The following is a 248576-nucleotide window of genomic DNA, read 5'->3' on the forward strand; positions in this document are numbered from 1 at the left end:
GGCTTGTCCGAGCCGGTGCTCCCTGCCACCCCCTCCTCACTCCCTGTGTCCCCTCCTGCCCCCGCAGTACGTCATGAGCACCGACTGCTTCCAGCTGGGCTACACAGAGGACGGCCACTGCAAAGGTGACATCAACCAGAACATCCCTGCGCCCACCAGGCTGCAGTGGGACATCCCCGAGGCCGTGAGTCCGGGTCCCTCGCACCAACCTGTGGGTGGGTGGGGTCCCAATCTCCTGCTGAGGGTTGGGGAGGCGGCTGCCTGAGGCCCTGGGCTGGGTGTCTGGCACCAAATTTAAAAGTTAATAGATGGGGAGTCAGGCGTTAGCGCAGCAGATTAAGCGCACGTGGCGCAAAGCGCAAGGACCGGCGTAAGGATCCCGGTTCGAGCCCCCGGCTCCCCACCTGCAGGGGAGTCGCTTCACAGGCGGTGAAGCAGGTCTGCAGGTGTCTATCTTTCTCTCCTCCTCTCTGTCTTCCCCTCCTCTCTCCATTTCTCTCTGTCCTATCCAATAAAGATGACGACAACAGCAATAATAACTACAACAATAAAACAAGGGCAATAAAAGGGAATAAAGAAATATTTTTAAAAATTAATAGATAACGCATCTCACAGCTTTTGGGCTCCAGCTTTCGGAGATACTTTTTCCCTCCTCCCGGAGCATCGAATGTTCTGGGGGTGACCCAGGAGAGGGACCTGTCAGTGTTTCCTAAGTTCAAAGCTCCTAAGTTCAATCTCCAGCACCACCATCAGCCAGAGCTGAGCAAGGCTCTGGGGAAAAAAAAATAAAAGAAAACTACATTAAACATCACTTCCTTTCAGAGGTGAAATATTCAAAATGGGGAGTTGGGTGCTAGCACAGTGGGCTAAGCGCATGTGGCACGAAGCGCAAGGACCGGCAGAAGGATCCTGGTTTGAGCCCCCGGCTCCCCACCTGCAGGGGAGTCGCTTCACAAGCGGTGAAGCAGGTCTGCAGGTGTCTGTCTTTCTCTCCCCCTCTCTGTCTTCCCCTCCTCTCTCCATTTCTCTCTGTCCTATCCAACAACGACAATATCAATAACAACAGCAATAATAACTACAACAATAAAACAAGGGCAACAAAAGTGAATAAAGAAATAAATATTTTAAAAAACTCTTTAAGAAAAGAAAGAAATATTCAGAATGCCAATCTGTAATGGTTAAACTGTGAATTTTGCTTTCTCATTTCATTTATTGATTGATTTATTGATTATTGGGTAGAGACAGAGAGAAATTGAGAAGGGAGAGGGAGAGAGACAGACAGACACTTGCAGCCCTGCTCCACCACTCATGAAGCTTTCCCCCTGCAGGTGAGGACCGGGGACCTGAACCTGGGTCCTTGTGCTCTGTAATGTGAGCGCTTAGCCAGGTGCGCCATCACCTGGCCCTTGGCTTCTCATTTTTTATGGTTACCTTAAGGTTGGTAGATTAATTAATGAGGAAGAGGGCAGAGAGAAGACTCAGGTGCACCTGCTGGAGGGTCTTTCCAGAAGGCACTTGGGGGCAAGAAACACCAGCTCTACAGGCCGGGAGGTGGTGCAGTGGCTAGAACTGCGGACTTGGAAGCATGAGGTTGGATTTGACCCCTGGCATTGTGTGTGCCAGTGATGCACTCAATCTCTCTCTCTCTCTTCCCTCCCCCCCATTTTTATGTTAGTAAATAAATCTTTAAAAATATGTGAAATTGGGCTGGGAAGACAAGGATTGTGGTTCTGCCTGTGGGACCAGATGGTGGCGCCACTGGTTAGGTGCTCATGTTACAGTGCGCAAGGACCTGGGTTCAAATCCCTGGTCCCCACCTGCAGGAGGAAAGCTTCATGAGTGGTGAAACAGGCTTGCAGGTGTCCTCTGTCTCCTTTCCTCTCTGTCTGCCCCCTCCTCTCTCTGTTCCTCACTGTCTCTATTGAGCAGTAAATAAATAAAAATATTAAAAAACATGTGATCTGGGAGGTGGCGCAGTGATAAAGCTTTGGACTCTCAAGCATGAGGTTCTGAGTTCGATCCCCGGCAGCACATGTACCAGAGTGATGTCTGGTTCTTTCTCTCTCCTATTTTCTTTCTCATAAATGAATAAATAAATAAATAAATAAATAAATTTAAGAAAACTCTCCTGTTTGAGGCTCTGAGGTCCCAGGTTCAGTCCCCAGCACCAGTAGCAGACAGTGCTGAGCAGGGCTCTGGACTCTCTGTATTTCTTTCATTAAAAATAAACAAAGATATTTTGTTAATGTTTAAAGATGATTCTTCAATGTAGGAAAATTGGTGCCATTTTTGGTACTGCACGTTTTTCTTTTTCTTTTTGCCTGTACTCACTGGAGCTCGGTGCTGGCACTACAAACACAGCCCCCGTGTTGCACGTTTTTATTTAATGATTGACTCTTGTCTGTTTATTTATTATCAATATTTTATTTATTAATTAATGAGAATGATAGGAGGAGAGAGAGAAAGAGCCAGACATCACACCGGTACATGTGCTGCTGAGGGTTGAACTTGGGACCTCATGCTTGAGAGTTCAGTGCTTTATCCATTGTGCCACCTCCCAGATCACACCTTTTTATTTAATGAATGAGAGGGAGAAGCATTTCTCTACCTCTATAATACTGTTTGGTTTTGTTCTTTATTATTTGATTTTTTAATATTTATTTCCTTTTGTTGCCCTTGTTTTATTGTTGTAATTATTGTTGTTGTTATTGATATCGTTGTCGTTGGCTAAGACAGAGAGAAATGGAGAGAGGAGGGGAAGACAGAGAGAGAGGGGAGAGAAAGACAGACACCTGCAGACCTGCTTCACCGCCCGTGAAGCAACTCCCCTGCAGGTGGGGAGCCGGGGGCTCGAACCAGGATCCTCATGCCGGTCCTTGTGCTTTGTACCACCTGCGTTTAATCCAGTGTGCTACCGCCCAACTCCCTTGTTCTTTATTATTTATATTCAGTATCATGTATCAAACCCAGGGGCTCATACCCTCATGCGAGACAGGTGCTTCCCCCAGCCCTGCCCTGACCTGGAGGGTCTGACCTCCCCCCTGCCTTCTCCCCAGTGTCTCCAGGGCTGCTCTCACAGCGGGGGGAGGGGGCCTCAGCAGGACTGGGGCCGGGTGGTAGCTCGTGGGAGAGAGTGTCTGCTCCTGGTGGGCTTCTTGGGGGCGGTGGGCTGACCCTTCTCCCATCCTCCTCCACCTGCAGTGTCAGGAGGTGATCCAGGCATCCCTGGGCAGCGCTGACGTCCTGGCCAACGATGTGGACTTTCACTCCTTCCCCTTCGACTCGTTTGGGAAAGGACTGATCAAGAAGTGTCGCACCAGCCCGGACGCCTTCGTGCAGTTGGCTCTGCAGCTGGCTCACTACAAGGTGAGGCGGGGCCGGGGCTGGGGGCTCCCTGCAGAACTGCCCTGGGGGAACGGGGCACAAAGCACAAGGACCAGCATAAGGATCCCGGTTGGAGCCCCTGGCTCCCCACCTGCAGGAGAGTCGCTTCACAGGCGTTGAAGTAGGTCTGCAGGTGTCTGTCTTTCTCTCCTCCTCTCTGTCTTCTCCTCCTCTCTCCATTTCTCTCTGTCCTATCCAATGACAGCAACAACAACAACAATAATAATAATAACCACAACAATGATAAAACAACAAGGGCAACAAAACGGGAAAAAATGGTCTCCAGGAGCAGTGGATTCGTGGTGCAGGCACCAAGCCCCAGCAATAACCCTGGAGGCAAAAAAAAAAAAAATGCCCTGGGGGACCGGAAGCCCCGGCTAAGGCACGAGGGGGCATCTCTGCTCTGCCTGCAGAGGACACAGGTCCCGGGCTTGGGGAAATAGCGGGTGGCTTGACGTCTCAGAACTTTGAGCTCCTCTGCCACGAGGGGGGGCTCCGCCGGCCCCCCAGGAAGTACTGGGCTGGCTTGCAGTGGAGACCCTGTGAGTGCAGGTGGGGCAGGGAGGGAGTGCCAGCCCAGGGCTGGGCGGCTCCTGGTTTCTGGGGGGGCCGAGGAAGGGGAGGCACAGCGGCTTCAATCCGAAGGATCCCTTTCTTTTTTCTTGACATTTTAGTTTATTTAATATTGGACACCGGGGTGATGGCTGAGGCTTTGTCTGTCTGTTTGTTTTTAACCAGAGCCCTGCTCAGCTCTGGCTGATGGTGGTGCAGGGGATTGAACCTGGGACTTTGGAGCCTCAGGCAGGAGAGTCTGTTTGCAGAACCATGATGCTGTCTGCCCGTGCTCATGGCTCAGGCTTAGTGCCAGCACTATTCCACCGCTCCTGGTGGCCACCAATTTGGTTTTTTTCTTTTTCTTTGCTAGAAGGTGAGAGATGGAGACAGAAAGAGAGACACCCACAGCACAGCTCCACCAGCCCTCGTGACGCTTTCCCTCTGCAGGTGGGGATTGGGGGCTTGAACCTTTGTCCTTGCGCATGGTGACATGTGCTCTCTTCTCACTGTGCCACTGCCTGTTCCTCTTTATATCTTCTAATTTGTGTCTGGGGAGTGAATGTGGAGCCTTGTGCATGTGTGATACTCCAGACAGCCTCCCAGCCCAATGCTTTTTTTCTGTTCATTCCCCCCCCCTTTTGTTGCCCTTATTGTTATAGCCTTGTTGTGGTTATTATTGTTGTTGTTAGTGATGTCATTGTTGTTGGATAGGACAGAGAGAAATGGAGAGAGGAGGGGAAGACAGAGAGGGGGAGAGAAAGACAGACACCTGCAGAGCTGCTTCACCGCCTGGGAAGCGACTCCCCTGCAGGTGGGGAGCCAGGGGCTCCAACCGGGATCCTTATGCTTATGCCGGTCCTTGCGCTTTGCAATGTATGTGCTTAACCTGCTGCGCTACCGCCCAGCTCCCCTCTATCCATTTTTGGGGGGGCGCAGAGGGAGACATAGGGAAGGGAGAGACCCCCTAGCACTGCCCCATCACACAGTGCTGTCCAGGGAGCTCCTATGCGGTCCCAGGGTTTGAACCCAGGCCCTCACACAAGGAAGACCTGTACTCTACCCGGTGAGCGGTCTCCTAGCCCCCAAATGCTTATTCTCTTTATTTTATTTTTATTACTTTTTTATTGCCACCAGACTTATCACTGGGGCTTGGTGCTGGCACTACAAATCCACTGCTCCCAGTGGCCATTTTTTCTGATTTAAAAAATATATTATTATTCGGTAGTACAGAGAGAGATTGAGAGAGGAGTGGGGAGCTAGAGAGGGAGACACCTGCAGCCCTGCTTCACCACTTGTGAAGCTTCCCCACTACCAGGGGCTTGAAGTCAGGTCTTGTTTGGATTCTTGTGTTTATTATTATGTTTTCTTAACCAGGTGTGCCCCCACCCGCCCCCACCCCCAAATACTTATTCCCTCCCTCCCTCCCTCCCTCCCTCTCTCCCTCCCTCCCTTCCTTTTTCTTTCATTTTGCCTCCAGAGTTATCTGGAATTTGGTGCTGGCACTATGAATCCACACTCCTGGTGGCCATTTTTTCTTTTCTTCTTCTATTTTATTTGATAGGACAGAGAGAAATTGGGGGGGTAGATAGAGAGGGAGAGATAGATAGACTCCTGCAGCCCTGCTTCACCACTCATGCAATGACCCCCTGCAGGTGGGGAGCCGGGGGCTTGAACCTAGACCTTTGCTCCAGTCCTTGCACATCGTACTATGTGCGCTTAACCGGGTACGTCACCACCTGGCCCCCTCCCGCAAATACTTATTTCCAATGGCTGTCTCCCCACACCCGGGTCAGACTGTAGTTCAATCAGAGGAGACCGCAGAAGAGTCTGAGTGCAGACTCTGCCCCACAATGAGTGAGTGAGTGAGTGAGTGAGTGAATGAATGAGTGAATAGCATGAGTAGGCAAGAGCTCCCTCCAGGACAGAACAGGAACAGCTGTGGAGGCAGAATGGTTCCTCCTCAGTTCAGATAGTTAGATGGAGATGAACTCCGCCAGCCGAGGCCCCCAGAGGCCCTGCAACCCTTAGCACCTGTCACACCTGACGTGTCGGTGTCCCACCCACCCCGTCAACATCTTGATCACCTGTGTCTTTTGGTCCTGCTCCTTAGAATTGGGACACGTGCTGGCCGAGACTAGAGGCGGCTCTGCCCAGACGGCCTCCGCAGGTTAACGGAGGGGCGGGGGTGGCTGTGGGCGCCGTCGGCTTGGCTCTGCGAGGGCACTGAGCACCAGCACTCGTTCGGGGCGTCTCTAGCTGGGCGTTTCTTAACAATGGGGGATGGTGCATGGTTCTGCCCCGTGTGTACTTACCCGCCAGAAACTGGGCGTCAAAGAGTGGCCTTCAAACGGACTTTGCATCTTGTGTGCTACGTTAACTTTTTTGGTTTTTTTTTTTTTTTCCCCTTAATTTCATTTAACCAACCCGGGGCCTCACACGTGTGTGACGCTGCTGATCTGCCTTCCCTGTCCAGATGTTATTCTCTGTTGTTGGTGGTGAATATTGTGAGCAAGCACCGTCCCCACCCCTGGAGGCCCTCGGTGCCGGCGTGCGGTGCTGGGGCCTCCTGCGTGCCGGGCAGGCACTGAACTGCTGAGCTGTGTCCCTGGCCCAGACCTGTCCCTGTCCCCTGGGACCTCCAGTCCCCGCCTTTATTTTTTTAAGTAAATCTTTTATTTGTTTTAAATTTTTATTATCTTTATTGAGCAGAGACAGCCAGAAATCAAGAGGGAAGGGAGAGACAGAGACACCTGCAGCCCTGCTTCACCACTCGCAAAGCTTTCTCTCTGCAGGTGGGGACTGGGGGCTCAAACCCAGGGCCTTGTGTATTGTGACATGTGTGTTCAACCAGGAGAGCCCTCTCCTTTTTAAATTACTTACTTATTTTGTTATGTATTATTGAATAGAGGCAGGGAGAAATTAGGAAGGAAGGTGATATAGAGAGACAGACACCTACAGCCCTGCTTTACCACTCATGAAGCTTCCCCCCTGCAGGTGGGGACCAGGGGCTTGAACCTGAGTCCTTGTGCCCTGTGAGCACTTAACCAGGTGCTCCACCACCTGGTCCCCAATAGTTCTGGTGTGGGGAAACTGAACCTGGGATTTTGGGGCCTCAGACACAAGAAAGAGTCTCCTTGCATAACCTTTATGCTGTCTCCACCAGCCCCAGTCTCTGCCGAATCATTCTCAGCACTGCTCAGACATGAGACACAAACACGCCCGGCGTCCCCAGTGGCTCCTGATGTCTGCGAGTCATCGCAGATGGGTCTTGTCATGTATACTAACATGGGCACTTACACATGGGCAGTTGTGCAAGACAGGGGTTTGTGTTATGGGATCGGATGAAGCTGGAACTAGAACTGGGTTACCCAGACACACACACACACACACACACACACACGGTTACCCAGACACACACACACAGGGTTACCCAGACATACACACACACACACACACACACACACACACACACACACACACACACACACACACGGTTACCCAGACACACACACACAGGGTTACCCAGACATACACACACACACACACACACACACACACACACACACACACGGTTACCCAGACACACACACACACACACACACACACACGGTTACCCAGACATACACACACACATACACATACACCCCTGCCCAGCCCCAGCGCCCTCCGCCTGCTGTTTCGGCTTGTGTAAAAACTCACAATGACTAAACCCTGTCGCTGGCCATGGACTCTGCACCCTGCCCCCTATGGCTATCGCCTGCCCCCCCCCCAGGCACCCTGGCTGCCCGCCTGCTCAAACCCTCCCCTCCCCAGGACATGGGCAAATTCTGCCTGACGTACGAGGCCTCCATGACCCGGCTCTTCCGAGAGGGGAGGACAGAGACAGTGCGTTCCTGCACCCGCGAGTCCTGCAGCTTCGTGCTGGCCATGGCGGCCCCTGACCAGACGGTAAGGACCGTGGGGGGCTCCTCCCCACCAGCTGTGCACGGGCCGCCCTGCTGCGCTCTGCTGGGCCCCAGGGCGAATCTCTGTGCAGGAGGTTGGAGTTGGGGCACGGGCCCTCTGGCCCCCAAGAATCATCGGAGGAGGAGGTGCCCAGGGCGGTGTGTCTGGCCTGGCCCCGGGGCCCCACACCTGTACAGCTCATTCTTAGTGCTACCAGGGTCCTCGCCTGACTCAGTGCCGGCACTACGGAAACCCGTGGTGGCTCTTGCTTTCTTTCTTTAAAATATTTATTTATTTATTTATGAGAGAGACAGAAGGAGATAGAGAGAGAAAGAAGCAGGTATCACTCTGGTACATGTGCTACTGGGGATTGAACTCAGGACCTCATGCTTGAGAGACCAATGCTTTATCTACTGCACCACCTCCCAGACCACCTGTTTCTTTATTTTCTTTATATATATTTATTATCCCCTTCTTTTTTTATATTTATTTTATTTATTTATTCCCTTTTGTTGCCCTTGTTGTTTTATTGTTGTAGTTATTATTGTTGTCGTTGTTGCATAGGACAGAGAGAAATGGAGAGAGGAGGGGAAGACAGAGAGGAGGAGAGAAAGATAGACACCTGCAGACCTGCTTCACCGCCTGTGAAGCGACTCCCCTGCAGGTGGGGAGCCGGGGTTCGAAACGGGATCCTTATGCTGGTCCTTGTGCTTTGCGCCACCTGCACTTAACCCGCTGCGCTACAGCCCGACTCCCCCCCTTCTTTTTTTTAAAGCCGATGCCCGTCCCGCTGTCCCCCGGCCTCTGGTCCCTCTGTCCATTTTCAGCAGGAATCTGGGGATGGGCAGGGGTCCCCGGCTCCCTGCCAGCTGCCCCGGAGCCCCACCTACGTCTCAGCCCCTAGTCTGTGGGGGCTTCTGGGTCTCAGCCTGTGGTTTGGACGCTGCTCATGCCCCCTGTCTGCCACCCAGGTGGAACAGAGACTCAAGCTCTTCAAACTGGCCTCAGAGAAGCACCAGCATCTCTACCGCCTGGCCATGACGGGCTCCGGCATCGACCGCCACCTCTTCTGCCTCTACGTGGTGTCCAAGTACCTGGCCGTGGACTCCCCCTTCCTCAAGGAGGTCAGTGCCCGTCTTCCTGGGGCAGCCTGGCAGGTGGGTGCAGCCGGGACCCCAACCGTGGCCAAGTTGTCGGCTCTCTGAGCTTAACGTCCATCACGGTGGGAGACGTTCTCTTGCTGCAGGTCTGCTTTGAGCACACGTGTTCATTCAGGCACAGACAGATGGACGGACACAGCACAGTCCCAGGTCTTCCTCCAGTCCCTCCAGTGCTGTGGCCTTCTCACATGATGCCAGGGTTCAAACCTAGGACACGAGGGCTGACACAGTTGGCCTTGGAACACGCTTTTTTTTTTTTATTCCCTCTTGTTGCCCTTCTTTTTTATTGTTGTAGTTATTATTGTTGTTATTGATGTCATTGTTGTTGGACAGGACAGAGAGAAATGGAGAGAGGAGGGGAAGACAGAGAGGGGGAGAGAAAGACAGACACCTGCAGACCTGCTTCACCGCCTGTGAAGCGACTCCCCTGCAGGTGGGGAGCCGGGGGCTCGAACTGGGATCCTTACTCCGGTCTTTGCGCTTTGTGCCACCTGCGCTTAACCCGCTGCACTACCGCCCAACTCCCTGGAGCGCTTCTTAGTACTGGCTATTTATTTATTTATTTTGCCTCCACTGTTTGGGGAGTTTGGGGTTCAGTGCTGACACTATGAATCCTCTGCTCCCGGCAGACATTCCCCACACCTTTTTTTTCGTTGTAGTCAACAGAACAGAAATTGAGGGGGGAGAGTGGGGATAGAGAGAAGGAGAGACAGAGAGACACCTGCAGACCTGCTTTACCACTTGGGAAGTGACCCCGCTGCAGGTGCTGTGTGCACTTGACCAGGTGCACCACTGCCCAGCACCCTCTGCTCAATTTTTTTTATATTTATTTATTTTCCCTTTTATTGCCCTTGTTTTTTATTGTTGTTATAGTTGTTATTGTTGTTACTGATGTCATTGTTGGACAGGACAGAGAGAAATGGAGAGAGGAGGGGAAGACAGAGAGGGGGCGAGAAAGACAGACACCTGCAGATCTGCTTCACCGCCTGGGAAGCGACTCCCCTGCAGGTGGGGAGCCGGGGGCTCGAACCGGGATCCTCGAGCCGGTCCCTGCGCTTTGCGCCACGTGCGCTTAACCCGCTGCGCCACCGCCCGGCTCCCAATTTTTTAATCTTACCAGAAAACTGCTCTCCTCTGCCAAATGGTTGTGCCTGGAATCAAACCTGGGACCAGTTGTCTGCATAACTGCTGTGTCGTTATCGTTCTGGCTAATTCCTTTACATTCATTTCAAAAATATTTTTTATTTTATTCATTTATTTTTATCGCCTGCAAGGTTATCACTGAGGCTCGGTGCCAGTGCGATAAATCTATTACTCCCAGTGGCCATTTCTTTCTCTTCTTTCTTTTTTTAAATTTTGTTCTATTTTCTTTGATAGGACAGAGAGATGGGAAGATAGAGAGGGAGAGAGACAGAGAAATACCTGCAGGTCGGGAACGGGGGCTCAAACCCTGGTCCTGTGCATAGTAGCATGTGTGCTAGCCTGCTGTGCCCCCGCCCGGGCCCACATGATGTTTTGAACGATGTACTGAATTATCTTGTGTGAGAGACGGATACTCGCACACCAGCTCAGCAGATGCACTGCTGGGTTTCGAACCCAGGGCTTCACACACACACACGGCCAGTGAGCCTCTGGCCAAGGATCTCCCTGCACCACTGCCCACCCCCTGCAGTCCTGAGGTCTGTGGTGTCTGACGTAGCCCAGAGACCGTGGAGCCCCGTGTGCCACCCCCACAGTCGAAGCTGGGGCCGGGGACACTGCCCTGTGGTCACCCCGGTGTCTCGACGCCAGGTCTTGTCGGAGCCCTGGAGGTTGTCCACCAGCCAGACTCCGCAGCAGCAAGTGGAGCTGTTTGACCTGGAGAGGAACCCGCAGTACGTGTCCAGCGGGGGCGGCTTCGGGCCGGTGAGTGGCCAGTGACTCAGCTGAGGCCCAGCAGCCTGCCACCCTCCCCCTCAGGCCTGACCAGGCCTCACCTCCCTCAGCACCCTGCATAGCACCCAGGGAGCCCATGGAGGGTGGGCAGGGCTGTGGGGTGTCTCCTCTCTCAGCACCCTGCACAGCACCCAGGGAGCCCATGGAGGGTGGGCAGGGCTGTGGGGTCTCTCCTCTCTCAGCACCCTGCACAGCACCCAGGGAGCCCATGGAGGGTGGGCAGGGCTGTGGGGTCTCTCCTCTCTCAGCACCCTGCACAGCACCCAGGGAGCCCCATGGAGGGTGGGCAGGGCTGTGGGTCTCTCCTCTCTCAGCACCCTGCACAGCACCCAGGGAGCCCATGGAGGGTGGGCAGGGCTGTGGGGTCTCTCCTCTCTCAGCACCCTGCACAGCACCCAGGGAGCCCATGGAGGGTGGGCAGGGCTGTGGGGTCTCTCCTCTCTCTTGGCAAGGGCTCATCTTCCCTTCCTCCTCTTTCCACTTAGTCTCTCTCCCCTCTTCCCTCTTTCTCCTGCCTCCCTCCCTACCACCCCACCGTCTCCCCCGGAGGTCCCACAGGCTAAAAGTCAGCTAGTGCCTCCTCCTCCCTCTTCGCAGGTCGCCGACGATGGCTATGGTGTGTCGTACATCCTCGTGGGCGAGAACCTCATCAACTTCCACATCTCGTCCAAGTTTTCCTGTCCTGAGACGGTACGTCCCTGCTGCCCCTCTCCTGAAGGTGCCCCCACACACTGACCCTTTTCTCCTTTTTTTAAATCATCTTTTTTAAAGATGTTATCTATTAATTAATGAGGGAGATAGGAGAGAGAGAAAGAACCCGACATCACTCTGGTACCTGTGCTGCTGGGGATTGAACTTGGGACCTTGTGTTTGACAGCCCAGTGCTTTTTCCTCTGCACCTTCTCCTGGACTACTTTTTTTTTTTTTTTAATGCCACAGGGGTTTTGCTGGGGCTTGATGCCTGTACTACGAACCCGCTGATTCCAGATGCCATTTTTCCATTTTTTTTCTTTCTATCCTTTCTTGTTTTATTTGACACAGCAGAGAGAAATTAGGAGGGGAGGGAGAGATAGACACCTGCAGACCTGCTTCACTGCTCATGAAGCACCCCTCCTTGCAGGTGGGGAATGGGGACTCAAACCCGGGTCCTTCCTCATGTTGGCTTGTGCATTTGAGCAGGTGCACGGCTGCCCGGAGCCCCTCCTGGCCTCTCTTTCGGGAGCAGTGCTCCTCTGAAATGAAAAAGGAGGTGGGTTTTCTGGGTGAGGTCTCCAACCAGGGCTGGGTGGGTCCCACCATGACGTGCGCTGTGGTGTCCGCCCGCCCCCAGGACTCACACCGCTTCGGCCAGCACTTGAAGGAAGCCATGCGAGACATCATCACACTGTTCAGCTTCAGCCCCAACTCCTGCCCCAACTCCAAAAAGTGACCCCTGGATGCAGCTGCTGGAGATGGTCCCTCCTGACCACAGAGCAAAGAAAAAAGAAAAGAAAAGAAAAAAAAGGAAAAATAGCAGATTGAAATTGGATTCGAAATTGCCTTTTAAAACCCAGGGGTTCCTTTCAGATGGATAAGAGCATCGCCCTCAGCTTTGTGTTTTTTTTTTTCCTGGAAAAGTGGGCACCCCAGGGACTCCAGGCTGCGGGGATCTTTTGGGGCCCACCAGGGGTCCCTGGGGGGCTGTGGCAAGACCGGCTCCCTTCCTGGCTGGAACCTAGGTCCCTGAGGGTATTGGAATTCCTGTCCCCGGAGGCGAGCACCACAGGCTGAGAGGAAGACACTGTCACAGACGCACAAGTAACGTACTAACAGGAACGCCTGGTCACGGGTGGCTGTCACTCCCATTTGACATCCCTTGTTTGCAGAAGCTCATTTTAGTTTTACCACACCCGCACGTGTTTGAATCCAGTGCCTTAAAAACAACAGCCTCTGAACGAGAGGGTGGGGGCAGGCCTTTGGGACAGTCGTGGGAGGGCGGGCTTACCCTGACGTGTGTGTGTGTGTGTGTGTGTGTGTCCACCCTACCCCACCCCACCCCCTGCCTCCCTGTCCCCAGGGGGCCCCCTCAGCCCACTGCTTTCCAGGGACCTTTCAGAAACAGGGACCAAGGGATAGTGTAGCATTTGCCCCAGAATCCCCCCATGGAGGCAGCTGACCCGCCCTGGTGGCTAGGAGAGTGACGTCTGTCCCCAAGAGGAGAGGGCACCACCTGAGTGGCGCCGGGCAAGGCTGACTCCCATGAGGCGAAGGCCGTGTGCTCTGGGGTGGGGGGTCCACACTGTCTGGTGGACTCCCCCATGGCAGGTGGACGGGCGGCGGGCACAGAGCCCACGCTGGTTTCACTGGTGTCGTGTCACAGTGCCACCCCGTGGGACCAAAGATTTGGTTCTGTTCTTAAAAGCAAGAATGGATGGGTGGGGTCAGAGCCACCAGTCCCCGCCATGCCCACCCCGTTGACATGTGGTACAGGAGCCCTTCTGCCTCGGGCAGGCATCAGGCACTAAGCCCAGCCGCTGCCCAGTGCAGATCCCGGCCGTGTTGACTCGGCGGTGGCCATCCCTGCAGACAAAGGAAGGGAGAGTGAGCTTTTAACATGGGGGGCGAGAGTATTATGTATTTAATGTGATTTGGAACAACCACAGTGGAGATGGCACCACGACGAGGTTCTCTTGACCTGTCTATTGCATGTAAATACCGTCTGCTCTTTCGGATGTAAATCTTAGAAACTGCAGCGTGACGTTCTCGGTAATAAACGCATTAACCGCCTCTGCTCCAGTGGTTGTTGACAGCCCTTGTGTTACACTGAAGGGGGTCAAAGGTCAGGTGCCCAGCTCAGGCATTGGGTGGGGGCCCGGCAGTAAAGACCCACTGGTAGTTCAGTGGGCAGTTTGATGGACCTGGATTACCTCCCTGACACCACATGCCAGAGCACTGTGGGCAGCACCAGAGGAAGCTCCGTGGATGGTGGGGCTGCACTGTGGTGTCTCTCTTCTTCTTCTACCATTGCCCTTCTTCCGTAGCCAGTCAACAGCGTCAGGTTGAGCCTGATGTCAAGTTTCGAGACCTCCTTTGAATCTGGAGAGGTGGCAGTCGTTGACTATGTGGGTCACAGTCTGTCTGGAGCCGCAGGGGCAGTTCGGGTCATCTCTGGCTCCCCAGTGGAACATAGCGGCGCACCGGCCATGGCCTGTTCCATAGCGATGGAGGAGGGCCCAGTCATAACATGCCAGGTCAAAGCCGGGTTGACACTCGCAGGGGTCTGTGATGAGGTGTTTGTTCTTGACCTCAGCTGACTGCCAGCTCTGTTTCCAAGAGTCTGGAACAGAGAAGTTCAGTGTAGGCGTAGGGGACCAGATTGGGTGACGAGACGTCAAGCGTTGGACAGGGTGGGCGAAGATATCCGCGTATATTGGCAGGTCCGGTCGAGCGTAGACGTGGGAAATGAACTTAGATGATGCCGCATCCGGACGAATATCTGGCAGGGCGATGTTGCTAAGGACTGGCAGCCATGGAACCGGGGTGGAACGGATGGTTCCAGAAATGATCCTCATAGAGGAATATGATTTGGAATAGACCAAGTGGACATGGGGGCTACGGTGTCTCTCTGAGAGCTCAGAATGAGACCGTCGGGCTGGGACGGCTGGCCCGCGCTGTGGTATACATGTGGGACCCTCAGTTCTTTCCCAGCCACTACAACCCATCTCACCTCTCTCTCTTTTTTAAAGTTAGTTTTATTATAAAGAGAAAAGTAGAGCATTGCTCCAACCTAAGTGGTGCTGGGAATCCAACCCCTGACCTTACCGGCCCAAGTCCGGTGCTCTACCACTGAGCCACCTCCATCAGTTTTCCTCAATGTCTGCTTCCAGAAAGCTGACTTTAGTGCCCAGCCCAAGGTCAGGGCATAGCAGTGGTCTTGGCTTTGTTTATTACCTTAAGAAAAGACTGGGGGTGGGATGGGGGTGGCACACAAAGTAAAAAGTGCAAGGACCTGCTCAAGGCTCTTGGTTCGAGCCCCTGGCTCCCCACCTACAGGGGGGTCACCTCACAAGTGGTGAAGTAGTTCTGCAGGTGTCTTTCTCCCTCTATCTTCCCCTTCCTCCCCCCTTTCAATTTATGTCCTATCAAAAAGAGAAAAAGAATTGAAAATGGCCTCCAGGAGCAGTGGATTCCTAGTGCTGGCACCAAGCCCCAGTGATAACTCTGGAGGCAAAAAAAAAAAAAAAAAAAAAAGGCTGGCATGGCGCACCTGGTTAAGTGCACACATTACAATGCACAAGGACCCGGGTTGGAGTCCCTGGTCCCCACCGGCAGGGGAGAAGCTTCAGCAGTGGGGAAGTAGGGGTACAGGTGTCTCTATCTCCACCTCCCCTCTCAATGTCTCTGTCTGTGTCGGGCTGAGCTTCACTGACGGGAGACAGACGACCAGGGACTCATGGTTGAGCTGTACGCAGTATCTCTTTATTCATGCAGGACGCAGCGCAATCTATACCCAGCTAGACTAAACTAACAACTAACTAAAACGAACAACGTTGTCTTTATATATACTTCCCAAGTAGGGTGTGAACAGGATGTGACGCAGAGAGGGTGGAGAGAAAAGTGACTGGTGAAAATCAGGGTGTGACAAGGAGAGGGGGTGGAGCAGGTGAGAATTCTACCACTAAACCACCAATGCCCTGGAGGGAAGGTGGTGCTTTATGTAAATGTAAAAGTGATTTATGTAAATAGACAGCAGTGGTTATGTAAATAGAATGCAGTGTTAAGCAAGGGGGATTTAAACCAAATGAAACAGAAGGGGTTTTTAAAAGCAGAATTAGAAGATACCAACATGTCTCTATCCAATAATAAAATCATTTAAAAAACAGAAGAAAAGACTTGACTCGGGGCTGGGCGGTGGCACACTTGGTGGCTAGAGTGTATGAGTTACCGTGCTGCGGGACCTAGGTTCAAGCCCTCGGCCCCCACCTGTGGGAGGACAGCAGGACTGTAGGCGGCTCTCTGTCTCCCCCACCCCTCTCAATGTCTTTGTTTCTACCCAATAATAAATAATAATAATAATAAGCATTTGTTTAAAAGACGGACGTGTGGGTAGAGACTTGGAGCGCCTGCCCAGCTGCTGGTGATTTCTCAGCCTTGACCGAGCCAGAGCCCGGGCCAGCTTTCTGCAGCCCCTGCCCTCACTCCCTCCACCTTCTGCTTCAAGTGGACACCACCGAAAATGCCCTCCATTTCCCCGCTGAGGCTGCAGCGGCTTGTCCCCGGAGTCCCTGGCCTGTCCAGCCTCAGACCTCAAGCTCTTGGCATGACCCCAGGCCCCGCCCATGGCGCCATAGCCACGCCCAGTAAGCACAGGTTATGCCTGCTAGTCACCAGGCCACGCCCAGTAAGCCCAGGCTATGTCCGCGGCAGGTCAGGCCCCGCCCCCGCGCGTTGGCCACGCCCAGTAAACCCAGATTATGTCTACAGATCAGGCCCCGCCCCCGCGCGTTGGCCACGCCCAGTAAACCCAGATTATGTCTACAGATCAGGCCCCGCCCCCGCACGTTGGCCACGCCCAGTAAACCCAGATTATGTCTACAGATCAGGCCCCGCACGTTGGCCACGCCCAGTAAACCCAGGCTGTCTGCTACAGATAAGGCCCCGCCCTCTCACGTTGGCCACGCCCAGTAGGCCCAGGCTCTTACAGGTCAGGCCCCGCCCCCGCACGTTGGCCACGCCCAGTAGGCCCAGGCTATTTTACAGGTCAGGCCCCGCCCTCTCACGTTGGCCACGCCCAGTAGGCCCAGGCTATGTCCGCTACAGCATCAAGCCCCACTGACTAGCACCAGCCACGCCCACTAAGACAGGCCACGCCCACCATAGCGCATCACCGGCCCCGCCCACGGACCCAGGCCACGCCCCGTCTTGATCACGCCCTTCAGACCCCGCCCTCTTTCAACTGTCAACCGCCATCGGCCCCCACTGGTGGGTCCTGGAGAGACTCTCTGAGGAGACTTTGGGGAGACTGGGGATACTCTGGGCAGACTGAGAAGAATTTGGGGAGACTCGAAATTGAGGCGGCTCTAGGGAGACTGAGGTCATTGGGGAGTTTGGGAGACTGGGGAGACTCTGAGGAGACTGAGGAGACTCTGGGGAGACTCGGGAGATTGAGGAGACACTGAAGAGACTCTGAGAAGACTGGAGACTGAAGAGACTCTGAGGAGACTCGGGAGACTGTGGAGACTGAGGAGACTGTGGAGACTGAGGAGACTCTGGGGAGACTCGGGAGATTGAGGAGACACTGAAGAGACTCTGAGAAGACTGGAGACTGAAGAGACTCTGAGGAGACTCGGGAGACTGTGGAGACTCTGGGGAGATTCGGGAGATTGAGGAGACACTGAAGAGACTCTGAGAAGACTGGAGACTGAAGAGACTCTGAGGAGACTCGGGAGACTGAGGAGACTCTGGGGAGATTCGGGAGATTGAGGAGACACTGAAGAGACTCTGAGAAGACTGGAGACTGAAGAGACTCTGAGGAGACTCGGGAGACTGTGGAGACTGAGGAGACTCTGAGGAGACCCTGGGGAGACTAGAGGAGACTAGGGCGACTGAGGAGACTCTGGGGAACCCTGCCTGGCGGGAAGGCAGACCCCATGAGTCTTGGACTTGGGGCCGCAGTCTGGTGGTCTGGGGTCCCGGCTAGTGGGCTGGGAGGTGGGGCAGCTCTCACCCCTGCCCCTATTCCCCCGCTTGGGCTTCAGGGTTCGTTTGGGGCTGGGGTCTCCCTCCTGGGCAGGACCCCATTGAAGTTGGGGTCCCTTCCGGGTTGGGGTCCAGTTGAGGTTGGGGTCCCCCTGCCGGGTTGGGGTCCAGTTGAGGTTGGGGTCTCCTTCCGGGTTTAGGTCCAGTTGAGTCTGGGGTCCCCTTCCGGGTTGGGGTCCAGTTGAGGTTGGGGTCCCTTCCGGGTTTAGGTCCAGTTGAGTCTGGGGTCCCCTTCCAGGTTGGGGTCCAGTTGAGGTTGGGGTCCCCCTGCCGGGTTGGGGTCCAGTTGAGGTTGGGGTCCCCTGCCGGGTTGGGGTCCAGTTGAGGTTGGGGTCCCTTCCGGGTTGGGGTCCAGTTGAGGTTGGGGTCCCCCTGCCGGGTTGGGGTCCAGTTGAGGTTGGGGTCCCCTGCCGGGTTGGGGTCCAGTTGAGGTTGGGGTCCCCTGCCGGGTTGGGGTCCAGTTGAGGTTGGGGTCCCCTTCCAGGTTGGGGTCCAGTTGAGGTTGGGGTCCCTTCCGGGTTGGGGTCCAGTTGAGGTTGGGGTCCCCTTCCAGGTTGGGGTCCAGTTGAGGTTGGGGTCCCTTCCGGGTTGGGGTCCAGTTGAGGTTGGGGTCCCCTTCCAGGTTGGGGTCCAGTTGAGGTTGGGGTCCCCTTCCAGGTTGGGGTCCAGTTGAGGTTGGGGTCTCCTTCCGGGTTGGGCTCCAGTTGAGTTTGGGGTCCCCTTCCGGGTTGGGCTCCAGTTGAGGTTGGGGTCCCCTGCTGGTTGGGGCTCCAGTTGAGGTTAGGGTCCCCTGCCAGGTTTGGGTCTAGTTGATGTTGGGGTCCCCCTGCCGGGTTGGGGTCCAGTTGAGGTTGGGGTCCCCTTCCGGGTTGGGGCTGCAGTTGAGGTTGGGGTCCCCGCAGGTCTGCCCCTCGCTGCCCTCACCGCTCGGTTGCAGGTGCGGGCAGCATGGAGGAGGCGCCCCTGCTGGGCGCGCTGGCGGCCGAGGCGGAGCTGGGCCCCGAGCTGTTCTCCGACGGCGCGTTCAAGGCGGACGACGCGCTGCAGGTGCTGCGGGACGCCTACCTGGGGGAGCCCGAGCCCCGCCGCGCCCCCGCCGCCGCCGCCGCCGCCGCGCTGGGGGAGCTGGACGCCGCGCCCGCCTACAGCGTGCACTTCCTGTCGTCGCTGCTCGGGCCCGGCCTGCACCGCGGCCCCGCCGGCCCGGTCCCCGTGCCCGTGTCGGTGCCCGTGTCCGTGTCCGGCCCCGCGGGACCCGCCGTGCTGCCCCTGGGCGCCTGGGCGCGTGACACCGCCCACGCGGGGCTCCGCGTCATCCCAGTAAGGCGGGGACCGGGGGCGGGGACCGGGGGCCGGGGACCGGGGGCGGGTCCAGGCGGGCCGCGGGTGGGGGCCCCGGGCCTGCTTGCGTGGCTCTGCCTTCTGGAGGAGAGAGAGGAGGCGCCGGGCGGCGGCGCAGCAGCGGGTTCAGCGCAGGTGGCGCGAAGCGCAGGGACCGGCGTCAGGATCCCGGTTGGAGCCCCCGGCCCCCCACCTGCAGGGGAGTCGCTTCACAGGCGGTGAAGCAGGTCTGCGGGTGTCTGTCTTTCTCTCCCCCTCTCTGTCTTCCCCTCCTCTCTCCATGTCTCTCTGTCCTAGCCAACAACGACAACAACAATAACAACTACAACAATAATACCACCACCACCACAAGGGCAGCAAAACGTTTTTTAAAAAAATAGCCTCCAGGAGCAGTGGATTCGCAGTGCTGGCTCTGAGCCCCAGCGATAACCCTGGAGGCGAGAGAGAGGAAGAGGAAGAGAAAGAGAGGGAGAGGAGGGAGAGAGGAGAGGGATGGGGGGAGAAGAGGGGGAGAGAGCGAGGGAGGGGGCGGTCCGCGAGGTGGCGCAGTGCATAACGCATCGGACTCTGAAGCAGGAGGTCCTGAGTTCAATCCCCGGCAGCACATGGACCAGAGGGATGTCTGGCTCTTTCTCTCGCCTCCTATGTTTCTCATGAATAAATGAATCTTTAAAAAAAAAAAGAGGGGGGAGGGGAGAGAAGGGAAGGGGGAGAGAGGGGGCAGGACCACCGCTCAGCTGTGGCATATGCGGCGCAGGGAACTGGCCCGAGTCCCTCACGTCCTGTGCTCCAGCGCCCTGAGCTGCCTCCCGCCCGCCCTCTAGATAGGCCGCAGGGTGAGGACTCCCCCGCCCGCCGCCCGCCCCTCTGGGATGAGGCAGAGGAAGGGGCTGGGTGGGGCTCCATCCGAGGGGCTGCACAAGTGTCCCCTGGCTGAGCGAGTCGGTCCCCAGAGAGGCTGTCGGGTGGCTTGTCGCCCGCACAAGGACTGTAGGAAGAGAAGGCCAGTGGCGAGCGGACTCTTCTCAGTAGCCCACCTAGTTAGCGCCCACGTTATTATGGCGGAGCCCCAGGCGGGAGAGTCTCTCTGCAGAACCACTGTGCTGTCTCCCCACCCTAGAGCACCTCTTCCACCAGGAGCGTCGCCTCTGTGGTGCACGAGCTGTGCTGTGCGCGCGGCTGCCAGGCCCAGTGTTCACAGTGTGGTTTCTGAAATACCGGATTTTCCAGGTGGAACTAAAAGAAGCAGGTGGTACAAGTGTCAGTGCAGAGGAAGCCACTTTCCAGAACTCTCTTGCCCAGGAATCTTGTTGCAAGTACCCACCGTCACAGGAAGTAGAGGACGCTTCCGGTTGCTCTTATAAGAAAGACTCGAACCCCATGGTAAGTGTGCCCGACATTACGCTACGTGACCTCCCTTAGCAACAATGGTTATTTCAGTCACTGCTTCTCGTCGCTGATTGTCTCGTGTATTGAAAGGGAAACAGCCTTCTGACTTTTTTTAAAGGCCAACGGGAACTTTGTTCTTTTTTAAAATTTTTTATTTAAAAAAAAGGAAACACTGACAAAACCATAGGCTGAGAGGGGGACAACTCCACACAGTTCCCACCACCAGAGCTCCGTATCCCATCCCCTCCCCTGACAGCTTTCCTGTGCTCTATCCCGCTGGGAGCACGGACCCGGGGTCATTGTGAGATGCAGAAGGTGGAAGGTCTGGCTTCTGTCATTGCTTCCCCGCTGAACATGGGCGTTGACAGGTGGATCCACACTCCCAGCCTGTCTCTCTCTCCCTGGTGAGGCGGGGCCCCGGGGAAGCGGGGCTCCAGGACACATGGGTGGGTCGTCTGTCCAGGGAAGTCTGGTCGCATCCTGCTGGCATCTGGGACCTGGTGGCTGAGAAGAGGGTTAACATACAAAGCCGAACAAACTGTTGATCGATCAGTCATGAACCTGAAGGCTGGGGTAGCGCAGATGAAGAGTGGGGGTCTCCGTTTTGGAAACAGCCTAGTGGGCCTATTTTAGGTCTTTCCTGAAGGGCCCATGACTGTACTAGAGTTTTTTTTTTCGCCCTCTTACTTTTTAAACTTTGTCCAGTTCAAGCCTTCCTAACGTTCCTTTCCAAACTAAGCTCCCCGTTTTGACCTGATCCCAGCAAACCAAAGGTCAGCACCCTGCTGAATGGGGGGAGGACAGTAGCCGCAAGTCACGCCAGACAGGGCGGCCGGTGGCCCGGGTGGGTTGGTGGAGCGTGGCCTGCAGGGCGGCCTCCCTGCCAAGCTGCCTCGCGTCCCCTGAGTGGTGACCCTGGCGCACACGGGGCTGGCTGGAGGCTGGGCCACGGCGGGGAGTGGGCTACTTCGGACGCCTGTAATCGCGCTCTGCTGTCCACTCTGGGGGAGAGGCTGGCAGGTGGCTCACAGACTACCGTGCGAAAGGACCTGGGTTCGAGTTCCAGGCCACCACGTGGGAGCACTGCGGGGAGAAGCTTCAGAAGCAGTGGTTTGGCGCTGCGCTTCTCTCCTTCTCTCTCTGTCTCTCTCTCTCACCCTGTATCTATCAGGAAGGAAAATTGAAATAACACAAAGCCCTCCGGTAGTGGTGGAGATGCGCCGGTACCAAGCCCCTGTGATAGCTCACCCTGGTGGGAAACGTTAGTTGTGAGAGAGGGCCGGGCGGCAGTGCACCGGGTTAAGCGCATAGCGAGGGCTCCCGCGGTGCGCAGGGGTCCCGGTTTGAGCCCCCCAGGCTCCCCACCTGAGGGGGGCCGCCTTGCAAATAGTGAGGCAGGTCGGCAGGTGTCGATCTTTCTCTCCTCCGTCATTCCCCTCCTCTCCCAACTTCTCTCTGCCCATCCACCAACAACAAGATGGCCGGCCTCCAGGAGCAGCGGATTCGGAGGACAGGCCCCGAGCCCCTGCGACAACCCTGGAGGCGAGAAAAAAAATATGAGAGAGAGAGGCCAGGACACCATTCAGACACAGGAGAGCCCGAGCTCAAATCACACCCTCGCTGCTCTGCTTTCCCTGCCTCCTGGGGAGGGACACACAGCCAGGACCCCAGCTCTGAGTCTGGAGAGGACCGGCGGTGAGGAGGGGCGAGGAGGGCGACTCCCGCACCCGCACCCCAGGGATCCACTTGAGGCCAGAAGTGGTGCGAGGTGAGCGCTTGCTGACTTGGGCTTAGCTAGCGGCCTCCGTCCGTCCGTCCGTCCGTCCGGTGTGCGCTCCCTCTCCCTGGCTACCTGGATTCAGAGGGCAGGGCTTTTACAGGGCGCCGGACAGCTGGCAGGACAGCTTTTCGGACGCCTGATGTCTCGGAGTGATGTTGGCACGTTGTGGGAGGGGAGGGTAGAGCCCAGGGCTGTGCAGCAAAGACCCGAGCGCTCCCCAGAGCGTGTCATCTTCCAGACACACAGAGAGGATGCCGACTGGCACGCTTGTCTGTTATGTGGTGTGACCCGAAGTGCTGGTGCGTCCGTACTTGGGCCCCGCGCACTGTTGCTCTGATAGCATGGGTCCTTTGCGCCTGTCTAGGAAGCCGGAGACGGCCCCGGGCAAAAACGCAGCAGCGCTGGGTACCTGTGCTCTCACCACTGGGTGAAGGTTCCGACACGGTAGAGTCGAGCTCTCTGAGAGCCTGCACACTCACTTCTTCCCAAGTCCTGATCCTCACGGCCCCGTCTCTGTCCTCTCCCTGCCCCCGGAGATGACAGCACACGAGCACTGGGCCAGGGGGGCAGGGGCAGCCTCACCGGTGCATATGCCCGGGAGGCTGAGCTGGGATCTGAACTCTGAGTAGAAAGTCCAATGGGCAGCACTCAGAGTGGAAGCAGCCCACCACCCTCAGCTGCAGCGGGCGCTCTCAAGTGGAGCGCATGTTTGGCATGTCAGAGACAGCTGAGGGGCAGTGCCATCCCTAGCAGATGGCAGAGGCGGGCTCTGCATTCACTCACGGTTTGGAAATTTGGCCATGTAAGAATAAGGGTCCCCCCCCCACCACCTGCCTGGGAGTCGCTTCACAAGTGGTGAAGCAGGTCTGCAGGTGTCTCTCTTCCTCTCCAATAACAACATCAATAACAACAACGATAACTATAACAAAGGCAAAAAATGGAATCAATTATTTTTTTACTATAACAAGGGCAAAAAAGGGAATTATTTATTTTTTTTAAAAAAGGTTTCTCTGAGATTTTGTTAGGCTTTCTTGGGGACTTATCATTCCTCCAGAGAGGACGTAGTTGTAGAGTCAAACTATTGAGAACAGATCTAGAGTTTGCCATTTTTAATTTAATTTTTATTTATTCATTTCCTTTCATTGCTCTTGTTGTTTTGTTGTTGTAGTTATTATTGTTGTCGTCGTTGGGTAGGACAGAGAGACATGGAGAGAGGAGGGGAAGACAGAGAGGGGAAGACAGGAGAGAAAGACAGACACCTGCAGACCTGCTTCACCGCCTGGGAAGCGACTCCCCTGCAGGTGGGGAGCCGGGGGTTCGAACCGGGATCCTTACGCTGGTCCTTGTGCTTTGCGCCACCTGCGCTTAACCCGCTGCACCACCGCCTGACTCCCATTTAATTTTTTTTAAAGATCTTTATTGATTGGATAGAGACAGCCAGAAATTGAGGGGGAAGGAGGAAATCGTGAGGGAGAGAGACAGAGAGACACCTGCAACCCTGCTTCACCACTTGTAAAACTTTCCCCCTGCAGGTGGGGACCGGGGGCTCGAACCCAGGTCCTTGTGCATTGTAACATGTGCGCTCAACCAAGTGCGCCACCATTGGCCCCAGACTTTGCCATTTTTCATTAAACTCTAAGTTCTGGATTAAAGGGATTTTCTAATCATTATTTTTCATTTTAGGAGAATGTCGGGGGACAGGGGGACTCAGATACTGTGTGTAGACATTGTGGCACAGGAGAAATATCCGCACCTCACTGGGTTCCCCAGTATCAAGACCAAGATTATTATCTACAGTCAGGTACAAAGTACACTTGTAAAATAGAAAACAAAAGTCATACACAGAGGCAAGTTGGTAAGTGAGTCTGTTCGGCTTTGGATCCAGGGTAAAAGCGAAATAGGCAGCTAGACTGCTCTGCTAGCTGGGCCATTTGCAAACTTCCTGACCCACGTCAGTGAGCCAGGAGCAGGTCGAAATACATCTCTGTGATGTATTTGTGTACGGTGTGGTGACCAAGTCCCACTTTAGAGCGAGGTCCTTGACTTTGAGCTTCAGAGCTCTTTGAGAACACCCCACAGGTGACGCCTCAGGCCAAGGCTTCACCCCCACCCTGCCCCGAGTGGATGGATGGGGGAGCCCCACTTAGTTGTGGCACATTTTCCCTTTCTCTCTTTTTGTTTGCCTCCAGGTTGTGTCTGGAGCTGGGTGCCTGAACTACGCATCCACTGATACTGGAGGCTATTTTTCCTTTTTATTGGAAGGACAGAGAAAAATTGATAGAGGAGAGGGAGACGGAGTGGGGGGAGACAGGGGCAGAGGGTGAATAGAACAATGGTCATGCAAACGGCCTCTCGTGCCTGAGGCTCCAAAGTCCCAGGTTCAAGCCCCCACACCACCATAAGCCGGGGCTGAGCAGTGCAGTGCTCTGGTAAAAAGAGAGGGAGAGAGAGAGAGAAAGACAGATAGATACCTGCAGACCTGCTTCACTGCTTATGAAGCCTCCCCCCTGTAGGTGGGGAGCGGAGGCTCGAACCCAGGTTCTTGCACGGGTCTTTGTGCTTCGTACTATGTGCACTTACCGCAGTGTGCCCCAGCCCGGCCCCCAGTCGTGGTGCGTTTTCCCGCAAGCTTTGTTGCGTAGCCAGTGAGAACTGTTGACGGCCTGAGCAGCACGAATTCTGAAATCGCCGCCACACGCCGGTTAGTCTTTGTTCACTCAAAAGCTTCTTTGAACCGGCGCAGTGATGAATGACCTGTATGGATTTGATTATTTTGAAATGCCTTATGAAATGGCACGGTACTGGGACTGTGCTTATGACGCCTCTACTGGCTCATGAGACACGTAACTGTGTTACTGTCGGTCTGGAGTTAGCCGGAAGAGCTCATTACTAGATGAATCACTGCCTCTGCCAATAAGCCTAAACCAATATTAGACCCGTATGAATTTGGCCGAGCCCTTGACCAAAGATCATTTGGAGTGCAGGGGAAGAAAGGCTCCAGTCCCTCCCTGCTAGCCTTTTTCTTCAAGACATCTTCTCCACGGTACAGGAGGGGCTGGGGCGCTGGCAGGGGGGCCTCATCTAAGCGCTGTCCTCTGGCATACGACAAGGCTCCAGTGCCTTTAGGGCCACAGACAGAAGGTGATATTCGGGAGTCGGGCAGTAGCACAGCAGGTGAAGCACAAGAACCAGCCTGAGGATCCCGGTTCGAGCCCCCGGCTCCCCACCTGCAGGGGAGTCGCTTCCCAGGCGGTGAAGCAGGTCTGCAGGTGTCTGTCTTTCTCTCCTCTTCTGTCTTCCCCTCCTATCTCCATTTCTCTCTGTCCTATCCAACAACAACGACAACATAACTGCAATAGTAAAACAACAAGAGCAATAAAAGGGAATGAATAAATTTTTTTTTTTTCCTCCTCCAGGGTTATTGCTGGGCTCGGTGCCTGCACCATGAATCCACCGCTCCTGGAGGCCATTTTTCCCCCTTTTGTTGCCCTGTTGTAGCTTCATTGTGGTTATTATTATTGCCCTTGTTGACGCAATTCGTTGTTGGATAGGACAGAGAGAAATGGAGAGAGGAGGGGAAGACAGAAGGGGAGAGAAAGACAGACACCCGCAGACCTGCTTCACCGCCTGTGAAGCGACTCCCCTGCAGGTGGGGAGCCGGGGGCTCAAACCGGGATCCTTACGCCGGTCCCTGCGCTTTGCGCCACCTGCGCTTAACCCACTGCGCCACCGCCCGACCCCCATGAATAAATATTTTAAAAAGTTACTGTTTTTTAAAAAGAAGATGCTATTTATTTATTATGTATTTATCTATTTGGCCAGCAGGGTCATCGCTGGTAGCGCCTGCACTACAAGTCCACCGCTGCTGGCGGTCACTTTTCCCCTTGATTTGCTAGGAGAGAAATTGAGAGAGAAAGGGAGAGAGAGACACCTGCAGACCTGCTTCACCGGTGACTCATGGGGCGTCACTCCTGCAGGTGGAGAATCAAGTCCTTGCATGTGGTCGTGTGTGCTTTTTACTTCTATTTTTTATTTTTTGCCTCCACGGTTATCGCTGGGGCTCGGTGCCTGCACTGCGAATCCACTGCTCCTGGAGGCCATTTTCCCCATTTTTGTTGCTCTTGTTGTAGTTGTTACTGTTATTGTTGTCATAGCTGTTGTTGGACAGGACAGAGAGACATGGAGAGAGGAGGGGAAGACAGAGAGGGGGAGAGAAAGACAGACACCTGCAGACCTGCTTCACCGCCTGGGAAGCGACTCCCCTGCAGGTGAGGAGCCGGGGGGCTCGAACCGGGATCCTTACACCGGTCCTTTTGATTTGCGCCACCTGCGCTTAACCTGATGCGCTATCACCGGACTCCCCAGGTGTTTCTGTGGTACACCGTAGCATGCATCATACGTCAGTATGATTACAGGAACAATGGGGCGGGGAGACAGCATCATGGTTCTGCAAAGAGACTCTCCTGCCTGAGGTTCCGGAGTCCTGGGTTCAATTCCCAGCAGCACGACAAACTGAGGAGGGCTCTGGAAAGAAAAAAAAAAAAAAAAAAAAAGACGTGCTCTTTTCCCTAAATCTGTGTTTAAATTATATTCGTGGGGATGGGCGGTAGCGCAGCGGGTTAAGTGCACGTGGTGCGAAGCACAAGGACCGGCGCGAGAATCCCGGTTCGAGCCCCCGGCTCCCCACCTGCAGGGACATACACACATACAGAGCCTCCACTCGGCCCTCACCGAGCCGGGCCCTGATGGAGCCCTCAGGTCACATCTGCAGACTCTCCCAGGAAAACCCCAGATGCCAACTCTGCCCTGCACACCTCAGAGTCTAGTGTGGGACACACACTCAGCAAACCGGACAACAGCACACTGCCCGTGCGGGGCCGCGGGGCGTGGTGATCTCAACGGCATGGTCCCGGCTGGCTCCTTGGGGAGGCGACACTTGCAGAATCTTGAAATGGAAAGGGGGGAACCGTGCGAGTGGGCGAGGACGAAGACTCCAGGTGTCGGGCAGCACAACACGGGCTCACAGCTGCTGTGCACACCCCAGGCAGAGTGGGAGAGCGGGGAGGCGGGCTGGGGCGCAGGGTGGAAGCGGGGAAGCCCGCCGGGGGCGCTAACTTTCTGGCTACTCGGGGGGTTGAGTCCTCGGGGTCTGCCAGCCTTGGAGGCCAGATGGGAGAGAGCAGAGGGCAGGGACGCCCAGAGTCCGTCAGCCTGAACCGCTGGAGAGAGGGGCTTTCCATTAGGAATGGGGGGACCTCGCAGGGAGACCAGGCGGTGACATTGTGAAGCAGCCGGTGGGCAGGTCTGGACACCAGAGGAGTGGCTGAGGCGGTGCGTGGAGACGGCTCAGCACTTGCTGCGGGAGCGCAGGGCGGTCGGTCGGCCACTGATGTCAGCCAGGTGGGGTGAGCTTCCCAGGCGGGGAGGAGACAGTCCGCTGCGGGCCTGGGGGTCCCGGCCTCCCGCGCCTCTGCCTGCTGGCTCTCGCCACCCCCGTTTGGGCCCGGCGTGGGTCTGGGTCAAGTCTCCTACCAGCCCGCCTGCCCGCCTAGGACCCCTCCATCCTCGTGGCGCCCCTGCCCGCCCCACCGGCTCTGGGTGCTATCACCGGGAGCTCCCTGGAAACGCAGGGCCCTAGGGATGTGACCGGGAAGCAGCACCTCAGAGCTCCCCCTACCCCTTCCCCCCCTAGGGGCCAGACATGGCAGGGGGGGTCACAGAGTCCAGCCCCCATCAAGCTCCTTAGATGACGCCCAGCCTCGGGTTGATCTGACTTAGGTGAGGGAACGCGGCTGCTTTGCACGGTGCACCGTGGCTTGAGTCGCGTCTGCTTCCAGGCAGTGCTGGGACTGAACCCTCCGCTTGCCGCCCACATTCTGCTCTGGAGCGGCCTCTTTACTTCTGCTCGTCACTGCGGCTTCCTGGCGGGCTCGCCTTGCTGTTCAGACGGGGGGGTCGCGGCCCCAGAGCTTAGTTTTTCCGTTTCACGTTGTGAGGAGAGACAGGGCGCGCTTCAGCCATGATGATCCAAATGATCTCCAAACCCAATTAGATCCGACACTTCCATATCCGCAGGGTCTGATGGGGAGAAAATTAGGTCGGCGCTGGCCTGGCCCAGTCCATCGCCCCACGAATAGCCGCTGAACTGCACTCGTGGGGAATAAAGAGACTGATAAATGTGGCGGCCAGGCATCACGCGGAGATGAGGGCATTGCTCTGAGTCTGCTGAAATTGACCTCGAGATCCTTTTCAGCAGATGACGAAGTAATGGTTGCGAATGAGACTTGAGAAAGTCGGGGTCTCTGATCATAATAACTGAACACACTGTTGGATGAAAGACTGGATGTCACAATTTGTTTCATAAAAATGAAAATGATGGGGAGTCGGCGGTATTGCTGCAGGTTCAGCGCAGGCGGCGCAAAGTGCAGCGGTTGGCGTAAGGATCCCGGTTCGAGCCCCCGGCTCCCCACCTGCAGGGGAGTCGCTTCACAAGCGGTGAAGCAGGTCTGCGGGTGTCTGTCTTTCTCTCCCCTCCTCTCCGTCTCTCTCTGTCCTATCCAACGATAATAACTACAACAATAAAAGAACAAGGGCAACAAAAGGGACAAAGTCAATATTTTATTTAAAAAATGAAAATGTCCTTCCAGCTTCTCTGGCCTGCAGGCTGACAGCTGGGCCCCGCTGGCCACTCATCCCCCGCCCTGCCCGCTGGGTCCGTGCCGTAGGGCAGCCCACCGGTGGTCAGCCCTCGGGCCTTACAGGGTCACGATGGCACGAGGGCCCAGCTGAGGCTGGGAGGGGACGTGGAGTGAGTCCCTAGAAGCGACAGTGGCGTTTTGTCTGTCACCGAGTTGAAAGCACACGCTAACCCAGCCTGCCTTGCCCTGCAGCTCGACAGCGGAGGCCTGCCTGTGGCCGTCAACGGGCCTGCGTTCCCCCCGGCGCCAGCTCTCCCGGGACCAGCGAGGATAACCCTGGCCGGGTAAGGATTCAGAGCAATGTGTTGTCACCACGTTCCTGGGTGTGCCTCACAGGCCCCTAGGGAGGGGGCCGGGCCGTACTGAGCGCAAGGATCCGGGTTCGGGCCCCCGCTCCCCACCTGCAGGAGGCTGATTCACAAGTGGGGAAGCAGGTCTGCAGGTGTCTCTCTGTCTCTCTCGCTCTCTCTCCGCCTCCCCTCAACTTCTCTCCATCCTATCCAATAAAATGGGGAAAATGGCCTCCAGGAGCAGTGCCGGCACCGAGCCCCAGCAACAACCCCGGAGGCAAAAGCAAGGCTCCTGGGGACAGCTGTGACTGTAAGTTACAAAGTGAGCGTTGCCTTCAGAGTCTGGCGACCTCTAAGAGGGCCTGGTTGCCCCAGCAGTGCCACTGGCCGCATGGCCTCGGCGTGGTCGGCCCTGGCCGCCTCCCGCTCTCCCTCTCAGCCGGGTCTGTGCAGCGCAGGCCTGGGGCCACCGGACCCTCTGTCTTGGGGTCCTTCTGGTTTAAACTGAGTTGCCTTGCTTTGTCTTCTACCGCCATCATACGGTGATGGCGTGGCAGTGACTCACACCCTCAGTGGTCTCCGTGCCCGCTGCCCGCCCCTCCTGCAGGGCTGAGGCTGAGGCACAGGGTCTCGCCTCTGTAAGCTGTTTCTGCTGTGGCTGACTGAACTAGCCCAGCCGGCTGGCTCGCCGAGTTCTGTGACTCGAGCCGTGGGCTGGCCGGGCGGCCACCGCCCAGCCGCACACCGACTCTACTCCCTCACTGCCTGGCCAGGCGGGGCTGCCAGCACATCTTCACCGTGGTGCGGGAAAGTGTGCCAGTGTGCCAGGAGTCACGGGGGGGGGGGCAGGATGGAAGGAAAAGGAAGCCCCGAGCCGGAAGGCAGTCAGCGCTCTGACTGTGAGGCGTGCTGAGCAGAGCCGGCGACGTCGGCTTGGCATGAGCCTGGGCAGTGAAGCGCTGCCGCCTTTCGGGGAGGTGACCGGCTGGGAGGGGCTCGCAGACCGTTTCCCGGCCTTTCCCTGGCCGCCCTTGCTGTGATCGGTGCTCTGAACACAGCGCGCTCGCACTCAACTTCCAGCTCTGCTACCGGCGGGCGGCATCGCATCCTGGGTCCCACAGGGTGACCGCGCCTTTCTTGGGACCCGGGGACAGCTGGCCAGTGGGTGGCACCACCGTGTGTGTTGGCTAGGGCTTCTGAGCCCGTTCCAGCATCTGCTCTCACCGTCATGAGCCGCTTGAGGTTTCTCATGGGGGGTGGGGGCAGAGACCCTCCACTGCCCTCTGTCCCTCCCTCCCTCCCTCCCTCCCTCCCTCCCCCGCCGGCTCCTGGGCCCCTCCCCGCCCCCGCCGGGACTGCTCACTGGGAGTTAGCTGCGTGTTTCTTTGCTTCGCAGCGACAGAGCGGGTTGGAAACGGTCTTCCTGCCGCACGGTGTGCCGGCAACACTGCGAGCTTTGTGTTTGTAGTTTTCTTTGCTGCGAACAGTTACTGGGCCCTGTGGGTCTTGTGACCAGCCAGGTCAGCTCAGCTCGGAACTCTGCTCGCTGTGGTTTGTGCTAAGGGGCAGGCAGAAGACGGTCCGGCTGGCCGATCAGTCTGGAGGCCTTTTTGCTGCCACAGGACGCTGTCTGCCCAACAGGACTCAAATGTTTCCAGCCTAGTAAGTCAGGTAGAAGGTGGGTCACCCCGTCGCCACAGTCTTTAGAGGTGGGTGCTGAATTGGCTAGCTGACTTTTAAAATATTTTTACTTATTTATTAACTTTGGATAAAGACAGAGAGAAATTGTGAGGGGAGGGGAGATAGAGGGAGACAGAGAGACACCTGCAGCCCTGCTTCACCACTCGGGAAGCTTCCCCCTGCAGATGGGGACCGGGAAATTGAACCCGGGTCCTTGCTCACCATAATGTGTGCGCTCAACCAGGTGTGCCGCCGCCAGACCCCCGGCTACCTCTCCAGCTTAGATGTTGTGTTAATACGGCACTGTCATGGCCACGTGCGGACAGCTCTGACAGTGTGACCAGTCAGCTAGTGAAGAGAAGCTGGCACGTGGGTTGTCTTACTGTTGACATGTACATGCTGTGGGGCTGGGTGGGGCTCACATGCCTGAACAGACATGTTACCTGTCTGAGGACCTGGGTTCAAGTCCCAGTCCCCATCTGCAGGGCAGAAGCTTCACAAGAAGCCGAGCGGCGCTGCAGGTGTCTCTCGTTTGTCTCTAGCTCTCCATTTTCCTTTGTCTCTCACCTCTGTAAAAATAGAAAGAAAAAGAAAAACAGCCCCATTGAATGTTGGCCCTGTTAGACACCAGGCCCCAGGGATAATCTTGGTGGTGCATGTGTACACACACACACACACACACACACACACACACACACACACACACACACACTCTGAATGTGTAGCCGTCATAACAAACAGTATCTGAGTCTGTTTCTCTGGAAACATTTCTGGGCCGGGTGGTGGCACAGTGTGCAAGGACCAGGGTTCAAGCCTTTGGTCCCCACCTGCCCACCTGCAGGGGGAAAAGCTTTGTGAATGGTGAAGCAGGGCTGCAGGTGTCTCTCTGTCTGTCTCTCTCACCCCCTTCCCTCTGCATTTCTGGCTGTCTCTATCCAACAAAGATAATAACAATTTTTTTGTTAAATAAAGGAGTTGCAGGGAGTCGGGCGGTAGCGCAGCGGGTTAAGCGCAGGTGGTGCAAAGCACAAGGACCGGCGTGAGGATCCCGGTTCGCACCCCCGGCTCCCCACCTGCAGGGGAGTCGCTTCACAGGCGGTGAAGCAGGTCTGCAGGTGTCTGTCTTTCTCTTCCCCTCCTCTCTCCATTTCTTCCTGTCCTATCCAAGAACACCTACATCAATAACAACAACAATAGCTACAACAATAAAACAACAAGGGCAACAAAAAAGAATATTAAAAAATTTTTTTTTTAAAAAAAGGAGTTGGCATCAGTCCACCAGCAGCGGGCCGGCGGCTCCTACGTGCAGAGTTGCCCCCGGCCCCACCATGCCAGCTCCGACACCCTGCTCTCTGCCCTGCAGGTACTGCGACTGCTTCGCCAGCGGAGACTTCTGCGACAACTTGCAGCATGAGATCGAGCGGTTCAAGGCCATGAAGGTAACAGAAGGCAAAAGGGCAGATGTAGAAATGCCTCCCGCTGGTGCAGGGGCTGGGCACACGCGTCCTGTTGTCACTCCTGGCGGCGCTTTCATCCATTGGGGGGGACACCACCTCACCCCTGCTGTGCCCTGTGCCATGCCACTCCCGTGGGGCCTGCCAGGCCTGTGTGCAGGGAAAGGCAGATGCCCCACGCAGCGAGCTCTCTCTAACCCGAGCGTGCATCCGTAAAGCGCTGAAAAGTCCTGGACTCTGTGCAGGAACGGTTAGAGAAACCCCAGGCTCATGAAAAAGAGACTGTGTTCCTGTCAGAGGCTGGTGGTCCAGGATGGGGCGCTGTGGGCCCCCAGTCAGAGAAAGCTCGCTCTTCCCTGCCCGTGCGAGATGCCCAGAGCTGCCACACAGCACCGGACGTTCTGACTGAAGAACACGCAGACACCCACTCGTCTGGGTCCGGGGTGTAGAAATGTGGGTCAGACTACGTGGCAGACGGGAGTGATCTCAACAGCCTATTCTGAGAGGCGCCGCTAGTCTGCTTTCTGGAGAGACCGGGCCGCCTTGACGCGCTCTGATTTCTAGCCCCCGGTTGGTGGGTGAAGGAGTGGGGCGTATTGAACCCCTCCGGGAGCTGTTGGGGCCAGAACCCCTTCCTCCTGTGTGTAGACAGGAGCAGGCAGGACGACTCACACCCCCTCCAGGAAGCACACCGTGCTCTTCCTCACCCACAAGGGGAGGCCAGGTCCAGCTCCCGCAGACTGGAGCCTGGCCTCTCGGCTGTGCTTGCGCTGTGGACACTGCTCGCTCTCAACCAGCCTGATGCCCTATGCGAGCACCAACCACCATGTTGGAACCGCGAGGCCGGAGCTGCAGGCAGAGCCATGCCAGACGCGGTTTCCCTGGGGGCAGGCGCAGGGGATGGGGAGGGTGGGTGCGAGCGAGGGGCTGGCGAGCCACATCCACAGCTGCTCAGGCTGTGAGAGCTGACCTGGCGACCTCACTCCCTAAGCCTGGCCACAGCTCAGACCGCGAGAGAGTGAGCAGGGCACAGCTCCACTTGCCACGGCCCAGGCCTGCGTGAAAAGGGCACAGCTGGAGTCCCCGGGGCAGCCCCCAGCCCTCACCTGTCGGGGAACCTTTTTCAGTGGTCAAGAGGTGCGCTGCAGGTCTCTCTCCCTCAGTCTCCTCCTTCCTTCCAATTTCTATCTCTACCCAATAAATTAAAAACATTTATTGTATATTATATATATATATATATATATATATATATATATATATATTTTTTTTTTTTTTTTTTTTTTTGACCGGAGCACTGCTCAGCTCTGGCTTATGCGGGGGATTGAATCTGGGACTTTGGAGCCTCAGGAGTCTCTTTGCAGAACCATTGTGCTACCCACCCCGCCCTAAGTTAAAAACATTTACACACTTCTGTTCTAAGAGAGAGCAGAACACTGCGGACGGCACCCACGTGGCAGAGCAAACGGCGCCGGCCGGGCCCTGTGTCCGTCCGCAGGCCAAGACCGTGTGCCCGTCTCTCTGCAAGTGCGCCGGCTGCAGGAACTGCGCGGCGAGCCCGGAGCGGAAAACGCTGATGAACGTGACCAACTACGTGGGGGTCGGGGACTTCGAAGGCGGCCGGTCCGTGTCGCCGCCCAAGTCTGCAGGGCCGCCAAAGTTCAGGAAAGACAGGTGGGTGTGAGGCCAGCCCTGCCGTGGGGGGCCCGAGGGAGCTCCGGGAAGAGAGCACAGCTCCCACCGGGGCCGGGGCTGGGTTTGGGGCGCAGCGGGAAGGAGGGCCCGAGCAGCCGGGCCTGGGCGCTGAGGGCAGGAGCTGAAGACAAGTCCCTCGTCCCCTGAGAAAGTGTCGGTCAGATATGGCCGGCGTTCCTCACGGAAGTGGTGGCGGCTTGCACCTTAGCTGGACGGGTTCCCCTTAGTTTTCCAGGGTCACCTCGCAGTCCGAGCAGCCCCCGAGGGGGAGTGGTACGTTTACCACAGCTTGGACTGGTCAGTGTCACGCGGTGACGTCACGACAGCGGCATGGTGTGAGTTTGTCACTGGGTGAAGCCAGGGCCAGGCCGCCCTGCTTAGAGACGCCTGGGGGGGAAGCTCCTCTCTGTGACCGCGAAGGTCTCTCTCTCTCTCTGTCTCTCTCTCTCTTTCTGTCTCTCTCTGTCTCTGTCTCTCTAACGAGAGAGAGAGAGAGAGAAAGATACAGAGAAAGAGACCAGAGCCCTGCGGCGGTGCTGAGGATCGAACCCGGGACCGGACCGCAGAGCCTCGGGCAGACACTGGCGCCGCGCCGTGGCCACGATGTCCAGAAGCAGGGCAGGGAGCCGCACGGTGGGCTCCTGACAGCTGGCCCCGTGTCGCCCCCAGAGCCTCCTGCATCTCCTGGGAGGTGGTGGAGGCCGCCTGCGCCTGCCTGCTGGCCCAGGGCGAGGAGGCCGAGCGGGAGCGCTGCCCCCCCAGCCTGGCGGAGCACCGGGTCCTGGAGGAGTTCGGCCGCTGCCTGTCGCAGATCCTGCACATCGAGTTCAAGTCCAGGGGGCTGAAGGTGGAGTAGCGTGGCAGCTGCGGGCCGGACCTGGCCCGGGGGCCCCGAGAGCAGGCCTGGGGGCAGGCGCCGGGAGTGCCCTGCTGCCCGCTGGCACCGCACCACCCTCAGAAGTGGCCCGGGCCCGCCCCACACGGTGACCGTCTCTGGGGACGAGTGGCCCCGAGTGGCGGGACTGTCTCCGAGGCCACCGCCAGGCCTGTGAGCTCTGGGCCGACCTGTGCTGGAATGGTGGGAAGGCTCTAGACCCAGTGAATTAATGAATTCTGCGTGACGACCGCTCGCTCGCCTGTGTCTGCTGTCGGCTGTGGCCGGGGACTGGGTGCAGACGGGGGGGGGGGGGGGGGAGGTGTCGTCCTGAAGCCGAGCCCGGCTTGGCCCTTACGAGGGTCCTCCTTGGCCCTGCCGGCCCCCAGACACAGGACAGAACGTGGCCTGATCCGCTGCTTCAGAGGGGGCGACACCGCGGCACCGAGAGGCCCGGCGGCCGAGCACCGGGTTCAGCCACAGAGACGCCTGTGGCTCTGGGTGGGAGCCGAGTCTCTGCCCGGCCCGCTGGCCCCTCTGTGGCACCGCCGCCCTTGGGCAGAACCGCACCGGGGCAGGACTGTGGGCTCCTTGGAAGGGTCCGTCCCTGTCCCCATCCCTGTTCCTGAGGGGCGGGGGGCTGCTGTGGGGGGCTGGGGCTGCGCCCCGATGTGTCCGCGAGCCTCCCGAGGCTACTATGGGGTTTCTGTGCCCGCCAGGGGTGGGCGCTCCTTCTGCTCCCTCAGCTCAGCCCCCATCTGGGGACACAGTGCCGAGGTGTCCGACAGCCGCCCCCCAGCCCCGGTACACAGCGAAGGGACAGGCCACCGTGAGCCACTGCTGCTCTTTATTGTGCTGCGGGGACACGGGGCGGAGGCCTCGGGGGTGGGCAGGTGGGCACACGCTCTCCGTCCCCAGAGCCGGGCCGGGTCACCCGTGTGCCCAAGAGCTTCCTCGGGACAGCTCCGTGTCTTCCGGCGTGCCCTCCAGGACCCCGGTCTCTGCAGGAGAGACGGCCACACTGAGGCACCGGGGAATTACGCCTCCAGGGTTCGGGGGCCCAGCCCAGAAGCGGGTGGCCTGGGCACGGAGGGTGGGGGCAGAGGACTGGGGGTCTCGGAGCCGGGCTCCCTCCCCGCTGCAAGGCCCGATGATGCCCCTTCCCCGGCACCAAGGAGAGGCCCAGCTCCCAGCCTTCCCTGCGCGCCCGGGCTTCTGGGCAGGGGGCTCGTGTCGGGGGGGGGGGGGCCCACAGACCTCTGAGGCGCAGGAAGCTGAGGAAGTCCCCGATGGTGCGCACGGCCGGGCCCTCGGGCGGCGTCCTGGCCAAGCCCCCTGGGAAACAGAAGGTGCTGAGGCCCAGCACGGGACCCTCCCTCGGGGTGAGGGGGCTCCTGGCGGCAGCTGTCACCTGTCACCTGAGCTCTGGCTGCCTGCGTCTCTTTTCTGCCTTTATTTTGCCTCCAGGGTTGTTGCTGGGACTCAGCCTGCCGCCACCGCCAGGCCCCTCTTCCCTTTAGGTTTTTGTTTGCTGGGACAGACGGAGACTGAGGGAGGGCAGAGAGGCACCTGCAGCCCTGCTCCCCCCAGGTGGCGGCTGGCCTGAACCGGGTAGGTGGAGGCAGGTCCCCTCACCTGGCCCGTCTGCGTCCGAGTCTGCGTCCGAGTCGTCCGCGGGCTGCAGCTCCCGCCTGCCCGGCAGGCCCGCCCTGTGCCGCAGGGCTCTGTGGGTGTCCATGGCGTCTGTGGGCAGAGGCCACCCTGAGCACCCCAGCCTGGAGCCAGGGGGTGGCCGGGAGCAGCTGGGGTCCCTGGTTGAGGGGCTGCCTTCTGGGGAGGGCAGTTCACAGATTCTGAGGTGCCCGGGCTCAGAGGGGAGCAAGGGAGTCTGCTTGGAGGTGGGGGAGCGCCGCCCCTTTAAGGCTCTCTCCCCTGAAATGGCGGGCGGGGGGTCTGTCCCGGCCCCCCCCCTCGTCCCACAGCCCCCAGCCCCGGTGACCAGCTGGCGTGGGCGCCTGTGTCCCCCTGGACACCAGGAACGGAGGCAGGTGGGCAGTGGGGGCCGTGCGGGGTCACTCACGGGGACCCAGAAGGTAGCCGGCGCTGTTCAGGGTCCAGCCTCGCTTCTCCTTGGCCTGAAACAGGAGGAGGCAGGAGACAGGGACAGGGGGCAGGGGACAGGACAGGGGGCAGGAGAGGGAGCAGGGGGCAGGGACGGGAGCAGGGGGCAGGGGCAGAGGAGCGGGATGGGGAGGAGGAGAGGGCTCAGGAAGTCTCCGCTTCCCTGCCCCCAGGGCATTTCCTCCTGTTGGGGGGCTGCCGGCTGCCGCGGGTGCCTGAGGGGCGTCTCCCAGGGCCCCACCTGCCCGGCCGGCCCCACACTCACCAGGGTCCCCCAGGTGTCTGCAAGGGCTGCGGCCAGGAGCAGGGAGGCCAGCAGGAGGGCGCCGGCCCGGGCCATCTGCAAGGAGCAGCGCAGCGCGTGGGGCACCCGCGGGCACCGCCCGGGACCCCAGACACCACACCGAGGGGCAGCGGGCGCCGGCTACCTTGATCTGGGGCCGGGTCCCTGTGGGTGCTTTTGGGTGCCGGGTGGGTCCGTCGGCCGGGTCCGGGTGCCGGCTGGGTGGGCGGCGGGCGCTCACCACATCAGGACTCGGGGACGGGCGCGGCTGCTTGACGGTCTTGGACCCTGTGCCCGGCTACTTAAGGCCCGTCGCCTCCCCGCCCAGCGTCACGTGTCACTCCCCCCTCCCGTCCCTGGCCCCGCCCCAGGGAGACCCCCACTGCACCCAGGGGGCGTCCAGCCTGGGCGGAGGCTTGCCGCCCACCCCAACACTGGGGGCCCTTTGGGGGTGCAGAAGGCACAAGCCCACCTTCTCTGGGGGGCAGACCCCTGGCCTACTTTATAAATAGAGGGGATACGTGGGGGGGAGGGCTGCCAGGGTGGGTTGGGGGCCACTTCTCCCAGGGCCACAGGGGGCACCCGGCCCCACAGTCACCCTGGTGAGGTGAGGGCAGTGGCCCAGTACCCCCCCGGAAAGCAGTGCCCCTAGTTGGGGGGACAGGCAGCCCTGAGAGCCCCTCCCCTGCCCGGGACCCCCCACCCCAAGCTGCATGGAGTCTCCTGTGCTGTTTGGGCCCTGGGGGGGGGGGGCGGCAGAGACGCCCCCAGGTGCTGAGACGGCGGCAGTGTGGCCCAGAGCGGGCAGAGCAGCCCGAGCCAGGCGCCCCTGACAAGGGGGGGGGGGGTGTGCACACACCTGAGGCTTGTAATTTTAATTTCTTTATTAGGGGATTAATGCTTTACATTCAACAGCGAATACAATCGTTCATACAGGCATAACACGTCTCGGTTTTCCACATAACAGCGCAACCCCCACCAGGTCCTCCTCTGTCAACCGTTTGGGACCTGTATCCTACAGCCCACCTCCCCGGAGCCTTTTACTCTGGTGCCTGGCATGGGGGGTTTAGGCCAGAGCTGCTGGGCCCCTGGCCTCCCCTTCTTTCCCTCATTCTCACTCTCCCCCTCTGGGCAGGGGAGCCGCTCGGAGGAGGAGCTGGCCAGAGGGGTGGCTGCACCCCAGTAAAACCAGGGTCCCAGCCAGGGGCAGGGCAGGATGGGGCCGAGGCTCCCCCTTGCACCCCTGCACGGCCGGGTCCAGAGATGGGGGGGCCGCTGGCTGGGGGGGGACTCGGCAAGGGGACCAGCAGGCAAGGAGGGTGAGACAGGAGGGGGGGAGGGGGCTGGGGCCCAGGCCGCTGTGACCATGGGGTCCTCCCCACTCTCTGGGGGTGTCCTGGGAGGGTCCTCCATGGGGGCCTTGGGTGGAGCCACCCTGCCTCCCTCAACATCCCCAAACCCAAGCCCCCCCCCCACCTCCCCGTGCCTGGCCGGGCTGGAGTCCGGCCACCTGTGTGTCCGGGTGACTCAAGGGGTTGTTTCCTGGTGGCGGGGGTGGGGGGGTCCCCGGGGTGCAGCTGGGAGTCAGCCGGGCACTGCACCTGCTTCCTGGTCTGAGTCAGCCGCCATGTGGTGCCCAGCTGGCTAGCGGGTGGGGAGAGCTGGGGGGGGGACCGGAGGGACCCCAGAAAGCCGGCCTGGGTGAGCATCTCTGGGGGGAAGAGGAGGAAGTGTGGCCTGGCCCCCCCCCCCCCCGTGACCCCTCAGCGCCCCTCCCATCAGGCCTGTCCTGGGCCTTTCCCTGAGCGCAAGGAGGGAGCTCCGGCAGTCGCGGCCCATGTGGACCTGCCGCCTTTTCAAGGCTGTATAGTCCCCCCCCCATTATTATTATAATACTATCTTTATTGGGTAGACAGCCAGGAATGGGGGGTGGCTGGGTGGGAGATAGACACCCGCAGCCCTGCTTCACCACTCGCAAGGCTTCGCCCCTGCAGGTGGGGACCGAGGGCTCAAGCCCGGATCCGTGTGCCCTGTGCCGTGTGCCCTGTGCCGTGTGCACCACGGCCCGGCCCCTTTACCATCATTTCGGTGACGCCAGGGGCCTCCTGCATCCCGATGCTCCCAGATCAGTTTTTCACTTTTTTTTTTTAATTCCCTTTTGTTGCCCTTGCTGTTTTTTTTATTGTTGTAGTTATTATTGTTGTTGTCGTTGTTGGCTAGGACAGAGAGAAATGGAGAGAGAGGAGGGGAAGACAGAGGGGGAGAGAGAGACAGACGCCTGCAGACCTGCTTCACCGCCTGTGAAGCGACTCCCCTGCAGGTGGGGAGCCGGGGGCTCGAACCGGGATTCCTACGCCGGTCCTTGCGCTTTGCGCCACCTGCGCTGAACCCACTGCGCCACCGCCCGACTCCGCAGTTTTTTTTTTTTTTTTTTTTCCCTTTTTATTCCACAAAGGGAGAGAGACTAAAGAACACAGCTCGAGGACTTCCCCAGGTGCTGTGGCATTTTCACGTGGCGCCAGGGTCCAGCACACGCCCCGCAGGGTGAGCCCACCGCGTCCCGGGGCCGAGGGAATGCCGGGCCACCGGGCTTCTGGGACGAAATCAGGCCAGTGAGCCACCTGGCCAGCCCCCCCACTTGGGGTTGCCGGGAGTCTGAGCGCCAGGGGTGGGGGGCATGAGGGTCAGGGGTCGCGGGGCGTCTTCCAGGCCGGGGGCGCACCCCCCCACTCTGTCGGACTCGCTCCCCCCTCCCCACCCCCGACTCTGGAAAGCTCCAGGCTGTGGCCTCCAAATCGAGGTTGACTTATTAGGTTATTTCTGCCCTTTTAACAAAACGGCAGCTGTCGGCTCGGGTCCTAAATGAGAGAAAATAACAGCCCCGTCCGGCCAGATGGGAGCCCCCCACCCCGTCTTCCTGCCGCACGCACTCTGGGCTCTGGCAGGCCCCCACGCGGGGGTCCCGCCAGCTGGGCAGCTCTTCCTGGGCACCTTGGGGCCCCTGACCCCCACAGTGCCTGGAGGGTTTCCCCGGTCTTGGTGCTCTGGGGTGGACCTGGATCCGTGGCACCCGGTAGGTAGGCAGGTCTGGGGGTGCCCTGTGCCCACAGCCCCTGGGACCCTGCTTTTCAAAGTGGGGGGGTCACAGGCACACATCCCCGCTCTCAAGCGGCACAAGGGAGCCCCCTCCCCCCAGGGCAGTCACAGCTGCCCAGCGCCCACCCGCGGCTTCCATCCTCAGGACAAAGAGCCGCTTGACCGAAATGAGGGCAATTTAGCTCGGGGTGTGGGGGCCCCTCGGCTGGGGGGCTGCTTCTCCAGGGCTGAGCCGGAAGGCCGGCCCCCTCCTCCCGCTCAGGCCCCTCCTCCACCCCCAGACCCCCAGCCCCTGGGGGGCAGCTCTGACTCGCTCTGGGGTGATGATGTCCCTCCTCTGCCCTGCTCTCCAGGCCAGGGTGTTCCGGGGGTTCGGCTGGGTGCCCCACTGCCTTTGGGGAGCCCCTCAGACCAGAGGCCTCGGGACAGTGCGGGGGCGCGGGGGTCCCTGCGGGCAGGTGGCAGGGCGCAGCACCTGTCTCTCCCCCCCCTCCCCCCGGCTCAGGAAGCTCCCCCCCCCGCAGGTGGGGGCCGGGGTTTGAACCCAGGGCCTTGTGACCCGCAGGTGTGTGCCTGCGTTTCATTCTGTCACTGGAGCACAGCGCCGAAGCTCTGCCCGGGCTCCAACCAGGGGTTCCCCTGGCAGAGCCCCCGCGAGCGCAGGCTGCCACGCGCCCTCCTTGGCCTTGTTTCCAGCAGCTGCGGGAGCCTCACCCAGGAGGAAGCGGTTCCAGCCTGCCCTGCCCTGCCTGGTGCTCTTCCCGCTCTGCCTCCAGCCACAGGAGGCAGCCAGCACCCGGCCCCCAGCGTCTCTCCCTCGAGGAGGGGGAGGGGGAGGGGGAGGGGGAGGGGGAGGAGAGCAGAAGTGCACGTTTCCCCGAGGAGAGCGAGCTGACACCCAGCAACGCCGGAGCCTGCGCGTCCTGTGCGCGCACCTTCCGGCCGGCCCGTGGCCGCCGTGTGAGACGCGATTCCAGGCAGCCCCCAGGCAGCGGGGGCCGAGCACGGGTCCGAGGTGAAGCGGCTGGCCGAGGGCTCCCCTCCCTCCCCTGGCGCCCCCCTCGGCCCCAGGCCCCAGCAAGGCAAAGAAGCGGCTTTATTCATTCGTGCTCCGGACACAGGGGCGCCATGCCGCGGACAGCCGGGCACCGAGGAGGAAGGCAGAGATGAGGCATCGACATTTGATCCTTTTATTTCCGGGTGAGGCACACGGCTGGGAGGCTGCTAGTTCTAGAAAAATCGTGGGCCACTTTCCAGAATATCCTTTTGGTTTTTTCAATACTGGTCAGGAAAAAGAAACGATGTAAAAATATGTGAGTACTTTTCTTTTCCAGAAATGAAAAACTGCTCAGCATCTCCAAGTGCGAGGGTGAGGGGTCTGCCTCTCTCCGGAGGACGGCGCGCCGGTACAGCCGGCTGCTTGAGCTGTCTGAGAAGGCTGCGATGTATCTTGGCATCGACATAGAAAATTATAAATTACATCGGATCAGTCTCCATAATCACTATGTACACAACCAGTTCTAGAAAAATACACTGGTTTTGGATCGACGCGCGAACAGCTCCCCGGGGAGTGAGACGCGGGCATGCGAGGGCCGGGCCGGGCCGGGCCGGGCCGCGGGGCACACAGCTCTGGCTCGTTCTGGGTCGTCAGTGACGCTTGTGAACGAGGGAAATTTCAGTGAGTGGGTTGAAAGGCAGATGAACTACGAAAACAAAAAGAGGAACGAAAAACAAAACAACAAACAAACACACACCCCGAAACCACAAGCCACAGACGCCCGGCAGCCTCGGGTCCCCGGCAGCGGCCAGCGGCCCGCGGCCCAGCAGACCAGACCTGAGCGGGGCACGTGGCTTCACGGTCACGGCGACTCAGCAACTAAGCCGGAGCAATAAATAGTTCATCTCTACCGATAGACTCACGTTTTTGATCTCCTTAAACAATACAGAAAACAGTTACCAATCAAAAACGGGATATAAAAAGAACACCAAATATTTCTTATTCGAAATCACCTTTAAAACAACCAAAATAACACTGGGGGCATTCTCAGTCCTACAATTCCTTGCCAACTTGGGAGGAGGAAAAACAAACAAAGAAACAAACAAACAAAAAACGAATCCAGAATTTTGTACAAGGTGAAAAGGGTATGAAATGGCTTAATACTTTGGTCACACTAATAACTGCCCAGTAGCTACGTTCAAAGACGTCGGCCCGTGTGTTTGCCGTCGGAAGGCAGGCAGGCAGGCAGGCAGGCAGGCATGCAGGCAGGGAGCCGTCCTCGCAGCCACCTGAGCTCTGCCGCTATCAGCCTGGGCGGAAGGATGGTGTTCACAGGAGACCCGTGATTCGGGACAATACGATATGAACATACGCAGAGATTCTGGGCATTTGTCAGTGTGCGATCTTTTCACAAGTCTGAATTCTCTGTACAGCGTCTGAGGAGCTAGAGGAGAAAGGCTGCTGGTCCTGGTTCCTGGCAGGCTGAGTGCGGCTGGTGTCCGGGAAGCCTCGCCCTGAGCGGCGGGGTGCGCCCTGCATCATACGGGGCCGTTCACACACGCGTCCCCGGGCGCGCTCGGCGGCTCAGTCCTGCGGGCGACAGACAGGCAGCTGAGTCGGGGCAGGGCCCACACCGCCGTGGCCAGGGGCCGGGGAGCCCGGGGTGCGCGGAGGCTCCGGTACAGCCGGGGGCCGGGCAGCAGCACCCCGAGACAGGTCAGGTCTCTGCACGGGAAGGCGTGGAGAGACGCGCCCGCGACAGGCTGCCCTCCGGGAGCTCGTCACAGGCCTGCCAGCACCCCCACCCGACACGCCCCCCGCCCCTCGCCGCGGGGCCAGGAGCGCAGCTGTGCCAGGGTGAGGGCAGCCGGGGCAGCACACATGCCTCGGTGCCCGTGGGGGCGCTGGCCGGGACGGGCTGAGCCTGCGGCTGGCGGCCACGGGGACACACGCGCACTCACCGGTCACCCAAAGCAATGCCGGGGCCGGCCCCCCACCAACCCCAACCCCGCTGGGCACTCACCTCTGCTCGGGACTGGTGCCTGGGGGCCGGGGGACCGTGGCCTTTGCCCCCGGGGCGGGACCCTCCTCCGCCGCCGCTTTACAAGCAGCATCTTCAGGGGCGGCGGGCTTTCCTCCCTCGCTGTGGAGAGAGGCCGGCCGTGAGGCGCCCGGGGGCGGGGGCGGGGGGCGGGCGCGGGGGCACATGCAGATGGAGCTCGGTGGCGGCGAGCACGGAGTCGGGCCCCGGGGCCGGGCATGCGCGGGAGGGGGGGCAGGGGCGCGGGAGGGCGTGAGGGGCGCGCACACGTGGGGACCCAGAGGGCACGATGCGCGCCTGCAGATGTCCCGCCTGAGGGTACATACCGAAAGGATCTCAACACTCTGGGGCCAAGTGTGCAAAAGAGAAAAAGAAATGAGCAAGAGTGTCAGGCGCCCCTAGCAGGAGGCCTGGGCCCAGCCCGCGGCTGCGCAGAGCTGCCGGCTACCTGTTTGGAGGAACGAGGCTTCAGTCCCGGCGCCTGCAGACCGAGCCCCGCGGGGGCCGGAGGGGGGCTGCGGGCCCGGCCAAGCGCCGGCGGCACCCTGGACGGCGCCCCGTCCTGGCAGCGAAGCCGCGGGCCGGGGCAGAGGCGGCCGACGACCCCGACGACCGCCCCCTGTGCGCCCCCCAGAGACCTGCCGGCCCGGCTCTGCTGACGGCGTGGCCCTCGCCCTCCGGACGGACAGGAGGACAGCCGCCCCCTACGGCCCGCGGCGCTGCCAGCCCAGACCCCCGTGTGAAGCCGCCAGCCCTGCCCTCCGTCTGCCCTGCTCGATGGCTCACACGGGCCGGGGCGCCGGCCTCTGGGGAGGGCCTCTTCTATTCCCCCAAGCCCCATTCCCTTCCTCTTTCTCGCCACTTCTGCGAGACCGAGGGAGAGAGACAGAAAGAGGAGCCCGTGCCCTCAGGTCTCTCGGGGGAGCTCTCTGCGGGCCGCCACGCGGTACCGGGCGCTAGCCTCTGCCAGGCGGGGGCAGTGTGTGCGGGGAGACCTACCTGGCTCAACGCACAATTCTCTGTGCCTTTTTGTCAGCTGTTTAAATTACTGTCGCCTCCAGGCTTATTGCTGGGTCTCAGTGTCTGTAGGGCGACCAACAGCTCCCAGGGCCCGCTTTCCTTTCTTTTAAAATTTGATTTAGACAGAAGTTGGGAGGGTGGGAGAAGTAGAGAGACCGAGACAGTGAAGCTTTCCACCGGCAGGCAGGGACCCGGTCTGAACCCCCATTCTTACTCGTTCGGGGGGAAGGCCGACAGCAGCACCGCTGGGCTCGTGCTTCCTGCCCGGCCCGCACAGCCCGCACTGGGTGAGCCGCCCCCGCCCGGCCCTCCTGTTACATCTCCAGGCAAGGGGGTGAGCCTATTTGCTTGTGGACCGCCTCCAGGGTTAGCACTGGTGCTTGCGCTAGGAATCCACGGCTCCTACGGCCATTTTATTTATTTTTTTAGCGGTGGAATGGTTTCTTTTTTAATTCTTAAATTACTTATTATTGGCTAGAGACAGAAACTGAGAGGGTAGGGAGAGTTAGGGAGACAGAGACACCTGCAGACCTGCTTCACCACTTGTGAAGCTTTCCCGCGGCAGGTGGGGACCAGGAGCTTGAACCCAGGTCCTTCTGCAGTAGAGTCTGTGTGCTTAACCAAGTGTTAAGGGAGAGAGAGGGTGACAGAGACACCTGCAGCCTTGCTTCACCACTCGTGAAACTTCCCGCCTGCAGGTGGGAACCAGGGGCTTGAACCCGGGTCCTTACACATACACACTGCCTGGGCCCCCTTTTTTGATAAGACAGAGAGAAACAGAGAGGAGGGGAGAGAAAGACACCTGCAGACCTGCCTCACCGCTTGTGAAGTGACCCTCTGCAGGTGGGGAGCCGGGGTTCAAACCCCGGATTCTTGCGTTTGGTACTATGTGCGCTTAACCTGGTGAGCTACCACCTGGTCCCTAACCTCGAGTGTGTGTGTGTGTGTGTGTGTGTGTGTGCGGGCGCACACGCGCGTGTGTATGTATTTAATTTTGGTCACTGCCGGGGCTCCTCTGCACTGGGCTGACATTAGGAGACAGACAGGGGCACTCTACAGCACCGAGCTTCCTCCAGTGAGGTGGCGGCCAGGCTCAAACCCAGCTCCTGTGCATGGCAACAACACACATAGCTAACCGGTGAGCTACGTCGGTGACCCTCTGCGCCAGGGTCCCACTCCGGTCCCACCCCCCCTCGGGTCGGGCCGCGCTCGGTGAGAAGCACACGGAGAAGAGCCAACGACTCCCCTGGTTCAGGCCGTCGGCTGAGGGGACCCACCAGACACGATCTGCTGTGGCGGCAGGGCCCAGCGTGGAGGCCCTGGGCTCCTTGTCAGGCTGAGTCCCACTCCTCGGCCAGCAGCCACCTCAAGAGAGAAAGATAGGAGGAGAGAGAGAGAGAGAAAGAGCCAGACATCACTCTGGTCCATATGCTGCCGGGGACTGAACTCAGGACCTCATGCTTGAGAGTCCAGTGCTTTATCCGCTATGCCACCGCCCGGACCACGCTTCTATTTCCTTTCTTTTACAAATTTCTTCTTTATCTATTTAGTATTGGATAGACAGTCAGAAATCAAGAGGAAGGTGGAGACAGAGAGGGTGAGAGACAGAGACACCTGCAGCCTTGCTTCACCACTCGTGAAATTTCTGCCTGCAGGTGGGGGGGACCAGGGGCTTGAACCCGGGTCCTTGCACACACACACACTGTAGTGCGAGCACTTAACCAGGTGTGCTACCGCCTGGCCACCTCTTTCTTAATTTCTAATCTTTTAAGCTTTATTTATTATTGAATAGAGACAGCCAGAACTCGAGAGGACGGGGAGAGGGAGAGAGGGAGCGAGACAGACACCCGCAGCCCTGTTTCCCGTTCCCGAGCAACTTCAGGAAGGAGTCTGACCGCCTGCGTCCCGTCCCGTCGCCTCCTTGCCGGTGACGCGGGCCTTTCACCCCGTGGCGCTAAGTGAACACGCGGTCACCAGCCCTCCACACTCGAGCAACAGGGACCGCACGGACTGATCCCCTCACAGGCTGGGCCAGACGCCCGCCGGCAGGGAGTGAGCGACACTCCGCGCTGGGCCCCGCTCTGGGCGCCGGCTGGCCGTGTACCCGCCCCGGCTGTGCTGTGCGCACCTCTGCTCTGCTCTGCTCGGCCCTCCTCGCTCGCTGGCGGGGAGCAGAGACCCACACAGCGCTAGTGAGGGCGGCGCCCAGCAAGGCAGGTCCTCCCGTGACGAAGACTTGTCGGCTCCTCTCTCTCACTCCGAGCTGACAGGACCTCCTTGAACTAGTCTGGGATAGTGTGTGTGTGTGTGAGTGTGTGTGAGAGAGAGTGTGTGTGAGTGTGTGTGTGAGTGAGTGAGTGTGTGAGTGAGTGTGTGTGAGTGTGTGTGTGTGACTGTGTGTGTGAGTGACTGTGTGTGTGAGTGACTGTGTGTGTGAGTGTGTGTGAGTGACTGTGTGAGTGTGTGTGAGTGTGTGTGAGTGACTGTGTGTGTGAGTGACTGTGTGTGTGTGTGTGTGAGTGTGTGTGAGTGACTGTGTGTGTGAGAGTGTGTGTGTGAGTGTGGGGTGTGTGTGTGTGTGAGTGTGTGTGAGTGACTGTGTGTGTGAGAGTGTGTGTGTGAGTGTGGGGTGTGTGTGTGTGAGTGTGGGGTGTGTGTGTGACTGTGTGAGTGTGTGTGAGAGTGTGTGTGTGAGTGTGTGTGTGTGAGTGCGTGTGTGACTGTGGTATGTGTGTGTGTGTGTGAAGTGTGAGTGTGTGTCTGTGGTATGTGTGTGCGTGTGAGTGTGTGGTGTGAGAAGTGTGAGTGTGTGTCTGTGGTATGTGTGTGCGTGTGAGTGTGTGGTGTGTGTGTGTGAGTGTGTGAGAAGTGTGAGTGTGTGTCTGTGGTATGTGTGTGCGTGTGTGTGGTGTGTGTGAGTGTGTGTGTGTGTGTGTGTGTGTGGTGTGTGTGTGTGGTGCATGTGTGTGAGAGTGTGAGTGTGTGGTGTGTGTGTGTGGTGCGTGTGTGTGGTGCGTGCTGTGTGAGAGTGTGTGTGTTTGGTGCATGCTGTGTGTGTGTGTGCACACCGAGCGGGACAGATGGACAGGGCGGCCGAGTCAGGGCCGGGAGACATCTCTGCGGGAGCACAGGAGGCGGCGCGTTTCCGAGCAGCGGGCGACAGTGGGCGACAGTGGGCGACAGTGGGCGAGTGCTCGCCCCCCGCAGCCTCCTCCCCTCAGCCGGGCCACAGCCTCTGTTACCTTTTGAAGACCGCGGTCTCTGTCTTGGCGTCCACAGTGAGGCTGAGCATCTCCTTCAGGCCGCCATTCATCACTGTCTCAGTTACCTTGTCTGCACCCTCCGCGTCCTCCTCGCCGTCCGAGCTGGCGTCCATGGCCACGCTGCCCGGAGCTGAGGGAGGGAGCACAAGCCGGTTCACGCCGCCGCCCCGCCCCGCCGAGGAGGACAGAGAGGTGGGGTGGCTCACCGGGGAGCGCCTGGGCACAGGCTCCCTGCGAGCCCTCAGCACAGCCCCGCGCAGGTCACCCCCCAACTTCCTCCCCACAGACGCCGCACAAGGCCACGCGGCCACAGCAGAGCTCAGGGTGAAAACAGACAAACTGACGGCCTTCTGTCTGGGGCCGGGGTGGCGCACCGGGCTGAGCGCACACCACCACGTGCAAGGACCCAGGTTCGAGCCCTGCTCTCCACCTGCAGGGAGATGCCGCAGGAGTGGTGAAGCGGGGTTGCAGGTGTCTCGGTCAAACCCTTCCCTCTCCACTCCGATCAAATCCAGTAAATATCAGAAAGGAGCGGACGGCCACTGAGCCCAGCCATAACCCTGGGGGCAGGAAAGATGGATCATCTTTTGTCTGTAACCCCGGGGGCAATAAGGATCAGTAATCTGGGAGGCGGGCGGTAGCGCAGCGGGTTAAGCGCAGGTGGCGCAAAGCGCAAGGGCCCGTTTAAGGATCCCGGTTCGAGCCCCCGGCTCCCCACCTGCAGGGGAGTCGCTTCCCAGGCGGTGAAGCAGGTCTGCAGGTGTCTGTCTTTCTCTCCCCCCTGTCTTCCCCTCCTCTCTCCACTTCTCTCTGTCCTATCCAACAATGACGACATCAATAATAACTACAATAAAACAACAAGGGCAACAAAAGGGAATAAATAATAAACACTAAAAAATAAATCTAAAAAAAAAAAAAGAAAGATCATCTGAGCCAAGCTGTCCCCACGTCCCCCCCAGCCCGTCCCCTGCGGTCTCTGCTTTCTCTAGACCGGCCCCTACCCCTACCCCACAGATCCCTCCCTCCAGCACTAACGGGCCCTCCCAGCCCACCCGCAGGCTCCGTGTGCAGGGCGATGTCTGTGTTCTGTGAGTGGCAACATCCCCGCTGGGCTCCCGACACCCACGGCCAGCCTGGCGCGACTCCGTCTCGGATCTGCCTCCATCTGCGTCTATTCTCCCGGGGCCTCAGTTTCCCCTCCGGGGCACTGACAGAAGTGAACCGCGGCTCCTTAAGCCGCCTCCTTCAGGCCAAGACACGGTCTGCTTCCATCGGGGGTCCCTGGCGGCATCCCCCACTGTGCCCGGACGGCAGCCTGTCCCGAGGCTGTGCGGAGGGAGCCCGCACTGACCTTCCGGCTGCGGCGGCAGTGCGGGGGTGCTGGGCGCCGGGGGCCCCGCGGGCTCCGAGCTGGTCTCCATCGCCACCGGGGAATTACTCCTCAGCGAGTCCTTCGCACTTTGGGGGAGACAAAGGTCAGAGGTCAGCTTTCCCCTCAAGGGGCCCGACACGCGGGTGGCACGGGGAGGCGCGCGGGCACCTGGAGGCGGTGCGGGCACAGGGCTGCTTGGGGCCGTCGTGTGGGGACGCCCCCCCCCGGCTTCTGCCCCACCCACCCAGGCCTGTGGAAAGCGAGGACTCCCAGCGAGAGGGTCTGACGGACAAAGAGGCCGCTGGAGGGGGGAGCCCATTCCCTCGCTGGCTCGGACCTGGGGCCGCACCCCCAGAAGGAGCAGCACTGAGCCCGAGGGAAGCGCCGGCTCACCTCAGGGAAGCCGTGAACTCGGAGAAGGAGGCCCAGCCCGTCTCCTTGGTGGGCACAGGCTCCTCGGTGCTCCAGACGTCCGAGCCCACGGAGTGGAGGGGAGCCCCGTGGGCTGTCTCCATAGGGACATCGAAGTTGGCCGACCAGCCGGGGGCTACAACAGAGGCAGGAGCCACTCAGGCCACTCGGGCTGCAGCAGCTCGACGTGGGCACCCGAGGGGGGGCCCGCGAGCGCTGCACAACCCGGGAGCTCCTGTCACCCCGAGGCCACCTCCTCCCGGTTTCTAAAGGTTTATCACTTCTTTCTTTATGAGGGAGAAGCGGTGCACAGGATGCCGGGAATGAACTGTGGACCTCGCGGCTGGGCTGAGACCGACATTTCTCCACTGTGCCACCTCCTGGTCTGCCTGCCGGGGTTCGGACTTCTTCCCGGGAGGAAAGAACCACGAGGCTGCAGCCTCCCAGGCGGCCGGCGGGTCCGAGCACGCGGGCTCTGCAGACGCCCCTCGGGCGACCCCTGTAACTGTGCTCGTGCAAATCTCAAGAGTCCAGGGGCATGGGGCAAATGGCTGACTACGGTGGGGGAGACAGCATCATGGCTGTGCAAACAGGCTCGCAGGCCTGAGGCTCTGAGGTCCCAGGTTCAATCCCCCCTCCCATAAGCCAGAGCTGAGCAGCGCTCTGGTAAAAACAAACAAACAAACAAACAAACAAAAAACCCAGAGGGGGAGAAAAAAAAAGGCCGCCTATTTGGTCGCAAGGACTGGAAGGGTCTGAACACCGCGAGTCGGGCTCCGGCCCCTGCTAGTGTTCGAGGCGCCACAGTTCCGATCCCAGCGAGGCGACTCGGGACCCCCCACCCTAGGTGGCAGAGAGCCGATGACCAAGGCCAGACTTATCCAGCCCCCTACCCCCACTAAAGTCTCCCCAGAAAGCCCAGACGCTTCAGGCAAGTCTGTTTTCAAAACACCCGGGAATGAGGCCGCTCACGTTCGCTCAGGTCCACCTCCATCTTGTCTTCAGCACCGGCACCAGCGGACTCAAACAAGTCCCGCTTCGCTCCGTCCTCCTCCTCAGAGTCTGTGCTCTCCTCGCTGTCTGTGCTCCCTGAGCTGAGGACGAAGGAACAGACGAGGAGTGAGGGAGTGAACAGACGTGCTAGGCTGAAAATCCTGGCCGCCGGCTGCCCCGCGGGCCCGCACCCGCCCGCCCGCCCGCCCGCCCGCCCGCCGCGCTCCTAGATGAGCTTCCCGTCGCCTGGCGAGCCGCCTCTGCGCTTCCCGCATCTCCTCTTCCCTGCAGCGCCTTTCTTTTTTAAATTTTCAAAAAATATTTACTTATTTTCCCTTTTGTTGCCCTTGTTTTTTATCGTTGCTGTAATTATTATTGTTGTAGTTATTATTGTTGTTGTCGTTGTTGGATAGGACAGAGAGAAATGGAGAGAGGAGGGGAAGACAGAGAGGGGGAGAGAAAGACAGACACCTGCAGACCTGCTTCACCGCCTGCGAGGCGACTCCCCTGCAGGTGGGGAGCCGGGGCTCGAACCGGGAACCCTATGCCGGTCCCTGCACTTTGTGCCACGTGCGCTTAACACGCTGCGCCACCGCCGGGCTCCCATCTGAAGTGACTTTCTACAGCAGAAAGGGGGCTCCCCACTGCACACTGAGCTTTTCGTGTGCTCTGCTGCACACGAGCCCTTTTGTCCCATGATTTGCAAGTGTCTCCTCCTTAAGTCTGGCTCGGTCTCTCATTCTTAGCAGAGTTCCAAGAGTTTTAAATGTTGACAAAGTCAACTTATCAAAATGCTTTCCGTGTGCAGCGCCACGTCAAGGCCAGGAGACCCAGGGTAGTGGAGGGTGCACACCCGGGCCGAGGTCCATCCGGGCCAAGACGCACGGGGAGAAGCCTACGGACTGAGCCCAGCATCCTCAGAAGAGACGCCCAAGGTTTTCCAGCTACTGTTGGAACTGTTGGTTCAAAACTTCCCCCCGTCACCAGTGACTGGCCGTTGCACCTCTACAGAGATCAGCTGTTATCTAAGGCTTGGTAGTTTCTGTCTTTCAAAGAGCCTCTCAGTTACAACGACCGGCCTAGAGCGTCTCACGAGTCTCCTTAGGCCCTTCCACTATCTGTGGCCTGAGCAATGTCGCCCCCTCCTTCCTGATTACGAGCAGTTTCCACTCTCTCTCTGATCATTCTTTTGGAAGTAAATTAACTTTACTATTTCAAAGAACAACTCTGGACTGACCTTTATGTCTGCTTACGTGGTGGGCTTTTCTTCTACTTTCCTAAGAGTGGGAAGTGAGGTCACCCTGGATGTGAATTCCTGACTGATTCTTTAATAAGAGCACTTTCAGCTCTGGCTCACGGTGGTGCACAGGCCCATGAGTCTCGGGCAGGGCGTCTTATTTGCACGCCCATTCTGCCGTCTCCCCGTCCTCGTTCATTCTTGCACTAACAGTGCGCAAACAAGGCTTCCAGTGCATCTTTCAAATCCTGTGGGCTGTGTTTTCACTCACACGTCAGTGGACGAATGACTAGAACGCACTGCTGACCAGTGACTGCACAGGGGAGACTGGAAACCACTCCGCCAGCCCAGAGAAGCCAGACCCAAGTGTCAGTGGTAAGTACTGGGGGGGTGGGTCACCTGGTTGAGCGCCAGGTGACCCAGGTTTGAGTGTAGGCGTTGTTCCCTCCCTCCCTATCACCCCTTCGCTCTCGATTTTCGGCTGTCTCTAGCCAATAAATAAAGACAATAATAACAAATTAAAATAATAATAATAATAACAACCTAAAGTAGCGTATGAAATGCTAAAGAGGGAGCTCTTTCTGTGGGAACAGAAAGCAGATGGGACAATACAGAGGGGCAGGAGGGAGACTGGCACACGAGAGAGAGAGAAGGTCAGGGCTCACCCAGTGACACTCACGGCGAAGTGTCATCTCACGAAAGGCCACTCCCAACGCCAGTCAGGCCGCCTCTGCGGCTGCCGGGAGGCAGGCGGCATAACCCACTGGGCACTGAAGGCTCACAGCGAATGCTGACAGGCCGGTGAGAGCAGGGCGTTATCTTACACGAGCAACCAAGCCACCCGCCATCGAGACCCGGTCCCACGCCACTTGTCCCCAGAGCTGCAGCAGCCAGACGGTGACCGGAACATGCAACATGCAGCGTAGGCTCCTGGCGACCTCAGCCGCAGGCAGCCACAGAGACAGAGACAGAGGGCAGGCACCGCCCGTCAGCTCTGGACAGTGAGAGGACGGCTCGAGCACAGGCTTGTACTTCCACTCGGGATCTCGTGAGATCAGGAACAAAGTTCCCCCTCAGCTAACCAGGGCCTCCTCATCACTGAGGAGCCTGCACCCCAGGCGGCACAGGGCGGAGCAGTGCGGCCCGTCATCTCCTGCACACAGGACAGGAAGTGACAGTCAGCAGCCGTCTCTCACCTGGATCGCCTTTGGGATTCCGGCGTGAATGGGATGTGTCTCTCCTCCCAGATGTCGTCCTCATCAGAGCCGCCATCATCAAACTGCTGGATCCTTTCCTTACAGCATGCTTCAAACAAGGCAACGTTCCCCTGGAGCAAAGGAAAGAACGCAAGTTGAGAAGTCAAGCTATTTTTTATTATTTTTTAAAATATTTATTTATTTGCATTGCCCTTTTTTATTGCTGTTATAGTCGTTGTTGCTGGATAGGACAGAGAGAAATGGAGAGAGGAGGGGAAGACAGAGAGGGGAGAGAAAGACAGACACCTGCAGACCTGCTTCACCGCCTGTGAAGCGACTCCCCTGCAGGTGGGGAGCCGGGGGCTCGAACCGGGATCCTTACGCCAGTCCTTGCGCTTTGGCGCCACGTGCGCTTAACCCGCTGCGTTACCGCCCGATTCCCGAGAAGTCAAGCTGTTTCCTCCAAAAGTCACAATGACAACTGAACTTTTCCAATTCTTTTTTTTCCCCTCACTTTTTATTTGTAATAACTTGTGGTTTACAAGATTGTAAGATGACTGAGTCCAGATAGTTCCACATCACTCCAATTCTTTAACGGAGAAAAAGGACAGAAGCAAACACTCTGGCTCACAGCGCACAGGCCACCGTGCCAGAATCTGTCAGCTCCTGCGTCACAACAAGAAGGAACATGTCCGCCCAAAAAAGGGGGAGGCCTCAACACGGCCAAGAAGCCAGATTCGCTCTCACCAGACAGCTGGTCTCCCACTCCAGAGCCCCCCACCCCCCACACACACCCAGAGGACGGTCCCCGACCCCCAGGAAGGACACCCTGGGCTCTTCTGCTCCCGCCAGCAGTTGGCAGCACAGAAGCCACTGTCCCCTCAGGCTCCTCTACAGGAAATCCAAGACTTGGCCCAAGACTTTGGTGACACGGAAGCCACGTCACCTGCGGAGGGGCTGGCCTGGTGGTGGCAGGCTGGCCCCGGTCCAGCCCAGGTTCCCTTCCTGGGGGCTCATGTGGACGTGAAGGTCCTGTCACACTTAACACGTGCAGTCGCACGCCTGCAGGGAGAGGAGACACCGGCCGGGCCCAGGGCCCCTGTGGCTCTGACAGAACTGCCTCCCACACCCGAGCTCTCCATGGGAGAGGCAGCACTTACACTTTCGTTTGTATTGAGAGTGAAGTTGATATCTGCAACGCGATCAAAGGAAACACTGTAAACAAAAGACAGGGGAGCAAGAGTCAGCCCCACTCACTCACAGCCGGGTAGCGAGTGTCCTGACACGGCCCGCCGTCACCATCGCCCCAAGTGCGGGACCAAGCCACAAGCCCCCCACAAACCCCCCACAAGCCCCGAGGGATCCCCGGAACCGGCCCTATGGGGCATGGCCAGCAGCCTCAGTCTTCCCGGAAGACGCTTTTAACGTCTGTCCACGCTGGCAGCCCTGGTGCTGGGCCCCACACGCAACGCCACGGCACAAGCTTGCGGGCGAGGGAAAAGCCAGTCCCCCAAGAGCATGGGTGCGGGTGGGGGTGTGGATAGGGGTGGGGGTGGGGGTGTGGGTGGGAGTAGGGATGGGGGTGCGGGTGGGAGTGGGGATGGGGGTGCGGATGGGGGTAGAGGTAGGGATGCGGATGGGGGTGCGGACGGGGGTGCCGGTGGGGGTGCGGTTGGGGTTGCGGCCCCATGGACAGCGAGCTTTCAGGAGGTGGTGGCTGCTGCTGCTTCTTAAAAGGGGTAGCCTATTCTACTCTGCCGCCATCCCAAGCACCCAAAACAAATACTTTGAGGAGATCGTGCAAGCCGAACTACTGAAGGAAACAGCGTCCGGACAGGTGGGCTCCGGGGTACAGAGCCGACTCCCCTGAAGCAGCCCCGCCTCTGCTCAGGCGGGCCACTAGCCCACTGAGCCAAGGGCCGGGCGCGGCGTCCTGCTTCTCCGGGGCCGGGGTGGAGGCCCACGAAGACACCTCAGCTGCTGGCGAGGGCCAGGCCCCGGGGTTGCCCATGGGAGCAGGCCCCCGCGTTCAGGACTGTCTCCTCCTGCTCAGCCAACTCGCTCTCTCGGGGGCGACGCCGCAGCAGCTGCCCTGCTGACTGCCGGCTGTTCTGCACTGAACCGAGACCCCCACGGCTGTGTTCCTCTTACCCTGACCGGGAGGGAGTGGTCTGCCTGCCTGGCTCTGGCCAAAAACCCCACTCTACCTCCGGCTGACCACCTGAGGAGAGAACACACAGGCTGGAGCCTGCCGTGTGTGCTGGGGGCGGCTGAACGCACACAGCCAGCGAGGGGCGCGGGGCGGGCGGACGACACTCTACAGGGTCCACTGGGGCCCCAGCGCACGGCAGGCAGCGAAGGACACGGACAGCCATACTCACTTGCCAATGTCGTCTTGATCTGCAAACTTCTCGTCGTTGAAGCCAAACTGGTCAATAAAATTGGACGTCATTTGTTGCATCTGATAATCAGAAAAGGCCTGGCAAGCCCAGGACCAGTGACAGTGACACAATGATTCTAGTGACGGTCTGCGCACTATCTGCCCACCTGGGTCCCAGATGCCGTTATTTACACAGCTGCAGGACTTTTCAAAGTCGGCGTGCTTTCCTTTTTAAACAAGAGATCACATAATTTCGGATACAAGTGACCACAAGCGGGAAGTTTGAGATCTGGCCAGCCTGTCCTCCGGTGCGGGGCAGCCACGCACACAGCTCGGTCAGCCACCGCAGCACACAACCCACCTTCGCAGAGCCCAGCAGCAGTGCCCCGTGTCCCCCGCCCGCCTCCCCCACCGCCTGGAGGCTGAGGCTCCAACACAACCTCGCGCAACAGACACCAGCCGCAGACGCTTAGCTTCCATGAGGACAGCGACCTCAGAGCGCAACTAGCAGAGCCTTCGGTCCTGCCTGCCAGAGGGGCGATGACTTCACAGACCCAGGGTCACCGCAACCCGCCGTGCTGCGAAATAGGGCGTGTGCGCATGCGTGTGTGTGTGTGTGTGTGTGTGTGTGTGTGTGTGTGTGTGTAAGCGGGCAGGGTGGCCTACTTCTAACAGCGCCTGGCTCACTGTGACGGAGGAAGGCTGTGGTGGACTCCACAAAGAGCCGGTCCTGGAGCCCTGAAGGCAGCTTGAGGCCAGCCAATGTCACCTCCCACCCACCAGCAGCCGTGCACACGCTGCAGGAACAGAGCGGAGACAGGGTGGCTCCTGACTGGGTGCGGCCCACACGGGCACGGGGTGCCCTGAGCTGAGGTCAGCACTCCTGAGGCGGGGGTGGGGGGGCCCCGGCGACTGAGCACAGCCCAGAGACTCCACACTGCAGAAGTGAACACGCTGGTGCTGGGCGGCAGGGAATTACGGCTTGCATCATCCAGACCGCAGGCGACTGGGGAGTCACCCTTGGCTCTGGCTCTGGAAGGCATCTTTTCCTTCATCTGAACACGGTAGAGTCGAGCTCTCTGAGAGCCTGCACACTCACTTCTTCCCAAGTCCTGATCCTCACGGCCCCGTCTCTGTCCTCTCCCTGCCCCCGGAGATGACAGCACACGAGCACTGGGCCAGGGGGGCAGGGGCAGCCTCACCGGTGCATATGCCCGGGAGGCTGAGCTGGGATCTGAACTCTGAGTAGAAAGTCCAATGGGCAGCACTCAGAGTGGAAGCAGCCCACCACCCTCAGCTGCAGCGGGCGCTCTCAAGTGGAGCGCATGTTTGGCATGTCAGAGACAGCTGAGGGGCAGTGCCATCCCTAGCAGATGGCAGAGGCGGGCTCTGCATTCACTCACGGTTTGGAAATTTGGCCATGTAAGAATAAGGGTCCCCACCCCCCACCTGCCTGGGAGTCGCTTCACAAGTGGTGAAGCAGGTCTGCAGGTGTCTCTCTTCCTCTCCCCCTCCCCTCTCCATTTCTCTCTGTCCTATCCAACAACATCGACGTCAATAATAACAACAACAACGAAACAATAAGGGCAACAAAAGGTAATAAATAAATTTTTAAAAAAGGGACCCCGGAAAAAAAAAAGGGGGGATTTGACTTCCGGAGGCGGAGCTACCAGCAGCCGATCGCTTTCTCTCCTCTCCTCTCCTCTCCTCTCCTCTCCTCTCCTCTCCTCTCCTCTCCTCTCCTCTCCTCTCCCGGATCAACTAGGAATACCAAAGGAGACCACCCGGACCGAAACAAGACAGGACTAGAATGACCACAGGAACCCAGTAAATCACCCGTGAGTACAAACACGCGTGGCTGGTGACAGAGAGGAGAGAGGGGCCTAAGGAGAGATTAAGTGACTGCTAACAGTTCGACAGTTTGTCAGTGGAGACACCACCTCCAGTCTGCTCCACAACAAGGGGACAGCTGAAGGGAGGAAAGGACTCCCCAGAGACTCACCAAGTGCAACTCTGAGTCTCCATTGCTACTATCCTCAGAATCTGGAGCAGCGACAGGGAGGGACACCAGGGTACAGAGATCTAACCGGGAAACTCAGGAGAAGACCTATACCTCGGTGGCATAGCTGAGGGGCTGTGAAAGTCTCTTTGCATAACCACTGGATTATCTCTGCCACACCCTGCTTTATCTCTTGGTCAGGAGTCAGTGATTAAGCTAAGAAGCCTATTGATAGTTTAAAAGCCCTCAGGCTCCCATAGCCTACAGGGAAGAAAAAAAAGAGGCTTTTACACCACTGAGCTCCAACTCAGGGATTGAAACAACTGTTAACTTCCACCACTGTGAACCCTTTAATGAATTTACTTAGACACAAGTCAATCCAGGCAATAGTGATCAATAATTTGAAAAGTACTGATAAAGGGAACTCATAACATAATATATAAAATGGTTAAAACAACAAGAAAAAATATTGGAGACTCGAACCAGGAAAAGAGTCCAGCTCAAAGTCCTCCAGAGGGTGAAGCACAAAATAATGAGTTCAACATCCAAACATTAGCTAAGGAAATAACAGGAGTGAGTAAAGAATTTGAAAAAATTGTAATCAGAAATGCAGGAACAACAAATGAGAATATGGAAGAAAATTCTAATTATCTCATGGTTATTAGAAAGCTGAAAGCTGAAATCGCTGAGCTAAGAAGGCAACTAGCTGAACAAGTTAAAACAGTATCAGAGCAGGGCAACAAAATAGATGAACTCCAGAAAGCAGTAGAGGGCAGAGAGAATAGAATCTATGAGGCTGAAGACAGAATTAGCAAGATTGAGGATGAATTAGAGACAACTAAAAAAGAAGTAAGAGATCTCAAAAAGAGATTAAGAGATGCTGAAAACAACAACAGAGTCCTATGGGATGACTTCAAAAGAAACAATATATGCATTATTGGCTTACCAGAGGAAGAAAGAGAAGGGGAGGAAGAAAGCGTTCTCCAGGCCATAATACTGAAAATTTCTCTAGTCTAGGCAACACCAAAGACATAAAGATTCAAGAAGCCCAGAGGGTCCCAAACAGAATTAACCCAGACCTAAAGACACCAAGACATGTCATACTTAGATTGGAAAGGAATAAGGATAAAGAAAGGATCCTCAAGGCTGCAAGAGAAAAACAAAGAGTCACCTACAAAGGAAAACCCATAAGATTAGCAGCAGACTTCTCCACACAAACACTACAGGCCAGAAGAGAATGGCAAGATATCTATCGAGTGCTCAATGAGAAAGGCTTTCAGCCAAGAATACTATATCCTGCTAGACTGTCATTCAGACTAGATGGAAGCATCAAAACCTTCTCAGACAAGCAACAGTTGAAGGATTCAACTATCACCAAGCCTGCCCTGAAAGAAGTTCTGAAAGGTCTCCTATAAACAACCAGACCACCACAAATAGGACATATATCAGAACACTCTAAAACTCTACAAGAATGGCGTTAAAATATCTTCAATCTTTGATATCAATAAATGTCAATGGCCTGAATTCACCTATTAAAAGACACAGAGTAGGAAGATGGATCAGAAAACACAACCCAACAATATGCTCTCTACAGGAAACCCACCTAACGCAACAAGACAAACACAGACTTAAAGTGAAAGGATGGAAAACTATCATACAAGCCAATGGCCCACAAAAAAGGGCAGGAACAGCTATTCTCATATCTGACATGATAGACTTTAAAATAGATAAGATTAAAAAAGATAGGAATGGACACTACTTAATGCTCAGAGGATCAGTCAATCAAGAGGACTTAACAATTATTAATATCTATGTACCCAATGAGAAGCCATCTAAATACATCAAACTTCTACTGAAAGAGCTACAGCAATATATGAACAGTAACACAATCATAGTAGGGGACTTCAACACCCCACTCTCTCAACTTGACAGATCATCCAGGCAGAAAATCAATAAAGACATAAGGGAGCTAAATGAAGAGATAGATAAACTAGAACTACTGGACATTTTCAGAGTCATTCATCCCAAGAAACTGGAATACACATTTTACTCAAATCCACATGGGTCATTCTCAAGGATAGACCATATGTTAGGCCACAAAGACAGCATCAGCCAATTCAAGAGCACTGAAATCATCCCAAGCATCTTCTCAGACCACAGTGGAATTAAACTAACACTTAACAATCAACAAAAGATTAGTAACAGTCCCAAAATGTGGAACCTCAACAGTACACTTCTTAACAACTTCTGGGTCAAAGAGGAAATCAAGGAAGAAATCAAAATGTTTGGAGAGTTCAATGAAAATGAAGACACAAGCTATCCAAATATTTGGGACACAGCTAAAGCAGTCCTAAGAGGGAAGTTCATAGCTATACAAGCACACATTAGGAAACAAGAAAAGGCACAAATAAACAGCCTGATTGCACATCTTAAAGACCTAGAAGAAGAACAACAAAGGAATCCTAAAGCAACGAGAAGGTCAGAAATCACTAAGGTTAGGGCAGAAATAAATAACATTGAGAATAGGAAAACCATACAAAAGATCAATGAAAGTAAATGTTGGTTCTTTGAAAGAATAAACAAAATCGACAAACCTTTAGCCAGACTCACAAAACAAAAAAGGGAGAAGACCCAAATATATCAGATAGTAAATGAAAGAGGAGATATCACAACAGGCACTGCAGAAATTCAACATATCATGCGAGGCTTCTATGAACAACTATATGCCACCAAGCTAGAGAACCTGGAAGAAATGAATGATTTCCTAGATACCTACCAACTTCCAAAACTAAGTCAAGAGGAAGTGGATAACATGAACAGGCCCATCACAGCTAATGAAATTGAAACAGTTATCAAAAATCTCCCCAAAAATAAAAGTCCTGGACCAGAGGGTTTTACAAATGAATTCTACAAAACCTTCAAAGAAGAACTAATACCACTACTTTTAAAAGTCTTCCAGGGGAGTCGGGCTGTAGCGCAGCGGGTTAAGCGCAGGTGGCGCAAAGCACAAGGACCGGCATAAGGATCCCGGTTCGAACCCCGGCTCCCCACCTGCAGGGGAGTCGCTTCACAGGCGGTGAAGCAGGTCTGCAGGTGTCTGTCTTTCTCTCCTCCTCTCTGTCTTCCCCTCCTCTCTCCATTTCTCTCTGTCCTATCCCACAACGACAACAACAATAATAACTACAACAATAAAACAACAAGGGCAACAAAAAGGGTATAAATAAAATAAATATTAAAAAAAAGAAAGCCACCAAAAAAAAAAAAAAAAAAAAAAAAAAAAAGTCTTCCAGAACATTGAAGACACTGGAATACTCCCTGCCAGCTTCTATGAAGCCAACATCACCCTGATACCAAAAGCAAACAGGGACACAACCAAAAAAGAAGACTACAGACCAATATCTCTGGTGAACATAGATGCGAAAATATTGAACAAAATTCTAGCCAACTGCATACAGCAGTATATCAAAAAGATTGTTCATCATGACCAAGTGGGGTTTATCCCAGGCATGCAAGGTTGGTTTAATATATGTAAATCAATCAATGTGATCCACCACATCAACAAAAGCAAGACCAAAAACCACATGGTCATATCAATAGATGCAGAGAAAGCCTTTGACAAAATACAACATCCCTTTATAATCAAAACACTATAAAAAATGGGATTAGATGGAAAATTCCTCAAGATAGTGGAGTCTATATATAGCAAACCTACAGCCAACATCACACTCAATGGTGAAAAACTGGAAGCATTTCCCCCCTCAGATCAGGTACTAGACAGGGCTGCCCACTATCACCATTACTATTCAACATAGTGTTGGAAGTTCTTGCCATAGCAATCAGGCAGGAGCAAGGAATTAAAGGCATACAGATTGGAAGAGAAGAAGTCAAACTCTCCTTATTTGCAGATGACATGATAGTATACATGGAAAAACCTAAGGAATCCAGCAAGAAGCTTTTGGAAATCATCAGGCAATACAGTAAGGTGTCAGGCTATAAAATTAACATTCAAAAGTCAGTGGCATTCCTCTATGCAAACACTAAGTTAGAAGAAATTGAAATCCAGAAATCAATTCCTTTTACTTTTACTATAGCAACAAAAACAGTAACATATCTAGGAGTAAACCTAACCAAAGAAGTGAAAGACTTGTATACTGAAAATTGTAAGTCACTACTCAAAGAAATTGAAAAAGACACAAAGAAGTGGAAAGATATTCCATGTTCATGGGTTGGAAGAATTAACATCATCAACATGAATATACTACCCAGAGCCATCTACAAATTTAATGCTATCCCCATCAAGATCCCAAGCACATTTTTTAGGAGAATAGAAAAAATGCTACAAATGTCTATCTGGAACCAGAAAAGACCTAGAATTGCCAAAACAATCTTGAGAAAAAAGAACAGAACCGGAGGCATCACACTCCCAGATCTCAAACTGTATTATAAGGCCATTGTCATCAAAACTGCTTGGTACTGGAACATGAACAGACACACTGACCAGTGGAATAGAACTGAGAGCCCAGAAATGAGGCCCCACACCTATGGACATCTAATCTTTGACAAAGGGGTCCAGACTATTCCATGGGGAAAGCAGAGTCTCTTCAACAAATGGTGTTGGAAACAATGGGTTGAAACATGCAGAAGAATGAAACTGAATCACTGTATTTCACCAAATACAAAAGTAAATTCCAAGTGGATCAAGGACTTGGATGTTAGACCAGAAACTACCAGATACTTAGAGGAAAATATTGGCAGAACTCTTTTCTGCATAAATTTGAAAGACATTTTCAATGAAACGAATCAAATTACAAAGAAGACTAAGACAAGCATAAACCTATGGGACTACATCAAATTAAAAAGCTTCTTCACAGCAAAAGAAACCACTACCCAAACCAAGAGACCCCTCACAGAATGGGAGAAGATCTTTACATGCCATATAAGAGTTTAATAACCAACATATATAAAGAGCTTGTCAGACTCAACAACAAGACAACAAATAACCCCGTCCTAAAATGGGGGGAGGACTTGGACAGAACATTCACCACAGAAGAGATCCAAAAGGCCGAGAAACACATGAAAAAATGCTCCAAGTCTCTGATGGTCAGAGAAATGCAAATAAAGACAACAATGAGATATCATTTCACTCCTGTGAGAATGGCATACATCAGAAAAGGTAACAGCAGCAAATGCTGGAGAGGGTGTGGGGTCAAAGGAACCCTCCTGCACTGCTGGTGGGAATGTCAATGGGTCCAACCTCTGTGGAGAACAGTCTGGAGAACTCTCAGAAGGCTAGAAATGGACCTACCCTATGACCCTGCAATTCCTCTCCTGGGGATAGATTCTAAGGAACCCAACACATCCATCCAAAAAGATCTGTGTACACATATGTTCTTGGCGGCACAATTTGTAATAGCCGAAATCTGGAAGCAACCCAGGTGTCCAACAACAGATGAGTGGCTGAGCAAGTTGTGGTCTATATACACAATGGAAAACTACTCAGCTGTAAAAAATGGTGACTTCACCGTTTTCAGCCGATCTTGGATGGACCTTGAAAAAATCATGTTGAGTGAAATAAGTCAGAAACAGAAGGATGAATATGGGATGATCTCACTCTCAGGCCGAAGTTGAAAAACAAGATCAGAAAAGAAAACACAAGTAGAACCTGAACTGGAATTGGCATATGGCACCCAAGTAAAAGACTCTGGGGTGGGTGGGTGGGGAGAATACAGGTCCATGAAGGATGATAAATGACATAGTGGGGGTTGTATTGTTATGTGGGAATCTGGGGAATGTTATGTATGTACAAACTACTGTATTTACTGTTGAATGTAAAACATTAATTCCCCAATAAAGAAATTTAAAAAAAAATTTAAAAAAAGAAAAAGAAAAGGGTCCCCATCCTCCATGAAGTTATCATTTCCCCTCTGGCCCCAAACCCCAGCGAATTAAAAAAAAAAATGCAGAAAAAGGGGGGGAGTCTTCCTAATTGTTTTCTTTCACTTAGTAGTGGAGGTGGGGGTCACTTTAGGAATTAGATCGAGATTCTGGGGTGTCCCCAGACTGAACTGTGGCACGGAACACATCACGACTGTGTGCATGAATACGTGTTTCAGTACACGTGTCGCTCGCTGCCTGTCCTCCAGCAGGAGCCTCGCGGCCACCGACAGACACAGCTGATGTCTGAGCGGTAACTGAGGGAGGACACTGGGCCGCAGGGCTTACTGGTTTCGAGAGCACAAGCTAACACATCTCCAGATCTCGGCCTGCTTTTCCTGAACGCGGCCAGAAGGTTTCCTTGGCCACACACACTTAGACAAAAGTGTATTCGAGTTAAAGTCAGGTCACGGGTGCCAGAAGGTATCACGTGGCTGAGTACTTATGAAGAAAACCTCTATCATTAAAATAATAAATAAGGGAGTTGGGCAGTAGCGCAGCGGGTTAAGCACAAGGACAGGTGTAAGGATCCCGGTTCGAGCCCCCGGCTCCCCACCTGCAGGTGTCTGTCTTTCTCTCCCCCTCTGTCTTCCCCTCCTCTCTCCATTTCTCTCTGTCCTATCCAACAATGACATCAATAACAACAACAATAAAAAACAAGGGCAACAAAAGGGAATATTTAAAAAATAAAGAAATAAAAATAACTTCCCAGAACAACTGTCCTAGTCAACACCACGCCCTGCCCAGTGTCACCGAGAAGCCAGCCCGCTGTATTCTTAGGCACACTGCTCTGGGGGCTCCGGGGGAGGGGGTGCCACTGGGCCCTGTTCAGGGCAGGGGGCAGGCCCGGTTTCTGTCCGTCAGGCAGAGTCAGGGAGGACACAGAGGCACGCAGACCCTCGGGTGACTAAGCTCTCCCTCCGACCCGGGGCTCAAGCAACACTACGTGCGACTGTGAGCGAGACCCTGGCGGTCACACAGGCGAGCACTAGAGCTTCCTGTAACGGGGGCCAGCGGGGCATGCTGACGGTCACCCGGACTAGGCTCAACGAAGAGTCTGTGTGCCTGCTTCTTCCCAGTTTCAAGTAGACCCGAGATGGGCTGACAGCCTAAGCAGGCGGAGAGAGGTGTGCTAGATGCCCCCCTGCTGCAGGGGGTCTCGGGGCGTGGATGAGTCGCAGCAAGAGGGCGGGCGGGCCACTCGGCCGTGACCGAGGCAGCGCACAGGGACTCGGGCCAGAAAGGCCCGACCTGGACAGTGATGCTTGACCGTGGCGGTGTGAGGGGCCCATTTCCCGGGCTGTGATGTCCCGAGCCGCCTCAGTGGGAGCCACCCCCTTGCTGGTTTGCACCTGCACCGACCGGCCCGTGAAGGTTTGGGGCAGCTGGGTGCGGGGCCTCCACGGGCACCACTGCGGATCAAGAAAGGGCTCCTGTTGGCGGCAGGGAAGGCTCAGCATGCCAGAGGGCAGGGCAGGGGTGAGAGGCGGCAGGGGAGACCTAGGGGCTGCCAGCTGCGACCCCCTCAGGCAGGCTGTGCCCTCTGGGCAGCCTGGAAGGTGTGTCCACAGAGAGCCCAGCCAGTGCCAGGCGGCAGCGCCTCAGTGTCCAGACCAAACAGCTGCCTGGCAGAGCCTGTAGCTACCTGCTGGGCTCTAGTGCCGGGACCCGGCCCGACCACACTCGGCTTCTCCTTGGGGACGGCTGGCAGCTGCCCTCGGGGTTGCGGGGTCAAGCTCCCGGCGCGACTCCGGGGAATCTGGCAGACCCACCCACGGTGGGACCCAGCTCGTGTTTCACACCCGGCTCCCTCCCCCACGGGATGGGCAGGGAACACTCCGACTACAGGCTCGTTGATGTCACTGGAGTGCGAGACGTGGGGCCGTGGAGGCTGCCAGGCTCGGGCATCTGGCGCGACAAGCCCCTCGTCGGGCGATGTCCCGGGTGTGGTGAGCCCGGCTCCTCAGAGGGTCCCCACTGCCAGCGGCCTGCGGCCACCGGCCGGGCGGCACCAGCACACGCCTTCCCCTCACACCCACGCCGGTCACGCCGGTCGGCAGGCTGCCCCCGGCTGCGCACCGAGAGTGAACAAGGACAAGGCAAAGCAAAGCTTTAGGCGTGACTCACTTGCTGCAAGGAAGAGTCCTGTGAGAAGCCCGTCTCTTTAAAGTCAATCTCATCATCACTGGATGAATGAATATGGCAGGTTGTAACCTAGACGCATAAAAACGTAAAGCACTATTTAATAGAGGATCGCTGTGGTCACCGGCATCAGCATCTTCAGGAAAGAATCACAGCGAGTGGCAGCCGCCCCGGGGCCACAGCGCCGCCTCTGCTGCCCCCTTGTGGTGGCTTCATGTCACCACAGCCAGAAGCCAGGCTCCAGCTGGAGGGGTGGGGGGTGTGGGGGTGCAGGGGTGGGGGGTGCGGGGTGGCGGGTGGGGGGTGCAGGAGTAGGGGGGGAGGGATACGGAGCGCTGGCGGTGGAAACCTGTGGAGCTGTGCCCCGCTTGTCCTAGTGGGGTCGATTTTTTAAAAATTTTCTTTCTTTTTTTTAATATTTTATTTTATTTATTCCCTTTTGTTGCCCTTGTTGGGGTCAATATTTTCTATGTCTTTCTTTTATTAAATCAACCTGTGCCAGGCTGCCCGGCTCAGGCCGCCTCGTGGCAGTGGCAATCCTCGCACTTCCTGCGGGCCTGAGGGACGCCCGTGAGTGTTCAACGCGACTGAGTGAACAAGACAGACACAGGCTCCTGCCCTTGAGGGGCCGAACTCAGACACCGAGCTCAGCACCTCAGCCTTAGGCCACACGGCCACACAGTGGCCAGCAGGCGACTGTCCCTCCTCTAAAGAGGCCGAGTGGCTAGTGAGGGAGTGAAAGGCAGGAGGGGCTGCAGCTCCTGCCACAGCGCGCAGGGTGTGGGCAGCGAGGCTTTCCCCTCAGTCCTACTCCGGGGCCCCAGACTTCTGAAGGTGGCCGTGGGCTGGCTTAGGAATTCCTCGCCCTATCCTCTGTCTCTCTCTCCCTCTCTCCCCCCTCTCCTCCTCTCCCTCTCCCCCCTCTCCTTCTCCTTCCCTCCCTCTCCCACACTCTCTCTCCCCCCCTCTCCCTCTCCCTCTCCTTCCCTCCCTCTCCCACACTCTCTCTCTCCCTCTCTCTCTCCCCCCCTCTCCCTCCCTCTCTCTCCCCCTCTCTCCCCCCCTCTGCCCAAGCTCCCGGGGCACAGCGTGGTCACACTGCCCACCAGCCGGGTGTTGAGGCGATGCCCAGGGCCTGGCTCGACCCCGACTCCACACTGAGGCACCCGTCTTCCTGGTGTGTGAGCATCTCCGATGGGAGACAGCCCGGGGGCTCCCCTCCGTGTACCCCAAATACACTCCAGCCCCCTAAAGTGAGGGTCTGTGACCAGAGGGGAGCCCAACGGCATCACGTGTGAGCGAGGGGAGAGGGGTGGGGTGCCGGGACCCAGCGGGCAGGCCGGGGCGGGCTGAGTCAGTGCCCGGCCCTGCAGCTGGCACCGGGGCAGGAGTCGAGGGCAGCTGCGGCAAAGCGATGCGCCTTCCTCCCACTGCGGCCCTGGGAGGGTGTCTGGAGCAGACCCTCCCCCGGAAGGCCACCGCCTCGGTGCCTGGGGACAGGCCGGGACTGAAGGGGGAAGGTGGTGCCCGCCATGGGCATCTCCCAGCAGCTCCTCGGGTGGGAGGCCCCCACGCCAAGCCCCCCAGCTCTGTCAAGTGCGCCTGACATCACCTCAGCAGGTGCCACTTCGCTTCTTGGCTACGCCTGGTCACCCTTGTCCCCCTGTCCTGCCCGGCCCGCAGCCCTGCCGCGCCCTCCTCAGCCCTCCTCCCGGCCCTGTCAGTCGGGAAGGTGTGAGGCTGGGCCATTGCTTCTCATCCCGGCCATCCCCCCCCCCCACCGACCCCCAGGGTGCCCCCCAGGGTGCCTGGCGCGTGGCCTGGCCTGCGGGAGTGAGCTGGTCTTCTTCCATGGGGCTGGACACCCACCCGGCTCCCGGGCCACAGGGGCCCACGCCGCCCCCTAGTGGCCACTTTACCCCCCTAGCCCCCCCCCCCCCAGCTCTTCCAACTCCCAGCGCTACACCGACCCAGAAAGCCCGTCTCAGGCGTCGGGCGGCAGCGCAGCGGGGTAAGGGCATGTGGCGTGAAGAGCAAGGACGGAGGTGAAGCACAAGGACCGGCGTAGGGATCCCGGTTCGAGCCCCCGGCTCCCCACCCGCAGGGGAGTCTCTTCACAGGCGGTGAAGCAGGTCTGCAGGTGTCTGTCTTTCTCTCCCCCTCTCTGTCTTTCCCTCCTCTCTCCATGTCTCTCTGTCCTATCCAACGACAACAATAACTACAACAACAATAAAAAACAAGGGCAACAAAAGGGAAAATAAATAAATAAATAATAAAACAAATTAAAAAGCCAGTCTCGGGCTGGGTGGCGGCGCAGCGGGTTAAGCGCACACGGCGCGAAGCGCAAGGACCGGCCTAAGGATCCCGGTTCGAGCCCCCGGCTCCCCACCTGCAGGGGAGTCGCTTCACAAGCGGTGAAGCAGGTCTGCAGGTGTCTGTCTTTCTCTCGCCCTCTCTGTCTTCCCCCTCCTCTCTCCATTTCTCTCTGTCCTATCCAGCAACAACAATAATAACAAGAGCAACAAAAATGGGGGGAAATGGGGGCAGTGGATTCGTGGTGCAGGCACTGAGCTCCAGCGATAACCCTGGAGGGAAAATAAGCAAGCAAATAATAAAATTAAAAAAATATTTAAAAAAGAACATACTGGGAGGAAAGGGCCCCCGCGTGTGGCAGGCACTGTGACCCTGGGGCCTAGAGAGCTGCTACTTCTCTCCAGCGTCCCTGTCTGTCCTGAAGGAGCAGCTGGCCACACCAACTCCTAACTGCCGGGACCCCAAGGGCGGGGCGGGGCTGCCCCTGTGCCCGGGCCCCGTGGGCACTGGCCTGTGCTCTGAGAAGGCTGTGCCGGGCCTAGCTTTAAAAGCAAGAAGAGAGGCAATGCTTACCTTCTCACAAAGCACAAACTAAGAAGAATGCATTCCAAAGTCCAGTTACTTTTGAAAAAGGTTACCAATGCCATGACTCCCCGGCTGGAAGGCCCCACCTCTCACAGGTTTGACAGCTGGGGACAGCAGCCGCCAGTGAGGCCTCAGCCGAGAACAACTCACACTGGGACAGCCTCAGTCAACACTAGGGAGCGCCGCGGGGACTCAGGCCTCCGGGCCCGCTCACGCCTGCCGAAGAGGGAAGGTCGGGGGCCCTGTGCTCGGGGCTGGGGGCAGGCTCCTCTGGGCTTCCCGCCCAGCCTGGCGGGAATCAGGAGCAGGACCGTGAAGCCCGGCCAGAAACAGCCTTGGCCCCAGTCTCAGGGACACACGGAAGCCCCCTCTCGGCTCTGAGAGAAGGGGTGAGGGTGGGGAGTCCCCAGTCACCAAAACCGCCCCGGTCCCACCTACTAGATCCACCGTGTTCCTCTTGTTCGCCTCTCCCAAGGAGCTCGAGCAGAAGGTCTCCCACCGCTCCCGGACTCCGTCTGGCAGTTCTGCAGAGGGGGGACAGCCCATGAGCGGCTACAGCGGCCCGTGTGGTGAGGGAGCCAGGGGCGCCAGGCGGCCGTGCAGGAAGGACTCGCCTCGCGGACGGGACGAGCACTGGGCTCTGAGGGGTGGCAGGCGAGAGCCCCGAAGACGTTCAGGTGCCTCACCGCCTCAGCGCCCAGCACTTGTGAGAAGTTAGCAGGCTTTTTTTTTTTTTTCCTCCAGGGTTATTGCTGGGCTCGGTGCCTGCACCATGAATCCACCGCTCCTGGAGGCCATTTTTTCTCCCTTTTGTTGCCCTTGTTGTTGTAGCCTCGTTGTGGTTATTATTATTGCCCTTGTTGACGCTATTCGTTGTTGGGTAGGACAGAGAGACATGGAGAGAGGAGGGGAAGACAGAGAGGGGGAGAGAAAGACAGACACCTGCAGACCTGCTTCACCGCCTGGGAAGCGACTCCCCTGCAGGTGGGGAGCCGGGGGCTCGAACCGGGATCCTTATGCTTTGCGCCACATGCGCTTAACCCACTGCGCCACCGCCCGACCCCCAGGCTTTTTGTTTTTATCTTGCAGTAGAAACTGAACTTGGAAGCTGCTGAGTTTTTCCAACAAATTCTTCTGAGAAAGGCACCGTGTGTGTGTGTGTGTGTGTGTGTGTGTGTGTGTGTGTGTGTGTGTTGGGGGGGGGTCCCCAATTCTAAGACATGCAGGCACAGCCGGCCCCTACACGCGTCTGTGGACAACTGAGGGGTTCTCTGACCAACAGACGACCCTCTTCGGCTTCTCAACGCTTCTGAGCCTTTATCGGGTCACAAAGCGCCGGTTTCCGGAACCTGTCGCGGCCGGGAGGGACACGTGCTCTGGGACAGTGAGGCGGCAGCGGCCGGGAAGGGCCCATCGAGTCATCACCACCCGCGAGTCCTGCTCTGAACACAGCACTGCGCGTGTTCGCGTCCCTCACCGGCACACGGCCCCACGAGCAACTTCCAGGAATCCACACGGACCTCGCACCCTCCTCACACACGCACGTCCACGTCCCCCCGAGGAGGGTGCTGTCAGGGCCTGGCTTCTCTCTCGAACGCGAAGAAACGAAAGGCAGGAGGGCAGAGCCCAAGCTTCCCGTCAGCCTGCGGCGCCTGCTCTCAGCCACCTGCTCTGTACACTGCAGTGTTCAAGCCCCCGGGCCCCACCGGCAGGGTGAGCTTCACAAGTGACGAAGCAGGGCCGCATCTGTCTCTTTCCTTATCTCCTCCTCTCTCAACTTCTCTGTCTCGATCCAGTAATAAAAATGACAAAATGTGTGAAAAACAACACTGCATTTTCTCCGGAAGAGCAGCAGCAGCGCGCGTTTCCGGTGAGCAGACCGCCCGCCACGCGCGCACCCTGGATACTCGGCCCGTGTGGCGCCCAGGAGGCCGGCAGGACACACAGGGACGTGACGCTGAGGCTCCCGGGGGCGGTGCCGTGCCACACGTGAGTCACGTCCGTGCCGTTTCCTCACCGGACAGCCCGAGGACCGGGCTGGAACTGAACCCCGAAGCCCGGATCCCGACCTGCACTCACGTTGGCGGGGGGCTGCGGGAACGGCACCGCGGACACAGGAGCCCACCCCGCACGGGCCGGGGAAAATGCCGAGAGCCTTTCGAACCCCAGCCACAGCTCTGGAGCGGCCTTCAGAAGCAGCGGCGGGGATCCCACGGCCGAGCCCAGAGCCCGGGGCAGGCGGGGCCTCACCTCTGATGAGCTGCTGCACGGCCGTGCTGCCGGGGCCCTTGTCGGCGCCGTGCGCGACGCAGTTGGCTATCCTCGTCAGGTGGCCCATGTAGCCGTGCCGTCTTCCGCCCTCGGCCCTGACGGGGGCAAACGACAGTCAGGGTCCCGCCGTGGCACGACCAGGCTGGACCCAGGGCGCCAGGGCGAATGGAGAACGGAGGGGCAGCGCGTCTACTCTGACAGCCGTCTTGCAAACGCGCCTGCTGGGCGCCCGCTGCGGCCGGGTCACTAAGGGTCAGCCGGGGAAGGAGCACAGTCTGCTCTGGACTCTGTCTCTCAAACTCTCTCCTGTGAGACATAGTAAGTGAAAATCCGATCTTGGGCTAACTTGGGCATTCTTCGATGCCTTGCTATTGCTGTGGCTCTGCCTTCCACCTCTGTGAACGTCTTTCCATTCAGACGTTAGAAGAGGCTGCGGGCAGTGGCGCGGTGGGTTAAGCGCACGTGGCGCCCAGCGCAAGGACCGGCGGAAGGATCCCGGCTCCCCACCTGCAGGTCTGCAGGTGTCTTTCTCTCTCTCCTCCTCTCTCCATTTCTCTCTGTCCTATCAACAACAAACGACATCAACAATAACAATAATAACCACAACAAGAGCAACAAAAGGGGGAAAAAAATGGCCTCCAGGAGCAGTGGAGTCGTGGCGCAGGCACCGAGCCCCAGCAATAACCCTGGAGGCAACCAAAAAAAAAGAAGAGGCTGCAGGGGCTGAGGGATGTGCAGGCCCCTTGCGACGGCATATACAGTTCCTGGCACGTTAATCCATCAGCGCGGCATCTCTCACCTTCAAGTAGTGGCTGTTGCGCTGAGGAGACAGCACAGCGGTTTTGCAAAAGAAACAAAAACACCTTTCCTGCCTAAGGCTCTGAGGTCTCAGGTTCAATTCCCAGTCTCACCATTAGCCAGAACCGAGCAGGGCTCTGGTCAGTTGGTCTACCTCTCTGTATCTCTCCCATAAACAGCAAACAGATCATGCACATAAAAACCAACCTCTACTGGTTGGCTGCATGTAGCCACCACCTCACACTTGCCCCTCCACCGTGTGAGCTGTCCCTCGAGGGCCCCTGCTTCCCAGGCAGGGCGGCCCTGGCCCACCCCGGCCCACCGAGACAGAGCTCCCGTCGCTACGGCGGCTGCCTGCCTGTCTCCCAAGTGTCCAGACTCTGGGCCGCAGGTAGATGGGAACAAACGGGGCTGCTGCAGAAAGGAGACTCTCAGGAGGGCTTGCGGGCGCCTGGGGGCAGGAGGCGTGGGGCAGGGGGCTGACCCCAGCTGCGTTGTTAGCAGCCTCTTCTGCTTCTGGGTGGGTGAGAAGCAAAGCCGAGTGTCTCCTGGGCCGGGCGCCGCCATCACCCTCAAGCCCGAGGGAGCCTAAGCCCCACGCGGAAGCTTCTGTCCGCGGCTTCCCCCCAACAGCAGCGGAAGCATGGGGGGGGGGAGGGGGCGCGGTTGTCCTGAAAACAGTCATCAGGAGCAGGTGTTGGTCCTGCACAACCAGAGTCCCAAGAGAAGTGACTGAAACCGCAGAGGCCAGCGCCAGGCGACGGACCTCAGCGCCCTCTGTCTAGGGCCGGGGCCCACGTCCTTTAGAGAGGACAGCAGGGGTACTTACTGCTTCTTCTCGTTCACTTCCCAGGCTTCAAGTATCCGTTCTATGACCTGGCATTTCTGAAAAAGCTAAACAAGAGAGCGCACCAGCTAGCTTTTACGGCAGGTGAGGCAGAAGGCTAGAAACTCGCACGAGGCCTTTCCAGACCCGGCGAGCCAAACGCAGCTGTGGGTGACGTCGCCTGAGGAGCAGGGGCATTGGAGGCCCTGGCCAGGAGCCACACCCACCGCTCTGCACCTGCGGGGCTCACTCGGCCCCTCTGGGAAGCAGCCGGCAAAGCGAGTGGCTCGGGCAAAAAAAGGGTCTAACTCTTGTAAGCCAGAACTTGAAGGGAATGAGGACGATCATGTGCTAGGAAGAAGAAAACCGAGAGTTCCCAGCAATGCCTGCGCTCATCCAACCTGAGCAGCGCCCTCGTCTCCAGTCTCCAGTCTCCAGGCACCGACACGTGACTGCAGGTTGATTAAAGTGGGTGTGGCCCGCCAGGACTAAGCCAGCCGGCTGGTCAGATTGTGTGGGACTGTGTGACAGCTTGGTAGAGCTTAGTTAGGGGAGCTCTCCCATCCTTGGATGGAAGTCTGGAAAGACACCCCACTTGTTAGCCTGTCTCCTTATAGAGATGAGCCAAGAGGGAAAAGTCCCCCAGACTCAGTTTCTCCCTGTTAGTCTCTCAAGCTCACAGGAAGCCTACAGGCCTCTCAGCCTCAGTTTCCCCTGCTAGCAGGCCAAATGGCTGCCTGCTTTAGGGTTCCTCAAAGTTCACACAGCCACTTCACCTTCTGATCACAAAGGAGAACACCCTCTACCATACACCCCAACACCAGACAGTGAGACCCCCCCAGCTTCTATCTCCTTGTGCCCTTTGATATCTGTGATTCACACCAAGCTTTGTTTTCCTTCATCTCTGACTCGCCTCACCCCTATGCCTCTCTCAAATGCCTTTGGATAATTATAAAGTGCCTGCATCATGGAGACTAATTGTCTTGACCTTTATGTATCTCATCAATTCTTGTCATGCCAGCCCCCTACCACAGGGGCAAGCTGACCTTTAAGAAACCTGTAATTTCTGACAGATTTGAAAAATGTTCTTTGTTTAACTCTCTATATAAACCTGTACCCATCCCCAAATAAAACGAGTGTTTGTACCAGAATACTCCCCGAAGCCTCCTGTCTGAATCACGCGGTTCCTGAGAGCCGGTGAGGAAGGTTTGGTAGCTAGCCCCCTGGCTGGATCCCCTCCACGGGAGTGCCAGCAGGACTGCTCTTCCCAGCCAACCTCACAAAACCTCAGAGCAACAGGAAACCTACAGACTAACTGAGGCAAATCACCTCACATCTGACCCAAGAAAACAGAGCCCAAGAGGCTCACAGAATAGCACACCAAGCTGCTTGAGGCTGCAAGTCAGGCTCCGCACCGGGACTTGGACCCTGAGCGCCGCTGGCTCCCGCAGTGTCTGATGCAGCATCCGGGAGTCTGCGAGTCCCCGAGTTCCCAGCGGACTTTTAAACCAAATCAGTTAACCTCACTAAATAAACAGCCCCCCCCCCTCCAAAAAAGCCCTTGCGGCAGTTAAATATTGAGACTCTGAAATGTCACCCAAAGCCCTTCATTACCTCACTCATCACACACAGAGGGGTGAAAGTTGTAACCAGGAAGAGAAGCAGAAAAATAGCTCCAAGCAGACTTACATGTTTCAGTAATAAGTTGTCACCAGTGGAGTCTTGATCGGTGATTGTGCCGTTTTCTGTGTTTTCAAAAGGACTGGCAAGAATTAGTGCAATGCAGATCTCCACTTGTGTGTGTAAAAAGTTATTCCATGTGTATTTGAAGAACATGTCCTAGATTAAAAAAAAAGAGAGAGAGAGAGCAGCTGTCCTTTATTCAACTAGCCAGACTCACAGAAGGACAGTGGTGACACAAAAAGGAAACGTGTTCCCAGCTGAGACAGTGCAAGGAGCACGGGCTTATCTGAGAGGCTTGCGACCTCCTCAAGGCCTCAGTCACACGGGATTTGCTCGCGCAACTCGCCAGAGAGTGAAGGAATCTAGCAGAAAGCGAGAATGGAAGGAGAGAGATGCCGAGAAGCTTCTCGGAGGAGACGGAGTGCCTATGTTCTCAGGGTGGCAGATGTAGGCGTCCAGGTGAGTGATGTCCGGCGATTTCCGGGGGAGGCTCTGAGATTTTACACGGGGCTTCTGTGCGGGCGCCATACCCCGCATGCTGTTGTAACACGAGACAGCCACAACAGGGTCCCCGACCGCAAGGTGCTCACACCTTAACAAAGAAGAACCAGATGGGCATCTGAAGGCTCTCAGACTTGCACGGCCGGCCTCTGGTCCCATCCCCAGTGCCCCAGCTCCCTGGGCGGCGGGCTGCAGGTTCTCTGTCTACCTCACATCAAGTCAAGCAAGTGTTTAAAGGAAACCCCAGGGAACTGCAAGCGAGCAGAGCAGAGTAAGGTATAGCACGGAGGCTTCCTGGAAACACAAGGTGCCGAGTTAGCTGACAAGGCAGCAGTATCATTTGGAAAAGAAAAGAAAAGAAAAAAGTCCAGGCCGGGTGGTGGCGCACCTGGTTGAGAGCACATGTCACAGTGCACAAGGACCCAGGTTCGAGCCCCTGGTCCCCACCTGCAGGGGGAAAGCTCTGCAAGCGGTGAAGCAGGGCTGCAGGTGTCCCTCTGTCTCTCTCCCTCTCGATTTCTGGCTGTCTCTATGCAATAAGTAAAAGATAATTGAATCATATATATATATATATATATGATTATATATCATCTATATAATTATATCTATATAATAAATAGATATAATTAAATAAAATATATATAATTTTTTACATAAATATATATATATATCCCCCTAAAGGCAGAAAATACAGAGAAATGGGCTCAGGACACCTCTTGAATTCTGCTACCTAATCTTAAACTGACAAACACTAATGGCTAATGATCCGTGTGAAAACTTAGTAAAGAAAAACCTGACACACCCATGTGTCAACAACTGTGCTGCACACCATCTACTCTCCAGCAACATGGTTAAAAAAGGGGGGGGGGGGGGACACTTATCAACGTTGTTTTATCGCCCGGAACCTGATCTGAAGACAACCAGCAGACTAAAGCAACGGCAGGCGTGCACTCGGCATTAAGAGTCTCAAGAGTGACAGAAGACGGCAGGAGGGCAGGGAGGTCCCCGAGGCAGGAGTGAAGGTCTGTCCCTGCAGCTGTATTTACGCTAGCTCGAGAGGAAGGCAGCATGGTCTAAATGAGTAAATAAATGCAGAGGTCCCGGGGACAAGGGCTGCGCTGTGCAAGAAGCGGGGGGCCTTCACGCTCTCGTCTTCTCCTCGGCGCTCTGTGCCGACGCGTCACCCAGAACCCTGCCTCTGAGTGACTGAAGCAGCATCCTGGCTCGACCCTTCAGGTGTGTGTGGCGCTGAGAGCCGACAGCCCTGCGCACCCAGGACCATGTGAGGAAGCTCCAGTACATTTTACAAGGACTCCGAGAGTGAGTGAGCGCTGCCCCCCCCCCCCCCCCCCCGCCCAAGGCCCACAGCAACCCCCAGATACGCTGGAACCCCGTGTCCTTGTGACACCGGCCAGGCGCCAACCCTGGGCCTTCTGTTGTGTGGACAGCAGGACAGCAGGACAGCACCGGAGCTGGGCCCGGACTCCGGCACAGACCTTGGAACTGGGGAGCCCGGGGCAAATGAAGTCCAGGCGATTCCTGGGGTTTCCCCTTCCCATTCAGTGACAGACAGACTAGACGGCTGTTTCAAGAACTGGACTCAAACCACAAGGCCACCTACAGTCTCAGACCCCTTAGGGAGCAGTATCTTCGCGCCATCATAAGACCATGCTGTCAACAGTGGTTCTTTCTTAGTGATACGAATTTCAAAACTGAGCTCCTCGAGTCTAGCCCTTAATAATTTCTAAAACGCTCTACATATAGCAACAATGAGTAAGTAGCCACTGAAAAAATTAAAAGCATTCAGAACTGATGATGAACTCAAGGTAAAAGTTATACAAAAGTCTGTCAGTGCCCAGCCCAAGGGCTGGCAGACAGCACAGTGGTTCTGCAAAATCTCTCCTGCCCGAGGCTCTGAGGTCCCGGGTTCAACCCCCAAACAGAAATGCTCAACACGGGGACACTGCTGCTGATACCCCAGCCGCTGTGTGGTGACGTGAGCTGCGGACCCGTGGGCCACGAGGAGACAGCAGCCGGGGAACCTCACCAGAATGACCCCGATGCTATTCAGCTCCACGAGGTCCTGGTTGATGGTGCTGGTGTTGGTCTGCAGGAGGCTGGATATCAACCTGATGACGTTCAGGCGGGTATTCCCCACGGGAGGGTCCAGCACACCCCACGTCGTCTTCACCACACTTTTCTGAGGAGGAAAAGGCCCGGCAGTTAAACGCAGCTCTGGGAGTGGGGGGCGTGCGGCGCCTCAGCACAACAGAAGTCTGAAGTCTGGCCTGACTTCTAGCGCTGCAGGAGAGCCTGAAGGCACCGCAGGCGAGAGGCCAGCGAAGGGAGGAATCCCTGGCGCTTTCCCCACACTGTAAGCCGTGTGTGGAATCAAGTGTCCCTCTGCTTCAAGGCTCCGAACAGTGAGAGGAAGACAGCAGGAAACCTTAAGAATCCATGAGGAAAAAAAATGACCACGTCCCAGACCTGACCGGCAAGCTGAGAGAGAAACAGAGAAATGAAGTGTGGCTCAGTCAGGAACACAGTCCCTGGTCTCGGCCACATCTGTGACAAAAAGGCAAACTCTGCAAGTGGCCTCTGGATCACGGCCTTAAAACACCCCCATTGTCTCTGTGGACATCACAAAAGATGCGGGGACACTGCGACATTTAGAAGTCTGCAGGAGAGGGCGGTAAGACTCCTGCCTGCCTACACGCCCCACCCAGACCAGCACTCAGTCTTTCTGCTACCCAGAGCATCTTCCGTTAGGAGACGGGGTGGTTTTTTTCCCCCCAAGAAATTTCAAGGACTCCCACACCACACATACAGCCAAGGCGGGTACAGACAGACTCCCTCCTTCCCTCCCTCCCAGCAGTGAGCAGGAGTCCAAAGGAGACAGCGCCTTTCTGCCTCACGAAGAGGCTGCCTTCTTGTCCACTAGAAAGGAGACGCCGGCCCCGGTGGAGGGTGGAGACGTAGCTCAGGGCTGCGAGTCTCCTCAACCCCGTCGCCCCCTCCGATCCGCCTCACCCAATCCCCACCCCACAGGCTCTCCTCTCCTTCCTGCGCGCCTGACCCTGTACTCGTCCTCCACAGCGGGGGCCCGTGCAGCGCACAGCGCACGGATGCCGGTGGGCCCAGTGCGAGCCCACACTGAGCTAGACTCCCTGGGGATGGGTAGCAGCACGCCGTGGCTACCGCTTCAAAGGTCAAAGAGAAAACAGCTTTTAAATGGGGGTGGGCGGTGGTGATGGTTCTAAAGGGACTCTGAGTGGAGACGCTGAGGGGACAAGGGACCGGGAAGGGGCCTTTTTGGGACCGAGCCTCCCGCACTCCAGCTCCAGAAGGCGGCAGCTCCACCCCCAAGCCGAGGCTCTGCACCAGTCCGAGGGCTTGAGGGTGTGAGGGACGAGCACTTTCAGGTGGGGACACCTCTCAACTGCAGGCTCGCAGCGGCTTGGGGGATGCAGGGGTGGGGTGCTCACTACAGAAACAGCCGCTCCCAGTCACGCCCAAGCCACTGCTCTTACTTACAGTCTCTGTTCCCCTGACTGACGCTGGTCCAACTCTGAATGGTGGGGAAAACCCGGCTTCTAAGATAAGCTCCGAATATAATGAACTTTACCACAAAGCCGTGAAAGCGGCAAGCTGAGAAAGGAAGTCCGCTTCACCAAGAACTTAGAGGAGGAGGGCGAGCTGAGCTCCCAGCAGCAGCTATGTATTCTGTGTGGCCTTAATTTTGCCCTAACTCAACAATTAGACTCCACACACCGATTTAAAAAAAAAAAAAAATCTCAAAACCAGCGGAAATAACTGGCTCGAACTCTGGTCACACGGTCAGTGTTCCCGACAACCCGCCGTGCTGTGGCCGTACCTTGGGCGGCTCCAACAGGAGCTCGTGGAAAGATCCAAGTCTTCCTCGGATGGCTTCTAGAACACTCTTATTGACCGGACACGCTGAGCGGCTCATGCCCGGCGGACAGATCTCTATGTGGCCTTCGAATCTTGAAACAAAACAAATCACTGTCACTCGTCACTTTTCAGAACAACCCCTCAAGGGCATCCGCTGCTGGTTACAGAATTACGGACATGATGCTATCCGGACACAGTGACCACAGCTACACTTCTAGAAACAGAGTGGGATGTAGTAAGAAACCTTACGGGGGACCAGTCACCAGGACCGGAAATTCAAAGGCCTACACAAGCTGCTATGCATTTGACAACACTGTGCCTTCTGTAAGAGGGCGGCCAAGCGGGCGCTAGCGTGATGCAAGGCTTCTCTGTCTTCCCCCCAACTGTCGACATCGTGTCGACCTCCACCAAAAAGCTTCAAGTTGATGGGGAGGACTGGCACAGACAGTAGAGGGTCCCTGTGAGACCCACGCCCAGGGCCCTAGTCTAACAGCACCCACCTACCGGTCGATTCCGACATGCTTGTTACAGTCAGTGACCCAGTATCACTACATGAAGCCCACCATTACTCAGGTCTCTTTAGCTGTTGCCTTCCTCACAAAGGTGGTTTTGTTTGTTTATTTGTTTTTTTTGGGGGGTTGCGGAAAATTGAACCTGGGACTGGAGCCTCAGGCATGAGAGCCTCTTCATGTAACCATTATGCTGTCCCCCGCCCCTGTCACCTTTCTCCATTACAGAATCAACGACTGCCACCTCTCCAGATTCAAAGGAGGTCTCGAAACTTTACATCAGGCTCCACCTGACGCTGTTGACTAGCTACGGAAGAAGGGCAAACGCTAGAAGAAGAATTACAGAATCCTGCCTTATGGTTTTCTGCTGTGTCAGTGTCCGCTTGTCCTCGGCGGCCTGACGCCTTTCTGGGAAGCAGCCGGTACTGTGCACGATGTCCCCAACACGGGGACTAGGCTTGGGTTTTTCTCTGTGATCCAGAGTCTTCGAAAAGCAAGACCACGCGTTCACGGCACACCCTCACTGACTGTCGACTCTGGTTATCTGGCCGAAGCAGCCACTATCCGGTCTCTCTCTCTCTTTTTTTTTTTTCCCCCTCCAGGGTTATTGCCGGGCTCGGTGCCTGCACCATGAATCCACCGCTCCTGGAGGCCATTTTCCCCCTTTTGTTGCCATAGTTGTTGCAGCCTCGTTGCGGTTATTATTGCCATTGTTGACGTTGCTGTTGTTGTTGGATAGGACAGAGAGAAATGGAGAGAGGAGGGGAAGACAGAGAGGAGGAGAGAAAGATAGACACCTGCAGACCTGCTTCACCGCCCGTGAAGCGACTCCCCTGCAGGTGGGGAGCCGGGGGCTCGAACCGGGATCCTTATGCCGGTCCCTGCGCTTTGCGCCACGTGCGCTTAACCCGCTGCGCCACCGCCCGACTCCCAACTGTCCGGTCTCTTTCCACACTGCACTCTCTCAGAATTCGCAGCGCACAGTGCACACTGGAAAGGTGGGGGCGCAGTGGTGCAGCCCGCGGCTCTGGTTCTCTCTACTTCTCACTCACCCTCATCAGTGAATGAACACCGGAAGAGCGCTGGCTTGCTGGGAAAAGCATCACATGTTCGTCCACGTCTCTCTGTACAAAACTGCATCATGACTTTCCAATGACAGTAACAACATTGATAACAGAGCAAAAGATTGGGGGTTCCTGGTCTTCCCCCTTGAAGGAGTCTACATACGCGAGGACCCGGCTCTTCTGCCCTCGGCGCTTAGTCAATCATTTCTCCACACCACGTGGCCTTCTGGGTGTCGAACACTCGGGGTTAGGTAAGAACACCACTGCCTTTTGTTGCTCAGAACTGCCCAGCTTTGGCCAGTGGGTGTCCTGTTCTCTCCCGCGTGCATGCCTTCTCTGTCCTTTTAAGGGCCGGGCTTCTGTGCTTGCATTTGAGTGCTTCCTTACACGATGCTGCCAACTCACTCGTACGTTCAATTCTTGCCCCAGTCGAAGAACCAGCCCCTTCCCCGAGGAGTCCTGGTTTCTTTACTGAGCCAAGATGCGGGCACTAGCAGTGCTTGTTCTTGGGTGTCTGGCCATTCCATCCGGTGCCTGGAGCACAGAGCCAGTGCCGTGCCTCTGCCGTAGCTCCTGAGTGCGCACCGGCTTCTTCTCTCCACGGCAGAGCTCGCCCAGTAGGCAGGCAGGCAGGCAGGCAGGCAAGCTTGCTTCATGCCTGGCGCTTGCTGATCTCACCTTCCGCCCGCCTGCCCGCCCGCCGCCAGAACTCCCGCCTGCCTGGGTGTCGGCCTCCCTGTTGTTCAGCAAGTCCTCCACGCACTCGCCCCTGTCATCTTAAACTACCGACCAACACTTCCGCTCTGCTTCTTGGGCTATTTCTTTCTCTTGGGGTTTTATCGGGGTTCTTACTCATCTGGTTTGTCTTGAAGCTTCGTGTTGAAAGGTGGTGCTGTGCAGGAGAGCAGAGTCCGGGATGGTGAGCTGCCGGCCCTCCCACGCCCACGAGGCTCGGGGAACCCTTGCCTCCCTCGTTGGGTTAAGAGCATTGCTTAGTGGGGCCGGAGGAGAAAGATCCTGGTGGCACCCTGGATGCTCCCTTATCTCCGAGACTCCCCCCCCCACTCCCCAGAAAGAAGGGGAGCCTGCTCAGGCCTCACGCCCCGCCGCCAGTGGCCCCAAGCTCTTGGGTGTGAGCAGATCAGCACGGGCTCTAGTCCTCAGGGCTTCCTGCCCCTCCACACCCCAAGGGATCCCGAGTTAGGCCACCTGCCGATGTTGTGTGTTTATGGAGTGATGCATCTCTGAACTCTAACTGTACCAAGATCAAGGCAGCCAGGTGCACCGACCCCGCTCACTTCTCCGTCCCGAGTCTCCTCACAGCGGCCGGGAACCCGCTCTACCTCTTTCCCAGCTTCAGACTTCTTGCAGTTCACACCGCGCTCCATTCTCAGTCACGCTAAACGGCCGCCCCAGCGGTGCCTCTCATCACCGTGCCGTGCGACGACACTCTCGCTCACCACAAGCAGCCGCTCCTGCCCTTTCTCCGCTGTGGCTCCCGGAGGAGCAGGTCGAGGGGCAGGTGCGGCGCGGAGGTCTGAGGCTGGAAGGCACCTCTTGCTCCCAGCCTGGAGCCCAGGCCTCTAGACACTGTGGCCTTTTGCGTGAGTGGCTCGCCAACCCCACTTGCTTGGTAGTGGGCCCATTTTTCTTTCCTAGATACTCTTAATCCCTCCAATTACAAAATCTCATCAGGATCAAGCTAACATCTGGATCCCTTTTTAAAAAACCCATCTGGCTTAGTGTGTCCGAGAAAGCTTCCTGGTCTGAGGACAAGCTCCTTCTGGGGAGCAGTTTCCCGCTGCTCCTGCTGAGGGCTACCCGTGTGTGTCTGTTCTTCCTCTTCCACGTGCATGCGGGTCCCCTCCCTCGCTCGCTCACTGGCACCCCTAGCTGAAGAAATGGAACTTACACGTCACTTTCTCCAGTGAGAGCCGTGCACTCCCTGGGCTCTGAAAGCGCCGAGGGTGTGAGTGTCTTGCAGTCCGAGTGGAGCCGTGACAGCGCTAAGCCCATGACCGCCGCCTGTGCGTTGCGGCCACACTGGCCACTCACGGGACCTGCAGCAATGCTGGCACTGCTCCCACTGACCAGAGATCAAACAACGGGCGCAGGGTGCAGGTGATAGCTGTGCGCACTGTTTTGCTTGAAACCAAAATTACATCACGACAAGTGAATCTGGAAGCCTCGGGGAGGCTGACAGCAGGCCCAGCCGCCCCTCAGGGCCCAGACTGCTGGACGGAGTCAGTGACGAGTCAGAACAGACAGACTGCTCAGTTACAGGAGCTACAGGAGGACGGGGCACACGCGAGTGAGTGAGCCCTCCAGATGTCCGTGCTCCAGGCAAACGGAAACTGCTGGAGGGAGGTTAAGGAGGGCACGAGGCGCTCACTGCAGAGACTAGCGCGGCAGAGGCGGGGGCGAGCCTGCACCCTGCGCACACGGCCTTCTTTCCTCAAGGCTGCTGAGGCGCCGGCCTGTGAGCTCCAGTGCCCTCCCACGGCCACTGCCGCTGGGGAAGAGCGGCCCACGACGAGGAAGGCCTGCTGGCTTGTTCCAGGGTCAGAGTCACGTGTCCTGTTTGTTTCGCTCTCTGAGCAGCAGGATAAATGCTGGAAACCCCAAATCCTGCCAACCGTGTTTCCCAACCGCACCCCTCGGTATTGTACTCAGACGGAATCGAGTCAGAGCTTAAGTGACAGAAAAAAACCCAGCACTGGCAACTGCGGGCATGCCGCGGCAGCGTGTCAGAGCCCCAGAGCAAAACAAAGCAGGAGGGAAGCTTACGCAGGTCTCCGCGTCTCCAGGAGGGTCAGCAGGATCTGGATGGCACTGACTATGGCCGGCTCGTTCTTCTCCTGGTGGAAGATGTTTGACAGAAGCTGCTCTATGATTTCCTGCCTAGGACACAAAGCAACATCACGGGGTCACTGTGACAGCTGGGGACACGCAGGACTCATGCTCTAGAGGACACGTCTGCTTTCCTCTTTCTCTAATAGCACGGGGCTCCCCGGGACGCTCTCCACCCCCGCCCCCGCCCCCGCCCCCAGCAGAGTCACAGGGCCCCGCCTGCCTCCGCCGCTCTCGTGGAAAACCACCAAATGTGGCCAGACTGGCGGCCGCCCTCCTCCCGCCAACACGCCCGTACCAGGGAGGTGGAGGAGCGGAGGCTCGGGGTGGCCGCCGCAGAAGCAGAGACACTTCTCCAAAGGCTAGTTAGAACCTAGGTATAATTAACAAAATCTAGAGCGGGTCAGAGAATGTCCACTGCTGTGTCTGACCCTCCAAGTAAATCGGCAACTCCGAACAGTGAAGCAGGCTTGACTGGGCCGCAGACCCTGCTGGCTCCTCACCCACTGCCAGGCCAACAGGAAGAGAAGGCAGGGCCTCGGCTGAACAGACGCGCACGCTCAGAGGAGACCCTCAACCCCTGGACTCTGGGCAATTCCCAGGCCCCGTGCGGACTAAGAAATGGAATTGGATGGCAAGAGAGCTCACCCGGCGAGTGTGCAACTCTGTCGTGCTCCCACCAGGATGGGGCAAGTCCCTGCCGCGCTAAAGAAGCTTTGGTGCTACGGGCGCGCTCTGTGAGACTGTCTCTGTCTTTCTAACTGGAAAAGTCAGTCTGGAGAGGTGAAGCCTGGGAGGCAGGGAGGAAGGAAAGGAAAGGGAGAGAGAAAGAGAGAAAAAAGGGAGGGAGTCGGGCTGTAGCGCAGCGGGTTAAGCGCACGTGGCACGGAGCACAAGGACCAGCATAAGGATCCCGGTTCGAGCCCCTGGCTCTCCACCTGCAGGGGAGTCGCTTCACAGGCGGTGAAGCAGGTCTGCAGGTGTCTGTCTTTCTCTCCCCTCTCTCTCTGTCTTCCCCTCCTCTCTCCATTTCTCTCTGTCCTATCCAACAAGGAATGATATCATCAACAACAATAATAACCACAACAAGGCTACAACAAGGGCAACAAAAGGGGAAAAAAGAAAAAGAAAGAGAAAGGGAAGCTGGGAGCCAGGCGGAGGAGCACCCAGTAGAGGGCACAGGCCACTGCGTGAGGTCCCAACGGCAAGGTTCTGGCCCCACCTTCAGGGAAGAAGCTTCCCGAGCGCTGAATGAGAGCTGTAGCTGTCTCTTTTGCTCCCTCTCTTTCTCTGTTGTAAAGGAAAAAGATGGGGAAAGGTCGTCAGAACAGTGGAGTGATTGTGCAGCCGCTGAGCCCCAGTGGTAACCCTGGTGGCAAGACAGTAACAACGACAACGAAGACTTTTTAGTTAGAGCAATGGAAGGAAATGGCCGCTGATGCTGGAGAGACCTCCAAGTCGAGAGCCTGCCTGTCCTGTACACAGCCAAGTTCAAGCTCAGGCGCATGTGGGAGGTGTTACGGCGCAGAAGCAACACGGGCTGGAGAGGCAGCATAATGGTTCTACAGAAAGATTTTCCTGCCTGAAGCTCTCTGAGTTCCCAGGTTCAAGCCCTGGTACCACCATCAGCCAGAGCTGAGCAGTGTCCTAGTATGTGTGTGCGTGTCCCACCTCTTCCATTAAAGCAGCGAAATATTTTAAAAGCAGCAGCAGCAGCTAGTGCAATGGTTTTCTGTCCCCGCACGCAATGGAAACAGGAGCCCAAAGCAGTGAGACTGCGCGTGCACAAGTCCCTGGCTCACGACAACAAACCAGTGTGATGCTGGGCCGGCTGGCAGCGCACCTGATTGAGCACATGTCACAGTGCGCAAGGACCCAGCTTCCAGACCCCGGTCCCCACCTGCAGGGGGAAAGCTTCACGAGTAGTGAAGTAGGGCTGCAGGCGTCTCTGTCTCTCTCCCTATTTCCCCCTTCCCTCTCCATTTCTGGCTACATCCACCCAATAAATAAAGATAATTAATAACAAACACAAACAGCGAAACAGTGTCTTGCAGCCAGGGCGTCCACGGCTCGAGCGGCAGGGGCCAGCCCTGCCAAGGGCCTTGCCGAATGAGGGGAGCCAGGGGTGACTCTTCCAATTCGGGGAGAGCAAGTGACACTGGCTTCTCACTGAGCCTCCAAACAAGCCCCCACAGGAAATGCCCCAGAGACCCAGAGGTGCTGGCAGGTCTGGCAGGTCGTGTGCGCGAGGGTGTGTGCCCACCTGTGCCACGCCCTAGCCTAGCATCCCTGCAGTCAGGGTGGCCCTGGGCCGGCGGAGGGCAGCTGATAGGCCGCCTCTTAGTGGCGTCTGCCCCACCCACGAAAGCTCTGCAGGCAGCAAAAACGAGGTGTGGCGGTCAGGAGTCCACTCCGAATCTCAGCCAGACGTACAAGTAGCACACGCTCAGGGGAAATCGCTCGGCTGGACGCGGGCCTGCAGCCTGTCCGAACGAGGCACCAAGGCCATGTGGGTGGAGACCACATCCGCTCTCATGCTCCAACACCCGGCCTTCTTGGGCTCACACCCCAGGCTCAGGAGAGGACTTACACGCGAAGCTACCCATCCTGGGTTCGGTTTGGATCAGGGCAGCCTCAGGAAGCCAGAGACTTTTACAAAACAAATCAGCTGGGCACAGGGAGGCAGCATAATGGTTACACGAAAAGACTCTCATCCCCGAGTTCGGTCCCGGCACCACTATCAGCCACAGCTGAACAGGGCTCTGGGTAAAAATAAACCAACGGGGGAGTTGGGCGGTAACGCAGCGGCTTAAACTCACGTGTCACGAAGCACAAGGACCGGCGTAAGGATCCAGTTGGAAACCCTGGCTCCCCACCCACAGGGGAGTCGCTTCACAGGCGGTGAAGCAAGTCTGCAGGTGTCTGTCTTTCTCTCCCTGTCTTGCCCTCCTGTCTCCATTTCTCTCTGTCCTATGCAACAACGACACCAATAACAACAATAAAAAAACAAGGGCAACAAAAGGGACAATAAATTAAGAATATTTAACAAATTTTAAAAAATAAAATGAACCAACTCAACACCTGGAGGATGGACCCTGGATGCCCTCTCAGCAGATCAGCATCAGCAATCAGAGCTGCTCAGTCCAGCGCTTATCGGGGAAATGTCAACTTCCGGTTTCTCCAGTGCCCCTAAACACTCCTGGAAACCCAGATTACTTCCCGAAGTCCACGTCTCGCCCCCTTCTGCGCTCACCGGTCTCCTAGCCAGGGCCCACTCACACTTCTGCTTCAGCACTAACCTCGTCACAACTACCCGAACGGTGTTTCCGTATTCTGCAGCCTGCCGTCCGCCGGGGCTCGTACGGCAGATGCCAGCTGAGCCACGCACCACGCTGCCACACAGGCCGTGAGCCTGCTCAGCTCACACAGCCCCGGTCACAGACGTTTAAAGGACCACCAGAACGTGGAGGAAGTGTGTCTGCTGCTGACAGCTTAGAGTTCTCCTTCAGACAGTGGAGAGCACTGCTTTTAAAATCTCCCCACTATGACCCGTGTTCCACTCAGCAACATCACTGGGTCCGGGATCGGGCAACATTTATTCCCGTCAGCACTCATGGCGCCAGCCCCGAGCAGGCCGTCTCCACCTGCACCTGTGACATCTGCCCGGCCTGGGAGCAGAACTCACGAAGGCTCTGATGCTGGGCCTCCCGTGCTCCCTGCAGAGCTGAGAGGATGCTGGGTGGGCGGGCAGGGGAGCCCCACTGAGGCCACTGACCACACACCAGATGCCACCTGCCTGAAGTGTAAGACACAGGCTCGGTTCCCAAAACTGTTACACTGCTAGTGTGAGTGTGGGCTATTATCCTGCAACCAGAGGTTAAATGAGATGCTTTAAAGTTGACTTTAACTAGTTCTACGGCACGGCTACTAGGATCTCCAAGTGCCACGTGGCTTCTACTGTCTGTCTCTCACTAGCCCACACTGCCATGGCCTCATCACATGGCGCTGATGAGGTCTAGCTACCCGGATGGCAGTGACAGGCTGAACAGGACATCGCTGCCGCTGGCAGAACAGTGGCCTGGAAGCCAGCACTTGTGATGGACCCCCAGCATGAGACCGGCGAGGGACGTTTCACCCCGACACCTGTGTCCTCTTCTCAGGCTGCACATTCAAGTCCTCACTGAGCAGCAACAGCCAGCAGGCCCCTGGTCTCTGAGTTAGTTCCTCGGGAGACACCGTACACAAACGTGTCACTCTAACAGCAAAGCAACGCACAGGACGGGGCAGGCGTCCACTGAAAAGCTCTGCGAGCAGTCCCTGAGGCAAGGCTGCCGTCCGTCCGCTGGCAGTGCTGTGCACCCACTCCCCCCGCCCCCGCCGTCCCCGCGAAGACAGCTCCCAGCCGCAGACATGGTGCCAGGGACGCGAGCGCTATGTGGGGCAGGCGCTTTTTGGAAACGCAGGGTCAGAACTGCCTAAATACAAGGGTGGACGCGGCAGAAAGAGAAGACCTAGCTAGGAGACCCCAGGGCTGATCCTTCAGCACGTCCTGACAAGGGCTCTTCTTCTTCTAGCGTTTGCCCTTCTTCCGTAGCCAGTCAACAGCGTCAGGTTGAAAGCTGTCAGGAGCTGCTTGTTGCTGGCTTTGAAAGCGACTGGGATCCATGTGGATTCAGTCGGCTAGGAAGGATCGTCAGTTTCCCCAATGAATGGGTACTGATGTCAAAAGAAACCAACAAAATGGCTGACGGGGGCTGGGAAGTAGCCCGGCAGGCAGAGACCCACACCCCTGGCTGCTGCGAGTCCCGGGCCCGGCAGGCGGAGACCCACACCCCTGGCTGCTGCGAGTCCCGGGCCCAGCTCCTTGGCACCTATGGGAGCAGCGTGGACAGCCAGGGGGGGCGCCCTCGGGTGATGGGGAGGAGCGGGACCCCCGTCTAAGCACGTAGAATTGTGCGTCTGGCCCAAGGCTGCTTGGCAGTGTCACAGCCACGTCACAGCCACGGTGGCTAGTCCCGCCCCCGCGCCACACTAACACGGCAGAGGCCACGGGGCCGCCCGTCACCCACTACCCCCGGGTGGGAGCGAGGCTGGCAAACCTACTTCTCCAGTGTGGCCAGCAGGGGGTCCGGTTCCGGGCTGTTCTGAATCTGCAGCATCTGGTCTCTGCTCAGGCGGACAATCTCACAGAGGGACTGTGACGCGTTCGAGTGCCGCTGGGGGGAAACAGAGAAGGGTGACGGTGAGCTGCAATGAAGCCACGCGGCGGTTAACACGCGGCAGCACTGCTGTCAGGTGGGGACAAAGGGCATACGGAGCACGAGCGCTTCAAGCGGCCAAGCACCGGCCTTGGCCTTCTCCACCTGAGCAGACTGCCGAGCCCACGCGGTGAATGTTACAAGAATAAATGAATAGATGAAGAGTGGCCCTGAACTCGGCCTCTATCAGCAGAGAAAGACACAGCTGAGTCTCTTCTACGGAGTTCAGTTCTGGCACGTGCCCGGCTGGGGCCTCAGTGCCAGCCAGCGCCGTGGTGACACCCCCTGCAGGCTGGGTGAGGGCGGTGGTGTTGGGTGGCCACACCCCAGTGCACCCTCCACGAAGATGAAGGGGTCAGGCTGACCCCAGCACGAGCCTGGGCCCTGGACGAGAAGCACAGGCGGCACCAGAGATGCCCCCAAGTCAGAGCTCGCCTCCCCGCCGCCGTCACTGGCCGCTGACGGGACTTCCTCTCCCTGTCAACCCCTCCTGGACCCCACAAGCAGAATAGCCCCTTCCAGGAGACCCCGCACCCAGGGCTGAGCAGGCCTCCTGTGGGTCAGCCCTGCCCAGGGTCTATCCGGGCACCCCTCCACCCAGCACATTCCTGGGGACAGAGGAGGAGGCTGTCACCCCAGCAGAAGGCAGGGGGCTCCCTCGGTAGTCTCTCCCTCAGCACCGATACGCACACAGAGCACACCCGCTGCCCACTGTCTGGGCAAGGTGGGCCCAGAGCCCTCTATGGGCAGCCCTTCTCCCTTCCTCCTTCCGCTGGTCTCAGATGACACCAGGTCCCCTAAAGGTTCTTCAACAGACCGGAGTGAGAGAGGTCTACTCCCACAGAAGACCTGCCTCACAAGGTGACATCCTCTGGCGACACGCTTCTTCCTTTGCCCCACCCACTCTCCAACCAACCCGAAACCTCAAGGTGTGCCAGGGTCCCCCAGGCCCTAGACCCGCCATCTCTCCTGCCGACCAACAGATGCTGGGTGGCGGCGGCTCGGCCTGCTGAGGGATGAGCAGGGCAGCAGCTTCCTCTCCAGAAGCGTGTCTGTCGGTCCCAGCCATCCCCAGCAGGCGTCACCCATGATGCTCAGCCTGCGGCTCCCACGCGTGGCCCAGAGCACTAGGACAGAGGGCAATCTGGCAGAGCAGAGATGCGCAGGCCAGGAAATCCAACCACATTCAGGGGTTCGGCCTTGACCCAGACCTGCCGTGCTGCCAGGAGGGGGAAAGGCAAAGGCAGGTGCGCCACCATTTGGGCTACAGATGGGGACTGGAAGGGGCAGGCCCAGGAGGTGGGTTCTCGGATGCAGGATACCAAGTGCAATCCCCAGGGGCACAGGTACCGGGAAGGAGTGAAAGCCCATCTAAGTGTGGAGAAGGAGCCTTATCGTGAGACAAGCAGGCGGAGTGCAAAGTCCCAGCTGCAGACGGGAGGCAGCTCTCAGCACGTGGTCGCCCGCGGCCCTCAGACCGCTGCGTCGCCCGGCTCCGCCTGTGCTGCCTTCTCGCCCAGCACGACCCTGGTACCGAGTCAACAGACTTTCATTGTCACACGAGAACTTACATCTTCCTCTTGCAACGGATGGACTATCTCCACAAGCCTCTGGATGATTTTCTCCTCGTTTAACCACTGAAAGACACATTTGCAGAGGTGAGCAGAGAACAAGCGGCTTATTCAAGCCCAGTGAAGGTGAACGCACGTGAGCGTCCCGGCCTCCCCTGGACCTGCAGGAAACTCAAAGTCCCCCGAGGAAGAGCAGAGAGTCTGCTTGGAACAGCGGCAGGCAGTCTCAACTTCCACAGACAGAAAGCCACCATCCAGCTTCTCCGCTGAGGGCCAGGGTGCGAGGGGTGTGTCAGACGCTTAGCGCCGTGGGGGCTGCACTCTGAGAAATGGGAAGCACAGGCACATCGGACCACCACGGAGCAAGCAGGAGACCCTCTGGGCCGTGCACCTTCAAAGCCGCTAGCCAGTGCCTCCACTCCACTTCCGGACTGGTCCTCCCAGAGCGGACCCGTTGGACACCACCCGCAGCCTCTCCCTTCAATTAACCACCAAGCCCAGCATCCCTCCAGAAGCAGAGCAGGTCTTTCAGAAATGGGCCTAAAGTCTCACCCTGAAGGAATTCTGAGCAATCACACTTGACTGATTACCCCCATGGCAGGCCAGAAAGAACAATGACCTCCCTCTATCCCCCAAATCCTCAACAGGACCCAAATCCTTCAGGACTCCCGTCACACACCCAGAAGGAGCCAGTACCTTACCCAAGGGCCCCACAAGCAGCACCTGACACACTCACTAGGGACTCCCAACTGGGTTCCCTCCCCAGGGCCCAGGAGCGCGCAGCCCAGGCCCCTCCCTGGCTCACACGTCCCGGCACACCTGCCACCTCAGCAGAAAGAGGTCCCACCTGACAGGCTATGCTGTGCCGCCTGCAAACGAACACTTTCAACAGACCCTCTCCCAGAGAGGAGCCAGCTCTAAGGGAGGAACATTAAGACAGAGTGGTCTGGGGGGAGCACTGAGACGGAGTGGTCTGGGGGGAGCACTGAGACGGAGTGGTCTGGGGGGAGCACTAAGACGGAGTGGTCTGGGGGGAGCACTGAGACGGAGTGGTCTGGGGGGAGCACTGACACGGAGTGGTCTGGGGGGAGCACTGAGACGGAGTGGTCTGGGGGAGCACTGAGACGGAGTGGTCTGGGGGAGCACTGAGACGGAGTGGCCTGGGGGGAGCACTGAGACGGAGTGGCCTGGGGGGAGCACTGAGACGGAGTGGCCTGGGGGGAGCACTGAGACGGAGTGGTCTGGGGGGAGCACTGAGACGGAGTGGTCTGGGGGAGCACTGAGACGGAGTGGTCTGGGGGGAGCACTGAGACGGAGTGGTCTGGGGGAGCACTGAGACGGAGTGGTCTGGGGGGAGCACTGAGACGGAGTGGTCTGGGGGGAGCACTGAGACGGAGTGGTCTAGGGGGAGGAGTGGTCTGGGGGCGATTTTGCAAGAAGGCGGCGGTGGGAAGGACAGGGAGAGGGAGGGGGAGGGGCTTCTTTCTCTTCAAGGAAGCTAAGCTCTCACAGTCAAATCCCACCTGCGAGTCTGTTGTACCCTAACTCTCTCTCCCTCTCTCTTCTCTTTCTAATCGAAGTGCCCCTCTGGGAAGCAGACTCGGCTCTCCTCATCCCGTGTTCCCTGTCTCAGGAGAAATGGGCCCCAGTGACAGAGCCCCCATCCTCCCACAGCTTCTAGAGCTCAGCCTGCAGTGTGACCTCCGTGTCTCAGGGAAGACGTCTACCTGGCAGCCCCCAGATGAAGTAGGAGACTGTCCTCACCAGGCCAAGCCAATACACAAAATCCTCAGCCTAACCCAATACCCACTCACACTGAGACAGGTTGGTGAAGGGAGAAGACCCCACCTCCTCCTCCAGGAAGCCTCCCCTGCTCCCAGGCCCCAGCTCGGCCTCCTCCCCGCCTGCTGCCCCGCCCAGCCACAGTCCCACGCACTCACATTCAGCACGTCCTGCCGGGGCTGCGGCGGTTCGATGCACGTGAGGAGCCTGAGCAGCAAGTCCATGATGGCCGACGTGCCTATGTGCTTGATGACAAGGTCTACGAAGTCCTGCTTCTTCTTCAGGAAATCCACGATCTGGGGTCACAGCAGAAAGAAACGTGTGATGCGGGGACTGAAGGGACAAGCCGTCCTCTCCGGACCCCGAGCCCCAGCACCGGCCCAGGTGAGGAAGGCCAAAGCCCCCCCGAAAAGCCCTCCCTGACTCGCACGCTCCCCGGTGCGACTGTCCACAACGGCCTTGGTTACTTCTGCTTACTTACTCACTCTCTCTCACAGATGAGGGTCAAAAGTTTGAACGCCTTCACAACAAGAGCCTAGTCATTCACGACTCACGACTCACAGAGAGGGAGCGACCGTCAGACTTTCACTCGATGCACAATGACACACACAGGGCCGACTATTCTCTAGCGAGCGAGCGCAAAGTGTGCGGCACGGAGAGACCGCTGTGGCAAAGTGGCCGTGGGACTTACTCCAGCGGCTCACCGCCGACCGGATCCCCATAGTGGGCTACGGCCGGGAGGCCGGGCTGAGGGCCGTCACTGCTGCAGGAAGCACAGGGGCCCCGCGCCATCCTGCACGACCTCTCGTTTGTGGCCCAGAAGCCGCATAACTGGACTGTGCTGTGGGCGTTGTGGGCGCCTCTGCAGTCCCTCAAAGGCCCGTGGGAGGTGGGGGTGGGGGCAGTGGGCTGTCCCCAAGTCCACAACCCTCCCAGGATCCCACGAGAGGCCCGAAAGCCGGCAGTGAGCACGAAAGTGCCGCAGGCTGGCGGCCTCAAGCACCACTTTGTCCAGGCAAGGCTCCACGTCGGAATCTACGCCCCTGGGTGGCACTCACAACCGAGGCACACTCTAAAAGCCACGTGTAACCAAGCCACCGAGTGATTCCGTGGCAAAGCAGCAGGTCTGGAGACCGCAGGCACAGGACGGCTCGACAAGGACAGCGGGAGGAGGGGCCGCACCGACGGAGAAACTCCTGAGCCGGTGCCATCGGCACCCGGATGCTTCCCCCGCTGGCCGCCATGCAGCCCTCTCTCATACTGAGAGCGAGCGAGCGAGCGAGCGAGGCCTCTCTTCACGCCCACTGTCTCGAGAACTGGGGGGCTGGCAGCAGAGGGCACAGGACCGCACGCCCCGCAGCAGAGGGGGAGCATCCCGTGTGGCCACGCGCTCGCCGAGAACCAGGCGGTGGCGGCTAGGGCGGGACCCGTCGCAGCAGCGCGTGGCTGCTCGTGTGGCGGGGCAGGAAAGGATGGCCTGGGTCAGAGCGGCCGTGGCCCGGGCTACCTGCCCAAGGCAAGGGCACGGGTGTCCATGCTGGCAGCGGGGAAATCGGGGCTGGCTCGAGAGCGAGCTCGGGCTGCCGCTCCCCTCCCTGGGCGCCTGCGCCGTGGCACTGCCAGCAGATCTCTGCCACCTGCACCTTTAGAGCAGGGTCGGTCGGTCGGGAGGTCACGGCCCACCCCGGAGCGTGAGCTGCGGGGCTGCGTGTGCAGGACAGTCTGTGCCCAGGTCACCAGCGGGACATGGTGTGTTTCTGAGGGGAAGCGGGGAAGCCGCTCCGCGACGGTGTGCCCAGCAGGACTCAAGGCACACTCGGGACCTTCTGCTCACGCCCCGGGCAATGGCAGCCCCACAGAAGGCCCGCTCGCCTCGTGGTGTCTCAGAAGAGCGGGCAGCTGGGGTGGGAGGCACCCGGAGAGGCCTTCATTACGAGGACGGCAGTGAGCGTTCAGAGGAGAAAGCCCCTCACTGGCACAGTCTCTGCAGAAGCTGGACTGAGCACCACCTCTGGGGTGACCACCCCAACACTCACCTCGGGGAAAGGACATTTACCTGCTCTGGTTTCCTGCTGATAAGAATACTTAGCACCTTGCTGAAGAAGCTGGCGAGCAGCGGGTTCAGGGGGGGGTCGTTGAGGAGAAAGCTATATAACTTCACGAGCAAGGACGCGTCCTCCCCCAGCCTGTCGTTCATCTGGGAGACATCTGACGTGAGCAGCTCACAAGATATATTCGGGTACCTGGAACAAGAGGGGACCGGGTCACCCACGGTTCAACTACACAGGGCAAAGCGCAAGTCAGAAAGGCCCTCTGAAACCCGGGGGCCGAGGAGGGGTGTTTCTTTCAACTCTGTCCAGCCTCCAGAGAAAGTCAACTTCCTGTGAGTCTCGTCTCCTCAGGAGGAGACAGCCGGCGTGGAAGCAGAGCGGCCTGCAGGGCGACCACGGGCCGGGCGCTGGGTTCCAGGAAGCCACCGCTCGGGGCTCCTCGCAGGCTCTGCCAAGGCTGCAAGCGGCACCGAGGGCGGAGGAAGAGGCTTACCAAGTGCTGGTTCCCTAGCACATCCCGCCAATAAACCGCTGAACACACTGGAGTGGGGGGCCGGCATCCTTGGGGTGAGCCCCCCCCACGGTCTTCCACGACCTTGGGAGCTCACGGCTGCAGGCCCCCCACCTCCACGCAGCTCCCCGGCCTCCGAGCTCCTAGACAACACTGGGCCCCGCTTTGCTGCACCCCTGCACTCACGAAGGGGTCAGCACGGCAGCAAAAGGACGCCCGTGGACAGCAGGCGACCCGGGTAGCGAGCAGCTTCAACGTGCCTGCACCTCACACCTAAACTCCAGTCAACAACAGGGTGTGTGTGTGTGTGTGTGTGTGTGTGTGTGTGTGCGCGCGCGCGCGCGCGCTCTGGGCTCTGGGCTCTGGGCTCTGGGCTCTGGGCCCCGGCAGCCACAGAATCTCCAGCTCCCCAGTGGCAGAGCGGAGGGTACCTGCTCGGGGCACTTACTATTTTAAGAAGCCCCATCGCTGTGCCGTGGGTGAAGCACTTTCCCCTTCTGCCACCCTCCGGCCGGCCGGAAACTCCAGTGGCTCCGGACGGGATTCTGCGCTCCACTGAGCCTGCCCCTCGTGACCAGGGCCAGCACCGCCCACTGCGTCCTCTGCCGGCCTGTCCTTACTTGTATCTGATCTTCTCGTCCACGTCCTGAGGCGGCTCTTCTATGATGAAGGAGACGAGGTCCCCGAGGCATTCCGCCCTCAGCAGAAACTCGATCAGCTTGCGGTTCTGTGCCTTACACTCCTGCAAGACGTCCTCCTCGTCCAGCAGCTCCTTCAGGGTGACATCTTCTCTCTCCAGAAGCGTGTCTATGTGGGATGACGAGTGAAGATCAAACTTCCAAAACATGCTGGTCTAAACAAAATGCAGAGAGGGTTTCAAACACCACTTCCACGTCACATGACAGACCCTTCCCGGCGTCAGCCTGGGTCCCAGACTGAAGTGTCAGCGTGCGTCAGAGGAATTTAAGCTTCCTGCTGACCCTACACGATGCCCTCAAAATGGGCAAAACCGGCAAGACGAGGAGCTGGGTCTTGTCTGCTTGACTGAACTTGGAACGACTGGAAGGGCTGAAACTTGAGGCAGCATTAGCTTGAAAGACAGCCCGTTCAGACTCTGTTAAGAACTTATTGGCACAACAAGGGCAACAAAAGGGAATGAGTATTTTTTTTTTTTAAATAAAAAAATAAAAGCTTATTGGCAGGAAGGGGGAAAAACAGTGTCTCTACGGGAGACGAACTCTTTTTCACACAGGACTACCGTCATCAGCAGAAGGTTAAGTGTAAGTACCGCACCCCCCTGCACCCCCGCCCCACCCCCCGTGCACAGTGCTCTTCCCAACACCACCGGGATAAGCGGCCACGGCTCTCTCCACTGACATAAACTGGTCAGACCTGCGTCTCACTAGGTGCAGAAGAGGAAACGCCAGGACCTGGTCAGAGACAATTACTCAGCGACCAGGAAAAGCATCTGACAGCCTCAGCAAAGACAGCCTGCTGTTCCCCAGTGACAAGGCTGAAGGAGGCGCCTCTGGCTGCAGCTGGAGACACAGATAAAGCAGCCGGGAGGAGATGACCTCAAAAGCCACTTACAACCAACAAGGGTCAAGATGGTGGCAGCCAAGAGAAGCGCTGGTCAGGGAAGGAGGCACCCAGAAGCCACTTGTGTCTGCTAGACCCCGCAGCAGTTCTGAGCCACGGGTGGGAAGCCACACACCCTCTCTCCCTCCCTCCCTGCAGACCTAAAGGTGAGGCGGCTCCCCTGGCCACTCTCCACACCTGTTGGGTGCCACCTCCTCCTGGAGCAGGCTAGGGAAATGGAGAAGCTGCCAGCGGCCTCGACCTTCCCAGGGCACAAGTTCACTTCCAGCTGTGCCAGTGGCCAAAGCCAGGTCTGCAGATGAGGCAGGACTAGGCCCTTATTTGACACTTCCAGCCTGCAGGTGGGGCCCGAGGGCTTCAACTGGGGTCCTTGAGCATCGTGACGTGTGCAATCGGGTGACCGCTGCCTGCCCCCAAATAATATTTTCTAAGAGACGCTGTCCATCGTGCTGGTGAACCCAGACAAAGAAGACTAGCTCAGAGCACCACATGTGGTGCTCCCCACCCCCACCCCTCGGGCTGGAGGAAGCCCGCACACCCCACCCGCCCAGTGAGCCCTCGGGCAGTCGCACGTCCAGGAGGCCCTGGCACAGAGAGACCTCCCCAAGTCGGTGGGTCCACAATACAGGGCACAACAGTCTGTTCTTCCTTCCTTTCGTTTTTAGTGTTTGTTTATTTATTTACTTATCTATTTATGAGAGGGATAGGAGGAGAGAGAAAGAACCAGATCGCCCTCTGGTACATGTGCTGCCAGGAATTGAACTCGGGACCTCATGTTGAGTCCAGCAACTGACCTATTACTGCACCACCTCCCGGACCACCAGCAGTCTGTTCTCAGTGACTACCAAAACGAGAAGCCGTCACAGAACACGCTAGACCGGTCCTCAGCTGCTGGCAAGGTCAGCGCCACCCACGTTACTCAGCTGGCACTCGGCCCCTCCTCCAAGACCGGGCGCGGGCAGAATGCCGGGTAGGCCCCGCAACCCTCGCTGGAGGAACTTAGCAGGACACGGTGAGCAGCAACCCCCCAGGGCAGCGCTCAGGAAGGCCGGGCGCTAGGAGGGAAAGCGCAAATGAGTGCTTTCTACGGCTTCCAGGCTTGTGGAAGATGGCAAGCAAACAAAGAGAGCTTCTACTGTGTCACCTCATCCTGAGGGAGGAAACTGACAAACAGGAAAGAGGCGAAAAGGTGCCAACAGATAATCTCTAAGGGAGGAGGAGAAAGGGAGAAGAGCCGCCCTTGTTAGGGGAAGGGTGCTGTCAGCAGTCCGTACGGCTCAGCTGTGTTGCCCAAAAGCCCGTTTCTGGAAAGAAAGGATGGGGGGGGGCAGCCAGGCCGACAGCACGCTCGGCACAGGCACAGGCACAGGCACAGGCACAGGCACAGGCACAGGGCAGACAAGCCACAGCCCCTCAGCGGGAGGAGGAGCCGTGGGGAGAGCGCCGCACTTTCCTGCATGAGGACCCGAGTTCAATGCCCGGCACGTGTGTGTGTGTGTGTGTGTGTGTGTGTGTGTGTGTGTGTGTGTGTGTGTGTGTGTGTGTTCCGGGTCCTCCTCTCATCAATAAAGATTTTTACAAGGAGGGGAGGAGAAGATGGGAAGGAGCCAAAAGGGAGAGGCACTTGGGAGACATCCCACATCTGATACCCGGGTCCGGCCGACTCAGCTGAGAGGCAGGTGTGCGGTGTGCAGTGTGCGCAGACCGGAGCCCGCGCCGGAGCCCGCGCCGCAGCCTCTCCGCCCCAGGAAGGAAAGAAACCTGGGCGTCGGCACCGTAAAACAAGCCCGTAATGAGGACGGAGCAAGGCGATGAAGGGCAGCAGGAGCTGGCGGACCGAGGCCCGCAGTCTGAGCCGGCCCCGCGCTCACGCCCAGCACGGCCGGGGGTTTGTCAAGGGCTGCTTCAGGAAAGAGGCAAATCTGTGAGGACCGCGCGGCCGGCAAGGCCTACATGGCTGCCGTCTGGTCCTTCGGAGAAAGGCCCTGGTCCGGGAGGACAAGGCTCCCAGGAACACTTCTCCCTCTCTCTGATCTAGAAAATCCACGAGGAGGGGTGGGGTGTTGGCACACCTGGTTGGGTGCACATGCTGCAGTGTGCAAGGACCCAGGTTTGAGTCCCCGGTCCCCACCTGCATGGGGAAAGTTTTGCGAGTGGTGAGGCAGTGCTACAGGTCTCGGCCTCTCCCTCTCCCTCTCCCTCTCCATCACCCTTCCGCCTTCAATTTCTGGCTGTCTCCAATAATAAATAAAGATATATATTTTTTAATAGGACAGAGAGAAACGGAGAGAGGAGGGGAAGACAGAGAGGGGGAGAGAAAGATACCTGCAGACCTGCTTCACCGCCTGGGAAGCGACTCCCCTGCAGGTGGGGAGCCGGGGGCTCGAACCGGGATCCTTAAGCCGGTCCTTGTGCTTTGCGCCATGTGTGCTTAACTCGCTGCGCTACTGCCGACTCCCAGTAAAGATAATTTCTTTAAATTATTTTTAAAAAAAGGAAAAAAGAAAATCTATGAAGTACCTGGCTCCCTTCCTGCCGGGCCCCTCCTGCCCCAACCCCAATTCTGTAATCCTGCCAGCAGCTGGGGCCCCATGACAAAGTGGTCTCCCAAGTGCCCTGAAGCATAGAAGTCTCCACCTGCCCGCTGCCACAGCTGCCTGGAAATAAGTGGGTGGCAAAGTCTAAGGCTGGCAGAGTCTTGAGCCCCCACCCCCAGCCCGTGACCTGCTTCCTTCTACTGAACTAAGTGCAGAGAAGAATTTCCCAAACCACTGGCTACTGTAAGATGCTTTCACTAACTGCAACTAGTGGCGTTTCCCACACCAGGACACTCTGAGGGATGCGTCCCCACACTGTGCTTTCTTTGTTACTCCCCAAACAAGAATCACAGCCGACACCCTGTGCCAACACTACGTAGCTCCCCTTTTGGCCAAACAGCAAATGGCCGTCACAGCACAACACCGGCAAGTGCCCGGGCCTGGCCGGCTCCTGGCCGCGCCCCGTCAAGTATCACAAGCGGTGTGTGAACTGACAGCGCCAAGTTCCACTGCCCAGGGCCCTGCTGCCAGCCACAGACCTTCTACACAGGCGAGGGCGCTAGCGAGGCGCTGAGAGGCGGGGCTTCCCCAGCTCCACTCAAAAGTAAGTTACACTTGTGGTCCGGGAGGTGGCGCAGTGGGTAAAGCACTGGACTCTCAGGCGTGAGATCCTGAGTTCAATCCCCGGCAGCACATGGACCAGTGATGTCTGGCTCCTTCTCTCTCTCCTCCCATCTTTCTCATTAATAAATATTTTTAAAAAGAAAAGAAAAAAAGTAAGTCACACTTAAAACTCACCTCCTCGCCAGACCTGGACAGGGGTCACAGAGGTCACAGGTAAAGCAAAAAGAGCCGGATCAAGGACTTTGCCTGTGAGAAAGGCTGGTGTCCCAAGCTCCTCAGACCAGGGGAGTGACAGTCACTTTGCTGCGACTCTGTCCTTGGTCTCTGAGGCTTCACCATCCTGCAGCCTTTTTAAGAAAGAGAGACAGAGAGTGTGGGAGGAGGGGAGGAGGGTCCCACTGCAGCCAAGTTTCCTCCAACGTGGTGCAGAAAACCTCCAGTCAAAGCAGCTGATGCGATAAGAGCTGTAAACGCAGGAGGCTGGGCTCGAACCTGGGACAGACCGACACACGCTCAGGCAGCGCAGCGCACTCCGCGGGTGCGCGACGCTGCGGGTCTGCCCCCAGTGCCGCCTGCTGGGTGGGAAACTCAGCTTCATCAGATCAGCTGTTCTCACTGGGGGTCTTCTGCGATTCCCCGGCGACCCCCTTTCTCTCTGAGGCAGGAACTGCTACGGCGGTGTGGTCAGGGGACGCGCTCCTCTTCTAAAACCTGCCCTGCACTGCTGGCCGGGTGCGAGCTGAGCCCCCCACCCAGCCCCTCACTCGCTCCCCCGGCTCTCGACAACGCTCAGGCCCAGGCCTGGGACCAGGGTGCCCCACGAGGAAGGGCCGGTCGAGGAGCTGAGGGGCAGGAGTGTGGCGGTCGGTCGGGGTGGCGGCGTCAGACGCTGAGCTAGGCGACGGGCTCCGAGTGCAGGTCTCCGGCAAGCCCCCCGCAGCCGCAGCCGCCACCGCCCGGGCGGACACGCGCCTGCTCCCGAGAACTGAAGCGCGAGTGCGTCAGCTGACCTGTGACCCCAGGAGACGCGACAGCCTGAGCAGCCTTCGGGGACTCATTTCCGGAAACTCCCCGAGGACACACTGGCAGCGGTGGTGGAAGAGCCCAGAGACGCTGAAAGGAAGGCCTGAGTCCTCTGGAGAGCGGGTGCTGGCGGGCCGGCCTACAGCCAGCAGCGAGCGGGGGTCCCCGGGGGCACACTTGGGAGCCTCCGGGCCAGACCTCGGAACAGGGACCCCGTGCTCCCGAAGCCCTCAGCCCGCACGTGTGACCGATGGTGGAACAGCCACTCTGCCAGAGCGAGAGGAAGGCCCGCCGACTCAAAGGATGGCTCAGAACCAACTGGGACGGGACGGGACGGGACTGGGCTGGCTAAGGCCCCCGCCCCCGGCCCCGGGCCGAGCTCCTGTCACCTGCCCGGTGAAGCCCCCTCCCCCCTTCCTCTGTCCCCACGGGGCCTTCCGCAGCCCGCCCACGTGAGCACCGCTGCATCCGCGACCCGTGAGCCGGCCCCACATGTTTCTAGTCTGAACGGTCGCAGCTACCCAAATCTGTGGGGGGGTGTCTCAGGCCCCACATGCGAGAGAACCGCGGAAACAAGACGCGTTCTGTGACTTGAATCGCCTTCTTAAAGTGTGCGGGCAGGGGGATGTTTCTGACAGATCTGAATCTCCTGCGGCCCCCCACGCACCCCCCCCCCCCCCGTGCTCAGAGCCGCCGCCCAAAGGGAGGCAGACGGGACTCCGCCCGGCGGGTGTCGGCGTGGGGGGCGTGAGGCGCTGAGAGAAGCGGTCACGTGTGTCCGCGTGTGTGAAGGGACTGCTGCACGGGGCTGGGGAAGGCGCGGCAGGCGCTGCTCCCCGCGAGCGCGTCAGGGGACGGGACCGGAGCCCGCCTCTGGCCGACTCGGAGGCTCAGGCAGGACAAGCGTCCTCACGGAGCCACCGCGCGCCCGCTCCTGGCTCTGTCACGGGAGGCCGAGCCGAGCTCGCTGCTTCTCAGTCAGTCGTCACCCTGACTTACAGCCGGCCCTCAAGACGTGGCTCTCCTCGTCGGACGGAAATCGCGACTCAGAGGCCTCGCAAAGGCTGAGCAGAGAGACCGGCAGCTGGAAAGGAGACTCGCAGGTGTGAGTGCGCACGCGCACGCACGGGGCACACGCACGCGCACGGGGCACACGCACGCGCACGGGGCACGCGCAGCCGTGGGGAGAGCGGTCTCGGGAGCAGCGGCCGGCCGGCCCGGCGGAGTGAACACGCAGGCAGGGCAGGGCGAGGCAGGAGACGCCACAAGGAGCGTTCGCAGCCCGTGCGGCATGGCGACACTGGGGGACACGGACGTGCACACGTGGAAAGGCCGCTCCGGACAGACGCTGCACCGCACGGTGCGGGTCGGGAAGAGGGGAGGGGGGAGAGGGCCGCGCCGGGACAGCGGCTGACCGAGAGCTTGACGGAGTGAAGTGAGAGCCCGGTGTGAGGGACGAGCAGGGCCGCCTCAGGGCCGCCTCAGGGCCCGCCGGGAGGCAACTCCCCTCCTGGAGAAGGTGAGGCCGCTCCGCACCTCGCGGGGAAGGGCCCGGCCGCTCCGGCTCCCTCTGGGCTCCCGGGGAGGCTCGGCGGGGAGGCGGCCCACACAGCGCTCGGGTCTCGCTCTCCGTCTCGCTCTCGGGCACCGGGCTGGAGCCCGGCTGAGGGGCAGGGGGCCTTCCCCGGGAGCCCCAGGCAGAGGCTCGGCCGGCACCCCGAGGTCACAGCGTCTGACGAGCGGACGGCCAGGTGGCTGCGCCCACTCTCGAGAGAAAGGGCCAGAGCCGACGCGGCGCACGGTGTGCCCCAGAGGCTCCTGGCAGCCACGCTCCACCCGGCGCCCGCCGGGCAGCCAAAGCCAAGCTTGCTGAGTCGCCCTCACCCTTCCTAACGACTCCCGAAGGGCAGCAGGCAGGCTGCCGGAGGGCAAATCCTCCCTCACACGTGCACACAGACACACACACACACCACACACACAGACACACACACACAGACACACACACACCACACACACAGACACACACACACACACACACACATACAGACACACACACACACCACACACACACACACAGACACACACACACACAGACACACACACACACCACACACACACACAGACACACACACACAGACACACACACACACAGACACACACACACACCACACACACAGACACACACACACAGACACACACACACACAGACACACACACATACAGACACACACACACACCACACACACACACACACACACAGACACACACACACAGACACACACACACCACACACACAGACACACAGACACACACACACACAGACACACACACACATACAGACAGACACACACACACACCACACACACACACACACACAGACACTCACACACAGACACACACACACACAGACACACACACACACAGACACACACACACCACACAGACACACACACACATACAGACACACACACACACACCACACACACCGCACACCGCACACCCACACACACACACACAGACACACACACACACACCACACACAGACACACACACCGCACACACACACACCGCACACACACACACAGACACACACACACCCTACAGGGCCCGGAGACAGGCAGTCAAGGACAGACCGTCTACAGCCTGAGAGCAGGTGCCTCGGGGCTCAACAAACTTACCTTCGAACCAAGTTTAAAAATTAAAAGAAATGTTTTCTTCGCCGTGGCTCCTCGCCCATCACAAGTGATGCTGGCAGCGGCTGTCCTCCGACTTACTGCATCAGCAGGTCCGCGGGAGCCCGGGGAGGCGGCCGTGAAGCCGGAGATCTGTGACAGAGAGACAGCGGTCACGGTCACGGCGTGCCCACGAGTCCCTCGGAGGGCTGCTGCGTCCCGGGCTCGGTCAGGAAGGGGCGCTCCGGGAAGGGAGCCCCCCGGTGATGGTGACGGTGACGGTGACGCGCGCACCCAGAGTCCCGGCCGGGTCACCACCGGGAGGGCTGTTCCGCCAGCTGCCCTGCAGAGAAGGGCGGGATCCCTGGGAGGCTCTGACAGCCGCCAGCTGCCCTGCAGCCCTTCCCCTGCCCACTCCGCCTGCTCCCGGTCGGGCAGAGCCCACATGCCCACGGCGCCAGGGACCCCGGTGGTACGCAGGCCGGGACCACCGGCACCAGCCCGCTGAGGGCGAGGCAGCCCCTCGGGGCCTCCTGGGAGGCGGGCGGCTGCTGTGGAGAGCGCTGCCTCACGCGTGCCGGGCAGAGGCTGGCGGCGGCCCCACCACACACGGGGTCCTCTACTAACTGAAGATAAAATCCACCGACTCTGAAGTTAGAGATCATGACAGGCCAGACGCAGGCCAGAAGAGAATGGTGCACACGGGGGGGGGGGAGCGCATAAAGCCCACACGCACAGTTACATGTGGAGGGGCGCCTGGTTACAGTGCAGAAGGACCCGGGGTTCGAGCCGCCAGTCCCTACCTGCAAGGGAAAGCTTTGCAAACGGTGAGGCAGGGCCGCAGCTGTCTCTGTCCCTCCCTCTCTACCTCCCCCTTCTCTTGATTTCTGGCTGTCTCCAGTAAGTAAATAAAGTTAATTAAAACAAATTTTGTGGTCAACAATTTGTTTGGCTTTATATGTTAACTCTCTTTTCAGCCACCATGTCCTAGATGCCAGCATGATGCCGACCAGACCTCCCTGGACAGACGACCCCAACAATGTGTCCTGAAGCCCCGCTTCCCCAGAGCCCCGCCCCACTAGGGAAAGAGAGAGACAGGCTGGGAGTACGGATCGACCAGTCAACGCCCATGTTCATCAGGGAAGCAATTGCAGAAGCCAGACCTTCCACCTTCTGCACCCCACAATGACCCTGGGTCCATACTCCCAGAGGGTTAAAGAACAGGAAAGCCATTAGGGGAGGGGATGGGACACCGAGTCTGGTGGTGGGAACTGTGTGGAGCTGTCCCCCTCTTAGCCTATGTTTTGTTAGTTTCCCTTTTATAAATAAAAAAGAAAGAAAGAAAAGAAAAAGAGCAAAAAAAAAAAATTTTAAGTTACACGTGGACTGTGTCTAAAACCTCAGTTAGAAAAGTCTTAGGGGGGTCGGGCGGTGGCGCAGCGGGTTAAGCACAGGTGGCGCGAAGCACACGGACCGGCATAAGGATCCCGGTTCGAGCCCCCAGCTCCCCACCTGCAGAGGAGTCGCTTCACAGGCGGTGAAGCAGGTCTGCGGGTGTCTGTCTTTCTCTCCCCCTCCTCTCTCCATGTCTCTCTGTCCTATTGAACGGCGACGACATCAAGAACAACTACAACAATAAAATAACAAGGGCAACAAAAGGGAGTATTTTTAAAGTCTTGGTTGTTCTGACTTTTCCCCCACTCTCTCTCCCTTTCTCCTTCCTCTTTCTTCCTTCCCTTCCCACAATCCACAAGGACGAGGTGCGGTCAGGTTGCAGAGACAGACACAGAAGTGCTGGCTGAAAGCTCTCTAAAGAACGTGCCTGCTGGGCAGACAGCATCATGGCTCTGCAAGTAGACTCTCCTTCCTAAGGCTCCAAAGTCCCAGGTTCAATCCTCCACACCACAAGCCAGAGCTGAACAGAAATAACAATTCATTAATTTTTTTAAAAGAATGTGCCCAGGCTCCTGGCCTCTCCCAGCCCCTGCAGGTGATAGACAGGACTCTCAGAAAGGAGGCCCAGAAGAGAGGCGCTGCCACGCCACGCCACGCCACGCCACGCGAGCAAGCCAGCAGCAGGGTGAGGGCTGAGCAGGCTGAGAACCAACGACTGACGGGCCCTGTTCGTGGAGGCAGCTGCCCGTGGGGCTGCATGACTGCGGCAAGGTCACCATCCGCGAGCCCTGCCGCCTTTTCTCCCAACACGTCTCCACGCTCCTGTGACTTTGCGCCCCGTCCCTTTGCCGGTGTCGCCCGACAACAAGGATGTCACACCGCCACGGCGTGCTGTCCAAGCCAGGGGCCGACCACGTGAGCCACAGTGCCCACCTCTCCCTCGACCTGGCCGCTGCTTCAAGCCCAGCGTGGTAGCCCCTCGCGTCTGCAGCACCGGCCAGCAGGGGCCGGCTGGCCTGACTCCCGGGCGTCACTGACGTGGCCCCACCGTCCTCCATTCGTGTTGTTTTGTCGTGACGCTGCTGAGAAAAGCAGCCCGGTCTGGGCAGGGCCGAGGGCTACACGGAGGCGGCGGCTCTCCGGGGCCACATCTGGGGGGATGCCGGGACCCCGACACGAAGAGCCTTGGGACTAAGGGTGGGTGTCGGAGTGTCCTGGGAAGAGGGGCCCAGGCTGTGGCCTGGAACTGGAACAAACGAGTTGGAAAAGGAGCGAATGAGCGAGTGGCTAGACATCACTGCTTAGGGGAGCCGGGCAGTGGCACGGCGGGTTAAGCGCACACGGCGCAAGGCACAATGGCCGGCTTAAGGATCCTGGTTTGAGCCCCAGCTCCCCACCTTGCAAGGGAGTCGCTTCCCAGGCGGTGAAGCAGGTCTGCAGGTGTCTTTCTCTCCCCCTCTGTCTTCCCCTCCTCTCTCCATTTCTCTCTGTCCTATCCAGCAACAACATCAATAACAACAACAATAACTACAACAAAAAAACAACAAGGGCAACTAAAGGAAAAATAAATATTTTTTAAAAGAAAGAATATTTAAAAAAAAAAGAAAAAATTACTGCTTAGTACTGGAAACGTTTGGTCTTTATATCTAGAAGTTTGGTGGCATTTCTATGACCAGACATTCCCCGCAGAAACGCGACTCCCGCTAGCCAGTGATGGCCACACACGATCGCCTCACAGCTGCAGTCTCCGAGACCTGCGGACAGCGCCGGAGGACGCGTCCAGGGCCCGGGCACTTCTGGCAGGAAGCTGCCCTAACAAAACCGGAAGCACGTTCTCCCGGTGCCACACAGACGAGCCGGGGGTAACGGGCCACTTGGCAATGGCGACGCCCGATCTACTGTCCACTGTAAAGTGATATCGTCTCAGCAGTTACGTGGCGTGTAGTCCGTGTCCGGAAACAGCGTGAGGCCGTGTCCTTCAAACGGTCGCTGTGGCTCGTCTCAGCCGCTGCCCTGGCAGTCTCCGGGCAGAAGGCTTTAAGGGCCGCACGGCACGGCACCGACCCGCAGACACACACTCGCTGCCCGACTCTCACGGGGCACCCCCCCAGCCTGCTGCGCACCCTTCCCGGTTCTGAGCGCTTCCTCTGCCCCGGCTGCGCTCGGCGGGGTGTCGTGTTCCCAGCTCAGGCGGGATGGCGGCTTCCTAGGAGGCAGCTCTCTTGGGCTGTTTGTAGGAACGAGAACCCAGACAGCTCCGGGAAGTCTGTGTGGAGAAACAGAATACAAAGCAAACGGCAGAAGCCTGTGGGCAGAGACTAGAAAGTGCGCACAGCTCAGCAGGCAGGGTGCAGGCTCACCCCAAAGGGACCCCCACAGGTGCTGGGGTGGCGGGTAGCTCCGCCCGCTCCTCTCTCTCCAGCTTCATGGGATTGCGGGACTCGGCCCAGGTGGCCGTTTGGCAACGCCACACATGAAGGGGATCGTCCGCTCGTGCCCAGCACCGTGTCAAACTAGAGAAGTGACCGCGGGCGAGATCACTGCTCCTGAAAGGAAGCGAAGGCGTGCACGCACTGAGCAGGCAGCGAGCACAGGGTCCGCTCACACAGGGAAGGGAGACAACTCCATCCCAGAAGTCTGGAGCCAGATGAACTACCGAGCGACCACGACAGACACCGGAAATGTCTTCAAAGAGTCACCTTCCAGGGCCGGGTGGTGGCGCACCTGGTCGAGCGCACATGTTTCAGTGCGTAAGGACCCAGGTTCGAGCCCTGGTCCCCACCTGCAGGGGAAAAGCTTCACAAGTGGTGGAGCAGGGCTGCAGGTGTCTTTTTTTTTTTTTGCCTCCAGGCTTATTACTGGGGCTCGGTGCCTACACTACAAATCCACTGCTCCTGGAGGCTATTTTTTCCCCTTCTGTTGCTCCTGTTGTTTATCTGTTATTAGATAGGACAGAGAGAAATGGAGAGAGGAGTGAAGACAGAGAGGGGGAGAGAAAGACAGACACCTGCAGACCTGCTTCACCGCCTGGGAAGCGACCCCCCTGCAGGTGGGGAGATCGGGGCTGGAACCGGGATCCTTACGCCAGTCTTTGTGCTTTGCGCCGCCTGCGCTGAACCCGCTGCGCCACCGCCCAGCCCCCACAGGTGTCTTTCTGTCTCTCTCCCTCTCTATCACTCCCTTCCCTCTCAATTTCTGACTTACTCTATCCAACAAATAAAGATTGGAAAAAAAGAGTCCCTTCTCTGCTAGAAGACCCTGGAGGCTCCGCTCAGCTGGAACAGGAGACCAATGTGCAAATGTGGGAGAGTCTCAAAGTGTTCTGGGGAGCCCTGTGGGGTGGCCATGTCCCCAGCGGGGAGGACAAGCAACCCAGCCTGAACTGGGACCGCTTTCTCCCAGAAGATAAAGCTGACCAAGACCTAGACTCGCTATGGGCTGAAAGCATGGGGCGGATTAAGAGCTTAAAAAAGAAGAGTCACCTGGAAACCAAACTTGTGAGTCAACGCCTGAGAGTTAAGCTCCGCTCCCGTGAGCACAGGGTCAGAGCGGACCCCGACTAACCAGCGCCGCGAGGAAGCGCGTTTCAAAGGGCAGGGCTGGCCCCACATACGCAGCTGTTTTCTTTCTGCCAGTAAATAAACCTTCAGAAACTCAAACAAACAAACACTACTAGCCACTGAACGATGGCGCATCTGGGGGACCACACGAGTTTCAATACCCAAGGACCTGGGTTCAAGTCACTGGTCCCCACCCGCAAGGAGAAAGCTTCACAAGAGGTCAAGTGGTGCTGCAGGCGTCTTTCTCTCTCTATCTCCCTGTTCTCTATGGTGTTGTCTCTCTCCAATAAATAAGCGGCAGCCGCTGTGGGAGCTCCCCGCTATGGCCGCCCGCCACACACGGACACAAGCGGGCGGCCCCGAACAGGTGGCGAGGTCCTCCCACATCTGTGAGACAGAAGTGAGCTTGCTCCTCAATTTGTCCGCGATGACTAGCATGCCGTCAACTAAAAAAACAAACAACTCCACAAACATTTTAATGCAACAAAGAACCACCAACCTAAACGAGCGAGCCTCACCGCCTTACCGCCAGCCAGGCAGCCACGGCCGGTAGCCTGACAACATGCTGAGGGCGACGCGGTGAAGGACTCTCACCGCAGATGACCCAAGGCGGGATTCCACCTGCCTGGGCAAGATGCCCAACAGACGGAAGAGGAACAAATATCCCTTCATGGTGGGCCAGGCGGTGGCACAGCGGGTTAAACGCACATGACGCAAAGCGCAGGGACCGGCGTGAGGATCCCGGTTCGAGCCCCCGGCTCCCCACCTGCAGGGGAGTCGCTTCACAAGCAGTGAAGCAGGTCTGCAGGTGTCTGTCTTTCTCTCCCCCTCTCTGTCTTCCCCTCCTCTCTCCATTTCTCTCTGTCCTATCCAACAACGAAGGACATCAACAACAATAACAACAAGGCTACAACAACAAAGACAACAAAAGGGGGAAATGAATGGCCTCTGGGAGCAGTGGATTCATGGTGCAGGCACTGAGCCCCAGCAATAACCCTGGAGGGAAAAAAAGAAAAAACAAAATCCCTTGACATGGGTTCTTACTTCCTGTCCTGAAGGAGGGTGGAATGCCACCCGAGGAACGCCTGCTCCAGCCCCTTGTGCCACTGTCACACGCGCGAGCCTAGGGTTGCTCCCTCCTCGTCACTAACTACTTTCCGGCAGGAAAGGAAAGTCGGCCACATCGGCCACGAACATTCCCGAGGCACAAAAACCCTCAAGGAAACGCAGGGCCTGGCACCGCCCAGAACAGCAGCCAGGAGCCTCAGCTCGCAGGTGCAGATAAAGAGCAGCTTAAACGCAAGACAAAAGAAACACAGCCTGTCATCTTGGGGGAATAACTTCACGGGCCGGGGGCCGGGTGGTGGCACCTGTGTCATCAAGCTCAAGGATCCAAGTTTGAGCCCCCGCTCCCCACCTGCAGGATGACGCTTTCCAAATGGGGAAGCAGGTGTCTCTCGTTCTCTCCCTCTCCCTATCTCCCCCCCCTTCTCCATTTCTCTCTGTCCTATCTAGTCAAAATGATGGAGGCGCGCGCCGCCAGAAATGGTGGGTTCGTAGTACCAGCACTGAGCCCCAACAACAACCCTGGTGGCAATAAAATTAATGAGCTCATTAACTAAAATAACTTCAGGTGCCTAGGCCTCAACTTTCTCAAGAAAAAAATGAGTAGCATGGGGCTGGCAAGACAGGCTCTTACCTCCCTGGGGCTTCGCTCTCTATCTGAGGGAGGGGCCAGGGGGCTAGAGGACCGGTCTGCAAGCCTCAAGCCTCGGGCTCTTCTCCCTCCCCTTCCTCTCACTCGAGACCCCAACACGTAAACTAAGTAAATCTAAAAAAAGGAGTGTCGGCTGGGGAGACAGCGTAACGGCTATATATAACTACCTCAGCAGCCCGGATTCAACCCCCAGCACCACTCAAGTCAGTGGAATAAACTACGTAAGCCGATGACCAGAGCAGACCGAGCAGTGCAGCACGTAACTAGTGGTCGGCGCTAGACCGGTCTCCAGATAGTCAGAACCATATCCCCACCCCCACCCGCACCCGGAAATCCTGCCATCACTTTACCCTCGCAGAGCTGACTGAGAGGACAGGGCTCCCCTGAGCTGGGAGCTCGCCAGCACAACAAGGGCGACACCGAACAGCCCCTCGGGTGCTGCACACACTAACCTCCTTTCCTACCGCTCTAAGGAGTAAAGACGCAGAAAACAGAAGTGAAAGCAAGGGACTCAAAGAAGGAAAAAAGAACCACATCCTCACACTCCAGAAATTACTAAGTAAATTTAAGCCAGGTCTTTTAAAAACCGGTCTGGAGGGCGCCGGGTGGTAGCAGCGGGTTAAGCGCAGGTGGCACAAAGCGCAAGGACCGGCATAAAGATCCTGGTTTGAAACCCCGGCTCCCCACCTGCAGGGGGGTCACTTCCCAGGCGGTGAAGCAGGTCTGCAGGTGTCTGTCTTTCTCTCCCCCTCTCTGTCTTCCCCTCCTCTCTCCATGTCTCTCTGTCCTGTCCAACAACAATTACAGCAGCAACAACAATAACAACAAGAGCAATGATAACAACAAGGGCAACAAAATGGGGAAAATGGCCTCCAGGAGCAGTGGATCCCTAGTGCAGGCACCGAGCCCCAGCGATAACACTAGAGGCAAAAAATAAATAAATAAAAACCAGGTCTGGGGCCATAAACTTAAAGCCGCACACATCAGGGGTGGCAAGTAGCTCAGCATCGGAGGGCAGGGTTAGGGGGACTGACCCAGGCTCAATCCCTGGCCACCACACGTCACTCCCAGAGCGCAGGAAGAAGCCAGCCCGAGACCACCAGTGTGCAGTTGACCCCAAGTAACGTGAGGGTTAGGGAAAGCAGTGCTATGCGCACCCGAAGTCAGACTGTATCTCCCATCTTCTGGGTCCCCCTCCCACCCAAAGCACTTAACAGATCTGGCTTGTGGTCATGCTGGGGACTGAACCCGGGACTTTGGCGCCTCGGGCATGAGAGTCTCTTTGCAGAGCCATGATGCTACCTACCCTCACCCATCTCTTTTACTGTCAGCCAAACCACTGTTTCAGCTTTGCCCTGTGATGACTCCAGGGGCTGACCTGGGTGGTCCGGGGTCTCAGGCACACGAGTCTGTCAGACTGCTGAGCTCTTTCCCCAAACCCTGGCGTTCCTCGTCTCCACAGCCGGCCACTGACCAGTAAGTAGCACGGCTTGACGGAGGCGACTCACAGACATCCTACCTTACAACTGAGTCAGAGAAAACACTAGGAAACCTCCAGAGTTATCGCCGGGGCCGGGGCCGGGGCTCACTCTGAGCCCGCCGCTCCTGGGGGCTATCTTTTTTCCCATTTTGCCGTCCTCCAGGGTTATCGCCGGGGCTGGGGCTGGGGCTCACTCTGAGCCCGCCGCTCCTGGGGGCTATCTTTTTTCCCATTTTGCCGTCCTCGTTGTTGTTATTGATGTCATTGTTGTTGAAGAGGACAGAGAAATGGAGAGCGGAGGGGAAGACAGCGGGGGAAGAGGAGAAAGACAGAGGCCTGCAGACCCGCTTCAGGTGCGCCCCCTGCAGGTGGGGATCCTTGGTCACAAAGGGGGGGCGTCTGGCGAGGCCGGGAGCGCTCAGCCTCACACCGTTCAAGCCGGAGAGCGACAGGTCTGTGTGGGGGTGCCCGTCGGCCCACAGTGGGCACACCGCCCTCTCCCCGGAAGGCCAGGGTCACGGCGGAGCGGACACAGCCCTCCAGCCCCCGCACCCCCGGCTCCTCAGCCGGCTCAAGCACTCGGCTGAAAGCCCCCCAGCCGGTGACCGCCGGTGACCTCCAGAGCGGCCGACCCCCGGCCCGGAGAGCTCCTCTCCCCTACAGCCGAGGGGAGGCCCGCGGGCTCGGGCTGCGGGCGCTGCCTACTAGGCTCTCCTCCCTGAGGGCGGGCTGGGCGGCCGCCTACCCTCTCTCTAGCTCACAGGCGCAGCCGTTCTGTGGGCCCAGAGTGAGCCCGCGCCCTCCCCGCAGGCCTGTCCCGCTCACCTCGCGCAGCGCCCCCTCCCCACGGCCAGCCAAGCCCCTTCCCCACCGGGCTGCGAGCCTCCTCCGGTGTCTCCCGGGGAGAACAGAACTCCCGGCCACCGCTCCTCGCGCCGCCACACGGCTGCTGGGCGGCAAACTCGCCATCTCGCAGCCGGACCTGAGCGAGAGGCGGCGGCGGCCGTCTCGTTAAATGAGCTGATACTCACTACACGCGGAGCCGGTGGTCCGGGCTGTCTGCGCTCACCCCGCCCGCCCCGAGCGCTTGTCTCTGGCAAGGAAAGTGGTGGCGAGCTCTGGGAGGGCACGGGCGGCAGTGTGGCTGCCTCCTGCAGCAGGGCACGGCGAGGGCAGGGGACGGCGAGGGCAGGGGCCGGCGCGGGCAGGGCACGGCGAGGACAGGGCACGGCGAGGGCAGGGGCACAGCGAGGGCAGGGCACGGCGAGGGCAGGGCACGGCGAGGGCAGGGGACGGCGCGGGCAGGGCACGGCGAGGGCAGGGGCACGGCGAGGGCAGGGCACGGCGAGGGCAGGGGACGGCACGGGCAGGGCACGGCGAGGGCAGGGGACGGCGCGGGCAGGGCACGGCGAGGGCAGGGGACGGCGCGGGCAGGGCACGGCGAGGGCAGAGGCCGGCACGGGCAGGGCACGGCGAGGGCAGGGGACGGTGCGGGCAGGGCACGGCGAGGGCAGGGGACGGCGCGGGCAGGGCACGGCGAGGGCAGGGGCCGGCAGGCTTTCTGCATAGTCGCTTAGAGCACTGGGATTTCAATTTTCACTTGAAGTCAAACGACGCTTTTAGAATTTCATTGTGGAGCCGGTTGGTGGTGCACCTGGTTGAGCGCACATGTCACGAGCCACAAGGACCTGGGTTCCAGCCCCTGGTCCTCACCTGCTGGGCCAATCCTTTGTGAGAGGTGAAGCAGGGCTGCCGGTGTCTCTCTCCCTCGCCCTTCCCTCTAGATTTCTCTTTGTTCTATCCAGTAAATAAAGTCGGGTGGCAGCGCAGCAGGTTAAGCACAGGTGGTGCAAAGCGCAAGGACCAGCATAGGGATCCTGGTTCGAGCCCCCAGCTCTGTCCTATCCAACAATGACAACACAAATAACAACAATAACTACAACAATAAAACAGAGGCAATAAAAGGAAATAAATATTTTTTTAATTCTTTTTTGAAAATATAATATACTTGCTATTAATACCACTTTCCAAGTGTAAGCCTTAGACATGCCAGAAACACGATGTACTAGTATATAGGGGCATTGGTGGCGAGAAGAGAGACCAGCGCACCACACCTCCTTCTGTGCAGTGGGGGCTGGGGTCGACCCTAGGTCTCGCACACGGCTACGCACACACTACCCACCTGGCACACGGCCACAGACAGAAGTAGCACCGACAGGGTAGACAGTTTAATAGTTATGCAAAGAGACACTTGACCCTGAGGCTCCTACATCCCAGGTTCAATCCTCTGCACCACTATAAGCCCGAGCTGAGCGGTGCTCTGGTAAAATAAATAAATAAATAAAATAAAATAAAACAAGATAGAAGTAGCAATCTGTGTCTTTCAGGTAACCCTGATCATGAATCACTGATGGACTCATCTAGACAGATTCTATTTCTAATTCATCCCTGCTAAAATTCCTGCTGTGCTGAGTTTCTTAGTCACTCACTGTCCCAGCTGGCATTCGGGGGAAGGGAGTGGGAGCCACTCTTCTCACTGGAGGACACTGTGAGCATACTTTCAGAGGGAACTTGGCAAAATGTCCCCCAATACTAGAGCTAAAGCTGGCTGAGGGGGCCGGGCAGTGGCACACCTGGTTAAGCGCAAGGACCTGAGCAAGGCTCTGGGTGTGAGCCCCCAGGTCCCCACCTGCAGAGAGGAAGCTTCAGGAGCGGTGAAACAGGGCTGTCTGTAGGTGTCTCTCTCCCTCCAGCAAAAACCTTGGAGGCAAAAATAAACAAGTAAAACTGGCTGAAACGGATAGATAAAAAAATATAAAGCCAGGTTATTCCGACCAAAAATATCAAAAGCGGTTAATATTTATTTATCCTTTGGGCCAAATATTCTTTAATTTCTTTATTACCGAGGGATGGGGAGATAGAGAGGGAGAGAGACACCCGCTGCCCTGCTTCACCACTTGTAAAACTTTCCCCCTGCAGGTGGGGAATGAGAATTCAAACCTGGGTCCTTGCGCATGGGAATACGTGCACTCAACTAGGCCAAAGCCTGTCTCTGTCTCTCTCCCTCCATATCCCCTCTCCTCTCTCAATTTGTCTCTATCCAGTAAGTAATTTTTTTTGCCTCCAGAGCTATCACTGGGGCTCCATACCTGCAGCACAAACCCACTGCTCCTGCGGCCATTTTTCCCATTTTTGTTGTGTCCTTGTCATTGCTGCTGCTGCTGTTAGATCGGACAGAGAGAAATGGAGAGAGGAGGGGAAGACAGAGAGAGGGGGAGAGAAAGACAGACACCTGCAGACCTGCTTCACCGCTTGTGAAGTGACTCCCCTGCAGGTGGGGAGCCGGGGGCTCGAACTGGGATCCTAACGCCGGTCCTTGGCACTTCTCATCATGTGCGCTTAACCCACTGTGCCACCTCTCGGCCCCCAGAAATATATTTCTTTAAAGAGAGAACATCCTGACAGCTTCTAAGTTATCCCTTAAGCAGAGCTGCCCATGGTCTACTCCAGGGGAAATAAAAGTACATGTCCAAAGGAATTTCTGCCACAAACACTGAAAACAGCCCCAACTACTGACGAGGCAAGGTGGCAGGGCATGTCCTCGCAATGTACCCTGAGCTGTGCTTCAGGGGAGACCAGCCCTGTGCCACTGCACTGCCAGGTAATCCCCAGAAACACAGCAGGGCTGGGGGGCGGCACTCGAGAGGCACCCACCGCCCCGCAGTCCCGTTTACTTCTCTGCGCGAGCCCATGCGCTGTGTCAAGAGCCCGCTTCTGCACGGAGGTAGGACAAGAAGGCGCCTTGGACGGGCGACAGCATAAAGTCCAGGCATCCAAACACAAGAGGACAGGAAGAACTCCAACACCGGAGGATAATTTCCATGCCCGGTGGAGAACTCTGAGACCCAGCAGGGTGCTCACTCCACAGGAAGCCAGCCGGTCGGGACGGCCCATCGCGTTCAGCCCTCTCCAAGAGCAACCAGAACGTCCCACAGGCTGGCTCCTCCAACACGCAGTCAATCAGCGAGCTGGCCAAAGATCCCCCACGCTTACTAACACGGCAGGAGACAGTCGCCCCTTGCTGGCACTAAGTCAGTACCAGCTTGTCGCAAGTATGACAACAAACAAAATTAAAAAACAAAAATTGGCGGGGGAGTCGGGCAGCAGCACAGCGGGGTTAAGCGCACGTGGCGCAAAGCGCAAGGACCGGCGAAAGGATCCCGGTTCGAGCCCCCCGGCTCCCCACCTGCGGGGGAGTCGCTTCACAGGCGGTGAAGCAGGTCTGCAGGTGTCTGTCTTTCTCTCCCCCTCTGTCTTCCCCTCCTCTCTCCATTTCTCTGTCCTATCCAATGACGACAACAATAACTACAATAATAAAACAAGGACAACAAAAGGGAATGAATCAATATTTACAATAAATAAAAATAATAAATTTAAACATTTTTTTTTTAAATGGCAGGATCTCTGCATTGGGCAACCTCGTGAAGACAACAAAGGCCTCATGCTCGGGGTGCGTGAACGTGAGCCACCCTCACGAGAGAAAACCGGAGGCCAGACCCATGGACCCCGGCTGCCCAGTAGGCGACCCCAATGCCAGGAGCATTCTGGAGTGGGCAGGAGAGTGTCAAGTGGGGTACGGAGAGCGGCCTGAGTCCAAGTGGACACGGTCTCACAAGTACTGAAGCAGAACCCAGAGCCAAAGCCTCCCGGGAAGCAGGGTGGGAACCGTGAGCTCTCTCGCCTGGCTTCCAGCAGGGCCAGGAGGAAGGGGTGAGAACACCACGGTGCTCTGCCCCAGGAAGCTGGTCCAGGAGGGCGAGGCGGCGGCTCAGCACACAGAGCGCAGGACTAGCAGCAAGGGCACATGCGCGCTCTGCGAGTCTCACCAGCTAGAGAGGCACAACCTGAGGTAGCGGAGCCTCACCTGCCGGGGGTCCGATCGGGAGATGTGCCCGGAGGCCGGCTAGGTGGCGGCACACCTGGTTAAGCGCGTGTGTCTCCATGAGCGGGGCCCCGGGTTCAAGCTCCTGGTCCCCACGTGCAGGAAGAAAGCTTCATGAGTGGTGAAGCAGGGCTGCAGTGGTCTCCGTCTCCTTCACCCCTTTCCCTCCCAATTCCTCTGTCATGTAAAATGGATACAGTTAACAGAGAAGAAGCGAAGACTTTCTATTTAGAGGTTTTCCTGCTTTTTAACGGTCGAACTTTACCGCCAGGACAAAGCCAGAAGAGTCGTCTCTGACTTCCCCCGTGTCAGAGCTTTCACCTAGTGAAAACCCCACAGTGCAGTCCAATCCAATCCATTTGGTTTTACTTTTTTTTAATATTTATTTTTCCCTTTTGTTGCCCTTGTTGTTTTTTATTGTTGTTGTTACTGATGTTGTCGTTGTTGGATAGGACAGAGAGAAATGGAGAGAGGAGGGGAAGACTGAGGGGGAGAGAAAGACAGACACCTGCAGACCTGCTTCACTGCCTGTTCGAGCCCCCTGCAGGTGGGGAGCCAGGGGCTCGAACCGGGTTCCTTACACGGGTCCTTGGGCTTTGTGCCACGTGCACTTAACCCGCTGCGCCAGCGCCCGCCTCCCTGGTTTTACTTTTGCACCTGCATGATTCCACCTCTCCCAGTGGACTGACTCTTTTTCATTTTTTTTTTTCAGACGGCAAGTGAGAGGCAGAGGGAGAGAGTGACAGACAGACATGAAACTCTTCCCTTACGTGGTCTCCCCATGTGGCGGCCAGGACTGGAACCTCGGTTCCAGTAAAATGTGTACTCTACCGGGTAAGCGATCTCCTGGCCCCACCAAAGGTGTCTGCAACACAACAGAGAACACTCCTGCAGCTGGCAAGGTTCTCAGCGACACAGCGCCAGGCCCTGCCCCTACACCCCCAAGCTAGATGGGCCTCTGGGAGAGAGGCCGCCGCTTCATATGGAACTGCTCCCCGGGGCCCGGGAGACAGCTCAGCTCAGCAGGAAGGGGCACACCTTCTGCAACGAGAACCTGGGTTTCATCCACACAGGGAGCACCAGGATGAACATGGGTGTTGATTCCTTTCCTGCCTGCCTGCCTGCCTCTCTCTCTCTCTCTCTCTCAGAAGATGGGGGACACAAGGGAAAGGTCCACAAACGGTATCACAGCACCGGGCCATCTCTCCCTCTCTCTGAAACGAACGCAAAAAGGGGGCCCTCAAGAGCAAGGGCAGTCACACCTAGGAGACCCCTTCACTACAGAAAGAAGAAATGAACACAAGCCTCTGAACCGGGCAGGCGGCTCAGCGGCAGCCACGCACAAGACCCTGGGGTCACCCTGGCACCATGGAAACAGTAGAAGAGTGCACGCACACTCTAGCCACTGTGGTGCCGGGCACAGGGGAGAACAGGAGGGAGAGAGAGAGAGAGAGGAGAGCGAGGCAAGACACAGCTCCTGTGTAATGGGCGGGAGGCCTGTACTAACCACGCCAAGAAGGCAGAGACGTCCAGCCCCGAGTACGATCAGTGGCAGGAAAGGCCTCCCGCTTTCTCTGGGAGACACTAGCATGCCAGTGATGTTTATTTTTAATCCTCACAACAAAGCCGGCTCCAGCTCCACCCCATGCCGCCTCTAATCTGTTCTCATTCTTTCCTCTCTGCCCTGGAAGACTGTCAAGCTTTAGTCTGTGAAATCAAAACAATACTTATGCTGCCTGTACATTTCAAACTGCGGCTTCACTGAAAATGACCGGGAAGGGCTACAAGCGGTCATTGACCCTGGGCTGCTGGGCTCAGCTGGCCAGCACCAAGCCCTCACTCCCGACAGACAGCACGGGGGTTATGCGAACGACTCTGTGTCCCGGAGACTAAGGCCCCTGGTTCATTTCCCTGCACCACCAGAAACCAGAGCTGAGCAGCACTCGAGCACAGAAAGTAAATAAAGCCAAACAAGCGCCCTAAGATCTACACTCCAAATCCTCAGTCTCTGTTTATTAGTCAAAACAAAAGAGCAGCTTAGCTCAACTGGCAGAGCACAGGACTTGCGAGTGTGAGGTTCTAGGTTAGTTAGCTCCCCGTTGTCACGTGGACCAGAAGAGGTGCTCTGGACACTATCCTGTGAAATACTGGGCTGTCGGAAAGGCCATGACACTTTTTGGGGCATAGATAAACTATGTCATGTGGCCCAGGAGGTAGCACAGTGGTTAAGTCATTGGACTCTCTCAAGCAGGAGGTCCTGAGTTCGATCCCCAGCAGCACATGTACCAGAGTGCTACGTGACTCTTTCTTTCTAGTAATAAACAACATCTTTGGGAGTCGGGCGAGAGCATAGTGGGTTAAACGCACGTGGTGCGAAGCGCAAGGATCCAGCGTTAAGGATCCTGGTTCGAGCCCCCGGCTCCCCACCTGCAGGGGAGTCGCTTCACAGGCGGTGAAGGTTTGCAGGTGTCTATCTTTCTGTCCTCCTCTCTGTCTTCCCCTCCTCTCTCCATTTCTCTCTATCCTCTCCAACAACGACAACATCAATAATAACTACAACAATAAAACAAGGGCAACAAAAGGGAAAATAAATATTAAATAAATAAATAACATCTTTTAAAAAAGAAAAGAACAGCCCATCATGACTTTTCCAACAACCCAATAAATAAAAAATAAATCTTATAAGAAAGGGGGGAGGGGGGAGGGAAGGGCTGGGGAAACAGCTCACTTGGATAGTATGTTGCTGTCTCCTGTGCACCGCCCAGGTTTGAGCCCAGCTCCCACCAAACTAAGGGAGTTTCAGTGCTGTGGCCTCCCTCACTCTGTCACTAGTTACAGCAACGACAACAGAGAAAACCCACTCGGCTGGCAGCATGCAAGCCTTGTATGCACAAAGTCCCCGTTCGGTTCAGTCCCACGCACCACAACCGCCATAGCCCGGTGGTGTCCTGGCCTGTCCCCCTCCTGATAAGTGAATGAATAAATCTTTCAAAAAATAAATTTTAAAAAGATGTTTAATGTAAAGAAATAAGCAGAAAACAGTTCGTCCCCCTCTCTTCCCGGGTAGACCACGCATGTATTTTAAATGCTGGACTCCTTTCCTTTCCCCAAAATAGACTTGGCTCAGAATGTGTTTTGCTCCGCATTTGCCTCCCAGAGTGTTTTCAAGCGCTCTGCACTTGGCTAGAGTCACATTTAAAACACACAGAAATGCTGTCGAGCAATCAATGATTTCGTTTAAAAAGGTAATTATCCTCGAAATCTCTCCCATTTCTGGATCTAAAAAAAAAAAAAAAATGAAACAAAACAAAACGAGCTAACAAATGTGAAGCAGAAAAAGCCTCCACGCAACTCCTTGCTGACACAGCAGCACTACCCGTTAACTGACTCTGGACAACCCACGTCTGGAGGCTCTTAGCCACGTTATCCGTGACGTTGATGAGCACGTCGCCAAAGCCTGTCCCTGGGTCTAGCTCTGTGATGGGAGCTGCACGGTAGGAAAGCAATTCAAAGTCAACGGAAACACCGGGGACCTCAAACAGAGACCAGCTAAGCACCTGCCTTCGACCGACCGCCAGGCCAAACCGCGCCCTCATCCGTCTGGCCGCCCGACTTCCCTGGGCAGGAAGAAGCCCTCCAGGCCTCCTTCCACAGCCGCCCAGACACGACAGTGCTGCCCTCAGACTCCTGATTCCATACCCAGAAGGGGCCCTGCATCTCGTGGGTCTTCTCTTCCTTTCCAGAACCCTCTCTGCCGCTTCCCATGGCCGGTGCCTGTCTGCACAAAGCTTTCGTCTGGCCCTCCCCAGATGGCCCCCGCTGGCAGAGTGCAGGCCAGCACTGTCTTCTCTGGAGAGCGTCAGCTGAGGCCCTCTGCTAACCGTTAGAGTTGTAGGGGTAGTCTATCTGCACACCTCTCCCGTCCGTCCGTCCGTCCGTCCGTCCGTCCAGCGGCCCGGCCTTCCTGTTGTTTAATGACGGCCACCTTGGCCGTGCACAGCCTCGTAGCGCAGTCCCGTGTGTTTTCGGTCTGCATTTTCTGGCTTCTGGAGTCAAGTCCTCACAGACATGTCTGAGGCCAAGTCAATGGCCCTCTCGCCTGCCCGAGCCTCGCACACGCATGCTGTCACCTCCCGAGCCGCTCGCCTGTCATCCAGAGTCAGGCCGCAATCACGTCACCAGCTGTGTGTGGCCTGCGCAGGCACCCCGAAACACGAGGGCCACAAAGAGTGGAAAGGCATGTTCACGGGGCGGACATGAACCTAGAGGCGCTGCAACGGGGAAAAAACACTCTTCGAGGCGATCACTGCAAAGCCGAGATCCTGAATGACTGACTAGGCACGAGTGAAACAGAGATCCCGACAGCCACCGCCACCACAGAATCCAGCACCCCCTGGCGGGGAGCAAGCAAGCGGACAGAACCAGCTGGAGGCATGGGGGGGGGGGGCAGCTCAGCTCTCAGCTGGGGGGCGACCCGAGCCGGAGACTCCCCTTGGGTCCTGCACACCGCACACCGGGTTCTCGCTCTCACTGACACTATTGCACATGAAAACATCTTAGTTTTAGTTTTTTGTTTTATTTGTTATTAATAGTTTGTTATGGGTGGGGGTAGATAGATAGCATAATGGTTCTGCAAAGAGACTCTCACGGCTGAGGCTGCGAAGTCCCAGGTTCAGTCCCCTGCACCACCATCAGCCAGAGCAGGAAAAGCAGTAATAGTTCATTACAGGATTGTAAGGTTCCAACGTCTAGCTCCACACCACACCCACCCCCAGGGTTCCGTGTCCCCACCCTCCCACCTCCCAAAACAACCACCAGGCGTCTCACAAGTCTTACAGCTTGCTTGCTTCTGTTTTGTTTGGGTTTGTTTTTTTCCAAGTTCATGTGACTCAGACCTCTAGATGCCACATGTGAATGAAGCATCTGGTAGCTGGCTGTCACCTCCAGCTCCATCCCTTTGGTCCCAAATATCATCTCTGTTGACTGCAGAGTAGTATTCTCTGCGACATATGTCCCGTAACTCCTTTAGCCAGTCATCTGAGGTGGGTGTTTATGCCGCTTCCCCTCTCTGGCTACTGTAAACAACACAGCTAAAAGGCAGGAGAAGATGGCATAATGGTTCTGCAAAGAGACTCACGCCTGAGGCTCCAAAGTTCCAGGTTCAACCCCCCACCCCACGACCACAAACCAGAGCTGAGCAAGTGTTTCTTTTCTTTTTAAAAAATATTTATTTATTTATTCCCTTTTGTTGCCCTTGTTGTTTTTACTGTTGTAATTATTACTGTTGTTGTTATTGATGTTGTCGTTGTTGGCTAGGACAGAGAGAAATGGAGAGAGGAGGGGAAGACAGAGAGGGGGAGAGAAAGACAGACACCTGCAGACCTGCTTCACCGCCTGTGAGGCGACTCCCCTGCAGGTGGGGAGCCGGGGGCTCGAACCGGGATCCTTACGCCTTGCGCGACCTGCACTTAACCTGCTGCTGCGCTACCACCTGACTCCCAAGTGTTTTTTTAACTCAGACTCCGAGACGGGGGGGGGGGGGGGGGGGGGGGCCTCGGCTGGAAGCCCCCAGGTTTGGCGCCGGTGTCCCATGGCCCGGCCTTTAGTCCCGGGAATCTCTCCCCCCCCCCCACCTTTTTTCTGGTCACAAGCCACACGTGCGCCTGCTCTCCTGCGGCTGGGGAGTGTCTAAAGAAATCCTGGTTGTGCTTTGTTGAGTTTTCAGGTGATTTTCATTGCTCTTTCTAGTTGACTAGAGAGCAGAAGAGCTTTGAAATACTAGTGTAATGGGTACTCAATTACTAACTTTCCTCTAGGTTAAGCGCACGTGGCGCAAAGCACAAGGACCAGTGTGAGGATCCCGGTTCGAGCCCCCGGCTCCCCGCCTGCAGGGGAGTCGCTTCACAGGCGGTGAAGCAGGTCTGCAGGTGTCTGTCTTTCTCTCCCCCTCTGTTTTCCCTTCCTCTCTCCATTTCTCGCTGTCCTATCCAACAATGACGACATCAGTAACAACAACAATAATAACTACAACAATAAAACAAGGGCAACAAAAAGGGAATAAATAGATATTTTTTAAAAAGAATAAATTAATATTTTAAAAAAAAACTTTCCTCTAATGGGCATGGAAGACTTGACCAAAACACAGGGATTTTTTGTAATTTTTTAAAATATTTATTTATTTTTCCCTTTTGTTGCCCTTGTTTTTTTGTTGTTGTAGTTGTTATTGTTATTGCTGTCGTTATTGTTATTGCAGGTGGGAAGCCAGGGGCTCGAACCGGGATCCTTACGCCACATGCGCTTAACCTGCCGTGCTACCGCTCAACCCCCAAACACAGTTTTAAACAAGTGTGGTCCAGAGACAGCAAGCATGACATCCTGAGTTTGATCCCTGTGACCATATATGCCACACTGCTGCTCTGGCCTCTCTCTGGAGGTCAAGAAATATTTCAAAGAATCTCATTTTACTAAAATAATGTCTGTCTGCAGTGTCAATACTGACTCAAATATATACAATTTCTTCAATAGACTTTCTTTATTCTTTTCTTTTTCCTGCCTCCATAGACTTTCTAAATGTATTAAGCCAAAGAAAAGATTGTAAGGCTCAGTGGGGAAAGCACTTCTCATTAATAAAATCTTGAGGAGGAGAAGCAGCAGCAGCGATTGTAAGGAAAACCTGAATACAGTCGAAACTGGATGATCAAAGTGTATACAGTGGGGCTGGGCAGACAACATAATGGTTCTGCAAAGTGACTTTCACAGCCAAGGCTGTGAGGTCCCAGGTTCAATCCCTAGCACCACCCTCGGCTAGCTCAACAGGGTTCTGATAATAAATTAATAAACAATAAAAATAAGTTGCATATAGCAAAGCTTCTGGGATGTAGCAGGTGTGACATGCAAAGGGAATCATCACTTTCCTCAGGTAGTCTCACACACACACACACACACACACACACACACACACACACGTGTGAGGATGCTCAAGGAAGGCGGCTGGCCCCAGGCACCGCCCACAGAGAGCAGAGCTGCTCTGGGTCTCGGGCTCACAATCAACCTGTCAACAGAACTCAGGTGCCCAGAGGTGGCGGCAAGTGAAGAGGAATGCCCTGGTCTCTCTCCTCCCCTCTTCATTCCTGTAAACAAACTGAAAAGAACAAAACTACACACAAACTCTGACTTCCCGTCTCACTGACAAAATCCTAACAGTGCCAGTGTGAGCAGCTCCTAGCCCTCCCCTCGCCGTCTCCGCCCTCCCCGGCTGCCCCTCCGGCAGGCAGGCAGGCAGGCAGGCAGGCAGGCAGGCAGGCAGGCAGACAGGCAGACAGGTCTTTGCCCTGAGCAAAGACCAGGCCCCTCCAAAGCCTCCAAGCTCCCTCTCCTGCTGGACACAGGGCCCCTCCCTTAGGAAGCCCCACCCAGACCACCTTAATGTCAGCAGCGAAAGAGCCCACCCAGTCTCGCAGTGTCACCCCAGAGCTGAGACTGTCTTTCCGCACAAGCATCTCAAAGCTGGCGGGGGAGAGGGAGGAAGTCTCTGAGCAAAGTGAATCCCATTCTCGGTTTAACGTGGGCAAACACGGGAGTCGGGCGGTGGCGCAGCGGGTTAAGCGCAGGTGGCGCAAAGCGCAGGGACCGGCGTAAGGATCCCGGTTGGAGCCCCCGGCTCCCCACCTGCAGGGGAGTCGCTTCCCAGGCGGTGAAGCAGGTCTGCAGGTGTCTGTCTTTCTCTCCCCCTCTCTGTCTTCCTCTCCTCTCTCCATTTCTCTCTGTCCTATCCAACAACAACGACAGCAATAACAACAACAATAAAAAACAAGGGCAACAAAAGGGAATAAATTTTTAAAAAATTAAAAAAAAAAAATAAAGTGGGCAACACCGAGTTACTTTATGTGCCACAGAGCTGCAGGTGGCAACGCCATGCTGACTCACTCGGGCTCACTGGGGGGAGGGAGGGAGAGAGGTCAGGACAGCGCCGCTTTTGTCAGTCCTCCCCTCCCTCGCAGCCTGACCAATCCTCACCAACAAATAGCCCATCAGAGTTTAAATAAAAGCGACTGGAACAGGTCAGGCCGAGGCCCGCCCACCAGCTCGGGAGTCACCTGCAGCCGCCCAGCCACCTGACTTTGCTCCCACGTTGTCTGAGGCTGTTTCACACCACAGTGAAGCCCAGACACCCACAGCTATCTGCTCAAGTGCATCTGCTTAAAACTGATTTGTTTACTCAGCATGAGAGGAGGAGGAGGAGGAAGAAAAAGAAGCTCTCTGGCACCTGAGAAGCTGGTAATCAAACTGGTGACCTCGTGCTTGAGGGTCCAACATTTAATCCACTGTGCCACTTGGGCAGATTGTCCACTGCTAATTTTAAATGGGTTTTTTGGTTTGTTTTGTTTTGTTTTTTACCAAAGCCCCGCTTAGCTCTGGCCTAAGAGGGTGCTGACTCGGTGGGATCGAGAAGCGGGGTCCTTGCGCCTCAGCTATGAAAGGCTTTCTGCATAACCATTATGCTGTCTCCCCAGAGATACTTGATATTTTTCATGGCCTACAGATGGTGTTATAAATACCCAATGGGGGGTGCCAAGCACCCCTCAAAACACAACCAAGGAAAACAGGGGCTGTCGGGGTGGGGCTGAGCTGCCGGGGAGGGGGGGAGGGTGCACAAGCAGGGGAGGGAGGGGGAGGTGAAAACCAACAACAAAACTGTACATTTTTTTAAAGTTTGTTGAAAAGAATATTGTCTTTTTCTATAAAACATTTCAAATCTAGTCAGATATTTGTAATCAAAAACATTTGCGCAGAAAGCAGCATCAGGGCGGCCTGTCCTGTACCCTGCAGTCGGATAGGAAAGAACTGAAGGAAGATGTCACCCTTCTGACATTTCTAAGGCCGCTGGACTGGCAGCTCAGTAAGGGAGAGTGAGGTGTGGAGGGTGGGGAAGCATGAGAGCACTCTCCAGAGCAGGCAGGAGTGGGGACAGAGGGAGAACTGGTGACGGGGGCAGTGAAAATAAACAACTGGATCTTATCAAACAAACAAATAAATACCCAATGGCCCTTGTCAGGAAAAAAAAGGTTCTTTGCTTTAAGGTATATAATCCTCTCTTTGAGGGTGAAGACTTTTTTTAACAGAGAGAAATTGAGAGAGGAAGGGGAGATACGGAGGGAGAGAGAAAGGGTGAAGCCCTGCTTCGCCACTAGTGAAGCTTCCTCCTGCAGGTGGGTCACTCTCCCAAGTGAGCCACTGCCTGGCTCCTCTAGCAGAAATTTTAAAGACGAATATTATAGAAAACAAAACGCAGAACCTCAAATTGATGGTCTTCAGACCCATCACAGGAGAACACCGTCTGTCAGATCACTTACAGTGCACAGTGTAAACTAAGGAGGGGAGCGCAGACTCAAGTCCACACCCGCCCCCTCCCCCCCCCAGCTCTCTGGGACCCGGATGTCCCGGATCCTACGGGGACACCCAGTCACTCTGTCCATAGTATTAAGAAGGGGGGTGACGGTGGTACTCATACAAATAAATAGTACTCTGTGCTGGGTGTAGTGCTAATCAGTTTACAGTAGTGTTTTTTTTTTAAAGAATTTTTTCCTATATTTTCATTTACTTTATTTTAATGAGAAAGAGTAGATACAGAGGGAAAGATACTGAAAGAGACCAGAACACTGCTCAGTTCTGGCTTATGGTGGTGCTGGGGATTGAACCTGAGATCTCAGGGCCTCGGGATTTTAAGGCATTTGCATAAGCATTATGCTATCTCCCCAGCCCTACGGTAGTGTTTAACATTAATTCCCAGATAAGGAAAGTAAGGCTCGGAGATGCCAACTGGCACTGAGCTGTGCACTCTGGACCCACAGAACATCGGGAATCAAGTCAGAGGCAGCCGCCGACTGACCCTGGAGACTCCTAGACCCACACTGTGCCGGTGACAAACAAAACAGATGGACACCAAGATCACCGCTGGTGAATCAGTGCAAGGTCCAGCGTTACTGCCGTGGGGTGGGTCTCACTCCCGGGCAGGTGAGACGCCCCCGCCCCCACCCCCACCCCCACGATGTCCAGAGGCGCCAGGAACCCTGTGTACGTCTATGTCCACCAGAGAGTGTGTGGGGGGGGGAGAGCATAGTGGTTATGCAAGCAGACCCACGTGCCTGGGGCTCGGAGGTCCCAGGTTCCCCACCCCACTACTGTAAGCCAGAGATAAGGAGGAGGAGGACTCAGGAAAAGAAAGAAGAATGAGGAGCAGGGGAGGAGGAGCGAGGGAGCAGAAGAGAAGAGGAAAGTAAGAGAAAAAGAAGGGAGCCACCATCCCTCAGCGAGCAGCACCCAGCCCAGCGGGAGAAAGTGGTTCAGAGGATCCTGGGTCCCCTGAGGGCCCTGAGATCACCGGGATGTCACTCTGAGCTAGCCACACTTGCACTTGTGGTTTCCCAGAACTGAAGCCCTGCCAGCTCAGCTCCAGCGCTCAACCCCCTGCTCTGGGGAAGGGAAGCCCCAACAGAAGTGAAGTCAGCGGAGGCGGGGCTCCTGCCCCTGGGCACCCCTGGCCCGAGAGCCCCGGGCACAAAGCGGGCAGCGGCCGGCCTTGCTCTTGCTGTCGGCTCGGCCCCCTCACAGCTTTCTGAGCCCGCCTCACGGTCTGCTCCGTGTCCCCACACCGCTCTTCCGCTCACCGTCCCTCCCTGGGGCCCCCAGACGCCACACCGCCAGCCTCCTCAGGCCACAGCCCCACCAGGCAGCACTGCCCCGCAGAACCAACCGGCGACAGCTTGCCTTCTCGAGTCGCTCAGGAGCACAGAAGCAGGGGCAAAGTGGAGGCTCTAGCGGATTTCATTTGTATGACTGTGTGGCCTTGCCGCTACACACAAAACACTGCCGGCAGCCAGCTGAAAGTGACATCAAAACGTCCCCACGAGGGAAGGGCTTTTCACGTACTGCCAAGACGCCCTTCTATCTGCTCCTCAGCACAGAACCATCTGCCTGGCACCCAGAGAGCTGTCAGGTACCCAGCTGCCCCAGAAAGAAGAAAGCAACTCAATCCAGGCCAAAGTCAAGGAAACACAGGCAGCTCCAGTCAGCCCGGATCCAACCCGGAGTAGGAGACCCGTCCCCAGAAGCGCTGTGACTTCAAGGTGCCACCAGAGGATGAGGGGAGTGGTCCGCCCCAGGTCTGAGCACCTGACAGCAGCCACCAACCCCGTCAGCTCTGGGAAGAGCCTCGGCCGTGCAGGGAGAGCGGTGCCGCTTTCAGAAACTTTTCAGGAACAGGGAGGCAAGTCAGGGCACCACTACCGCGGTGTGAGAAACGCTCGCTGGCTCCAGGCCCCAACCCCAGCCGCCTGTGCCCCGGGACTCCCAGCCCTGGAGTGCCTGCGCCTCACGGAACCCTAAAGCGCTTCCTGGAGCGCAGGAACCCAACTCCTATCCTTGCTGGCCAGATAAGCGAGGACCAGAAGCAGGTGGGAGGAGTGGTGGTCACCGGCTTCAGGGGGCCCTGCCTCCCAGCCCAGGCACGGCACGGCGCCCCAGACGTCCAGCTCTGACAGCAAGCTTCCACTCCCCCAGCGTCAGCAGCCCACCTGCAGTTTGGGGTGCGGCAGGTACCTGGGGTGAGCCCAGGGCCTGGGGCATGTGCGACACTGCTGAGCCACCTCCCAGCCCAAACTTGTGTTTGATTTCAGATTGACTCACTCACTTATTTGACTGAGAGGAAGAGAAAGAACCAGAGCATCACTCCGGCATGAGAGACGAGAGATTTGGGGACCGGACTAGGGACGCCCCCCCCACCCCCCCGCGGCAGTCTAGCACTTTACCCACTGCACGCACACGCGCGCGCGCACGCACACACACACACACACACACACACACACACCCCCGGTTGCTCAGCTTGTTAGGAAAGGAGACGCCAGTCCACCGTCCGGTGCTGTCCGTGGTGCTCACAGGCCTGGGCCTCAGGCACCCCCACCCCACCCCACCCCACCCCACCCCAGGCCCCGCGCCCGCGCCCAAAGAGGCTCTACTCTGCATCTCTGCTCTCCAGGTCGCAGCCCAGGGCTCTCAACACCCTGTTAGAAACGGGCTGGCTGGCCGTGCCATGCCCTGGACTCACGGTCAAGCCCAGCTCCACTGCACCGGGGGAGGCTTCGGTGCTGTGCAGTCTCTCTCTCTCTCTCTCTCTCTCCCTTTCTCCCTCCTGGACAACAACACAAAGGCTAACACAAAGCACTGCGTCTCTCTTACCCAGAACTGGTCAGCTGAGGCAAGATTAACTGTAAAAAAGCGGCTTCAGTGTAAAGGAAACGTTTTAAAAGGAAGAAGAAAGACGACGACGAAACTGACATCTAAAGACAACTGACAGGATGAAGGAAGGAGACACAGGACTCAAAAACCGCAGTTGAGCAAGCTGGCCCCAAGGACAGGCCGCCAAAGGGCGGAGGTGGGGGTGTCCCAGTTCACTGCAGCCGGCTCTCTCTTTTTTTAATCTTTTGATTTATCAGATAGAGACAGGGAAACTACGAGGGGGGAGGGATAAGCGAGGAGAGACACCCACAGCCCTGCTTCACCTCTCGTGAAGCTTCCCCCTGCAGGTAGGGACATGGGGCTTGAGCCGGGGCCTTGTGCCCCGTCGTGTGTGCGCTCAACCAGGTGCGCCCCCGCCCGGCCCCCATCGATGCATTTCTTTATTCTCCTTCAAAGTCCAGTTTGGGGCTGACAGAGCCAGTCTCCAAGGCATCAGTGCTGCGGTGTCCCTCTCCCTTCCCACCTGGAAAAGTCTGCCCAGGGCGGCGAAGCCGAGGCGGCAGAAGCAAACAGTCTCGGGGCACCTGGACACGAAGCCCGAGCGGCCGGCCGGCTCTTCCCATCACCCGAGACGCGGTGCCAATCCCGTGCCACCTGGGTGGGATTCAACACGGCCCACACACCTCAGGCTGAGGTCCCAGGTTCAAGCCCCAGCACCAGCCCACCAGTCAGAGTCGAGCAGGGCTCTAGTGTGTAAAAAGCATCGATTGAGGAGCTGGGCGGCAGCGCGCATTACGCGTTGCAGAGAGCGCGGACTGGCAGAGAGGAAGCTTTGCGAGCGGTGAAGCAGGCTGCAGGTGTGTCTGTCTGTCTCTCCTCTATCACCTTTCCTTCTCCATCTCTGGCTGTCTCTCTCCCCAACAAATACATTTATTTATCTTAAAAAGCATCTATTAAGAACATATCCCAGTGATTCCACCACACCTGCCCAGATCACTTGGGGCTTGATAATTTTTGTGTTGGGGCGCCGCCCTGTAGATTCCAAGGTGTTCAACAACTGCCCACCTCCACAGATGACAGCGACAGTGTCTGCAGACACTGCCAAATGTTCTCTCGGGCACAGTCACCGCTCCCGAGCGGAGAAGCCCCGGTCTAGACGAGGAAAGAGCTCGAGCTGCGGGGTGTCTCCCCTTCAGCCCACCCGCCCTGGGGTGCTCAGAAGAGCCTCAGCCGCACCACGGGCCGCTCTGGCCCTGACGTTCCCCACGGCCCTGCTCAGCTCCGGCTGATGGCGGTGCTGGGGACTGAACCTGGGGCCTGAGTGTCTTTGCAGAACCGCGACGCCGTCCCCCCAGCCTTCTTTTTAAGAGAAGTGACGCAGGAGGCTGTTGGGCTCCGGACCTTGTCCAACACTCAGAGTCTGAAAGACAAAGATTCGCTGCTCCGGGAACCAGCTGAACAGCAGCCCCGGCGGCGCTGGCTTCCCAGGAGGAGGAGGGCCGCCGCTTCAGGGACAGGCACCCTCGCCCTGGACCCACGGCCGTCCTAAGGCGCTAGGCCAGCACCAGCCGCCACCCCACGTCTGCCCGCTCGGTCGGGTCTGCAAATCCCGGGCGGCGAGCAGGAAGGGGCAGGCTGCCGCCGCCGCCGCACTATCCGGCACCTAAGAGGCCGTCTCCGGTCTCCACAGCTGCGGTCGGACGCCGCCCCCCCCCCCCCCCGGCCCACTGGGCTCCAGGTACCGGCGGGCAAAGCCGGAAGCCGCAGCCCCCAGCCCCCAGCCCCGCGACCTTGAGGCCGGGCAGGTGCCGTAGGGCGCGGGAACCGGCCGCCCCTGAAGCCGGAGCCGCGAGCCGGGTCCCCAGCGGAGCCCGTTCAGCACCTGCGGGGCCGCTTCCCGGGACTCGGTGCCGCCCGCCCGGGGAAGCGCGGGTCCGACTCGGGGACGCCGAGAGCCAGAGCCGGAGCCGGAGCCGGAGCCCGGTGGGGGGCACGGGCGGCGGGCTGTGCGGGGCTGTGCGGATACCGGGAGTCAGGGGCCGGGGTCGTGGACCCGAGGGCCAGGCGGAGGCCCGGGAGAGCCGGAGGTGGGGCTGGGGGTCAGGGGTCTGCAGCGGGGAAGCACGCGGACCAGGACGCAGGGGCGAGGGAGCACGGGGATGAGGGGAGCCCCGGGGGCGCGGGGTCACAGGTCAGGGGGCCCGAGCCGAGGACGCGAGGTCAGGGGACACGGGGTCAGAGGTCAAGGGTCCGGGAAGTGCAGAAGCAAAGGACGCAAGGTCGGGGGGTCAGGGGGCCTGGGAAGCGCAGGGGCAGAGAACTCCGGGGTCAGAGGTCAGGAGCCCGGGAAGTGCAGGAACAGAGGACACCGGGTCACAGGTTAGAGGTCCGGGACTTAGAGTGAGGGGACTTGGGGGGGGGGCGCCTGGAGACGCGGGGTCAGACGTCTGGGAAGGGGGGCAGTGGGGGAGGCCAGGGGCGCGGGGTCCGGGGGTCAGAGGTCAGGGGAGCACGGGGCGGGGGGGGGTCAGGACCGCGGGGTCAGAGGTCAGGGGAGCACGGGGGCCGGGGGGTCAGGACCGCGGGGTCAGAGGTCAGGGGAGCACGGGGGCCGGGGGGGTCAGGACCGCGGGGTCAGAGGTCAGGGGAGCACGGGGGCCGGGGGGCCAGGACCGCGGGGTCAGAGGTCAGGGGAGCACGGGGGCCGGGGGGGTCAGGACCGCGGGGTCAGAGGTCAGGGAAGCACGGGGGCCGGGGGGGGGGGCCAGGACCGCGGGGTCAGAGGTCAGGGGAGCACGGGGGCCGGGGGGGTCAGGACCGCGGGGTCAGAGGTCAGGGAAGCACGGGGGCCGGGGGGGGGGGGTCAGGACCGCGGGGTCAGAGGTCAGGGAAACACGGGGGCCGGGGTCAGGACCGAGGGGTTTGGGGTCCGGGAGAAACGGAATGAGTTCGGGGGACCCCGGGGACCGGCGGCTCAGGGGACCCGGAGGCCGGGCAGCGGGCGCCCCGCCCGCCAGAGCGCGGACCCCGCGGCACGGGCCGCCGGCCGAGCCCCCCAGGCCGCCTGACAGGGCCGGCGCCGCGCCTCCCGGACGGCCGATTCCGGGGGGGAGGGGACGGGCCGGGACGCTGCCCCGCCGCCGCCCCCGCCGGTCCCGCCCGCGCCCCCGCGGCCAGTCCGCGCCGCCGCCCCTCCCCGGCGTACCTGAGGGCCCGCGACCCGCCGCCCGTCGCGCTCAGGCGGGAAACTCGCTCGCCGCCACCATCCGCGAAGCGCCCAAAATGGCGGACGTATCAAGAAGGCTCGGAGTTTCCCCCCGCCCTCCCCCGGGCGGCCGGCAGCCAATCAGAGCTCGGGACCCGCCCCCGGGGCGCGCTGATTGGCCGTTGTCCCCCGCCCCCTGCTCCCGATTGGGTCGCCGCGCGGCTCCGGCTCCCTCGCTCCCATTGGCTCTCGGAGCCCGTCCGTCAAGTTCGAGGGGCGCATTCTTTTCCCGTGGACTCGCCGGAGCCGGAACCTCTAGGACCCTGCAGTCTGCGGAAACAAATCAGAGGCCGGCGCTCCCGGGCCGGGGCTCCCTACGCCGTAGCAACAGCAGGGCCTGCACTTGACAGACACTGCGGTCCGCCAATCCGATAGCCAAAGCTCTTTCAAACTACAGGGAGCCGGGCCAATCACGGCGGGGGAGCTGGGAGCGGCCGGGGACCAATGAGGGGGGCGGACTCGGCGAGGGGGCGGGGCGGGGCGGGGCGGGCGCCGGGGGGCTGGGCCCGGGCAGCCGTGATGACGTGAGCCGCTATACACGCCGTCGGCGGGAGCTCCGCAGAGCTGGGGAATTAGCTCAAATGGTAGAGCGCTCGCTTAGCATGCGAGAGGTAGCGGGATCGATGCCCGCATTCTCCACTGTCTCGTTTTACACGTGGCAGCCACTGTCCAGAAGCGGCCCCGCCTGAAGTGGGGTCAAGGTGTGTCCTAAAAAGAAGATTGGCGGCAGACGCTATGACTTTTGTCCTGCAAAAAGGGTCGGAACCCATTTTCCAAGCTGCAGAACGTCTTGTGCATTTACTAACCATCTGCCGCTTTCAGAAATGAATGCAAAAAAAGGAAGAGGTGGTCGGGCCGTAGCAGTGGGTTAAGCACAGGTGGCACAAAGCAGAAGGATCCTGGTTCGAGCCCCGGCTCCCCACCTGTGGGGTGGCCTCTTCACGAGCAGTGAAGCAGGTCTGCAGGTGTCTGTCTTTCTCTTCCTCCTCTGTCTCCCCTCCTCTCTCGATTTCTCTCTCTGTCCTACTCAGCAACATCAATGGCAACAGTAACGACAAGGGCAAGAAAATGGGGAAAAAATGGTTTCCAAGGAGCAGTGGACTCCTACCTAGTACAGGGCACCACCGAGCCCCAGCGATGAGAAAGAGAGAAAGAAAGAGAAAGAAAGGAAGAAAGAAAGAAAGGTAGAGACCCAGACTCCTTGCTGGGGTTGAGATCAGGCAGGGTCCTTGCTGCCCACGTGGCACTGCCACCCAGAACTGCAGGAAGACAGGCTCCTGGGTCCAGTGGTAGGGAGAGAGACTCGCCCCTAAATTAGGGGGTGGAGTGAGTGAGGGTTTTGGTGGGCTGCAAGCCAGCTTTGCTGGGGTGTGACGGAGAGGAGGCGGAGGCGGCAGGGTCAACCAGCCCAGGAGAAGCCAGCAGACCCCATATGTGGAACTCGGAGGGGGGCCGGACCTGGGAGATGGGCATGGGGCTGCCCTGTTGAGGACAGCTGGCTTCTGGGCTGGGCCTGTCACAGAGTCGCAGGGATGTTACTATCCTGGGCAGAGCTGGGTCCCTGGCGTGTAAGATAGGTCGGACACACACACACACACACACACACACACACACACACACACACTGAGCTGACCTGGTGCCACCTTCCAGGTGTTCAGTGCCCTTTGCTCTCTTCACCTCTGCCCTTTCCCCTCTGGCCCCAGCCCTCTCCCCAGCAGGACCCCAGGCCAAGTGGCAGGAGGGATGGGGCCTAGCTCTCAGTGCAGAGACAAATCCCCCCCCCCCCACACACACACACACAAACACACACCCACAAGCAGGGGCTGTGACCAGAAGCTGGTAGCCCCAAACAGAGCTCTTAGCCCCACTTGCTGTTTTTGTGGGGCAGGTCTCGTGTTGAAGCAGTTTCACCTCTCCTGGGTGGCTTTTTCATTCACAGAGAAAGAGAGGGCAGGACCCCAGAGCAGAGGAGTTTCCCCTGCTGCCATGATACCTCCCAAGTGGATCCAGGCCCCCAAGGCATTGAGTCACCAGGTGTGGCTCAGAGGACTAGGAGACTTTGACTGGCCACCTTATCTGACTCTCCAGCTCTTATCTGTCCAGAGCAGAACATAACACCCACGCCCTGAAGGGGACAGGCCTCCAGGGACACCGGGCCAAGGGCAGCTGTCACTAGTTACCCTGCTCTCCAAGTGCCACCCCCTCCAGGACTGGGCACAGTGGGGCAGGAGTGGAGGGACCAGTGGGGCAGAGGACAAGCCAAGGAAGTGAGTCTTGTGCTCAGACAAGGTAGGAGCAGGAGCACTGGAACCACAGAAGCAGGACGGCAACTGGGTGGAGAAGTTGGGGGGGATGTTTACCCAATGGACTACTACTCTGTGATGAAAAATGAAAAAGATGAGACTGGGTCATTCAGGACAAGATGATGGAACTGGAGGTAATGCCGCTGAGAGAAATAAGTGAAGGAGTGACTACAGTAAATGATCTAGTGGAAGGAAGGAAGGAAGGAAGGAAGGAAGGAAGGAGAGAGAAAGGCAGAGAGCCAGGTGGTGGCACACGCAGCTAAGTGCACATAATATAAGCACAAGGACCCAGGACTGAGTCCCTGCTCCCCACCTGCAAGGAAACGCTTCCCAAGCAGTGAAGCAGGTCTGCTGACCTCTCTCTCTCCCCCCCCCTTGATTTCCTACTCTCCTCTCTCAATTTCTCTGTCTTATCGAATAAAATGAGAAGTAGAAAAAAAGAGACAGGACAGGGGGTAGACAGCATAAGTCTTACACAAAGAGACTTTCAGTCCTGAGACTCCAAAGTCCCAGGTTCAATCCCCTGCACCATCATAAGCCACAGCTGGGGTGGGGGTTTGAGGAGGAAGGAAAGCAGACTGTCTCTAAGACTCTGGGAACCAAGGTGATTGTCAGGGAAAAGCAAGGTCCCAGGTGGGAGTGGTTGCACATACACATTATATAGGATGTGAAACTCTACCCCTGAAATCTTAACAACTGTGTGAACCTCTGTTATCACTGACATTAAAAAACAAAAACAGGAGTTCAGGGGCCGGGTGGTGGCACACCTGGTTGAGCGCACATGTTACAGTGCTCAAGGATCTGAATTCAAGCCACTGGTCCCCACCTGCAGGGGGAAGCTTCACAAGTGGTGAAGCAGGTTGCAGGTGTGTGTCTCTCTCCCTATCTCCCTTTCCTCTCGATTTCTGGCTGTCTCTTGTCTCTATCAGTACATAAATATTTTAAGAAAACGGCAGTCTGTCAACAGGAATATTAAGGTATTATATATTGACAAGAATGCCTCCACTTGTGTTGTTAACTAACCAGTATACACTGGGGGCAGTCCTGAAATCATGCAGACTTAATATTGCTCATGTGTGGAATAAAAAGGAAAACCGTGGAGGGCTGGGTGGTGGCTTGCTTGCATGAACAATAGGATATGTACAAGGAGCTGAGATCAGTGCCCACCTGCGGGGGAAGCTTCCTGAGCAGGTGTCTCTCTGTCTCTTTCTCTGTCCCTAGCGTCCCCTTCCCTCTCAATTTCTGTCCTATCCAATCTAAGGTGGGGGGGGAGTGGGATAAATAACGAAAGCAGAGGGGGTCGGGCGGTAGCGCAGCGGGTTAAGCGCAGGAGGTGCAAAGCACAAGGACCGGCATAAGGATCCCAGTTCGAGCCCCCGGCACCCCACCTGCAGGGGAGTCGCTTCACGGGCGGTGAAGCAGGTCTGCAGGTGTCTGTCTTTCTCTCCCCTTCTCTGTCTTCCCCTCCTCTCTCCATTTCTCTCTGTCCTATCCAACAACAAAGCAACATCAACAATGGCAATAATGACCGCAACGAGGCTGCAACAACTAGGGCAACAAAAAGGGGAAAAAATGGCCTCCAGGAGCGGTGGATTCATGGTGCAGGCACCGAGCCCAGCAGTAACCCTGGAGGAAAAAAAAAGAAAAAGAAAAAAAAATAACGAAAGGAGAGAAAGGAGACCATACTTTGTGTGAGTTCCTGGAGCAGGGAGCGTGCTGGGAGGAGCTACAGGTAGCTCCCCAGGCCTGTGCTCAGGAAGAGGGAGCCTCCTGGGGGGCTGGAGGGCTGGGGGCCTGGGGGCCTGGGAGCGGCTCTGCATGCCAGGACTTGCTTCTGGCTCTTCCCTCCCAGGCCCGAGGGAGTGCCCTGGCTGGGTGCCCTGTAATTGAATGAAAGCACGCCCCACCCAGTCATTCTGGGGGCTGTACCTGGGCCCCAGATTCTCCAGTTAAGCTCAGCTCCTAACCTTGCAGCAAGGGGGCAGCCCAGGTCCTAAGGAGAGAAAGTCTGAGCCCTGCTCAGCTCTGGTTCAAGGTGGTGCAAGGGACTGAACCTGGGACTTTAAAACCTCAGGCATGAGGGTCTTTTTGCATAACTGTTATGCTATCTCTCTGCCCACCTGTTTCTTTTTTCTTTTTTTTTTTTTTTCTTTCTTTCTTTTTTTTTTGTACCAGAGCACTGCTCAGCTCTGGCCTATAGTGGTGTGGGGGATTGAACCTGGGATCTTGGAGCCTCAGGCATGAGAGTCTCTTTGGGTGTTTGTTTTAATTTTTGTTATTATCTTTATTTATTTATAGGATAGAGACAGCCAGAAATTGAGAGGGAAAGGGGGGTGATAGGGGAAGAGAAAGAGAGCCACCTGCAGTCCTGCTTCACCATTTGCAAAGCTTTCTTCCTGCAGGTGGGGACTGCGGGCTCAAACCTAGGTCCTTGTGTCTTCTAACATGTGAGCTCAACCAGGTGCGCCTCCACCCGGCCCTCATGAAAGTCTCTTTGCATAACCATTTTGTTACCTACCGACCAACCCTCCTGTTTTCTTTTTAAAGATTTGTTTATTAGTACTTTGAACCAGGGTACTGGTCAGCTTTGGCTATTGATGGTGTCAGGGATCGACACCGGGATCTGCAGGCCTCAGGTGTGGAAGTGTTACACACCCCACTGTGCCATCTCCCAGGGTCAGTGGGAGGAGAGACAGACACCGGAGCACTGCTTGGCTCCTGGGCCTCTGCTAACAGAAGTGACTTTTTTTATAGGACAGAGAGACATGGAGAGAGGAGGGGAAGACAGAGAGGGGGAGAGAAAGACAGACACCTGCAGACCTGCTTCACCGCCTGTGAAGCGACTCCCTGCAGGTGGGGAGCCGGGGGCTTGAACCGGGATCCTTAAGCCGGTCCTTGTGCTTTGCGCCACATGCGCTTAACCCACTGTACTTACCGCCCGGCCCCAGAGAAGTGACGTTTTAAAAGAAATTATTTTCCTGTTAGAGATGGATACAGAGAGAGACCATTTAAAGTACCACTCTTAGCTTTGGCTTATGGTGGTCCTAGGGTTGGAACCTGAGACCTCAGAGCCTCAGTCATGAAAGTAGTTTGACCTAAGAGGCCGGATTCTAAACCTTCATCATGAAAACAAACAAACAGACCTCAAGATTCCACCTTAGTGCTCAGATTTCTGTGGTTAAAGTCTGAATCCAAGGAGCTGGGAGTTGGCTCAGGGGCTGGAACACACGACTTTTTCTTTCTTCTTTTTCTTTTATTTGCTAGGACACAGAGAGACTCAGGAGAGGGGGGAGACAGAGAGGGAGAGAAAAAGAGAGACACTTGCAGACCTGCTTCACCGCTTGTGCAGGTGGGGGCTAGGGCTTGAATCTGGGTCCTTGCACATGGTAACCTGTGCACTCAATCCCACCTCACAACTGCCAAGCTCCTGAACATATTACTTTTAAAAGAATGAATTGAGGGAGTCGGTGGTAGCACAGCGGGTTAAGCGCAGGTGGCACAAAGCACAAGGACCGGAGTCAGGATCCCAGCTCCCCACCTGCAGGGGAGTCGCTTCCCAGGCGGTGAAGCAGGTCTGCAGGTGTCTGTCTTTCTCTCCCCCTCTCTGTCTTCCCCTCCTCTCTCCATTTCTCTCTGTCCTATCCAACAACGACATCAAGAACAACAACAATAATAAAACAAGGACAACAAAAAGAAAAGAATAAATAAATTTTTTTTTTTAAAGAAAGTATAATTAAAAAAAAAGAAAAACCGAAACACTCCCGGTTTTGGAGGCAGATGGTGGTGCACCTGGTTAGGTGCACACATCACAATGCGTGAGGACCCAGGTTGGAGCCCCGAGACCCCACCTGCAGGGGGAAGCTTTGTAAGTGGTGAAGCAGGGCTGCAGGCGTCCTCCTGTCTCTCTCCCTCTTCCTTCTTGTCTTTTGGCTGTCTCTAACATATAAATAAAGAGAATTAAAATAATGTAAAATAAGCACTCCTGGTTTTGAACCCTGGCACCACATAGGAGCATCATGGAGTGCATGGGGAAGCCCCAAGAATGTTGGATTGTTACTGGGCTCCCGCTCCCAGTACTAACTGACTGAGTAGCAGGAAAGGTTCCAGCAGTGAGCTCTGGTTAGAACATAGCACTCTGGGGGCTGGGAGGTAGCGCAGCGGTTAAGTGCGTAAGGATCCCGGTTTGAGCCCCCGGCCCCCCACTTGCAGGGGAGTTGCTTCACAGTCAGTGAAGCAGGTCTGCAGGTGTCTGTCTTTCTCTCCCCCTCTCTGTCTTCCCCTCCTCTCTCCGTTTCTCTCTGTCCTATTCAACAATACCAACAACAACAATAATAATAACGTTAAGCAACAAGGGCAACAAAAGGGGAAGAATGGCCTCCAGGACCAGTGGATTCATAGTGTAGGCACCGAGCCCCAGCGATAACCCTGGAGACAAAACAAACAAACAAACAAAAAACAGAACAACCACTGTTAGCCCTGTGCTGGGAGGAGGGGAATCCTGGGGTGCTGGGAAGGGGGCTGCAGAGGGTGCCCAGACCTCCCCACCAGCTGGTGGCTGCCAGCAGCTCAGGCCAGCCGCCCCCACCCCTGGGCCCAAGAACAGGGGAGCAGGCTGGGCAGGAGAACAGAGCAGGTCCCAGGAAACCCCCTTTCCCCAGTGCCTGCCCGAAGGAAAAGCAAGAGAGTGGGGGTGGTCTTCTGAGGGGCCTCTGCTCCAGGGGACCCAGCCCCACAGAGCAGGTATCCAGAGAGCCAGGGGACGCCACTTGGAGTCCAGGTGAGTAGCTCAGTGGGACAGGGGACCCCAACCAGGACCTGGGAGCTTGGGCGGCCCCCACCTCTGCCTGGCCTCAGTGGGTGACCCTGAGCTGGGGGGGCACCTTGTACAAGACACAGAGGCCCTGTATCTGGGGCGGGGGGCATGGCTCCCGTGTACCTGGGGCATCACCTGAGCGGTGGGCGCGGCTTCCCTGTACCCAGGTGGGCGGGCGTGGAGCTGGGTGGACAAGCAGGAGTCACCGGCACCCACCCTCTCTGCAGGTTGGCGCCCTGGGGTCCGAGCTTCTCACCGGCTCAGCACTGGGGCTGTGGCACAGTGTGGAAGCCCCCGCAAGCTGCCCCCCAATTCCAGGCTGGGGTAGGGTGGGTCACAGCGTGTGCACAGGGGCCCCCCATCTAGACTTTCTTCTCTTCTTCCTTCACGCCTTAAGCTGCTTTTTTTTTTAATTTTTTAAATTTATTTATTCCCTTTTGTTGCCCTTGTTTTATTGTTGTAGTTATTATTGATGTCGTTGTTGTTGGATAGGACAGAGAGAAATGGAGAGAGGAGGGGAAGACAGAGAGGGGGAGAGAAAGACAGACACCTGCAGACCTGCTTCACCGCCTGGGAAGCGACTCCCCTGCAGGTGGGGAGCCGGGTTCGAACCTGGATCCTGACGCCGGTCCTTGAGCTTAGCGCCACCTGCGCTTAACCCGCTGCGCTACAGCCCGACTCCCAAGCTGCTTTTTTAAAAAAAAAAAAAAAAACAAACTTTTTAATTATCTTTATTTATTGGATAGAGACAGTCAGAAATTGAGAGGGAAGAGGGAGAGAGGGAGAGAGAGAGAGAGACACCTGCAGACCTGCTTGACCACTTGCAAAGCTTCCCCCTAAGGTGGGGAGTGGGTCTCAAACCCGGGTCCTTGCACATTGTAACATGTGCGCTCAGCCAGGTGAACCACCACCAGGCCCCCCTTCAGCTGCTTTTTTAAAAATACAAAATGTCGGGGGTCGGGCGGTGGCGCAGCGGGTTAAGCGCATGTGGCGCAAAGCACAAGGACCGGCGTCAGGATCCCGGTTCGAGCCCCCGGATCCCCACCTGCAGGGGAGTCGCTTCCCAGGCGGTGAAGCAGGTCTGCAGGTGTCTGTCTTTCTCTCCCCCTCTCTGTCTTCCCCTCCTCTCTCCATTTCTCTCTGTCCTATCCAACAACGAACAACATCAACAATGGCAATGATAATAACCGGAGCGAGACTACAACAAGGGCAACAAAAGGAGGGAAAAAACAGCCTCCAGGAGCGGTGGATTCATGGTGCAGGCACCGAGCCCAGCAATAACCCTGGAGGAAAAAAAAAAAAATACAAATGTCCTTTTATTTACAGTGCCAGAGGGTCTGAGAAGACACGTGTGTGGACTTTACGTGCTCTGTGAGTATTGTTTCTCTTACCTTATGTCGCCCTTGTTTATTGTTGCTGTTGTTATTGCTGCCATTGTTTTTGGATAGGACAGAGAGAAATGGAGAGAGGAGGGAAGACAGACAGGGGGAGAGAAAGACAGACACCTGCAGACCTGCTTCACCGCCTGTGAAGCGACTCCCCTGCAGGTGGGGAGCCGGGGGCTCGAACCGGGATCTTACGTCGGTCCTTGTGCTTTGCGCCACCTGCGCTTAACCGGCTGAGCTACTGCCTGGCCCTCAATGTTTTTTTTTTTTTTTAATTGGGGATAATGGCTTCCAGCTCAGCTGCTGGCACCTGGGTACAATTTCCCATCTCACCAGACAGGTGTCTGCAGAACACTCTCACCACGGGCCAGGATCCCGAAGCCCCCTCCCACCCCCCAGCCCTGGCTCTGCTCTCCTCCCCAGAGTCCTTCGCTTTGGTGCGATCCACCAAGCCGGTCCCACTTTTACACTGTTTCCCCCTTTCTGTTCTTGTTTCTTTTTTTTTTTTTTTAATTTTTTTTTTTATATTTTATTTTATTTATTTATTCCCTTTTGTTGCCCTTGTTGTTTTATTGTTGTAGTTATTGTTGTTGTCGTCGTTGTTGGATAGGACAGAGAGAAACGGAGAGAGGAGGGGAAGACAGAGAGGGGGAGAGAAAGATAGACACCTGCAGACCTGCTTCACCGCCTGTGAAGCGACTCCCCTGCAGGTGGGGAGCCGGGGTTCGAGCCGGGATCCTTATGCCGGTCCTTGTGCTTTGCGCCACCTGCGCTTAACCCGCTGCGCTACAGCCCGACTCCCATCTGTTCTTGTTTCTTAAGTTCTGTCCATGAGGAAGCTCATCCCATATTCATCCTTCTCTTTCTGGCTGATCTCACTTGATTCCATCAAGCTCTGGGCCAGGGAGACAGCACAGTGGATTTACACAACAGACTCTCAGGCCTGAGGCCCCGAGGTCCCGCATTCAACCCCCGGATCACCATAAGTCAGAGCTGATCAGTGCGCTGATCAAAAACATATACATGTATATATATATATATATATATATATATATATATATATATATATATATAATTTTAATTTAATTTAATATATATTATTTTAATTATTAGAGCCAAGTGATGATGCCCTCAGTAGAGTGTGAGGCCCGGGTCCGAGTCCCTTGTGCCCACCTGTGTTGGGGGGTGGGGGGAAGCTTCACAGGCAGCGGGAGAGTGTAGTGGGTATCTCTCCCTCTATCTGTCTCTCGTGCTCTATCAAGGAGTAAGTTGCAAGTGGTGGTGTCATTGTGCAGGCTGACTCCCCTGCAGGTGGGCACCGGGGGCTGGAACCTGAGAAAGACCTTTTCATAGGCAAGAGAGAGACCAGAGCACCATTCTGCCCCATGCAGTGCCGGGGACCGAACCCAGAACCTCAGGTGTGCAAGTCCTGTGCCCTGCCAGCCTAAGCCCCCGGAGCCCCGAGTTGGAATCCCCAGTGGGTGGAGCATGTTCGCTTCTCGCTCCGCACAGGACCCGGCCCACCTGACACACAGTTCACAATCCTCATATGTGTGCGCACATACGTGTTAAATCCGTACTCTGCTTTTTTTAAATCATAAAATATATTTTCCTTTGTTCATATTTAAACTATGTACAGGGGTGGGCCGGGGCGGGGGTCAGGAGGAGTCAGTGCAGGGGGAGGGTGGAGGTGGGAAGAGGTGGCAGTAGCCCCTCTCGGTGGCCGGGGAGGGCGGGCAGCTGTCCTCTGCCGACAGGTACTGGCTGTGTGGCGTGGGTGGGGGCGGGTAGGGGTCGGAGTCCGAGTTCAAGTCCAGGTAGTACTTGCTGGCCTTCCAGAGCCTGGCGCTGTGGTCGCTGTCACACACCTCAGTGCTGCAGGGCGTGGTGGGGGGCGCCGGACCCCGGAGCATGTAGGCCCTGGGGAGGGGACAGGGAGAGAGGTGGCCCTGTGTCAGGGGAGGCCCCCATTCACGACCGTCCCCACCCTCAACGGGCGCCGTGGCCCAGGAGCTGGCAGGGACGGGCAGCCCATCGCCAGGTGCCAGCCGCGACAACACATTCATACCAGGAAGACAGGCAACATCCTAAAGGGGCCAGGGAGACAGCACAGTGGTTCTGCACACAGGCTTTCATGCCTGAGGCATCAAAGGTCCCAGGTTCAATCCTGTTAAACAGTGACCCTCTCTGGGCTGGGAGGTGGTGCACCTGGCTGAGCGCACATGTTATACTGTGCAAGGACCCGGGTTCAAGCCCCCGCACCCCACTTAGAGGGGAAAAGCTCCATGATTGGTGTAGCAGGTCTGCAGGTGTCTCTCTGCCTCGCTCCTTCTCTACCCCCCTTTCTCTCAATTTCTGACTATCTCTACCCAATAAATAAAGATAGCAAAAAAGTTAAAAACAAAACAAAACAAACGTCAAGCTCTCTTGAAGTCACAGAGCTCCTGGGCTGGCCTGTCGTTCCTAGAAATGGCCACCAGGTGGCAGCCCCCCCCCACCAGCTGACCTGGGTTCACCCCTATTCAGGGGTGCTGAGGGCAGGGTGCTGGTGGTAGGCAGTGACCGCAGGGCCCAGGCTCTGACCTGACCCAGACACAGGCTAGCACAGCAAGGTCCCTGTGCCAACGTGCTGGTGACCCTCCCGGCCCAGGATGGCCACCCTGGTAAGGACTGGGGGTGTGGGTGTGAAGCAAGCCTGTGGGTCCCACCGGGGGCATTATGAGTGTGTGTGGGGGGGCTCTGATGGAGCCCCAGAGCTGAATTCAGACGCGGTGGGACCCCACACTTGGCCCCCTTCCCTGGCCCTCCAGCCAGGACACCTGGGAGCCCCGTGGTGACATCCCACTTAGACGCACCCCAGTTAAAAAATAAACCGGGAAGAGCACTGGGGACCCAGGAGACGTTCATGCCCGAAGTTCTGTGGTCTCAGGTTCAATCCCTGGCACCACCAGAAGCCAGAAATGAGCCAGGCTCTGGTTAAAATTAAAAAGTTCATTAAAGGAGGGCCAGGCGGTGGCGCAGCAGGTTAAGCGCACGTGGCGCAAAGCACAGGGACCGGCGTGAGGATCCCACTTCGAGCCCCCGGCTCCCCACCTGCAGGGGAGTCGCTTCCCAGGCGGTGAAGCAGGTCTGCAGGTGTCTGTCTTTCTCTCCCCTCTCTGTCTACCCTCCTCTCTCCGTCCTATCCAACAACGAACGACAGCAATAACAACAACAATAACAACAATGATAAACAAGGGCAACAAAAAGAGGAAAAAATAGCCTCCAGGAGCAGTGGATTCACAGTGCAGGCACCGAGCCCCAGTGATAACCCTGGAGGCAAAAAAAAAAAAAAAAATCATTAAAAAAGATCCTTAGTGGTCTGGAAGGTAGCACAGTGGATAAAGTATTGGACTCTCAAGCATGAGGTCCTGAGTTCAATCCCTGGCAACATATGTACCAGAGTGATACCTGGTTCTTTCTCTCTTCCTATCTTTTGCATTAATAAATAAAATCTGAGGAGTCGGGAGGTAGCGCAGTGGGTTAGCGCACGTGGCACAAAGCGCAGGGACCGGCGTAAGGATCCTGGTTCGAGCCCCCAGTTCTCCACCTGCAGGGGAGTCGCTTCCCAGGCGGTGAAGCAGGTCTGCAGGTGTCTGTCTTTCTCTCCCCCTCTCTGTCTTCCCCTCCCCTCTCCATTTCTCTCTGTCCTATCCAACAACGAGAATAACAACAGCAATAACCACAACAATAAAACAACAAGGGCAACGAAACGGAATGAGTAAATAAATAAATTTTAAATAAATAAATAAAATCTTAAAAAAAAAAAAAAAAGAAAGAAAAATCCTTGGGAGGTAGGGGGAAGATAGCATAACGGTGATGCAAAGAGGTTCTCACACTTGAGGCTCCCAGATTCAATCCCCCACACTACCAGAGCAGCCCGAGAGGTGAAAAGGTGGCACAGTGGGTAGGTAGACCGCTGGACTCTCGGGGGCCAGACGGCGGCACGCCTGCTTAAATGGGGAAGGACTCAGGCTTGAGCTTCTGCTTCCCACACTGCACAGGAGGTGAAGCAGGTCTACAGGTGTTTCTCTCTCTACCTCTCTGTCTCCCCTCCTCTCTGTTTCTCTCTGCCCTGTCCAGCAAAATGGGGCAGACAGCTGCCAGGAGTGGAGAGCCCATAGACAGCAGTGAGCCCCAGTGATAACCCTGCCGGCACACAACATAAATCTAAGGAAGAAAAAGAGAAAGAAAGGAAGAAAATAACCTGGGAAGAGGGGCCAGGTGGTGGCGCCCCTGGCTGAGGGCACATGTTTCAGGGCACAAGGACCCAGGGGCTTTGAGCCCCTGGTCCCTACCTGCAGGGGGAAAGCTTTGCCAAGTGGTGAAGCAGGCAGGGCTGCAGCTGTCTCTCTATCCCCTCCTTCCCTCTGGATTTCTGGCCGTCTCTATGCAATAAATAAGTAAAGATAATAATAAGAAGAAATAAACGGATTAAAATAATATTAATAATGAGCTGAGACCAGAGCTCCTACCCCAGCCCCCAGGATGGGGCCACGGCCTGGGCAGTCCTCAGAGATCATCACAGCAGCCCCCCTTCCACCTGGCCAACAGGGAGGGGCGTCAAGCCTCTTACCTGACAGGTGCAGCGGCAGGAATGTTTGAAGCATAGAACACGTCCACGTTGTACAGGGAGGGGTCTGTGGCGGGGGATGGCGGCGGGTTCAGGATCTGCGGGACCAAGCACAGTCAGGGGCCTGACGGAGTCCCGAGTCCAGCCCCCCACCTGGGGCTTTGGTCTCAGTTCCCGGCAGGGGCCTGCAAGGACCCCAGGTTTCCTAGGACCCGTAGCGCCCAGAAGTCAGGGCTGTCAACAGGCCGTGATTCTCGGCAGCTTGGGGATGTCCCCACAGGCCCAGAGACGTGTCCCCTTGGCCAGTGCCTCAGAGGCCGTCCTGTCCCAGGCTAACCCCAACTTTCTACTTTAACTCAGCGCTGGGGGGTCGGGGGGCATCTAGGGCTCCTGCATTGGAGGCATCGCAGCACTGCTCCGCCACCCTGGGGCTTCCCCAGTACTCTGTGGTGCTCCCAGGGAAAAACCCAGCACTTTGTCCTTCTCCTCTCTCTCTCTCTCTCTCTCTCTCTCTCTCTCTCTCTCACACACACACACACACACACACACACACAAACTCTACAGTGTATGATCCACCCACTGAGTTACCTCCCTGCCCTCCCATCTCTCTCATAATAAATATATATATATATTTCTATCTATCTATTTATTTATTTACTGCCTCCAGGGTTATTGCAGGGGCTCAGTGCCTGCACTTAGAATCCGCTGCTCCTGGAGGCCGGCCATTTTGTTCCCCTTGTTGTTGACATTATTGTTATAGTTGCCATTGTTGTTATTGTTGGATAGAGAAATGGAGAGAGGAGGGGAAGACAGAGAGGGGGAGAGAAAGACAGACACCTGCAGACCTGCTTCACCGCCTGTGAAGCGACTCCCCTGCAGGTGGAGATCCAGGGGCTGGAACCGGGATCCTTACGCCGGTCCTTGCGCTTCGCACCACCTGCGCTTAACACGCTGCGCTCTCACCCAACCCCCTATATTTCTATTTTTAATATTTATTTTATCTTTAGTTTCTCTATGAGAGCGATGGGAAGAAAACTAGAGCATCATTTTGACACAGGTGATGCCAGGGATCAAATTCTGGACCTCGTGTTTCAGAGTCCAACACCTTAGCCGTGGATCCTGGTGTCCGGAGGTGGTGTAGTGGATGACAGGACCTGAGAGTATGCGGTCACGGATTCAGCCCTGGCATCACATGGGCACAGCAATGCTCCAGTTCTGTCTCTCTCCTGCCTCACTCATCTTCAGAAATAATTTTTTTAAAGATTTTATTTATTAATGAGAAAGATAGGAGGAGAGAGAAAGAACCAGACATCACTCTGGCACATGTGCTGCTGGGAATCGAACTCTCCACCTCATGCTTGAGAGTCCAAAGCTTTACCACTGTGCCACCTCCCGGACCATAGAAGTAAATATTTTCTGACAGCTTGCTGTGAGCTGAGGAGCTTGCTTAGTGGTCAGAGCACAAGGCTTGCCCACAGAAGGCCTAGATTCAATCCCTGAACCCACCTGTGCCAGAGCTGAGCTGTGCTGTGGTGTCTCCGTCTCTCTTTCTCATAAAAAAAAAATATTAAGGGGGGCCGGGCAGTAGCACAGCGGGTTAAGTGCACATGGGGCGAAGCCCAAGGACCTGCGTAAGGATCCTGGTTTGAGCCTCCAGCTCCCCACCTGCAGGGGAGTCACTTCACAGGCTGTAAAGCAGGTCTGCAGGTGTCTCTCTGTCTCTCCCCCTCTCTGTCTCCCACTCCTCTCTCCATTTCTCTCTGCCCTATCCAATTCAATGGGGAAAAAATAACCACCAAGATTTGTAGTGCCGGCACGGAGACCCAGCAATAACCCTGAAGCCAAAAGAAGAAAAAAAGTGTAGAACTCTCTAGCATGAGGTCCTGAGTTCATCTCCAGATCACATGTGCCCGAGTGACAATCTACTCTCTCTCTGAAACAAATACATAAAACCAAACCATAAAACTGCTAATAACTGGCAGAGCCTGGGCACGGAGAAGCCAGCTTCCTCAGCCCCCTAGAGTCTGCACGGGGTGTGTAGGTCCATGGGGTCCCCGGGCACAGTTCCTGGTGCCTCCAGGAAGTTCCTTGGGTCTGGGGGGGGGGGGTCAGGGCAAAGCAGCCGAGGGAGGCCTGGGGAGGACCAGGAGGGCCCTGGAAGGCTCCGAGTGGGGACAGGTGCTCCGTGGAGAGCCGCAGGTGCCTGCTCACCGGTGGGTAGAGTGTGGCCTTGGTGCTGGACAAGCTGCTAGACGAGGCCCCGGTGACGTGGTTCCGGTCGTAGAGGGGTGCCCCGGCACAGCCCTGCATCAGGCCCACAGAGGTCACCGTCGACTTGCCGCACGAAATGCCTGGGTGGGGGGAGGTTAGGGGTCGGGGGTGTCCTGCAGGTCGGGGCTCGGGGACAGCCGTGCGGACGCTTCCTAGTGATGAAGCCGCCCAGCCCGTGATCAGGCAGCATCCTCTGGGCCCCAGGGACTCTGGCTCCGGGCAGGGGTTGGGAGAGAGGACCCCAGGCAGGGCAGGCTGGGGAGCCCCAAGGGGCCTGCTTCAGACCTCAGCAACCCTCCAGGTGCCACAAGGGCTTAGGTTCTCTCATCATAATACACTTTTTTTTTAATTGTTGTAGTTATTGTTTTATTGATGTCACTGTTGTTGGATAGGACAGAGAGAAATGGAGAGAGGAGGGGAAGACAAGAGACGAGGAGAGAAAGACAGACACCTGCAGACCTGCTTCACCGCCTGTGAAGCGATTCCCCTGCAGGTGGGGAGCTGGGGGCTCGAACCAGGATCCTTAAGCCGGTCCTTGCGCTTTGCACCACGTGTGCTTAACCCACTGCGCCACCGCCCAACTCCCACCTTTGTTTTTTACTGTTGTAGTTATTACTGTTGTTGTTGATGTTGTCGTTGTTGGATAGGACAGAGAGAAATGGAGAGAGGAGGGGAAGACAGAGGGGGAGAGAAAGACAGACACCTGCAGACCTGCTTCACCGCCTGGGAAGCGACTCCCCTGCAGGTGGGGAGCTGGGGGCTCGAACCGGTATTCTTAAGCCAGTCCTTGTGCTTTGCGCCACGTGCGCTTAACTTGCTGCGCTACCACCCGACTCCCCATCATAATACACATTTAACACTTTATTTATTTATTATTTTTTAAAGTGTGCCCAGAACCCTTTTAAAAAATATTTATTTATTTATTTCCCTTCGTTGCCCTTGTTTTATTGTTGTAGTTATCATTGTTGTTGTTGTTATTGATGCCGTCGTTGTTGGATAGGGCAGAGAGAAATGGAGAGAGGAGGGGAAGACAGAGAGGGGGAGAGAAAGACAGACACCAGGGAGTCAGGCGGTAGCGCAGCGAGTTAAGCGCACGTGGCGCAAAGCACAAGGACCGGCGTAAGGATCCCGGTTCAAGCCCCTGGCTCCCCACCTGCAGGGGAGTCGCTTCACAGGCGGTGAAGCAGGTCTGCAGGTGTCTGTCTTTCTCTCCTCGTCTCTGTCTTCCCCTTCTCTGTCTATCATATCTAAGAATGACGACATCAGTCACAACAACAATAATAACTATAGCAATAATGAAAAACAACAAGGGAAAAGTAAATCAATCAATCAATCAATAAAAAGCTTGATGCCCAGCACAGGCCCAGCAGGCAAACTGGCTACTGTGCTCTATTAGTGATGCCTGCCCTGTGCACAAGACAGGGTACGGTTTTGCTGCGCTCCGTTAGTGCTGTCTGCCCCGTTACACCTGGCTTGGTGGCCGCGCTGTCCCCATTCCTCCCACTGTGCCCAGGCCATGCTGCACGTGCTCACCTGGGAAGGGCCCGTGCTGAGTGCTGCCTGGGGCTATGAAGTTGAGGGGCACGTGGGGGGTCCCGCTGACACACTCATGTGGGAAGGGCCCCCCGGCCGCCGAGTAGCGTTGGCACACCACACGCTGGCAGACAAAGTAGGTGCCCCCGATGACGAACAGCGAGAGGATGATGCCAATGACGGGGCCGATGGCACCGCTGTGCCCTGGGGTGTCCTCAGATGCCGGCTTGGCCATCTCTGCCAGGGCAAAGGAGGGACGAGGCGGTGACATGAGGCGGTGACATGCGTGGCCCGGGACCAGGACCAGGACAGGGGCTCGGGGAGGGAGGAACCATATCTGCCAGTGGCAGAGTGTGACAGGCCGGACGCGGAGGCTCCAGCCAAACTGGCTGAGGTGCTCCTGGGTCCCCATGCTGGCCGGCACAGGGTGCCGCTTGGGCTCCTGCTGCCGTCAGGCCTCGGACCAGAAAGGGCGAGTGCAGACGTGAGACTCAACTCTGACCACGGGACAGTCACAGCCTGGCCGCTGCTGCCCAACACCGACCAGTTTGGGGAAGTGACGGCGGGGTGACAAGGCCCAGCCAGTGGTCTCACTGAGGGCTGAGGGCAGAGCACTGAGGACAGAGCACTGAGGGCTAAGGACTGAGGACAGAGCACTGAGGGCAGAGCACTGAGGGCTGAGGACTGAGGGCAGAGCACTGAGGACAAGCACTGAGGGCAGAGCACTGAGGGCTGAGGACTGAGGACAGAGCACTGAGGGCAGAGCACTGAGGGCAGAGCACTGAGGGCTGAGGACTGAGGACAGAGCACTGAGGGCAGAGCACTGAGGGCAGAGCACTGAGGGCTGAGGACTGAGGGCTGAGGACTGAGGACAGAGCACTGAGGACAGAGCACTGAGGACAGAGCACTGAGGGCAGAGCACTGAGGGCTGAGGACTGAGGGCAGAGCACTGAGGGCAGAGCACTGAGGGCTGAGGACTGAGGACAGAGCACTGAGGGCAGAGCACTGAGGGCAGAGCACTGAGGGCTGAGGACTGAGGGCTGAGGACTGAGGACAGAGCACTGAGGACAGAGCACTGAGGGCAGAGCACTGAGGACAGAGTACTGAGCACTGAAGGCTGAAGACAAAGCACTGAGGACAAAGCACTGAGGGCTGAGGACTGAGGACAGAGCACTGAGGACAGAGCACTGAGGGCAGAGCACTGAGGGCTGAGCACTGAGGGCAGAGCACTGAGGACAGAGCACTGAGGACTGAGGACAGAGCACTGAGGACAGAGCACTGAGGACAGAGCACTGAGGACTGAGCACTGAGGACAGAGCACTGAGGGCAGAGCACTGAGGGCTGAGCACTGAGGGCAGAGCACTGAGGACAGAGCACTGAGGGCTGAGCACTGAGGGCAGAGCACTGAGGACAGAGCACTGAGGACTGAGGACAGAGCACTGAGGACAGAGCACTGAGGGCTGAGGACTGAGGGCTGAGGACAGGCTGAGGACTCCCTGCCTGGTAGAAGAGTGACAAATACTGCTGTTCTCCATCTGTGTCCTCCTACTCCAGGCTTCTGTCTCTGGAGTGTGGCCTGGGGGTCAGGAGGTTCGGAGGGGCCCAGGAGTCCTTTGGGGGAACCCTGCTCTCCTCTCCTGCAGTCCGAGCTCTCTGCCCAGGTCCCGCTGCACTCAATCGCACCAGTTCCCTTCCTGAGTCACTGCCCCCAGGAAGCCTTCCCTGACTTCACGTGACACATGCTCTGGGCCCTGCACCTTTGACTGTACAGAAAGGTGTCACACAGTGTGCATGTGTGTGCATGTTGTGTGTGCATGTGTGTGTGCATGTGTATGTGCATGTGTGCGTGCATGCGTGTGTGTGCATGCACACCGGCCACACAGCGGCTGTCAGAGAATGGGAAATGGGGCTCCCTGGTCCTGTCTCAGTGCCTTAGCTGCTGCAGAGTGAAGTCACATCTGCCCAGGCCTTGTGTGAATGGGGCCTGCCACTCACTCTCCCACTCCTAGCTCAGGCTCACAGCTGCCACCTCCTCCAAGAAGGCTTCCATGCCCCCCCGCCTCCCCCCCCCCATGAGACACTCACTTACCACACATGAGCTCGTCAGAGCCATCGAAGCAGTCGGGGAAGGAGTCGCACTGCTGTTTGATGAGCACACACTGGCCACTGGCACACCGGAACTGGTTGGGCAGGCAGATGGCTGGGGGGGGGACACAATGGGGGCTCATAGTCAGGCCAGGGCCCTGCAGAGTGTCCCCAGCCCATGGGGGAGGGGCAGCTAAGCCAGGCAGGCATGCCAGCTGCACAGGTAGGGTCTGCACCAGAAGGGGGCGCCTAGCTGGAGCTCCCGCTGCCACCCCCCCAAAAAAAAAAACAAAAAAAAAACAGGGGCTGGGGCACGTGGCCGCTCAGTGGTGTGCAGATTCAGGGGTCTGGTGTTCCCGAGACAGGGAGCAGGTGTGTTGGCTTTGAGGCCCTGGGGTGTGTCTTTATTCAGCTGAGATGCCCGGTGCAGAGCGGGAAGGAAAGAGCTGGTGTGACCCCAGATACCCTGACTTAGGCGTGTGTGGGTAGCCCGGGAGGAGGGCACATGGAGAAAGCACAAGGTCCTGAATCAGCTCTCACAATATTACGTGTCACAGTGATGCTCTGGGTTCTCTCTTTCTCCCTTGTCTTATAAATAATATTAAAAACAAAAAAGTTGGGGCCGGGTGGTGGCACACCGGGTTAAGTGTACATGTTAACAGCGCACAAGGACCCGGGTTCGAGCCCCCAGCCCCCACCCGCGGGGGAAAGCTTCACAAGTGGTAAAGTAGGGCTGTAGGTGTCTCTCTCCCTCCCCCTTCCCTCTTGATTTCTTGCTGTCTCTATCCAATAAATAAAGATAATAAAATTTTAAAAAATAGTAAAGTTTGTGAGCTGCAAGTCCAGTGGCTTTTATAGAACCATCTGGAGAAATGGCCCCCAGGTCCTCATCCTCTCAGATGACCATGCCTCCTGGTGGGCACAGTGGACGGTGGCTGGATGGGCAGCTCTGCGTGTTCTGCCAACAGGAGCTGGATGCAGGCTGCCAGGGACACAGCAAGAGGAGCTCAGTGTCGCTCAGGGGCCAGTCAACGGGTCGTTTGTAAGAGGAGGTGGCGCAATAGATAAAAGCACTGGACTCTCAAGCATGACGTCCTGAGTTCGACCCCCAGCAGCACATGTACCAGAGTGATGTCTGGTTCTTTCTCTCTTCTCCTGTCTCATAAATAAATAAAGTCTCAAAAGAAGAAGAAGAAGAAGAAAAAGAGATACAGAGAGAGACCTCTCACTTTCTTTAATTTTTTTTTTTTTTTTTTACCAGAGCACTGCTCAGCTCTGGCTTATGGTGGTGCGGGGGATTGAACCTGGGACTTTGGAGCGCTGGAATCCTGGGGAAGCTGAGGTCAGCCCTCCCAGCAGGGCTCCAGGTCCAGTGCTGGAAGAATAGGCCTGGGGGTGGCAGGCTTTCCTCCTGGCCCCAATAACTCCCTCCTAGCAGAGCCTGTGCAGTGCCAGGCCTGGGCAGGGCTGCTGCGGCCTGTTTGGGTGTGGCCAGGTCCGGAGGTGTGGCCGGGGGCGGGCACAGTGGTGGGTTGTGGCCGGGGATAGGACAGGGCCTGGGTGGGCGTGGTCAGATGGGCCAGGGCATGTGGGCGGGACCTGTTGGGAGTGACCAGCTCAGGTAGGGCCTGGAGGGCGGGGTCTGCACGGGCGTGGCCAGCTCTGAGTGGATGGTGTTGTGCGGGTGGGTGGGGTTTAGGCGGATGAGGGCAGCTCACGAGTGGATAGGATCGGATAGGTGGGGTCTGCGTGGGCGGGGCCAGGTCGGAGTGAACACTATTATGTAGGCTGGGCTTAGAGGATGCGCTCTCACCTAGGGAGATCGGGTGGGCGGGTCGAGTGGGAGGGCTGGGACCATTTTCATGAATGGATGGGACCCTGAGGGGCGGGTCTAGCGGGCGGGGTCATCGCTGATTGGCTGGGCGGGGCGGGACCAGCCCTATGAATGGATGGGACTGGGAGGGGCGGGGTCAGTTTTGAGTGAGCATCACTGTGTGGGCGGGGCTTAGGGGGTGAGATGGGCTGAGTGGGTCTAGCAGGCAGGGTCAGCCCTAGTGGATGGGAGGGGCGGGACCAGTCCTGTGAATGGATGGGACTGAGAGGGGTGGGGCCTCGGTGGTCGGGGCCAGTTCTGAGTGGACACTATTGTGTGGGCGGGGCTTAGGGGATGAGGTCAGCTAGTGAGATCGATGGGCGGGTCTAGCAGGGTTAGAAAGGATTAAAGGGGCGGGACCAGTCCTGGGAGTGGCTGGGAAAGGGCGGGGCCAGTCCTGAGTGGACACTATTGTGTGGGCGGGGCTCTAGGGGATGAGCTCACCCAGTGAGATCGGATGGGCGGGGTCATCGTTGAGCAGTGGGGCGGGAGCAGCCCTGTGAATGGACGGGGCTCAGGGGGCGGGGCCTCACCGTCGCAGTCGGCCTCATCAGAGCGGTCCTGACAGTCGGCCTCGCCGTCGCAGCGCAGCCGCAGGTCCACGCACTGGCCGCGGGCGCAGGGGAACTGGGCGGCCGAGCACACGGGGCAGCTCTCCTCGTCGCTCTGGTCGTCGCACTCGGGGAAGCCGTCGCAGCGCCAGGCCCCGGGGATGCAGTCGATCTCCCCGGTGGCGCAGGCGAACTGGTCCGGGGAGCAGGTGGGCGGCTCTGGGGGAACGGTCACCGTCACACCAGGCCTGGGGACCTCGGCACGTCTCGGCCCTGTGCCCCTTGGCCAGCGCCCAGAGCACCAGCAAGGCCGCGGTGACGAATGTTTGCAGAAAGAGCAAGACATGAACCCGGGGGCTTTAGCGAGGAAGGGGAGGCACGCACACCTGCTGGGGCACGATGCAGCCACAAGGCCAGAAGCAAAGGGGCAGGATGGCCCCGGGAGCCCGCAGGGCAGAAGGGGAGACAGAGGATCCAAGGTTACTGGCGGAGCCCCAGCACAGCTAGGCCTCATCACGGTCACAGTGACAATCGCCTTTCTTGAGATAGCCATGCCTGACACTCTAAGGTCCTAGGTTCAAGCCCCAGCATCACCATAAGCTAGAACGGCACAGTGCATTGGAATCCCTTTTTTCTAAAAGAGAGAGAGCGAGATAGAGGAGAAATACAGAGGAAGAGAAAGTCAAAGAGATCACAGCACCGAAACTTCCTTCCATGTCCTGAGAGCCAGCCCCAGACCTGAGCTGTTATGCCAGCCTGACAATCATGTTTCTTATCTCCACACCATCCCCAGGTCTGGCAGCCGCTGGCACTGCTTTGTACCCGGGGTCAGGGCTGTGCTACCAGTTACCCATCCAGTCCTTCCAGGAGGAGAGGAGAGATAGACACCTGCAGCCCTGCTTCAACACTAGTGAAGCTTTCCCTCACAGGTAGGGACCAGGAGCTTGAACACGGGTCCTTCAGCATTGTGATGTTTACACTTAACCAGCTGTGCCACCACCTGGCCGCAAAAAGATTTTTAAAAAGACTTTTTTTTTTTCCTATTTGAGAAAAAGTGCGTGTGTGTGTGTGTGTGTGTGTGTGTGTGTGTGTAGCAGAGCTCCCCTCCTGGGCTCTGGGCATGTGCAGTGCTGGGGGTCAAACCTGGAACTTGGAGAACATAGGTCCAGTGCTCTAACGCTGCACACCACCCTCCCCTCGTGCCCTGCCCCGTCCCTCGAGATGCTGAGCTGACACCCACCTCCACAGGTGAGCAAGTTTTGCAGGAGCACAAGGTGGACAGGGCAGGAGCACCGGGGTGTCCCATCCCCCTTGGCAATGCAGATGTGCGAGCAGCCGCCGTTGTCCTGGGCACAGGGGTGGGTCGCTGCAGAGACATGAAAGGAGGTCCGGTCTGCCTCCCACCCGGGCACCGCTGCAGGGCAGGGGCTGACTGCATTGAGAGGACCTTGCCTGCATCCCCTCTCCACAGCCTGCCCGTGGGTCCCTGCCCCCTCAGGCGGGTCACGCACAAAGCTCCAGGCTGACGTCCTCCACACCGTGGATGCCCGTCAGGGGTGTCACTCGGCCCTGCACGCGGGTGCGCTGTGCCCCGGTGGCCTTGTCCACTCGCTCGATCGTCTGCTGCTGCCGGTCGGCCCAGTAGAGGTGGCGGCCCAGCACAGTCAGGCCCACGGGCTGCACGATGTTGGCATCCTCCAGAGTCAGGCGGTTGGCACCTGAGGGCAGACAGATGCCCCTGAGTACCGAGCGTCCCTGACACTGGTGCTGACCCTAACCCTCACCCCTGATCCTAACCTCTGACCTTGACCTAATAAGGCCTGATCCCTGGCCCTGAGCAAACCCTAAAGCTGACCCCAAAACACTGATCCCTGAACCAAAACCCTGACCTTGACCTAAATCCTGATGCTGTCACCTGAAATAGTGCTAACGTATTTTTCTTTTTCTATTTAAGACTAACTTTACAGTCGACATGAAGTTTGACAACAATAACAATTATTATTATTTTGCCTCCAAGGTGATCACTGACGCTCGGTGCCAGCACTAGGAATCTACTGCTCCTAGAGGCCATTTCTTCCATTTTTTTTTAAAAAAAATTATTGGAAGGACAGAGAGAAATTGAGAGGGGAAGGAAAGAGAGGAGGAGAGAATGACAGACACCTACAGGCCTGCTGCACACACCACTTGTGAGACGTCCCCCCTGCAGGTGGGGAGCCGGGGGCTCAGACCGGGATCCTCACATGGGCCCTTGCGCTTCATACTGTGTGCACTTAACCCGCTGCACTACTGCCCAGCCCCCTACTTCCTTTTTACCAGAAAACTGCTCAGCAGTTCTGGCTCCTGGTGGTGCTGGGGACTGAACCGAGGACCTTTGGCATGAATCCTTTTGCATGGCCACCCTGCGATCTCCCTAGCCCTTGACCCTGACCCTACAGCCTGAACCAAACCCAAAAGACCGACCCCAAAACCATGACTGTTTCCGACTTGCCACTTCCGGTTCTATCCTACAAAAGCGTTGTCTCTCGGATCAATAAAGACATTGCATTACCACTCCGCCACGAGTTCAAGACCCTCTCTCCTGCGTCGCTGAGTAAGTAGCAGCCCAGGCTGGCTCTGGTCGAGTTCTCTCCAACCCAGAGAGCACCACTCGGGAAGAGGCCCCCCCCCCACGCTAGCCCGGCACTGACCCTCTAAGCACCCACTCACACCCATCCCCTGCCCGGGGGACCCCTGACACAACCCACCGTGCTGGGAAGTCTCGGGCGCCCACTCATCCTCTCTGAGTCTCATCTGCTCTGCACAGGGGTGGTCCAGACCCACAGACAGAACCAGAAGTGGGGGGCCGGTGTGCCTCCACACCCTGCCCACGGCCCGCCCCCCGACCCGGCGCACCCGACAGGTCGCAGCTCTCAATGCGTTTCAGGTCGGCGTCCACCCAGAAGAGCTTGCCCAGCGCATTGTCCACCACGAGGGCCACGGGCCGGATGAGACCACTGGAGAACAGCACCTCACGCTCCGTGCCGTCCAGGGCGGCTCGCTCGATCCGGGCCGCGCGCTCCTGCATGTTGGTGAAGTACAGGTACCTGGGGGGCGGGCGTCAGGGTGGTCACAGAAGGTCCTACGACCGGGGAGTCCCACGCCTCCGAGCTGCTAACCCTGGAGAACTGTCGGCTGACAGAGAGGTGGAGAACAGCCAAACCCACCCGGGCTGAGGGGCTCAGTCTCTTCCTCCTTCCTCCATCTCTGTCTCTCTCTCAAAAGGCATTTATTTATTTTATTTTTATTTTATTATTTTTTAAATATTTATTTATTCCCTTTTGTTGCTCTTGTTTTATTGTTGTAGTTATTATTGATGTCTTCGTTGTTGGATAGGACAGAGAGACATGGAGAGAGGAGGGGAAGACAGAGAGGGGGAGAGAAAGACAGACACCTGCAGACCTGCTTCCCCACTTGCAAAGAGACCCCCCCCTGCAGGTGGAGAGCCGGGGGCTCAAACCGGGATCCTTATGCTGGTCCTTGCGTTTTGCTTCACAGGCACTTAACCTGAAGGTTTATTTGTTTATATGAGAGAAAGCAAGAGAACCAGAGCATCACTCTGGCGTATGAGATGCCAGGGTTCTAATTCAGGATCTCATGCTTGGGAGCCCAACATTTTACCCATTGAGCCACCTCCCAGGCAGCGCCATGGAGATATATACATATATATAGATAGATATAGATATGGAGAGAGACCCCACCAATGTGTCCTGGAGCTCCGCTTCCCCAGAGACCCACCCTACTAGGGAAAGAGAGAGGCAGACTGGGAGTATGGACCGACCAGTCAACGCCCATGTTCAGCGGGGAAGCAATGACAGAAGCCAGACCTTCCACCTTCTGCAACCCACAATGACCCTGGGTCCACGCTCCCAGAGGGATAGAGAATGGGAAAACTATCAGGGGAGGGGGTGGGTTATGGGGATTGGGTGTTGGGAATTGTGTGGGGTTGTACCCCTCCTACCCTATGGTTTTGTTAATTAATCCTTTCTTAAATAAAAAAGAAAAAAAAATAAAAATAAAAAAGAAAAAAAAAAAAGAACCTAACATGCCCACCTGTTTCTGGAAGCCCAGAAGCTGTCTTCCACCCAAGCCTACAGGTGTGTAAGGGAGGGTGAAACGAGCTGGGCTTTCTGGCCTGCGCAATACATCCCTTTCTCCTCCACCCAGTCCTGGCTCCAGTCCCCTCAACCTTCTCGTGGGATTACAAGGTTAGATTCCCTAACCGTCCCTTCCTAATTTAGGAAGATATTCTCCTAGATGAGTGACTTTTCCACATCCATTTTGATTCTCAGGGGATATTTAATTAAGCTCCTACAGTGTACCATTTATGAAAGGCTCACCAAATCCATCTTAAAATAAACAAAGTGCCCAAGACTAAAAGAGCAGAAGAAACAACATCAGTAAAAAAAAAAAAAAAGATATGGAGAGAGAGAGAGAGAAAGAGAAAGGGGAGAGAGAGGAGAGACATCGTTGCTCCACTCTGCCATTGTGAAGCTTCTTTTTCCTTTTAATTTGTTAATTATCTTTATTCATTTATTGGATATAGACAGCCAGAAATGGAGAGGGAAGGGGCGACAGAGACGAAGAGAGACAGAGAGAGAGCTCTGCAGCACTGCTTCACCACTTGTGAAGCTTTCCCCTTGCAGGTGTGTTCTGGGGGCTCGAACCCAGGCTCGAATCCTTGCACATTGTAATGTTAGTGCTTAACCAGGTGCGCCACCATCCGGCCCCACTGTGAAGCCTCTTTCACATGGCGACCCTACGAGGTGCCAGGACTCGAATCCAGGCCTTCATGCCTGTTGGAGGGTGTGCTCTGCCTACCAGGCCAGGTGAAGCCACACCAGGCTGAGCACACGTGCTACAATGCACAGGGACGCAGGTTCAAGCCCCCAGTCCCCACCTGCAGTGCTGCAGATGTCTCTTTGTCTCCCTCTCTCTCTGTCACCCTCCTCCTCAATTTTTTAAAAAATATTTATGTATTTATTCCCTTTTTGTTGCTTTTGTTTTATTGTTGTAGTTATTGTTGTCGTTGTTGGACAGGACAGAGAGAAACAGAGAGAGGAGGGGAAGACAGAGAGGGGGAGAGAAAGACAGACACCCGCAGACCTGCTTCACCGCCTGTGAAGCGACTCCCCTGCAGGTGGGGAGCCAGAGGCTCGAACTGGGATCCTTACACCGGTCCTTGTGCTTTGCACCACGTGCGCTTAACCCGCTGTGCTACCCCTGACTCCCACCTCCTTCTCAATTTATCTCCCAAGTGAGCTCTCCCCACAGCCAAAGAAAAAATCTTCAAAACAGCAGGAGCCCCTCAGGCCCCACTCTGGATGGCCACCCCCCAGAACCTCGCACCCGCGCTCAGGGTTAACTGCAATGGCCCTGGGCCGGTCTCGCTCCCCACGCAGCACCACGCCCACGGGGTCCCCGTCCAGCCGGTGGACGTTGATGCTGTTGGTGGCCTCGCACGTCCAGAAGAGCGCCCGGCTGTACACATCGATGCTGAGGTCGTGAGGCTGTCGCTCCGTGTGCTGGCCGGGACTCAGACCCGTCAGCACCACCGGCTGTGGGCACATGGGTGCGGGGATCAGACAGATGGCCTGGGGGCCCTGAAACCAGAGAGACCACCGCCTGGGGTCCGCTCCTTCCAAACATGCTCGGCCAGGACTGCGGCCTGCTCTCGTCCCTGCACACACACCCAGGAGTGACAGAGCCGAGCTGTGGTCTCTGTCTCTCTTTCTTTTTTTTCTCTAATATTCTATTTATTTATTTTCCTTTTTTCTTGCCCTTGTTGTTTTTGCCAGATAGGACAGAGAGAAATGGAGAGAGGAGGGCAAGACAGCGAGGGGGAGAGAAAGATAGACACCTGCAGACCTGCTTCACCGCCTGGGAAGCGACTCCCCTGCAGGTGGGGAGCCGGGGGCTCGAACCGGGATCCTCACGCCGGTTCTTGCGCTTTGCGCCACGTGCACTTAACCCGCTGTGCTACCTCCCACCCCCCCTCTTTTTCTTTTTGTAACCGGAGCACTGCTCAGCTCTGGCTTATGGTGGTGCAGGCGATTGAAACTGGGACTTTGGAGCCTCAGACATGACAGTGTTTGCATAACCATTATGCTATCTAACCCCGTGAAATGAAAAGGAAAAACATCCACTGGGGGCAGTGGAATCAGACATGTGCGAAAAAGTCCTGGCGAGCACCCTGCGCACCCCTGGCTGGGGTTCAGATCAGCCCCCCACCTCCCCCCCCCCCCGCTGGGATCCCCCCTCCACAGGGGTTCACCCCTCCCCCGGCACCCTGCACCCTGCGGTCCCTGCACTGCACCCCGTACTCGCCTGGCCGCCTTCCGCCCGCGCGTGCTTGATGTTCAGGCGCCCGTCCACCCAGTACACCCGCCGGGCGCGGGGGTCGAAGCCCAGCGCGCGCACGTTGCGCAGCCCCTGCAGCGGCAGCACCAGGTCGGGGCTCGGGGGGTCCTCGGGCACCAGGCGGCTGATGATGCTTCTCTGGCCCAGCAGCAGGAAGGTGCCGGGCGCTGCGGGGGCGACAGGGGTGGGGTGGGGTGGGGTCAGAGGAGGCTGGGGGACTGGGGTCAGGGGGGTTGTGCGGCCAGGGGGGCCTGGGTTCAGAACAGAAGGTCTGGGGTCAGAGCAGGGGTCTCTCACTGAAAAATCGATTATAAAAGTCACACCAGGGGAGTCGGGCGGTGGCACAGCGGGTTAAGCTCATGTGGCACAAAGCACAAGGACCGGCATAAGGACCCTGGTTCGAGCCCCCGGCTCCCCACCTGCAGGGGAGTCGCTTCCCAGGCGGTGAAGCAGGTCTGCAGGTGTCTGTCTTTCTCTCCCCCTCTCTGTCTTCCCCTCCTCTCTCCATTTCTCTCTGTCCTATCCAACAACGACGACATCAATAACTACAACAATCAAACAAGGGCAACAAAAGGGAATAAATAAATAATTTTTTAAAAGTCACACCAGGAAGCGCTCATACTTAAGACTGTGGTACCACATTTAAAAAAGTAAAAAATAGGTGGTCTGGGAGGTGGCGCAGTGTTCTAAAGCTCTGAGTTCAATTCCCGGCAGCACATGTACCAGAGTGATGTCTGGATCTTTCTCTCCTTCTGTTCATGAATAAATAAACTATTTTTAAAAAAGAAAAATGAGGGACTGGTTGGCAGCACAGCTGTTGCCATGTGCAAGGACCAAGGTTTGAGTCCCCACTGGTCCCCAGCTGCAGGGAAGAAGCTTCACGAGTGGTGAAGCAGGGCTGTAAATGCCTGTCTCTCTCTCTCTCTCTCTCTCTCTCTCTGCGTTCTCTATCTCCTCCTTCCTTCACGATTTCTGTCTAAGCAAAATAAGTAAAATTTAAGGCATATCTTACAGTGTGCAAGAACCTGGGTTTGAGCCCTCACTCCCCATCTGCAAGGGGCGACAGTTCACAAGTGGTGAAAGATGCAGGTGTCTCTCTCTCTCTGCCTCTCTCCCTATCTCCTCCCCACTCTCAATTTCTCTGTCTCTATGCAATAAAACAAGGAAGAAAATAATCATAATAATGTCAATAAAAGTATGTGGAAGTGACTGACGACGGTGAGTGGGTTGGCCATGCAGAGGCCCCCGTGGGTGCTGCCAGCCCCTTGCACGGGGCTCCCCCTCTCCCAGGACCCGGCGCCGCCGTCCCCCTGCGCCCTGCTCACGGCTGCAGTTCCGTCCACCGGGGTCCAGCGTGTAGTGGGCGGCGCAGGCACAGCGGCGGCCCCCGGGGACGGCCAGGCACAGCTGGCTGCACTGGCCGTTGGCACGGGCGCAGTCGTTGAGACCGTCCTGGCGCGAGGCGTGGAAGACCAGCAGGTCCAGCACGAAGCCCAGGTGGCCCTGCACCAGGGTGCGGTTACGGCCGCTGGCCTTGTCGGCCCGCTCGATACTGTGCAGGTTCCAGTCGGCCCAGTAGATGTAGTCACTGTACTGGGTCAGCCCGAAGGGGTGCGGGAGGTCGTCGGCGATGACCACGCGCTCCTGGCCTGCGGGCAGCCGGACGGACATGGCTCAGCTGGCGGGGGACTGGGGTGGGGAACGCAGCCGAGGGCAGGAACAGGGACCCCGGGACTAACCGCTCGGCTGCTGGGCCTCAGTTTCTCGAACCCAGAGTTCAAGGCCCTGTGCGGCCCCCTGAGCCCCAGCTGTTGCTCGGGGGTGGAGGGGCAGCCGTGAGTGGCCCCAGAACTAGGGGCTGAGGTCAGGTGGCACCTGGGTGAGGGACCCGGCGAGCTTCCCCTGCCCACCCCGGGGCTCTGTTTCCCCTGGAATCTACAGGGCGGCCCGGGGCCTGGCTCTCAGCAGGTGAAGGGCCAGACCACCCGGTGTGGGGTTTGCACGTGCCCCCACCCAGACCCCTGCAGAGGGGGCCGCCTGACCGGGGCGTGGGTCCCGCCTCACCCAGCATGTCGGAGGCCTCGATCATGTTGGTGTCCAGGTCTGCCCAGTAGAGACGCTGCTCTGCGTAGTCGATGGTGAGGTCGTTGGCACGGCCCACCCTGTCCACCAGCGTCACGCTGTTGGTCCCATCCATGAAGGCCCGTACAATCCTGGGCTTCCCGCCCCACTCCGTCCAGTAGATGTAACTGCAGCCCGGGGGGGGGGGGGGGAGCAGTCGGGGGTCAGAGTGCCACCGCCCACCCAGCACGCCTTCCATTTGACCCCTCCTCTGGAGAGAGGGGCCCCCAGGGGCCTTCCTGCAGTGGAGGCAGGGAGGAGGCAGACCCTCCACTGGGTCACTGGGGCCCCCACGCTGGCCCCTGTCTGCGGTCCCCAGGCCCCACCTGTCCCTGTGCACAGGCCTGCTGGGCTGAGCCCTGGGTCCAAAACAAACCGGGGAAGCCAGGAGGTGGCCCAGCAGGGAGTACACCTCCATGTGGATGAGGCCCTGAGCTCAATTCTTCCCCAAGAGCGGCAAGGATTCCCTGGGAGTGAAGGGGCGATCTCTCTCTCTCTCTCTCTCTCTCTCTCTCTCTCCCTCTAACGAAAAGCAATTGCAGGCCCAGGAGGTGGCCCAGCAGGCAGTGTATAACTTTTCTGCGTGAGGCCCTGACACCACACGGGATCACCAAAGGGATACTACGGATGGATGGAGAGTGCTGAGGTGTCTCTCCTCCCTCTCTGGCTGCTTCTCCCTGAAAAGGGTCAGAAAAACTGGAGGAGGCCAGACAGTGGTTGAGTGCACACAGTACAGTGCGCAAGGATCCAGGTTCAAGTCCCTGGTGCCCACCCGCAGGGGGAAAAAGCTTCACGAGTGGTGAAGGAGGTCAGGTTTCTGTCTCTTTTCGGCACTATTCCCCCTTCCCTCACAACTTCTCTCTCTCTCTATTCAAAATCAATAAAGATTTAAAAAATTAAAAAAAAAAAAAAAAAAGAAAAAGTAGGGGCCAGGTGGTGGAGCACCTGGTTAAGTGCACATGTTATAAAGCACAAGGACCTGGGTTCAAGTCCCTGATTCGCACCTGCAGGGGGAAAGCTTTGTGAAGCAGGGCTTCCGGTATCTTTTCCTCTCTATCTCCCCCTTCCCTCTCAATTTCTGATGATCTGTATCTAATAAACAAATAAAGATAATAACATTTCTTAAGGAAAATTGTTAGAAAAACCCGACAAACTTAAGGCCAGAGAGACAGCTCACTGGGTGGGGAGTTTGCCCTGTTTTAAGGCCCGAGCTGGAGCCCCAACACCACATGACAGTACCATGGCCCCAGGGGAAGCTCTAGTGTTGTGCTTCTCTCCCCTACTCGATCTGGCTGGATAAAGAGTGGAAAATCGTGCCTGCTGGAGGCCCAGTTCCAAATCAGTAAGTATCCCAGTGGGAACAAAGGACAACTCTGCCGTCCCAGCAAGTCCTGGGTGCAGGGTGACCCCCGCTGAGTGTCTCAAAGCCTGCGCACAGCAGGGTCTGCTGGCAAGCCCATCCCGGGGCTCTGAGGGGCCCCCATGTGATGGTGTTGACCCACTGGGGCCCCACCTGCTGCCCCGAGCTCCCGAGTCCCCTCTAAGGGGCGAGCTAGCCACACCCCGGCCGCAGCCGCCTCACCCTTCCGTGGGGTCCAGGGCCAGCGAGCGCGGCTTGTCGAGGTCTCGCCACACAAGCACCTGCCGGAACTGGCCGTCCAGCCACGCCACCTCAATGCGGTTGGTACCGGTGTCGGCCCAGTAGAGGTTCCGGCCCATCCAGTCCACCGCCATGCCTTCCGGGTAGATGAGCCCGAACTCCACCACGTGCTCCATGGCACTGCCATTCATGAAGGCCCGGCTGATGGTCTGGGGGAGGGCGGGGTGGGCCGTGAGCAGGAGCCACTGCTCCTGGGCCGTCCTTCTAGGATCTTCCTTCCACAGACAGAAAGACAGACAGACAGAGAAAGAAACAGCCACAGCACGGCTCCACCATCCACAGAGCTCCCCCAGTGCCCGGGGCCTTCCCGTGAGGAGCTGGCGGCTGGAAGCCAGGGGAGACAGACCTGGTGAGCCACCTCCCGGCCCCCTTATGATGTGATTTATTTATTTGGTTTAGTGAGAGGCAGAGAGAGTGAAAGAGACCAGTCTCCAGAGCTCCCTTCAGTGTGGTACAGGTGGGGCTCGAACCTGGGTCATGCACACGGCACAAAAGAGCTCTATCCAAGTGAGCTCTTTCGCCGGCCTGATTTGTTCTGACACCAGGGTAATCGCTGGGACCTCTATGATAAATCCATCACTCCTGGTGGCCATTTTGTCCCATACTTTATTTGATAGGACGGGAGGAATTTGAGAGAGGAGGGAGAGATAGGAAGAGAAACAGAGACCTCAGTAATACTTGCTTCAGCACTTGTGAAGCTCCCTCCCTGTAGGTAGGGAGCGGGGGCTCGAACTGCTGTCCTTGAGTATGGTAATGCGTGTGCCTCATTGGGCGCAGCACCACCCGGCCCCCTCTTAAGCGTGTGTGTGTGTGTGCGCGTGTGAGTGTGTGTGGTGGCGCTTCCAGGGTTACCGCTGGGGCTCAGTGCCTGCACCACGAATCCACTGCTCCTCTAGGCCATTTTTTCCCCTTTTGTTGCCCTTGTTGATTTATCCTTGTGGTTATTACTACTGTTTTTATGAATGCCATTGTTGTTGGACAGGACAGAGAGAAATGGAGAGAGGAGGGGAAGACAGAGGGGGAGAGAAAGACAGACACCTGCAGACCTGCTTCACCGCCTGGGAAGCAACCCTCCTGCAGGAGGGAGCCGGAGGCTCGAACCGGGATCCTTACGCTAGTCCTTGCACCTTGTGCAACGTGTGTTTAACCCGCTAAGCTACCGCCCGACCCCCTTGTGTGTGTGTTTAACATTTTGTTAAGTACTAATGCGATGGGGGCACATACTATGCTGGGAATAGAACTTGGGACCCTGTGCTTTAGAGTCCAACATTCTCCCTATTGAGCCACCTCCCAAGCTGCTCTGTGTTGATTGACTGTGTGAGCGACAGGGTGAGTAGGAGCGAGAGGTGGGGACCAGCTCTGGTGTAAGATGGTGTCGGGGCCAGACGCTGTGGCCTCTGTGGCCTCTGTGACCTCTGTGACCTCAGGCCTGCAAGTTTATGCTCTAACAGGCTGAGATATCTCCCCAACCATGTTTTATTTTTGAGAGAGAGAAAGAGCAGGACCAGTCAGTGGCGCATCTGGTTAAGCACACTTTGTCATGAGCAAGGACCCTGGGTAAGCCCCTGGTCCCTACCTGCAGGGGGAAAGCTTCACGAATGGTGAAGCAGGGCCGCAGGTGTCTCTCTGTCTCTCTCTTCCCTCTCAATTTCTCTGTCTCTATCCAATAATAAATACCTAAAAAGAGGGGGGGGGGTCTGGGAGGTGGTGCAGTAGATAAAGCATTGGACTCTCAAGCATGAGGTCCTGAGTTCAATCCCCAGCAGCAAATGTACCAGAATGATGTCTGGTGTATTCTCTCTCTCTCCTCCTACCTTTATCATTAATAAATAAAATACTAGAAGAGAAAGAAGGAGAGATAAGACAGAGGGAGGGGACAGACAGCATAGCACGCAGCCGTCATCCACAGAGCTTCCCTCGGGGCCATGCGTGGTGCCCCATCCTGCACCAGGGCTTGAACCCCGGGCCTCTGCAGGTGAAGTGTACAGTGTGCCCCCAAGCCCTGATACTTTCACTGGAGTGTGGAGTGGAGGGATGCAGGGACAGGGCCGGGCGGGGGAGGTACCTTGAGCCTGACATCTGTCCAGTAGATGTGGTTGTCGGCCACGTGGAAGTCCAGGGCGGAGGCCTCCTTGACGCCGGCCAGCGGGATGGCCACGTCGCTGTTGGCGGTCTCGAGCGAGATGCGGTGGATGGCGGCGCGGCTGCTGAAGAGCAGGAAGGCCTCGGGCACGATGCACGTCCTCAGGTCGCCCAGCAGCTCCAGGCCCAGCGGGCAGCCGCACAGGGTGGCGCGCGGCGTGAAGAAGCACAGGTGGCTGCAGCCCCCGTTGCCCTCGGCGCACGGGTTGCTTCCTGGAGGAGGCGCAGGCCGGTGAGCGCCCACACCCAGCTGGCGGGACACGGCAGCTCACGGTACGTGGGGAGATGGGGACCTCGCTGACCTGTGGGGTTTAGCAGCCTGGGCTTTGCTCCTAGTGGACCCCTCTCTCTTTCTCTATCAGATAAGACAACCAGAAATCCAGAGAGAAGGGGACGATAGAAAGGGGGAGATATGGGAGTCAGGCGGTAGCGCAGCGGGTTAAGCGCACGTGGCGCAAAGCTCAAGGACCAGCAGAAGGATCCTGGTTCGAGCCTCCGGCTCCCCACCTGCAGGGGAGTCGCTTCACAGGCGGTGAAGCAGGTCTGCAGGTGTCTGTCTTTCTCTCCCCCTCTGCCTTCCCCTCCTCTCTCCATTTCTCTCTGTCCTAGCCAACAATGATGACATCAAGAACAACAATAATAACTACAACGATAAAACAACTAGGGCAACAAAAGGGAAAATAAATATTAAAAAAAACCACATTTTTTAAAAAGGGGGGGAGATACAGAGAGATGACTGCAGCCCTGCCTCTCCACTCGCAAAGCTGCCCCTGTGCAGGTAGGGACCGGGGGCTCAGCCTGGGTCCTTGTGCCTTGTAACATGTGCTCAACCAGGTGCGCCACCAGCCAGCCCCCGCCTTTACTCTTATTTATTTATTTATTTATTTACTTATTTTATTAGCACCAAAGTTATCACTGGGGCTTGGTGCAGGCACTAGGAATCCACTGCTACCTGCGGCCATTTTCTCCTGTTTTTTTCTTTCTTTCTTTCTAATTTTTATTAGATAGGACAGAGAGAAATTGAGAGATAGAAAGAGAGAAAGGGGGAGTCGGGCGGTAGCGCAGCGGGTTAAGCGCACATGGCGCAAAGCGCAAGGACTGGCGTAAGGATCCAGGTTCGAGCCCCCGGCTCCCTCCTGCAGGGGAGTCGCTTCATAGGCGGTGAAGCGGGTCTGCAGGTGTCTGTCTTTCTCTCCCCCTCTCTGTCTTCCCCTCCTCTCTCCATTTCTCTCTGTCCTATGCAACAATAACAACAACTACAACAACAATAAAAAAATAACAAGGGCAACAAAAGGGAAAATAAATATAAAAAAAGAAACGGAGGAGAAATGGGGGGCGATTTGGTGTTTACCTAGTTAACTTAGCATATTGCCAGGCACAAGGACCCAGGTTTAAGCCCCCACTCCCCACCTGCAGGGGCAAAGCTTCACAAGTGGTGAAGCGGGGATGCACAAGTCTCTCTCTCCCTCCCTCTCTCCTTCCTCTCTCAAATTCTCTCTGTCTTATCTAATAGAAAAATTAGAAGGAAATGAAAAAAGGCTGCTGGGAGCAGTGGATTTATAGTGCAGGCACTGAGCCCCTGCAACAGTCCTGGCGGCAAGGAGGGAAAGTAGAGAAAAGGACCCCTGCAGCTCTGCTTCACCACTCATGAAGTTTCTTTGCCCTGCGGGTGAGGGCTGGGGGCTTGAACCCAGATTCTTGCACACTGTAACGTGTGTGCTCAACCACAGGTGTGCCACTGCCTGGCTCCTTTCTGTGCCTTTCTTTTTATTTATTTATTTATTTTTATTTTATTTATTTATTAATGAGAAAGATAGGAGGATAGAGAGAAAGAACCAGGCATCACTCTGGTACATGTGTCACTGGGGACTGAACTCAGGACTTCGTACTTGAGAGTCCGATGCTTTATCCACTTCGCCACCTCCCGGACCACTTACTTTTATTTATTTATTTTCCCTTTTGTTGCCCTGGTTGTCTTTTCATTGTTGTAGTTATTATTGTTGTTGTTATTGATGTGGTCGTTGCTGGATAGGACAGAGAGCAATGGAGAGAGGAGGGGAAGACAGAGAGGGGGAGAGAAAGACAGACACCTGCAGACCTGCTTCACCACCTGGGAAGCGACTCCCCTGCAGGTGGGGAGCCGGGGGCTCGAACCGGGATCCTTACGCCGGTCCCTGCGCTTTGCGCCACCTGCGCTTAACCCGCTGCGCTACCTCCGACTCCCCTCTTTGCCTTTCTATCAGAGACAGAAAGAGAGTGAGAGAACAGGGTACCTCCCCACCACCTGTGGAGCTGCCCCTCTGCACGGCGCTCCCATGTGGCACCACAGGCTTGAACCCAGGCCCTCACGCAGGGTAAGAAGTGTGCACCCTGCCCACTCCAACTGGGACACCGGTCCCCCCACGCCACCCCACTCACCGAGCACCTTGGCCACGTTCACGGCCTTCAGCCCCATGAGGTCGGGCAGCTGGTCGATGATGACGTCGCGGCTGGCCTTGACCTTGTGCACGCGCTCGATGCTGCGCCGCTGCCAGTCCGTCCAGTACAGAAAGTCGCCCAGCAGCGTGAGGCCGAAGATGTGTGGCAGCTTGTCCTGCAGGAGCGTGTGCCGGCCCGCCCCGTCCACGCCGATCACCTGCGGGCACCAAGGGAGGGCACCGCGTCAGAGGAGGACACGGGGCAGACGTCCAGCCCGCCCGCCCGCCAGGGGCCTCTGTCTTTGCAGACTCTGGCAGGGGCCCAGGGCGGCAGGCGGACATGGCTCGGGCCCTAAGCAATGCTGAAAGCCCCGGATTTGAGTCCTGGCACCACTTTTGAGGACCACAGCACAGGGGGGCTTCCGAGGCCGTGGCGTCTCTCGCTCTGTCCGCATGTACGTGCAATCTCTGGAACTAGGGGGCCGTGCGGTGGTGCACCTGGTGATGTGCACATAGTACTAAGCACGAGGACCTGAGTTCGAGCCCTCCCTCCCGCTCCCCACCTGCAGGGAGAAAGCTTTTGTGAGTGGGGAAGCAGGGCTGCAGGTGTCTATCCTTCTCTCTCCCTATTTCCCCCTCTTCTCAATTTCTCTTTATCCTTAAAAAAAAAAAAAAAGTCCACCTCAGGAGTGGTGGATTCATCTCACAGGCACCGAGCCCCAGCGATAACTCTGGTGGCAAAAAAAACCAAAAACAATAATAAAATCACCAGAATTAAAACAAGGATGGACAAGCCAGGTGGCACACCTGGTTGAACACACATATTACAGTGCAGAAGCACCCATGCTCGAACCCCGGGTTCCCATCTGCAGAGAAAAGGCTCTGTAAGTGGTGAAGCAGTGCTGAAGATCTCTCTCTCTCTCTCTCTCTCTGTGTCTGTCTCTCTCTCCCCCTCCTTCCGTGTTATTGCTGGGGCTCGGTACCAGCACGTTTCTGCAATCATTTTGTCCATTTTCATTAGATAGGAAAGAGAGGAGGGGTTGGGCAGTAGTGCAGCGGGTTAAGTGCACATGGCATGAAGCCAAAAGACCGGCATAAGGATCTTGGCTCGAGTCCCCGGCTCCCCACCTGCAGGGGAGTCGCTTCACAGGCAGTGAAGCAGGTCTGCAGGCGTCTTTCTTTCCTTCCTTCCTTCCTTCCTTCCTTCCTTCCTTCCTTCTTTCCTTCCTTCCTTCCTTCCTTCATTCCTTCTTTCTTTCTTTCTCTCCCCTTCTCCCTCTCTCAGCAATAACAGCAACAACAAGGCAACAAAAATGGGGAAAATATGGCTTCCAGGAGCAGTGGATTCGTAGTGCAAGCACCGAGTACCAGCAATAACCCTGGAAGCAAAAAAAAAATAGAGAGAAATTGAGAGGAGAGGGGAGACAGAGAGGAGAAGACAAAGACAGACACCTGCAGACCTGCTTCAGTGCTTGTGAAGCGACCCCTCAGCAGGTGGGGATCAGGAGGCTCGACCTAGGATCCTTGCACTTAGTACTATATGCGTTTAGCCAGGTGCGCCACCATCCTGCTCCACCCGCTCTATTTCTGCCTCCTCCTTCCCTATAGATTTCTGGCTGCCTCAATACAATAAATAAAGATAATTTTTAAAAAATTAAAAGTTGGGGCCAGGCGGTGGACCACCTGGTTAAGTACACACATTACAGAGCACAAAACCCAGGTTCAAGCCCCCGGTCCCCACCTGCAGGGGGGAAGCTTCATGAGTGGTGGAGCAGAGCTGCAGGTGGCTCTCTATCTCTCTCTCACTGTCTCCCCTCCCCCCTCAATTTTTCTCTGTCTCAGTCCAGTAAATAAGTAAAATAAATAATAAATAAAAAATATATATTTTAAATACTTATTTTCCCTTTTGTTGCCCTTGTTGTTTGTTTATTGTTGTTGAATAGGACAGAGAGAAATGGAGAGAGGAGGGGAAGACAGAGAAGGGGAGAGAAAGACAGACACCTGCAGACCTGCTTCACCACCTGTGAAGCGACTCCCCTGCAGGTGGGGAGCCAGGGGCTGAAACCGGATTCCTTACGCCGCTCCTTGTGCTTGGCGCCACGTGTGCGTAACCCACTGCACAACCACCCAACTCCCATAAAATATTTTTAAAAAATTAAAAGTTAAAAAAGAAAGTCTAAGAAACAAAAGAAGTCACACCAGTAGTTCAGAGTGTCCCTGGGTGTACCCCCACCAGCCTCCCAAGATAATTTCTCAGACTATAAAGCACTGCTCTCCCAAGGTGCTCGTAACATAGTCTCTCATGTCAGGACCCATGTCTGGCCAAGGGGCGGGAGGCTGGCGCCCCCTCTCCTGGGGGCTAGGGTGCCCACCCGGGCTCCGAGGACCTGGGAGGACTCACCTCGATCTTGTCGGTCTTGGCATCCCCCCAGTAAAGCTTGCCCTCCTGCAGGTCGAGCGCCAGCCCGTTGGGCCAGCCCAGGGACGTGTTCACCAGCACATGCCGCTCCTGCCCGTCTAGGTGGGCACATTCAATCTTGGGGTTCTCCCCCCAGTCCGTCCAGTACATGAGTCTGCAGGAGAAGCAAGCATCTGTATCACTGTCAGTCATTCTGTCCCCATGGTGTCTCCAGGGCTGAGAACCACACCCAGCTCCCCCGGGAAGGGAACAAGAGGGACAGATACACCCAGGACAGGGACCCCCCCCCAAGTTTGAGGGGTCCCCAGCATGGGCCTCATCACAAGGGTCCCTTGGGTCAGAAAGTGCTGGGTACCTCCTCTCTCTTCCCCAGACTGGCCTGAGAGCTGGAGCATTGAGGAAGTAAGGAAGTAGCCCAGGACCTTCTAGAACCTTCTCTGAATGAGAGTTCCCAGGTACCAATGTAGGTTTCCTGCAGCCCCAGGAGCAATGAGAGACTAAGAGAAACCAGTTCAGCTGGACTCCCAGTATCTGCCTTATGCCAGGCTGCTCAGTCGTGTACCCCCTTCTGTCCCAGGAACGCTATGGGCCTCTACACCTGCCAGTAACTGAGTTTCTCCGGAGGCCAGTGACCGGCAGGGCTGGCATGGACTCGGAGTCTGTTCTCCCCACGACCGCCCCACGCCAGGGACTCTCGCCCCACCCAGGAGCAGCCTGTCCCTTTGAGACACCCAGCAGGTCGCACACATGCAGAGCCCTGACTTCCTTCCCTGGTGCTCCGTTAAAGAAAGAAAAAGCTGGGGGTCGGGCGGTAGCGCAGAAGGTTAAGGGCACGAGGTGCAAAGCGCAAGGACCCACTCAAGGATCCCGGTTCAAGCCCCTGGCTCCCTACCTGCAGGGGAGTTGCTTCACAGGCGGTGAAGCAGGTCTGCAGGTGTCTGTCTTTCTCTCCCCCTCTCCATCTTCCCCTCCTCTCTCCATTTCTCTCTGTCCTATCCAACAACAACAACATAAATGGCAACAATAACAATAACAACAACAAGGGCAACAAAATGGGATAAAGTGGCCTCCAGGAGCAGTGGATTCGTGATGCAGACACTGAGCCCCAGCAATAATCCTGAAGGCAATAAATAAATAAATAAATAAATAAATAAAATAAAATAGGGCAGGGGTAGATCGCATAATGGTTATGCAAACAGACTCTCACGCCTGCGGCTCCAAAGTCCCAGGTTCAATCCCCTGCACCACCACAAGCCAGAGGTAAGCAGTGCTCTGGTAAAAATAATAATAAAATAAATAAAAATAAATAAATAAAAAGCCAGTCAGGAGAACATGCACACAGTAGAGAGCTCATTACATGTGCGAGCACCGGGTTCAAGCCCTGGGTCCCCTACCTGCAAGACAGAAGCATAACAAGCAGCAGAGCAGGGCTGCCAACGCCTCTCATTCTCTCTCGCTCCCCCATCTCTCTCTCTCTCTCTCTCTCTCTTTATCAAAGAGAAAGAAAGAGCAAATGAATGGTCCCAGGAAGCAGCGGAGTTGTGTAGGCCAGAAGCCTCAGTGAGAACCTTGCAGCAAAAAGATAGAAACAACATTCCTCTCAGTCCTGTCTAACCACGACAACATCAATAACCACAACAATTAAAAACAAGGGCAGTAAAAGGGAAAATAAATCAATAAAAAATAAAAGAAAGAACATTAAAAAGCGATTAAAAGGGGAGCCAGGAAGCAGAGCACACAGTCTGCCAAGTGTGAAGGCCGGAGCGGGAGCTGTGGGCTGGCCGCCTCGCGGGAGCGCCGGGCGTGGGGGAGGCTTCCTGTGGGGGGGAGCGAGCTCCGCTCCCTCTCTCTCTTCTCTCTCTGTCTCAACTTAAAAGTTGAGTCTACCAGGAATATTGCAATTGCAGGCAAAAGACCCCACTGGGGAGAAAAGGAGGGAGGGAGGGTGGGAGACAGCAGAGAGGTTCTACAAAAAGATTTCCCAGTAAAGGCAACAAAAGGGAATGAATGAATGAATGGATAAATAAAAATATTTCCATGCTTCAGGCGAAGGTCCCAGCACCACTGTAGGCAGAGCTGAGCAGACGTTTGCTTTTTTTTTTTTTTTGCCTCCAGGGTTATCGCTGGGGCTCAGTGCCTGCACCATGAATCCACTGCTCCTGGAGGCCATTTCTTCCCCCTTTTGTTGCCCTTGTTGTTGTAGCCTTGTCGCGGTTATTACTGTTGTTGATGATGTCGTTCGTTGTTGGATAAGACAGAGAGAAACAGAGCGAGGAGGGGAAGACAGAGAGGAGAGGGGGAGAGAAAGACAGACACCTGAAGACCTGCTTCACCGCCTGTGGTGAAGCAGGTCTTCAGGTGTCTCTCTGTCTCTCTCCCTATCGCCCCCTTTCTCTCAATTTCTGGCTGTCTCTACCCAATAAAAATAATTAAAAGAGAAAAGAAAAAGAGAAAAGAAACACAAGGTCTTAGACACACACACACACACACACACACACACACACACACACACCCTCCCCGCCCCGGAATCACAAGCGGGGAGCCCGTGCTCTGCCCTGCCTCCGGGGCCCGCGGCGTGAGAGAAGGTTCCAGAAGCCGGGCCTCGCAGTTCACCCACCCGGCGGCGGGGTGCAGCACGATGGCGCGGGGCTCGTCCAGGTCCTCGGCCACCAGCACCTTGCGGGACGTGCCGTTGAGCCGGGCCACCTGGATGCGGTCGGAGCCGGTGTCGGTCCAGTAGAGGTTGCGGGCCACCCAGTCCACGGCGATCCCGTCGGGGTCGTGCACCTCGGTGCTGACCAGCGTCTGCGCCCCCGAGCCGTCCAGGGCGGCGCGGCGGATGGCCCGCACCTCGTCGTCCGTCCAGTACACGTGGCCCTCCAGCGGGTCGTAGTCCAGCGCGATGGCGTGCCGGATGTCGGCCACCGGCAGCACGATGTCCGTGAAGTCCACCGTGTCCAGCGAGATCCGCCGCAGGTCCGTGCGCCGCGCCAGCAGCAGCACCTCCTCGGCGCCTGGGGGTGGTGGTCTGGGGTCAGGGTCAGACGTCGGGGACGGGTCAGCGGTCGGGTCAGGGATCGGCAGGGGCAGAAGTCGGGGTGAGAGGTCAGCAGGGGCAGAAGTCAGACTGGGATGAAAGGTTGGGGTTCAGAGGTCGGGGAGGGTCAGAGGCTGGCAGTTAGCGGATGACAAGAGGGCCTGGCAGAGGCGCCGGGGACCCTCGCGGACAAGCCATGGCCCCAGCCTCAGGCCGGCAGGTGTGGGCGCTGTGCCGCTGGCCTCCCTCCGCCCAGGCGGGACTTTGCTTCGACACCGGGTGGCCAGCGACGCAGAAACCAGAGTCCAGGCAAACGCCGGTTTATGCAGAGTCCTACCACTGCCCTGGTTGTTTTTTTTTCATTGTTGTAGTTATTATTATTTTCATCGTTGTTGGATAGGACGGAGAGAAATCGAGAGAGGAGGGGAAGACAGAGAGGGGAGAGAAAGACAGACACCTGCAGACCTGCTTCATCACTTGTGAAACGACTCCCCGGCAGGTGGGGAGCTGGGGGCTCGAACTGGGACCCTTACACCGGCCCTCCAGTTTTGCGCCGTGTGCGCTTAACCTGCTGCGCTACAGCCCGACCTCCCCCTCTCTTATTTTTAATTAATTTTTAAAAGATATTTATTTATTTATTCCCTTTTGTTGCCCTTGTTGTAGTTATTGTTGTTGTTATTGATGTCGTTGTCATTGGCTAGGACAGAGAGAAATGGCGAGAGGAGGGGAAGACAGAGAGGGGGAGAGAAAGACAGACACCTGCAGACCTGCTTCACCGCCTGGGAAGCGACTCCCCTGCAGGTGGGGAGCCGGGGGCTCGAACCGGGATCCTTATGCCGGTCCTTGCGCTTTGCGCCACCTGCGCTTAACCCGCTGCGCTACCACCCGACTCCCTTTTAATTCATTTTTTAGTGAATGAGAGATGAAGAGAGAAAGAAAGATAGAGCCCAGAGCCCAGAGCTCTGGCTGATGGTGGTGCTGGGGACTGAATCTGAGACCTCAGAGCCTCAGGCAGGAGAGTCTTTTGCAGAACCCCACACTGTCTCTCCCCAGCCCCTCTTCCTCTGAGCTGTGAAATCACTCATATAAGTATCTAAGTCTCCCCACCAAGGCCCAGTCTTGGGATGTCTCTCACAACTACATGAAGGAGGACTGTGCCTGGGTTCAAATCCCTCCTAGCTCTGGGCAGAGACTGCCCCAGACTGGTGGATTCTGTGCTCAGCGGCTGCCCAGGCCTGCCCAGCCCCAGGGACAGAGGCCGGCCCACAGCTCATCCCCCCAACCGTGACACCACGCGCGGTGCAGAGGCAGTGGCCAGACCGGGTCCAGGCTCCACCACAAACCTGAGTGCCAGGCTCAGTACCAGCCACCTGCCCCAGCACCTCCAGCTGCTGCCATGGGCCTGAGGACCCTGCTGCCAGGGCCCCATCTCCTGTCCAAGGGGGAGACTCCCCACTTGGCCCTGACTCCTCCCCTCAACCTGACTGCTTGTCCCAAGCAGCGTGAATCTGTCTGTCACAGGGTGCCCGTGGAGAAGGTCCCAGAGGGCCAGGGAGAGTCCTCACAAAACTGAGAGCACACTTTCTTTTTTTTTTTTTTTAATATATTTAGTTATTTTCCCTTTTGTTACCCTTGTTTTTTTAATTGTTGTAGTTATTATTGTTGTTGTTATTGATGTCGTTGTTTTTGGATAGGACAGAGAGAAATGGAGAGAGATGGGGGAAGACAGAGAGGGGGAGAGAAAAACAGACACCTGCAGACCTGCTTCACCACTTGTGAAGCGCCTCCCCTGCAGGTGGAGAGTCGGGGGCTTGAACCGGGTTTCCATATGCCGGTCCTCGCGCGAGGCCACACTTTCTTAGCCACAGCGCCACCTCCCGGATCACAAGGCCACACTATCTGACCACACTCTCTGACCTCATGGCAGAGGCTGACTGGTTTTACTGGGGAAGGTGTCCCAGGCAAAGGCAGGGGCTCTGGGGACAGGGGTGCCCAGAGCAAGGCGCACGGTGTCTCTCTGGGGACAAGCCAGCAGCCCAGCACCTGGGGCGCTCCATGGACAATGGAGCAGTGCTGAGGTATCCCCCCCCTTCTCAATCTGAAATAAAAGGAATGATGAAACGGGGGACGGGGGAATGGAGTCAACTAAAACAAGACAGTCAGTGACTGTCTTTGGGGCAAAAGTGTCCATGCCCGGCGGGCCCCTCACTCAGGAAGGTGACAGCCCAGGCCAGCCCAGGCCAAAGTGTTGATGGGGGGATGCTGAGAGGGGATACCCCGGGGGGCAGCGGGGGCAGCTGTGCGGATTTCCCAAACTGTAGGTGATCTGCTCCATGGCTGGGAGCCTCTGCTTTGTCCACACTCCTTCCCCTCACACTGGGAGCAGGGGCCCCACTTCCTGTGCTTTTAGGCACTCAGGCCCTGGAGCAGCAGCTGGCTGTGTGTGGAGTCCAGGCGCCTGCCCAGGGCAGCCACAAGGCTTCCTTTCTCTTCCCTTTGACCTACTTCCTGCTCAGTGACAGCAGCCAGCGGGACAAACGCCCCTTATTCCCTCCCAGAGCCCAGACTAATCCTGGGGACAGGCAGGCGGCTGGCGGGGACTGGGGACTGGGGGGTGGGGGTGGAGGTGGGGGGTCCCGCCTGTCAGTCTGTCCACCCGCACTGGCTCTCCTGCCCACCGCCCCCACCCCTCTGGCAGTCGCCAGCTGTGTTTCTGTCCCAGACAGACATCTGTCAAAACTCCTTAGGGCTGAGGGAAATCACACAGGCCACCACGGGGCCGCCTGCCCACTGGCCATCCTCACCCCTCCCCTGGATGTGTCCTCCCAGAGAGGAGGTGGAGCTGGCAGGGAGGCTGCGGAGCCACCGGGAGCCCCACATCAGGCCCCGGGAGCAGCTGCTTTAGCTCATCCCACATAATTGGGAAAACATGGGGAACCCTTGGGTAGACCCAGGCAGGACATGCGGGGCCCCGCTAGAGGAATTTATTTTTGCGACACAGAGATAAGACCCATGTTCCCTCCCACCCCATTCCCAACTCCTGTTCCACCCAGGGGTACCAAGCCGCCCCCCAGATTTGAGACGGGATACTTGGGGTTCCATCCGGTCTCAGCTCGGAACAGAAACCACTCTCCCCGAGGAGGCGCCTGGGGCACGGCAACCGGAACCAGAGGGTGTCACCCCAGCCACAGGTGGGGTATGTGAGCCCCAATATTCTGCCCCCCCCCAGCCCCCGCTGAGACCCCCTGCCGGCATCACAGAACGTTCCTGCCCCATGGACACTTGCCTGATGGCAGCCCAGTTCACAACCTCCGCTCAGAGGGTACATGGCGTCAAGAAGAGCCCCCCTCCCCATTTTTCCTGCTCCCCCAGGGAAAACTGTCCCACCCTCCCCACTGGCAGGGACTCACCAAGCCCCCACCTCCCAGTCTCTTCTTCCTTGGGGAAGGAACAATGCCTATCAAGATAAGCTTCATACTCTGGGAACCAAGGGAAAAACAGATCCACATCACAAACATTTCTATTTCTGCCTCCAGGAAGCATCAAGGGTCAGAAGCCGTGGGGGGGGGGGGGCGGCGGGGTTTGCAGGTGGTTCCAGATCCTTCTAGGTAGGAGTCAGCGGAGGCCAAGCCTCCAAGTCTCCACACCCCAGCCCCAGAGATTTCAGCTCGGTGGGGAACCTGGACTCGACACAGAATCTGAGAGATTCCACAAAGCCGGACGCACCATGGTCTCCCAGTTCCTCCTGGCCCTGGGGAAAGAGCAGGCCACAAGGAGGGCTCCCCACACTAGTGCTCTGCTCCCCAAGTGTCAACAGTCACGGTTCTATTTTTTTTTTTTTAATTTTTTTAAAAAATATTTATTTATGGGAGTCCGGCTGTAGTGCAGTGGATTAAGCACAGGTGGCGCACAGCACAATGACCGGCGTAGAATCCCGATTCAAGCCCCGGCTCCCTACCGCAGGGGAGTCGCTTCCCAGGTGGGTGAAGCAGGTCTGCAGGTGTCTGTCTTTCTCTCCCTCTCTCTGTCTTCCCCCGCTTCTCTCCATTTCTCTCTGTCCTACCCAACAACAATGACAATAACTACAACAATAAAACAACAAGGGCAACAAAAGGGAATAAATAAATAAACTAAATATTTAAAAAAATTGTTTATTTATTTTCCCTTTTGTTGCCCTTTTTTGTTGTTTTTGTTGTTGTTATTACTATTGTGGTTATTACTGTTGTCGTCATTGTTGGATAGGACAGAGAGAAATGGAGAGAGGAGGAAATGGAGGGGAAGACAGAGAGGGGGAGAGAAAGACAGACACCTGCAGACCTGCTTCACCGCCTGTGAAGCGACTCCCCTGCAGGTGGGGAGCCGGGGGCTCGAACCGGGATCCTTAAGCCAGCCGTTGCGTTTAACGCAATGCGCTATTGCCCGACTCTGCCCTTGTTGTTTTTATCATTGTTGTGGTTATTGTTGTTGTTGTTAGATAGGACAGAGAGAAATGGAGAGAGGAGGGGAAGACAGAGGAGGAGAGAAAGACAGACACCTGCAGACCTGCTTCACCGCCTGTGAAGTGACTCCCCCTGCAGATGGGGAGCCGGGGACTCAAACTGGGATCCTCACGATGTGTGCTTAACCCGCTGTGCTACTGTCCAGCCCCCCTCTACTTTATTTTTATTTGACAGGACAGAAAGAAATTGAAGGTGAAGGGGAGATAGGGACAGGTGGTGGTGCACCTGGTAGAGCACACGCGTTACAATGTGCAAGGACCTGGGTTCGAGCCCCCGGTCCCTGCCTGCAGGGGAAGCTTTGTGAGTGGTGAAGAATTTCTGCACGTATCTCTTGGTCTCTCTCCTTCTGTCTCCCCTCCCCTCTCAGTGTGGCCACTGCAATGTGTGCCCTTAGCCAGGTGTGTCGCCCTCTGCCCTCTCTCACCGCTATCTCCCGCTAACCTCTCAATTTCCGGCTCTCTTTATCCAATAAATAAATAAAAAGTTTAAAATTTTTGGGGGGCCAGGTGGTGGCGCACCTGGTTGAGCACACACGTTACAGTGCACAAGGCCCCGGGTACGAGCCACCGGTCCCCACTTGCAGGGGGAACGCTTCACGAGTGGTGAAGCAGGGCTGCAGGTGTCTCTCCCCTCTCAATTTCTGGCCGTCTCTACCCAATAAATAAATATAACTTTAAAAAAGTTTTTAAAAAATTTAAAGAGGATAAAATTTAAAAAAATAAAATCTCTGGGGGTCGGGCGGTAGTGCAGCGGGTTAAGTGCATGTGGCACAAAGCACAAGGACCAGCCTAAGGATCCCGGTTCGAGCCCCCGGCTCCCCACCTGCAGGAGGGTCGCTTCACAGGTGATGAAGCAGGTCTGCAGGTGTCTGTCTTTCTCCCCTCCTCTCTCCGTTTCTCTCTGTCCTATCCAACAACGACAACAACAGCAATGATAACAACAATAATGATGACAACATGGGCAACAAAGCGGGAAAAATGGCCTCCAGGAGCAGTGGATTCATAGTGCAGGCACTGAGCCCCAGCAATAACCCTGGAGGTTAAAAAAAAAAAAAAAAGAAATCTCTATAAAAAAGAAAGAGGTTGGGCGTCGGGCGGTAGTACAGTGGGTTAAGCGCAGGTGGCAAAAAGCGCAAGGACCGGCGTAAGGATCCCGGTTCGAGCCCCCGGCTCCCCACCTGCAGGGGGGTCGCTTCCCAGGCGGTGAAGCAGGTCTGCAGGTGTCTGTCTTTCTCTCCCCCTCTCTGTCTTCCCCTCCTCTCTCCGTTTCTCTCTGTCCTAGCCAACAACGACAACAAGGGCAACAAAATGGGGTGGAAAAGGCCTCCAGGAGCAGTGGATTTGTAGTGCAGGCACCAGGCCCAGCAATGACCCTGGAGGCAGAAAAGAATAAAAGGAAAGAAGATGATTGGATCTAGGATGTCATCACACATGACCAGGAGAAAGCTTGGCACAGGCGCCCTGGTATGTGAGGTTCTGGGTTCAAATCCCAGCACTTCCCGGACAGTGGGGAACTCGGCACATGGGCAAAGGGCTGCCATTTCTGTACTCACCGTGGCGTGACCAGCAAACACCCACTGCCATGTGCTGACAGCAGTCAGAGGTCCAGGAGGTAGCTCACTACGTAGCATGTGAGGCCCTGGGTTCGAGCACCAGACCCATGGGGCTAGGCCAGGGTGTCTCTCCTCACTCTCTCGTTTCCTACATCAAAATCTGGCCAGGGAGGGTGCTCAGCAGTGACATGCACGCACAAAGTCCTGGGTTCAATTCCTGGTACTCTATAGACCAGAGCAGTACTCTGGTCTCTCTTCTCTTGTGGAATAAAATAAAATTGAAAAAAGGAGACAGTTCAGCTGTTAGTGCGTGAACTTTCATGTTTGAAGCCCCAGAGGCTACACGTTGACCCCCTGGCACCACCTTATGCCAGAGCTGCATGGTACTCAGGCCTCTCTCTCATATTCCATCCATCAGTAACAAGTAGAGCTTTATAAAGATTTTAATTAAGGGGACGGGCAGTGGCGTGCCCGATTAATCACATGGTACTAAGCACAAGGACCCACACACGGTCCCGGGTTGGAGTCCCCAGCTCCCCACCTGCAAGGAGGCACTGTTCACAAGCAGGGAAGCAGGTCTGCAAGTGTCTTTCTTTCTCTCTTCCTCTCTACCTCCCCCTCCTCTCTCATTTTCTCTCTATCCTATCCCATAAAATGGAAAAAAATGGCTGCCAGGAGCAGTGGATTCGTAGTGCTGAGAGAGCGGGGCAGATAGAGAGGAGGAGAGACAGAGAGACACCTGCAGCCCTGCTTCACTATTTGTGAAGCTTTCCCCCTGCAGGTGGGGAGCAGGGTCTTGAACCTAGGTCCTTGTGCATTGTAACATATGTGCTCAACCAGGTGCGCCACCGACTATGAATTTGCTGAGTGTCTGTATGTGTGTGGCGTGGCGGGGGGGGTGGGGGTGGTGGTGGTTAGGGGCCCAGAAGCAGAGGCATGAGGGACAGGCCTCAGGCCCCAAGTCTCTGCTGTTCAGCTGCCACATAGCTGTGTCACTCCGTTCTGGCCACATCCTGCCCTTCCTGGCAACACCCTGTCTTCCAAGCCCTGAGCCAGCAATGCCAAGGTCACCCATGCAGCCCAGCTCGGACCCTGAGCCCCAGCCCTGGTGACCACGGCACACTCTGCAGAGCCCAGGTCCCTGGAACCTCGGCTGGGGAAGCACGGGGCTCCGAGTGGGCTCCCAAGGCCCTGTTTCGGGCCGCCCTGTCACGGTGCCCCGCGGCGCGAGGTCTCACCTGCCTTGCACGTCCTGCCGTCAGCCTGCAGCTGCACGCCCGTGGGGCAGGCGCAGGTGTAGAAGGGCTCCCTCGGGGATAGCAGGCACAGGTGCGAGCAGCCGCCGTTGCCCTGCTCACAGCGCGACTGAACTGGAGGGAGGGGCAGAGAAGGTTCCAGAACAGGCCCCTGACCCCATGTCCCGACCCACCGCTCACTCAATTCCAAACAGATCAGAAGCCCAGCCAGCCCGCCCCCCCAGCTCTCCAGGCCATGTCTTTAGCTACAGACAGAGACAGAGACAGAGAGAGAAGGGAGACATCACAGCTCCCACGCAGCACAGGGCCTGGAACCAGAGCCATGCGTGGGGCGAGACAGGCGCCCTCTGGCGTGAGCTATCTCCCAGCCCTGGCCACCCCCCACTCTGAAGTTCAAGCCTTCTGCAGAAGCTCAACCACAAACCCCCACCTTGATGCCAGTGGGTGTGAGAGACAGTTGCCCAGGAGGGAGGGTGACCCAAGCCCCACCTCTCCCAGAGCTCAGGGTGGGCGACGTGGGCTCCCCGCCAACCCCACCTCAGCACCCCCACCTACAGTGCGGCTGGCGCTCCGGGCTGAGCGCTTGGATGTCCATGGGGGAGTAGAGGGCGCCCAGGATCTGCCGCTGCTTGGCCCCCGTCCTCTTGTTGCAGGCGTGGATGGAGCGGGTCTGCCAGTCGGTCCAGTACAGGGTGTCCCCTGACAGCGTCAGGGCAAAAGGGTGCATCAGGCTGCCCTCCACCACCTTCTGTCTGTGGGGACGCGACGGGGAGGCGTCAGCTTCTTCTGAATCTCTTGATCATAAAAATGTATTGAGGGGGCCGGGCGGTGGCACATCGGGTTAAGCGCACACAGTACAGTGCACAGTACAGTGCACCCGGGTTCAAGCCCCGGGTCCCCATCTGCAGGGGGGAAGCTTCACAAGTGATGAAACAGTGTTGCAGGTCTGTCTGTCTGTCTATCTATCTCTCCCACCCCTCCCAATTTCTGGCTGTCTCTATCCAATAAATAAATATCGATACTGTGGAGCACAGGCCTTCCATGCGCAGAACTCTGGGTTCGACCCCTGGCACCATGTGGCAACACAAAATGAGCTCTAGGGATGGTGGGAGTGGTACTGTGTCATCTCTCCTCTCTCCCAGCACCCTTCACAGCACCCAGGGAGACCCATGGAGGGTGGGCAGGGCTGTGGGGTCTCTCCTCTCTCAGCACCAGGCACAGCACCCAGGGAGCCCATGGAGGGTGGGCAGGGCTGTGGGGTGTCTCCTCTCTCAGCACCCTGCACAGCACCCAGGGAGCCCATGGAGGGTGGGCAGGGCTGTGGGGTGTCTCCTCTCTCAGCACCCTGCACAGCACCCAGGGAGCCCCATGGAGGGTGGGCAGGGCTGTGGGGTGTCTCCTCTCTCAGCACCCTGCACAGCACCCAGGGAGCCCATGGAGTGTGGGCAGGGCTGTGGGGTCTCTCCTCTCTCAGCACCCTGCACAGCACCCAGGGAGCCCATGGAGGATGGGCAGGGCTGTGGGGTCTCTCCTCTCTCAGCACCAGGCACAGCACCCAGGAAGCCCATGGAGGGTGGGCAGGGCTGTGGGGTGTCTCCTCTCTCAGCACCCTGCACAGCACCCAGGGAGCCCATGGAGGGTGGGCAGGGCTGTGGGGTCTCTCCTCTCTCAGCACCCTGCACAGCACCCAGGGAGCCCCATGGAGGGTGGGCAGGGCTGTGGGGTGTCTCCTCTCTCAGCACCCTGCACAGCACCCAGGGAGCCCATGGAGGGTGGGCAGGGCTGTGGGGTCTCTCCTCTCTCAGCACCATGGTCAGCACCCAGGGAGCCCATGGAGGGTGGGCAGGGCTGTGGGGTCTCTCCTCTCTCAGCACCCTGCACAGCACCCAGGGAGCCCATGGAGGGTGGGCAGGGTGTGGGGTGTCTCCTCTCTCAGCACCCTGCACAGCACCCAGGGAGCCCATGGAGTGTGGGCAGGGCTGTGGGGTCTTTTTCTTTGTGTCTTACCAGAAAGTGCATAAAATAAAGATACGGGCTTGGCACATTCGCTCCATCTGACCAGCCACGGGCACACTGACAGAGCTCCAGCTGTCAGCAGGCCTTGAAGGGTCAGTGGTGAGGCTCAGAGTATAGGGCCGAGTGGGCCCTGGAGTCACAGCCTGGCTTTCAACTCGGGTTCTGAGCAGGTAGGGGTTCTTGGACAAAACTCTTCTGTGTTTCATTGTTGTTGGTATGCATGAGACCCCTTCTGTTTCATTTGGTTTAAATCCCCCCTGCTTAACACTATTCTATTTACATAACCACTTCATTCTATTTATATAACCGCTGTTAACAAGTACCTCCCTCCAGGGCATTGGTTCAATCCCCACTGTTTCATGATATGTTTTTGCTCCACCCCCCCTCCTTGTCACACCCTGATCCTCTCCTTGTCACACTCTGATTGTCACCAGTCACTTTTCTCTCCACCCTCTCTATGTCACACCCTGTTTCCACCCTACTTGGCAAGTATATATAAAGACAGCATTGTGAGTTTTAGAGTACTTTACCTTGAGTTTAGCTTAGCTCGGCTTAGATTGTGCTGAGTCCTGCATGAATAAAGAGATACTGCCTACAGCTCAACTATGAGTCCCTGGTCGTCTGTTACCCGCCCGTGAAGCCAGCCCGGAGAAAACAACCTAACCCGTCAAAAACGACACATTGTAACAGAAGTTCACAAGAATAAATCTGCCAGAGAGTTGGGGTGAGCTCAAAGGGACGAGTGAATGTCTTGGCAAACTGCAGGTGATAATGGAAGGGTCTCTCCACCACCGCCGCCACCGCCATCACCACCACCGCCATCACCACCACCACCGCCATTACAATCTGTCACTCACTACAGCATGTGCTACATGCCACCTTTGTCCTCACTGCCTCCATCCTGCCCCTCACCCCCCTCTACCTCCTGTGGCTGAGGATGAGGGTGGCCCAGGAGGGCTCCCCAGGCTTGTCTAGACTATGAAAGAGAGACAGAGGGGACCGGGTGGCGTCACCCCTGGCTGAGCACACGTGTTGCAGGACCCTATTCTGGCAGCATGAACAAGTGACAGACTGGCCTGGGGATACCGGGAAGCCTGGGGACAGACTCCGTTGGTCTGCTCAGTGCTGAGGTGCTGAGGTCCCAAGGTTCACCCTGAGAGGCTGGGGCTGAGTGAAGGCGGCCAGGGTCTCCCCCATACCCACGGGGTGCGGGGCCCCTCACCGGAAGGAGCCGTCCAGGTTGGCTCGGTGGATGAAGCTGAGCTTGGCGTCGGCCCAGTACAGCTTCTGCTCGTCAAGGTCGATGGTCAGGCCGTTGGGCCAGTAGATGTCCGAGTCCACAATGACCTTGCGGGAGCTGCCGTCCATGCCCGCCCGCTCAATGCGAGGTGTCTCCCCCCAGTCTGTCCAGTACATGTACCTGCAGGGGTGGGGGGACAGGGCACCGAGGGTCTGTGGGGTGAGCACAGAGACCACCCTGCCGGGGGAGCCGTGCCATGTGGCACCAGGAGCTGCTGACAGGCACCATCTCGCAGGAGAGCTGTCCCTGCCCCCTCTCCTCTCTGTCCCTTTTGATGGGAACAGAAGGCGCTGAGCATAGTTTTTTAAATTTCTGCGCGGCCTGGCCTGTGTGTGTGACTTCACGGCACGGGGCTGCCGTTTCATGCAGAGGGACAGACTACTAAAGAGAGACAGGGGGGGGAGTCGGGCTGTAGCGCAGCGGGTTAAGCGCAGGTGTCACAAAGCGCAAGGACCGGCCTAAGGATCCCGGTTCGATCCCCCGGCTCCCCACCTGCAGGGGCGTCGCTTCACAGGCGGTGAAGCAGGTCTGCAGGTGTCTGTCTTTCTCTCCCCCTCTGTCTTCCCCTCCTCTCTCCATTTCTCTCTGTCCTATCCAACAACGACGACATCAACAACAATAATAACAACAATAAAACAACAAGGGCAACAAAAGGGAATAAATAAATATTTTTAAAAAGAGCGAGAGAGAGAGAGAGAGACAGACAGACAGACAGACAGACGGGCCAGGTGGTCACACCTGGCTGAGTGTACATGTTGCAGAGACCCTGTTCTGCAACCAACACTCCTCTGCCCACCCATAGGTGCTATTTTGGGAGGTTTCCCCACCCTCACCTCCCCCACTCACGGTCTGCATTTGGAAAAAAAGGAAGTCTAGGGAGCTGGGCGGTAGCGTGGCGGGTTAAGCGTAGGTGGCGTGAAGCGCAAGGACCGGCAGAAGGATCCCGGTTCGAGCCCCCAGCTCCCCACTTGCAGGGGGGTTGCTTCACAGGCGGTGAAGCAGGTCTGCAGGTGTCTGTCTTTCTTTTATTTATTTATTTCTACCAGAGCACTATTTAGATCTGGCTTATGGTGGTGCTGGGGCTTGAACCTAGAAACTATGATGCCTCAGGCATGAAGTCTTTCGCATCTCCACTCTTTTTATCTTCCCAGCCTAAAAAGAAATTTTTAAGAGAGAGATAGAGGAGGCTGGGCAGCAGGTAGCACAGAGGATTAACTGAACTTGGCGCAAAGTGCAAAGACCAGCGTTAAGGATCCCAGTTTGAGCCTCCGGCTCCCCACCTGCAGGGGGGTCGCCAGGCGGTGAAGCAGGTCTGCAGGTGTCTGTCTTTCTCTCCCCCCCTCTGTCTTCCTCTCCTCTCTCCATTTCTCTCTGTCCTGCCCAACAACAGCAATAACAACAATAGTAATAACAACACCGATAAAAGAAAAAGGGAAAAATGGCCTCCAGGGTGGATTTGTAGTGCGGCACCGAGCCCCAGCGATAACCCTGGAGGCAAAAAAAAAAAAAAAAGACAGAGAGAGATGAAGGAAGAAAGGAAGGACAAAGACAGACAGAGAGAGAGGCAGAAAAAGCAAGAGAGAGGCAGGCAGGCAGAGCAACCTGGGGCCACGAGTGGCCGGAGGCCCCGGCGCCGCACGGCTCACCCGCGCTCGGGGTCCAGGGCGATGGCGCGGGGCTGGTCCAGGTCCTGCCAGAAGAGCACCTTGCGGCAGGAGCCGTTGAGGTTGGCCACCTCGATGCGGTTGGTCTCCGAATCGGTCCAGTACAGCTTGAGGCCCACCCAGTCGCAGGCCAGCCCGTCGGGGGACACCAGCCCCGACACCACCACGCTCTGCGCGCCGGCGCCCGTGCGGTTGAGCTGTGTGCACTTGATGGCCTCCTCGCTCACGTCCGTCCAGTACACGGCGCCCCGGGAGAACTGGAAGTCCACGGCCGCCGCGTCCTCCAGCCCGCTGGCCACCACGCTGGCCTCCGTCCTGGCGCTGCCCGCGTCCACCAGCCGCAGGTCCCGACGGTTGGCAAAGAGCAAGAGTGGCGAGGCTGCGGGGGTGGGGGCAGTCTCAGGGCCCTTCCCGGGGGCAGCCCAGAGCTCACTCCTTCCCGAGCCCCGGAGGGGCACCACCCCATGACCAGGGAGCGTGGCCAGGCCCCACCGGGACAGCTCACGCCCCCCCCCAGCGGGTGCAGGGGCCTGTGCCGGGACCCACGGGGGTACTGGGACTGCGGTGGGCCTGGGAGCGGCCGGGGTGTAAGCGCAGGGCCCCCCACGTCTTCATCATCCCTTCCCTGCCCAGGGAGGCACAGTGGTGCTGGGGGCTGGTGGGCTTGTCTCCCACTGGGGGGGGGTGCAGGGAATCGTCTAAGTGGAGTGCCACAGGTGACAGAATCCCCCCAATCTGCTCTCCAGATGGAAGGGGGTGACAGTGCTGGCTGCTGTCCAGGAGCCACCACCCCCACTCCCCCACCTGTGCAGCGGCCCCCCAAACAGCTCTGCCCTCCCTCAAACTGGAAAGACAGCAGCTCCCCCTCTGGAAGCACAGGCCCACCCTTCAAAGACCCGGATGGAGGTGCCTTCCTGTCCTTATCCCGAACCCAGGTGGGTGGGGCCGAGGGCAGGCGGGCACAGCCTTGGCAACAGGCTCCTAGGGAGGCGCCCACACAGCCCCCAGCCCCGGGGTGCTCCTGGCCTGTGGGAGTCTGGTGTGGGTGGCCCCTCAGGGCACTCCTCAGTGAGGTGCCCAGCGGGGGAGGGGGGGGAACGGACAACACACACAGCACCTCCAAAGGCGGAGACAGAGGCTGGGTGGTGGTGCACCTGGTTGAGCACACATGTTAGAATATGCAGAGACAAGGGTTCGAGCCCCCAGCCCCCACCTGCACGGGAGGTGAAGCAGTGTCACAGGTATCTCTGGCCCTCTCCCTCCCTCTCTCTCTCTTTTAGCCTCCAGGGTTATCATCGAAGCTCAGTGCTAACACTTTCACCACGAATCCACTGCTCCTGGCGGCCATCTGGATAGGTCAGAGAGAAACTGAGAGAGGAGGGGGAGAAAGAGAGGGAGAGAGAAAGACAGACACCTGCAGCCCTGCTTCTCCTCTTGTGAAGCAACTCCCCTGCAGGTGGGGAGCCGGGGGCTCGAACCTGGTCTTCGAGCTTAGTACTATGTGTGCTTAACCCACTGAGCCCCTGCCCAGCCCCTCCTCTCCCTCCCGGCCTCCCCCTCCACTCATAACTTCTGTCTGTCCTATTGAATAAAATAAAAATAGGAGAAAGGGGAGAAAATGACCACTGGGAGTGCTGGACTCACAGCGAGGCAGCGAACTCCGAGGTAATCCTGATGGTTAAGGGGGAGGCAGGATCGTGGAGACACCTCAGTGGGCACAGTCTGCGCCTTATCGTGCCCAAAGTCCTGGGTTTGAGTCTCAGTAGCACAAGGGACTTCCATGGCTGGTAGAGCCATAGGTTCAAGCCCTTGGTCCCTACCTGTGGAGTTATTAAACAGGGCCACAGATGTCTCTCTTTCTCTCTCCCTGTCCACCCCTCCCCTCTCAACTTCTCTCCATCTCTACCCAAAATAAGTAAGTAAATTAATAAATGTTAGAAGTGAATAAATACAGAAAAATAGTTTGGGATCATGGTTACAACCACTGTTTAGGGTTGTTTTTTCTTATTTTTATTTATTTTCCCAGGTACAGTGAGAGACAGAATGAGGGTGAGACAGAGGAGAGATGCCACGGCAGCCCCCACCCATGACTCGTTCTCCTACATGGTGGTCAGGGGCTTGAACCTGCATCTAGTGTCTGTCTGTATGGCGGACCAACTCTCGGCCACTGGGGTTTGTTGTCGTCTTAAATTCTGTTTATTTATTTGGTAGGACAATGAGAAACTGAGAAGGGAGGGGGAGATAGAGAGGGAGACCAACAGAGAGACACCTGCAGCCCTGCTGAACAGCTCACAAAGCTTCGCCCCTGCAGGTGGGGACCGGGAGCTGGAACCTGGGTCCTTGTGCACTGTAACGTGAGCACTTAGCCCAGTGCATGAACATCTCTCCCCCTAGATATTTTATTATTATTATTTTATTTATTTATTTTTCCTCCAGGGTTATTGTTGGGGTTTGGTGCCTGCACCACGAATCCACTGCTCCTGGAAGTTTCTTTTTGTTTTCCTTTTTGTTGTCCCCTTTTTTAAATATTTATTTATTGACTCCCTTTGTTGCCCTTGTTTTATTGTTGTTGTTATTGATGTCGTTGTTGTTGGATAGGACAGAGAGACATGGAGAGAGGAGGGGAAGACAGAGAGGGGGAGAGAAAGACAGACACCTGCAGACCTGCTTCACCGCCTGTGAAGCGACTCCCCTGCAGGTGGGGAGCCGGAGGCTCGAACCGGGATCCTGACGCCGGTCCTTGCGCTTAATCTGCTGCGCTACCACCCACACCCCCTACCCCAAGTATTTTTAAAATGCTGCCAAGCACAGAGCCATTCAGCCCCCCACCCCATACACACACACACACACACACACACACACACTGGGTGTTGAGGAGCCTGGGCACAATTGCAGGGATGTTGGATCACCCTAATGGGTCGCCACAGGGCGCCCTCCCAGACAACACCAGGAGATGCCCCACTTGCCGCCATGGTCACAAGCCCCAGGTCTGTTCCTGCCTGTGACCCAGCCCAGCCTCTTCCCTGCCAGGTGCCAGCGGCAGGGCCCCCACCCCATCCTGCGCAGCTGAGTGGTCCCATATGCACCCACACAATGGTAACAGAAAGTGGGGTCCTGCTTTTTTGAGCCACTCAGGCACGGGCAGGTGGAGTCCTCGACCATAACCCCAGGATGGCCCCACACATCCACCTGCCCAGCAGCCCGGGGTCTAGGGAACAGCTCTCCCTACCTGGCTTCAGTCCCCTGAGGGCCCCAAAACACAAATCCCAGACCCACCAGGGGGAACCCATCACCAGCAGAGACCCCCCTCTGCCCTTAGGCTTCTGGCCCCTCCACCTGATGCAGGTGGGCCCCACCCCGTCCCAGACACTCACACCAGGCAGGGCCCCCATGGGGCTGGAGGCTGAGGGCACAGGGAGACATGTGTCCCCAAGGCTGGTGGCACAATGGGTGGCCCATCCCAGGTGCTGTCCTGTCCCCACACAGGGCCTGGACCACAGGAGCAGTGGCAGGCACGGGCAGGGACTTCATGAACCAAGACACATATCCAGAAGTCCCAGGCCTGGCGTATGGTGGTGGTTCCCTCCCATGTCCCAAACCAAGGCAGCTGGGTCACACAGAGCTTTTTTTTTTTTTTTTTTTACATTTATTTACTTATTTTCCCTTTTTTATTGTTGTAGTTATTGTTGTTGTTGATTCTGTCCTTATTGGGTAGGACAGAGAGAAATGGAGAGAGGAGGGGAAGACAGAGAGGGGGAGAGAAAGACAGACACCTGCAGACCTGCTTCACCGCCTGTGAAGCGACTCCCCTGCAGGTGGGGAGCCGGGGGCTCGAACCGGGATCCTTACACCGGTCCTTACGCTTTGCGCCACGTGCACTTGACCCGCTGCGCTGCCGCCCGACTCCCCACACAGAGCTTTTAGCATGGCCAAGAGTCAGAGACATGACCAATAAAAGAAAAGGCCAGGGGGGCTGGCATGAGAAAAAACAGCCCATGGAACCTTCCAGGCTGAAAGTGCGTCCACTCTCACCCGGGACTGCCCCAATGAGCTGTGGGCGAAGACTGGCTCTATCCCATCACAGCCAGGGAGTTGGGGGGGCAGGTGGCAACTCAGGCTTCACCTACCACCTGCCCCTGCAACCTTCAGCCAGGCCCAACCCAGGCAGCCTGTTTCTGCTGCCCCAGCCCCCTACAACACACACACACACACACACACACACACCCTGAGAGGAAGAAGTCAGGAAGTAACCCCGAGCCCAGGCAGGGTCCACACTTCCCAGGTCAGAGATGCAGGCCGACAGGAAGCAGCAAGGCCAGGAAATAAGAAATCACTCAAAAAAGAGGAAAAGCAAAGAAGCTGGCTTCTTTCAGACACCTGAGAGCATGAAGCTCAGGACGTGAGAGGAGGGTGGAGGCGTCCCTGTCCCCCTGCACTGGGAGGGGCTGCAGCCACTGAGGCCCCTCTGTTCCGGGAGGCGAACTGTCCCCTGGGCGCCCGTCTGGGCAACGGCCTGTCCCCAAGGGCCACTCTGAGGGCCCTGACCCAGGTCTGGCTGAGGCAAGCCCCTCCCAGCAGGCTCCCAGGCCTCACAGGGCCCCCAGGGATATGTCACAGCACACCCCTCGACTCTCCCATCAACCCCTCCCCCAATGACCAGGAACTCACATGTGGACACAAGTCTGGGACATCTGCACCCTGGAGCCCTTGGCAGGGACAAAGACAGGAAAGACACCCCAGTACCTGCCATGCATGGTACCTCCATGTGGTCAGCCCGGGGCTCGACCCCAAGTCCTTGCACTTGGCGCTCTTACCAGGTCAGCCACCTCCCAGTCCCTTCTGTTCATCTATTTACTTACTCACGACTTAAGTTTGTTCTTTCCCTTTCTTTCTTTCTCTTTCTTTCTTTCTTTCTTTCTTTCTTTCTCCTAATGCCCCCCTTATTTAAAAAAACTTTGATAGGGGTAGTCGGGCGGTAGCGCAGCAGGTTAAGGGCAGGTGACACAAAGCGCAGGGACCGGCATAAGGATCCCGGTTCGAGCCCCCGGCTCCCCACCTGCAGGGGAGTCGCTTCACAGGCGGTGAAGCAGGTCTGCAGGTGTCTGTCTTTCTCTCCCCCTCTCTGTCTTCCCCTCCTCTCTCCATTTCTCTCTGTCCTATCCAACAATGAAGACATCAATAACAACAATAGTAACTACAACAAGAAAACAAGGGCAACAAAAAGGGAATAAATAAACATAAAAAATTAGAAAAAACAACTTTGATAGGACAGAGAAATCAAGAGGAAAGTGAAACAGAGAAAGGTGGGGTGGGGGCCTGGGGCTTGAACCCAGGTCCTTGTGCATAGTAATCTGTGTACCTAATCAGATACACCACCACCGGCCTCCTACTTAGTCATTTTCATTTAGCCTCCGTGGCCATGGCTGGGGCTGGAGTGTGCAGGACACCACCACTCCCAGAGGCTGCTGGTTTCCTGTTTTGGACAGAGTGAGCGACAGACAGAAAGAAGAGACACCATAACGCCACTCTCCTGTGTGGTGGTCCGGGGCTTGCACCCGGGTCCGGTATGGTACTCTGTGAGCTACAGCCTGGAACCTGCTTCTATCTATTTATTTAATTATCTTTTTTCAACCAGAGCTCTGCTCAGCTCCGGCTTATGGTGGTGTGGGGGATTGAACCTGAGAACTTGGAGCCTCAAGCATGAGTCTCTTTGCATCACTATTATGCTATCTACCCCTGCCCAAAAATTGTTTTTTAATTTTTTTATATTTATTTATTTTCCCTTTTGTTGCCCTTGTTGTTTTATTGTTGTAGTTATTGTTGTTGTTGATATTGTTGTTGTTAGATAGGACAGAGAGAAATGGAGAGAGGAGGGAAGACAGAGAGGGGGAGAGACAGACAGACACCTGCAGACCTGCTTCACCGCCTGTGAAGCGACTCCCCTGCAGGTGGGGAGCCGGGGGCTCCAGCCAGGATCATTATGCCGGTCCTTGCACTTCACACCATGTATGTTTAACCCGCCGCACAAGCCCAACTCTCAAAGATTTATTTTTTAATTAACTTTATTTATTTATTGGATAGAGACAGCCAGAAATCGAGAGGGAAGGGGGTGACAGAGAGAGAGTAAGACCGAGACAGAGACGCCTGCAACACTGCTTCACCACTTGAAAAGCTGCGCATAGGCCGAGCTGAGGCTCAAGCTGAGGGCCTGTGAATCCTGTGAGGCCGGGACTGTAAGAGCAGCAGGGGTCCGGGGACACTGGCCACCTCCTCACTCATGGACTGGGGCCCGAGGCCTCCTGGAATCACACTAAGAGGTCTGTGGCCCTCTGTTCAGGATCCCAGGGACATCACTCAGTCCAGTGAGACCACCCAGCCTGCCAAAGGGATGCAGAACCGGGATGGTCCCGATCAGTCGGGACCCTCAGGCCGTGTCCACACAGTCCAAACCGGGGTTTCAGGAAGAGCGGCCACCCAGGCTGGGCCTTGGGCCAAGGCAACAGCCTTTTCCCAAAACCGTTCTGTCGAGGCGCAGGGAACAGCCGGCGGAGCGGGGCCTGGGTCCCCATGCTCACAGCAGAGCCGAACCCAGGTCCCTGTGGAGTTTTAACTGGGTGATTTGTGTGTTTCACTGCAGTGGGAGGGGTGGGTGAGAAGGGCTCTCTCTCTCTCTCTCTCTTTCTCTCTCTCTCTCTCTCTCACCCACATCCAGCCCGCTAGGCCCACATCAGCATGTGGAAGGTGACGTTTCAGTGACACTGAGCACTAGTTTGAGGGGACTCTGACCTTCAAGTGGGGGCTCAGCACATGCCCCGGGGCTGAAGAGAAGGCTGTGGGAGCACCAGGAGGCTGTGCCCTCCCCAGGCCCCGCTGGACTGGCCCGCACCCAGTCTGGCCCTGACCGCCCTGTTCCCAACAAAATATAGCATTCTGATTACACACTTCAGCTCCTGGAAGCGGCCCGAGACTGGCTGGGGGCCCTGGGGCAGGGAGCCTGCACCCCAAGCCCCCTTCCAGCCAGGAGCTGGAACTTCCGCTGGGAGCTTGCTCTTTCTAGAACACTGAGGCTGGAGGGGGGGCTTTGCTGGGGTCTCCCGCATACACGATTCCACCCCTTCCCAGCCGACTTTTTCAGTCTCCTTATTTCAGGCAGACAGAGAGAAAGAGAGAGAGAGAGAACAGCGCAAAGCCACCACCTGCACAGCTCCCGGTGTCAGGGTCCCAGCATTCCCACCCAGCTCCCTGTCTCCACGGGGGTGGTGGTGGTGGTGGTCAGGGCACCCCCAGAGCAGTCAGAAGGTTGAAGTGACCCTCCATCCCACCCCACTGCAAGCTGCTATTTCTGTCCCCAGAGGCTGGCCTTGGGGACCCGAATCTTCTGGGCAGGATGCCTGACCAGAAGAGAGAGACTTCCGTTCACAGACACGCCCCACACAGACTCCCCCCAAGACCGGCCTCAGAGGGGAGCCCGGAAACTGGCCGAGGGGGTGCTTCCAAGGGCACCGCCCGCCTGCGTGTGTGCGTGTGTGTGTGTGTGTGTGTGTGTGTGTGTGCGCGCGCGCACGCGCGCGCACGTGTGTGTGCCTGTGCGGCCCTCACATCCTCAGGAGCCTGCAGCAAACACGCCCTGTCCTCTGGGGGACCCCTCCGTGCCTCCACCCTTCCCGGCTCTGCAACCCCTCCCACCTGCCTGTCCTGGAAGTCGGGCCCTTGGGTGGGGACCAGCTCTGGTGCCAGAAAGACACACAAAGAGGAGGCTCGGGACACCCCACGGCGTCCAGGTGACATTGACGGGAGCAGATGCCAGAGCCCTGCGCTGGGCTGAGGGTGAATACACAGGGTGCCCCCTCTCTCCAGTCAGGCAGAGTGGCCAGCAGGCCGGCCCAGACGGGAGACAGGGAGACAGGGAGGGGACTCCCAGGGGAGTGGGGAGAGTGGCCCCCCACTCACCCACCTGGGGGCGCTTCCCCGAGGTCACACTGGTCTCATTGTTCTGCTGCAGAGAGGAAGCTGCGCAGAGCCCAGAGCCAGTGGACTTGGCAGAACAGCACATCTGGGAAAGGAAACACATTTCAGAGACAAACACACCTTTGTACCAGCTCCTGCTCTCTTCAAGCGCTGAAAAAAGGAAAGAAAAGACCAGCCAGGGGAGGGGGGGCGGTGGCGCAGCGGGTTAAGCGCAGGTGGCGCAAAGCACAAGGACCGGCATAAGGATCCCGGTTTGCGCCCCCGGCTCCCCACCTGCAGGATAGTCGCTTCACAGGCAATGAAGCAGGTCTGCAGGTGTCTGTCTTTCTCTCCCCTCTCTGTCTTCCCCTCCTCTCTCCATTTCTTTCTGTCCTACCCAACAATAATGACATCAATAACAATAACTACAACAGGGAGTCAGGCAGTAGCGCAGTGAGTTAAGCGCACATGGTGCAAAGCAAGGACCAGCATAAGGAATCCGGTTCGAGCCCCCGGCTCCCCACCTGCAGGGGAGTCGCTTCACAGCTGGTGAAGCAGGTCTGCAGGTGTCTGTCTTTCTCTCCCCCTCTCTGTCTTCCCCTCCTCTCTCCATTTCTCTCTGTCCTATCCAACAACAACATCAATAATAACTACAACAATAAAACAACAAGATGGAATAAATAAATAAATAAATATTAAAAAAAGAAATGACAAGCCAGGCCACTGGGCAGCAGTGCCTGGGCCTGGAGCTGCAGTGGGGTGGGGTTCCAGGGAAAAGCATCAACCAGGGCCAGGGAGACAGCTCAGCATGGTAGAGCGGCAGCGCTCACCCCCAGGGAGACAGCTCAGCATGGTAGAGCGGCAGCCCTCACACCCAGGGAGACAGCTCAGCATGGTAGAGCGGCAGCGCTCACACCCAGGGAGACAGCTCAGCATGGTAGAGCGGCAGCCCTCACACCCAGGGAGACAGCTCAGCATGGTAGAGCGGCAGCGCTCACACCCAGGGAGACAGCTCAGCATGGCAGAGCGGCAGCGCTCACCCCCAGGGAGACAGCTCAGCATGGTAGAGCGGCAGCGCTCACACCCAGGGAGACAGCTCAGCATGGTAGAGCGGCAGCGCTCACACCCAGGGAGACAGCTCAGCATGGTAGAGCGGCAGCCCTCACACCCAGGGAGACAGCTCAGCATGGCAGAGCGGCAGCGCGCGCACCCAGGGAGACAGCTCAGCATGGCAGAGCGGCAGCGCGCGCACCCAGGGAGACAGCTCAGCATGGTAGAGCGGCAGCGCGCGCACCCAGGGAGACAGCTCAGCATGGTAGAGCGGCAGCGCTCACACCCAGGGAGACAGCTCAGCATGGTAGAGCGGCAGCGCTCGCACCCAGGGAGACAGCTCAGCATGGCAGAGCGGCAGCGCGCGCACCCAGGGAGACAGCTCAGCATGGCAGAGCGGCAGCGCGCGCACCCAGGGAGACAGCTCAGCATGGCAGAGCGGCAGCGCTCGCACCCAGGGAGACAGCTCAGCATGGTAGAGCGGCAGCGCTCGCACCCAGGGAGACAGCTCAGCATGGCAGAGCGGCAGCGCTCGCACCCAGGGAGACAGCTCAGCATGGCAGAGCGGCAGCGCGCGCACCCAGGGAGACAGCTCAGCATGGTAGAGCGGCAGCGCACACCCAGGGAGACAGCTCAGCATGGCAGAGCGGCAGCGCTCGCACCCAGGGAGACAGCTCAGCATGGTAGAGCGGCAGCGCGCGCACCCAGGCCCCGGAGGCTGCAGGTGCAACCAGAGTTCAGCTGTGCTCCAGTCCTCTCTCCTTCTTTCTTTCTTGGATAGAGACTGAGAAATTGAGAACAGAAGGGGAGAGAGAGAGAGAGAGAGGGAGAGAGAGACACCTGCAGCCCTGTTTCTCCACTCACAGTGTTTCCCCTGCCTGCAGGTGGGGGGACCCAGGGTTTGAACGCGGGTCCTTGCTCAATGTAAACTGTGTGTTTAACCCGGTGTGCTACCACTTGGCTCTTGGGTAAATAAATCTTTATCGACGAGAAAAATAGAAAGGGGGGCCATGTGGTGGCGCGCCTGGTTGAGTGCACGTTACAATGCACGTTACAATGGGTTCGAGTCCCCGATCCCCACCTGTGGAGGGAAAGCTTTGGAAATGGTGAAGCAGGGCTGTGGGTGTCTGTCTCTCTTCCTCTCTATCTTTCCCTTCCCTCTTGATTTCCAACTGTCTCTATCCAATAAATAAATAAAGATTAAAATTCTTTAGAAAAAGAGAAAGGAGCCACCTGGGTCAGAAGCGCAGAGGACCTGTGGCTCACAGCAGGAAAACCACCACAGGAAAAAATCACTTGGGTTCCTTGTTTGTTTGTGGAACTGGGATTGCTCCAGGCTGAGTATTTCAGAGAGAGGCAGACAGACACACAAACACACAGAGGCAGAGGGAGAAAGCAAGACACACCAGTCCTTGAGCTTCCTCTGTGCCACTGTGGCACCCCTATGTGGTGCCAGGGCTCAAACCTGGGTGACAAGGCAGTGCCCTCCCGAGTGAGCAAAGGCCTTGCCCCTCAGGCGCTTCTGAACCTCTTGCCCCCAGGATCTGCTGAGGCCTCTCTCTGATGCCATCTGGGGAGCCAGCACTGCCCAGTTCTAAGTCTGTGTGGGCTTGGGAGCTGTCCAGAAAGTTCCATGATGGCCTTGGACTACATCGGGGAGCCTCGAGGGTCTGGGGGCTCAGAGGACGGCGGTACAGCCTGGGGAGCTGCTCCTGATACTGGGGGGCTCTGTCAACGGTGGGAAAATGAGCTGGCACTGCCCTCGGAGGAGTCTGGGAACCCCCTCCCCACGCCCGTGCCTACTGAGACACCCGGTGACATCCGTGTCCCTCCAGGCCAGGCCACCCTTCCGGAGTCCTGCCTGTAACTCCTGGCCAACTTCCTCATGTGGGGCTGGAGGAAAATGGGGTCCCTGATGGTGTGCTCTGAGGGCTGAAACTCCCACAGACAAGTGAACCATCAAAACAAGTCCCCCTCTGTCCCCTGCCCCCAGCGCTGGGGCTGGGGGACCCCCACTCCCCCCACAGCTGTACAGGCAAGGCCACTCTCCCTGCAAGGAAAGGGCTGAGCATAGAACAGAAGTGGGGGACCCCAGAATTAGGCACAGGGACAAGGCAGGTGCCCCCATCCCAGGGAGCCCTCAGCAGCCGCCCCCCAGGTGTTCACAGCAAAGGAGGGTGCAGAATGTCTTCAGGGCCGGGGTCTCTAGGCCTTGGGTCCCATGGGCAGGGGATACACAAGAGGCTACCTACCTCCCCCCTTCCCAAGGACCTGCTGTTGGCAATGACTTCCTGACTCAGTTTCCCCTTCTGCTTCCCTGCCTACCCTGCAGTTCTGCTCAGAAAAACCCCTGAACCTCTCCCTTGGGCCTGAGACAACCCTGGGAGCCCAGGGGTGTGGCCTTGTCCAGCACAGGGTCCAGAGAGAGGGCCTCTGCAGGGCAGAAGCTTCCAGAAGGTCTGGGCTGGGGGTGACGGAAGTGGAAGGGGTGTGGGGGCCCTCACATGGAGCAGAGGCGCAGAGGAGGAGGAAGCCCTGGGTGTCCAGGGTGGTGTCCACCCTCAGCCACACCAGCCAGGATGCAGGATGAGACCCAATGACCCCCGCCCTTTATTCACAGCTCTGGGCCGAGAGGCACTTCCCAGACTGGAAACCAGAAGGCCCCCCCAAAAAAATACCCCCTGGGTGTCAGAACCCCAGACCCACCAGTTGGACTGGGGGGGGCGCGCATGTACCTGGGACCAGTGCTGAGTTGGGGTGCTCATTCAGCAGGCCTGAGGGCTAGGGGTGCACTTACTTTCGGGTGTGGGGTGGGCATGAAAGATGGCCACCCACACCCTGGTGCTGCCATACCACAAGGGAGGAGCTATGGCAACAGAGAGAGGGTGCTGTGGGCCTGGGGTGGGGTCACCCTCCCTCTCTCTCTCTCTTCTCTCTTTTGTAAAGTTCTTTTAAAAAAATTTTTTTATTTTCTTTATTTATTGAATAGAAACAGCCAGAAATTGAGAGGGAAAGGAGTGACAGAGAGGGAAAGAGACAGACACCTGCAGCCCTGCCTCACACACTCGTGAAGCTTTCCCCCTGCAGGTGGGAACCGGGGGCTCAAACCCGGGTCCTTGTGCCCTGTGACATGTGCGCTCAACCAGGTGCTTCACTACCCGGCCCCTCTCGCTCTCTCTCTTCTCTCTCTCTCTCTCTCTCTCTCCCCCTCTCATAAAAATCACCCTGGCGGGGGTCAGGCGGTAACGCAGCGGGTTAAGCGCAGGTGGCGCAAAGCGCAAGGACCAGCGTTAAGGGTCCCGGTTCGAGTCCCCGGCTCCCCACCTGCAAGGGAGTCGCTTCACAGACAGTGAAGTAGGTCTGCAGGTGTCTCTCTGTCTCTCTTCCTATCTCCCCCTTCTCTCTCAATTTCTCTCTGTCTCTATCCAATAACAAATAAAAAACCATTTTTTAAACATAAAAAAAAAAAAGTCACCCTGGTTCCACAATAATAAACAGAATTGTTCCCTGGATGTGAGTCCTTGTGAGCTCAAACCACAGTGCACAAGGCCAGAGGACCAGGGTGAAGACAGCTCTACCCCCAAGGCCCTGTTCCTGAGGTCCACTTAGGAAGGTTCTGGACTTCCAAGCCCCAGAACCCAAGGCAGCAGAGGCAAGGGCTGAGCCAGCTCAGGGGCAGAACAGAATCCAGGGCCTGGAAGCCCCCCCAAGACACTGGGAAACCTGTATCACCCCCAACACACACCCTCAAGGCGGGGAAGGACTCTGAAAATGGATTTCAGGAGAGTTCATCTGGCCAGAGCGTGAGAGAAACGGGCACAGACGGCTCTAGAAGCGGCCGACATGGCCCTACAGTCCGGCCTGGTCTTCAGAGCAGGACAGTCAAGACACGCGGCCTCGGGCGCGGGCGGCTGTGTTCTGACCAAGGCCACCCACTCTGCAGGGCCTCCCCATCTGTCCGACTGCAGAAGGGAACCACAGGGGACGGCAGGAGAAGGTGACAGCTGTCAGGTGAGGTTCTGGAATGAATGCAGAAGAGCCATGGTTCTGTTCGCCGATTAGACAGCCTGGGGTCTGGGGGGTCAACTACGCAGCACCCCTCAGCTCAGGAACATCTAGGCCCAGCAGAAACCCGGCCGGGGCAGGTCCCCCTCCTCCCTCCCTCCCCCAGGCTTGCGCCACTTGGTGAGTGGCACCGCTATCCCTGATCCAGAGGTCCAAGGACAGGGCTGGAGAAGTGGATCCCAAGTTTACCACTGCAGAGGAGACACACAAGGGGCCGGCAGTTTGAAAAATAACGTGTGGAGAAGGAACCTGGTTTCCGTCCCCCAGCCCCCAACTGCAGGGGGAAGCATCCAGAGTGGTGACGCAGGGCTATAGGTATCTCTCTGACTCTCTCCCCCTGTCTGTTCGCCACCCCCAATTTCTCTCTATTCTAGCATATAAAATAAAGATTTTTTTTTTTTACCAGAGCACTGATCAGCTCTGGTTTATGGTGTTTGGGGGATTGAACCTGGGACTTTGGAGCCTCAGGCATGAGAATCTCTTTGCATAACCATTATGCTATCTACTCCCGCCCAAGAAAAAAAAATAATTAAAATACATCTTTCTTTCTTTTTCCCCCCCTTTTGTTGCCCTTGTTGTAGCCTTGTTTGGTTATTATTATTGTTGTTGCTGATGTTGCTCTTTGTTGGATAAGACAGAGAGAAATGGAGAGAGGAGGGAAAGACAGAGAGGGGGAGAGAAAGACAGACACCTGCAGACCTGCTTCACTACCTGTGAAGCGACTCCCCTGCAGGTGGGGAGCCGGGGGCTCAAACCAGGATCCTTACACCGGTCCTTGCTCTTTGCGCCATGTGCACTTAGCCACTGGGCTACCGCCCGACTCTCTCTCTCTCTTTTTAATTTTATTTTATTGCCACCAGGATTATCACTGGGGCTGTGTTGGCATTACAAATCTACCACTCCTTGTGGCCATTTTTTCCTTCTGTTTTTCCCCCTTTCTATTTTATGTGATAAGACAGAGAGAAATTGGAAGGGGAAGGTAGAGAAGGAGAGAGAGAGAGAGAGAGAGAGAGACCTGCTTCACTACTCATGAAGCTTCCCCCCTGCAAGTGGATACGAATCCACTGCTCCTGGGAGCCTTTTTTTTTTTTTTCCCATTTTACTGAATAGGACAGAGAAATGGAGAGAGGAGGTGAGACAGAGAGGGAGAGAGAAAGACAGACACCTGCAGACCTGCTTCACCGCCCATGAAGCTTCCCCCTACTTTAGATGGGGAGCCTAGGGCTCAAACCCAGATCCTTGCACTTAGTACTGTGTGCACTTAATCCGGTATGCCACCGCCCAGCCCCACAAATATTTCTTTTTTTTAAGATTTTATTTATTTATTAATGAGAAAGATAGGAAGAGAGAGAAAAAAACAGACATCACTCTGGCACATGTGCTGCTGGAGCTCGAACTCAGGGCCCCAGGCTGGAGCGCCCAGCCCCTTATCACTGCACCACCTCCCAGGCCACAGGAATAAAAATCATGGGGGAGTAAAAAAAAAAAGGTGGCGGGCTAGCTATAGAAGAGGAGAAAAATCTGGACTAAATCAACAGAGAATAAATGTTCTGCCGCCAGGGACCGGCGTAAGGATCCCGGTTCGAGCCCCCGGCTCCCCACCTGCAGGGGAGTCGCTTCACAGGCGGTGAAGCAGGTCTGCAGGTGTCTGTCTTTCTCTCCCCTCTCTGTCTTCCCCTCCTCTCTCCATTTCTCTCTGTCCTATCCAACAACAAAGCAACGTCAACAATGTCAATAATAACCGCAACGAGGCTGAAACAACTAGGGCAACAAAAAGGGGGAAAAATGGCCTCCAGGAGCGGTGGATTCATGGGGCAGGCACCGAGCCCAGCAATGACCCTGGAGGAAAATAAATAAATAAATAAATAAAAATAATAAAATAAATGTTCTGCCGCAAAGAAAGAGCCCTGGCAAATCAAGAGGAAGACTGAGCAGCTTGCCAGAATGTGACTAAGGATAAGATCGAAGTCACCAGCTCACAGACCAGACAGACACAAAGGTCAACGCACTGGCAGGGAGGAAGGCACCAATCGAAACACGTCATCGTTTTCAAACACAGATTTTTTTTTAATTTACTTTCCCTTTTGTTACCCTTGTTTCTTTTTTTATTGTTGTTGGTTTATTACTGTTGTTATTAATGTCGTCATTGTTGGATAGGACAGAGAGAAATGGAGAGAGGAGGGGAAGACAGAGAGGGGGAGAGAAAGACAGACACCTGCAGACCTGCTTCACCGCCTGGGAAGCGACTCCCCTGCAGGTGGGGAGCCGGGTTCGAACCTGGATCCTGACGCCGGTCCTTGAGCTTAGCGCCACCTGCGCTTAACCCGCTGCGCTGCCGCCCGACTCCCCTCAAACACAGGTTTTTGTTTTTTTTTTTCCTCCAGGGTTATTGCTGGGCTCGGTGCCTGCACCATGAATCCACTGCTCCTGGAGGCCATTTTTCCCCCTTTTGTTGCCCTTGTTGTTGTAGCCTCGTTGTGGTTATTATTATTGCCATTGTTGACGCTGTTCGTTGTCAGATAGGACAGAGAGAAATGGAGAGAGGAGGGGAAGACAGAGAGGGGAGAGAAAGACAGACACCTGCAGACCTGCTTCACCACCTGTGAAGCCACTCCCCTGCAGGTGGGGAGCCGGGGGCTCGAACCGGGATCCTTATGCCAGTCTTTGCGCTTTGCGCCACATGCTCTTAACCCACTGCGCCACCGCCCGACCCCCTAAAACACAGGTTTTTAAAGAGGGAATGGGGAGGCCAGCAGTTGGCTGGCCTGGTCGAGCGCACGAGGGCTCCTGGGACCCACCCGGCAGGCCACTGAGCAGCAGTGATCACGCACGAGGCCCCGAGTTCACTCCCTGACTCTGCTTAGCAGCCAGTGGACGGGGGTGGGGTGGGGGCGCAATGGGCTGAGAGCATGTCACCATGCGTAAGGACACGGTCCAAGCCCCCAACCCCTACCTGCAGGGAGAAAGTTTTGCAAGAGGTGAAGCAGTGCTGCAGGTGTCTCTCTTTCTTCCCCCTTTCCCTGTCTCTATCCAGTAAATAAAAATAAAATAAAGAACGTGACTCCACTTGCAAAATAATGACAATGAATTAAAGGGACTCCAGTCTCCAGGAAAGGGGTCCTCCTCTCTCCACTCCTGATCAGCACCCTGAGGCCCCTGCAACAGACGCTGGCACCCCAGTTCTGCAAATGAGGAGACTGAGGCCAAGTGCAAGCTGGTGGTTTGGAGACAGACAAGAGAGGGGTGGGGGGAGAGAGGGAGAGTGAGCAGAGCAGCTGCAGGAGGGGCCAGCAGCTGCCTGGTCTTGTCAGCTGAGCTGTCCCCGGGGTGCCGGCTGACTGCGAGGCCCCGGGAAGCTTACAGAATGGCCCCTGCCTCCGGGGTTGCCGTAGCCCTGGCCACTGCACCTTGGCCACCAGCCCCAAGCCCCCGGTCTGTCTCGCACCTGCGACCCTGCAGGAGGGTCTGAACCATACCTGCCCAGACCCCACTCTCGGACCCTGACCTGGCTGGCGCCACCCCCCCACTCCCTTCTTCTTCTTCTTCTTCTAGCGTTTGCCCTTCTTCCATAGCCTTCGGGGGCAGAACTCTCCACATGGTGCACTGCAGCTGGAGTTCACTGGGGCCCTGAATCCGACGGGGCGGACCTGGCAAACGCTGGAGGAGGCCTGCCCATGGAGATTCTTGGATTTCAGCACTGGGGTGCAGGGCATACGGGACATGGGGGGGCAAAGGGCATGCAGTCCACTCAACACCCACCAGCTGGGCCCTGGAAATACCTGGCGCCAAGCCCACCGCCCAGCACCCCAGGAACAAAGGCATTTTTGGTGAGCTCACAGATCAAAATCGCAATGGGAAGCAACTGGGGGTGGAAGGATCAGTGGCCGAACTCCTGGACCCAACTGACTGACTAACAGAAGGATCAGGGGCCGGGACAGTCTCAGAACAATTTCAACCGGCTTCCCCGTGCTGGTGTTTAAATAATCAGACATATTCTGTCCTTCCACACAACACACGGTCCCGTGTCCTTGGGGAAGAGAGGCTGGAGGGGCAGAGACCACAGGCACCCCTCTCCACAAACGCCACCACCGTGCCCACCCCCGGAAAGTCCACGAAACCCCACACTGCAACAGCACAGAGCCACGGGCCAGTGGAGAAGCCCCACCTTCAAAACAAACATCTTCCCCCCCCCCAAAAAAAAAAAAAAGACACAAAACCCGTGCCCGGGCATTTCTAGAGGGAGAGGGAGCCGGAGCAGGCAGGCTAGTCATTGTTTAGCCTGGTCGGCTGTGTCTGGCTCTGCCTGCAGCAAAGGTGACCCGCTGAGGAGCCCACTGGGGGGAGGGGGTGGCCAGTTAGATTGTGGGGGGTGGGGGGCACTTGCTGGGGACTGGGGGGACTGGAAGGCAGCACCCAGGGTGTCCCTGGGAACTGGAGTGGGAGCCAGGCAGGGACCCGTCCTGCACACTTGGGGACACGGTGGGGGGTGGGGGGGGGCAAAGGAGACAGCTGTCTGCCTCCGGGAGGCCCAGACAAAGGACCCAGCCCCCGCCCCCCAGTTCCCAAGCCCCCCGCCCCCCAGCCCCCACCCCCCATACACCCAAGACCCACCAACAGCTCCAGAGGCTGAGCACAGGACAGGCTGGCACCCCCAGACACGGGTGCTCCCCCAGGGGAGGGCTTGGGGCTTCCAGACCCGCGTGGCGGTGTCCCAGTTAAAGGGACAGACGGACGCAGCCCCCCCCACACCCCCGTCCTGCCCACCTCGGCTCCCGCTTAGCGAGGCGCCCACAGGTGAGGGAGCAAGGTGCCCGGCGGCCCCGGGTGCCCCCGAGGGTGGGGCTGGCGCTGCGCCCCGGGACCCGCCGCTGGACACCCCCCCCCCGGCCACCTGGCAGGTGTCAGCGCGGGCGGCGACTCTGCCCCGCACCCGGCCGCGCCCGGGCAGGTGAGGACCCGCCCGCCAGCACCTGGAGGCCCGCGCCCCGCCGCGCCCGGGGCCCCGGGGAGCAGGGAGCGGGGTCCCCGCCAGACAAAGGGCGCCCGCGCCCCGCACCCGCACCCGCACCCGCACCCGCACCTACCCGCGGCGGGGCCCAGGCCGCAGCACAGCGCCAGCAGCAGCAGCGGCGGCGGCGGGGGGCGCGGGGCCCGCTCCATGCTCGGCTCACTCGCGCCCCATGGCGCCCCGTCCCCGCCCCCGGCGCCGCGGCGGCAGGCGGGAGCGACCGGCGGGGAGGGACCCCGAGCGGAAGCCGCCCGCGTCCCCGCCCCGCCCGGTGCCCGCCCACCGCGCCCACCCCGCCCCCGCCCCGCCCGGCACCTGCGGCCCCACCCGGGACACTGAGGCCCGGGGCAGGGGCGACCCCGGGGTCCACCCCAGATGGCCGCAGACTCCCCCAGCAGGGCCTCTCCTTGACCCCTTGGGGAAACTGAGGCACAGGGGCAGGGGCGACCCCGGGGTCCACCCCAGATGGCCGCAGACTCCCCCAGCAGGGCCTCTCCTTGACCCCTTGGGGAAACTGAGACACAGAGGCAGGGGCGACCCCGGGGTCCACCCCAGATGGCCGCAGACTCCCCCAGCAGCGCCTCTCCTTGACCCCTTGGGGAAACTGAGGCACAGGGGCAGGGGCGACCCCGGGGTCCACCCCAGATGGCCGCAGACTCCCCCAGCAGCGCCTCTCCTTGACCCCTTGGGGAAACTGAGGCACAGGGGCAGGGGCGACCCCGGGGTCCACCCCAGATGGCCGCAGACTCCCCCAGCAGCGCCTCTCCTTGACCCCTTGGGGAAACTGAGGCACAGGGGCAGGGGCGACCCCGGGGTCCACCCCAGATGGCTGCAGACTCCCCCAGCAGCGCCTCTCCTTGACCCCTTGGGGAAACTGAGGCACAGGGGCAGGGGCGACCCCGGGGTCCATCCCAGATGGCCGCAGACTCCCCCAGCAGGGCCTCTCCTTGACCCCTTGGGGAAACTGAGGCACAGGGGCAGGGGCGACCCCGGGGTCCACCCCAGATGGCTGCAGACTCCCCCAGCAGGGCCTCTCCTTGACCCCTTGGGGAAACTGAGGCACAGGGGCAGGGTCGACCCCGGGGTCCACCCCAGATGGCCGCAGACTCCCCCAGCAGCGCCTCTCCTTGACCCCTTGGGGAAACTGAGGCACAGGGGCAGGGGCGACCCCGGGGTCCATCCCAGATGGCCGCAGACTCCCCCAGCAGGGCCTCTCCTTGACCCCTTGGGGAAACTGAGGCACAGGGGCAGGGGGGACCCCGGGCTCCACCCCAGATGGCTGCAGACTCCCCCAGCAGGGCCTCTCCTTGACCCTTTGGGGAAACTGAGGCACAGGGGCAGGGGCGACCCCAGGGTCCATCCCAGATGGCCGCAGACTCCCCCAGCAGGGCCTCTCCTTGACCCCTTGGGGAAACTGAGGCCCGGGGCAGGGATGACTCTGGGGCACGAGGTGAGGGTCCACCCCTGATGGTCACAGCCGCCCCCAGAGGACCTCCCCTGGACCCCTTGGGGAAACTGAGGCACAGACAGGGGCAACCCCAGTATCCACTCCAGATGGCCTCAGACTCCCCCAGCAGGCCCTCATCTTGACCCTTTGGGGAAACTGAGGCCCAGGGCAGGGGTGACTCTAGGGCACGGGTTGAGGGTCCACCCCAGATGGCCGCAGACTCCCCCAGCAGGGCCTCACCTTAACCCCTTGGGGAAACTGAGGCACAGGGGCAGGGGTGACCCCAGGGCAAGGGGTGAGGGCAACATCCAGGTAAAGCCAGAGGTAAACGCCAGCTGGCCGCAGACTCCCCTAGAGGACCTCACCTTGATCCCTTGGGGAAACTGAGGCACGGGGAGTGACCCCGGGGTACAGGGTGAAGGCTGCTTCAGGCTGGACCCCAAAGTGGATGGACCCCAGCTGGCCGCAGCCTCCCCTAGAGGTCTCCACCATGACCCCTTCAGGCAACTGAGGCATGGGGGCATGACGCCAGGGCACAGGGAGAGGGCAGGGTCCAGCTAAAGCCAGAGTGTGATCCCAGCTGACCACAGCCTCCCCTAGAGGACCCCACCTTGACCCCTTGGGGAAACTGAGGCCCAGGGCAGGGGTGACCCAGGGGCACGGAGTGAGGGTCCACCCCAGATGGCCGCAGCCCCCCCCAGCAGGGCCTCACCTTGACCCCTTGGGGAAACTGAGGCCCGGGGCAGGGGTGACCCAAGGGCACAGGGAGAGGGCAGTGTCTGGATGGACCGAGGTGGACCCCAGCTGGCCCAAGCCACCCCCAGAAGGCTCTCACATTGACCTGTTGGGCAAACTGAGGCATGATGGGGGTGCCCTTAGGTACAAAGTGAGGGCGCCCCCCAAACACCCTCAGTCACCCCCAGCAGGGCCCCACTGTGTTGTGTGTATTGGAGGGAACCCCAATACATGCGCTTAACCCACTGCACCACCGCCCAACCCCCCCCCTGAATTTTTTTTAAAGATTTCTTTTATGGGGGCTGGGTGGTAGCACAGCGGGTTAAGCACACCTGGAGCAAAGCACAAGGACCAGCATAAGGATTCCGGTTCCAGCCCCTGGCTCCCCACCTGCAGGGGGAGGTGAAGCAGGTCTGCAGGTGTCTGTCTTTCTCTCCCCCTCTCTGTCTTCCCCTCCTCTCTCCATTTCTCTCTGTTATATCTAACAACAACGACAGCAGTAACAATAACAATAATAACAACAACAACGATAAACAACAAGGGCAACAAAGGGAAAAAAATAGCCTCCAAGAGCAGTGGACTCATAGTGCAGGCACCGAGCCCCAGCAATAACCCTGGAGGCAAAAAAAAAAAATTTTATTACATACAAGAGTTGCACATGAGACAGAGTGGGGGAGAGAGAAAGAGAGAGAGGCATGCAGGTCCTGTGTTCCATCTCCGGCCGTGTGAGATTGTGTGCCCTTGGCATTCAGGATGGCACGGAAAGGGGGAATGGTGGGGGGAGCAGCTGTTCCCTCACACTTGATCAGGGCCTGGAGAGCCAGAGGCCGCAGCCTGGATTCTTCCAGACCCCACGCGCTGAGCTCAGTGCCCACACACCCAGAATCTACGCCGTCACCCACCGCCACCACACCACCAGCCCTGCCCGAGCACAGCAGGCAGAGAATCCCGCCAGCAGAGAGGTGAGGGACCCAGCTCCCTGGAACCCAGCACCCAAGTCCAGACTCCCCTCTGCTGCTCAGGGCCGGGCACCTCCCGAAGTGTCACTGCAACCTCCTCAGAGCGCCTGCCCGCTCAGGTCCCTTCCTCTCGGTCTATCTGAATATTGTATTTTAATATTTCACCTGTTTATTTATTTGGGTAGAAACAGAAATCAAGAGGGGAGGGGCAGAGAGAGAGAGGGAAAGAGACAGAGACACCTGCAGCCCTGCTTCCCCACTTGTGAAGCTTTCCCCCTGCAGATGAGGCCCGGGGGCTCGAACCCGGGTCCTTGTGAACTGTAATGTGTGCGCTCAACTAGATGCGCCAACGCCCGGCCCCCGTGACTGCATTTCCTTAAGCGTCACATAGTTATTCACACTTGGGGCTGTGGGTGTAGGAACCGATCTGTGGCGCAGCCAGTAGAGCACACCTGTCACCGTGAGCGAAGACGGGGTTCAAGCCTGACCGCGGGGAGCTCCCCCAGCTGGCCTGGGTGCCCTGCCTGCTTTGGCTGCACTGCCTGCCCCACCCCCAGGCACTGGAGGCAGCTCTGGGGCTGTGATATTTCCCCATTTCTGTCTCTCAAAACAGCTCTCTCTCTCTCTGGGGCTGTGATATTTCCCCATTTCTGTCTCTCAAAACAGCTCTCTCTCTCTCTGGGGCTGTGATATTTCCCCATTTCTGTCTCTCAAAACAGCTCTCTCTCTCTCTGGGGCTGTGATATTTCCCCATTTCTGTCTCTCAAAACAGCTCTCTCTCTCTCTCTCTCTCTCTCATCACTGGACCTTCATATCTCTGAGCTGACATTTTCAGAAAAGAGACAGAGACAGAAGCAGGAAGATTCCACAGCCCGAAAGCTGCCTCCAGTGCCCTGGGCAGCAGGCTCGAACCCGGGTCATCCTCCCTGGGTGAGCTATCTCGCCTGCCCCCAAACAACTGGAGTCTGCATATCAGTAACAGCTACTATGGAAGCAGAATCACCTAGACTTCATGCTGGATGTCAGCAAAGGCCCACAAAATAACCTTCCAAACACGACAAAAACAAGCTGAGGGGGCCAGACGGTTAAGTGCACATAGTACTAAGCGCAAGGACCCGCTCAAGGATCCGGGTTCAAGCTCCTGGCTTCCCCATCTGTAGGGGACACTTCACAAACCGTGAAGCCAGTCTGCAGGTGTCTGTCTGTCTCCCCTCCTCTCTCAGTTTCTCTCTGTCCTATCCAATAAAATGGAAGAAAGAAATAGCCTCCAAGAGCAGTGGATCTATAGAATCGGTACCCAGCCCCAGTGATAACTCTGGAGGCCAAAAAAAAAAAAGCTGTGGCTGATGGCTTGTTTAAAAGTCACCCTCGAGAGTCAGGTGGTAGCGCAGTGGCTTAAGCGCAGGTGGTGCAAAGCACAAGGACCGGAGGAAGGATCCCGGTTCAAGCCCCCAGCTCCCCACCTGCAGGGGAGTCGCTTCACAGGCGGTGAAGCAGGTCTGCAGGTGTCTGTCTTTCTCTCCCCCTCTCTGTCTTCCCCTCCTCTCTCCATTTCTCTCTATCCTATCATACAATGAAGACAGACAACATTAATAATTACAACAATAAAGCAACAAGATCAGCAAAATGGAATAAATAAATAAATTTTTAAAAAACTAAAAACAAAAAAGATTTTAAAAAAAGGCACCCTCAGGGAAAGGAGCCAGCTCATCTGGTAGAGTGCACACCTTACCATGCTCCAGGGCCTGGGTTCCATGTCCCTGTACCACGTGACAGTGCCACACACAGCATCAGAGAACACTCTGTGAACACTGGAGCAGTTCTGAGCGCACATGTGACCAATGGCAAAGACCCCGGTTCAAGCCCTCAGTCCCCATCTATGGGGAAGGCTTCATAAGTGGCGCAACAGTGCTGCAGGTCTCTCTCTCTCTCTCGTTTTCCCTTCCTCTCTCAATTTCAAATTAAAATTTAAAAAAAATTGGGGGTCAGGTGATAGCGCAGTGGGTTAAGTGCACGTGGTGCAAAGCGCAAGGACCGGCATAAGGATCCCGGTTCGAGCCCCCAGCTCCCCACCTGCAGGGGAGTCACTTCACAAGCTGTGAAGCAGGTCTGCAGGTGTCTGTCTTTCTCTCCCCCTCTCTGTCTTCCCCTCCTCTCTCCATTTCTCTCTGTCCTATCCAACAACGACGATGACATCAATAACAATAACAATAACTACAACAACAATGAAAAACAACAAGGGCAAAAAAAGAGAAAATAAATAAATATATTAAAAAATGAATAAATAAAGGGTTGAGGCCAGGTGGTGGCGCACCTTGTTGAGTAAACTATTATAATGTTCAAGGACCAGGGTTCGAGCTCCCGGTCCCCACCTGCAGGGGGAAAGCTTTGCAATTGGTGAAGCAGGGCTGCAGGTGTCTCTCTGTCTCTCTCCCTCTCTATCACCGCTTTCTCACTTGATTTCTGGCTGTCTCTATCCAATAAATAGTAATAATTTAAAAAATTAAAAATAAAATAAAGGGTTACTTACTAAGGTTTCTCTCTCTCTCTCTCTCTCTTTTCCCTGTGAGCAGGAATTGCCTGCCTCCTCCCTTCTGGCCTTGACTCCCTAATGACCTCACAGCACCCAGAGTGAGACAAGAGAAACATGTCAGATCACTACCCTCTGCTCAAGAATTTGCAGGGGCTCCCAGCTCAGCACAGAAGCCAAAGGCCTGTGGGCAGGATGGGCGTGGCCGGGCGTGGCCACACCTCTCCCTCCCCGCGGGGACCCTTTGCAGCCCCGCCCCCAGGCGCTGGCCACGCCCCCTTGGCTTGGCAGGCCACACCCACCCCACCGCCCTCCTTCCGGGCCCCTCTCTGGGCCGGACGTGGACGTGCACCGCTCCTGCGCTCCACTAGGGGGAGCCACACATCCCTTTTGTTCCCGTCTCCCCCAGCAGGTAGCAAGGTGCCCCATGTTGGCCTGGGGAGACAGCATCTTGCTTCTGCACGACCCTGATGCCGGGGTTCACCGCCCCCCGCCCCCCCTCCTTTCCCCGTCTCAGCAGTGCTCTGCTATCTGTCTCTTTCTCTCTCAATCTCTCCTAAAAATAAATAACATCCGGGAGTCAGGCGGTAGCACAGCAGGTTAAACGCACGTGGTGCAAAGCACAAGGACCGGCATAAGGATCCCGGTTCGAGCCCCCGGCTCCCCACCTGCAGGGGAGTCGCTTCCCAGGCGGTGAAGCAGGTCTGCAGGTGTCTGTCTTTCTCTCCCCCTCTCTGTCTTCCCCTCCTCTCTCCATTTCTCTCTGTCACGTCTAACAACAACAATAACTACAACAAGGGCAACAAAAGGGAAAGTAAATAAAATCCTTTTAAAAAATCTTTTAAAAAAATTTTAAAAAATAAATAACATCCGGGTGGGGGAGACAACATAATGGTTATGCAAACAGACTCTTATGCCTTGAGGCTCCTAAGTCCCAGGTTCAATCCCCCACACCACCATAAGCCAGAGCTGAGCAGTGCCCTGGTGTTTCTGTGTGTGTCTCTCTTTGCATCTCTCTCAAAAATAAAATTAATTTAAAAAAAACAAGGAAAAATAAATAAATAAATAAATAACATCCTAGGCAAACAGAACTCCAGGCTGGGAGGTAGGTCACAAGGAAGAGCCCATGCCTTACCAAGCATTAAGACCCCAAATTCACATCCTGGTGCTGCATGGGAGCACCAGAGCACCGCGGGAAGCTCCACAGACGGTGGGCCGTGCTGTGACGCCTCTCCTGCTCCCACACAGTGGAATCGCTTATGGATAAGGCCCCGGAGCCACAAAATAAATAAATAAATAAATAAATAAATAAATAAATAAATAAATAAATATAAAATTTAAACAGACTTCCAGCACAGCAAGGTGGCAAGGGCAGTCTATTCAGACTCTCTGGTAATGTGAGAAGCAGCAGGAGAAGGTGCTAAGCCCCCACTTCCCACAACAGCTCATCACCCCACCCAGTCAGCTCAGTGCTTAGGGGAGAGTCCTCCTGGTGAAGGGGCTGTGGGGGGCACACTTGGGAGAGAAGAGCCTTGTGGGTCCCCCTCCCCAAGCTGGAAGATGCTGACTCACTCTGTTCTGGGCACTGAGTAGTGTAGTCAGGGGTGTCTGCTGGGATGAGCTAGGAACATCTCTGGAGGGCTGCCTGGTGGAGGTGCCACGAGGCAGGGGCCGGAGCAGAGAGCGCAGAGGGCAGAGAGGGGTGAGCTGGCTCTGCAGGGCAGCAAGGCCATGTCCTCTATGTGAGACGGGGCACTGAGGAGGCCAGGGGCTGAGAGGTGGGGCCTGGCTTCGCTCCACACACAGGACAGGGAGGCCTGAAGCCCAGAGGAGCCAGCGCCACCCACAGCCAGAGCCCAGGGCGCAAGGCTCACAAAACAAAGCAGCAGGAAAGATGATCAGTCTCCTTACAGAGGGCTCTGCTCCATGGCTGATGGGGTGCAGGCGGGGGCAGCCCCTGTGGAAGAAGGTGTGGACGGTCCTCAAACAGACAAAAATGGAGTGGGAGAGGGAAATCAAGGCAGGAGGCAGGGAGGAGGCAGGAGGCAGAGAGGAGGCAGGGAGGAGGCAGGGAGGAGGCAGGGAGGAGGCAGGGAGGAGGCAGGGAGGAGGGAGGGAGGAGGGAGGGAGGAGGGAGGGAGGAGCAGGGAGGAGGCAGGGAGGAGGCAGGGAGGAGCAGGGAGGAGCAGGGAGGAGGCAGGGAGGAGCAGGGAGGAGGCAGGAGGAGGGAGGGAGGGAGGAGGCAGGGAGGAGGCAGGGAGGAGGCAGGGAGGAGCAGGGAGGAGGCAGGGAGGAGGCAGGGAGGAGGCAGGGAGGAGGCAGGGAGGAGGCAGGGAGGAGGCAGGGAGGAGGCAGGGAGGAGGCAGGGAGGAGGCAGGGAGGAGGCAGGGAGGAGGCAGGCCGACTGAAGGCAGGAGGGGCCCTAAGGTTTGGAGCCCCCTACCTAGGCTAAAGTGTGTGTGTGTGGGGGGATCAAACCCAGACCCTCTGGGTGCTCGGAACGCCTCCCTGTGCTCTGGGGCTGGTGGCCCTGCTTGCCGCGGAGCTGACCTGCAGAACCCCCCCAGGCCAGGCCGCCCAGGCCGGCCTCCATGCAGACAGCAGGCAGGAGCAAAGTTCAGCTCTGGAGTTTCGGGGTGTGGAGAAGAAGGGGGTCTGCACTGGGGGAGCCCCCAGAGAGGACTCTGCCCCACAGATGCGGTCCTTGTCCTGGGTGGGGATGTGGCCTGGGCGGAGGGGGGCGTGCTCCCCTAGGGTCTCCTCCTGCCTCCTCTCTGCTGGGGATTGGGGGCCCCCAGCCGGCTCCCCCCAGGTCACAGTCCTTCCCTGCTGGAGGGTGGGGCACCCAGCTCCCAGCCCTAAGGCTGCTCCCCTGTGGAGGGGAGAGGAGGGCTCCCAGCATTCTGCAGCCGGGGAAACTGAGGCCCGGAGCAGGCTGGGGTGTGGCTGAGGCCCCCTAGCCATCTAGAGGAGAAGCAGCGGCGGGACACTGTCCTGTCATTTCTCCTCTGTCCTCCCGAGGGAAGGAGGCTGAGGCCAGTGTGGGCCAAGGTGACGGGCCCGTCCTTGCTCCTGGGCCTGCAGTGCTCCATGCGGCGACAGAGGGGAAGCAGCCACCCACCTGCTCTTCTGTTGTGGTTATATATATATTTATTTATTTATTTCCCCTTTTGTTGCCCTGGTTGTTGTTTCTATTGTTGTTGTAGTTACTGTTGTTGTTATTGATGTCGTCATTGTTGGCTAGGACAGAGAGAAATGGAGAGAGGAGGGGAAGACAGAGAGGGGGAGAGACAGACAGACACCTGCAGAGCTGCTTCACCTCCTGTGGAGAGACCCCCCCTGCAGGTGGGGAGCCGGGGGCTGGAAACGGGATCCTTCCACCGGTCCTTGTGCTTTGTGCCACATGAGCTTATCCCGCCCAACCCCCAAATTTTTTTTTTTTCATTTTTATATTATAGAATTACATGTCGACAGGGGTTTGAGTCCCCCCACCAGAGTTCTGAATCTTCAGTCAGCCCACTGCCATCCACCGCAGTTCCCCTAAGCTTGTAGACATGGGCCAACCATCTTCTCTAAAACTGTCTGTCCACATTGATACATAGTTGCCCCTTCTTTTTCTGATTCAATCCTCTCTTTCCCTCTAAGCCACTCCGGACATCATAACTACCCCCTCTCCTTTGCCTCCTCTCTCTCCAGGTGCTGATGGAGCTGGAGTGCAGAGTCCTCTGATCTTCATCCTGTCACTTCTCCCCCGCTGGGAGTGTGGATCAAGGTTGTTTATGGGAGCCAATGCTTTTTCCATTATGCCACCTCCTGGACCACACACACATTGATCTATAATGGAGCAAGAAGAGGAAAGACAGAAGGAAGAGGAAGGAGGAGAAGGAGAATAAGAAGAAATTAAAACATAACAAAAAAGTGGGGGGTAGATAGCATAATGGTGATGCAGAGACTCATGCCTGAAGCTACAAAGTCCCAGTTTCAGTCCCCTGCACCATCATAAGCCAGAGCTGAGCAGTGCTCTGGTAAAAATAAATTAATTAAATTAAATATATAATAAATAAATAAAAACAATAAAAATAAATTTAGAAAAGTAAAATTACAGCCATCTGGTAGATGAAGCACTCGACTTAAAAGCAGGGGTAAGGGACTTCCGGAGGCGGAGCTACGAGCAGCAGATTGCTTTCTCTCCTCTCCTCTCCTCTCCTCTCCCGGATCAACTAGGAATACCAAAGGAGACCACCCGGACCGAAACAAGACAGGACTAGAATGACCACAGAAACCCAGTAAATCACCCGTGAGTACAAACACGCGTGGCTGGTGACAGAGAGGAGAGAGGGGCCTAAGGAGAGATTAAGTGACTGCTAACAGTTCAGCAGTTTATCAGTGGAGACACCACCTCCAGTCTGCTCCACCAACAAGGGGACAGCTGAAGGGAGGAAAGGACTCCCCAGAGACTCACCAAGTGCAACTCTGAGTCTCCATTGCTACTATCCTCAGAATCTGGAGCAGTGACAGGGAGGGACCCCAGGGTACAGAGATCTAACCGGGAAACTCAGGAGAAGACCTATACCTCGGTGGCATAGCTGAGGGGCTGTGAAAGTCTCTTTGCATAACCACTGGATTATCTCTGCCACACCCTGCTTTATCTCTTGGTCAGGAGTCAGTGATTAAGCGAAGAAGCCTATTGATAGTTTAAAAGCCCTCAGGCTCCCATAGCCTACAGAGGAAAAGAAAAAGGCTTTTACACCACTCAACTCCAACTCAGGGATTGAAAAAACTGTTAACTTATTTAAAATGGTTAAAACAACAAGAAAAAATATTGGAGACTTGAACCAGGACAAGAGTCCAGCTAAAAGTCCTCCAGAGGGTGAAGCACTAAACAACGAGTTCAACATCCAAACATTAGCTAAGGAAATAGTAACAGGAGTGAGTAAAGAATTTGAAAAAATTGTAATCAGAAATACAGGAACAACAAATGAGAATATGGAAGAAAATTCTAATAATCTCATGGTTATTAGAGAGCTGAAAGCTGAAATCGCTGAGCTAAGAAGGCAACTAGCTGAACAAGCTAAAACAGTATCACAGCAGGGCAACAAAATAGATGAACTCCAGAAAGCAGTAGAGGGCAGAGAAAATAGAATCAATGAGGCTGAAGACAGAATTAGCAAGATTGAGGATGAATTAGAGACAACTAAAAAAGAAGTAAGAGATCTCAAAAAGAGATTAAGAGATGCTGAAAACAACAAGAGAGTCCTATGGGATGACTTCAAAAGAAACAATATACGCATTATTGGCTTACCAGAGGAAGAAAGAGAAGGGGAGGAAGAAAGCGTTCTCCAGGCCATAATAGCTGAAAATTTCTCTAGTCTAGACAACACCAAAGACATAAAGATTCAAGAAGCCCAGAGGGTCCCAAACAGAATTAACCCAGACCTAAAGACACCAAGACATGTCATACTTAGATTGGAAAGGAATAAGGATAAAGAAAGGATCCTCAAGGCTGCAAGAGAAAAACAAAGAGTCACCTACAGAGGAAAACCCATAAGATTAGCAGCAGACTTCTCCATACAAACACTACAGGCCAGAAGAGAATGGCAAGATATCTATCGAGTGCTCAATGAGAAAGGCTTTCAGCCAAGAATACTATATCCTGCTAGATTGTCATTCAGACTAGATGGAAGCATCAAAACCTTCTCAGACAAGCAACAGTTGAAGGAAGCAACCATCACCAAGCCTGCCCTGAAAGAAGTTCTGAAAAGTATCCTATAAACAACCAGACCACCACAAATAGGACATATATCAAAACACTCTAAAACTCTACAAGAAAGGCGTTAAAATATCTTCAATCTTTGATATCAATAAATGTCAATGGCCTGAATTCACCTATTAAAAGACACAGAGTAGGAAAATGGATCAGAAAACACAACCCAACAATATGTTGTCTACAGGAAACTCACCTAACTCAACAAGACAAACACAGACTTAAAGTGAAAGGATGGAAAACTATCATTCAAGCCAATGGCCCACAAAAAAGGGCAGGAACAGCTATTCTCATATCTGACATGATAGACTTTAAAATAGAGAAGATTAAAAAAGATAGGAATGGACACTACTTAATGCTCAGAGGATCAGTCAATCAAGAGGACTTAACAATTATTAATATCTATGCACCCAATGAGAAGCCATCTAAATACATCAAACTTCTACTGAAAGAGCTACAACAATATATTAACAGTAACACAATCATAGTAGGGGACTTCAACACCCCACTATCTCAACTTGACAGATCATCCAGGCAGAAAATCAGTAAAGACATAAGGGAGCTAAATGAAGAGATAGATAAACTAGAACTATTGGACATTTTCAGAGTCATTCATCCCAAGAAACTGGAATACACATTTTACTCAAATCCACATGGATCATTCTCAAGGATAGACCATATGTTAGGCCACAAAGACAGCATCAGCCTATTCAAGAGCACTGAAATCATCCCAAGCATCTTCTCAGACCACAGTGGAATTAAACTAACATTTAACAATCAACAAAAGATTAGTAACAGGCCCAAAATGTGGAAGCTCAACAGTACACTTCTTAACAACTTCTGGGTCAAAGAGGAAATCAAGGAAGAAATCAAAATGTTTCGAGAGTTCAATGAAAATGAAGACACAAGCTATCAAAATATTTGGGACACAGCTAAAGCAGTCCTAAGAGGGAAGTTCATAGCTATACAAGCACACATTATGAAACAAGAAAATGCACAAATAAACAGCCTGATTGCACATCTCAAAGACCTAGAAGAAGAACAACAAAGGAATCCTAAAGCAACCAGAAGGACAGAAATTACTAAAGTTAGGGCAGAAATAAATAACATTGAGAATAGGAAAACCATACAAAAGATCAATGAAAGTAAATGTTGGTTCTTCGAAAGAGTAAACAAAATCGACAAACCTTTAGCCAGACTCACAAAACAAAAAAGGAGAAGACCCAAATAAATCAGATAGTAAATGAAAGAGGAGATATCACAACAGACACTGCAGAAATTCAACATATCATGCGAGGCTTCTATGAACAACTATATGCCACCAAGCTAGAGAACCTGGAAGAAATGAATGATTTCCTAGATACCTACCAACTTCCAAAACTAAGTCAAGAGGAAGTGGATAACATGAACAGGCCCATCACAGCTAATGAAATTGAAACAGTTATCAAAAATCTTCCCAAAAATAAAAGTCCTGGACCAGATGGTTTTACAAATGAATTCTACAAAACTTTCAAAGAAGAACTAATACCTCTACTTTTAAAAGTCTTCCAGAAGATTGAAGACGCTGGAATACTCCCTGCCAGCTTCTATGAAGCCAACATCACCCTGATACCAAAAGCAGACAGGGACACAACCAAAAAAGAAAACTACAGACCAATATCTCTGATGAACATAGATGCAAAAATATTGAACAAAATTCTAGCCAACCGGATACAGCAGTATATCAAAAAGATTGTTCATCATGACCAAGTGGGGTTTATCCCAGGCATGCAAGGTTGGTTTAATATACATAAGTCAATCAATGTGATCCACCACATCAACAAAAGCAAGACCAAAAACCACATGGTCATATCAATAGATGCAGAGAAAGCCTTTGACAAAATACAACATCCTTTTATGATCAAAACACTACAAAAAATAGGAATAGATGGAAAATTCCTGAAGATAGTGGAGTCTATATATAGCAAACCTACAGCCAACATCATACTCAATGGTGAAAAACTGGAAGCATTTCCCCTCAGATCAGGTACTAGACAGGGCTGCCCACTATCACCATTACTATTCAACATAGTGTTGGAAGTTCTTGCCATAGCAATCAGGCAGGAGCAAGGAATTAAAGGCATACAGATTGGAAGAGAAGAAGTCAAACTCTCCTTATTTGCAGATGACATGATAGTATACATGGAAAAACCTAAGGAATCCAGCAAGAAGCTTTTGGAAATCATCAGGCAATACAGTAATGTGTCAGGCTATAAAATTAACATTCAAAAGTCAGTGGCATTCCTCTATGCAAACACTAAGTTAGAAGAAATTGAAATCCAGAAATCAGTTCCTTTTTCTATAGCAACAAAAACAATAAAATATCTAGGAATAAACCTAACCAAAGAAGTGAAAGACTTGTATACTGAAAATTATGAGTCACTACTCAAAGAAATTGAAAAAGACACAAAGAAGTGGAAAGATATTCCATGTTCATGGGTTGGAAGAATTAACATCATCAAAATGAATATATTACCCAGAGCCATCTACAAATTTAATGCTATCCCCATCAAGATCCCAAGCACATTTTTTAGGAGAATAGAAAAAATGCTACAAATGTTTATCTGGAACCAGAAAAGACCTAGAATTGCCAAAACAATCTTGAGAAAAAAGAACAGAACCGGAGGCATCACACCGCCAGATCTCAAACTGTATTATAGGGTCATTGTCATCAAAACTGCTTGGTACTGGAACATGACTAGACACACTGACCAGTGGAATAGAATTGAGAGCCCAGAAATGAGGCCCCACACGTATGGACATCTAATCTTTGACAAAGGGGCCCAGACTATTACATGGGGAAAGCAGAGTCTCTTCAACAAATGGTGTTGGAAACAATGGGTTGAAACATGCAGAAGAATGAAACTGAATCACTGTATTTCACCAAATACAAAAGTAAATTCCAAGTGGATCAAGGACTTGGATGTTAGACCAGAAACTATCAGATACTTAGAGGAAAATATTGGCAGAACTCTTTTCCGCATAAATTTTAAAGACCTTTTCAATGAAATGAATCCAATTACAAGGAAGACTAAGGCAAGTATAAACCTATGGGACTACATCAAATTAAAAAGCTTCTTCACAGCAAAAGAAACCACTACCCAAATCAAGAGACCCCTCACAGAATGGGAGAAGATCTTTACATGCCATACATCAGATAAGAGTTTAATAACCAACATATATAAAGAGCTTGCCAGACTCAACAAGACAACAAATAACCCCATCCAAAAATGGGGGGAGGACTTGGACAGAATATTCACCACAGAAGAGATCCAAAAGGCCGAGATACACATGAAAAAATGCTCCAAGTCTCTGATTGTCAGAGAAATGCAAATCAAGACAACAATGAGATATCACTTCACTCCTGTGAGAATGTCACACATCAGAAAAGGTAACAGCAGCAAATGCTGGAGAGGGTGTGGGGTCAAAGGAACCCTCCTGCACTGCTGGTGGGAATGTCAATGGGTCCAACCTCTGTGGAGAACAGTCTGGAGAACTCTCAGAAGGCTAGAAATGGACCTACCCTATGACCCTGCAATTCCTCTCCTGGGGATAGATCCTAAGGAACCCAACACACCCATCCAAAAAGATCTGTGTACACCTATGTTCTTGGCAGCACAATTTGTAATAGCCAAAACCTGGAAGCAACCCAGGTGTCCAACAACAGATGAGTGGCTGAGAAAGTTGTGGTATATATACACAATGGAATACTACTCAGCTGTAAAAAATGGTGACTTCACCGTTTTCAGGCGATCTTGGATGGACCTTGAAAAAATCATGTTGAGTGAAATAAGTCAGAAACAGAAGGATGAATATGGGATGATCTCACTCTCAGGCTGAAGTTGAAAAACAAGATTAGAAAAGAAAACACAAGTCGAGCCTGAAATGGAATTGGAGTATTACACCAAAGTAAAAGACTCTGGGGTGGGTGGGTGGGTGGGGAGAATACAGGTCCATGAAAAATGATGAATGAAATAGTGGGGGTTGTATTGTTAAATGGGAATCTGGGGAACGTTATGCATGTAAAAAAAAAAAAAAAGAAGTAGAAACGCAAAGCAGAAATTGACTGAGTTTGGAGTATGGCACCAAAGTAAGAAAGCAGAAGTACACTAGAGTTAGCAGTGAGTACCTCCCTAATACTTCCTCTCCACTTTTCCAAGCTTTGGGTCCATGATTGCTCAACAATTTGTTTGGCTTTGTATGTTAACTCTCTTTTCAGTCACCAGGTTCCAGGTGTCATCAGGATGCCGGCCAGGCTTCCCTGGATTGAAGACCCCACCAATGTGTCCTGGAGCTCAGCTTCCCCAGAGACCCACCCTACTAGGGAAAGAGAGAGGCAGACTGGGAGTATGGACCGACCAGTCAACGCCCATGTTCAGCGGGGAAGCAATGACAGAAGCCAGACCTTCTACCTTCTGCAACCCACAATGACCCTGGGTCCATGCTCCCAGAGGGATAGAGAATGGGAAAGCTATCGGGGGAGGGGGTGGGATATGGAGATTGGGCGGTGGGAATTGTGTGGGGTTGTACCCCTCCTACCCTATGGTTTTGTTAATTAATCCTTTCTTAAATAAAAAAGAAAAAAAAAAAAAAAGCAGGGGTAACGGGAGTCGGGCAGCAGCGCAGCAGGTTAAGCGCAGGAGGCACAAAGCGCAGGGACCGGCGTGAGGATCCCGGTTCGAGCCCCCAGCTCCCCACCTGCAGGGGAGTCGCTTCCCAGGCGGTGAAGCAGGTCTGCAGGTGTCTGTCTTTCTCTCCCCCTCTCTGTCTTCCCCTCCTCTCTCCATTTCTCTCTGTCCTGTCCAACAACAATGATGTTAGTAACAACAACAACAATAACTACAACAACAATGAAAAGCAACAGGGGCAGCAAAAGGGAAAATAAATATAAAATTTTTTTTTAAAAAAAGCAGGGTTGTTACGGTGGAGCTGCTTCCCTTCCTCCCTAGTGCTGCCAGCTAACATGAGTGGGACAGGAAGTCAGTTAACATCTGTGATATATTTTTTTTGCACACTTGAAATTTCATTCCATCCACCTGTGCACTCTGTAGGGCAGGCATTGTGGTTTTTTGTTTTTGTTTTGTTATATTTCTATTTATTTTCCCTTTTGTTGCCCTTGTTTAGTTATTATTGTTGTAGTTGATTTTGTTGTTGTTGTTGGATAGGACAGAGAGAAATGGAGAGAGGAGGGGAAGACAGAGAGGGGGAGAGAAAGACAGACACCTGCAGACCTGCTTCACCGCCTGTGAAGCGACCCCCCTGCAGGTGGGGAGCCAGGGGCTCAAACCGGGATCCTTCCGCCGGTCCTTGTGCTTTGCACCACCTGCGCTTAACCCATTGTGCTACTGCCCGACTCCCTATTTATTTTTTTTACCAGAGCACTGCTCAGCTCTGGCTTATGGTGGTGCAGGGTATTGAAGCTTTGGAGCTTCAGGCACGAGAGTTTCTTTGGATAACCATTATGCTATCTCCCCTCCACCTTCACAGACTTTTTTTTCTTTTAAGATTTTATTTATTTATTCATGAAGACAGAAGGGGACAGAGAGAACCAGACATCACTCTGGTACATTTGCTGCCGGTGTTGAACTCAGGACCTCATGCTTGAGAGTTCAGTGCTTTATCCACTGCGCCACCTCCCGGACCACCTCACAGACATTTCTTATCTGCTCTTTGCTACCTATCTGCAGCCAGCCCCCTCCCTGGCTTATCACACACACACATGCATACACATGCAATTAGAAATGCATTTTTTTCTTTTTAAAAAATATTTATTTATTCCCTTTTGTTGCCCTTGTTGTTTTATTGTTGTAGTTATTATTGTTGTTGATGTTGTCGTTGTTGGATAGGACAGAGAGAGAAATGGAGAGAGGAGGGGAAGACAGAGGGGGAGAGAAAGACAGACACCTGCAGACCTGCTTCACCGCCTGTGAAGAGTCCCCTGCATGTGGGGAGCCGGGGGCTCAAACCGGGATCCTTGAGGCGGTCCTTGCGCTTTGAGCCACCTGCGCTTAACCCACGGCGCTACCGCCCGACTCCCATGCATTTATTTTCTAAGCAGCTAAGACCTGGAAAAAAGTAACATGGAGCAGCCTGGAGGGAAGGCCATGGAGAGGGTTATCAAGGCCAAGAGAGACAGTAGGCAAGGCCCAGGATGAAGGCCATGCCTACTGCACAGTAATGAAGTTACAAAATGAATTGGAGTCCCTCTTGCACGGTTACAAGTTCACCCTTTTCAGGAAGAAAAAAAAAAAGTCCCAATTTTGCCCCAAAAAGAATGAAAACAGAGTCATGTACGCTAAGTTTTGAGGAAGTCAAAGCAGGGTGTCGGGCGGTGGCATACCCAGTTAAGCACACAGTACTAAGTTCAAGGACCCACTCCACAAGGATCTGGGTTCAAGGCCTTGGCTCACCACTTTCAAGGGGAATGCTTCACAAATGGTGAAGCAGGTCTGCAGGTGTCTATCTTGCTTTCTCTCCCTCTCTGTCTCTCTCTCCTCTCTCAAGTTCTCTCTGTTCTAGCCAATAAAATGGGGGGAAATGGCTGATAGGAGCAGTGGATTCTCTGTGCCAGCTCTGAGTCCCAGTAGCCACTCTGAAGGCAAAAAAGAAAGTCAGTGGTCGGGGAGGTGGCGTAGTGATAAAACTTTGGACCCTCAAGCATGAGGTCCCGAGTTCGATCCCCGGCAGCACATGTGCCAGAGCGATGTCTGGTTCTTTCTCTCTCCTCCTATGTTTCTCAGAAATAAAAATAAAAATCTTTAAAAAAAAAAAAAAAAAGGAAGTCAAAGCACAAATCAACAGCCACGCTGAGGGTCCATTTCCACTGCCCACGTGAACACAGACACTGCCTTTTGCATGTTAGACCTGATGCAGTTGAGGGAACGAAGGCAAACAGAAAGCCAAAGGCTACTGTCTTCGCAAGCTCTCCCAAGTGACTAACTCTGAGCAAGGCTCTTGCAGGCACTAAGTTCCACATTGCTTGAAACCATGAGTCTGAACCAGTGGCGACAACTCCGGGTGCCCTCAGAGAGCGGGTTCTGTCTCTGTAACCCTTGATCTTTGTGTCTGGTTTACTTTCCTACTTAGGAGACCCTGAAACCCTGGACTGGGTCACTGGGCATTGTTAACTGGGTCAGGCAAAAGATAATAAGCAGTTTGGCTTTTGAAATCATGGTAAAACTGAATTTGCAAAGAAAGAACAACAAGCAGAAAGGTGCATGCCTGTGGTCCTCCTAGCATTGTGCCCTCGGGGCAAACAGCAGAGACTAAATCCTGTTACAAGGTAGACATGCATGGATAACCATCTCGACCCAAAATCGATGGCCCAATGGCCTCGAGGCCCCAACATGTTTGCCCTACCCACCCCCCTTTACTGTTTTTCCAGTGATATGTAAGACAGAAGCTTCTAACCCCTCCATCTGTAAATAATTGTCTGAAAGAGGCGGGTGGGGCCATAGGTCTGAGCATTCCTCCTCCTCCGTGGCATTCCACACTGCAGTTAAGAGCCTTTCTCTTCTTGCGAAAGCAGGTGTAATCGTGCTCGGTCCCTGCAGCACGGAGCGGCGGCAAACCCACGTTCAGCTTCAGCCTCAAGGCTGCTGAACAAAACCTTCTGAGTGGCCAGGAGACAGCACAGCCAGCAGAGCAGGGCCCTGAACTTGCGCAAGGCTCAAGGTTCAAACCATGAAACCACATGGGGGTGAGAGGGAATCGCCAATAATTCAGTTTTAGTAAAGAGTTTTAGTAGGCGCAAAGTGCAAGGACAGGTGTAAGGATCCCGGTTAGAGCCCCCGGCTCCCCACCTGCAGGGGAGTCGCTTCCCAGGTGGTGAAGCAGGTCTGCAGGTGTCTGTCTTTCTCTCCCCCTCTCTGTCTTCCCCTCCTCTCTCCATTTCTCTCTGTCCTATCCAAGGACGACAACATCAACAACAACAGTGATAACTACAACAACAATAAAAACAACAACAAGGGCAACAAAAGGGGAAATAAATAAGTTTTAAAAAACCAAAAACAAAAAACGAGGTCCTAAATTCAATCCCCGGCAGTACATGTACCTGAGTGATGTCTGGTTCTTTCTCTTCTATCTTTCTCATTAATAAACAAATAAATCTTTAAAAATAAGTAAATAAAAGTGTATTAAAGTGCTTACAGAATGTGACAAACTATTAAAGAGTGTTCTACTCTGGACATGTCCAGACTTGTTTAAATGGCTGTAAAGTGCGGACCCCACAGATAAGCTAGCTCGCTTACCAATCTTGCTCTTCCCTTACTGGGAAACGCCAGGCCTGCTCTCTGGACCTACATGTCTGAGTGCTGGTCCACTCACCACCACCACCCCTCCAGAAACCCAGGGCCACTCCTTGGAAATTCCCCATCTAAAATGAGCTCATGGCTGCTGGTCTTGCTTCTGCAATCAATGTCACACAACCCCGCCCAGACTGAAGGGATCATCAGCTGTGTTCTCCATTCCGGCCTTGGGTTCCCAGTGCTAACTGGGCTCTTGGCATGGCCGAAATAAACCCCTTTCATCTTTGTCCACCTGCGGCTCCAGTCTCTTCCATACTTTGCAGAGTACTACTACCCAATGGGAGAAGTACTCCTTATCAGTAGCAGGGACAGTGGGGGGGAGCTGCCCCAGATGGACCGGCTGTGCTGTGGTGTCTGTCCCCTGTTGTTGGTCTGCTTCTAAGACCCCTTCTGTTTTGATCATCACGTTAGGTTTGCTTGCACTGCTGAACGCTGTGGTCTATTTACATCATCATTGTTTTGTTTGAGACCCGCACTGGTTTAATCCCCACTGGTTCGTGCTCTTTTTCCACTCTGTCCCCTTATTTCGTACTTCCTGTTTCCCACCCTACCACTTCCATCTTAGAAGATATTTAAAGGCAGATCCTTTTCTGATGAAAAACACTGGATTGCCTTCCGCTCAGCCATGAGTTCCTGGTTGTCTCTCTCCGGCCCGCGAAGCTAACCGGGCATCTGTTGCCTGAACGGGGACTGGCACCCTGTCTCGACTTTATTTATTTATTATTTTTTAAAGTCTTTTTCTTTCTTTTTTTTAAAGAATGTTTATTTATTCCCTTTTGTTCCCCTTGTTTTATTGTTGTTGTTGTAGTTATTCTTGTCGTTGTTGGATAGGACAGAGAAATGGAGAGAGGAGGGGAAGACAGAGAGGGGGAGAGAAAGACAGACACCTGCAGACCTGCTTCACCGCCTGTGAAGCGACTCCCCTGCAGGTGGGGAGCCGGGGGCTCGAACCGGGATCCTTATGCCGGTCCTTGGGCTTTGCACCACGTGCGTTTAACCTGCTGTGCTACCGCCCGACTCCCGACTTTTATTTATTTTAACTTGAAAATAAAGGCTTTGGGCTTACACCCTGAAACCTTCCACTCTTCACAGGCTTTGGTTTTGATCTGGGATTTGGGGTGACCAGCGCGGGTCTGCCGGATACTGGGACTGGGTCAGAGAGCTTGTGACATCCAAAGCCTCTTCCTTTTTTTTACATCTTTATTTATTTATTAGATAGAGACAGCCGGAAATTGAGAGGGAAGGCAGTGATAGGAAGGGAGAGAGACAGAGAGACACCCGCAGCCCTGCTTCACCACTCCCCCTGCCGGTGGGGACCGGGGCCTCGAACTTGGGTCCTTGTGCCCTGTAACACGTGCGCTCAACCAGGTGCGCCACCGCCCAGCCCTAAAAATAATTATTTATTTATAGGATAGAGACAGAAAGTGAGAGGGGAGGGGAGATAGAAAAGGAGAGACAAGGGAGCCGGGCGGCGGCGCAGGGGGTTCAGCGCAGGTGGCGCGAAGCGCAGGGACCGGCGTGAGGATCCTGGTTCGAGCCCCCGGCTCCCCACCTGCAGGGGAGTCGCTTCCCAGGCGGTGAAGCAGGTCTGCAGGTGTCTGTCTTTCTCTCCTCCTCTGTCTTCCCCTCCTCTCTCCATGTCTCTCTGTCCTGTCCCACAATGATGGCATCAACAACAACAACAATAATAACTACAAGAATAAAAAAAAAGGGCAACAAAAAGGGAAAATAAATAAATATTTTTTTAAAAGAATCACTACAACAATAAAACAACAAGGGCAACAAAAGAGAATAAATCCATATGTCAATAATAAAGGGGGACAGAGAGACACCCGCAGCCCCGCTTCACCACTCGCAAAGCTGGCCCCTTGAAGGTGCGGTCCAGGGGCTCGAACCCAGGTCCTCGCGCACCGCCAGCTGCGGCCCCTGCGCCCGAGGAAGGCCCGGCTGCATCGCCCGCTCGGACACCTGCAGGGTGGGCTGCCGGAGCGAGCCGGGACCGCCGGCGGAAGCTCAGGGGCCACCCCACGTGACGCGACACGGCCCCGGCCCCGGTCACCGCAGGTCCGAATCCCGACACCCGCCACTTCCGCCAGAGAGCCCCCAACCCGAGAGCAACTTCCGGCCGGCTCCGGGGGGCGGGGCGTCCCCGAGGCCACGCCCAGTTCCGGCCCGCTTCCGGCTCCGCGGGCCACGCCCTGGTCTGACGTCACCTCCGGGGCGGGCCCGGGCGGGCCGGGCGGGCGGGCGCCGCTGCCCCTGGGTCCTGGCTCCGCTCTGGCCACGTCCTGGCCAGCAAGGCTGCCGCGCCCGGGTGAGGGGCTCGCGCTGCCGTCGGGGGAGGGCTTGTCACGCCGGCCCGAGCCGGCTGGGGACGGAAAGAGGTGGGGACGGGGGCAGGAGGGCCAATGGGGGCTTCGGGCAGCAGTGGGGAGATGGGGCATGAGGACTGGAGGAGGGACGGGAGCAGCGAGCTGACGGGGCGGTTGGAGGACACATGGTGCACTGGAGCGGGCATGGAGCATGGAGCTTGGAGTGGGTATGGAGCATGGAGCTTGGAGCGGGCATGGAGCATGGAGCGGGCATGGAGCATGGAGCGGGCATGGGGCATGGAGCGGGCATGGAGCTTGGAGTGGGTATGGAGCATGGAGCTTGGAGCGGGCATGGAGCTTGGAGCGGGCATGGAGCATGGAGCATGGAGCGGGCATGGAGCATGGAGCATGGAGCGGGCATGGAGCATGGAGCGGGCATGGAGCTTGGAGCGGGCATGGAGCATGGAGCGGGCATGGAGCTTGGAGTGGGTATGGAGCATGGAGTGGGCATGGAGCTTGGAGTGGGTATGGAGCATGGAGTGGGCATGGAGCATGAAGCGGGCATGGAGCATGGAGTGGGTATGGAGCATGGAGCGGGCATGGAGCATGGAACATGGAGCGGGCATGGAGCATGGAGCGGGCATGGAGCTTGGAGCGGGCATGGAGCATGGAGCATGGAGCGGGCATGGAGCATGGAGCGGGCATGGAGCATGGAGCGGGCATGGAGCATGGAGCGGGCATGGAGCATGGAGCGGGCATGGAGCTTGGAGCGGGCATGGAGCATGGAGCGGGCATGGAGCTTGGAGTGGGTATGGAGCATGGAGTGGGCATGGAGCTTGGAGTGGGTATGGAGCATGGAGTGGGCATGGAGCATGAAGCGGGCATGGAGCATGGAGTGGGTATGGAGCATGGAGCGGGCATGGAGCATGGAACATGGAGCGGGCATGGAGCATGGAGCGGGCATGGAGCTTGGAGCGGGCATGGAGCATGGAGCATGGAGCGGGCATGGAGCATGGAGCGGGCATGGAGCATGGAGCGGGCATGGAGCATGAAGCGGGCATGGAGCTTGGAGCGGGCATGGAGCTTGGAGCGGGCATGGAGCATGGAGTGGGTATGGAGCAGGCGTGGAGCATGGAGTGGGCATGGAGCTTGGAGCGGGCATGGAGCATGGAGCGGGCATGGAGCATGGAGTGGGTATGGAGCAGGCATGGAGCATGAAGGGAGCATGGAGCATGGAGTGGGTATGGAGCATGGAGTGGTTATGGAGCGGGCATGGAGCATGGAGCGGGCATGGAGCATGGAGTGGGTATGGAGCATGGAGTGGTTATGGAGCGGGCATAGAGCATGGAGTGGGTATGGAGCGGGTATGGAGCATGAAGGGAGCATGGAGCATGGAGTGGGTATGGAGCGGGCATGGAGCATGGAGTGGGCATGGAGCGGGCATAAAGCATGAAGGGAGCATGGAGCGGGCATAGTGCACTGGAGTGGGCATAGTGCACTGGAGCGGGCATGGAGCATGGAGCGGGGCATGGAACAGGCATGGAGGGCGGGTGGGGGCCTGGAGGGGGGCCAGGTGGAGTGTGCGGGGAGGAGTGGGAGAGAGGGAGTCACTTACTAATAATCCAGGGCTCGGGACCCAGTCGGGAGGGGAAGCCACAAGCAGGCGCCCTCCTAATGGAGGGAATGGAAGGCCAGGGCCAGAGTGGAGCCTGGAGAGAAGCAGGTCGCCCCCCATCCCAGGCCCTTGGCTGGCGAGCCGTGCATGTCAGCAACAGGGCTCAGGACCCACCTGTCCTGCTCCAGCTCCAGCTCCAGCTCGGAGCATAAACCCCTGTGCTCTGCCATGCAGATGTCTTTCCTGCCAGAGGAAGCTACTCTGGAATTTTGGTGACACCCATCTAGGGAAAGATTGTCGCTGTGCCTTTCTGAGTCCTACACGAGCAGAGCAATGTGGGGTTAGCCGCAGAGCAGTGCACACTGGCCCCGCCAGCATGCTGCTGCCAGCCCCGCATCCCCGCGCTTCCAGGCACCCTGTGATGTCACTCCAGGAACCAGCAATGTGACTAGGCAGCTGCCAGCACCCCTGGGTGAGGACGTGTCCCCAGGGAGCGCTGTACACTCACACCTTGCTTCTTGGACTCTGCGGCCAAAGTTCAGGCAGTCGGGTGTCCGTGGGTGAGCCTTACCTGGCCACCGTCTGGGGCCACGCGGCTGCTCTTAGGAGGTGTCAGTGGCGTTGTGGAAAGTGGGAGTGACAGCTGGGGCTCCTCAACCAGCCCTCAGAGCCCTGGGTGAGACCACAGGGCCTGAGCGAGGTGCTAAGCAGCTTGGGGTCCAGTTTCCTGGCACCTGCACCTGGCACAGAACAGACAGAAAGGGACCAGGAAGTTGACGCCCAGGCCACAGCCCAGGGGGCCTCTCCCACAGAGGAGCATCACCAGACTCCAGAGGGTGCCGGCCTTCCCTGCAGAACTGGAGGGGAGCTGCCGTCTGGGAAGGGGGTGCCCCCAGGACCAGCCTGCGCTGTGCCTGCGTCCGCCCTGGCCTCCATGCAGGGCTGACTCTGTTCCCTCCTGTTAGCCTCTCCTGCCTGAGGCCTCCTTTCCTGCCTCCTTTCTGCCTCTAGTGCCCTGGGGTGGGGCCTCCCCCCTCTCCTGGGGTCCTGGGCCAGCCCCCACGGAGGGAGGGAGGGCTCGGGGAATAATGATTCTCAGGTTCACGAAAAGCCTCTGCAGAATGATGCAGGTCCCCACATGGAGGGAGGGGCAGCCATGCTAGAGAGATAAGGTCACGGGGGGGGGGGGGTCTGTGGGAGGGGCCTGAGCTGACCCCTGACCAGAGCCAAGCTTATCTCTCTGGCCAGGAGTGAGTATGCAGGGATAGGAGCCAGTGTGTGTGCAGGGGGAGGACTGGGCTGACCGCACGTCTGACTGTGTGCACGGTGCGCGTGCTTAGTCCCTGCCTCTGGGGGTGTCGGACCGCTCTGAGCTCCTGCATTGGCCTGAGCAACACCAAAAGAGAATCTCGGTTGTTGTTATTATCCTCATCATTACCGTTGAAGATTAGTGTGTCTGTTAGCATGAGAGAGAGAGAGAGAAGCAGAGCATCACTCTGGCAGGTGCAGTGCCTGGAGTCGAACTCAGAACCTCATGCTTGAGGCTCCAGTGCTCCAGCCGCTACTTCTGCTAGTTAATGTCCTTGCTGGTTCCTCTGGAGACTCGCCGGGTCCCTGGGAAGCCGCGTTCCCTGCCCCGTGAGTAGGGAAGTTGCTCTGTGCCCTGCAGTCTGTGGAGCGACCCGGGGGCTGGGCCACGTGGTGTCCCCACAGCCTCGTCCGTCTAAGGACATGTGCTCCTGCTCACAGCCTAACCACTTGGGTCACCAGTCGTGTCCTCCATGCAGGCCATGGCTCAGGGGCGCTCCAGCGAGCCCTCGTCTGCCCACCTCGTGCTGCCTGACCCGCGGCACTGCCAGGAGGACACTGCCAGGCCTGGGGACGTGCCCTGAGCAGCCACTGCTGGTGAGTGTTGGGGCCTGTGGTCCGACCCCCCCCTACCCCCAGGCAAGAAGGGACCGAGTAGAGGTGGTTCCACACAGGAATGAGATGACCCACATCTGCTGGGGGTCTGCGTGGCAAGGGGAAATGGACTCTGTGCCCCCAAACTGCTCCTCCCTGCCCCCTGCAACTCCACCTGCTCCTGTCACCGGGCTGCTTTTTTAAAAGAGTCATTTAGAAATCTTTAGTTTATTTGCTAGGACAGAGAGGAATTGAGAGAGGAGGGGAGACAGCGAAGGAGAGAGAAATTCACCACTTGTAAAGCTTCTGCCCCCTCCCCACAGGTGAGGACTGGAGACTTGAACCCAGGTCCTTGTGCACTGTAATGTGTGCACTCAGCCAGGTGCATCACTGCGCTGCCCCCATTCAGGACCAGAAAGATAATTCACAGGGTAGGACATGCCTGGCCATGTGTGTGCCTACAGAAAAGTAAAGAAAAAGATTTGGGGAGGGGGGGAGTTGGGCGGTAGTGCAGCAGGTTAAGCGCAGGTGGTGCAAAGCGCAAGGACTGGTGTAAGGATCCCGGTTCGAGCCCCCGGCTCCCCACCTGCAGGGGAGTCACTTCACAGGCGGTGAAGCAGGTCTGCAGGTGTCTGTCTTTCTCTCCCCCTCTCTGTCTTCCCCTCCTCTCTCCATTTCTCTCTGACCTAACAACAGCAGTCATAACTACCACAATAAAACAAGGGCAACAAAAGGGAATAAATAAATAATCATTTAAAAACAAATGTATTTAAAAAAAAAAACAGAGTGGGAAATTGGACCAGGGAGTCCACCTGACCTTCCATATTATGTGTCTGAGGCCTCGTATTCATTCCCAGGGCCCACAGTAAAAAGAGAACAAGATAGTTCGTCTTATAGAGCACACACTTGGCTAGGCTCATGGACCTGGGTTCGAGCCCCTACCTACAGCTTGGGAGCACCGTACAGAAGAGAAGCTTCAGAGAGCAGTGGGCAGTGCTAGCTGTCTCTGTCTCTTATGCTTCATTCGGAGAACTGGGTGCGTCTTCTGGGAGTGGTGGAGTCCCACAGCTTTTTTTTTTTTTTTTTTGCCTCCAGGGTTTTCCCCGGGGCTTGGTGCCTGCACTGTGAATCCACTGCTCCTGGAGGCCATTTGTTTCACCTTTTTTTTTTTTTTTTTTTGATAGTACAGAGAGATTGAGAGTGGAGGGAAAATAGACAGGGAGAGAAATACAGACACCAGCAGATCTGCTTCAATGCTTGTGAAGTGACACCCCCCACACACACAGGTGGGGGAGCCTAGGGCTCGAACCTGGATCCCTGTGTGTCCTCGCACAAGTCCCTGTGCTTCGTACTATGTGAGCTTCACCTGGTGTGCCACCGCCCAGCCCATCCACAGCTTCTGATCCAGATGTCATCCACTTTCCTTGGGCCTGTGGCCCTGCTGCCCCCGCCCCATACCAGGGGATCCTCCTCTTAAAACGTGGCACAGGTGTGTCTGCCGGGAAGTGTGCCCTGACACCCCCTCTGCTCCCCGCCTTCATCCCCGAGAGCCAGGCTCCGGTGCACCCTTCCGGGCTCTGTTCCAGCCCCGCCCGTCCCGGCTCTGAGTCACGGATCTGCTCCAACTTGCAGTGACCTCTTGGCTATGGTTCCGCTGGGCTCTGAGCAAGCACCCAGCAGTACTGGGTGGGCAGGTGGGCGGATGAGTGGATGGATGGAAGGGTGGGTGAGTGGGTGAGTGGAATGGTGGATGAGTGGGTGGTTGAGGGATGGATGGATGGATGGTGGTTGAGGGATCGATGGACAGATGGAAGGGTGCACAGTTGGTTGAGGGGCGAGGAGATGGTTGTATAGTGGGTAGGTGCACAGATGGGTACGTGGATAATGGATTGACGGGTAGATGTGCGGATGGACAGATGGACAGGTGACTGAGCAGAAGGGAAGTCAGGGAAGCCTTGGTAATGGAAGGCGAAGTCTCGTCCTCTCCCCTGAGGCCCTCTCTGAGCTTGGGGCCGGTGGAGTAGCCACTCCCAGGGTGGGTGGAGACTCCTTAAAAGTGGACGGGTGCTGCCCAGCCCACTGCCCCATCACCACGCCGAGACGCTCCCGCTCTCCCGGGACACCAGCCACAGCATCTGCGGGTCACCCACAGCGTCCCAGACCAAGCAGCAGCCCGGGGAGCAGCCGGCCGGAGCCCCAGGCTGACCTGCACAATGTGGACGGCCCTCGTGTTCATTGGGGCCTCCTTGCTCTCGTTCAGAAGCCGAGTGGGGGCCCAGGGATCAGGTGAGTGCTGGACACAGCCGGAGGACCCCAGTATCCTCACCCACGGGGGTCCACAAGCCAAGGCCCGGGGCTGGGGCTGGGGCTGGGGTCAGGACCGGCCCAGCAGGGTCTCTGGCTCCATTACGCAAACTGGGGCCTCCGGCAGCAGGACGACACAGATAACGTTGCCGCCACTATTACCAGGGTCATTGAGGGGCTTGGTGCCCGCAGTTTCTCTGCTGCTGGTGGTCATTTCTTTCATCTGGAGAGACAGTTAGAGATAGGGAGAGACAGAAGGAGAGACATGGGGGCTGGGCGGTGGCACACTGGGTTAAGTGTACCTAGTACAAAACACAAGGTCCCTCACGAGGATCTGGGTTTGAGCCCCCGCTCCCCACCTGCAGGGGCGACGCTTCACACGTGGTGAAGCAGGTCTGCAGGTGTCTGTCTCCCTCTCTATTTCCCTTCCCCTCTCAATTTCTCTCTGTCCCGTCCAACAAAACGGAAAAAATGGCCGCGAGAAGCAGTGACTTTGTAGTGCCGAGCCCCAGAGATAACCCTGGAGGCAGAAATAAAGGAGGGACACTGTCCACTGCTTTTGGAGCTGGTCCGTGTAGTGACCTGGCTCCTCTGACGTGGTGGTGTGCACTGTGCTGGGTGAGCCGCCTGCCAGCTCTGGTCGTGTCATTTTTTTTTCCTTTTTTTTTGTTTTCCTCCAGGGTTATTGCTGGGCTCGATGCCTGCACCATGAATCCACCGCTCCTGGAGGCCATTTTTTTCCCCTTTTGTTGCCCTTGTTGTAGCCTCCTTGTGGTTATTATTATTGCCATTGTTGATGTTGTTCGTTGTTGAATAGGACAGAGAGAAATGGAGAGAGGAGGGGAAGACAGGGGGAGAGAAAGACAGACACCTGCAGACCTGCTTCACCACTTGTGAAGCGACTCCCCTGCAGGTGGGGAGCCGGGGGCTTGAACCGGGATCCCTACGCCGGTCCTTGCACTTTGCGCCACATGTGCTTAACCCACTGTGCCACCGCCCGACCCCCGGTCGCGTCATTCTTATTTCTTTCTTTCCCAGAGCCCTGCTCAGCTCCAGCTTATGGTGGTGCTGGGGGTTGAACCCGGGAACTTTGGTGCCTTAGCATGACAGTCTTTTTTTGTGTGTTTTAACATTTTTATTTATTTATTACTGGATAGAGACAGAGAGAAGTTGAGAGGGCGGGGGGAGGTAGAAAGGCAGAGAGGCAGAGAGACACTTGCAGCCCTGCTTCACCACTTGTCAAGCTCTGCCCCCTACAGGTGGGGGCTTGAACCTGGGTCCTTGCACACTGTAATGTGTGCTTAGCCAGGTGTGCCACCTCCTGGCCCCTAGGCATGACAGTCTTTATGCAAAATCATTATACTATCTCCCCAACTCTCAGCCCTGGTTTTAAATTTATTGTTATTTTTATTTTTTATTATTATCTGTATTTATAATTAATTGGATAGAGACCGCCAGAAATCGAGAGGGAATGGGGACATAGAGGGGGAGAGAGACAGACACCTGCAGACCTGTTTCACCGCTTGTGAAGCTTTCCCCATTCAAGTGGGACCTGGGGGCTTGAACCCAGGTCCTTGTGCACTGTAACGTGTGCACTCAACCAGGTGCACCACCACCCAGCCCCTTAAATTTATTATGTTTAAAATATTTACTTATTTATTCCCTTTTTACTGTTGTAGCTGTTGTTGTTATTGATGTCGTCGTTGTTGGCTAGGACAGAGAGACATGGAGAGAGGAGGGGAAGACAGAGAGGGGGAGAGAAAGACAGACACCTGCAGACCTGCTTCACCGCCTGGGAAGCGACTCCTCTGCAGGTGCAGAACCGGGGCAATTTATATTTTTAAAGAGAAAGAAGGAGAGACCTCATTGCCCCACTCCATCGTGCATGAGTCCAGAGTTAGAACCCACGGCTTTTTCTTTCATTTATTATTTTTTACTGATAGAGACAGAGAAATGGGGGGGGCGTTGAGAGACATTGCAACACTGCTCTCCACTGCTTATGAAGTAGCAGGTGGGAGCCTTGGGCTTGAACCCAGGTCCTTGTGCATCATAAGGTCTGTGTTCTATCCAGCACAGCACCACCCAGCCCCTCCTTCTTATGACCCCTCCCCCCCCCCCCGGGAATGAATTGAATCAAGTGTCCCACACACTCACACCACCGCTGGCCGACTGGCCTCTGCTCTGGGCCCGAGGGTGACTCGTGACTCTCTCCCCCGCATTTAAGGCACCTCGGTCCTCAGCAGCAGTCAGGAGCATGGAGTCAGTGAGAATGCTTCCTCAGGGATCGGGCCCAGGACCTCCAGCGGGACCTTGGAGACTCTGGCCTTGGCCACAACTCCAGTCACACCAACATTGGTGACGTCCGTCCTCAGCTCCAGCTCTGCTGCGGCCTTAGCAGGGATGACACACAGGACAGAGCCGGGCACTTCAGCCCCCTCAGGAGGTAGGCCTGGGTCTGTGCAGTGGAGTACGGCCTCCAAGGCGACTGACCCAGTCACCTCGAGTGTCACAGTGAGGGCTGGTCCCTTGAGCTCCCCAAATACTTCTGAGCACTCGCCTAGCCCCTCCTCAGCCAGCCCCTCCACGCTGCGGGGACTCCCAGCTCTCAACTCGTTCGCACCAGTCTCTGTCACACAGGCCACCACTGCCGGCCCTGCGACCAACAAGAGTGGGCCAGGCTCCACCACCTTGAACACAACCCAGGGTCCCACCACCCCCACTTCCGAGGTTCATGGAGCCACAACAACAGGGCCCACCACCCCCACTTCCAAGGTTCATGGAGCCACAACGGCGGGGCCCACCACCCCCACTTCTGAGGTTCATGGACCCACAACGGCGGGGCCCACCATCCCCACTCCCAAGGTTCATGGAGCCACAACAGCAGGGCCCACCACCCCCACTCCCAAGGTTCATGGAGCCACAACAGGAAGGCCCACCACCCCCACTCCCAAGGTTCATGGAGCCACAACAGCAGGGCCCACCACCCCCACTCCCAAGGTTCATGGAGCCACAACAGCAGGGCCCACCACCCCCACTCCCAAGGTTCATGGAGCCACAACAGTGGGGTCCACCAACTCCACCTCCAGGATTCATGGACCCACAACGGTGGGGTCCACCACCCTCCCTTCTGTCACTCATGGGCCCTCGACAGTGGGCACCTCCACCCACATACATGCCCAGACACCAGCCCCCAGTCCAAGCCCTGCAGCGGAACCCACGCCCCCTACCCAGGGGACCCCCAGGCCCCAGACGCCCCTGCCGCCCACCCCTGAGGCCAGCACCACCCCTGCCGGGCTGAGCCTGGGGAGCTCAGGGGCGCCCACGCCGGCAAGCGCAGACGGGAGCCCGCCGAGCAGCCAGGGCCGGTACCTGGTGGTGAGCACCCAGCCGCTTGGCCCCGCGGCGGTGAGCCGGAGCCTGCTGCTGGCGGTGCTGGTGCTGGGCGTGCTGCTGCTGCTTGGGGCGCTGGCGCTGCTCGGCCTGCAGGCCTACGAGAGCTACTCGCGCAAGGACTACACGCAGGTGGACTATCTCATCAACGGCATGTACGCCGACTCGGAGATGTGACAAGGGCTGCCGCCAGGGACAGATTTATTTTTGTAACCGTCATGGGGTGGCCGGGGGGTGGGGGGGTCCTGACCGGAATTAAAGCCACAGCTACTTCCATCCCTCCGTGTGTCACCCTGGGGGCAGGCAGACTTGCTGGGATTTGGGATCCTTTCACTCGGCGTCCCTGCCTGGGGTCACGTAGAGGGAGGGCAGGCCCTCTGATGACAAGGGACAGAGTCTCGGTGGACGCACCCCTCCGTCCCCTGTGAGCAGGACATGCAGGCTGTGGGTGTGGCGGGAGGGCTGGGATGCTCTGCTGGCGCATGTGCCCTGGATTTGAACCCAGCACCACGTGGCTGTCAGGAACGGGGAAATCCTGAGCGGGGAGGAGCAGGGCTGTGCTATCTCCCTCTCAAGGCAGAAGACACTGCTTAAGGGAGTTGCTCAGTCCGGACCGCTGACGCTGGGCTCCGGGGTCATTCCACAACTCAGCACTGAAAACCAGAGCGGACAGAGTAGCAGCAATATGCATGTCCTCCTTAAAGGGAAAAAGAGGCAGACAGTACTAATACTCCCACACAGAGCACTAAGCAAAAGGACCCGAGTTTGAGGGGGAAGCTTTACAGGTGGTGAAGCAGGGCTGCAGGTGTCTCTCTGTCTCTTTCCCCACCTCCCCGCTCAATTTCTCTGTCTCTATCCAATAATATAGAAAAAGTGGGCGCCAGGAGCAGTGGATTCATAGTTCCAGACTCAGGTCCAAAGTTCAATTCCCATATCCACCATCAGCCAGAGTTGAGCAGGGCTCTGTTCTCATTAAATATATAACGGTGACTTGTTTGTGAGAGAGAGAGATGCTGAGAGACACCTGCAGACCCGTTTCACCACTCATGAAGCTTCCCCCTGCAGGTGGGGAGTGGGGGGCTTGAACCCTGGGTCCTTGCGCACGGTAATGTGTGTGTTAAACCAGCTGCGCCACCTACCAGCCCCCTAAAAAAATCTGTTTTTTAAAATATATTTATTTTCCCTTTTGTTGCTTTTTTATTGTTGTAGTTACTCTTGTTGTTACTGATGTCATTGTTGTCAGGACAGAGAGAAATGGAGAGAGGAGGGGAAGACAGAGGGCGAGAGAAAGACAGACACCTGCAGACCTGCTTCACCGCCTGTGAAGCGAGTCCCCTGCAGGTGGGGAGTGGGGTCTCGAACTGGGATCCTTAACATTGGTCCTTGCGCTTCGCGCAAAAATAAATATTTTCTTAATATATTTTATTTATTTTGGATAGACACAGAATCTGAGAGGCAAGGAGGGGTAGGGGCCAGGCAGTGGCACACCTACCTGGTTAAACGATCACATCACAGAGCACAAGGACCTGGGTTTGAGCTCCCGGTTCCCACCTACAGGGGAAAAAGCTTCAGGAGTGGTGAAGCAGGGCTGCAGGTGTCTCTCTGTCTCCCTCTCTCCCCATCCTCTCAATTTCTCTCTGTCCTATCTGCAACAACAGCAATGACAACAATAACGACAACAGCAAGGCAACAAAATGGGAAAAAATGGCCTCCAGGAGCAGTGGATTCGTGGTGTAGGCACCGAGCCCCAGCGATAACCCTGGAGGCAAAAAAAAACAAACAACACTGTTAGGTTGACCCAGCAGCTCCTGTCCTGGGGACTGATCCAAAGGAAACAAACACAGCATGCAAAGAGCTCTGTGTACCTGTGTTCAGAGCAGCACAGTGTGTAACAGCCCAAGCTTGGAAACAACCCGGATGGCCTGCGACAGGTAAGTGGCCGAGGAAACTGGCCTGTGTGCCCAGTGGGGCAGTGCTCAGCTGTAAGCAAGGGTGATGTCACCTCCTTTACTCCATCCTGGATGGAGCTGGAAGGCACCGTGTTAAGTGAGATAAGTCGACGATAGGCGGTCTGCCGTGTTAAGTGGAACTTAGGAAACGGGCTGGGCGGTGGCACACCTTGTTAGGAGCACACATTACAGTGCACTTGGACCCAGGTTCAAAGCCCTGGTCGCCACCCGCAGGGGGGAGTCTTCAAGAACTGGTCAAGTAGGGCTACTCTCCCTCCTGTCTCAATTTTTCCATGTCCTATCCAATAAAATGGAAACTAACTGCCAGGAGCACTGGATTCATACTGCCAGCGATAACCCTGGAGGAAAAAAAAGAGAAAGAGACCAGAGCATTGTGCCACGTGGGGTGCCAGGCATCAAACTCAGGACGCCATGCTTCCAAGTTCAGTAGCCTCCTCACTGCACTCCTTCCAGCCCCGTGTTTGTTTATTTTTAAACTAGAGCCCTGCCCACCTCTGACTTCAGGTGGAGGGAGGGGTTGAACCTGGGACCTCAGGGCCTGAGGTATTGAAGTTGATCATTGAAACATGACCATTACTCTGACTCCAATTCCATTTGCTTTTAATTTACTTTTAAATTTTTTATATTTATTTCCTTTTGTTGCCCTTGTTTTTTATTGTTGTTGTTATGTTGTTGTTGTTGGATAGAACAGAGAGAAATGGAGAGAGGAGGGGAAGGCAGAGAGGAGGAGAGAAAGACAGACACCTGCAGACCTGCTTCACCGCTTGTGAAGCGACTCCCCCGCAGGTGGGGATCTGGGGGCTTGAACTGGGATCCTTGCGCTTTGCACCATGTGTGCTTAACCCGCCGCGCTACCTACTGCCTGATTTTAATTTTTTTTTAAAAAAACTATTCTTTATTTTTTTATTATTTCTTTTCCCTTTTGCTGCCCTTTTTTGTTGTTGTTCTAATTATTGTTGTTATTGGTGTTGTTAGATAGGACAGACAGAAATGGCGAGAGGAGGGGAAGACGGGGAGAGAGACAGACACCTGCAGACCTGCTTCACCGCCTGTGAAGTGACTCCCCTGCAGGTGGGGAGCCGGGGGCTCGAACCGGGATCCTTATATGGGTCTTTGCGCTTCATGCCCGTGTACCTAACCCCCTGCACTACTACCTGACTTCCCTGTTCTTTATTTTTATGAGAGAGGGATATAGAGAGAAAGACACAGACAGGGCAGAAGCCTGCTCAGCTCTGGTTTATGGTGAAGTTGGGGATTGAACCTGGGACCTTGAAACCTCAGGCAAGAGAGTCAAAAGTAGAACCATTATGCTGCCTCCCTAGCTCCTTTGAATGGATTTTATGAGAGAGAGAGAGAAGCTAAAACCCCAGCCTGGTGCATGCAGTGCTGGGGAATGCTCTGGGACCTTCAGGCCTGCAAGTCCTGTACTCTGCCGGCTGAGCCATTTCTCTGGATGCTTTATGTATTTATTTATTTATTTTTGCCACCAGGGTTATTTCTGGGGCTTGAGTGCCTCTCTGGTAGCCATTTCCCTCCCTTCTTCTTCCTCCTGCTTCTCCACTTCTCCCAGAGAAATATGGTGAGAGAAGGGGAGAAAAAGAAGGACAGAAAGAGAGATACCTGAACACCGCACCACCACCTGTGAAGCTTCCCCCCTGCCCCCTCCCCACTGCAAGTGGAAACCCGGGGCTTGAACCTGGTCCCTTGCACATGGTGACGTGTTCTCTTCCGGGTGTGCCAGCACCTAGCCCCTGATGCAGTTATTGTATTTGTTGTAAATATTTTCTTAATCTTTATTTATTCGTTGGATAGAGACAGTCGGAAATTGAGAGGGAAGGGAGTGATGGAGAGGGAGAGAGACAGACCCCTGCAGCCCTGCTTCACCCCTTGTGAAGCTTCCCCCCTGCAGGTGGGGACCGGCGGCTCTCGAACCTGGGTCCTTACTATAACATGTGCGTTCAACCAGGTGCGCCACCACCCGGCATCTGATGCAGTTATTTTACGAGAGATAAGGACCAAGACCAGAGTCCGCTCAGCGCTAGGCGGTCTGTGTACAGAGCTGGGGCCTAGCCACGCTGAGCTGTCTCCTCAGCCTTACCCCTACCTGCACACCTGACCTTCCAGACTCCGTCTCGAACACCCTACACTCCTGGGCTCTCCTTCCGGACAAATGTCCTTGTCCTTGTCCTGAGACAAGGCGAAGCTCCTGGAATGGCGAGTGAGTGCAGCCTCCCTTTCAGGACAGAAGGGTGCAGTGAAGCGCAAGGAACAGCGTAAGGACCCCGGTTCGAGGTTCGAGCCCCCAGCTCCCTGCAGGGAGTCGCTTCACAGGTGGTGAAGCAGGTCTGCAGGTGTCTGTCTTTCTCTCCCCCTCTCTGTCTTCCCCTCCTCTCTCCATGTCTCTCTGCCCTAACAACAAAGACATCAATAACCACAACAGGGGTCCTGGTGGTGGCGCACCTGGTTGAGCACATACATTACAGTGCGCAAGGACCCAGGTTAGAACCCCCACTCTCCACCTGCAGGGGAAAGCTTTGCAAGTGGTGAAGCAGGGCTGCAGGTGTCTTTCTGCCTCTCTCTCTTTCTGTCACCCCCCTTCCCTCTCAATTTCTGGCTCTCTAACCAATAAATAAAGATAATATAAAAAGAATAACCACAACAATGTTAGACAACAAGGGCAACAAAGAGAAAATAAATAAATAAATTAAAAAAAAAAAGAATCAGTCTCCAACACCCGGATGTGATGCTGACAACGTGCGCTGGCGTGTGAGATGAAACCCACAGAGCTCAGGGGAGCCGCCCGGCTCTGCGTGACACTCAGCTTGCCTATGCCCAGCTGAGGCGGCCGTCTGCAGGCTGCGGTGGTGGCCGGGACCACTGATGCCCCGAGTTACTGTGACAGCTCGCCACACAGCCAGATAAGGAGTCACTGGGTCCCGGGTTGTTTGCTTGTCATTCACTAGACCGTCGCTGCTCCAGGGTGACATGTTCAGAGAGAGAGAGAGAGAGAGAGAGAGAGAGAGTAGGAGGACAGTGAACAACCCCAGAGCCCTTGGAGGAGAGAGAGAAAGAACCAGAGTATCTCAGAAGCTCAGGTTGGAGAGTTGAATCTCTTGTTTGTGGCGCCCCCTCCTGGGAAGCCTTTTTTTTCAGTGATTTTTAAACTTTATTCAGGAAAATAGAGAAAATTCACATACTAGGCCAAGAGAACGAGAGAGTGAGAAAGTGAGAAGGCCCCTATTCACATCTTGATGGGAGGCCCATGTAGGCAGAGAAGGACAGAGTGCAGCCCCTCAGAGCTCTTACTCACATGGTGATGAGCTGTCGCCCAGGGCCGAGAGCCCGATGGGGAGAGAGGAAGAGCCTGGGCAGCTCCTCTGTTTATGGAGGATGATTAGCCTATTTGTTTGTTTTTACCTTAGCACTGCTCAGCTCTGGTTGATGGTGGTGCTGGGGAGTGAACCTGGGACATCAGAACCTCAGAAGTCAAAGTTCGTTCTGCAGAACCACGATGCTGTCTCCCTCATCCATATTTATGTTCTAGAGAGGGAGAGAGGCCAGGCGGTGGCGCCCCTGGTTGAGTGCATATGTAACAACGTGCAAGGATCCAGGTTCAAGCCCCCAGTCCCCTCCACACACCTGCAGGGGAAAGCTTCTCGCGTGGTGAAGCAGGGCTGCAGGTGTCTCTCTGTCTCTCTCTTCCTCTCTATCTCCTCCTTCCTCTTGATTTCTGGCTGTCTCTATCCAATAAATAAATAAATAAAGTACTGACGATTTTTTTAAATATTTAATTTATTTATTCCCTTTTTGTTGCCCTTGTTGTTATATTGTTGTAGTTATTATTGTTGTTGTCGTTGTTGGATAGGACAGAGAGAAATGGAGAGAGGAGGGGAAGACAGAGAGGAGGAGAGAAAGACAGACACCTGCAGACCTGCTTCACCACCTGTGAAGCGACTCCCCTGCAGGTGGGGAGCCGGGGTTCGAACCGGGATCCTTACGCTGGTCCTTGTGCTTTACGCCACCTGCGCTTAACCCGCTGCGCTATAGCCGGACTCCCACAGACGATTTTTTAAAACAGAGAGGTAGAGGGAGAAAGAGTAGAAAGGCCAGCACAGCACCACTCTCACATCCATGGAGCTCCCCGGACCATCTGAGGTGCTCCCATGTAGGTCTGGCTCTCAAACCCAGATCCTTGCACACAGTGAGGCATGTTCTCCAGCATGTGGGCCATCCCCCGCCTCCTGCCTTAACCATCTAGAAGTATTTTCTTGTTGGGGGTTGGGCGGTAGCGCAGCGGGTTAAGCGCATGTGGCGCAAAGCGCAAGGACCTGCATTAGGATCCTGGTTTGAGCCCCCGGCTCCCCACCTGTCCTATCCAACGACAGCAATAATAACTGCAACAACAATAAAAAAAAAAGGGCAACAAAAGGGAAAATAAATAATTTTTTTAAAAAATGAAGTATATAGTGGTCCGGGAGGTAACGCAGTGGATAAAGCATCAGACTCTCAAGCATGAGGTCCTGAGTTCAATCCCTGGCAGCACATGTACAAAAGTGATGTCTGGTTCTTTCTCTCTCTCTCCTTTCTAGTGAATAAATAAATAAAATCTAAAAAAAAAAAAAAAAAAAAAACCCGAAGTATTGTGTTGTTAAAAATAGAGTAACTGGGAGTCGGGCGGTGGCTCAGCGGGTTAAGTGCACATGGCGCAAATCGCCAGGACCTGCGTAAGGATCCCAGTTCGAGCCCCCGGCTCCCCACCTGTAGCGGAGTCACGTCACAAGCGGTGAAGCAGGTCTGCAGGTGTCTGTCTTTTTCTCCTCTCTGTCTTCCCCTCCTCTCTCCATTTCTCTCTGTCCTATCCAACAACAACGACATTAATAACCACAACAATGTTAAACAACAAGGGCAACAAAAAGGAAAATAAATAAATAAATAAAAACTTAATTTATAAAAAAAAAAAAATAGAGTAACTGGGAGCCAGGCGGTAGCGCAGCGGGTTAAGCACACGTGGCGCAAAGCACAAGGACTGGTCTAAGGATCCTGGTTCGAGCCCCTGGCTCCCCACCTGCAGGGGAGTCGCTTCACAGGCGGTGCAGCAGGTCTGCAGGTGTCTGTCTTTCTCTCCCCCTGTTTTCCCCTCCTCTCTCCATTTCTCTCTGTCCTACCCAACAACAACCACATCAATAGTAACAACAATAACTACAACAATAAAACAAGGGCAACAAAAGGGAATAAATAAGTAAATATTTTTAAAAATATTTTGCCTCAGGAGTCGGGCTGTAGCGCAGCTGGTTAAGCGCAGGTGGCACAAAGCACAAGGACCGGTATAAGGATCCCGGTTCGAACCCCGGCTCCCCACCTGCAGGGGAGTCGCTTCACAGGCGGTAAAACAGGTCTGTAGGTGTCTGTCTTTCTCTCCTCCTCTCTGTCTTCCCCTCCTCTCTCCATTTCTCTCTGTCCTGTCCAACAACGACAACAACAATAATAACTACAACAATAAAACAACAAGGGCAACAAAAGGGAATAAATAAAAAAAAAGATTTCATAAAAAAAAATATATTTTGCCTCCAGGGTTATTGCTGGAGCTTGGTGCCACTATGAAGCCGCTGCTTCTGGAGGCCATTGTTTACATTTTGTTGCCCTTGTTGTTGTTATTGTTGTTGGACAGACAAAGAGAAATGGAGAGAGGAGGCGTAGACAGAGGGGGAGAGAAAGACAGACACCTGCAGACCTGCTTCAACATTTGTGAGGCGACGCCCCTGCAGGTGGGGAGCCGGGGGCTCGAACTGGGATCCTTGCTCCGGTCCTTGCGCTTTGCGCCACCTGTGCTTAACCCGCTGCTGTCCCCCTCTCAGAACACTCTAGAAGGAATCCAGTCTTCCGTTCTTTTCATCCACCCGGTCCTGGGATAGATGAGGGAGTGAAGGCCAGGTCAGCTTACCCATCAGCTGGTGCGGGCAGGCAGCACAGCTGGGAGAATGGGCAGGTGCGAGAAGGTTCCATGGAGCTCCCAGAAGCAAGTTGGTCTCTCACCGCCCTGCAGAGGTCTCTCGGTACAACGACATGGAGGAACCAGTGTCCTCAGCTAACTCAGCTGCTCCGTGAGCTTGAGGCCTGGTCTGGACCAGGACAGTGACTGGGGGACATTGACTTGTCTTGAGCCCAACCAATCACAGGCAGCCAGAGGCCACTGATTCTCCGCTTGGCCAGACTTTGTGGTGCATGTGACCTCCCTGTAGTCACATGTGCAGGGCTGAGGTTAAGGCCGGGGAGTGTCCACACTGGAGGAACACTGCGGTCACCCTGGGGCATGTGTGTCCCTCCTGTCTGCCCAGAGGCCTGACTCCAGCTCTCTGTCCGTCTGTCACACAGACACACAGACACACACGGTTTATCTGTCTCTCTGAGAGGACAGAGATCAGGACTGCTCTGTCTGTCACATCCTCATCATGCTGGGGACAGAACCTGAGTCCTGGGAGTCTAGTGGCAGTGCAGCGGGTTAAGCGCACATGGCACAAAGCACAAGGACCGGCATAAGGATTCCGGTTCGAGCCCCCGGCTCCCCACCTGCAGGGGGGTCGCTTCACGTGCAGTGAAGCAGGTCTGCAGGTGTCTGTCTTTCTCTCCAACAACAACAACAATAATAACTACAACAACAATAAAAAACAAGGACAATAAGAGGGAAAATAAATAAATATTAAAAAAAAGAACCTGAGTTCTCAGACAGACAAGTCTTGTGCAATGGTTGAAAAATATATGTATTCTCACCTGGGAATACATATATTTTGTATTCCCTTTGTGGCGCAGTGGATAAAGCATCGGACTTTCAAGCATGAGGTCCTGAGTTCAATCCCCGGCAGCACATGTACCAGAGTGATGTCTGGTTCTCTCTCCTCCTAGGTTTCTCATTAAGAAATAAATAATAGGGAGTCGGGCTGTAGCGCAGCGGGTTAAGCGCAGGTGGCGCAAAGCACAAGGACTGCATAAGGATCCCGGTTCGAACCCCGGCTCCCCACTTGCAGGGGAGTCGCTTCACAGGCGGTAAAGCAGGTCTGCAGGTGTCTGTCTTTCTCTCCTCCTCTCTGTCTTCCCCTCCTCTCTCCATTTCTCTCTGTCCTATCCAACAACGACGACAACAACAATAATAATAACTGCAACAATAAAACAACAAGGGCAACAAAAGGGAATAAATCAATGAAATAAATATTTTAAAAAATTTAAAAAAGAAATAAATAATATATATTATTTATATATTATATTAGTACATTTTAAATGATATAATATATTATCTAATATATTGTATTTCTTAAAAAGCGAGAGGGAGACAGCACGACAGAGAGAGAACAAAGCTTCTCTTTCTTTATCTCTCTCTCTTTCCTTTTTTTCTGCCTCCAGGGTTATTGCCAGCACTGTGAATCCATTGATTCTAGCGGCCATTTTTTCCCACTTTATTGCATAAGACAGACAGAAATTGGGAGGGGATGGGGAGACAAAAAGGAAGAGAGACAGAGAAACACCTGCAGACCTGCTTCACCACGTAAAGCATCCTCCCGGCAGGCAGGGCCCGGGACTTGAACCCGGACCCATGCACAGGCCCTGGTGCTGAGTACTATGTGTTCTTAACCCGATGTGTCACTGCCTGGGTCCCCAGAGCGTCTCTCTGACAAATGAAATGCCGGGGACTGAACTCAGGAACTCATGTCTGTCCCTCAAGGCCAGTGACATTATGCATTTATTTTTTATTGCCAAAAGATCGTCGCCGGGGTACAGCGCCCACTACAAACTCACTGTTCCCAGCGGCCATTCTTCTTCTTTCTTTCTTTGTTTTGTGTGCGCGTGCGTGTCTCTAGGGTTATCACCAGGGCTGTGTGCTGGCAATAGGTCCACTGCTCCTGGTGGCCATTTTTTTCCATTTTACTGGACAGGAAAGAGAGAAATAGAGAGGAGGGTGAGATAAAGATACCTGTAGACCTGCTTCACCGCCTGTGAAGCGACTCCCCTGCAGATGGGGAGCCGGGGGCTCGAACTGGGATCCTTACGCCGGTCCTTGTGCTTTGCGCCATGTGCGTTTAATCCGCTGGACAGCTGCCCGGCCCCCCATTGTTCCTTCTTTTTCTATATTATGACTTTAAAAAAATATTTATTTATTTATTCCCTTTTGCTGCCCTTGCTATTTGTTGTAGTTATTATTGTTGTTGTTATTGATGTCGTCGTTGTTGGACAGGACAGAGAGAAATGGAGATGGGGAAGACAGAGAGAGGGAGAGAAAGACAGACACCTGCAGACCTGCTTCACCGCCTGTGAAGCAACTCCCCTGCAGGTGGGGTGCCGGGGGTTCGGATTATGACTTTTTTCCCCTTTTGTTGCCCTTGTTGTTTTATTGTTGTAGTTATTATTGATGTCGTTGTTGCTGGCTAGGACAGAGAGAAATGGAGAGAGGAGGGGAAGACAGAGAGGGGGAGAGAAAGACAGACACCTGCAGACCTGCTTCACCGCCTGTGAAGTGACCCCCCTGCAGGTGGGGAGCCGGGGGCTCGAACCGGGACCCTTGTGCCAGTCCTTGCGCTTTGTGCCACCGCGCTTAACCCGCTGCGCTACCGCCCGACTCCCATGACTTTTTTTAAATACTATGTTGTAGAGACACACCATGAGAAGCCTTGAAGCCTCATTTTAAAATTCTCTCTCTCTTTTTTTTTTTGCCTTCAGAGTTATCAAGGGCGCTCAGTGCCAGACATTCAAACCCACTGCCCATAAATGTCATTTTTCCTTTTTCTTTCTTTCTTTCTTTCTTTCTTTCTTTCTTTCTTTCTTTCTTTCTTTTTTTTTTTAATAGGATAGGCCAGAGAGAAGTTGAGAGAGGAGGGGAAGAGAGAGAGACAGACACCTGCAGACCTGCTTCACCGCTTGAGAAGCGACCCCCCTGCAGGTGGGAGCCGGGGGCTTGAACCAGGATCCTTACGCCGGTCCTTGCGCTTTGTACTATGCGTGTTTAACCAGGTGCACTACTGCCCTATCCCCTTGATTTTTAAATTCTCTATCCTTAGTGAGAAAGAGAAGAAAGAGGAGTGAAGAGAGAGAGAGAGAGGGAGAGAGAGAGAGAGAGAGGGGGCAGAGACACCACTGTCCGTAGAGTTGAGGTGGTGCTGGGGATCAAACCCAGGGCCTGAGGCAGGTAAGGCCTGCGCACTCCCTGCTGAGCCATCTCCCAGCCCCACCAACTCTCCCCATATAAGCTTCTGTCTTTTTTGCTTTCAGGCAGACCCTGGGGCTAAACTCAGGACCTCACTCATGTGAGCCGCTCCGCAGCCCCTCAGCACCACCTCCCTGCTTTCCGTCACCGTGTCTGGCTTTGCGCCCCTAAGGTGCCCTGTAGTCCTGAGGCCCCTGGGCGGCTCCAGAGGTCAGACTGTTCTAGGCAGTTAGCTCTTCCTGCTCCTTTGGGACTCTCCTGCCGCAATGACGAGATTAAGCCCTGCCCCTGAGGAAACCAGTTTCCCAGCTGCCCTGGGTACTTTCTGGGTTCCATTGGAGGGGGCTGAGCCTGCATGTGCGGGTGCCCTCGGGGACCCAGGAGGGGTTCAGCTGCTGCCCATGGGTGGCCAGACGCCCAGGGCAGCTGAAGAGGCTTCACCCAGGGCCCCAGCGCGCAGACCCTTCCCCGCCCACCCTGCTTCTGTCCTGGCAGCCTGAGGCTGGTCCCCTGGCCTTACAGAGCCTCCCCCCCCCCCCCCCCCCCGCCCACGTCCCCCTGCAGTGGAGAAAGCAGGGCAGGAAGGAGGAGGGCCGAGATACTGCTCAGGGGCCAATGGGTTCAGCCGATGTCAGGGAGCCGGCAGGCGCCCAGGTGGGTATCAGATATGCCCCCCACCTCATCAGTTTAGGGGAGGTGCTTTCAGGGTGGGGTGGGGGCAAAGGCGACACCCACAGCCCTGAATGTGGACAACGAATTAGTTCACAGCCAGAAGCCACCTGCCACCCAGGCTGGCATCCCGGAGTCACCGAGCCCCGTGGGTCCTTCCTGAGGGCGACGGACTCCCGCCAGGTGTGCGGGCCTAGGCTGGGGTGGCCCTGGTCCCCGCTGGAGGCCTCCAGCAGACTAGGGTGGTGGGGGGCTGTCTCAGGACTGTCCGGGGCAGGCAGGGTTCTGGGCTCAGCCCCGGGCTGAGCTGGCACAGACCGGGCCTTTGTTTAGTGCTGCCAGTGTCTGTCGGTCCGTCTGGCTGGGTGGCTCAGTGCGTCACCTTGGAGCATCCTGACACTTCACAGCCGGAGAGCCCAGGGTGCCCGGCCTGTGGGGGAGGGGTGTGCCTGGCCACAGGCTTCTCGCCCCCTTACGTCCCCCCACCCACCCTGCCAGCCGGCGGGAGTCTGACCCAGGAGGGACCCTCTGGCTGTGCCCTCCGCCCAGCTCAGCTCTGCAGGAACTGGCCCAGCCTGGGGCTCTCGGGGTGGGGGGGTGGGGCGAGGCAGCCGGGTGGGCGAGGCTTCGCTCCTTCCCTGCGGGTTTGGGTTTGGGTTTGGGTTTGGGTGGGAGCCTCCCTGAGACACCCGCCACCCCGTGTCTGGTGCATTCTGGGGGGCTTGGTGAGGGAGGACGCCGGCATCTGTGGGGACGATGGATGGATGGGTGGATGGGTGGATGGGTGGATGGATGGGTGGGTGGGTGGGTGGATGGATGGATGGATGGGTGGATGGATGGGTGGGTGGGTGGGTGGATGGATGGATGGGTGGATGGGTGGATGGATGGGTGGGTGGGTGGGTGGATGGATGGGTGGATGGATGGGTGTGTGGATGGATGGATGGATGGATGGATGGGTGGGTGGATGGATGGGTGTGTGGATGGATGGATGGGTGGATGGATGGGTGTGTGGATGGATGGATGGATGGATGGGTGGATGGGTGGGTGGATGGATGGGTGGGTGGGTGGGTGGATGGATGGATGGATGGGTGGATGGATGGGTGGATGGGTGGATGGATGGATGGATGGGTGGGTGGGTGGATGGATGGATGGGTGGGTGGGTGGGTGGATGGATGGGTGGATGGATGGGTGGGTGGATGGATGGGTGGATGGATGGGTGGGTGGGTGGGTGGATGGATGGATGGGTGGATGGATGGATGGGTGGGTGGGTGGATGGATGGGTGGGTGGGTGGGTGGATGGATGGGTGGATGGATGGGTGTGTGGATGGATGGATGGATGGATGGGTGGATGGATGGATGGATGGGTGGATGGATGGGTGGATGGGTGGATGGATGGATGGATGGGTGGGTGGGTGGATGGATGGGTGGGTGGGTGGATGGATGGATGGGTGGGTGGGTGGATGGATGGGTGGATGGATGGGTGGGTGGGTGGATGGATGGATGGGTGGGTGGGTGGATGGATGGATGGGTGTGTGGATGGATGGATGGGTGGATGGATGGGTGGGTGGGTGGATGGGTGGGTGGATGGATGGATGGGTGGGTGGGTGGATGGATGGATGGGTGGGTGGGTGGATGGATGGGTGGATGGATGGGTGGGTGGGTGGATGGATGGATGGGTGGGTGGGTGGGTGGATGGATGGATGGGTGTGTGGATGGATGGGTGGATGGATGGGTGGGTGGATGGGTGGGTGGATGGATGGGTGTGTGGATGGATGGATGGGTGGATGGATGGGTGGATGGATGGATGGGTGGGTGGGTGGATGGATGGGTGGGTGGATGGGTGGGTGGGTGGGTGGATGGATGGATGGATGGGTGTGTGGATGGATGGGTGGATGGATGGATGGGTGGGTGGATGGGTGGATGGGTGGGTGGATGGGTGGATGGATGGATGGGTGGGTGGGTGGATGGATGGGTGGGTGGGTGGATGGATGGATGGATGGGTGGGTGGGTGGATGGATGGGTGGATGGATGGGTGGGTGGGTGGGTGGATGGATGGGTGGGTGGGTGGATGGGTGGATGGATGGGTGGGTGGATGGGTGGGTGGGTGGGTGGATGGATGGATGGGTGGATGGATGGGTGGGTGGGTGGATGGATGGGTGGATGGATGGATGGGTGGGTGGGTGGATGGATGGGTGGATGGATGGGTGGGTGGGTGGATGGATGGATGGATGGATGGGTGGATGGATGGGTGTGTGGATGGATGGATGGGTGGGTGGATGGATGGATGGGTGGATGGGTGGATGGGTGGATGGGTGGATGGATGGATGGATGGATGGGTGGGTGGGTGGATGGATGGGTGGATGGGTGGGTGGGTGGGTGGATGGGTGGATGGATGGATGGGTGGGTGGGTGGCACCAGGCCCTGGAAGGCGGCCCGCACCCACGCTGAGGCTGCCTCCTGTGGAGGGACTGGCTAGGGAGAGTGCGGCTTGCGTGGAAGGCAGTTATTTCTTTTCTTTTTAAAATGTCCTTTATTT

General features: G+C 56.4%; 8 protein-coding genes and 1 non-coding gene across 24 annotated transcripts in view; 5 read left to right on the plus strand and 4 right to left on the minus strand.

Moving 5' to 3' along the window:
- LOC103109690 (carnitine O-palmitoyltransferase 1, liver isoform) overlaps window positions 1-13749 on the plus strand; it is a gene marked incomplete at its 5' end in the record, with an annotated part of 26538 nt that extends 12789 nt beyond the window's left edge. Inside the window, 8 exons of the mRNA XM_060177359.1 lie at window positions 68-184; window positions 3202-3366; window positions 6050-6106; window positions 7753-7887; window positions 8856-9008; window positions 10836-10949; window positions 11577-11669; window positions 12310-13749. Of these exons, the coding sequence (XP_060033342.1) occupies window positions 68-184; window positions 3202-3366; window positions 6050-6106; window positions 7753-7887; window positions 8856-9008; window positions 10836-10949; window positions 11577-11669; window positions 12310-12408 (933 nt within the window). The remainder of the gene's footprint in view (window positions 1-67; window positions 185-3201; window positions 3367-6049; window positions 6107-7752; window positions 7888-8855; window positions 9009-10835; window positions 10950-11576; window positions 11670-12309) is intronic.
- A 4238-nt stretch (window positions 13750-17987) lies between these two features.
- TESMIN (testis expressed metallothionein like protein) lies at window positions 17988-35167 on the plus strand. Of its 2 annotated transcripts, none has more exons than XM_060177295.1 (7): window positions 17988-18409; window positions 18655-19037; window positions 20289-20441; window positions 29118-29209; window positions 32259-32334; window positions 33845-34020; window positions 34711-35167. In XM_060177295.1, the coding sequence occupies exons 2-7, from the start codon at window positions 18666-18668 to the stop codon at window positions 34895-34897; spliced, it is 1056 nt and encodes a 351-aa protein (XP_060033278.1). In that variant the 5' UTR covers window positions 17988-18409; window positions 18655-18665; the 3' UTR covers window positions 34898-35167. The 2 variants fall into 2 exon arrangements, with proteins under 2 accessions (XP_060033278.1, XP_060033279.1); XM_060177296.1 differs by having other exon boundaries at window positions 17988-18339.
- Window positions 35168-35747: 580 nt separating this feature from the next.
- On the minus strand, window positions 35748-41872 carry GAL (galanin and GMAP prepropeptide). Its single transcript, XM_060177360.1, has 7 exons — window positions 41737-41872; window positions 37465-37607; window positions 37302-37376; window positions 36996-37050; window positions 36551-36658; window positions 36173-36250; window positions 35748-35916 (listed from the first exon to the last, which is right to left on the minus strand). The coding sequence occupies exons 1-7, from the start codon at window positions 41870-41872 to the stop codon at window positions 35846-35848; spliced, it is 666 nt and encodes a 221-aa protein (XP_060033343.1). The 3' UTR covers window positions 35748-35845.
- PPP6R3 (protein phosphatase 6 regulatory subunit 3) lies at window positions 41592-131021 on the minus strand. Of its 12 annotated transcripts, none has more exons than XM_060177244.1 (24): window positions 130874-131021; window positions 94506-94738; window positions 93380-93566; window positions 91482-91619; window positions 89542-89607; window positions 87816-87928; window positions 82650-82763; window positions 78252-78381; window positions 76425-76577; window positions 73883-74032; window positions 72197-72261; window positions 70549-70664; window positions 68737-68822; window positions 65386-65472; window positions 55327-55373; window positions 54106-54160; window positions 52946-53076; window positions 50492-50613; window positions 49502-49655; window positions 49088-49194; window positions 47716-47866; window positions 43660-43797; window positions 43436-43537; window positions 41592-43002 (listed from the first exon to the last, which is right to left on the minus strand). In XM_060177244.1, the coding sequence occupies exons 2-24, from the start codon at window positions 94730-94732 to the stop codon at window positions 42951-42953; spliced, it is 2691 nt and encodes an 896-aa protein (XP_060033227.1). In that variant the 5' UTR covers window positions 94733-94738; window positions 130874-131021; the 3' UTR covers window positions 41592-42950. The 12 variants fall into 12 exon arrangements, with proteins under 12 accessions (XP_060033227.1, XP_060033226.1, XP_060033225.1 ...); XM_060177243.1 differs by having other exon boundaries at window positions 55327-55406; XM_060177242.1 differs by having other exon boundaries at window positions 55327-55424.
- On the minus strand, window positions 111523-112059 carry LOC132533973 (DBF4-type zinc finger-containing protein 2 homolog). Its single transcript, XM_060177361.1, has one exon. It carries the CDS (start codon window positions 112057-112059, stop codon window positions 111523-111525), a length of 537 nt encoding a protein of 178 aa, XP_060033344.1.
- Window positions 119503-131308, plus strand: LOC132533974 (basic proline-rich protein-like). The gene is made up of 3 exons (XM_060177362.1): window positions 119503-119671; window positions 129359-129748; window positions 130647-131308. The coding sequence occupies exons 1-3, from the start codon at window positions 119503-119505 to the stop codon at window positions 131306-131308; spliced, it is 1221 nt and encodes a 406-aa protein (XP_060033345.1).
- A 191-nt stretch (window positions 131309-131499) lies between these two features.
- On the plus strand, window positions 131500-131572 carry TRNAA-AGC (transfer RNA alanine (anticodon AGC)). Its single transcript has one exon. It is a non-coding gene; the product is annotated as a tRNA-Ala (tRNA).
- Window positions 131573-140496: 8924 nt separating this feature from the next.
- On the minus strand, window positions 140497-203116 carry LRP5 (LDL receptor related protein 5). 4 transcript variants are annotated; one of them, XM_060177241.1, is made up of 24 exons: window positions 202985-203103; window positions 192793-192891; window positions 184821-185217; window positions 183097-183294; window positions 180414-180610; window positions 179841-179972; window positions 172132-172528; window positions 169497-169668; window positions 167097-167313; window positions 164602-164891; window positions 162459-162685; window positions 160820-161004; window positions 160081-160404; window positions 158723-158922; window positions 157745-157953; window positions 155252-155442; window positions 153871-154077; window positions 153600-153725; window positions 152342-152578; window positions 149940-150050; window positions 147851-148087; window positions 146258-146397; window positions 144050-144144; window positions 140497-141354 (listed from the first exon to the last, which is right to left on the minus strand). In XM_060177241.1, the coding sequence occupies exons 4-24, from the start codon at window positions 183288-183290 to the stop codon at window positions 141093-141095; spliced, it is 4350 nt and encodes a 1449-aa protein (XP_060033224.1). In that variant the 5' UTR covers window positions 183291-183294; window positions 184821-185217; window positions 192793-192891; window positions 202985-203103; the 3' UTR covers window positions 140497-141092. The 4 variants fall into 4 exon arrangements, with proteins under 4 accessions (XP_060033224.1, XP_060033222.1, XP_060033221.1 ...); XM_060177239.1 differs by lacking the exon at window positions 192793-192891 and having other exon boundaries at window positions 202985-203116; XM_060177238.1 differs by lacking the exon at window positions 192793-192891 and having other exon boundaries at window positions 180414-180652; window positions 202985-203116.
- A 21789-nt stretch (window positions 203117-224905) lies between these two features.
- C17H11orf24 (chromosome 17 C11orf24 homolog) lies at window positions 224906-234487 on the plus strand. Its single transcript, XM_060177294.1, has 5 exons — window positions 224906-225002; window positions 228365-228520; window positions 230593-230803; window positions 233046-233548; window positions 233639-234487. Exons 3-5 carry the CDS (start codon window positions 230731-230733, stop codon window positions 234386-234388), a joined length of 1326 nt encoding a protein of 441 aa, XP_060033277.1. The 5' UTR covers window positions 224906-225002; window positions 228365-228520; window positions 230593-230730; the 3' UTR covers window positions 234389-234487.
- Window positions 234488-248576: the final 14089 nt, after the last annotated feature.

Source organism: Erinaceus europaeus, chromosome 17, assembly GCF_950295315.1.
Source record: "Erinaceus europaeus chromosome 17, mEriEur2.1, whole genome shotgun sequence".
Taxonomy (NCBI): domain Eukaryota; kingdom Metazoa; phylum Chordata; class Mammalia; order Eulipotyphla; family Erinaceidae; genus Erinaceus; species Erinaceus europaeus.

What these genes read in the sequence shown, in the direction of transcription:
- TESMIN (XM_060177295.1), top strand. Translation starts at nt 18,666, where the DNA reads ATGGAGGAGGCGCCCCTGCTGGGCGCGCTGGCGGCCGAGGCGGAGCTG. An exon ending in AGAAAGACTCGAACCCCATG is followed by an intron (nt 20,442 to 29,117) that starts GTAAGTGTGCCC and finishes CTTGCCCTGCAG; the next exon opens with CTCGACAGCGGAGGCCTGCC. An exon ending in GCGAGGATAACCCTGGCCGG is followed by an intron (nt 29,210 to 32,258) that starts GTAAGGATTCAG and finishes TCTGCCCTGCAG; the next exon opens with GTACTGCGACTGCTTCGCCA.
- GAL (XM_060177360.1), bottom strand. Translation starts at nt 41,872, where the DNA reads ATGCCAAGATACATCGCAGCCTTCTCAGACAGCTCAAGCAGCCGGCTG. An exon ending in CAGACACCTGGGGGACCCTG is followed by an intron (nt 37,051 to 37,301) that starts GTGAGTGTGGGG and finishes CTCCTGTTTCAG; the next exon opens with GCCAAGGAGAAGCGAGGCTG. An exon ending in CTCGGACGCAGACGGGCCAG is followed by an intron (nt 36,251 to 36,550) that starts GTGAGGGGACCT and finishes TCTGTTTCCCAG; the next exon opens with GGGGCTTGGCCAGGACGCCG.
- PPP6R3 (XM_060177242.1), bottom strand. Translation starts at nt 94,732, where the DNA reads ATGTTTTGGAAGTTTGATCTTCACTCGTCATCCCACATAGACACGCTT. An exon ending in CTCTCAATACAAACGAAAGT is followed by an intron (nt 53,077 to 54,105) that starts GTAAGTGCTGCC and finishes CCTTTGCTCCAG; the next exon opens with GGGAACGTTGCCTTGTTTGA. An exon ending in GGCACCAGTCCCGAGCAGAG is followed by an intron (nt 43,003 to 43,435) that starts GTGAGTGCCCAG and finishes TGTCGCCCGCAG; the next exon opens with GACTGAGCCGCCGAGCGCGC.
- LOC132533973 (XM_060177361.1), bottom strand. Translation starts at nt 112,059, where the DNA reads ATGCAGAAAGCCTGCCGGCCCCTGCCCTCGCCGTGCCCTGCCCGCGCC.
- LOC132533974 (XM_060177362.1), top strand. Translation starts at nt 119,503, where the DNA reads ATGTCTGAGGCCAAGTCAATGGCCCTCTCGCCTGCCCGAGCCTCGCAC. An exon ending in GGGCCACAAAGAGTGGAAAG is followed by an intron (nt 119,672 to 129,358) that starts GCATGTTCACGG and finishes CGGTCTCCACAG; the next exon opens with CTGCGGTCGGACGCCGCCCC. An exon ending in CCAGGCGGAGGCCCGGGAGA is followed by an intron (nt 129,749 to 130,646) that starts GCCGGAGGTGGG and finishes CCGGCGGCTCAG; the next exon opens with GGGACCCGGAGGCCGGGCAG.
- LRP5 (XM_060177238.1), bottom strand. Translation starts at nt 203,060, where the DNA reads ATGGAGCGGGCCCCGCGCCCCCCGCCGCCGCCGCTGCTGCTGCTGGCG. An exon ending in CGAGGCCTCCGACATGCTGG is followed by an intron (nt 160,405 to 160,819) that starts GTGAGGCGGGAC and finishes GGCTGCCCGCAG; the next exon opens with GCCAGGAGCGCGTGGTCATC. An exon ending in CGGTGGACGGAACTGCAGCC is followed by an intron (nt 158,923 to 160,080) that starts GTGAGCAGGGCG and finishes TCGCCCCCGCAG; the next exon opens with CGCCCGGCACCTTCCTGCTG.
- C17H11orf24 (XM_060177294.1), top strand. Translation starts at nt 230,731, where the DNA reads ATGTGGACGGCCCTCGTGTTCATTGGGGCCTCCTTGCTCTCGTTCAGA. An exon ending in AGTGGGGGCCCAGGGATCAG is followed by an intron (nt 230,804 to 233,045) that starts GTGAGTGCTGGA and finishes CCCGCATTTAAG; the next exon opens with GCACCTCGGTCCTCAGCAGC. An exon ending in CCACCACCCCCACTTCCGAG is followed by an intron (nt 233,549 to 233,638) that starts GTTCATGGAGCC and finishes CCCACTTCTGAG; the next exon opens with GTTCATGGACCCACAACGGC.